This window comes from Marmota flaviventris, chromosome 4 (assembly GCF_047511675.1).
Source record: "Marmota flaviventris isolate mMarFla1 chromosome 4, mMarFla1.hap1, whole genome shotgun sequence".
Lineage (NCBI taxonomy): Eukaryota > Metazoa > Chordata > Mammalia > Rodentia > Sciuridae > Marmota > Marmota flaviventris.
The window spans coordinates 140,540,187-140,828,544 of record NC_092501.1 but is presented as its reverse complement, the minus strand read 5'-3'; the positions used below and the strand labels follow the sequence as shown (position 1 = coordinate 140,828,544).

General features: G+C 40.7%; 3 protein-coding genes across 4 annotated transcripts in view; 2 read left to right on the top strand and 1 right to left on the bottom strand.

The window, feature by feature from the left end:
- Nucleotides 1-56,778, top strand: part of LOC114087309 (cilia- and flagella-associated protein 337-like) — a 124,823-nt gene extending 68,045 nt beyond the window's left edge. Inside the window, exons 5-22 of the mRNA XM_071611759.1 lie at nucleotides 4,783-4,851; nucleotides 6,654-6,759; nucleotides 15,575-15,726; nucleotides 18,753-18,855; nucleotides 24,205-24,311; nucleotides 24,393-24,472; nucleotides 25,233-25,287; nucleotides 28,009-28,054; nucleotides 29,341-29,400; nucleotides 32,514-32,679; nucleotides 37,600-37,695; nucleotides 38,652-38,710; nucleotides 38,948-39,089; nucleotides 47,391-47,430; nucleotides 47,986-48,074; nucleotides 49,055-49,248; nucleotides 51,168-51,265; nucleotides 56,541-56,778. Of these exons, the coding sequence (XP_071467860.1) occupies nucleotides 4,783-4,851; nucleotides 6,654-6,759; nucleotides 15,575-15,726; nucleotides 18,753-18,855; nucleotides 24,205-24,311; nucleotides 24,393-24,472; nucleotides 25,233-25,287; nucleotides 28,009-28,054; nucleotides 29,341-29,400; nucleotides 32,514-32,679; nucleotides 37,600-37,695; nucleotides 38,652-38,710; nucleotides 38,948-39,089; nucleotides 47,391-47,430; nucleotides 47,986-48,074; nucleotides 49,055-49,248; nucleotides 51,168-51,265; nucleotides 56,541-56,778 (1,900 nt within the window). The remainder of the gene's footprint in view (nucleotides 1-4,782; nucleotides 4,852-6,653; nucleotides 6,760-15,574; nucleotides 15,727-18,752; nucleotides 18,856-24,204; nucleotides 24,312-24,392; nucleotides 24,473-25,232; nucleotides 25,288-28,008; nucleotides 28,055-29,340; nucleotides 29,401-32,513; nucleotides 32,680-37,599; nucleotides 37,696-38,651; nucleotides 38,711-38,947; nucleotides 39,090-47,390; nucleotides 47,431-47,985; nucleotides 48,075-49,054; nucleotides 49,249-51,167; nucleotides 51,266-56,540) is intronic.
- A 12,290-nt stretch (nucleotides 56,779-69,068) lies between these two features.
- Nucleotides 69,069-92,227, bottom strand: Hsph1 (heat shock protein family H (Hsp110) member 1). Of its 2 annotated transcripts, XM_027928805.2 has the most exons (18): nucleotides 91,716-92,227; nucleotides 89,365-89,422; nucleotides 87,458-87,598; nucleotides 86,727-86,849; nucleotides 85,160-85,259; nucleotides 83,780-83,913; nucleotides 83,159-83,403; nucleotides 82,381-82,609; nucleotides 80,467-80,573; nucleotides 80,105-80,238; nucleotides 78,018-78,226; nucleotides 76,464-76,595; nucleotides 73,594-73,731; nucleotides 72,767-72,892; nucleotides 71,516-71,623; nucleotides 71,297-71,416; nucleotides 70,908-71,069; nucleotides 69,069-69,954 (listed from the first exon to the last, which is right to left on the bottom strand). In XM_027928805.2, the coding sequence occupies exons 1-18, from the start codon at nucleotides 91,820-91,822 to the stop codon at nucleotides 69,748-69,750; spliced, it is 2,580 nt and encodes an 859-aa protein (XP_027784606.1). In that variant the 5' UTR covers nucleotides 91,823-92,227; the 3' UTR covers nucleotides 69,069-69,747. The 2 variants fall into 2 exon arrangements, with proteins under 2 accessions (XP_027784606.1, XP_027784607.1); XM_027928806.2 differs by lacking the exon at nucleotides 76,464-76,595.
- A 31,057-nt stretch (nucleotides 92,228-123,284) lies between these two features.
- On the top strand, nucleotides 123,285-240,714 carry B3glct (beta 3-glucosyltransferase). The gene is made up of 17 exons (XM_027928956.2): nucleotides 123,285-123,482; nucleotides 149,688-149,728; nucleotides 155,737-155,776; nucleotides 162,508-162,617; nucleotides 178,508-178,584; nucleotides 179,077-179,188; nucleotides 186,977-187,113; nucleotides 196,121-196,184; nucleotides 199,673-199,792; nucleotides 201,976-202,045; nucleotides 209,611-209,724; nucleotides 210,789-210,888; nucleotides 217,254-217,373; nucleotides 225,338-225,482; nucleotides 232,748-233,333; nucleotides 238,577-238,773; nucleotides 239,359-240,714. The coding sequence occupies exons 1-15, from the start codon at nucleotides 123,410-123,412 to the stop codon at nucleotides 232,913-232,915; spliced, it is 1,491 nt and encodes a 496-aa protein (XP_027784757.2). The 5' UTR covers nucleotides 123,285-123,409; the 3' UTR covers nucleotides 232,916-233,333; nucleotides 238,577-238,773; nucleotides 239,359-240,714.
- Nucleotides 240,715-288,358: the final 47,644 nt, after the last annotated feature.

Genomic DNA, 288,358 nt, shown 5'->3' with positions numbered 1-288,358 from the left:
TGGCTTCCTGAATGAACTTCTCTCACTTGGCTTCAAGATCCCAATCCTTTCTCTCTTGCTTGTTCCTCCACATCTGTCTGATTTAATGTTGGAGCCCCAAGAGTTTAGTTCTTGGTCATCTCCTCCACGTCTGCGTCATTCCCTTGGTGATCCCTTCCAATTCCACTGTATGCTGTCCACTCCCAAATTTTTATTTCTATCCCAGTTCTTTCTGGCATTTCCAACTGCCCTGGCTCACTAATGGACATCTTCACTAGGATAGATAATGGAGATCAAAATTAAGTCCAAACCTGAATCCAGATCTTTTCTGCACACCTGTTCCACCATCTTCCCGATCTCAGTTGATACTAAGTCCATCTTTCCAGTTGCTCAGGACAAAACCACGACTCCTCTCAAAACCCACCTCCAACCTACTGGCTCTGTGTTCATAGTACACCTCACATGGGGCCACTTCTCACCAGCCCCACTTCTACCACTCAGTAAGAATCACTGTCTTTTCTTCCCTGCATTACCGAGAGAGTCTCCTAGATGGTCTCCTGGATTCCATCTATTTTCTGCACATCAGCAAGAGAGACCTCATAAAATTAGGAGTCAGACCTCTGCAGATCCTGCTGTAGGCCCCTATCTCACTCAGTAAAAGCCAAAGTCTCCTGGTCCCCAGCCCTTTCTTTACCCCACACCTTATCACTGTGGCCTCATCCTCTTTCCCATCCCCTCCCCCTCTAGTCCCACCGACCTTCATGAATGCTCCCCTCTACCTGGAAGGTTCTCCACAAATGTCCACATATCTCACTCCTACACCTTTTCCAAGTCTTTTCTCAAGCATCCCTCCTTCTTGAAGCTTACCCTGCCTGATTTATTATATGCTGGAAAAGTCCACCCCTTGCTCCTGGCATACCCCATCTTCCTTGCCTTGTTCTGCCCTGATTTAAATCCGTACATCTAATCAGACTCTGTAATTCAGACAGCCTCTATACTTCACCCACTGTGTTTGGTTTTCATGGCCTGTCTTCCCCTAGAGGCAGGGATTCGTGAGTGCTGTGTTCACTGTTGTGCCACAAGGGCTTAGAATAGTGCGTGGCACCTACTAGGTGCTCTATAAATATTTATTGAATGAATGTATTTGTGAAGTTCAGAATTCAGACTCACACTGACCTCTCTCCCAAGAGTGCTCTGTAGTGTCCGTTCCAGGAGAACCAGAGGACAATACAGTAGGACGGTAGGAACAAGTGTGTTCGATGTTTTCCTCCTGTGCCTTTCTCCTGATAGCTCCCCACTCCCCTACCTCCGGCATGTCTCCTCGGTTCCCCATGACCACATGACTGCTGTGGTCAGGGTGTGTGTCCACTGTGGGCCCTAGCACCAACCCTCACCCCAAAGTGGCTTCCAGAGAATCATTACTTAGGAAACAAGGAGGGAATTTCCCCCATTCCTGAGACTCCCCTTGAATAGTTCTCATCTCCACTTTGGGCAAGAGCTCCTCACAACACCTTGGAGATCCACCATGACATACTTCTGGACTTCAAAACTTGACTCACAGTCAGCCACTTATTCCCAAGAAGACTTACCTTGGCCAAGGAGGAAAACCATCATACAAAGACCAACAATTGCCTAAAGAGCTCTGCAGTTAGGAAGTGCTTAACTTTGCCTTTCTTTATTTAAGAGAGAAATCTCTGGCTTCATTTTTGCTATTAATGAATATGCAAAGAGGATGCATCTTGGTCAAGGTCACAGAAACCCCAGCTGGACCTTGAGTGTCTTGCCTCCTGCAAATAAGAAACTGGCTCAATTTTGTGACTCCAAATCCATGAGCTCTTGCCATACTGAGAAATTGGTAGAGAAAAGCATCAGGTAAAGGTGGGCAAGCCTGGCCACAGAATCCAGGTTGAATCAGGAAGAGTGAAATCCTGAGCTTCAGGGCACACACACACACACCCAGCTGCCAACTCTGGGGGACGCTCTGAGCCCACAGCTGTGGAGGTGGCCTCTGGACCACCTCTGATGGCAAAAGCCATAGTGGATAGTCTGAATTAAACTTCCACCACGACCTCAGTGCCTGAAGACTTACCTGCCAGTTAGTGTGCTGGGATCTGAACCCGCCTGGAATCCGCTCCAGGTTTCCATGGAGATTACTTAAACTTTTCATCATCCTTCTTTCAGTCCTTGGAGAAGAGCTATGCACTCTGGTTTCCATGACAACCACTTAAAACGTGTATCTCTGTCTGGCTCTGTTGGAAAAGAACTGCTAGCGATCATGCAAATGAACCGGCTGCTCTCCCCTTTACTTGAAAAAAAAAATTAAAATAAAAATAAAGTGACACACCTGCTTAGAAGTTTCAGATCTCTGTTCACAACACGAAGGATGAATGTGTCAAACTGCTGTTTGAGGCAGGTTTGCTGCATCTCTTTGACCTTAAAAGTGCTCACCCAGATTCTTTAGCTCATTCTATCATCTCCTATAAATATCTACACTCACCAAATACCATCTCTCCCCTCCACCTGGTGGCTGAAGAGTTGCCAGTTCAAGGCCATCTACCTTCCTACTGCATGTTCAAGGAGGGGGCGGGGGAAGGACAGAGCCAGAGTGACAAGCCAGCCTCTCTACACCACTATGGAAAGACACATGCAGAGCAGGGTTGTCACCTCAATTCACTGTCCACGGATTGTCCAGAAGTGGCCCAGAATTCAGATTACAGCTTCAAATAATGAGGAAATTATATATCTCGTCATTGGGAAAATGATCCCATGTTCTCTAGTGGTACTCCTTCAATGGAGGGCAGCCACTCTCAACATCAGGGCTTTGGGCCCCTCAAAACGAGAGAGCTCAGGAGAAGTCAAAAGATGATGAGTGCCCCTCCCGCTTCCTGGATGTCTCTGAACTCCATTGCAGGACGTGCCCCTAAAACAAGGGGTCCCCAGAGGCAGCAGTGGTGTTGTAGTCAGCTTTTTTTGCTGCTGTGACTTAAAAATCTGACAAGAACAATTAGAGGAGGATCAGTTTATTTGGGGGCTCACGGTTTCAGAGGACTCAGTCCATAAACAGCCAGCTGCATTCCTCAGGGCTCAAGGTGAGGCAGAACAACAGGGCGGAAGAGTGTGGCAGAAGGAAGCAGCTCACATGATGAACAGGAAGCAGAGAGAGAGACTCCACTGGACAGATATGAAATATATTCCCCAGAGGCACTCACCCAGGGACCCAGCTCCTCCATCCACACCCTACCCGCCTTCAGCTACCACTCAGTTAATCCCTATCAGCAAACTAATGCACTGATTGGGACTCTCATAACCCAATCATTTCTCCTCAAAACCTTCTTGCATTGTCTCACACTTGAGCTTGGGGAAAACCTCACGCCCAAATCATAACAAGTGGGCTAAAGGAGCCACCAACAAGCAGACTATTTAAAACATGTTTGGAAACTGATACTGACATTCTAAATCCTGGAAATTTCCAAGTAAAATGAAGATTTCCCACTTCTCTTGAAAGGTTATAAGGTCTTTTTTGTTGTTAATTTGTGTGTATGTGTGTGTGTGTATGTGTGGTTTGTGTATGTGGTCCTGAGGCTCAAACCCAGAGCCCTGCATGTGCTACATTCACAGCCCCCCAAAATTATAAGGCCCATGTTAGAGTTCTACAGGACAAAGGTCAAGTGAATAGAGCACCACATGATCTTGCAGATAAAGCATGCACTTGCCTTAGTGGAACTTATTTGAATTGCAAATTCCTCTCTCTAATTCTGGGAAAATAGTTGGACTCATAACTTGGGGTAACAGGCAGAGATCTCAAACAAAACTATCCTTCAACTCATAAATGAGGTCATGAGCAACAAAAGAAAGTTCTTACTTGGAGGATAGGAAGTGGAAGCTGAAGACGATTCTTTGTCCTTCCTCCAAGGGCCCTTGGACATGGTTGAGGTTGGTGATCAGGGTAAGCCAGGCAGTAGGGATGGGAGAGGCTCTGGTGAATGTATCCAGGATTTCTTTCATTGATTTTCTGGTGAAACCCATGTCCGAAACCTATGAGAGGACCACTAATCGCTTCTAAATGATGTGACCATTATGATTCTATTGTTCAGTAGATTCATAAACCGATGAATATTTGGCTGAAAATATCTGTCAATTGTAGGACAAAATTTTCTGGTTGATTATGGAACTGATAAGTCAACTGGATGAGTCCCAATGTCCGAGTCAGTGCTGAATTTGATGCTTGCTCCATTCCCTCCATGACAAGTCTCTTAACTTCTCCATATACGTTTTCTCACCCCTAAGACGGAGGTAAATGTGTTTGAATCAGTGAGTCTGTGTTCAGATCAAATAAGATCCTTGTTGGTGCTGGGTTTCCTCCAAATAGGATGGCCTTCATGCTACCTCTGTTCCCAGGTGACTCTTCTTGTCTCTCTTTAGGAAAGGAGGGGGGAAATCTTACTTTTCTCACACACACCGCTTTTCTTCTTCAGACTATCTGTAGTTAACACCTGGAGGTGGAGGAAGAAGAAAATACTCGTTGTTGTTGAAAATGAATCAGGGACCTTTAGTGATCAGCAACCCTGTCGGGAAATTGACTGATCTTATTAAGAAACTGTGTTTTGCTTTTCTGTGAATATTTCCAGGGTACACAGTGGGAATAACAAATGTCAAGCAAAAGATGAAAGAGATAAGGAACGTTAGGAAAGATGTCAAGACAAGAAAAGGCCACGCATCCCTTGCTCTGCCCCTGAGGCGAGCAGAATATGATCAAACAGTTTTTCGTATCCATAAAGGAGTGAAGGCATTCTTCTTCTGCAGGAGAAAGAACTTATTGCTGACAGGTGGCCTGGATCAAATAATTCGAGTCTGGAATCCTCATCTGCCTGGGTAAGTTGTCTTTCTCCCATCAAGAGGGCCATCGGTGTAGGAAGATAATTGGAAGCAGGACTGGGGATTCCCTATTAGAATGACTTAAGAACCTCTGACCAAAATTAATACCCCTTACACACCGTCTGGGAAACTTCTTTCTGTAGCCTGTAAAGGGATTATTTGGGGGGGCTGGGGGAGTTCATTTCAAGTCGTTTAAAAATGTAAATACCTTACAAGGACAGAGAGACTGTGTGGAGCTACCGTTCACCTGCATCTCAGCGGGTCCCTTTAATCACATTGCTGCCTGCCCTACCATGAACCCATCACCCTCTTGGTCACAGAGAGCTATTAGGGATTTTGATGTGTAATGGATGTTTTTAGTGCACCTTACTCAGCCCCCAAGTGTACACTCAGTTCTCCACAGAGGTTGTTTAGCCCTGTCAGATTTAATGGCTCTACAGAATTAATGGTAGCACCCCTCAGGCACAGCGGAATTGACATGAAAGGCAAGTATAATTGACATAAGAAATGAGAGTTGTTCTGGGAAGCCTGGAATTTAGGTAGTGAACAGTGTGACCATTGAAGGTACCTTCCCCTCTCCCCCTCAGTGGTGATCATTACACCCTAGAATCAGATACATACCTTTCATGGTAGACCCTAGGGAGCACTTTCTTGATAACAACAAAAAAGACCATTTTATTAAACACCTACTCTGTACTGGGTACCATACAGCACATACAGCCTCTCTGATCCGCACATCAAGCCCATTTACAAATGAAGAAACTGGAGCCCAGAGAAATTAAATGACTTCTTGCAAGTAATGGCAGGGTAAAAGTTCAAAGGCAGGTTTGTCGTTCCCACTGAGAGGAGTTGAAGATGGAGACTGGGAGATGGGGAGCTGGTTCTCCTGTGCTGGGCAGTGGAGATTCAGGGATGAGCACAAGTCACGTGGGACATGCCAGGATTCCTGGCCTAGCCAATCTCCCAGGCATCTTCAGGGATCCACAGGTGACCCTGTGCCCTTCAGTCATGCAGAGACACCCAAGTTGGTGCCAAGCAGCGATTGAGCATGTGGGCTCAGCTGGTGCCTCACTTCCTGGCCAAGCAACGCTGACCAAGAGCTACAGCTGCCATTTCCTCCTCTACAGTGGTGATCACTAAAGGACCCACCTCCTAGAACAATAATGAAAATAAAAAAAAAAATGAGATGATCCACATAAAACCCTCAGCACAATGTCAGAGACATAACAAGAAAGAAAAATCATTGTCCATCTACTTCTGTTACCTTAGGTTCCCATTTGTCTGGTAATTGAGAACAGTTTGCTTCCTGACTTGGTTATGTTATGCTCTCCCTCCTGAACCCCAGTCCTTCCTCTCTTCTCCCCACCTCCTCACCCTCTCATGGGACCCAGCCCTGAGATCCTCCAAGGACACTGTGATCCCTCCTATTACAAAGCCCTTCCACCCAGGTTTTAATGCTGTTCTCTCCAGCCTACAGAAAGCCACCACCTACCACGGAATCCGTTCCATCCCCACCTTGGACAGTTCCTCGCGTGTTCCTTTTATAGTGTTATTGTTAACAGAGGGAGAAATGAGGCCCAGGGCTTCATCTCACCGCGAGTCCTGTCACTATCACTGGGTATTATTTGCTTCAGTCCTTTTATCTCACAAGATATGTACTTGTGCAATTTCAGAGGGAAACATAACCCTCTTCCAGGCTGAATAGAACTGCCAGATCTGGGCCAAGTTTAGTTTTGCATTTTTATTTAGAAATAGCAGACAGAACTGCTTTGTGTTCATCTGTTCTGTTTTCATTCTAGAAAACCAACAGGTCTGCTGAGAAGCCACACGGCTCCGGTGATCTATATCCACTTATCTTCGGAGGATAACAAAATATTCTCCATGTCCACGGACAACACAGTCAAGGTCTTTCCTTTCTGTGTTTTGTTGCATGTGTCCTCTAAGCCAGGTTCAGCAGAGAGGTGATTTTTTTTTTTCATGGTTACCTTGCCCTCTTTGACAGCATGAGGGGCCTCTGCCTGGGTAAATGCTCACATGGTGCTTATGTGTGTGAGTCTGCCCTGGCAAGGGAGGTTATGCCAGCAATTGAAGGCTCAGGGAGGCCTGGTGTTCAGTATTGGGGTGAGTAGACCTTCCAGAATTTAGGCCCCTGCTTGCACACTTCAAATATTCCGTGTCCCGAGTATTCCCTGAGTGTTTAGATGACAGACAAGGGGAGCTGGGAATGGAACAGGAACCTTAGGGATACAGCAGCCCTTTGCCACCAGTGGTTGTCTCTTATTTTTTAATACCCACAGGGCAAGCATACCCATTCCAAAAGTCACCTCTAGGCCTTAGAATGGTAACATTGCTGCTTCATTTTGCTTGCCTGCACATCTCTCTTTATACCAAAGATCCTGTTGACCTCTAAAGTTTGGTTATTGTACAGCCTTTGTAACGTACTCTTTTTTATTTTTATACAAAAGAAGTCTCACTGATTTTCTCTGCTCATCATTTCCCTTGCTCATTAAATGAATAGGACAAGTTTTCATGATCTTTCTACCTTCTCTACCGGGCTGCCTGGGGCCAGAGGGAGGGAATTTGGAGTGAATCTGTGGAATGTGGAAGGAAACCAATGTCACTGCTTTGTGTGGATATATAAGCCAGCTTGCTGACCACTCGTAGCATAAGTGATTGATGGGTACCATGGATTGAATTGTGGCTCCTTCAAAAATTCATTTATTTAAATCCCAATCCTCAGTGCCTAGAATGTGACTACATTTAGGTTCAGGGCCTTTAAAAAATTAATTGAGGTCATTACAGTGGGCCCTAATTCAAGATGACTGGTGTCCTTATAAAAAAGGGGGATTAGGGAAAACATAGACCAAGAGGTGACCATATCTTTACAGCAATAGACTTATAAGACAAACATCTTGCCATCTTGCAAGCCAAAGACAGAAGCATCACAAGAACTCAATCCTGCAGACACACCTTGATCTTGGACTTCCAATCCCTATAACTGTGAGAAAATACATTTTTGTTGGTTATGTCTCCCGGCAGAAATGTTATAGTGGCTGTAGTAAGCTAATACAATAGATTTGCCTTCTCTGTGATCACAAGAAACAGGCCTCATTCATTCAATCATTCATTTAACAAAGCTACTGAGTGACTACCATGTATCAAGCAGTCTTCCAGCAAAGAGACAGCCCAAGTGTCCTATTTCATGGAGGTTACAATCTGGGGTGGAAGAAAGGCATGCAGAAAATAATCAAAATAAAATGAAATACTGATATGTCAGGTGGTAACAAGTGCTATGGGGAAGGCAGGTAATAGGGAAACAAAGAGCAGGAAAATTCGGTTTCTGTTCCCTATGGGTTTATTAGGGATGAACACACCAATGAGACATTTAAGGAAAGGTCTGAAAGAAATGAAGGGACAAGCCACACATTTATTTGAAAAAAAAAAGGAGGTGGGAGCCACCTAGGACATGAGATTGAAGCAAAAATGGAGTAGCACGGGGAAGGGGGTTTGAAGGGCCACACAGTCCTGGGTAAGGGCTTTGGCTCATAAGGTAAACTATGAATAATTTCAATGTCAACACATTAGTAACCTAGATGAAATATACACATTTCTAGAAAGAGCTGAGCTATAGTAACTGGCTTAAAAAGAAAAAAATCAGAATATACCTATAACATGTAAAGAGTTAGAGTTATCAGTAATAAAAATTTACTCAAAGAACAGTTAGGCTCAGATGGAAACACTGGTGAATTCTGCCAAACACTTTGAAGAATTAGCATACCAATCCTTCACAAACTTCCAAGAAAGAGAAAGGAGAAGACTTCCCAACTCACTCGAGGAGTCCAGTCCATCATCTGATGCCAGACTCAGATAAGTACATTCCAAGAAAATTCTAAGCCAGTATCTTTGGTGAATATGAATGCAAAAGTCCTCATCAAAATGCCAGCAAACTGAATCCAGCAACATATCAAAATACTTCTATCATAGGACCAAGTAGGATTTATCCCAGGAAGGCTAGGGTTGTTCAATACATGAAAATCAATGTAATAAACCATATCAGCACATCAAAGGGCAAGATATGATATCTCAATGAATGCAGAATTCAAAATGCAAAATTTATGCTCCCAAATCTACAAAATACTTTGGAAAGAAATTACAAAGAAGACATAAATAAATGAAAAGGCATTCTGCTTTTAAAGATGGGAAGATTTAATCTAGTTAAGATGGCAATGCTTTGCAAATCAATGAACATATTCAATGTAATATTTTTTAATCAAAACCTCAGGTGCCTTTTTTTTCCCAGAAATTGGTTCAATACTAAGATTCATATGGAAATGCAAGAAACTCAGAATAGCCAAAACAAACTTGAAGAAGAAGAAAATTGAAGAACTCACATTTCCCAACTTTAAAACTTATTACAAAATGATAGTGAATAACACAGTGTGGAGATGTTATGAAGTAGATGTATAGCAATAGGGAGTTAAGAAATAATTGGGAATCAAGAAATAAACCCTCATCTTTATGGTCATTTGACTTACAACAAAAATGTGAAGACCATTCAATGGGAAAAGAATAATCTCTTCAGTAAATTTGCTGGGTCAGTTGGTTATCCACATTAAAAAAAAAAAAGAACAAGATAAAGTTGGATTCCTGCCTCTTACCATATGTAAAAATGAGCTTAAATGGATCATAGACCTGACTATAAGTGCAAAACCATAAAACTCCGAGTGAAACATATGAGTAAATCTTCATGATGTTGGATCGGGAATGATTTCTTGGATATGACACCAAAAGCACAAGAAACAAAAGAAAAAACATTAGACTTCATCAAAATTAGAAACATCAGTGCTTCAAAAGGCATACCATTCATAAAAAGAATAGACAACCTACATAAATGGGGAAAATATTGTGAGTCACATATCTGATGAGGAACTTGCATCTAGGATATAAAGAACTCTTAATGCTCAGCCATATAAAAAATAACCCAATTAAAAATGGGCAAAGGATTTGAATGAACATTTCTTCAAAAGTAGCCATAAGTAGATGACGAGATGCTCAACCTCATTAGCCATAGGATTCATTAGCCATGAGGATGGCTAAAATCAAAATATAGACAATAACAAATGTGGACAAGAATGAGAAGAAATTTCAAACCTTACACGTTGCTAGTAGAAATTTTGAATTATTTTGAAAAACATTTTGGCAGTTCCCACATGTTAATTATTGAGTGACCATGTAACCAGCAATTCTAGTCCCAGGGTTATACCCCTGAGAATTGAAAACATGTTCACACCAATATTTATATTTGAATCCTCATAGCAGCATTGTTTATAATAGCCAAGAAGAAGAAATAAAATGCATGTCCATCACCTAGTGAATGAGTAAACAAAATGTGGAACATCTATACATTGGCCAAGTTTAACAACAACAACAAAAAAATACTGATATGTGTTACAACGTGGGTGGACCTTGAAGATGTTGTGTTAAGCCAAAGCAAGCCTTCTATTATATTATTCCATTTATATGAAATGTCTAGAAGAGGTCAAGACATAGTGACAGAAAGAAGTTCAGTAGTTGGCAGAGGCTGGAATGAGGTATGAATAAGGGTGATTGGTAATGGGTAAGGTTTTAGAGGAGGGTGGCAAAAATGCTTAAAAATTAGATAGTGGTGATGCTCACACAACTCTGTGAATACACTGAAGACCACTGAACAGCACACCTTAACAACGTGTTGTTATATGTCAATTCTATCTCAATAAGGCTGTTTTTTAAAGAGTAGGGCAAGAGTCAAGATCAACACCAAGGCTTGGGGTCTGAGCCAAAAATTGAGACAGGGATTATGGTGGGCGAGAGAGACAGGAGACCGGGAGCTCAATTGTGGATGTGTTGGATAGAGTCGTCCTGAGTCTAGGGGAGATGTCAGGGCCAGAGATATAAATTTGGGAGTCATTAGCATTTAGATGGAATTTGAAGCCATGAATCGGAACTGAGATCACAAAGGGAATGAGAGTCAACAGAGGAGGAAAAAACTCTCTAAAGACCAAGTGCCGGGGCCCTGTGATGTGCTAGGATTTTCCACTGGGGGGGGGGTCCAATATGGCTCCTGTATAGGGAGCTTGGAATCCATCTCATGATGATGATGAGATATTCTAAATAAAACCAGCTGTCAAGATCATAGTCAGCGACATTCAGGGCCCAAACTCAATTCAGTCTTCTGAGCAAACTTGATTAAAATGGTAAGATTTATGAACTTTGGCTTTTGATTTATTTTGAAAAATCAAATTAATCCAAAGGCATCATCCAGAGTCACAAAGTGGGGAGGCTTCATATTTTTAATGAGATTTTTAAATTTTTTCCCCCAAACTTACGGCCCTCAGATAATCATAATTCTGTATGTGGGGACACGGCTTCTATCCTATTTTCTTTTCCTAGTGCTTCTCCATTTTCTTCCAATCTAAACTCATGATTACAAGATTAGCATCTTGCCTGTGATGATTCAGGCATATTGAATCACTTCCCAATGTGTATTTAAAATATATTGAAATCCTATCTTGGAAATATGGTGTGTAAGTTATTTCAGAATATATTATTCCTATCAAATAAAAACTAATCAAGTAAGAGCCAAACAGCTAGATTTCTAGCATGCCTGATCAGATAGTCCTCATTCTTTGAATTGATTTTTCAACCCAAATATTTTACTCCTTTAAATCATGGGGACACACAAGACATTTGAGGAGTCTCCTGATTTCTGGCACTCTCTAAACGAGAGTAAAGTGACAGATTCAGATTTTCTTTTTCACTTGTTGTTTTCTGTAGTTCTAACATTGAAAATCACAAAGAGGGCTGTTTTGAGTCAACTGGAATTAGGATGGAAAGTTATTTCTCAAAAAGAAGTTAGCATGGTGTACTACTTAGCATAAGCAGGATGGAATAAACCAGTGCCTTATTTTCTACAGGTTAAAACAACAGAAGTTTGTTTCCGCAGCAATCTGTGGTCAGTGGTCCTGGTGAGTGGGTGCTTTTTCTCCCACTCAAGGGACAAGCTCCCTCCAGCTGGTGGCCCCACCCTGACTTAGGTTCTCGGGACTCTTCATCCCCATGCCAGGGGTGTAAGAACAGAGAAGGCACACCTTCTTCTTCTAGATCCCAGCCAGAAATGACACACATCACCTCTCCCAGTCCATGACCACCCTTGGATGAATGGGAGACTGGGAAATGCCTTAATTTGGAAATCATCTTCCACCAATAACTCCACCTGTGGATAAAGAACTATGGATTTAGGGGATGGAGGGTAGAAAGCTTTGGAGACATGCAACTTTTGAGTTTAAAGTACAAACCTAGCACAAACCATGCTACTGTGGGTGAATTATTGGATCCTTTTGAACTCAGCAACTGAATTTTGAACATTGGCTTATTCTTCTCCAAAATGGGAGAAAGATCCACCTCATAGGGTAGTCATGCTCACGAAAGGCAATGCAGAAATCGTACTCGCCAAAGAGTAGCTTTACCAGGTAAGACTCTTTTGAGCCTGAGAGACACATCTAATGCAAATAGGTTAAGCTTTCAAGGGAGAATTGGATGGTTGTTGAACTCAGATTATTGGACAGACAGCCTCTTGGGCATCAGGGTGCAGAGATGATACTCTCTGCCTGTGCTTCTCTCTTCTGCTCTTGGTACACCTTGACCTCATTGGCTCCCACCGCAGAAATCTTTTCTCCCTCCAAATGGTAAGGAACAGAGATGCCCATAATCTAAAATTTACATTCAGACTCCAGTTTTACTACCAGGCCCATCCTGGAAAATCAGACAGAATGACACAAATTGGCCAGAGGTGAGTGCCATGTCTCTTGCCTGCAGTCAGAGAGGCCAATCTCTGGACAGGAAGATGCTGGACAGACACCAGGCAAGTCAGTGATAGCCAACTTGTGGTAGCTATTTTCCTCTGGGGATTTGATGCCAATTTGGTGAGTCAACCTCAACTTCAGTTTGAAGAGTTTATCTCTACTTTTCCCTTCTTGGACTTTAGCAGGCAACCTTGTGCATCCTCCCACCTGAGATAACTGTTCCTGAGCACCAGAATTATCTATGTGCTCCTGCCCCTCATCAAAATCTCTTCTTCCGTAAATTTATGTGTTAGTGTATTTTCTGTTGCTATAATAAAATACTTGATATTAGATAATTTGTAAAGCATAGAGGTTTTCCTAGCTCATGCTTGTCAGGTTAGGAAGCCCAAGAGCATGGCACTTGCATCTGATAAAGGCCTTCTTGCTGCACAACATGGTGGAGAGTATCATATGGTAAGACAGAGCAAGCATGCTAACGTGGGTCTCTCTCTCTCTCATTAGGAAGTCACTAATGCTTTATAAGAACCCCATGATCATGCCTAATCCTAATTACCTCCCAAGTCGTACCTCCAAGTACCATTAACATACTAATTTAGGGATTAAGTTTGGAACACACATTTTGGGAGAAACATTCAAACCCCAGCTACTGATGTCATGAGGTGAGAAGAAATCAACGGATAAGTGGGTTCCCATGGAGACGTTAAGTGACTGATAACAGCTGCACGTCTTACCTTTCCATCAAGGAAAATGAGCATCTTCAACCAACCAACCAATATTACAGAAAGGAGAGAGGATGCCCCTTGAACGAGCTGGCCCTCGGGGATACCTTTTCTGTGGGATTGTTTGATTTGGGTCACCATTGTGGCTCCCATGCTGACCCCCTAGGGGGCACAGCACCCCCCTTTTATGCCATGCCTAGAAGTACAGATGAAAAGACAGGCTGGAACTTAGGTAATCCGTTTGCTAACTGCTGGGAGAACCAGTGGGAAGAAAGCACAGACTGTAAATACAGCAGTGTAGACTAGTTGAGGAGGTAAAGGCTTAAACTGCATCATAGCTAACCGGCTTCCTGGAACTCCATGGAGAGAAGAAGCCCCGTCCAACCACATCCCACCCTCTCTCAACCTTGGGTTTCTCTGTGCTGCTCTGAAGGCTGGTGGGCCTGCGGGTGATTTCTGGTTTAGCTATTTATTAACTCTTTAAATTCGGGAGAGTTCTTTAACTTCACTAGGACCCAACAGATAATCTTTGCCTCCCAGAGTTGGTTTATGAGAGCATGGATTTACTAGAGCTGTGCTGTAGTTTGGACCCTAAGTGTCCAGCAATAGTTCATGTATTAAATTCTTGTTCCCAGAATGCCATAGGAGGAGGTGGAACCTTTAAGAGGGGTGCCTCGTGGGAGGTCTTTCATCATGGGAGGGGTGTGCCCGTGGAGGGGATTGTGGGACCCGCCCTCCTCCTTCCTCCCTTTTGTTCCACCACACACTCCTGTGATGATGTGCTGCCTCGCACAGTTCTAAAAACAGCAAGGCCAAGCTATGATGGACGAGAACCTTCCAAACTGTGAGCCAGGATACACATTTTCTCTTTATAAGTTGATTTTCTCAGGTGTCTGTTAGAAACCTAACATGGGTTGACTAACAAGGTACCCCAGATTGGGTAGCTTAAACACGAGAAATGTCTGGTCTCACAATGAAGGAGGCTGGAAGTCTGAGATCAAGGTGTCGATAGGGTTGGTTCCTCCTGGGGGCTGTGGAGAGTTCCAGGACTCTTGTCCGGCTTCTGGCAGCTTGCTGGTGATCTCTGGCGTTCTTTGGCTTAGAGATGCATCTCCCCAATCTCTGCCTTCATCTTTACTCGACTTTCTCCATCTCTACACTTCCCTCTTCTTACAAAGACACCAGTCATATTGGTTTTAGGGGCCCAGCAGGACCTCATCTCAACTGATTTTATTTGCAATGACCCCATTTCCCAATAAGACTCTAGTCAAATATAAATTTGGGAGGGACACAATTCAGCCTATAACAGAGTAAATAAGAAAATGCACGTAAAGCAGCCGACATAACATCAGATGTGTGTTAGCTGACGAATCACCATTGCCTTAATGACAATTATGATCTTCCCAGTTTTATGCCTGGCCCCTCTGCTCCTCCCCAGCCCCCACGGCTCTCACAGACCTTGCCAGGTCACAGTACACTAAGATAATACAAGAGCCACGGCATGATTTACACACCCACCTTAATAAATGACAGACGATAACGTTATCATTCTAATCATGTTACACCATTACTTTGTTTAAACCTTGACGGTAAACATTGTGTTTTTAAATTTTTTTTTAATTTCTTGCAACAGCTGTATAAGGGAAGTACTATCATTATTTTTCCCATTTTGCAGATGAAGAAACGGAGGGAAAAAAATGATAGGAACTTGCCCAAGGCCCCATGGCCATTTGGTAGGCTCTGAAACCCCGTGTCCTCAACCCTGAAGTTTGTTCCCTGTGTCTTCCAAATATCTGTCCAGTGACTGGTTTTGAGGATCTGTATTAAGAAATGGGGATGAAGATAGTTGTGTAACACAAATTGGACTCATGATTTCAGCTCCACTCTGACAGTTGGGTCCATGGGAAGAGATGTGACTGGTCATCCCTTGTAGGGGGAATAAATCACAGTCCCCCTCCTCGGGTCACTTCAGCATGGATCAGGAACACGGGCCTCACTCTGCCTCCTTGAGAAGCAACAAAAAAAATTCTCCTTTGGTGGGAGGGTCTGGGGCGGTGTTTTGAGTTGGTGGGACCAAACCAGACACCCCAGCAGACAGCAGCTGGGCACACAGCATAAAAGGCGACTCAAGCTCTATTGCTTGTCCCCTTTCCTCCTCAGATCTGGGATCTGGAGACCCACAGCTGCTTGTTTACAGCCTCCTCCAAAGCCAGCGGCATTCAGGGGGAGCTGGCAGCCTGCCTCTATCTCCCGGGTCCCCGAGCTCTGTGCGTGGCCGCCGACACCGTGGCACTCTTACACCTCAGAATGAGGTATGAAGCTGTTCTCTCAGCAGCAGGCACTCAGCTCTCCAGAGGGTTCTGCAGAGCCAGCTGTTGTCAGCCCCCTCTTAGCACTCTGTTGGGTCTCCACGGGGCCTCCCCACTGCAGGCCAGACCTGGGTCTGTAGCTCACAGTGAGTATTTGGTGAGCCCTCTTGAATATTTCCCTTTAATTACTCCAGCACCACCTTCTCATATTATCCAGAAGTCTGTGATCTACCTCTTAGGCCTGTCCCACCCACCTTTGTATTAAATTGTTCAAAAATTGAAATTATATAGGGGCTGCTCATCCAGACCAAAGGCAGCGTCAGCCAAGCAGAGAGAGTCCTGGGGGCGCTGGTCAGCTCACCAATACTGTGGACTGTGGCCTTAGCTGTGCCCCATATCCCAGGCCCGCAAAGTGGGACAGCCATGCAGGGCAGCACATGCCCACATGAGACGGATCTGTATGGAGAAGCCCCTGAGTGGGCTTCCCCTGGCCAAGGCCTTGGTGTCCAGGAGTGTTAATGCTCAGGACGCAAGTCTTTTTGATTCTTTTGCAAACAAGTGCACTTGGTTTCTTTGGCACAGCTTTGCCAGGACACATTGCCTTGGCAAGGAAGACAGGTGCCTACCTGCCTGCCCTTCCACACTCATGAAGTCCACTTAGCATTGAAACTGAGTCAGCTCCAGGTGTCTTTTTCTGCCCTTCCTGGGCTGAGACGTTCACTGGTGAGTTTGGAGTTCTGCCTCTAACTCCAACCCTGAAGATGAGCAAGCAGGAAACTAGAAATGGGAAGGCTTTTCCCCCACGGCACAGGGGAGCCAGGAACAGAGCAGGGACTAGACTTCCAGTCTTTGGGTACCTGGTCTTTTCCCTGCACCTGCCATGCCCACTGACACAATGAAGATCTCTGAGACATCAACGGGGAGAGGGGGCTTATGTTTAAACAACAACAACAGCAATCAGACAATCGGAGTCCTACTTCCTGGCTCCCTTCCCCAGGGCCTGCATAGAAGGCTGCCTTAGAGGGCCCTAAAAGGCCTTGCAGGCCCCGGATAAGTGGCTTCCCTCCTCTCGGGCTCTGCAGGGGAGGAACTCTACCCTGCAGCAGGCAGGGACAGCAGGGTGCAGCACCTGCACTGTGCTTTGAGAGCTGACAGGCCCTCTGCATCCCAAAAGTGCAGACATCATGACAGCCAGCTCCTGGAGCTAGTGTGGCCCACTCTTACTCCCCCGTTATTCCTCTCTGGCCGCACCAACAAAACATTCCTCATGGGCACTTTCTCCCTCAGTGTTCAGCAATCCTGAGTCCAAAGTCAGTCGTATGTGTAATGCAAGATGAGGATGCAGGAAAGCTTTTCGAGTAAATATTGTAGTTCGCATATTTCAAATCCCATCTCTCTCATCAGGGTAACTGAATTTCCTGAGCCCCAAATCATGATGTGTGGCCTCACAAATATTTTTTTTCTTTGAGTTGTGAACATAGAGTCTCAAAGACATTCCCTAGACTCAGCGATAGAATCACATGTTCAGAATTCACATTATGGAAAAGTGATCCCTTTGCACAATATCAGAACACCATGCAGAAGGCCAAAATGTGTGTCTCTGGTCTGTGGCCTTCCAAATCTGCTCACTGAGGTGGTGAAGCAGGCTTGCATGGACCAGGAGCGCCCAGGCAGGGCAACTGCCAAGTGATTGTTACCACTGGGCGCGGAAGCAATCTCAGGCTCTTCACTCAAGATGCCAAAACAACCAGCCCCAAACGTAAGCTTCAGTCAATCAAACTGCTGTTTGTTCTACATGATAGCACTGTGTAGAACAAACAGCCGGCTTGATTGATTTCTTTTGGAGCGAGTCACTGAAATTCCAATTCACGGCAAACACAGCCTCCATCTTCAGCGCCAGCACTTAGGAGCCAGACAATGTCCACCCCCACTACCCCCTAGCCCCGTTCCCTGCTGTCACTCAGGAGCTGTGTGACCTGGATTGAGTTACTTAGCTCTCATCAGTGAAGTGGGGAGCGTAGCTCTCTCTTCCCAAGGCTGGAAAGGGAAATGAGGTTATCTGCCAGGCCCAGAACTTTCTGTTTGCCCTGGGCTCCCTATGGACCTCCCTCTTCCACCTTCACTTCCCAAGCCCAGGGACCCTTCATGGAGAGGTTCTCAACATCCTTGTGCCAAATCCTAGTTTTCCTTGAAGAGGTTTTGGGGCATGATGTCTAGGGCTTCAGATCCATGGAAGGCTCAGCAGCAGTGCCTTGGGGCTACACAGCAGAGGGACAATAAAGAGAGATGGCAGAACAATGGCATGCAGCGCAGACATTCTGTATAAGTGCTCTCTGTGTGCCAAGCCCCTCCAGACTCTTCTATCCTCTTACCCCATTTATTTCTCACAAAATTTCCATGAGGGATTCCATTTTGCAAAAGAAGAAATTCGCCCAAAGGGGCCAGGGTACTTAAGCCTGGGGGCTCTCTGTTCTTTGTTCTGACCTCCTCAAGGTGGCTCCCAGGACAAGGCTCTGAGTGTTCAGATGTGCCCTTTGTACCTGGTACCCTTGGAGTTGTGCCACAGGGCTTCCCAGGATCTGCCTGGCCTCTTCCCCCTTGTGAGTAAGAAGTGCTGTTTTCTGGGCACAAGGGTTTACAAGTGGGATAACCCCTATGTGTTTTTTTGGGGAAAGGTCTGAGTTATTAGTGAAAAAGACCCATTCTGTAGTGCCACAAAATCACATTTCTCCTGCCTTCAACAGGAGACATGCCTCAGTTTTCCTGTTTAGCAGCTACTGTGGCTTACTGCTCCCAATTTTATATGTGCCATTTTGTGCTAATGACATTATGTTTTCTCATTGAATCCTCAAAACAACCCTTTAAAGTAGGTACCATTATCCCTATTTTACAGATAAGATTGGGATTCTAAGCAGTTAAGTGATTTTGACCTCAAAGTGACTTTGTAGCTATTCCTTAATGTGCCCTCCTGGGCACCTGTGTCATGAAGTGGCCTTAGGTTTTCACTGTCTCTCTTTTACATGAGCAAGATCTGCCCCAGAGCCCCACCTGGCACTTTCCCACCAAGAACCTGTTGTGTGTTGCGGGTACAACTCGGCCTTCAGGCATGTGGTCAGCTGCTCAGAAGCATCTGTAAGTACCACTCCTGCTCTTCTAGAAATAATGTATTTGTGGGTGTGGGCCCGGCCTCTGTGTCTTCCCCTTAGAACTGAACAGTATGTTCTGGGGATTTTCCATCTCTGTAATAAACAAGGAGAGGCTAACTCTATTCTGTGAATGATCTGGTACCCTCAAGACATTCTCCTAGGAGAGTCAGATGGAGGAGCCTGCAGTTTCACCAGTGGCTTGTAGCATGAGCTATTCAGAAGGACCATTCTGGTAATATGGTTTCATTGAGATTCTCTTCCATAGTGTAAGACAACGACTACCCAACCCCGTACTATCCCCCAATCCGTGTTGGTAGGGACAGACTTCTATGTCCACTTCCCCTCCTCCTAAAGGGTCCCTAAGGACCATACCATCTATATCCTTGATGAGTGGCACAGTATGAGCCCACTGGAGATGGGGACAATCAGTACTCATCGAATAAGGAAAAGACACACATCCTGTGATTCATCTTCTTATGTCCTTGTGCTAATGGGAGGGTACAGGCACACTCCAATTCCATGCATGATGTTTTAGTGTTCTGAATCTCCAAATATATCCATGTGTCATTGAATGACGGGATGTGTTCTTAGAAAAGGGGGGATGGCTATCTTATCACAGTGCAAACATATAGTTGCCCAAACCTAGATGATAGAGCTCCTATATGCCCAGGCCTTGTGTGGTTTACATTTATACATGTGTATGTGTGTGTGATCGCCTATTTTTTTTCCGCAAAGATGTGTCCCCTATTTGGTCACAATGAACAAACATCATAAGATTAAATCAATCACAGGAGAAAATTATGCTGTTGAGAGAGGTGGTGAACATGAGATAATGAGGCAGCCGCAGTGTCACCTGGCACGCTGTTGTACAACAAAAGTTTTCTCATAAAAGTATACACCAAAATAACAACCAAATGTGGCACAGAAATACAGAAGCCAGTAACATAGTCATTTATCATCATCAGAAGCATCACATTCTGCACATAATTGCATTTTCTATGCTTTTATATGTCTGGTGGCACAGGGGGCTATTATACCTGTGTCACCACAAACATGTGTCACGTGTTACCCTAGGACATTACAACAGCTATGATGTCACTGTGGGAGATAGGAATTTTTCGGCTCCATTACAATCTTATGGGACCTCTACTGGGCACGCAGTGGGGCAGGGGGTTGATGGAAACGTCGTTATGAAGCGCATGACTGTATTAGTTCAGTTGCTTTTTGAATCAATGACCTGGGTAGCTGTACAGGTGAGTGGCCAAGGCATGTGGCCTCGCCTTCTTTCCTGCTTCCTTCCAGAGCCAGGCCCACCAGTCTTCAGGGATTACGGCCTCAGGTGCATGCCCACGCCACCCCGCCAGTCCACTCCACACTCTGCAATTTCCTCCCCAGAGAGACTCTGTGGACCTCACCCAGGTTTTTGCCTGGTGATGAGAGATCACTATGATTTTAAGTATCAAAAAACTAAATTACCTGATCTGTGGGTCAGAAAGTGTTTACAATGACTCAGTCTCAATACATCTGAAAGAAGAGGAGTTCCTGCGTATTTGGGGTGCACACCCACCAGGGAGTATTCATCTTGCATATTTTTCAGAACTTCCTGAGACTCCCTGAAGCACCCCATTTTACCTCCTCAGTAGCCTGCTCATCATGTCCAAGCTTTTCTATGTCTACCCCAGAATTTTCCTGCTTTTCCTACACACACCGCAGCCTTCACCCCCTTCCTGACCACCCATGTTCAGTACCCCCCACGATGGTGCAGGATTGTTTCAGAGAAGAGAGCCTCCTCTTCGGCAAGACAGTGAGGGAGCATGAGATCAGGGATCAGAGCCCCTGTGTCTCCCCCTTCTTCTTCAAGGCAAATACCAGCTCCTCTGAGAAAAGTTCTCACTCTCCCCCGCCTCACCCTACAGCTTAGGCTTCTAATTCTATGGGAACGCAGGCTGCCTCTTTCAATAACTTTGCTTTTAATAAGCATCCCTCCCCCTGGCAGTAGGTGGTAAGTAGATGTTGAATTGAGATATAAATATGCTTACAGCTATTGTAGTAGACACATGCTGGTAATAAACTCTCCAACGCTGAGTGAATTAAATTACTGATCTCAGTATGTGCGCACCTTGCGGATATGTTGCTGAGTGAAATCCTTGTAATGTCATTATGCCACTGTCACAATCCATAGCATCTAAACGACGTTACACACTTGACATTTATGGAGTAGGGAATATAACCCAAGATCTTCACAGAGCCAGGATTTATGAACATGGTGATACCACATTTTGTCCACTCGTTCATATAAGCAGAAGCACTAAAGACCACCAAATTTTGGTGTCTCTGAAAATGTTTGAAAACAGCACAACGAAAATTCATAAATGTTTAATTCAATGCTATGTCATATTACATTCTAACTACGACTTAACTTATGTATATATAGTTATATATATGATATGGAAGCTTAGTTTATAAGAGTTACAGATAAATTGTCATCAACAGACCTTGAAACTATAACTATTTTAAAATTTAATATGAAAATTTTATTTAGCCATGCATGGTGGTGCTCATCTGTAATCCTAGCAGCCCAAGAGGCTGAGGCAGGAGGATCAAAGCCAGCCTCAGCAACTTAGCAAAACCCTAAGCAACTCACTGAGACCCTGTCTCAAATATATATATAAAGGGATGTGGATGTGGCTCAGTGTTTAAGCACCCCTGGGTTCAGTTCTAGTACCAAAAAATTTTTCATTTAATTTTAATTAAGTTTTTAAATAAAAGATTAAAATTTTATATAACTTGGGATATGGTTGCATTTTACTATGTGTGATTTGATGGTGTTTCCAAAAGGAAGAATAACTTGGGTTGATGAGATTCTCAAAGGACCTGCTATGTATGAAATTCTTCTTACAAAGAAAGAGCAAGTAGGCATACCTGAAAACATGACTTTTCTTTAGACTTTTCTTGATTCTATAAATAAAACTCTGAAGTCATTTGGAGGGATATTTCCATTTTTCACCCCAGTCTTTTCACTTTCAGATAGCTTCCTTTGAGGGACTTTGACAATTTGCTCTCAAAGATAGGTCTGTTTAATCACATAATGGGGGCCCAAGAGGTGGATGAAGAAGGAGGGTTCCCCTTGGGTGTGGGTCCTGGGCTCTCTGGTTCATTCTTCCAAGCCAGGCCTCACCACCAGCTGATAGGTACTTGGTTCAAATCTGGTCCCCAACCATATTACCGAGGAATGCAGGCTGTGGAACTCTGGTTTATATGCAAATAGTTGACAGCTGTAAAGTGAATCCCAGCTGCGCCAAGGGTCTATTGCAATGTTATAGGGAAGAGATGAATGTACCTGAGTGGCAGGCACCTCTAGGGACCTCAACCTTGCAGGGGGAAAGAAGCCAAGCGTGCGCCACTGGAAATCTGTTCTCAGGCATTTAAAATCCTGAGACAATGGGAGAACAACACCTTCTGGCTTCTGGCTTGGAGACCTAGAACTTTCTCTCAATGAAGGGCACTTCCTCTTCTACAAAGTGGCAGGATAGAAGGAATATTCCCTAGTCCTGAGAAAAGATGCACCCCCTTGGGATTTCTGTCCCCACAATCACATCGTCTCGTAGAGATTTTGCAAGTCAGAGGACTCTGGGTGTGTCTCCAGGAAGGCTATCCCAGGAGAAGCCTTCCTGAGGGGGCGTTCACATCAACCAGTCACAAAAGATGCCACTGGGGCTCTCTTGAGGAGGATGGGACTGAAGGAAAGTAATTGAAAGCCTAAAACTCATCGGACCAAGTAACACAGTAAGTCCCAGGGCTTAGAAGATGTAGCCACCCCCCAAATGTCACTTTCTTGTTCACCTTTGCCCTCACGGTGAATAAATTTTGCACCTTAAAATTCAATGCACGCCTATATTCTCTGAGCCTAGATGGTTAGAGTTGTAACCTTGCTTTTGAAATCTTCCAAACTTCTCACTGAGATATGGGCTGAACTGCATAACCTCAAGTTCATGTTCAAGTTCTAATCCCAGTCCCTCAGAATGTGGCTGTATTTGGAGGAAGGACCTTTATTTCATATTTACCTTTTTATTTTGAACTGGGACATAAAACATAAAACTTTTTATAGTAATATGGCAACATGTGATATTTTAAAGACCTATCTCTTTAAACATGTATCTTTTTTTTTTTTCTGGTGAAAACACTCAAACTCCTTTCTTCTAGCTTTTTGAAATATACATCAGATTATTCTTATCTGTAGTCACCCTACTGTGCAATAGCACTCCAGAACTTCTTGCTTCTAACTGTAACTCAGCACCCATTCTACTGTAACTCAGTACCCCATCCCTCCATTCCCTCTCTTTTCTCCAACCTTGGTACCCACCATTCTACTCTCAACTCCTAGATCTATATTTTTAGATTCCACATACTAATCATATGGTACTTGTGTTTCAGTGCCTGTCTTACTTCACTTAGTATAATGATCTCCAGTTCCATCCATGTTGTCACAAATGATTAAATTTCATTCCTTTTTATGGCTGAATAGTATTCCATTTTATAGATGTACAACATTTTCTTTATTTATCCATCAATAAATGAACACTTGAGCTGATTCCTTGTCTTGGCAATCATGAATAGTGCTGCAGTAAAATGGGAGTACAGAGGTCTCTTCAACATACTGATGTCCATTGATTTATGCATATACATATATACATACATATATACAAATGTGTGTATATAAAATATATATATATACACCTAGTCACCTAGTAGTGGCATTGTTAGATCATTTGGCAGTTCCGGTTTTAATTTTTTAAGGAACATACATATTGTTTGTCATAATGGGTATACTGATTTTCATTCCCACCAACAGTATGCAAAGGTTCCCTTTCAGAGATAGGATCTTTAATGAAGTGACAAAGTTAAAAGAAAGCCAACAGGGTGTATCAGTCTGACTAGTATCCTTTTAAGAGGAGACTGGAACCTAGAAAGAGACCAGATATGTGTATGCACAGAGGAAAGACTGCATAAGGACACAGCAAGGAGGTGCTTCTTTGAGCCAAGGAGAGAGGCCTCCAGAGAAACCAACCTTGCTGGTACCTGGACCTTGAACACTCAGCCTCCAGACTGAGACAGTAAATGTCTATTGTAGAAGCCGCCTAGTCTGAGGTGCTTTGTCATGGCAGCCACAGCAAAGGAATACACTGGGGTGAGCCAACTTGGGCTGGAAATACAGATACCTTCAGAGTCAATTTGTATCTTTTATATCTACGATGTTAAACTTCTGAATGCAAATTCCCTTCCATTTTGATAGCCATTATCTCTCAGTTATTTTTCCCCCCATTTTTAAATCCAGATAGTGAAAGTATGGGACTTTGAAACAGGAAGACAGTTGTCTGAATTTTGGGGGGCTCACGGCAATGCTGGGATTACTTGTCTGACCTTTGACTCCAGCAGAAGAAGGTAAGTGCCTTGTCCAGTGTTGTTGACCAATGGGCAGGTGACCCCTACCATGTCCTTCTAAGGGACCACTCTGTTTTCTAGGCTAGTGACCGGGGGCAGAGATGGCTGTCTGAAAATATGGAGCTACAATAATGGACACTGTCTACACACCCTGAAACACGGTAAGTGATGCTGGGGTATTCCAAGTGGTCCCCCTAAAATATGGATGCAAGATTAGTTGTAAATGTAAAAGAAATCAAATGAGATTGATCTAGAATTTGTATACCAACCCCACACCCTTTTTCTCAGGCATATTACAATACTCCATGACTCGGAACTCATGCTTCATAGGGATGCAACCCCATAAGTCAAAATCTAGATTAACAAATTATAGGCAAGTATCTTGTTGGATTTCCTCCTTCCCAAGGCTGCTCACTCCACCCATTCATTCACTCTGTCTGTTCTTGGCAAAATTTCCCTGCTTCTGGCTTTGAAATTTCCTGCAATGTCGATAAAACGCAAACATTCTTCAACTATCACTGGAGAATAAATGAAGTCCAAGTAAAAGAGACAAAAAGTGATCAAAGCCATGATACCTAAGCCGCGAGTCTGTGTTTTCTAGCCCTGCGGTGACTTCTGTGCATTCACTTACTTGTTCGTTCCTCCACTAGGAAGTGCCACGTTCTCCTAGGGACCTATCAGGAGAGGCTGGCCCCTTCCCATAGCTGAGCAATGGGCAGAATCAGAATCATAGGACAAGGAGGGCAGCAATAAACCAACAGTGCTTAAACGACTTCAAAGACATTTAACTGTGATCTGGAAGCTAGAAAGTCAATGCTAAAATCTCCCCCAGCATCAGTAAGAGTAGGTCAACATAAATCAGCTGATTCGAGAATTGATAAGAAAACTCTTCACTATAAAATAGTATTATTTTCTTTCTAGATGAAAAACAAAGTGAAGTCTGCGATTGTACCTACATGGAGGTGAACCAAAATAAGTGAGTTAAACTCAGCTGTAGTAGGAGAGGTGTTCTATTTAGTGGAGTATCATTTTCTGGCTTAAAATTTCGTCCTAGGGGAAGACATCAAAACAGTGCAGGGAATTTTCCAGAAGAAAACATGTCAAAACATTTCTGAGGACTCTGGTTGTCTGTCTGGTGCCAATTTAGGCAATAAGGCTTTTTCTGGAACATTGGAGCAATTCTCTGCACATTTTGACAACTGTTTAGAAATACAGGGAGAAAGCACGACACCTCCCTACCTAATGCTTTATGAAGGAATAAATCAGAGACTGGAGCAATTAAATTCAACCCCCACAAATCAAAGAATAAAAATTCCCTCCTGAACACTACAAGGTGAAGCAGTTTGCGGACAGTTTCCATTCATACCCTTGTCTCCAGGGATCCACTGTGCCCTGGGGATCAGATCATCCTCGGGAAGGCAGCTGTGCATGAAGGAGCATTTGTTGATCTCAGAAATGATGGGATGTCCTGTTTCTATTTCCTGATCTTTCAAGCACCAATTCAAAGACAGACCCTAATTTATCAAATCACATTCCTCTTGTTCTCAAAAGAAACAGAAGCGCTTATATTCTTCTTTTAATGATTCTTTTTTATTGGTTCTTTTTAGTTACACATGACAGTGGAATTCATTTTGATATAATTATACGAGCATGGAATATGTCTTGTTCTAATTAGGACCTCATTCTTGTGGCTGTACGTGATGGTGGAATTCACCGTGTGCATATTCATATATGTATATAGGAAAGTTATGTCAGATTTATTCCTCTATCTTTCCTATTCCCCTCCCTTCCCTTCATTTCCCTTAGTCTAATCTACTAAACTTATATTCTCCCCCATCCCACTCATTGTAGGTTAGCATCCACATATCAGCAAGAATATTCAACCTTTGGTTTTGGGGGATTGGCTTACTTCACTTAGCATGATAGTCTCCAGAGCCATCCATTTACTGGCAAATGTTATAAAGTCATTATTCTTAGTAGCTGAGTAATACTCCATTTGTGTATATATCACATTTTCTTTATACATTCGTGTATTGACGGGCACCTAGATTGGCTTCATAGCTTAGCTATTGTAAACTGAGCTGCTATGAACATTGATGTGGCTGTGTCACTGGAGTATGCTGACTTTAAATCCTTTGGATATATACTGAAGAATGGGATAGCTGGGCCAAATAAATGGTGGTTCCATGCCTAGTTTTATGAGGAATCTCCATATTTCTTTACAGAATGGCTGCACCAAGTTGCAGTCCCATCAACAATGTATGAGTGAACCCTTTTCCCCACATCCTCATCAATATTCACTGTTACTTGTATTCTTGATAATTGCCACTCCGACAGGAGTGAGATGAAATCTCAGTGTAGTTTTAATTTGAATTTGTCTAATTGCTAGAGAGGTTGAACATTTTTTCATATATTTGTGAACCGATTGTGTTTCTTCTTGTGTGAAGTGTTTGTTCAGTTCCTTTGTCCACTTACTGATTGTGTTATTTGGGGTTTTTGCTGTTGTGTTTTTTGAGTTCTTTGTATACCTTGGAGATTAATGTCCTATCTGAGGTGCAGGTGGCAAAGATTTTCTCCATTCTGTAGGCTCTCTCTTCACATTCTTGATTGTTTCCTTTGCTATGAAGAAGCTTTTTAGTTTGATGCTATCCCATTTATTGATTTTTTATTTTGCTTCTTGTGCTTTAGGAGTTTTGTTAAGGAAGTCGGTTTCTAAGCTGACATGTTGGAGAATTGGGCCTACATTTTCTTCTAGCAGGTGCACAGTTTCTGATCTAATGCCTAGGTCTTTGATGCACTTTGAGTTGATTTTTGTGCAAGGGTTAAATTTCATTCTCTTACGTATGGATTTCCAGTTTTCCCAGAAGCATTTGTTGAAGAGGCTATCTTTTCTCCAGTGAATGTTCATTGAGCCTTTTTCTAGTATGAGATAAACGTATTTATGTGTGTTTGTCTCTGTGTCCTCTATTCTGTTCCACTGGTCTTCAGGCCTCTTCTGGTGCCAATGCCATGCTGTTCTTGTTACTGTAGCTCTGTAGTACGATTCAAGGTCTGATATCGTGATGCTTCCTGCTTCACTTTTCTTGCTGAGGATTGCTTTGGCTATTCTGAGTCTCTTATTTTCCCAAATGAATTTTATGACTGCCGTTTCTATTTCTGTGAAGAATGTCACTGGAATTTTGGTGGGAATTGTGTTGAATCTGTACCGTGCTTTCGGTAGGATGGACATTTTGACAATATTAATTCTGCCTACCCAAGAACATGGGAGGTATTTCCATCTTCTCAGGTCTTCCTCAATTCCTTTTTTTAGTGTTCCATAGTTTTTATTATATAAGTCCTTCACCTCTCTATTTTAGATTGATTCCGAATTTCTTTGGGGCTATTGTAAATGGGATAGTTTTCCTAATTTCTCTTTCGGCTGACTCATCATTGATTTACGGGTGTTAATTTTATATCGTGCTACTTGGCTGAATTCATTTATGAGTTCTAGAAGTTTTCTGGTGGAGTCTTCTAAATATAGAGTCTTTTTGGATCTTCTAAATATAGAATCATGTCACCGGCAAACAGACCTAGTTTGAGCTAGAAGACCTTATATTCTTGCTGTCTTCATTTATCACATGGATTAAATTAAAGCACAACATTCATTTCACATCAAACATATAACAGATGGAAATGTGAAATTCTGTTATCATCCTAGGTGTATCATAGCTGTTGGATGGGACAGAAGAATAAACGTCTATTTTGTAAGTGAAACATACAAAATGATGATATTTCAAAGTCTTCCTTCAGATCTCTCTCTCTCTCTCTCTCTCTCTCTCTCTCTCTCTCTCTCTCTCTCTCTCTCTCCCTCTTTCTCTCCCTCCCTCTCTCCCTCCCTCTCTTCCTCCCTCCCTCTTTCTCTCCCTCTCCTTTTTCTTTTAAATATAGATTTTGCAGTGCCTTTGCTGTCTTTCACAAGTTGAGTGGTGGCATGGACAGAGGGTTTTCTCTCTTTATTCCTTTTGCTGTATTCTTGCATCTAAAAATATTTTTGCCTTCTTTGTTTCCCCGTTTTTCTCATGTTGCTCCTTCCATGGGCAAAAGCTTAGCTAGAAAACTCGGTTGGGGCTGCAGAGGGTATCTTGGGAGCACAGAGGGTGTCCTGGGAATCCAAAGTAGGCTCTGCCCTGAACACTGCAGTTCTGCACCTTGACCCTCACACCTCATCCAGCGTCCTCATACCTCATGTGGTCCCTCCTCCCAGTCTGCGGGGTCTCAGCTGCATGCCTGCTCTCCTGAATGAAGGTTAACCAGTCTGTCAATTGCTCAGCTTTATTTTCTTCCTCTTCCTCCTTTCCTGTCCTTATGTCCCATTTTTCACTAAATGGAAAGAGGAAATGAAATGCCATCCATAAGCTGCTCTCAGAGAGACCATTCTTTTTTTTTTTTTTCTTTTTTAATGGCTGAGAGGTGGGGGAGGGGCTTACAGACAGGGGGAGTTGAAAGGGCTGACTACAGCGAAGTTTCCGATCTACCTGTGGCATTATATTTGCCCTGCTTGCTACGCTGGGTAGTCATAGATTTCTGAATGTCTTTAAACACTCTGAATTCTTTATTCATTTGAAAGTGCACTATATTTCACAGTCTAAGCCTTGCCTACTCAGAATGATTTGAGAGATGACTACCTGTGAAGTCTTGGCATTGAATTTGTCCTTTGGTATTACAGGTTCCTGGGCTGATGGCTTTGGTTTTAGCGTGTGCAACAGCTCTGGGTTTTATTATGAAGGCGAAGCTAGGCAGCCCATCTGAGGCGAGCTTGTCAGTTGACATATGATTTGCTGAAATGCAATCACCCAGACGTCAGAAGTGGATTGCTTTTTATTCCCACTGGCACTGGGGAAATTTGCTTTGACATTTCAAAAATCTGCATCACCGGTGGGGTGAGGGGTAGGGTTATGAAATGTGCCAACACCTTCTCTCTGAAATTGTGAGTGCGTTGGCAGCTCATTTTATTGCTTGTACAATGTGTCCTCTTCGGCTTTGGATACAGGATGCACCATGTGACTTTCATCACTTCTGGAAGCCACAGCCACACTGGCAGGATGACCTGGTAAGCCTTGATCCATTGTCTGACTCTCAGTCCTCACAGTGGCACGTGACTTGGGTCTTCTTCATTCTGGGAGCTCTCTTGCTGCATCTCCTGGGACTTCCTTGGTTGGTCACAGCAACCCAGAAGCTTCTGTGATGGCAGGACTCATGGTTGGCATCCAGGTAGAGCCAGGAACACTGAGGTCCAGACAGCCACTTCCTCTCCAGGAAGGGTGAAGGCCCCATGTTTGTGCTTGGGTGTGAGACCAGAGGGGCAAAGTCCGTGCAGCTCTCCATGAGCCCAACTGGGAGTCCTGAAATGCAGGAAGAGCAGCTCAGGATGGGGTGGGCACCATTTTCCTCAAAGATGCACCCAATCACTTCCTGCCTGTGCTTGGTGGGCCAAACTCTCTGAATCCACTCTACTGTCCTTGGATAGCCAGAGAGCCTAGGAGGTGCCATTCCTGCTCCCCTGTGACTTGTTGTGCATCTTACTGGGATTCAAAATGCCTCCAATTTTCTACATCTTCTCAGGACCAAATGGCCTCCATCAAAATCGTCATTATGCTAAGCCAATAAGACAAGCGTCAAGAAAGCAAGGCCACCTCATCCACATATCTGCCAGTGCCCCACTACCTTAAGTCCCCTGTAAATATTCTAAAGTACAAGGCACTAGAATACAAACTCCAAGGAGAGAGACCTCATGTGTCTTCTCACTATGGTCTTCCCAGAACCTAACCCAGTGCCTGGCCTGTACTAGCTGCCCTGTAAATATGTGTTCACTCAACCAGCATCTGTTAAGTGCCTCCTGTGGGCCAGGTGTGTGCTGTTCACTGAAGACGCAGTAATGAGCAAACCCGGGCACAGTTACTGCCTTCCTGGAGCTTTGGGATTAGTGAAAATTAAGTTACGATAAAGAGCCTTGCCCAAAATGCCCCAGGGAAGCCTAACCACTGCAAGAGCAAAAGTCACCTGTGAGTAGTGAAGTACGGATTCATTCCCCCACCCTATGCTAGCATAGGGTTGCCCCTGGTGGACAGGCACAGAAGACACAAATGTGAATCAAAATATGATTTCTGGCCTCAACCATCTCACAGACTGGCAAGGAGATAAGCAACTCCTTGGAAATAAGAATGCGCAATGTAACTGAGGACGTAACAGTGTATAAATGTTGAGGGAACACAGATGTGGGAACCACTGACTTTACTCTCACATCAGATGGGGGTATGAAAGATTACTAGGATTTTTCCAGCAGGCAAGGTAGAGAAAGGCTATCTCAATGAGGGAGAAAGGGAATCATGAGCAAAGCCTGGAAGCACAGCAGTGTGTTGCTTAGAAGGACCGTGGAGAGTCTGCAGGGCGGGTGCATCTGGTACAGGAGGAAAATGGGGCTGAAGAACTAAATTAGAGCTTGAAAGTTATGCCAAAGTATTCTCTTGGCCTGCTTGGGCTGCCTCAACGAAACGCCAGACTGTGCGGCTGAAACAACAGAAATTTATTCCTCACAGTTCTGGAGGCTGAGGTCCACTATGAGGGTGCCAGCAGGGTTGGGATCCCTAAGAGGTCTCCTCCTGCCTCGCAGACAGCTGCCTTCTCTGTGTGCTCACATGGCAGAGAGGGTGAGCTGCCTGTCTCTTCCTGACACTAAACTCATCATGGGGACCCCGTCCTCATGACCTCCCAAAGGCCCTGTCTCCAAACACTATCACTTTGGGGATTAAGGCTTCAACTTATGAATTTGGGAGGAATACAGACGTTCAGTCCATACAGCTATATAAAATTTATTCCGCAGGCAAGGGGCCATAGAAAGAGGAGCCCAGACCTAAGTGGTTTCAAACGGGGAGGAGTGGGGTGGGAGCAGGTATCTGTCAGCAGAGGATCATGGGAAGGCAATGACCACTGGTCTTCTCTTTTCCAATATTTTGCAATGCCATCTTCTCATAAGGGGCAGAAAGGGAATTTTAGGTGATCACAGACATGTCCTCAAGGGACACTCTGTAGCAAGTACATTAGGGCAAGGGTAAAATAATATCTTCATAGGATCAAGAGGAGCCAATTCCCTTCATGTAGTAATTGCCCCATAAGGAAAGGGGTGAAATGCTTGTGGCCAGGGACTCTAGACTCTGTAGCACTGGCCTTCAAACATCTATTTTGGGTTCTTATCTTCCTTAAGGTTGCATATCCAAGGCTCCTCCTTTTGAAGTGAGCAGATGATTCAATTCCTAACAGAATATGTAAACCACAGTGGGGGGTACATGGGAGCCCCAGAGAGACTGAGTCACAGTTAATCCAACCCTAGAATGTTGTTCTAGTCAGCTCTTTCACTGCTGTGACTAAAGGACCCGATCAGCACAACTGTAGAGGAAGAAAAGTTTATTTAGGGGCTCATGGTTTCAGAGGTCTCAATCCACAGACAGCAGACTCCATTCTTCGGGGCTTAAGGTGAAGCTGAAAGTCATGGAGGAAGAGTGTGGTGGAGGAAAGCAGCTCACTTGATGATCAGGAAGCAAAGAGAGATCTCCACTTGCCAGATACAAATATATACCCCAAAGCCATGCTCCCAATGTCCCACCTCCTCCACTTACCACTCAGTTAATCCCACTGGGGGATTAATTCACTGACTGGGTTAAGTCTCTCAGTCATCATTTCTTCTCTGAACTTTCTTGCATTGTCTCACATGTGAGCTTTTGGAGACGCCTCATATGCAAGCCATGACAAACTTGCATATGACAAACGTAGACCTCTGGCTGATGGTAAACCAACCACCTAGGCCAGAGCTTGGGTTCTGTTTTCCCATTTCCTTCAACAATACAGCCCCAGTGAGGGCACCTTGTCAATAATCTGCCTTCCAGCAGTGTGGTGAGGGACGAAAGCTCCCAGAAGTAGCACTGTCCTGGGAAAGGTAAGGTCCAAGGAAAGGATAAAACTCACCTAAGGAGAGGCAGAACCTCCCTGGCTGATCTTGAGAAAGATTCCTGTCCAGAGAGATGGAGGTTCCAGCTGAGCCCTGGGTGTGGGCAGCCCCAGAAAGAAGAACCCCGTGTCCCATCTCAGGACAGATGAAGGAAAGTTAGCTGTGGATGATTTGGCACTTGATATCTTACTCCTGTCCCTCTCTCTCTCTCTCTTTCTCAGAACAATGGGCACAAGGAGGACATCCTCTGTGTGGCTCAATGCCCACCTTTTCTTCTGGCCACCTCCAGTTACGATGGAGAGATTATCATTTGGAATGTGGTCTCGGGCCATGTGTACTGCAAGCTGAACACTCCCAGCCCCTCAGATGGGCCAAACCATAGGGAAGGTAGGTGAAGGGCCAGGCTCTGCCGCCACACTGCATGGGCTCCTGCCCTGTTCGATCTGGCAGATTGACAGAGTCCCAATCCTGGACCACCTCCCACTTAGAAGGGATTGGCCTCATTTCCAGTTTGCCTGGTATGATGAGGATTCCCAAAGCTGAAGCTCAAGGGTTGGATTAGCTGAGCTCACATTCCTGGGCACCTGTCCATCGAAGCCCATCTCCCAGCCAGCCCCAACCTCCAGGGTCCTTTCTTCATCCACTGTCAACCTGGAAAATGCCAAGTCCCTTAGGCGTTGTTGGTACAGCTCATAATTTTCTTCCTCTGTTTTCTGTGACCACTCACCATGTGCTCCTTCCACCTGGCTGGCCAGCCTGCTCCCCCAGCCCAAGACTTCACCCCTGGATGCCTCTTCCAACAGCAAGTCTTCAGGCTTCTATGCTGTCCCCATCTTCTGTCCTTTCTGGTGACCCATGATCCACAACACCCCTACTTGGATCTGTCCTTACTGCTTGCATAGGGTGATACAAAAGTTCCCCGCCCTCCCACTCCACTCTTCCTAATTGTTCTGTCCTGGTTCCCTGTCTTCAAATTTCCTCTCTCTCTCTCTCTCTCTCTCTCTCTCTCTCTCTCTCTCTCTAGTGTGATCATGGTTTTTTCCATTCATTTATTTATTCATTCAAAAAATATTGATAAGCACCTGCCAAGGACTAGGCACCATGCTAGGTGTTGGGGCTTGGGGCTGGTAATCACATCTCTGTCCCTCCAAGTCCTGAACCATTTAAGAAACACACACGGGAAACAATCGCAGGGTTCAGATATCTTCCAGTTTCACTGCTGGATGTGCAGGACTGGAAAGTGGCTGGAGTCCACAGCCAAGTGAGCCTTCTTCCTACTACTCCATCCCACCTCCAGAGTCTAGGCCCACCCTCCCAAAGAAGCAGCCTGAAGACACTCATCTACCATGGAGCCCCAGTAGAAGAGATATAGGGAGTTGGAAATTTTTGCATGAAATAAGAAAGTTTCTACATTTCCTAAGGCCCAAAAAACCAAATCCTTAAAAACCATGAAGCCCAGATCACGATCCCTTTGCTTTGGGCATTTGTTAAAACAGTAGCCAGAAAAGAAAACAAAAGTCCTAATGAGTCCTTCAATCAGAAAATCCCTGAGCTGTTCTCATGGGTCTAATGCTGTGGTAGATAAAGGGTCGGTAGATTTGAGGCCTGTGCTACCCTCAAGGCCTACATTCAGAAAAAGATGTGTGTGACAACCAGGTAGAACAGTAGTACTGCCATTCAGGGAGTCTCAGTCCTGCTTGAGAGTCACCTGGAGGGCAAGGGTCAGAAATTGAAGCCACTGGAAACCAAGAGATCAAAAAGAGATTCATACCTGTAGATTTATCTTCAAGTACACATTCCCCGGCCAAAAAAAGTTATCCTGTGAAACTCTTTCTCAGCATGTCTAAGTTTTCAAGACCTTTATGGGGAGAGTGGTGTTATTTCTTTCCAAAGGTTTATTTCCATTGCCATTAAAATGAAAATAAAGTCATTGGCCAAGAATGCGATGTTGACTTTTCAGCCAGCAGTTGGGAGATAAATCCCCATTTGCAGCAGCATTTTTTGCTCAAAGTTATGTGACTGTTTGGTGGTTTCAAGAAATCTTCTTCTTCATCATTTTTTTTTTTGCCCCCAAATGCAAAGCCAGCCATTGCCACCAATAACTCATATTGTGAAAATTACAAAAATGAGATGAGATTAGATGGAGTCCCATACCTTCCCAGGAAAGAGCAGCCCTGGCTCGTCTTGAAAGTCAAACCAAAACAAAGTGGTCCTTCTCACAAGGGCCTGGTGAAGAGGTTGCCTTCTGATATGGAAAACCATCTGGAGGGTTCTTCTGAAGCCATCCTCAGGAAAGTGGAGGGAAGGGAGAAAGGCAAAGCTGAGAACATATTTTTTCTGCTTTTAGCTTCATTCTTTCTCATAATGGGAATTGTTAATTTTTCTATTACATCAAACAGAAAAAAAAATCGATTGTGAAAGAGAAAGATCAAGAGATACCAACCAGGCGAAAATGAAGGAAATCTGTGTGTTCACTTGGAGACAAAGGCTTTTTTTTTTCAATCTAGGAAAACAACGTAAAGCTATTTGTTAGCTACCTCTAAACGTCAGTAATGTTCCTACATGCTTTTAAAATTTTCTCGCATTTAGTGCTCACCTTGACCCTGTTGTACCCATTTTCATAAATGAGGAAACTGAGGCTAAGAGTTAAGTGACAATAGTTGTAACAGCTGCCATTGTTGAGTGACACTTCCAGGCACTGTAGGGTCATAGCCCTTCCCAGCCTTCACTGCAGGGGTATGGAGGACTATTCACATAGGAGCCTCCTTTGTTTCACTCTAAAACCCTGAGGAGTAGGTCACCGCCTTATCACAGATAAAGACAGCTGAGGTGTAGGGAATGGAATTCTCCCCCAGACCCTGGCTGGGTAGCTCTCTGAGGTCTCTCACCCACTCCCCTGTGCCCGGCAGTAGGATGAGTGTGGGCGGGAAGAGAGGCTGTCTGCTGCACCTGCCCTCTTCTACTTCTTTCCACCTGATTCCCCAAGTTCAAAACTCCTAAGAGCTCAGTAACTGAGCGTGACACCGTGCTTAGCCCAAATCACCAGCAATCTCTTCTTTCAAGCATCAGAGAAGGACTGGAACCCCAGAGCCTGGCAGGAGCCACACCACCAGGAATGTAGGAAATCCTCCCTCCTCCCTCTGAGAGGGCTCAGCTCCCTGAGGACCACCACAAAGTGCATTGTCAAGGGCACCGTCTTTGGAGGCAAAAATCTGGGTTTGAATCTTCTCCCTTATATTAGTAGCTATATAATTTGGGGCACATTGTGGTTCTTTCTAAATGGTGGACTCTCCTGTAAGATCAGAGTTATAACCCCTGCCTGGGATCCTGATCACAGAAGTTGAGAAAGTGCCTAGCTGGAATTGTAATCGACATCCCCTGGAGGGCAGGGCTGAGTCAGCTGTGTCCACCATGGTTCCCTGAGTGTACGTCTCAGGGCCAAGTTTGCAGTCAGGCTGAAACAAGTATTGTTGAATGATTAACAACCTGAGTCACCAAGGTGGGGCATGGAGGCACGGCTTCCTGTATTTAACTGCAATACCCACGGATCCTGCCATTTATATAATTACTGTCTTAGTCTGTTCAGGCCGCCACAACAGAGTACCATAAACTGAATGGCTTTTAAATAACCAAAATTTATTTCTGATAGTTCTAGAACTTGGAAATCTGAGATCAAGATGGTTGGGTTCTGGGTTCTGGGGAGGGCTGTCTTCCAAGGTACAAATTGCTGACTTCTTGTGTCCCCACATGAGGAAAGAGAATGAGGGAGCTCTCTGAGGTCTCTTTTATAAAGCACTAAACCATGTATGAGGGCTCCACCTTCATGAGCTCACTCCCTGCTAAAGGCCTCATCTCCTAATACCATTATGTTGAGGATCAGGATTTCAACCCATGAATATTGCAGGGACACAAACAGTGCATAACAATGGATATGGCCATCCATTTCCCCTCCAGTAGAGCAGTTTGTCTCTGGAGCCCCCTCAAAGAGGAGAGCTCTTTTCCCAGGCTCCTTAAGTTCAAGTAGCAATCTTCTTTGCAGTTCTTGGAGATTTGGATCTAAGTAGGATGGTAGGATTTCTATTCAGTTCTATATTATCTGAGTTCTATAAGAAGTAAAAGGAGTCAGGTATGGTGGCCCATGACTGTAATCCCAGCGACTTGGGAGTCTGAGAAAGGAGGATCACAAAAGTTCAAGGGCAGGCTCAGCAACTAGCAAGGCCCTCCAACTTAGTGAGACCCTGTCTCAAAGTAGAAAAGTGAAAATGGGCTGGGCATGTAACTCAGTGGTAAAGTACCCCTGGGTTAAGTCCCCAGTACCAAAAAAGAAGAAGAAGGAGGAGGAGGAGGAGGAGGAGGAGGAGGAGAAGTAGTAATAGTAGTAGTAGTAGTAATAGTAAAAGGATAGATGTGGGCTCTGTGTGGATGGTGCCTGAAACTTAGCAGGTGAGCAGAAGCCTGGGCAGGTGGGGCTGGGTTCAGTTCCTAAGGACTGAGTTGCGTTGTGGAGATGGAGGTCCGACACCTGCCTTCCTGGAGGGCCTTCTCCACCTTGGGCGTGGTCCAGAGTAAATGCAGACCTTCCAGACATTCCTCCTCTGACCCTCTCCCCTGCTGCATGTGCCCGTGGCTGTATGTTCATTTCTTAGGGCTCGTTCTTGTTGGTTTTCTTCTGATCTCTGCTTCCCCTTCTTTTCACCCCCCCCCCAGCACGATGCCTTAACCCTACGACATGCTTAGATAGAGATGAAAAATAAATGAAGGAATAAACATCGACTTGTGGTCCTGAGCCAATCTTCTAACTTGTCTAAATTTCCATCTCCTCTTCTGACGATGGGAATGATATTCCATCACAGTGTCTGTGAAAGTCCGTGGTTAATGTAGGTGCCATAAAGGTTCATCAGAATTATTCCAAGCCAGGGGCTCTGAAGAGGGGCATCTTTGGGGAGGTGTCTGCAGAGTCCCAGGCCAAGCCCCCCAACACCCATCTGCATGGGTTTCTCTGATGTCTCAGGTCTCCCACCACCACCACCGCGAGGCCAAGTTCCCAAAGTCCAAGGTTCCTGGGGCAATGTTGGGGATCCCTGGGCCACCAGAGCTTTTAGCCTGCCCATCTGACTTTGACCATCATCGAGGTTGGTCGGGTGCTTAGCCAGTAAGGCCACTTTGCTCCATTTGGTTTCCAAATGCTGCGCGGGCAGCCACCTAAGAGAGGGCTGAGAGTGTGAGAGTAACAGTGAACCCCAAGTGAGCCATGAGCTATGTACGGAGCCCAAAAATCAACTAAACGGGCTCTCCTTCACCCCCCAGGCCCAGACCCAAGTGTCTCTCGCCTCGCCTTCCTGAAGACTCGGGCAGCCAGGTTGGACTCAGTGGCTGCTTCCCTTATTTCCAATGGGCCAGGAGGTGAGGTCAGAGCCCCGTGGTGGGCAGTGCCCCAGTGTCCAAGACATGTCCATTCCAGGCTTAAGTTGGGTGAGGAAGGGTCCCTAAGCTTCACTACTCACCTCGTGCTGCCTCTGCTATTTCTCCATTAGCTTTTTTCCTCTTGTTAGGGCTCAAGCTGACACCCCAAGCTCTGGCCCCATTCCTGCTCTCCAGGGAGGCAGTCATGTGGGGAGTAGGAACTCCAGCTCCACTTCCTTTAAATCAAGCCCCCCCCACAGCAGGTTTATAGTTATCAAGTTCCCTTGGATGCCCCCCCCCCCACCGTTCCCTCTCTGCCCTCCTCTCTGAGAGGCATCCATCTCCTCTGCTTTACATGAGCAGGAACACAGAGCACTCTTCTTCCCTGGGAGGAGAAGGAGTCCACATTCTGTGACTTAGGGAACTCACAAGAGGATTGATATACTTGAGGTCCCCACTTCACAAAAGCTAGCACCTATATACCCACATGTAAACCACAGGCAAGACTGTAACTGATAGACCACGCAAAACCCCCATCCCATCCCTCTGACTAGGCAAGTTTCATAGTGTTACATAAATGTGTGCATGCATGCACACACTCACACACCCTGGTGGAAAGACATTAATCACACCATGTCGTAGTGGTATGACATACTTTTCTCTACAGCTGAAGCTATATCCCTCCTCTGTCAAGAATCCTGCCCTGATTAGTAAAGAAGGGAGAGGATTTTGAGTCATAGAAATCCACAAAGAGGAAGGACCTTGTTCCCCAGGATATGCTGAGAATCCCAATTGATCAAAAGCAACCAAATAAAAAAGATGTCCCACTCCCCCTGTTGTGAGGTTGCAGCGGCTGCAATGGCTTCTCAGCACAGGCTCAGAGACACCCCAGGGTGGGCTCAGGAACCAGGGTTAAAGAGCAAACCATCCCTCCTTATCGATTTCCTCCCTCCCAGGTTCTGTCACCTTCTGGAGGCTGTTCGGTGGAGCTGGCCTCATCGCAAACTTCACTCCTGTAAGTTGAGAAGCCAGTTGGATAACTGGCCCCCTCGGGCTTGGGTTTTTTTTTGTTTGTTTGTTTGTTTTTTTTAATGCTAGACCACCCAACAGAGTAGCTCTGCCATTCTCCAAGCTCTTAGCTTTGTTCGTGGCATTTCTAATTTGCTCAGGGATTAACACAGGCACAGCAACTAGTCCTTACCGTCAATCAAGTACAGCATTTCACGTGCCATTTTGTGTATGTGTGTCTCAGTCCAGAGAGAAAGCCCAGGTCAGCAGCATTGCAGTGACAACGGAAGATGCCCTCGCCTACCTGGCTGACCAGCAAGGCTTTGTGCACATCTGTGACATCAAGGAGTACGGCCTGCAGGGACCGGAACTGCAGCCGCCCAAGAGTAGGCTATGCATTTCTTCCTCTTAAACACTACGATGAACACAGATTTGGTTACCGTGCAATATTCTGGCCGGTAAAATTAAATTGTACCAGTGTGGGGAGGGAGTTCTCTTAACACTCTTTGAAAGTAGATATATAGAAAAAATATTTTTTTTTCAGAGTAGAAATTAGAAGTTTATTAAAGGACAGCAGAAAAGACTTCTCCCGGAGGAAGAAGGGGACCCAAGAGGTGGAATCCGTGGAAGGGATGTTGTCTCCCCTTTTTATAGTTCTTTCAGTGATGGAATGTAGGTGGGAAGGACCTAGGGGTGGGACACAGGTGGGCCAAAGAAGTAATCTGGTCAGGAAGGACTTCTGAGTCAGCACCTTTTTTGCTGGGGGCTGTTCATTAGCATTTCTTTGAGGTGGACTTTGGCCTAGGGCCTTTTCGGGACTTCATTAACATTCCATGAGTTGTCCTGCGTTTCCCGGAATCATTGCCAGCATGGCCTCCATTTTAGATTTCACACGGCATTAGACCCGATTTATCTAACTACACTGACTACCTAACTTTAAATCTGGCTTCATTCCCCCCTCTAATTTGGGAACTCCTTACTGCTGTAAGGAAGGGGGGTGAAGAAGATCTTTCTGGCTTCTTCAGGCTGAAAAGGGACGATGTGGGGCAAGCAGTTTGGAGTCCCCCTTTAAAAATCGGGTCTATGGAGTGGTCCATGATAGAAGTCTGATTGAGAAGTAATAGTCTGGAGGGCCATTTGAGTGATGGATGGTCTATAAGAGAAACAAGAATTCATTAGTACTGGAACCATATTGATACAGCAATAAATGCCATAGCACAGGAATATGCCAATGAGTATGATGGCAAAGACAAAGACTAACAATGTTTTCCACCAGGAAGTACCAAGAACTAGGAGCTAAGATATTGTTTCCATGACAGAGTTGCTGAGGACATGGCTTCTATCTGAGCATGTAAATCTTTAAGGATATTTGTCACATTGCGAGAAATGTCAGGGATGTAAACACAACATTTAACTTTTAGGGTTACAGACGGTTCTTTCCCTTAAGATATAGTTTAATAATTTAATGTCATCTGATCTTGCAAAATCCTTTTACTAGTATGACCTCTGTGTCTAATAGAGAAATCTTTAATTCTGTTACTGAGGGCTGGATAACCATACTTGCAAACACTAAGCCTACCTGTGTAAGTTAGAAATAAAGGCCTTAAACTAAAAACTACTCTGGCAGTTCCTTTTGATAGTTATCAGGCATTCCTGTCTGAGAATCTCTTTTGTAGCCTCCAGTTTACTTATTTTTGGAAGTTACATTTAACTATTATTATCATTTAAAATGCCCAGGAATAGCTGTGTTTTGGCTTTGACTGTCTTTGCTAAGTGTTTAAGATGAAGCAAGTCAAACTGACTTTTGTTTCTATCTATTGTTAACAGTCAGCTGAGTTTCCCTGGGAGTCCTCGGGAACTTCACAGCAGCTTCTCAGTTCAGCTAGTGCCATTTGCGCTGCTAGTGCCATTTGCGCTAGGATGGGTCCAGGCCTTGCTTGACCATGTGGCTTCCCTTGGAAGCATCAGGGATGTCTCCCTTTTCTGATGACCCTCCTCTTCACAGCAAATGCACTGATTGGCTTTCTGTCCTCCACTGGTCTCATTAATCTCCCTGATTGGGAGGTTATGTGGCCTAGAGTTGCAAAGCTCTTTGGAGAAGTCCCCTATTCCCTGATTCAGACTGACTCAGAGGGCAAGAGCCAAATATTGGTTTTCTTGGCCCTTTTAAATTAACTTCAATTTTAAAACTTAATCTTAAACATCCAGCAAATAAGTTTCAACAGCCTTATACTAAGAGTACTGGGCTTTAATGTCTATCTCTCTCTCCTGTAGGTGATAACTCCTTATCTTAAATTAACCCAGGTTGTGTTCTTAAAGCAGTACCTCTGCAAAACATTAACAGGCAATCTTAAATCATTTATAAGAAAACTACAAAATAAAATTATCAAGAGTAAAAACATATTTAGTTCATGTAATAGCTACCTTGAATTTTGGTAGAGTTATACATTATAATCCCTTGTTTGAGATCCTGGTAATCGTGACAAAAACCAACTTTTGGACACAACTTTAAATGTACTGAAATCTGGCCTACTTTCTTCCATAGTCACTTTCACATGTAGTGAGATGGGACAGAGCCTTATCTCAAGTAAGGCAGGGCTCTTCATAAATCTTGAGTACTGTAGTTCTGAAACTGATCTTTGCTTTTTAAACATCATTTTACAAAGCCTACATAAATTGTTGCTCAAGTTCACATGAATATTAGCTAACACAATATAATATCACACCTAAAACATGAATTAAAGAAAAGCTGAAAGCTTTTAACCTTTTGTAGAAAAGTAGTAATGTACTTTTGTGTTTTGCAATAAAACCTTCACACAGATTAGGCTCTCATTAACTTAAAAATACATTTAAATTGTATCTCAGTGTAAAAAGTAACATAGAACGTTACATATCTTATGGATAACAAGTCCAGTTATAGAACACAAATGATATAAATAAATCAACATGTTTTTCTTTTTAAATCTAAGATTACCATACAATTTTAGAACACCAGCTTGATATAATGCTCTTTCTAAAGCTTCTACCTTACAGACTTGTATACCTGGAAGATATGGACACATTAACACCACAATTACATTGATGTTTTTATATTAACCAAGTTTAGCTTTTAAAGAAATAACATAGCACAATTCTCTAAAACAATGGCACTTGTTTAACCAGCTGTTTAATTTCTTTAAGATTACTTGCTCAAAAACTTACACTTATAAGCAACTTACACAGACCTTTTTTATATCATTTACTTAAACCCTCTTAATCATATAGACTCTTATCCAGAAACACATTTTCCCTCTATTAAATCCATATCTAGAACCTTCTAGTTTCTCTTTTTTATCTGTTAACCTCCTTCTGTTCACATTTTGAAACAATACTTGTAAATTTTTGAATTTAAGCAGATTTAACACTTTATTAGGGCCTTTTTGAACATCTAGAAAAACTTATAAGCTTAATTTTAAAGACCTCTTTACTTTCATCTGTTTATCAAATTTAAATTGAACCATTTGAATCACGTGAATCAAAGATATTTGGATCCATTTTTTAAAAATTTTTCATGAGCGCTCATCATCTATCAATTGTCATATCACTGCACAATATATGGACATACACACAGACATACCGACATACAACACGTAACACAAGTGTAACACAACACAATAGTAAAGGCCTTGTAGCTTTCTCAGGTGAAATCTCATTGCAATGTTTAAAAAAACTCCAGTTGATCAAAAATAGAACTTATCAGAAAAACATTAACTTGTCTGTAGGATCAAAATCACGAGCTCAAAAAAAATACAGAATCTAAGAAAAAAGCAAAAGTCCTAGAAAAAATTGACCGGCCAGTAATTAGTAAATGCCATACAACTTACTCTTTGGTTTAATCTAGTTTGAGTTCCCATAAAAAGACACTTTACTCTTTTTTTTCTTGGGCCTCAGATCTGTCTCATACTGAGTGCTCTAGGCTTCTTCTATTTGCATATCAACTTAAGTCCTGGCTGAGGTCTGGAAGGAACTGGGAAAACTGGAATTCTGAGCAGAAACCTCATGCCTAAGGCATTTTAACCATAAGTCACAATTTTCGGGTTTGGATGTTGAAAATTATGATACAAGTTTAAGATACAATTTACAAAATTTCATACCTTTACATTTTCCTACACGAGAAAAACTTGCTCACACAAAACTGAAAATAGGATCTCTACCATCAGAAGAAATTTCTTTAGGATCATTAAGCTACTTCCTTTGTTCTGAAGTTCCTATAGTATTAAGTTACATTAAATCACCTGAAAAAAATCTTAAGAGAACCACACTACCATGTATATCCAAAATTAAGCTTTAAAAATTTAAGACTGTTGCTATGTTATTTCAATAAGCCAGACCAACATTTTTTTCCTGAATCTTACACACTGAGGGGAACAGATACCATATCATAATTTACTATCCTTGCCCAAGTTAATGCACTGGTATACCTAGTGAAATCTTCTCAGGCTACCCAGTTCAAAATAAAACTAAATGATTGGGAGTTACTTGCCAACTTGGAAGTAGAATTCTTTTAATTTTCTATCCTAAGTATTTAAGTTCTCCGGCATGAATTATCTGAAATCACAAACTAAACAATTACCTAACCCCAACTTTTAACTGCAAGATTATGCAATGCTTCAAACTCATTTAGATACCAGATGTTACAATAAAAAAAATCATCTTTTAGACACACATTTAGCCAAGATCATCCCCAAGAAACAATCTATAATAATCTTTAAAATAGAGAGACCAGATAAGAGAAAAATCTCTCCAGGTTTTTTACTTCCATTTAATTATGACTCCTATCAGTGGCACCATAGATTTCCCCATAAGTGGACCAGATGTTTTCACAGAGGGGCAACTATAGGTGTAAAATCAAGGGTCTCAGTGTGACTGACTTTACTGCATTCAGTGTCCCTTCTTTTTAAGTGGACAGAGATGGAGCAATCCTTACAGTGCAGGGAAGAATGAGGAAATTCCCCAAAGCGAAAATGGCTCTGGCAGCTGCTGGGAATCCTCAGTTTCCCTTTTACTTACAGGATTAGCTCCTTTGGATAGATCTAATCCCAGGCAATCTGGCATATCTCCTAACTTTCCAGTAGAGTCAGTTTTTATCTGCCTTAGGTCTTGAAGGGGGAAGGGGGTATGTACTTTGATCGGCCCAAATTTTTCTCTTGATTCTTTTTCCTCAGTGAGTCCAAGATTTTTTCTCTTCATGGCAGATATCATAGCTAAGTCTACTTTACACTGTTGGCATAATTTAGGATTTTCCCTTAGAGCAAAGAAAATCTGAACATACAGCACCTCACACCATTTCCTTTTTTGTAAATTTTATCAAACTGTAAAATTGTATTAAAATTGATATTTCCCTCTGGTGGCCAGGTTTCTTCATCAGAGAGTTTGTATTGAGGCCAGGCCAAGAAAATGAGGTGCTTTTTCTTGAGCGTCTGAGGTTCAAATTTATCCCAATTTTTCAATACGCAGGCTAGTGGTGCACCTGGCGTATTGGAGAGAGAGAAGCTCCTGTCTTGAGTGAGAAGAAAACAGGACTCAGGCGCCCACGCCGCGCCAGAGAAAACTGTTCTCATTAGGGACGTCTCCCTAAGTTTGAGCTTCCTAAACGGTCCAGAAAACCCGTCTCTCACCTTGCTTTGCCAAGGGGTTTCTGGTCCCCTTTAGCAAAGTGCTAGGGTCTCAGTTTGCCCTGTGCCAGAGACCCTGGGAGGATTCAGACTTAAGGGCATTATTGCTTATCCTCCCGGCCACTAAAAACCCATTGCAAAAGAGAAACATGCGCTCTTTGTTGCCTTTGCTCTATAGACTAAAGGAGCCACCTAAGTGTTAAGGGATATCTACTGGTTGTAAGGTAGCAGATTACCAGAGGAGTTGATTCTAAAAATGCCTCTCTAGCAGCTTAAGGAACACGACACATTTTAAACATTGGGGCAGTAAAACAGACTAGTTAAAGTTACCTATGCATCTTAGGGAACCTGGGCAGATTTTGCTAATTATCCCATGCCTTTCTCTCAGTCCTACAACCTGAATTGCTAACATTTCTGACCTGCGAAGGAAGGGGAGCATCCAGGAGGGAATGGATGTGAGGTTGGGAGTGTTGCATGGCCCATACGGAGGCAAATGTGATTGGGGCTTTCCCTCAGTGCCATTCATCTACCATCTACCGATCACCCTAGATACCCCCCGAGGGCTGTCGGGAGGGGGCTCAAGAGAAAGGAACCTTAGGAATCGTCTGAGTGTAGCCCAGACCGGAATTCCGCAGTTGTTCCAAACTCCTTCCTCCACCTCCACGCATCCGAGGCAGATCGGGATTCGGGACACTGTGTACTCACGCCAATTGCTCTCCAGGCCCAGACAGAAAAGTTGGAAGCGGCTTTGGCAGAACCCAACATGCCTGCTCTGTATTGAACAGGTGATTGAGAGCTGCCTAGGCCGGGAAACCTCTCACCCGAGTCTTGAAGAGTGGCGGCTGCACTAATTGCGTTTAAGTAGCCGTCGGGTGCCCACCTTACCCTCCAGAAAGAAATAGAAAGATGCACCTCAAACAGACATGGGGTGCGTGCACTTACCTCGGTGTAGAATCTCGGTCTGGGACCTCCAATATGTTACCGCTGTTGACCGGTGACGAGTCCTTGCTTCCCCAATGTTGAAGAATAACACCAAAGAAGCACGCCGAGGCAAGGTCAGAGTAGAAATTAGAAGTTTATTAAAGGACAGCAGAAAAGACTTCTCCCAGAGGTGGAATCCTAGAAAAAATACTTTAGTGAAAAGTTGGCAAGGGTGCAGGAAAAGAGGCGCATGTACAGTCTTGAATAGAGGGTAAATTGCTGTGTGCTAACTGAAGGGCGAGTTGATATTTAGGATGTGTCTAAAGAAATTTGGCTGAAAGAAATAATAAATGTGCACAGAGATTTAATTATAAGATTATGCATCAGCACAATGTTTATGAGAGAGAGAGAGAGAGAAGAGAGACAACCTATATGCACAATATAAAAGAAAATGATTGAATACCTGAGGGTATAGTACATTGGAATAGATAGTCATTAAATAATGATACTGTAAATGAAATGCATTCATGGGAAAATATTCATGATAAAGGTTAAATGGAAAAAAATCAGATCATGAAGGAATATTACATTACAATTATATCTTTGTTAAAGCAAAGAGGATTAAAAGACTAGAAAGACATACACCAAAGTTTTAACAGACATTATTTCTTTGTAGATGAAGTTAGGGGTATTTTTAATTTTCTTCTGTTTGGAAAGCCGTCTTTTGAAAATGTTATGCATCCATACTGCTTTAGTAACAAAAAATATGTTTAAAAATGTATAACCCTTTCACACAATTATAAAAGTACTCATGTTTATAAAAAAAGATTAAACAGTAGGAAGTAATGAAAAATGAAGGTTACCTTCCTAACCTCCATTAAAACTGTTGATAGGGGGCTGGGATTGTGGCTCAGTGGTAGAGCGCTTGCCTCACACGTGTGAGGCACTGGGTTCAATCCTCAGCACCACATAAAAAGTAAATAAATCAATAAAGGTATTGTCTACAAATAAAAAAAAACTGTTAATGAAATTGAATTTATTTCCAGATATACACACATGCATACCCGTATATAAGGGCACACACACATTTACAATACGTTAATTTTAGAACTTATTTTTAAAAGTCGTATCTCTTAAACAACTTTCCAAATAAATACATTTAGCTCTACCTCATTTTTAAGTAGTTTTATAATTCCATCAAATATTTCTCAAAAGCCTATTTAGAGATAAATGATCACATATTTATTTCTGTTCCCCACTAAGAGAAATGAGAATTTATAGATAAAAATAATCTGCCTTGTTATTGTTTTAATTCCAAATATTAGAGGTATGTGAGTCAACTTTCCATTACTGTAACAAATAGTTTGGCTAATAAAATTACAAAGACAAAAAGATTGTTTGGTTCACAGTTTTTGAGCTTTCCATTCTGGACCAATTGGCCCTGTTGCTTTGGGCCTATGGTGGCACATTATAGCAGGACCACATGGCAGACCATGTGTTTCACCTCCTGGCCAGGAAGAGGAAAGAAAAAAGAAAGAAATGAGAGTGGTCCCTTTGGGGGTATGCCCCCAAGGACTTAAAACCTCCTCTAAGCCCCATTTCTTCAAGGTTCTTTAAGCCCTTAACACATTTTGAGATTTAGGGGGACATTCCAAATCCCAGTGTAACTTTCACTAGCCTATTATAAAAATCATTTTTAGGGTTGAGAGTGTAGCTCAGTGGTAGAGTGCTTGTCTGGCATGTGTAAAGCCCTCGGCCAGATTTTCCCACTGCAATAAATGAAGAAATATGTTTTTAAAAATCACTTTTTACTACTTGCATATTCCTGTACACTTAACAAACCCTAAGCACTGAAGAAAATCACAGCATCTTGCATGGGTCCCATTTCACATGCCTTCGGACCTGGTATGGGGTCTGACACACAGTAGTTGCTCCGTCACTGATTTTGGAACCCACGCAGCAAGGCGGATGACTCACCAGACCCATGCCTCTCTGCCTGCCCCACATAAGTCGGGATCCAGCCCTGACCTGCAGAGACAATCCTGCAGCTTCATGGTAGGTATGATGCCAGTTCCCCATCGCACTCAGATTGTGCTCTTTCTTTGCATCTAGATGTGACCTTCTGGAGGGCTCATGTCAGCATGGTGACATGGTGAGTACCACCATCACTTTTAGAGTTCAAGAATTTGTAAAAGAGTGAAGATGATTTCCCCAGGGTTGATTAGATCAATCTTCTCAAAAGCCCTCTGAGGGAGTCAAAAGAGAAAAGCTATTCTGCTACTGATGAAAACAAGGACAGACGTGGCCACACACAACTAAAGGAAGAGACTGGAAATCATTTTTCTCATAAACAGATGATGGGTTTCCTTGACTTGGCCTGCTGTTGTGCAAATTTATAAGCTTAGTAGGTTTAAGATTTTTTTGGTTGGAGGAATTCTTGCTAAATGGATCCTTTCAACCTCTTGATCTTCCACTCGGACTGATCCTCCACAGGGTGGTTTCCAGGATGTCTCATTTGATATCTTGGGGCTTCAGTTGGGGAATTTGGAGAGAGTGTGGTAAGGAAGAAGGCAGGGAAAGAATGGTTCCCAGAAGAATCGAGAAGAAGCCGGCTTCCATGCTCCAACTTTAATGGAGTACACACATATTGATCCGACGGCCCTTCAATGCGGTAGCTTGAATCTCTTCTCCTCTCTTACCTCTTTAGTTTGGAGCTGATAGAGGAAGAAAATATTCTGCTATCATCCTCCCTCGACCACACTGTGCGCCTGTGGAGCATGGACGGGGCATACATAGGTAGGGAATGTCCACCTGGCTTCCATCTCAGCCCCAGTTTAGAACCAATGTAGCCGCCATGGAGTCATTAATTCTCTGAGGTAAGGTGTATGAGTCAGCTCAGGCTGCCATAACAAAATATCGTAGATGGGGAAGCTTAAGGAACAGAGGTTTATTTTCTCTTTGTTCTGGAGGCTGGAAGTCCAAGACGAGGGTCCCTGTGTGGTTGGATTCTGGTGATGGCTCTCTACCTGGCTTTCAGAAGGTCTCCTTCTTGTATGCACACATACTGGAGAGAGAGCGCTCTGGTGTCTTACTGTAAGGACACTAACCTTGTCCAATCAGGGATCCTCTCTTATGAACTTATTTAACCTTCATTATCCCCCTAATGGGTCATTGGCAGTTAGAGCTTCAACGTAAGAATTTTGAGGAAACAATTCACTCCATAGTATAATCTAAGCTTATTTTCCCCACAATTAGTAAAATCAAAGACATTTGAAATTAGAGAACTCGGTGAAATTGAAGGCAGTGAGTTTTGGTAAGGAACTGTCTCATAAGGATCATGTCTTGGCAGGGAAAATTCAAAACTGGGGGAAATTGTGTTGCCTGGCACATGTGGGCCACTGTAACTAGAATACCCTGACTTACTGCTCAGAGGGCCTGTGGACCTATTCTAGTAGTCCATCTTGTCCTGTAGCTTATGTTTCTTGAAGCAGGTCTGGAACTATTTTGAACTTATCCTGCAAGTCCTTAGTATCTTTGAGTAGCCTCTGCACCCAGGTAATACATTGTGTAGATGCCGTCCCAGGCTTCAGCCTCCAAGACCAATTGCCCTGAAATATTTTCTTTGAAACTAGAGAGGCATAAAATAGCTTGATGAAGGTGACCTCTTCAGGATTAAGAAGACCTATCCATTTTCGTAGTAAGCTTTGCTCTGATTGGAAGACAGGTTACCTGCCATCATATGCATATTATATTTCAATTTATCTCTATTGTTTCAGGGACCTTTGGGCAGAGTAGCCCCTGGGATATTTCTACTCCTGCTTCTTGGAGTCATCCACGAGTGCCCTGTGAAATTTTGACAGATCCCTGGAGTACACCTGCTCACTCCGTGCTGGAAGGAGATGCTCCTCCTGGGTGCACCGTGGGAAGGGAGGAGCAGGACCAAGTGATGGAGGAGAAGACTTGTACTGAGGTTGGTGCTGGCACATCGAGCTCAGCTGGATTTCCTTTGTAGCTTGCAGGTGGATCAGCATGAAACAAAAACTGCAGCCTGAGATAGCCGAGGCATGACCCAGGAATGCAGGAATAAGTGTGTTCCCCGCACCCCAAGCTCATGTTAATGACCAGGACCAGGAGGATGTGTCTTTTTATCTATGGGAAGGCAGGACCTGGTCTCCCAGCATTTCTCACATTTTGACCCACAAAAGGCAGCTGTCCCTGGCCTGGGAACACCAGGAGACTTCACACCATGCTCAACCCAGCTGTCACATCTGAGAATAGGACCCTATTCACAGGATCATGGTTCTGAGGTGCACTTAAAAACACAGGGTCCTAATGACCAAAAGGAAGAAATGATTAGCTTAGTGCCCAAGTCTATGAAAGTCAAAGTCAGAGCAATAGATTCGGAGAGGGCCCTGGTCGATGCAGTCTTGATTTACAGCTCCATGAAATATATGGATTTCCAAGAAATGCTCGCCCTTTAATAAATTGAAAAGAAGGTCATTTCATGAGCTATTGCTCACCAGCTATGTTACAACTCAAAGCAGGACACCTGCTCTGCCAGCAAAATCATGTGGCGTGGGTTTTTCCTTGGCAGCCTCACAGAATACTGATCACACAGTCTAACCGAGGCACTAGCTCTGACTTAGAGTTCCAAACACGTTCAAAATAGGGAAGAAAGGAAGCAGGCAAGCACCAATCAGGAAAAGCTCTGTCTCATCTGAGCCTCCTGCATCTCCTGGATCCTGTTCCCAAGGTTATCAACAGCATCCCGGTGGCTCTCACGTGCAACTATAGGCTCATTTGGAAATAACAGTCATTTTGGTGTGCTTCTGATATGGAGAAAACAAATGCCTTCATTAATTGCGATAGACCTGCAATTTGCGAAACAAAAGCTCAGTGGGAGGTGGAAAGAAAGGAAGGAGGAGCACAAATAGGGTACAATGTGCTGATGGGGAAAACAGGCTTGTTGGATCTTTTGCTGGGGGCAGACCTAGAGGAAAATCAGGCTGCAAGTTCAAATACAGGTGGGAGGACACTCAGGAAGGCACGGTGGGAGGAAGAGGAGAGGGGCAGGCAAAGCAAGAAGGAGGAGTGAAATGCATTTGTTCAACAGATGTAAAACACTGTAATTCACAGGACACTTGCTCTCCAAGGGTGGAAAAGGGCGAGCAAAAGCTTCAGGAGTGAACTTGATCTTGTGTAAAGAAACCAAAGGGTGATTCTTTGCTTATTCTTCTGCCCTACTTAAATGCAGTCACCTCAGGAAGCAGCCTAATTTTTTTTTCCCCAAGAACAATACAGAGAAAACAAGAACTCAGCCTTCACACACTGTATCTGGGCCATTCAATAGGAACCCGAATTGTAAAATTACAGAATAAAATGTTTCGGCTCCTGTTTATAAGTTGGGGATCCTGAGTTCCACTCTCGAGTTCACCTTAATTAACCATAAGACATCCTCCAGCAATCACTTCTGCTGAGCTCTAAAACGAAGGGGTGGGATTAGACGATCTCTTAAGTTTCATTCCAGCCCTGCAAAATTGTGTGTTTCTCTGAATGCCTGTCTCGCAAAAACAGAATGTGTTGATTGGACCCTGGATGTCAGTAGTGATTCTTCCAGGATGCCAGCAGATCAAACACCCCCACAGCTGAAAGCTAAAATAAGCTGACTGAATGCAGAAAAGCATTCACCTGGAAAATATCACATCAAGTTGGTAGTTGGAAAAATCAAGCAAAAGCTCGGGGGAAAATGCTCTTGTTATCTTACCGATTCAGTCAGCTTGAATTTTGTTCTAACACAGAAAACCCATGTAATCTACGGGTGGTCTTTACACCCTGCTACCAGTGCAGTCCTAGGGTTCCCATTCTCATATCCACTCCTTCTTCTTCCAGCCGGAAAGGACCTCTAACCTTCGTACTCCAGAAGGTTCCATCCTTGAAGTTGAGATGAAAGAAGACATACACCGGTGGTATGCACTTGACCATGGCAGGTTAGTCTGAAAGAAATGGCCCCTACTCCCTACCCCCATCAAAGATGCAGCCTTCCTGAAATAACACAATGTGGGCATCCTAGGCCAACCCTGTCATCTGCATATGTCACTTGTCTCCAAAGTTCCCTAGTCTGTGAGTGTAACTGAGATCACAGCTCAAGTCTCACCAGTTGAATGACCTACCTGCATGACTCAGGACACTCCAAGGAGCCCCCCTACCTCATTTTGTCTGGTCGTTGCACAAGGTCAAGGGCCTTACTCAGTTCTTTACTGGCTGATGTTGCCGCCCTCTGCACTGCTTGAGGCAAGACAGCCTTGCTGTCTTCCCCCAGGAGCCCTGTGCATTCTCTGACTTCTGGAGGGCCTGGGATAGGGGTCTGGGCCCTGGTACTCCCAAAGCTGTAAAACTTTGAGTGCTTCAAAGACTCAGTGTGTGCCCCAGGTCACCAGAGAAGCAGGGCCAACAAAGGCCTCTCCCTCCAGCTCTGTGGGGTGTTCTGTTCCCTAGGTCTCACACTGGCTGTCTTGGGGCTCAGTCCCAAGAGGCCCAAAGCATTACCTTCAGTGTCACCTGCTGCTCCTGTCATCACAGGATGTGGGTCTAGACCATGGGGTGCGGGAATGACTACAGCACTTCCACCTCTCCAGCTCCTGGCTGCAGAGGCTCCATGGTCACCAAGAGCCCAGGAACCTTCCCTGCATGGCTGCCCCACTATCTTAGCTCTTAGGTCCATTTTCAAGGTCACCTAATGGTACAAATAGCTCCAGGAGCTTCCTGCCTTCCACCTGCACACTAGGAAGTGCAAACAGGGATATATGGAGTGGGGGTCTTGGCAAAGGGTGCACCTTTCAGCTGAATAAGAATCTTCTATGGAACTTTCCTGTAAGCTTCCACTTACTTCTGTTCACATCATGTTGGCCAGCACTCCAATGGCCACACCTCATTGCAAAAGAAGCCGTGAATTCCATGACTCAGCAAGGAAGGGCACAAAAGGATTTGGGGTAGGCAACTAGCAAATTCTGCCTCAGCAGATCAACAAGGAAAAGGCTTTGGCTGTTGTCAGAATCAGAGGGGCTTCTCACATAGAAAGACCACAAATCATGCTATGCCATGCCAGAAAATACCTGAGAGCCATGAATCTAAAAGTTTGGTTGGAGAAAATAATTTGCCTATGAGACTGCCGCAGTCTGGCTGGGCACAAATCACCAAGCCACCACAAAGCACTTGTATGTTCAAACAGGAAACTTTATTGCCTGAACTCCAACAGCACTCCACGCACACTCCCCGGGAACTCTCCTGAATGCCACCCACGTGGCCCCTCTCCGGCACACACACACCAACCGGAACTCCCTCCACCGGAACTTTACCAACCAACGCAAACTCCCCAGGAAATCCCCAGGAGAACTCCAAAGTAGCTGGTGCCGGAGTTGGACAGCAGGGGTCTATATACAATTGAATCAATCCAGCATCATCTTAATGGCTCGCCTCTCAACCATTACTTCTGGCAAAATGCCAGGGGCTATTCCTACTGGCTGTGGCTCTCAACATGAGACAATGACATGGGCTTGGGTTATAGTCACAGATTTGTCTTTGAAAACAATGTGGCCTTGGGCAAGTCATTGAAACTTCCTGGTGGATGTGGAATCCAACAAGATGATGAACAGGATGGTGTACTGGGGATGGAGATTGAATAGAGGGGGCTCCTTCTCTGCCTGCCGACATCTGAGGACAGACATCATGAGCATCTTCCTCCGTGTGGCTAACAGTGTCAGCGACAGCAGAATGGGCACCTCTTTAACCACCTTCACAGGACCTGTTTTGATTTTTAAGTGCTTCTTTCCTCAGCAGGCTTGTACTGCTTCAGGGTGTGGGATGGGGTCAAGCTTCAAAACAAAGTAACTGATGAGGCAGGAGATAATCAAAATAAGATGCTGTGTGACTGTCTCTTGGGTCCAATAATGGCAGCATAAAATGGTATACAAAAAGTTGGCTTTAAACTCAGAACTGGTTTTAGTTCCCCATTGGTTGACAACTAAGTGGAATGCAAAGTGAGAATGTCAACCAATGGAGAAGAAATGGGTATGAGGGGGTCAGCTTAGAGGGTCCCAGGTAGGAGCCACAGAAACCAACTCAGTCAACACCAGTGGTGTTGTTGGATTAATTTAAAAATAGGTACCTTGCCAGGTGTGGTGGGACACACCTATAATCCCAGTGGCTTGGGAGGCTGAGGCAGGAGGATCTTGGATCTTGAGTTCAAAGCCAGCCTCAGTAACTTAGCTTAGGTCCTAAGCAACTTAGTGAGACCTTGTCTCTAAATAAAATATTAAAAAGGGCTGGGAATGTGGCTCAGTGGTTAAATGACCCTGGTTTCAAGCCCCATACCAAAAAAAAAAAAAAAAAAAGATATCTTGTAAGGCATGGAAACATTAAAAAATGACACATTCTTCAAGCATTTTATTTCAATTTTAAGATGTTCATTCAAATTTCAACATTAAGCTATACATTCATTCATCCATCCTCTGATGATGCCTTCCATAATAATTATGTATGATTTTCAATTTCTGATGTGTATGTATGTGTGTGTATGTGTGTGTTTGTGTGTGTGCACGCGCATGCTGAGGATTGAATCCAGAGGTACTTTATCACTGAGCTACATCCCTATTACTTTTGTATATTTTATTTTAAAATGTGGTTTCACTAAGTTTCTAAAGGCCTTGCTAAGTTGATGAGGCTGGCCTCAAAACTTGTGATCCTCCAACTTTGGTTTTCCAAGCCACTGGGATTACAGGCATGCACCACCACATCTGTTTAATTTCTGATTTTTTTTAAAGTAGAGTAAGAGCTTACGGATATTTGCAAAGCAATAAGAGTGCAGTATACATCCAGATTTTTATAATTTTTCCCAAGCTTTAACAGTTATTTCATCTCTCCTCAACTCAATATTACCCTCAAACAAAGTGTCCATTTTAGCCTTCATAAAGATTTTTAAATTATTTTTACTTTAATTTCATCAATTTTTCTTTGGCTTCCATACAGTCATACAGTTCTGATCAAAAACAAACAAACAAACAAGCATACAATAGGCATAAGCAGGTTTGAAAACAAATAGTGGATTCTGGTTGAGCAAGTACTTGACTCCTCAACTCTTAGGGCAGAAGCTCAAGTATACTCCAGTTGTTTGCCAAATATGAATGCTCAGAGGGCTGTGGGCGTTTGCAGGGTATTGACAGATAATCCATTAAACCATTTAGTCAGTTAGGAGAGCACCTTCTGCAGCAATTCCATTGAGCAATAGGGATTCCCTAGAAATCAAATAAATCTTTCCCTGGGATGCTTGGCTCTAGGCCCCAGGACATGGAGAGAAACCACTGGAAAGGGGAAGGCCATGATCCTGTTATCTACCTAGGATGTTCATATTACAAGATACCTCCCCTGCATTGTCTTAATGGGGCCCCACCTTCTTAAGTAACACATCCTTATTTGATGTTAAAAACAAAAATGTTGAGGATTTTCCACCTGGGAGGATCTTGGACATTAGATAAAGAATTCTACAATTACTTTGTTGAGTTCTCACATCTCTGGAGATGTTCCGTTTATTATCTCCATCTTACAGATAAGGAAACTGAGTCTTAGGGAGGACATATGATTTGCCCAAAGTCAGACCACAAGCAGGTGACAAGGCAAGCACAGGTCCCCCTGCTCTTTCTGCTACCCCACCCTGCTTTGGAGAACAGCTTTTGTATGAGCATTAAAACAAAGGGCATGTCTTACTCATGTCCCCCACACACGGAAGCTATGGGCAAGTGGCAGATTATTTTCCCTGCAAAACTCAAATCTGACTGATGATATTTGTGTTAACTCCGCGGAGTTAACACAGCAATGTTGTCTGGGGCCAGCTTAAACAGAAAGGTCTGGAGGTAGCTGGGAGTAGGTGTTTCCCAGGTTGTGTGTGGTGAAGTGAGACATGGACAGGCAGACTTGAAATCATCTCCAGAGAAATGGTGTCAGAAAGGTCCATGGGTGACCCAAGGGACTGTGCATGGAGAAAAGGGGCATAGAATACCTCCAGCCAGAGATTGTAGAACAGACCAGCAAAAAACAGAACAAGTAGACACCAGGGCCATGGAGACAGAGCATGCTACAGGAAAGCATGGTTAAGTACACCCCATCCCCCTGATGTATCTAGAGCATTCAGATTTTAGGTCTCAAGTTTTGATTAGATAATTGTCCATGAATACCACCAGGGTCAGTTTATTTAACATTCCATCTTCAATATTTCTTGAGGACCACTCTGTGCCAGGCACTGTACTGTGATACAAAACTGGGCAAACAATCATGAGGGCAGAGGAGGGCATGTGTCCTAAAGGAGCTCACACCCCACTGAGGGACCAAGGGGTATCCAGGACCCAGCACTTCAGTGCTTGGCTCCCTTCCCCTTGACAGGAGGGGCACAAAGCATTGTGGGAACTTGGCCAGGGAGGTTGGGAGGGAGGCTCCCCACAGGGAGGAAATTCATACACCTAAAAGATGAGTAGGACATGGAAGAGCTGCTGCCATATAGATTAACCCTGAGAATATTAAGCTAAGTACAGTGAACCAGCCATTAAAAAACAAATGCTGCACCATTCCACATATACAAAGTTTCTAAAATAGTCCATCCTAGAGATGAAAGTAGAATGGTCTTTGCTAGGGGAGAGGGGAATGAGAGGTGGTTGTTTAATGGATACAGAGTTTCAGTTTTGCAAGATGAAAAGAAGTTCATGATGGCTGCACCAAGGTATGAAGATGTTTTTAATGCTCCTGAATTATGCACTTAAAGTGATTGAGATGGCCAATTATACAATGCATATTTTACCACAATTAAAAATAAAGAGTTGGGGCAGCACATGAAAGAGCAAGGACCCTGGGCAAGGTGGGGATGGGGGAAAGTCCTGGGAACTTTGAGGAGTCCCTTGTAGATGAAACAAGTCAGGGGGGCAGGGGTTGGGGGGCAGGGGTTGGGGGGCAGGGGGAAGTGACAGCAGCAAGAACAGAACTATGAAGGGAGAGACTTGCAGGGGAGAAGCAGATGGCTTTCTAAGGTGTTTAGAAATAGCCAGGAGGAAGGGAAGACTCAGTGCAGCAGACCAAGTAGAAGGGATCAACATAGTCTGTGTTTTTGCTAACGGAAAACTGCTGTGATGCTCAATTTGAGGTTTCCATTGAAGCTGATGGTGGCAGGGAGACCCCGGGTTACCGGAGAATCTGCACACCAACTTGGCTCTTTTCCACCAGGCTGCTGCCAGCACAGAACAAGCCTTACCAGCAAGTGCCAGAGCCTGCATGGCCCAGCATTTACCAGACCCTCCGGTGCCACGAGATTGCCTGCCTGTCAGCTCCTGGGGAGAAGCCAGATTTGTCTATTATTGGCTCGGAAATGTCTGAGGTCAATTTTCTAATGCAGGAAAGAGAAGGAAGTGGAGCTGCCCAGAAGGAGCACGGGTCCGGGGCAGTTTCCTTTTCTGAGCTCTAAGGGTCTCAGCTGCTATTTTCTCTTCTTGGCAAAAATTCTTCTTTCCTGTGTAATCATAAGGTCTGAATGAGATTAAGCTTTGCCCGAGAGGAGCAAAGAAGAGTGAAACAAGGAATGATTTCAGCCAGCATGGGCTTCTTCCCAAAGCAATTAGACCTTGAATTTAAGAGAACAAATCGGATTTGAGGTTTTTCTTCCTTGGAGGCCCTTATTTCACAGAGTGGGAGAATGGCTGCAGTGAGTGGCTCCAGAAGCAGGTCCACCACAACCCAAAATATCTCGGACACCATCTGCTTACAGGTGGCCAAGGACAGGAAGAGAGTAAAATAAAAATAGAGTTTTGCGAGTTTGCTCTGTGCTGGGTAGGCCCTGTTGAAGAGTTTAGAGGTACTATCTCATCCATTCCTAAGAACAGCCCTCTGAATAGATACTGCTGTCCTCTATCTTACCAACAGGAAACTGAGGCTCTGAGAAGTGAAGTGACTTGCTGGGGGTTAGCACTTTTTAAATGACACTGGAGAATCCAGAGTTCACCAACGATGCTGACGCTCAGCCTGAGAATAAAACCGGAGAGCCAAAATCGTCTCCTTTCTAAAGAGCAACCTGGAGCAGCTGTTTAAGCTGGGAATGATCTCAGAGATCTCAACAGCAGTAGAGAAAGAATAAGAACGGAGTTTAGGATAATAGGCACTTCCTGAACTCATCTCTTTACCAAAGTTGTTTTAATCCTCACAGCAAGCCGAAGGAGGTGCATCCTATTGGACAGATGAGAAGACTGATCCTCAGGGAGATTAAGGATTTTGCCCAAAGTTACACAAACAAAAAATTCAACACATGAGTAAGGCCCTGGGTTCAATCCATGGCACCACCAAAAAAAAAAAAAAAAACCCTCAAAATTGAAACCGTAGTTTGACCTCAACTCTGGGCTAGAAATATCTACCTCTAACTCAAAATCATCACATTGGCAAGTGGAGGTTTTGAGGTCCAGAGACCCAGACTGCAAAGATAGGAAGTTTCTTGGTTCCTGTCCCAGTCTAGAACTTTCCAGTTCCTTCTCCTTATTCTCTGGTTGGACCCACCTTTGACCTGGGCACGGAGGCCCTGCCCTGGCCATGCTCTTCCCCAAAGGGCAAGGAGTCCACACAACCCAGAAGAAGTGTCCACCCAACTGCCCACCCTTCTAGACCGCAGTCCTGGTCCTGGAACCTGGAAATCTATGTCCAGATGGCCCAAAGTTCACCTCCAGGGTCTGTGCAGGCCCTCCCAGACCCATCCATTCAAGGAAGGACCACAGATCCCCAGGCCCAGAGACTAAGAAGCAAGGGTTTGCTGAGGAGCAGCAGACATTGGAGAGTCTGGCTGGGGTGGGGGTGTCCCTGCAGTGCACATGAAGTCCCCCGTGGCCCAGAAAGCAGTTAGGCATGGAGAAGAAGAACAATCTGGGGGCTGGGAGCCAGGCTGGCTCTCCCTGCATTTGTGATGGAGCTATGAGGACTCTGAGAATTGAACATCCCTCTGGCCTTCGGGGGCCTTCTGGTGTCTCTGGTGTAGGAGGAGAGAACATTCTGCATCTGATAAATATTTATTGAACAGTTTGTTAACTTGATATTTAACTTTTAAATACTGGGCCTCCATTCATACCAGTCCTCTTTGGGGGCCTTTAAAATCTTAAAAATGAACCCACCTCTACTTCCCTTTCACTGCTGAGATTCTGCTAATCTCTCACTCCACGGCCCCTATAAACATCCCCTTGTGAAGAACGCAGGATTCTCACTGGGCACACGTTAGGAGCCCCCACACCCACCCACAGTGTGACTGACTCTCAACAGACCTCTGTATTTCCAGCAGTCCATGGTGAGATACTGCCCTCGTTCCCAGCAAAATTGCTCATTTTTTCCCCAGGGATTTGTCAGACCCAACTGGCTTAGAATGCAGCTCCTGGCTTCTTAGCGGGGTATTCGTGGAGCAGCCTCCACATAGGGGGGACTCACTGCAACCTGTGAGGGAACATCAACAAAACAGCCTAAGCAAAATGAGAAATCTGTTGGCTTCCAAAACCATCCGGAAAACTCCCCCCAGGGACTCAAACCCCGTGGGGACCGTCTTTCTGTCTCTTGCCTTGTGTTACTCTTTCTCTCTGCAGACCAGTTCTCTCCACAGTGCAGAAAACATGGTCACAAATGTCTCCAGATGTCTTTGGCAGCTTTTGGTCCACGGAGAGACTGAGTTTGAGTTCTCCTGGGTTCCAAGTTCCAAATCCCTGGCCAGAGGACTTGCTGGCACATCTTGGGTCAGTACTTAACTTGACCCAGCCAACTGAGGGCTCCTTAAAAACGGCTGCCCTCAAAGAGCCATGGGGATGTGGGGACCCCAACTTTGTTGGGAGAAGAGGAGGATGGGCGCGTAGATAATCGTGTACGTTTCTCCTGAGGCTGGACAATTGATCTCCATCGCCACAAGACAGACCGTCTCTCCCTCTCCACTTCCAACCCTTTTTTCTTCCTTTCTTTGTTCCTTCCTGCTTTGTTTTGAATATGGTTTGAGCAGGTCCCTGTGTTTATGTTTTGAAATTTGACTTCAATCGTGAAATATTGAGAGGGTGGAAACGGAATCTGACTACGGGGATTGGAAATGGAGCTTTGGGAAGCTGCTTAGGAGTGGATAAGATCTTTAGAGTAGAGTCCCATAATGGGTTCCGGTAGCTTTATGAGAAGCGGGAACAAGGGGCTGGGGTTGTGGCTCAGTGGTAGAGCGCTCGCCTAGCACATGTGAGGCCCCGGGCTCGATCCTCGGTGCCACATAAAAATAAATAAAATAAATGTATTGTGTCCAACTACAACTAAAAAATAAATGCCAAAAAAAAAAAAAAAAAAAGACAATGAAGAAGAGGGAACAGGATCAGAAAGCACTCTTAGGTTTGTGTACAGGCATGTTCTCCTTCTTGCCATGTGATGTCCTGTGTCGCCTTAGGACTCTGCCAGCAGAAAGCTGTCACCAGATGTGGTTTCTCACCTTTGGACAAGCATCATGAGCTAAAATAAATCTTTTGTTCCTTCTCACTTACCCAGGCTGTGATATTGTGTCATTAGAAAACAGACTAATACCCTTCCTTCTCCCTCCTTCCTTCCCATGTGCCTTCCTGCTTTGGATTTGAATCCTGGCTTTTCTCCTTGCTGAATCCACACTCCAGAGGCCTAGGGAGGACCTGGCCCCAGGACTGCCACCAACTTGCTGATGAGCCTGAGCACATTCCTTTCCCCTGAGCCTTAATTCCCTCCGCAGTTGGTTCTATAGCACGTCTCCCTCTCTCACCAGTCTTCAAGCCTGCTCAACAGTCAACCTAACTTTTCCTTCCCTCTTTCTCCTAAACCTCTAACCAGTGGGTTTCTCTCTGTCCTATGAGGTGTGTGTCCATTTCCAATCCTTGATCGTGGACCATGGCTCTTAGAGTTCTATCCTCGGGTCATGGCTGCCCACCAGGACAATTTTCAGTTGAGAGACCCGTGTGGAGGCTGTTTTGCAGGGGCCACTGTTCCCTCCACTCACGGGTCTTTGGAGGAAATAAAACCATTATGGGAAGCCAGTGATGTTCAAACCAAAACCCACATCTGTAAATCATGCCAAGCGGAATTCTAGGTAGCTCCAGATCCAGGTCCAGCCTTGAGGGAAGAAATTGCAGCCAAATAGTGAAATGTCTGACTTTTCCTTCTTCCTGCCCTCTTCCCACTCTCTCCTGCTGCCATCCAGCTGCCAGCGTCCTGCTTTCTCACCTACCCTCATGTCCATCAAAACAGGGGCGGGAGCAAAGTCCAACTATTATCCTCAGTTCCCTGAGTCAAAGTGGAGGTTTGTGGGTAATGAGTTTGGGAAATGAAGGATTAAAGAAATTTCAATAAGTTTATTTACCTCAGTACTTCTCTGAGCTCTTTATATCTTCTGAACTCTTTGTATGTGGGAAACCACTAGGTAAAGAACAGTTTCCCAAATTTACTTGGCCAGAGAACCCCTTCTCCAAGGTACATCTTGTAGGATGAGTGTTCCAGGGACTATGCTTGGGAATACTATTTGAACTGCAGCCCATCTGCATTTGGAGCAGTATCCAAGTGCAGACGGGTTGCAGTTCACATAGTATTTCCTGCTCAGGCTGCGAGCCTATGATAACTCCAGCTCACTCCCTGGGAAGGCACCTACCACAAGTTACCCTAGAACTCACTGATCTAGTGAGGTGTGTGGCAGCACAGCCTGTGTGCACGGTGGTGAGGTGTCCCAATGTTCCAGAAGCCCAGTTGTCCTGAGTTATCCACAGACTGGTTTCTCAATGCTTCCCTTAATTGCATGCAATCGTCCTCTCTGCAATTCCTCTCTTTGGATCCAAGTACTTTCATGTGCATTTTCTTACATTTTACAACGGAGTGACCTGGTCAGTGGAGGGAAGGCAATACCTCCCCTCTGAGGACCAGAGAATAAAGGTAGTAAAGAATGTCAGATAAGTAGGTGCCCTCGGGGAGCAGGACCAGACCCCAGCAGCTGTGTGCACATGCAGGACACACATGTCATAAACACAGGAGAAACAGCACAACTGTAGACTCCAGCTGTGCTATTCTAGATTTTATTCTTGAGGCTCTTAAGCAGAGGGAAATATTTGCTCCTAAATATATGCCATCTAATTCTGGAAGGACAATACGACTCTAATCAGTAGATCACCTCTGTAGCTGTTTTAAAGGTTAGTTGACAAATACTCTCTACATAATTTATATTAACCTTCTGGTTGATGGGCCATATTTAGTGCTGCTTTTTGATATAAATGGATAGGCATTCTTTCTGGCCAGAACTTGTTTATTACTAAAGAACCATCTTCTAATTTCTTTGACAAAGCTATCCTTAAGGTAAAATGCTTATGTTTAGTAACTTAAAACTTGCAGTATTTAAAAAGTGTCAGGCTAATCAGGCCAAATGAAACATACAATCTTTGGTTGTACCCCAGAATTCAAAAAAAATTGTTGTAAAGTACATTTCATGGGACAATTGAACCTGTTAATAGTATTGGGTCAATGAGAGACTTCTTGGGTGTAATGATGGCCTGTGTTTTGGGAGGAGAAGGTCCCTGTTCTGGGAAGGCACATGATGGGGTGGAGACTGGTGACTGGTCACATGTTCACCACGCTATTTTTTTTTCAACTTCTATGAATAAAAAGGTGGTACTATTAAAATAAGAATGCTGTTGTGGCATTTGTTGTTGTTTAAAGGGTATAGGAATATTACTAAAAGTTCCGGAGTGTGCAAATTGTCAGAATCAAAATGGAGTTGCTTCTGTCAAGACATAACACATAACACATAACCCAAATCTAAGCAAATAAACCCAGGAGGTCATGAGGAGGGATCTCATGCATGCAAACCTGACACCAAGAACTATCACCAAAGACTCTACGGAACCACATCCTTGCACAAAGGCTACTGCAACCTTATACAGAAAATACTTCTGGGATGTTTGTCCAGTAACTCTCTTCAACCATGGACTGGCACCACCCCTGTTATTGATGCCTGGACTCCCTGGTTATAAATCCCTGCGGCTTCAGATTCATATTTCAAAACTAACTTATGCAAGCCTCTTCGTTTTGCCTCCCGAAGTTTCCTCTCCTTAGAATACACCATCATTTCCATGGCATGCATGATGCTCATTGCTCTGCTCTCAACTTATTCTCAGATAAATACTATTATTCTTTGGGGACTCTGTTTCTTAGGCTGACTCTAGTAAACCAAATGATTCACAAGTCCCATTGGTAGTTAGCACATCTTTGGGATTGGGAAAAATATTGCCATTTGCTCTGGACTATGAAGTCACGATCCTCCAGAGATGTTGTTGGCACAGTTTGTCTTTCAGAATGTTCCCAGACCCAGAAGTGGGCAGCAAAGATGTAGCCCGGGGTACCCAACAATGATAAATAGACCTCGGGTTTCCAGTAAACCCACAGCGGCTGGTTGGTTCACTGAGCAGGAAGAAAGGCATGCTCTGACTGCCTGGTGGTGTCAATTTAAAAAGTCACGTTTTCACAGAACACATAAAAGGGGGGAGGCGGTAAAAACAAAACAAACCAAACAAAACACAGCGTGCTTGTTTGCAGTGCTGTCAGGGAGGAGTGAAGATTAAACACGGATGTTGGGAAAGAAAACTAGTGACAGACAAGGAGCTGGAGCAGTGAGCAGCTCTCCAGGGACGGCCATCCTAAACCTGGGTTGGGTGTCCACTCTGGGCTACGATCACAAGCACTTAAGGCACATACGTCTTCAATCTTCAATAACTAACTTGAGGAGGCAGATGGGGAGTGGCTAATGCCGAGGCCACGTGGATTGGGAAAAGTGGAGCCAAATGTAAACCCATGTGTGTTTGATTTTAAAACCAGGCAAGCTTGATCTACTGCCCAGTACTCCCTCCTACTTAGTTGGGCCAATACTGGGCACATAGGGAGTTGCTTCTCCCTTCTCTGTACTTGTCTGTATTTTATGAAGTATAAAGGCAAAAGTGACTATCATGGGCACATTGGTAGGTGCACTAGTTTGGACGTGGTTTGTCCCCCCCAGCGTTCGTGTGTTGGAGACTTGGTCCCCAGAGTGGAGATTAAGAGGTGGTGGACCTCTAAGAGGCAGAGCCTATGGGACGTCACTGGAGGTACTGTTCTGAGAAGGGATCCCTGTAGTTCTTGTGGGACCCCGGTTAGGTTCTCAAGAGAGGGTTGTTACAAAGAACGAGATAGGTGCCGTGTTGGTTTCCCTCTGGCTTCTGGTCTCAACAGTCATCTCTGCCTCTCGCACATGCTCCTGCCATGACACCATCTACCATGATGTAATACAGCCAGTGGGGTCCTTGCCAGCTCTGGTGCCACGCTGCTTGGACTTTCTGTCTCCAAAACTGTGAGCTAATTAAAGATCTTTTATTTTTTAGAAATGCTTCTTTATTATTGTATTATAGTTATACATAAGAGTGGGGTCCATTTTTATATAATCATATTTGCATGGAATATAATCTGTTCCATTTCAGTCCCCAGCGCTGCCTCTTTCCCTCTCCTCCCCCCTACCTGTTCTGTTCTACTCTTCTCGTCTTCTGTTTATTACTTATTTATTTTTAACGGGAGCTTTGTAGACATGGAGTTGAAAGGCACTGTGATATATTCACATACGTACATGGCATAATTGGATTTCACTCTGAGGTTCCTCCCTTTCCCCATCCTTCCTCCTTCCCCCTCAATTCCCTTCCTCCACTACACTGTGATCTCTCTTCTATTTTCATGGGATACCCCCGCCCACTTTTCTTTCTTAATTTTGCTCTAGCTTCCAAATATGGGAAAAAGCATTCAACCTTTGACTTTCTGAGTCTGGGTTACTTCACTTAGCGTGATGTTCTCTAGCTATTCCATCCATTTATCTACAAATGTCATAATTTCAATCTTTATGGCTGAGTTAAACTCCATCATGTATTTATACCACATTATTTTAATCCATTCATCTGATGCCAGGCACCTGGGCTGGCTTCATAACTTGGCTATTGTGAATTGCACTGCTGTAAACATTGATGGGACTGCACAACTATAATATGCTGATTTTAGTTCTTTGGATAAATACCAAGGACTGGCATAGCTGGGTCACATGTTGGTTCCATTCCTAGTCCTTCATTCAAAGAATCTCCACTCTGCTTTTTGAAGTGGTTATTCTAAGTTGCAGTCCCACCAACAATGTAGGAAGATATACCTTTTCCCTGACATTCTCACCAGCATTTACTATTATTTGTATTCTTGATTATTGTCATTCTTACTATAGTGAAATGAAATCTCAAGTGCATTTCACTGATTGCTAGGGATATTGAACATTTGTTTCATGTATTTATTGGCCATTGTATTTCTTCTTTTGAGAAATGTATTTTTAGAGCTTTTACCAATTTATTGGGTTATTTATTTTTTTGGTATTAAACTTTTTGAGTTCTTTAAATATTCTAAATCCTATGAGGAGTAGCTGGCAATGATTTTCTTCCATTCTGTAGGGTCTCTCTTCATGCTTCTTTCTTTTGCTTTGCAGAAGCTTTAAAATTTGATGCCATCCCACTTAACTGATTCTTAAATCTCTTTTCTTTATAATGCACCCAGCATCAGGTATTTTGTTATAGAAACAGAATTTTTGTTCTTGTAGGAAATCTCTAGGATAGTATGTCTGTGCAGATACTGGGGAATATGTTAGTCAGTTTCATATTATTAAAATGAAATACCTAAGATTAACTAATAAAGAGAAAAGGGTTATTTTTGCTCAGTTTTAGAGGTTCCTGTCCAAGATTGGGTGAACCCATTGCTTTGGGTCTCTGGTGGGAATGCCAGATGGTAATGGTGGGAAGCATATGGCAGAGCAAACTGCTACCTTATGAGCCAGGAAGCAAAGGGAAAAAGGAAGAAGGGGCTGGCCCCCAATCTCCTTCAAGGGCATGTCACATGACTTATGGACCTACTGCCAAGACCCATCATCTAAAGGCTCCGCCATTTCCCAATGCACCCACCTAGGGACCAAACCTTTATTATATAGACCTTCGGGGAACAAGTATCCTAAACAGAGTGGGTGAGAGGTGATGTTGGTGCAGGGAAGATTTCCCCAAGCAGAGCAGCAGTCCAACAGCCTTCACTCCACTGGCTGCAGAGTGGCTCACTCAAGGCTTCAGTGAAGAATTACAGAAGCCAATAAACCAAAATACACAGATCTATGGAAAGGGGAAGCGGCCATTTGACCTAAATCCATAAAGCAGCCAGCCATTTGACATAAATCTCTCTAGTGAGGAGCCAGAAGATATATAATGAAATTGGGTAACTTAAAACATCTATAGCCAACATGAAAAGGCTAAGTATGGAAAAAGTGTAAATAAATGAGTACAGCATTCATTTATATATAGAATTGAGCTTCAGAAAAGAAAACCTCAAGTTCTTAGATCAAAATCACCACATGGGACACCCACCTATGGTCAATAGTTCTGTGGTTCTTGATCTTGCATGTCAGCCCCATCTAGGGAGCTTTCAAAATCCTGATTCCCAAGTCCCGTGCCAGATCAATTAAATTACAATCTCGGAAAGTGGATGTCGGAATTTTTAAATTGGCTCCTGAGAAATTCTCACATGCAGTCAGCCAGTACAAACAGCTCCTAGTCCAGTGCTATACTCGTTTTGATATTTTGTTTTATCTATTTTCTTTAAAGAAAAATACTGGTCTCAACCAGGTTTACAAAACAACAAAAACACTGTACTAAGAATCTATATTTAGTGAAGAAAAGCTTTGGTGTTTCATATAAGCATGAGTTTAGAAAACTGGATACAGCTGGGTGAAGAAATAGCAAATCTTTACGTGGTCCAATTTTATGGGTAACTTTAGAGAACAGACTTTGAACCTCCCATGAAGTTCTCAATGATGTATTTTAGTCAACTTTTATTATTCCCCCACCAGAAAGTACTAGACCAGGGGTTTTGGAGCCAGTCAGACCTAAGGTCTTAACTTTATTTTAACTTGTCCGATCATGTCCCACCTGTAAGACAAAAATAATACCCTCTGGAGATTATTGTAAGGGCACCATGAAACCATAGCATTTGAGGGGCAGAATAGTTTGGACTCTTGTAAGGAAATTAAGCAACCTAAGAACTGTTAAATAATAGTCTAAGAAAACAGAATCATCAAATGACTGGAGAAGCTAACGTATCATACAAACTTATGTACAAATCACATGCTAATAAGAGACCCAAACATTAATTTAAAAAAAATTTTATTTGTTCTCATCAGTTATACATGACAGCAGAATGCTCTTCGATTCATTGCCAAACCTTAATTTTGACAGGTTGACTTTTGGGAAGTTCCCAAGGTAAGCACAACTAGACAACTACAGCACATGTACCAGGGCCAAGAAAGACTTCTCATCCTGCCCACAAGAAGAGCTTAACCATGTCCGAATTATACAGTATTCTGAGACAGTGAACCCCTCTCTCCAAATATTAAAATTCAGTCTACCCAGAAAAGTATAATGTGGTCTCTGCTTTGATTTCATGAAAGTAAGCAATACTCATTCTCAGCAACCAAATACCATCGGCAAGACAGAAGTCTAGACATAAACTGACAAAGGCTTATAATGTAGAAAAAATATTTTGAATGTGGCTCACAAAAAGTAAATTATTGAGCTAAAGTTTAGTTTTAGGCCTTAACTAACTTCTGATAGGCAATTTTGTAAAGAGGCATTAGTCAAATAATTACACATGACACTTTCTGATGAACCAGGACAACGAAAATCAAGTAAGCACTGGGGATTTTACCCCCTAAAACTAGTTAATCATTACTTGGGCACAACCAAGTAGTCCATAGTCAGGATGGACAAGACTACAAGTTCAATTTTGTTCACTGTTGTTATTAAAATGACTGGCCATTTTTAGAACTATTTTTAGAAATTTTGAAAATACAAAATTGAATCCTTTACTAAACAGAGCATTTATATAAACTGGCATACATCTGGGGGATTCTAGGTGATAACTACACATATCACAATTGAGCCAGTGATATTGTTATCACCCACATGAGGATATATTTTTCCCCACATCCCAAAATGCAGTTCTGAGTTCTCCAAACTATAGCCAGTTGTCATTTTTTTGAAACACTAATTCATCTTCACGGAGAAGCAATGCTGCAGTTTCTGACATTTAACAAGGACTAATTTAGGCCAGATTCTTCCTTCATTATCATCAGATCCTATTTTGGAGTGTCATGTATAATAAATTTCGGACATCTTCTCATCTACTCATTTTTTTTTTTTTAAAACATGGTATCATTTTTTTAAAAAAATATATTTATTTTTATGTGGTGCTGGGGATCAAACCCAGTGCCTCCCACGTGCTAGGTAAGCGCTCTACCACTGAGCCACAACCCCTGCCAGTCATGCATCCAGTTTTATAAAAACCTTTTTTGTTACAATTCTGGATCCTACATGACTGCTGACGGTCTTGCACCCAAGGCTTGGTTCCAGCCTGTCCATGCTATTGGAAAGTGGTACAACTTTTAATATGGTGGGGCCTTATGGAAGTTAGGTCACTGGGGTGGCCTTTGAAGAATGTACATTGGGACCCAAGCTGCTCCCATGACTCTGCCTTGCCACAGGTTCAAAGGCAATAGGGCCACGTGACCATAGGATACTTTGAGCCAGAAAAATCCTTCCTTTTAAGCTGATTTTCTCAACTATTTTGCCACAGTGTCTAAATGGTTAACAGTAAGCTTCCCAGCTGTGGTGAGAATAATCTATTTTTACACTGGGTAAAGTATTCTGAGTATATATTAATGTGCATTAAAAAAATGAAGCAAGAACTTACATCAGACACATATATGACCAATTGCTTGGCCTAGAGGCATGGGTTTTTAAATTCTGAGTAGATGATTTGGGGTTATTTCAGTGTCATCCTATAATTCCTAAACCTCATTGCTTGTTTTGAAGGTTATTCTGTTTTACGTGAATTACATGATGAAGTAGTTATGAGAGACTGGCTATAGTTACAAGATGAGGGAGAGTTGACTTTAGTAAGTAGCACACACTGCACACCATGGCATGGTCATCTAACCTAGAAGTAGGTGTCTGCTTCCCACCCCATGCAACACTTCAACTTTGTCCTTAGAAAATGACCAGATAGACAAGATTCACTGCAGCGTTATTTAGAATAGCAAAGTTGAGAAACACCTAAATCCAACAATAGTGGGATTGGTTAAAATAATTTTAGGTTATGTGTTAATAATGGAATTCATCCAGCTGTGAAATTATAATGCTGAACTATACTTACTGAAAACTCCTCCGATATTTAGTCTTTTAAAAAACACCACCTTGCTGATCTTGTTGTGCATGCCTGTCATCTTTGTGGCTTGGGAAGCTAAGGTAGGAGGATCACAGGTTTGAAGCCAGCCTCAGCAACTTAGTGAGACACGGTCTCAAAAAAAAAAAAAAAAAAAGGGGGGGGGGGGCGTTTTGGGGATGAGGCTTAGTTGTTAAGCACCTCTGGGTTTGTTCCCTGGTACCAAAACAAAAACCACCATTATGACCATCATGTGTAATAAATATTCACACACAAAAAAAAGTCAGTTGTTTAAGAAATTTTAAATGTGATAAACAGATGCTACTTTTCTTGCAGGAGAAAGTGATTTTCATTTAAAGGAGAAATATTTATAGTAAGTAACTTAATTTCTGATACAATAATTCATACTTTTCTTCTCTTATCCCATTTTTAAGTCAGTGACAAAACTAATAGTTTAGAAATGACACCATAGGATGAACTTTATTTTAAAGCTCATAAAGTTTTCACAATCAGTTACAACAGGATCAACATTTCTTCCATTTCACGCCTTCACATGACAATGTACTGTGTAATGAGAGAACTTTAAGTTTTTGTTTTGCATGCTGCTAAACACATTTTACTAGCTTTGTTATTCACTGGATTTTTTAATAATGAAAGCAAAATCATTCTATTGGACAGAATTAATTTTTGAAAGCCCTTATAAAATCAGACTTAGTCTTGTTTATAAACATCCACACCCACACACATGCTGAAATGGAGAGCAAAATGCAAGAAAACTACCTTGGCAGAACAAATGCTTAGATTTTAATCCCAGCCCTCTTGAATAAGCAGTACAGTTTTGTTTCTCCAAAAGACAGAAGTCAGTTTCATCCTCAGTGATGCAAATGGTAATACTGCACAGAAGCTTAGTATGAATTCACAATTCCACAGGAATCTCAAAGTTACCAAGGCAATTTTCCCTTTTAGGATCATAAAGACTACAGACTTAAGCTTTTTTCTTTTCCATATAATACACAAAATCTCTAGACATCCTTAAAAAAGAAAATATAAATAGTCTCAGTATGTTATGTAGAATCACATACTATGACAAAAATATTTCATTAATTGAAGGAATATGCCGATTTAATGTCACCTAGTCCAAGTCCATATTGACAGAGCTTTTCTCATTAGGGTAACATTCACCATTCTGATGTGGAGGTTCAGCACCAAAATTATTTTTGCCTTCTAAATCTTCTTCCTTTTTATCAATATTTGGGCCATTTGGAGTTCTTTCCAGTTTGGGTGATTCGATTTTTGGTTTTGGTTGTGTTACAACAGGCTCACAAGCATTGTTCAATTCCTAAGAAAACAAATAATCAGATTTACTCGGATCCTATCAGTTTACTTTCAATTATTTCTCCAAATACCTGACCCAGCATTTTTCTATTAATTCCGATTATCCATATAAGAATTTCATTTTATTACACTTGCCCCAAACCATATAGCTCGCAGTCCAATCAAAAGAAAAGTGGGCATTCTTCTGAATCTCAGAAAGTCATCGTATATTCACCTGGGTCCTCTCCACAGCATGGGATTTCCTAGCCCTTCTTTACCCTAAAAAGTGTCTTCCAAGAGCTCACGTGTGGGACAACGCAGGAAGGTTCAGAGGAGAAATGAATGGGTTGTTAGAGTCTTAATCCAATCAGTGAATTGATCCCTGATGGGATTAACTGAAATGGTAGGGTGTGGCTAGAGGATGGTGGCTTTGGAGTATATTTTTATCTGGCAAGTGGAGTCTCTCTCTGCTTCTTGATCACCATGATGTGAGCTGCTTCCCTCTGCTACTCTCTCCTGACATGATGTTCAGCCTCACCTTGAGCCCTGAGGAATGGAGCCAGCTTTCTAGGGACTGAGCCCTCAAATAAACGCTTCCTCCTCACAGTTGTTCTGGTCAGATCCTTTAGTCACAGCAGCACAAATGCTGACTGAAACACCCTACTTCATTTCCCCCCTCAGCATGTAACATCATCTGACACGTCATGTACCTGGTACTACTGGTCTTCCTGCCCTAAGAACATGAGTGCCACAGAGGCGGGGATATTACTTTGTATACAGAATGTTTTAAGTCCTAGAAAAACTGTTGACACGTGACATGAACTCTACAAACACACAGTTGAACTCAATCAATAAATGGAACTCAACTGAAATCTATGAAGCCATCTAAATTTTGTGATAGCAATAATGAACTAAGAAAGTCTGTCTTACGAAATCCGTAAGAGAACCCAGTAGTACACATGAGACATTAACACTTACCTTGACTTTTGCTTTTATTTCATGAGCCCGTACAACTGGATCCTGGTCAAGACTCTTCTTGGCCTGAGCATTCATGATACTGTTCATCCACTCCATCACCTCATTAACTGACTTCTCAACCTTTTTCATTTCAGATTCATCAATATGGTTATATTTCTCATCCTAAACAGAAAAAAAATATACACTATAAAATTACATACTTAATAGTAAAAAAATAAAAAAATCGAATTTGGCCCAATTTTCCACAAAGTTCAAATCTACTACCTGGTCTCAAATACCAAAATTTCCTCACTTATGAATATTTAACCCTTGATCAAAACTGCTCAGCCTAAATGCTAGCTTATCAGAATCCAAGTTAACCCTCAGTATGTACAAAAAAGCTGGACTACCTTGTTTCTGAAGTCAGCAGCTATCTTGGCATAGTGCTGCAGCCTCTGTCCCAGTTCCTCAAACAATTTTGGTCGTTCTTCAGCTTCTTGAAATCGGACTTTAACTGGTGTGCCAATTTTCTAATATAAAATACAATAAATTAATAGTTGCTACAATTGTACTTTACACATCTGTTGTTTACAACACAAGTACCACCTTTTTAGGGGAGAACAGCCTACCATCAACTCTTCCAACTTGTCAACATATGCCTGCTTAGCCTGGTCCTCTCCTTCTTCATAGAGCCAGTCCTCAGTCTCCGTGAGGAGTCTCAAAAAATTCTGGTGTTCCTTATAAGGAAAACACAAGATTAGAGGCAGTCCCGCTTCAGGAGTCTTTACAACAAAACAAAAGGCATCTAAGAAACACTGAAGACCAGCCAGCTCCTCCTCCAGGAAGACACTCGAGTTAGCCTGGCCTCCCTTCACTGAAAAATACCAACACCCTGTTTAGCTCTAAATATTTGGCACGAGGAACTCACAGATATTGTGTAGCTTCTGTCTGGATACATAGGGACTTTTCAGTGTTTTTGGTAACCAGTCTCCTAACTTAACATACTGCATCTTAGAAGCCCACTTTTAGGCAATTTATATATTGAACTACAACTGTTATAAATGAGCAATTATGTGATTATTCTCCAAAACAATGATGTCTCAATTATTCATTTTCTATTCACTTCCCAAACTCTCAAATATTGAAAGGGAAGCTATACCAGTTATTAATCCAATCACTGAACACATTTAAAAAGATCATTACCAACCTATTCATACGAGGTATGTACTTCTAGCCTCTTGAGACGTAGCTTGTTGGGTCCCCCTAGTTCAGAATCTCAATGTAAAAACCCCAGGAAATGCCAGGGCAGGGCCAAGAAGTGAACTACACTAGAAAAGCCCACAGACCTTCAGACTAGTACTTCAGAATTAACCCCTCACACTATTTTAAAGTCTCCTCCTTCTCAGTCGTGCTTCTGGGATTTACTCAGAGCCACACTGACCAGGAAGGGGGCAAAGGGCTAAGAAGAGCAATGATGCTGATGACACAGTGAACGGCTGGGCAAGTCTTAGGGGAGAAGAGAAGGCTGCTGAGAGCACGGTGTCCTCTAAAACCCTGATAAAAAGGTCTGAGGCCTTTGAAACAAGGATTATCTTCTTTATCTTTTTAGCCTCTGTAACTGAGATGCCACAGAAGTGAAGTGAATATCTGACAGGTTCTCTTATGGATGGTAAAAGCAAGTTACTAAACTCGCTGGGGTAAACCAGAATAACATGAAACTGCACGTCACTAGAGAGCTTCACTTCTCTACAACTTTGTTTACATAATTTCTACTTTTGTATTAATTTATATTTTTGAAAAGCTCAAGTTACATGACCTAGAAGTATAAATGTCAGAATCTTTACATGAGACTATCTGAATAAAACAGCTCTAAAACTTACTTGCTCACATATAAATTTTTCATATGGTCCACACAGCTTGTCCCTGAACTCATACACATATTCCTCCACTGCATTTTTAGCATCATTTCTTTCTTTTTCCAATTTATCCTGCATTATCATCTTCCCCTGTCAGCAAACAGAAAAGGTTATTATGATCTTGCAATAACCAAGTTAATTTTTTAACTAGTTGTTATTTTTATGGTATTGGAGATGGAACCCAGGGCCTTCCTTGCACATGCTAGACAAGTGCTCCACCACTGAGCTACACCCTGGCCCCAACTCTAGTGTGAAGTTGTTTCCTTTTTAGCATATAATAAATACAATTTTGTCTTCCTGTATGGTTGTACCATGTTGGAATTAATACCACCAATGTATGATCACACCACTTTGCACTACATTTAAAAATGTAAATAGACTATAATTTACTGGTAAGAGTTCTAATCATGATGCTCCAACTCAGTAAAAGGGTATATTATTTACATATTATATATCATTTACACAGAATCCTAGAGTTTCAGACTACAAAAAAGCACCAAATGTTGTTGTTAGAATTATTTCATGTGGACTAGATTCCACCCTACTACATGCACTCTGTGCTGGGATAGTCTCATCCAATTTCTTCAAAAGAACAGAGACAATCTTACAGCAAGAAGAACAACCCAGGAGCTCAATTAAGTATGCAAATTCATTGATTTTTATTTCATCCCTAAAACCATATAAAACTTGAGATATGGGAAAGAATTGTAACCCTTTATCAATTAGCAATGAGTAGTAACAGGGCCAAAACAGATACATATACTCCAAAATAAAAAGGATTTAGTACTTACTTCTGTCTCAATATACATGTTAAGAAGGTCCTTCCCTAACTGCCAGACCAGGTTGGCTTCAATAGGTAGTTCTACATTCACCACCTTTATTTTGGGTTTTTTAGCTTCTGGAGGCTGGTCAACTTTCTTTTCATTTGCCTTGGGAAGAAGTAGAAAAAAGAAATGGAAAAATTCTTAAACAATTCTTGAAAAACAAAAATCCATCGTACTTACTGATAAAACAAAATCCCTAAAATCACCAAGATTATCTATTCCAAACTGCCCATTTTAAATCAGGGCTTCAAGTAAACTTAAATATGCCCTCCTTTATAGATTGGGAATTTTTTTTTCTTCTTAAATCTTTGCTGTTAATGTTTTTCTACACAGGTCTTTACTTTCCAATCCTTTTAAAGCAGGTTTGTGAATCTCAATAGTTAAAATTTTTAAATTACCAGTAACTTTATAGTCTAGAATCTGACAATAACAAACTTTTTACCTTTACTTTTTTGATGTTAAGATTTACTCAATTCCTAACATTGTATTTTGGTCACTATATCCCAGTATTAGCACTACACTGAATGCCTTTAAAAATTCATTATGTAGACACACACTTGTATTATTTCCACCATTTGCCTTTGAGTTATGTGATTCCTTAGCAATTCTGCAAAGTGACAAGAAATTCTTAAAAGTTTTAAAGTAATGAACAGGATGATGATGCAAATAATAATAATACAGGCTGAACATCCCTAATCTGAACTGATCCCTAATCTGAATAGGATGATGCTGCAAATAATACTGAACATCCCTAATCTGAAGTTTCAAAATCTGAAACTCTTTCAGTATCCACGTGATGCCTGCCACAAGTGGAAAATTCCATAGCTGATTTCATGTGACAAGTCACAGTCAAAACAGATGCACTTCAAATACTGAATACAATTAACTTTAGGCTATAGGTATTAAGTATATATGAAACACATATTTAGTGTTAGATTTGAGTGCCATCCCCCAAATATTTCATCATGTACACTAAATAGTGCGGATATTCTAAAACCCCAAATCCCATGCTTTTCAGATAACGGATACGGTAGGTTTTTCAAAATATGTAAATACAGGGCTAAAGAAGTATTTCCTGGGACCTTCAATTTTCCAAGCCTTTTCTATGTATTTCCATTTCTTCAGGTGCATAGCACATTTCCTGCCACAAATGACAAACAACATAATTGAGAAGATTCGACCATAAAACAAATTAGATGATAACCAAGGTGTACAACATGTATCCAAATGGCTAGAACTGGAAAATGGGAAAAGCACAGCCCACGAGATACAATAATCACTGTCATGAGATGATTCATGTTATAGAGGACATTAAAACCGTAGGCACTTGACTCAAGAAACTGGGACTAGGACAGTCAATAACTTGACTAAAATTATTGATGGGACTATAATCACGTCTGCCAGACTCATGTTCCGGCGTTCCTTAGAGATCACTTATCCACTAAATGCCATAAGCTGAATCACCAGTGGTGTTCTAGTCAGCCAGCCTGTGGGCCTAGGTCTTCTTCCTTCCAGTGGATATGCGACCCCTCACATAGTGAGCACGCTGAGGGCATGATCCACAAGAAGGAAAAGTGAATCAGATGATCCCCAAACCCGGCAAGACACACGAATGCAACAGATCCTCAGGGAACAAAATAGATGACAGGACACAAATGGCAGCTGAGTAAAGGTAAGGCAGAACAAAACAAACCAACTACCCACGAAACCAAGATAATCACGAAATGGTATCCCAACACAGAACGGAAGAGGAAACTCCAAGTGAGTGTGATAATGTTCTAAAGGGCTGAGACTGTAACCCCACCTACCACTAAGAACACAAGATTCTACCCAATGCCATCTGCTAGACAGGTACTGAGACTATTTATCAGCACAAGCTAGTTAATGCTCAACTCTAATCTAGGGGATTAGTTGAAATTAAGTAGGTATTTTTCCAAATAACCACCCATCACCACATGACTTGTTAACAGGGGAAAAAGGCAGCAGTCGTTAGAAATCAGTCAGAACCTACTGAGCATATTAAGAGCCCTGGAGATTAATCACAGCAAATTAAAAACTGGAAACTCTTAATTCACATAAAATTCATCTTAACCCCTATAAACAATTCTGTGATGTGCCTGAGTTAAAAAACAAAACAAAACAAAAAACAAAAAAACACCCTTATCTTCAGAAAGGAAGAAAATCCAAACTACCAACAATAGACTGGTAATTTACATGCCACCTGGAGAGAATGAACTTCTGCAAAGTAAAAGGGTGTTTATTTCTCGATATCCATCAGACCATGAGCTTGAAAGGTTTGATTAGAAGCTGTCATTTTCAAGGGACACTATACAACTACTTAATTTAGCTTCCAATACTTATGTGGAAGAAGGGAAGAATAATTTCTTTGAAAATGCAATCTGGTTATTTAATTACTCAAATTTGACAGATAACTTGAAAGGAGAAAAAAGATTTAACTCCTATAGCCCATGTATTTATCATCTGATTAACTCAAGTGAGACTGATCATCCACAGTGGGATGTATCTTTCTGCCTCTGGCCTTAGCAAATACCTCTCCGCCCTTTAGAAGACAACAAACACTTTGCATTAGTCTCTTGTACTTGGGGTAGCAGTTAATCAAGAGACACTTTTAGGTCTAAAGCAGAATATTCAATTTCCTTAGCTGAGCTTGAGTACCTCTATATCTGGTTTTAGATGAATAACACAGAAAATGAACAGAAAAAAATCTACACAGAATAAAATCATTTGGAGCTTGCTCTTAAAACTTCAGATTTAATATCATTAACGATTACATGTTGCAACATCGTCTAATGGAATGAACTAGAAGAGTCACTCACTTTGTCAGCATCTGGGATTTTGTTTTCTTCTGAGGTAAGTTCAGGTGAAGGGGGAGACTGTGAGGTTTGTTGACCATCAGTTTGTACCTGGGGCTGTGTTCCAGCTTCACTGTTGTCTTGCTGGATATTTTTCTGAAATGAAAGCCCAGGCACAAAGGATGTAGAAAGCAGGTGTACTTGTATGAATTTATAAAGTCACAGGGCACCAAAGACAGTACACTCAATTTCTGAACTCGTAACAGGTGGGCAGAAAAAGTACCGGATAAAAGCAAAACGAACACAAAATACCCGGAAACTTCTTAGAAAATTTTAACCTGTAAGAAATTCTGTGAATGACAGCAGTTAATACAGTTAAGTAACACAGCTAAGCATTTGACTGATTGTGACAATCAAGAACTCCCCTCCAAGAAACTTTCATCTAACTGTATACAGATATTAGTTCTCAGAAGCACAGGCAACAGGCTTTCCACTCAAGGCCTCTTTCCCAGAAACAAGATTTCCAAAACCTAGTTTCACCAGCAGCCGTCATGCATCGACATTACCTCCATTTCCATTTATTAAATAGCTTCATAAAATGGCCAACTGTCAGTCATTCCAGGGCTTATCATTCAGCTTACAGATATCTGAGACCCTCTCCATCCCACTTTCATCTTGTGACTCAGACATTTGTACCTCAAAGACTCTTTAGGATAAAGAATAAATGCTACATGCTACATGTTACCAATCCTGACTAAAACTCTGCTAAAAGGAAGAAAAATGAAGCCTATTAATTTTCCGATCTTTCTGTAGTAGCCCCCATCTCCAAACAATCAGTGCTTGTTATGATCTTTGGGAGAAGCTTAAAATTCTAAGTTAACATTTTCTGTCTAATCTTGAAATCACCCATATTTTTCTTTCAAAGCTTCAAAAATCTAAAGCAGACACTGAAGTACTGAGAAGCAAGGCACCACTGATATCCAAAAGGTACTAAGAGACTGAGACAGTGACACTAGCCATACAACTCATTATTGTAAAGAGTTTCTAGATGAGACTAAAACTAAGGGTTTAGATGTTGCTTCAATATTGTGGGAATGATTTAACAGTGACCGCTTGATACCAACACTGCCCTTTATCTTAACCAAAACACTACACTACCTGTTCATTAAAGTGATTTCTGATTAAAGCCCAGAAATAAACAAGTTCTGGAACACCGAAAACAAATTTGCCATACAATTAAAAACATTTTCTTTTTCAGCTTTACAATACTGCCGAATAGATTAAGTAGTAGTCTTTTTTTGATATCCATCAGTCAACATTTGACTTAATGTATAGTCTTAAAAAAAACTAAGGAAACTTTACTTCAATTAAATTATATACCAGTTATTTTAAATTCAGTTATAAAGAACTTAATCATAATACCTAAATTCTTGTATATTACCATAAACTGGCAAACTATTATTACAGAAAATTCTGAACAAAATTATTCATGAAGAGAAAAACATTTTGACCCTTCTCTGACAGCTTAGAATTAAGTCCATTCTATATTCAAATGCAAAGATTTATCAGCTAACTTACATCAGTGTCCAAGTTTTCTGGTGGTCTCTGATTTGGACACTCCATGTCTGTTTCAACAGAAGATACTTCATTCTCCTCAGTTGGTACTTTCTCCACCATAGATGCTGTAGAGATGGTAAAAATGCCATGGGTGTTGACTCGCACTTTGACTTTCACTCTAGATTTTTCTCCATCCTTCTGTGCAGAAACATTCTGAACTACAAAGCGGCCTAGAACAAAAAGAAATAAGACAATTTTAGAGTTCAACCTAAACCTCTATACAGTAGGCAAATGCTAAGAAATATAGCTTAGAAGTGCAATTTCAAAATCTTCTCCCTTGACCCAACTTATAAGGTACACTATGATCTCAAAATACACGTATTAATTGTACAGCATACATACAATTCTTAAGATTAGTCTTGAAATACCATAAAAATCTCACAGGGAAGGATCTTCTCTTGGCTATTCAAGCATATACTAGGCAGATATGGGTTTCAGATAACAGTAATCAAAAGCAATTTCTGTTTCCTTCTATCCAATTTCTGTAGATGGATAAGCACAAACAAGACTTGAAAATTTTTCAGGTTTAACATATGTGCTGATTTTTAATCCCATGATGTCTTTTAGCAAATACTACTTTTCTGATTAAAAAAACAAATATTTTAAATATGGAAAGCAAGCTAAAACTTGTATCAATGCCTAAAATTATTATATGTAATAGAATGATTCCACATCTTTATTTAGTTAATGCTTTACAGTGGATCCTGGTTGTGTGACCTGCAACAAGTTACCTAACCATCAATTATTTCTGAGGACCAAGTTAATTTTTAAATGAGCACTTTACTACAGAACCAAGTGTTTATCATCTCCAGCAATAGTATGGTTATTACAGATACCACTGAACTTTTGGGAAGTAGTTTGAAGCTATTATGTGCAAAGCATCAAATTAGTTGAGTATTAAATTTAAGGTGCTATCTACACAAAAACACAGAAAGTTACAGATTTAATTACTGGGTCAGTGAAAGATGCCAGACTAGACCTTGATCAACTGTCACATCACTAGTTCAGGAAGTAACATTTACTCTCAGACATCCAAGAAGACTCTCAGGAGAGTGGGATGTAACATGGCTCTTTCCATGTGTACAAGGTTTTCAGTTTGGGTAAACATGAAAAATTAGATATGCCAAATTTAAAGGTTAGATTTTATCTTCTGCACAATGGAGAATTAATGCACAGAATTCAACCTACCAAAAATCTTACAGTATAACTTCTCATGCTATTTTGCTACCAATAAATTTGTGACAAATGTTTAAAAATAAAACAAACTGTGGGTCAGAACATTTTAGTCTTTAGTCAAGAAACAAAACACAACTGGTCAGGTTGGCCCCTTCAAAGAGTTTCTTCAAAAAAAGGGATGAGGGCAAGGTTAAACCCCGAAGAGGACCTAGCAATACTGCAAATTTTATCTGTAGTCTAGGAAACAGACAGAATTTACTATGAGCAAAAGTGGATGGACAGTGTCCAACCTCCCAAAGAAAAATGCTTCTCTAGAAAAGGTTACAGTACAAAATTCTTAACAATCTGAGTGATATTTTGCATTGGAAGTGTCATCCTGAAATAAATTTCACCGAGAAGAAAGGTTAACAGTAGGAGCTGGGATTGTCGCCCAGGGGTAGAGCACTTGCCGAGCACGTGCAGGGCCCTGGCTTTGATCCTCAGCACCATATATAAATAAACATACAAATAAATAAATGTATTGTGTCCAACTACTACTGAAAAAATAAAAATAAAATAAAAAAAGAAAGGTTAACAGTAAAAGTAGCCAGTAATCCTTTTAAGTATGGCCTACGTCAGAAGTAGGAAAATACCTGACATGTTCCTCAATCATTACTTGAAAACGACAACAGAACATGCAAGTCATCATATCCGTATAGGCCAGTAAAATGAACCCGTTTCACCATCAACATGATTCTAAACTGAAAATGTTTTCACATGGAATTCTCTTTCACTGAATATTACTAAGAATAAGAAAAAATTTAAATGTCTACACTGAATGGTAAGCTACATCTTCAACTCAAAGAGCAAAATATATAGAATTAACTTCTTACCTATTTTTGCTTCTGGATATGGGACTCCTAGTGGATCAGAATAGAAAGCTTCTAGCTCAAAAGGCCCCCTTCTCAAGAAGGTGAGAACTTTGGAGAAAGGAGCAGCATGGTTTCGACTAAACACTTCATGAACACTAGAGAAGAAAGGAAAAAATACTCAGTATTTCAAATATGTGAACTTATTTTGCTATATAAACAGAGAAGAGACATTCTAAAATCTGTCAATTTTATCTTATTTTAAAGTACCAAAATTAGAGGTGTTTTAATAGATTTGGTTGTTGAAAATCACAGGTAAGCACTCTACCATAAAAGTTATTTGTTCATTTACCTTTTATATATTAAAGACAACATCTACTACATACCCTTCAGTATCTTCTGAGTCGTGGTTCCAGACCAAAGATATTGGAAAAGGAACTGCATCTGTGACGGAAAATTCTCTAACTTTAAATGCTGGGGAAAGGATCGCACACTTGAAGGAAAAACATGAAAAGAATTATCATGAGCTTATGATTAATTTCCACTCATCTTTTAAAATAAAACTCAATTCTAATGGGATGGACAGGTTTTAGGTGAAATTCAAAACTACTTACAGTATATGTCATCTTAAGCACAAATGATTTATTTACTACCCAAATACCATGTCAACCACTAGAAAGGCAAATCATACCTTAGGACAGTAAATGTTAATCAATACCAAGCTTTATAGGATTAGGAAAAACACTGGTTTTTTCCAAAAATGCCTTGCTTATAGCAATGTCACTTAAAAGCTGTTTCTCTTTTGAATGTGTAGATGCACAATGGAATGTGTAAATACACAGACAATTCTGTCCATATTACTTTTCAAATGTTTAAAAACTAAAAAGGGGACTAAGGAGTGGTAGCAATTACTTGAGACGCTAAAGTAGGAGGATTATTTCAAGTTTGAGACCAGTCAGGGTAACTTAGTGAAACCCTTTCTCAAAATATAAAATAAAAAAGGGCTAGAGATGTTGCTCAGTGGTAGAGCACCCCAGGGTTCAATCCCCAGTACTACAAAGAACCAAACAAAACTGAAAAGGGTAAAACTAAAAATGTCCATATTTTCTAGTAGTTTTATGAATGAAAAGAATAATTTCAAAATTGGGACCAATAAACATCCAAGTCAGGTGGAAGGTTCACATTTAGACAAAGTATATAAAAATCATAAATAGATGAACCAAATATCTAATTAGTATGATCTCTTTCCAAAGAGATGCCAAAATTAGGTCTTTTTTTGGGGCGGAGGGGGAGTGAACTTAACAGTACTCAACTACTGAGCCTCATTCCAGCCCTATTTTGTGTTTTATTTGGAGACGGGGGTCTCACTGATTTGCTTAGCGCCTTGCCATTGCTAAAGCTGGCTTTGGACTGTGATCCTCCTGTCTCATGTATCAGCCTGCCGAGCCGCTGGGATTACAGGAGTGTGTCACCACACTGGGCTCAGAATTAGCTTTAAGAAAACTAGGAACCTCCAACATTTGGGGGAATCAGTTAAGGAGGCTTATTCCAATACTAAATTTTTTAAAAAACCAAAAAGCCAATAAAACATACTATAACAATACAAAGGGTATCATTACTAAGTATCTACATATTTTTCCTAAGTATTAAAAGGCAGACACTCTGAAGATCTTTGTTTACAGAATCTCATTTTATGTTATAAAAAAGGGAAGAAAACCTTCTAACTACATCACAGTTAATCCAATGTGTTAACTTTAGTTAAAACTATTTGATTATTCATATTGCCTATCAATACTCTAAATATGTTTTATTGTACTAATAATGTCTAGGTTTGGTGCTTTTGCTTCACTAAACTAACTTTATACTTCTGGGCTGCCTTCTTATTCTATAAGCAGGTTAAAAATCAATTTGGGGTGTAAGAGGGTCCCTATTTTCTAAAACCATGTGAAAATCTATTCCTTGTGACATCCCACTTAATTCTCTCCCGTGTTTTACCATTAACTGTCACTGCCACACTGCTAATTAGTGCTTTACAGCTATGTTTTCTATGATCCCCTCAGAAACATATCTTTTCTAATTCTTGTTTGAGAAACACCAACTTAGTTGTTCTAAAGTTTATTGGCTCTTCCAGATTTGAATGTCCTTGTCTCCTTCACAGCCTATGGATTCACTGAAAAGTAACTTCCTTCTGCAATCTAATTAGATACAAGGCTCTGTTTATTAAATTACCCATCGTCATGAAAATCAAGTGGGAACTGTTTAGGAACGCACACCAAGAGCAAGAAGGGCTGAGAAAATACCTGTAGCGCACATCCTCTGGCTACTGCTTCATCAGCATTGAGCGTTGTGCTAATATCTTTTCCAAAGAATTTGGCAATTTTTTCTTTCACTGCTGGAATTCGTGTAGTGCCTCCAACTATCTCAACAGCACTCACATCTTCTACTTTGAGCTGGGTTTGTTCCATCAATGAATAAAGGGGTACTTCTATTTTTTGCAGGAGTTCAGCACAGAGTTCTTCAAATTGTGACCTTAGCGAATAAGAGAAACACTTTTTCATTCTTTCCTCCAAATACCCTAGATAAACCTAAATTAAATGCTACCATAGTTTGTAACCCCTTTTCCTTTGTAAATATATAAAATAGGTACAGGAAATGGGCTGGGAAAAAAATCAGAGATCTACAGTTATTATTAGAAGAAATTACTTTAATATTCTTACAATTGCCATGTTAGTTCCCAAATGTTTTATGTGATCTGATTTTCATTACCTTAAATATTTATTTCCATTCACATCAAAATATCTATGAAACTATTATTTAATTATTGGTCCAGGACTACCAAAAAGTGGAGAACAAAAACAAAAAAACTTTCTCATCAGATTACTTAGAAGATATTTTTGAAAACCCTCTTTGCAGAAGTGCCCCTAAATTCTAATGGTGATAAAACACTGACTTTTCAGTCATAAGCCATGTAGCACAGGATCCTGAAATGTAACCTAAGAATCCTAGTTACAAGTGACACCTGGGCTATAATTTCAGCAAGAAGTTACATTGATTTCATCTGCAGAACTCAAGACACACCTGTTCATCTTTCCTGAAACATCTTTGTCATTCATAAAGCATTCAATATTCAGTGGTAGGTCCGTGCTGTTAGAGCTCATTAGCTTTTTCAATTTTTCACATTCCTGATACAGACGAAGGAGTGCTCGAATTTTGGATTTTGCATCCAACTTGTACTTAGTTTTAAACTCTGCACAAAAATGTTCCACTAACTTTTCATCAAAGTTCTTTCCTCCTAGGAAAGGATCAAAAGCTGTTCCCAGTACCTAAATTAGTTAAAACAAATAATCTGGTCATTTCCCATTATTTGTAATTAGAATCCTAAATATTGCTATTTAAACAACTGAAGACTAACAGGTTCACAACTTCTCATTTAAATTACAATAACATGAAATTCATCAATTGAAAGTAATGTAACTACAAAATACTAACAAAACAAAACCCCACTAAATTTCTAAGGTACTCTTTACTTTTAATTACTACGTACATCATTTTTATGTAGATCAATCTTAGCAACAATTCATATTGACATCTTTTCCTAGAGCTCTTCATTACCAAGAATAGTCTAGGCTCATTAGCTTAAAAATCACAACAAATTCAACACTTCGTATATCTGGTCACACAGTTCCAATATATGCTTACCTTCAATTTTCCCTTGTTAAAAGCACAGGCAGACACTTGAAAAGCTGAGTGTCCCATATCAACAAAGACCACTATCCGAGGTTTCTCATCTGGGCTTGGGAGATCCTGCTTATAAATTCCATAATTCAAAGCAACTACAAAAAGTAAACTATGTTTCAATTCTTTGGTTTATACTTAGATATTTCATTGTTACAAATAATTACACATGCAGGAAAATTGACTATAAAACAATTACAGTGAAACCTTTTTATGTCTGACTTTACAATGACTTTCTGGAATCTATTATTCTCTTTCTGACTTTAGAACCATGAATGCTCTATCCTTTCTCCTTATATGGAAAACAGTAATGGACTTACTTACATGGATACAGTATCGGACTCATTACACAATACTTACTTTTAACCATAACCTTCAGTGAGATTACTTATCAAAAAAAATAAAAAATAAAAAAATCTTACATAATTACAGCAACTGCAGTGCTTCTTGTTTCCTGAAGACTGGAGCATTAAAGGGTCTGTTATTTTCTGAACTTTGAAATCACTATACTTCTAAACAGGTATACCTAATAGCCTTTTAAAAACCTATTAGAAGTACACTGAAAATAACTCAAGTGTAAAAACTACTCTCCCTTTTTAGTTGATCAATAATAGTAATAAACTGATACAGGAGGAAATAATAGTAGTAGGCAAAGCAGTCACTGTTATCTACTGCATCTAGCACAATGCCTAACAGAATGTGCTTAAATCAATACCTGACAAATAATCAACTCCAGTTCTGAAAATATGAGGAAAAAATGTTACCATAATCAATTACTTGTACTCAAGGTAGCTTTGATGCCTAAACGTTAGGATTTGGGGAAAAAAACTTGTTTCTTAACTATAAAAGCAATGTAAGGAAACAGTAAGTTAAATCCAACCTGCCTAATTAAAAAAATTATATAGGCCAGGCATGGTGTATGTACTCCATCGTTATATTCCAAACACCTGTATTCAGAGGCAGAAGGATCCCAAGTTCCAGCCAGCCTTGGCAATTTACAAGACACTACCTCAAAATAAAAAAATACAAGGGGCTGAGAGTGTTTATTCAGTGGTAAACTGCCCCTGGGCTCAATCTTTAGTACCAAAGAAATGACTTAAAAAATAATTTAAACACACGCTTATATTTTATATACATATGAAATAATTTTCTAATAAGACTCATAAATTTGAGAAAGCACCAAACTCTCATTAATGACAAGTACCTAAAAAGCTGAATTTTTGCTTTCAGATCTAACGTTTTTTAGAAAAGTGTTTACTTCTACATGAAAAAGTGTTTAGTAATAGCACCCAGAGTGTCATAACTTTTATGGGTTTTGTCACTTCTACAGACACACTTTCTTACCAGCTGTCATGTCATTCATGAGTCTTAAGCAGTTTAGGCCAACAATCTGTGCAGCATCTAATACAGATCGCCTCTCAGCATCTGTGAAGAAGGAGGGAACCTATAAACAAGAAAAAAAAACCTTTTAGCTCACCTAGAACACAAAAATATTTAAATTCTTCACAAACCACTTATAATAAATTCACAGGAGTCCAACTAAGTAGGTGCCTAGCCAGGTCCCAAAACAGAAATAGAACTTTACACTTAATTTCCAGCAAGTTCCTTAACTTATAGAAACAGTAACTACTTTTGAAAAGATTGCCTTAAAATTATAACAGATTCTGAGTTACTTTATAATTCAGTAGACTGGTTAAGATTACAAATGTGCTTTTTGGCAAAGCATGTTGATGCTCCTGAAAGATAAAAGCACAAAAAGAGCAAAGGCTGAAGTTTCTGATGGTACTGGCTTATACCTCTAGCTGTAAGGACATTGATGAGGAAGAAAAATCAATACATTCATAGGATCACTCTAAAGTGATATATATATCATTAATAAAGGAAAACACCTAACACAAAACTTAGAGACTTCCACATTTTTTTCCAAGTAATCATTGATATTTCAGAAAGAAATATCTCAATGACTATTGACTTAATTCTTTATTTTTACTAGAGATTAGTGATTATTACTCTAAGCAACAGAGACAGGACTCAGCGTTACAGGAAAAATTCTAGCTGTTCTGCCATACACTTTCACATCCTAGGATATGCTGCCATAAAGGCTTCTGACTGTTCTGGGCAAGTCACAAGGCTCGCTATAATGCAGAAACCATGCTGAAATTAAGACCATTATAGACAATCCTACTGGAGAACATAACCACAGCAGACCAGTGATCCTAGTCATTTGTGAAAGCAGAATTTACAAATGCCTTTCTGGTATCAAAATAAAAGACTTTATCCTCTTCAAGTATTCTCTGATAATTTGCCTCTCCACTGAAGCTAGCAGAATTGCCAGTGATAAAAATCTAGGTTTTACCATCACCACTAGGCTACAGTTTAAAACTCCTAAAGCTCTGGTTCTTTCACCTGTGGAAAGCTGAAAAGTACTAAAGCTGATACTGTTGCATTTAACTGCTACAGTATGTGACAGTCAATCTATATTTTCTAAATGCCCCACAGATTTCCACCTCCATTTAAAACCTGTGTAGCTTCCAACAGGGTGTGGTGGCACATACCTGTAATCCCAGAAGCTCAGGAGGCTGAAGCAGGAGGATCACAAGTTCAAAGCCAGCCTGAGCAAAAGCAAGGTGCTAAGCAACTCAGTGAGACCCTGTCTCTAAATACAAAATAGGGCTGGGGATATAGCTCAGTGGTGGGGTGTCTGGGAGTTCAATCTCTGGTACCAAAAAACAAACCCCCAAACAAGCTTTGTAGCCTCTAGCTAAAATACCACTCAGACCTATTTTAAAATAGTCCAGGAACATTATTATCAATAGAATTTTGATCCCTAGTAATAAACCAGTTTTCACACATTTGATACTTCAATACAGAAGGCAAATTAAAACAGAATTCCTTGCTGAATTCTACTTACTGAAATAACACAATCTGTGACTGGTTTTTTGAGGTTGTTTTCAGCAGTTTCCTTTAACTTAGTCAACAACATAGCTGTTATCTGTTCAACACTAAATAGATGTTCTTCATCCATGTACATTACCTATATTAAGGGAAAAAAAGGTTGTGAACGCTGTAATACTTAATGGTAAATGCTAATATTAACACAAAACATTCTTTCCTACAAAACCTGTTTTGTTGTTTCAAAAGGAGGAATAAAGGAAGGAGGAAGGGGTAAGAAAACCACCAAGACAGATTTCCCAAAGTTCTAGTCAAACCATTATAGATGGTAGTAAATTTCCATTGAAAAGATGAATCACTAGAATAAATATTGTCTGCTGATCATAAGACAAGAATGCATCTGGAAGTTAAAAAAAGATTCCTGGTTGTATTACACTATTGCTCTTCAAATCCAGCTGGATTGTCTTTGAACAGACATTTGTTTGATTCATGAACACCGTTTAGACTAAACACTATCAAATAAACCTAAAGTTTCCAACTGCCAAAAAGTTAGAACACAAATTATGTTATAGCAATATAATTATTGTCTGAATAATTCTCAATTTAGCACATACTTAACTATACTTTAAAAGGAATTATATGACAAACAAAACAATTAAGATATCTGAGGCACTCTTAAGAGCTAGTACTTTTCTCAATAGATTAAACAGTCTTCTTATTTAGAAACCAGTGGTTGCTCAGTTATATTACCTTTATTCCAACTCCACCATTTTTCATTGGAACCAAATCGTAACTTAAATTTTCCTTCTCCTTCTGAATGAAGGGGTCATTGAAAGTTCGACCATGAAATCTCTTAAAGTTAGACACGGTATTATTTGCATGAGTGATTTGCTGCAAAAGAAATTTGAGATTTTAAATTTCCCTAATTTGCTATCTACAGCAATTTAGCCATTTATACAACTCACACCAACCCTAGGTATGGACATAAACCCTCTCTAGAGCCCTACATTCCCATCATTGAATAGCTTATTTGTACTTTCTTCTCCTATAGAAAACATCTAAGGAAAACAGACGAGGGCAACCATGTCCGAACACACTTTAAAGCAGATTTTTAAAATCTACAAGATAAATTCCGAGACAATGCCAGTAACCCAGTAACTTTATTATTACTTTATTTTATTCTCCCCTAACTAAACTTGTTAATTTTTATATTCAATGAGTGAATGAAAAGGAGATTTGGAAGCACTATGGTCAAATCACATTTTTTTAAAGTTCACTTATTACACCAGGATACAAATGTTACTCCAGAATACATATGGATGGCTACTCTTCCTAGCAATAGTATGAGATAATAACTATATTAGAAGATGTAAGTTAGGATCATTCAAAATGTTTTAAAATGACAATATTTTCAACTGCATGTGCTTATTTTTTTTCATTTGGGAGCCACAGTTTTTAAGCATGAGACTAAATTCATAGTATCTTACAACTGATACATGTTTGTTAAATCAGAGCATACTTAAAATTTGCTCAGTTTCTTTTGGCAACTTATTTACTTATATCTCAGATACAGAGGTTAAACAGAAATATTTGGTCAGAAATAGAAGAGAACCAGAGGGAAACATGCCAAATTGTTATAAGATGGTAATTTTTTAAATCCACTGTTTCAGTTAAATATTTTGGTTAAACTCTGGATTAAAAATTCTACTTTAAAGTATTTTTCATGCAAAGGAAAAAAAAAAAAACTGGGACCCTTGTTTACACTAAGTAATTAAGATAAGAGACAAGAGCTATGACTTCTGTTAGCTTGAAGACACTTCGGATTTTTACTCCACTGAAGTTCCTTCCTTCTCCTTGTGAGTACCTCATTTTGAGTATGTACAACTATTTTTCTTCCCTATTCCCGTCATGTATCTCTTCCAACCTAATTAGCCACAATATAGTAGTAAAACATATTTCAGGGTTTAGGGTTTTGTTTCTTTTTAGCAATATTATTTTCTGTAATTAGATTTGTTTATGTTATTTCCTAAAGTCCCTGAAAAAGTATTTCATATATTAAAATCAATGTTGTTCAAAAAAAATCTTTCAAAAAAATTGTTCAAAACAATGTAAAACATAAATGAGAGCTTTATATATAACATCAAAAACTAATTAATAGGTGATTAAAAAAAAAGGAAAAGTCTTCTTGTATCTTATATACTTCCTATTTCAATTCAGAACAGTCCCATTTCAAGTACTGACTATGCAGCCACAAGCAGCAAACAGCTACCATATGAGCACAGGTTTGGACAAAAAGTTCTCCTAGCCCCACTGAATTATTAAGTAACCTCAAAAAGCTTTTAAATACAGAAGCTTAGAGGTTTTTTCTATAAAAAGAATATTTAATTCTTAAATGAATATTGAGAAAAATGTCACCAAAAAATTTCAAGTGTCTTATTGGCAGGCTGGGAGGTTAAAGCAGATCTTATTCAATAGATCAAGAGAGAAGGAACACAACAGGAAAATAATCACATAAGGTTTCAAAAAGAATACCTGAATTACATTTTTAAAACTCAAAAACAGGTAAACTTAAGAAGACACTTGATACTCTTGTACGTATCTTTCAAACTCCTCCCCTTAAAAAAAAAAATGGGCCAGAATTCTCTTAAGGAACATACCTGATTTTTGGCTGCAACTCCAATTGTTCTGTTTTTTGATCCAAATGATATGACTGATCTAGAAGAAATAAAAACCAAATGTTTCAAAACTGTTAAAAAAGCATAAGTGTGGACATTCTTAACTGACAAGGAAAATTCTAATAAAAATTGCCTCAAGGGTTATGTGTGGGTGTTTTGGAGGAAAGGTTCCCTTGAACTCAGTTCTGAGAATAAAACCTGGGTTGCAATCCTACTGCCCCAAGTCTGCTCACATCTTAGGAGATATTTCTCCCCACCTCAAGTACTAGTATCATCTGTGTGGTTCCCAATTACTAAGAACTAACATTAATTCAGGAAGTATTCTGCATACTTAAAGAATATTATTAAACTTCACCCTATACAAAAATAACATAAATGTCACTGTCTACCTGTTTTTGTGCTCATATACCATCTGCCTAAGATTCAAAAGCTTTTATGTAAACCCAAGTAATGTACCTAAGTTTATGACTTTAGAGTTTAAAGAGCACAATAGAGGTTCCTATCTGGAGACTCTACTTAAAAAGTTACAGCAGAATGGAATATAAATGTTTGAGAGAAGAGATTAAATGAGTTACATTAATTTAAATCTGCTTTGAAGAGATGAAAATGATTTGTAACCATGAGACAGCTTTCTCAGTAACAAGAAATGGAAATGCATAGTAACACAACAGAGACAAGATCAAGAAAAGTCTTTTGAGGAGGAGGCAGTGATTAAGGTTTTGGATTAGAAAAGAGATCTAATTGTGCATTACTAATCCAAATCTAATCTAATTTTGGATTACACTTACTCCTACCTAGGTAAATGAGAGGAGTAAAATGGGAACACACTGAGGAAGTTTTAACTTGCTAAAACAGAATCATCCTGGACCTAGATTATTCCACCAGGTGCTAAATAGCATCCTAAAAGCCAGGGAGACATTCAAACAGAAGACAGACCTTTACAGTAGAGTCCAAACTGGTATCCTTCTAAACTCACTTGCAGACTGGATCTACTCATTTTCCAAGGGAATAATCAAATTGAAATAAATAGTAATTAACAGTAGTCAATGCAGTTGAATCAACAATCTGGTTTAACAAACATTCCCTCCTAGAATAGCTTTTGAATAGCTTTTCTTTTATTGGATCAAAGAGAACAAAGATGTAAGCTGCATAGGGATGAAAGTCTGAAATACTGTTATCTTTCTTACTAACCTCCAATTAAGAGTCCTGCACTGGCAAAAAAACAGACCACTATGGTTTTGCAACTCAGATGCATGGGAATAAGTCATCAGCAATATTAGCTTTTTTCCTCATTTCTCATTCACTTTAATAAGCGTTCATCTGCCCGCAAATAACTGTATAAACTCATTTTACCTTTGGGCTTAATATTGCATTTTACAAATCTCTAGAAGACTTTAGTACATTTGAAAAAAAATAATTTCCTTGAAAAGCAAACAAATATTTTCATCAATGCAAAAATGCAGGTATGTTTGCATACATTTTCTTCAGAAAATAACCCCATGAAATAGTTGCTTTTTTAGTGTTTGCCCACCCCACGCTGCTGTGGAATATTAACATTTAAGTCAGAGAAAAACATCCTTCCTTCTCGTGGAGTTCCGGCTACAAAAGCAGGCAATTTTTATTGTCTCTTATTTCAACTCCGAAATTAAAAAATAAAAACTCGGGTCTAGAATTCTTATGAATGGCTCCGATAATGAACAAAAAAGGACGTTTACATCTCCCCAAAACGATTCTGGGTACTTGGACAAACAACGTTAGCAACCGTGACAGTGGGTAAGGAGAGGTGGATTTATCTTTCACAACAGTGTTTCTGCGGTCGCTAACAACAGACTGCCGGCTCCCGGGCCAAGCAGCGGCACACAGGCTCTGGAAGCTTCCAGTTCACTTCGAGATTCATAGTGCGGAAGAAACGGCTCGGCCGCCCGGGATCCGCGGTGTGCACAGATAGGCGCGGAGGGAGGAGGGCTGCCGGGGGCGGCTCAGCCAGCACCGAGAAGCCGGGTGGGGAACCGGGGGCGGCTGCGGAAGGAGCCGGGCGAAGGCTGCCAAGTAAGCGGAGCAAAGTCGCGGGCTTTGCTGCCGCCGCCAGACCCCCAGAAATTCTGCCCAAATTGGCGACCCCGGGAGAACTGAGTTCCTGAGTGTCTAGCCTCGGCGAATCCCCGAGGCACCCCTTCCTCTCCCTCGGCGGCGGCGGCGAGCCTACACCCCTTCCCAGCCCCCACGAGGGGCGCGCCACTCCCCACGCCGCCTCCATCTGCCCGCGAGCTCCGGGTCCCCGGCGCTCTCCAGCCCCAGAACCTGTCCCCAGCGCCCTGCAAACTCCCACTTACGGGGTGCACCGGTCGCTGAATTCGTTGGCGATGGTCTCGATGCCCCCGGCCCGGGCCACCGCGATGTAGCAGCTCTGGGAGCCCACGTCCAGCCCCACCACCGACATGGCCGGCTCGCGGTCCGCCTCCGCCTCGGGTCTGGGTCTGCGTCCTCTGGCTGTCTGCGCGCTGCTCCTTCTCGGCCGCTGCCGCCGCCGCCTCTAGCTCCAGCCGCGGGGCCGACTGCGCTTCTGTCACTCGGACAGACACACGGACACTCGGCCGGAAGGGCGCCTCCGGATACCCGGGGACCGCGGCGGCTGCAGGAGAGATGCCCCGGGAGAACGCGGCGCTAGGCCTCCGCAGGTCGCTGCACAGCTCGGGCTGACTGTCTTGCTCGGCCGCCGCCGCTCGCTAGCACACCGGCGCCGGCGCCCAACAACCGACCCAAAAGGGGAGGTCCCTGTTCCTCAGCCTTATGTATCACACTGATCAGAACTTTCCAGAATCTGCGGCATTTACTCACCGGCGCCTCCACCGGCCTCTCCACGTGCCACTTCCGCTTCCTTCTCGAGCCTTCTCGAAAGATTCTACCCAATGAGTGGCTGGTCCCCCCGGGAACGGCTGCCGTTGCCATGGTGGCAGGACAGCCGCGGCGATGCCATTGGCTGTAGTCAACCAGGTTGACCCTCCTCCGTCCCCGCCCACCCTAACCAAGGGCTCCTTGTCGTCTTAATAACAGGAACAGAAAAAAATGACTCGGAAACTCGCAGCATTCGTAACTGGCTACTGGGCGGTGATGCCCACCCTTAGACTATAAAGGGAAGCTAATCCGGCGGACGTGGACCCCACTTTGGCGTAGCCCCCAGACCTCGAGGCTCTGGGGAGGCCAACCTGCTGTCGGGAGAGCATGCCGGGAAGTGTAGTCCGTCCGGGAGATGAGGGCGCCTTGCATGCTGGGATGTGTAGTCCCGGCCGCAGTGCGTGCTGGGACCTGGCTTTGTCTTGGGGGCTCCGGGGAGAGGCCGAGTTCTGTCTAGCGCTTTTGCGCGCCTTCTCTGGCGGGGAACGTTGTTTTGTTTATGTGTCTGTTAGTTTTGTGTTCTGTGCTGTTCTGCCTTAGATTGCCCCGACAGCTGACCCATTCCGACTTTAGAAGAAGGAACGTCAGTTTAAACCGCTTATTATTAAGCACAGGGTTGTGTTTACTGTTTTGCATTTATTCATCACCCGGCAAGATATGTTTTTGTAGAATAAAATGTGAGAGGTTGTGTGTTTGGGGCGGGGGGGTGTTTTTGTTTTTTAAGAAATTGGTTTTTAGTTGTGGTATAACTTGGAAAGCTGTCCATGGTGTCACTTTATGCTTTTTAAATATTATTTTTAGTTGTTGATAGACCTTTATTTATATGTGGTGCTGAAAATCGAACCCAGTGCCTCACACATGCCAGGCAAGTGCGCTACCGCTGAGCTGTAGCCCCAGCCCTGTGCTTATTTTTGATAGACCTGATTGAAGCAGACATTTTTCCGCCCTGCCACTCCTAACCACGAATTGATACCTAAGTTCTACTTCTTTGATCTGAAACAGCTTTTTTTTTTTTTCCTCCTTTCCCGGGAAAGCAATGCCCACTTTTGCCTTTTGTTCAGTGAAGTGACAAGCAGACAAGGGAAAGGTGGAATGGTGCTGCTGGTATCTTCAGGTCTTTCTACCCTTTTGTGTCTTTTTAAGGTCGCCTCAGATCTAAGTGTTTTTCCTTCCCTCAGGCACATAATTCAAACGCGCGTCATTGAATAAGTGTGTAATTTTGTGATCTAAAGTTAGAAATTTCTTAACTGTTAATCCAGAGTGTGGCAATTCCTCATTAACACTGACAGGAGTGTAAGTCAGAGGCAAAGACAGAGTTCCATGTTTATGGGAGTGTAAACTAAACTGCTTTTTGATAGTTGGTCTACCACTTAAGACTTAAGTTACTGAACCTTAACACACCTTTAAAATGGTCATGATAATAGTAGCCATCTCAGGGTTGTTGTATTCTTAAATCTGAAAAAAAAAAATGGTAGCTGTGAAGAGTTTTGTTATGCATCCACAATACCTAGACGGACCCCCGCCCCAACCTCTTTGTGTATAAAAACATTGCAGTCCATGGAAAGGTAACAGTTTTGAACAGAAAGGACCTTTGAAATTATTATTTGGTCAGTTTCCCACATTTTATATGAGGAAGCTGCAGAGAGGAGAGCAGCCAGACTGATTTGGGTCAGGTTCAAATCCTGGCATGCACTGCTAAGATGCTTTATATAAAGTGCAGCTTATAAGAGTACCAGCCCTCCTGGAGTTGAAGTTCAAGGGCTTGAGTCCTAGCTGTCCTTATTAATTTGTGAGCTGTGTGATCTTGAGATAATTACTAACCCTGCCTGTGTTCTACCTCATAGGGTTTATGTAATGTTCAAAATATATGTGAAGTACTAAACATAAGCCATTGTTCTATAGTATTACTGTCTGTTTAATCCTGGGCAAATTTGTAAAATGGAAATAATAGCATACTTTTGCTGGGATTTTGGAAGTATTAAATATACACAAAACATCTAGTATGGCAATAAGCATTTGACAAATTATACTAAGAATAGTAATACTATTCAAGAAATGTTGGTACCGGGCACTTCAATCTCAACTCATACTGCTGTGGATGCTGAGTTGTATAGTCATGTTTTAGCCCTCTTGTGTTTAATCAGTTCACCTTAACTATTTACAGAACAGATAAATAATGAAAGGCCATAAGAACCGCCACATTTATTATATAATGAAAATGCTTCTTGTTTTAACTTTACCACATTTCATTGCTCTGCATATTTCATTGTATTTTTGTCACACAGAATTTCCCACACTATTTTTGTCATAGTGTCAGAAGTTTTAGATTGAAACTTACCAGATAAAAACAATCTCCACAAATCCTTGTTGTGTAATTATGAGGTAAACATAGAATGAAGGTGAGTTTATCTTGTCTGCTAGGAACCACCATTGCAGTCATTGAATTTTATTCCATATTTGTTTTAGAGAGAGCAAGAAGGTCCACAAAATTGGAAGCAGAGACAGCTCCCAAAGAACAATAAAACGAAAATGTGAAATTGAAAGTTGACAACCCAGAACAAAAACACTATTCAATGAAATAATGAATGTGCAGTAGGTATAAAAAGCTGCGACTAAGCTTCCTTGAAAGGAAGAGAGAAACGGGCATAGGAACAGGTATGTAGATGAACATGAAAGTGCACATGACCTTTGACTTTTGGTGTGAGTCAGTATTTTGGTGCCCCTATCTGTATTCAGCATAGTGGCAAGTGCTGGAGGGTTATAGAAGTAGCATAAAATTTTGTTCCAAATAAAGGCATGTTCTGAATGGCCTCTCTATAATGCCAATGCATTATGAATGTTCAAATAAGTAAAATCTTGTCAATTTGAGCATCTTTCAATATTTGTTTATTAAAGGGTTTTGGTTTTCTTCTTATTTAAACTTGCTTTTTGAAAGGTAATGAGTTCTGCTAAGATCTGTTTTGTCCTTATTTTAACTTATATTAGAATGAGCACCTAAAAATAGAAGTGCATAAGGATATTGTGCTGGGAGCAGAGACTTATAAAAAGATAGATATAAAATTGGGGGACTTTTATCCCATCTGCTAGCAGCGAGCATATAGGGAAAATACATAAAAATGTTTTTTTCTTCTAAAGAGGGGTTTTCTATTTTATTATAAATGTGGATAATAAAAACAATGCATAGGAAACCATTCATGCTTGCTGCTCCAGACTCCCTGTAAACCACTTTCCCACCATATTAAGGCAACCGGCCTTCCTCCTAAATCAAAGTGTGTGTGTGTTTGTATTTATTCCCCTTCCTAGGAAGCTCTTCTCCAGGCTATCAACGAGGCCAGCTTCTTCACGTCCTTTCAGGTTCAATTTGAATCCTACCATTACATAAGGGAAGTTTCTAAATGCTTACCCAGGAAGCAGATTGTCTTTCCCAAAGGTACACCCAATATTTTACTCTTACTAAAGGAGAAACTGGTGCCATCCCCAGTGCCAAGGACAGTCACATTGGCTTGGGCCAGTCAGCATATCCTATTTCCCTTGACCTCAGGAGTCACTGATTCAGGGATGAGCATATGATCTAGGCAGCCCAATCAGATTCTCAGGACTGTGGCTTAGAATGCTGGGACTTGAGGGTTCTCTCTGTGCCCTCTCCATTGCCTTTTCCTTCCCCCTTCCTCTATCTCGTTCTTCCTCCAGGCTCTATTTTATGAGATTACCTTACTACCATCCTAAAAAGGAAACTGACCTGCAAAGGTGGCTAGAACTAAGAACTAATTGTAGCTGGGGCCAAGGATTTTGTTCAGTCCTGAGACCTACCCTATCTCAGGATTTAAGTTGTATGAACCATATTTCCTCACTGCGTAAGCCAGCTTGAACTAGGGTTTCTGTTTCTGGCTGCCAAGAAAGAAACAGAAACCTCCTTAAAAAAAAAAAAAACAAATAACCTCCTTTGGAAAGTCTTCCTTAACCATATTATCTAAAGGTTTTGTCTTTTGTTACCTACTTATTTACTTCACAAATATACACCACAGTCTGCAGTGATCATGGTGGTGGGGAACAGTGTTTTACTTCCTTGTTTTTGATTATATGGCTCAGGGGCTCAGTGGCTGTTTTGTTTTGTTCATAGTGTTCTATAGATGCTCAAAAAACATTTGTTTAATGATTGAATGAAAAAACTATCATAAACTTATTAGGAAAAGGAACATTGATTCACTTTCCTCTAATATGAGTTTATCAACCCTGGCACTCTTGACATCTTGAGCTAGATAATTCTTGGTTGTACAGGCTGATCTGCACATTGTAGAATATTTAATTTCATCCCTAACCAGATCCACTAGATGCCAGTAGTAATATCCGCTTTTCCCCGGCCCCATTGCAACAAAAAAGTCTCCAGACATTGCCAAATGGCCCTATGGGACATAATTGTCTCTGGATCAGGGTTCCCACTCTCAATCTAGAAGCTTTGATTTATGCTTTAGTGGTACAAAAGGGCATAGTCTTAGGACATGTTTTTAGAGAAATCAAAACCCTTTTTGCACCACAGAGGCTAAGAGATGAGGAGATAACCCAGCTCTGAACAAATCAGACAACAGCCAGTATAGATCCCATACAAGAGGAAAGACAGATGTCTCTCATTGGACTATAGGACATGCCCACTGTTATGAAATGTACTTACTCCAAGGAGATAATGTTGACTGTAGTTGAGAAATATTTTGTGTGATTTTAAATTATTTCTTCCAGAAATGTACATGTAACTCATTTCTTTTCATTAGCATCCTTTATTATGACATAATAATTAGAAAGGCTGCACAGGTAAAGAAATTAAGAAATTCTTACCTTTCTGCTACCTTACCCATTCTATCATAGAGAAAGAAAGCACTCAGATAACCAGGATCATTGTTGCCCTACATAACACTCTTGATTTTCCACCCTGAGAACTAAATTCATGTCCAGAAATAGATTCTTCTTTTCTTTGTTTCTTCAGTGCCTGTGAGAAAAAGGGAAAGGGAGGAAGACTTAGTATCCTGTGTCTTTTCTATTCTGAACTCTAACAGGGTAAATTCAAAGTCCTTAAACATAGAGATGAGTCATTTGAGTACAGTCTTTGGGTTTGCCCTATCAAAAGGAAGCACTTACATTTTGATGGGAAAGTAACCACCAAAGTGTTAAAGTTTTGGTGTACTTTACTGTGGGTCAGATAGATTTTGGAGCTTGGCTGTCTGAGCTCTAGGATGTGAACATCATTACAGATGCCGTTGTTAGATGACATTAAGTCTTGGAACCTAAGTTGTTTTACTTCCCCAGAAGACTAATTAACAACTATCCACTCGGGAGCATGACAATGGTAGGATTTTTTTTTTTTTTAAAGAAAGGCAGGCTGCCACATGCAGCACCTCATTTGGATGTGTCAGAGTCTTGGAAGTCTGACTACCTTATGTTCTCTCACAACAGCACTTGGGAAGCTTGTTTGGAGGCTCTAGAAGAAAAGAAAGTGATTTATATACTCTTGACCAAAGAACAGTCTCTGTTGTGAAGGTGGTTCTCTTCAACCTAGCATGAAGCTTTAGGAATGACACTTGTGGAGCATGTGGAGCAGTGAGGGAGGAAGGGGACACCCCCACCCCCAACAGCCAGCCAGATCAGTCAAATCAACCCTGGCAATGAACGGGTTGATAGATGTTGCAGCCAGATTACCCTCTCATCCAGAGAAGCAAGTCAGACTGTTCTTACCTGACTTGTTCCAAGTAAAATGAAATTCCTCCTTCCATTCACTTCAAGAGAGCTGACTACCTGATTGTAGAAACATGTCTTGTCAAGGATGAATATAATCACAAAGTCTTGTATCTATTGAGTACAGCTAGGATAATGGGAAAAAGAGAGACAGATAACTAAAAGCCCCATAAATTTGAGTTGTTTTTATTCCTTGACCTAAAGGGGAAATAGCAAAAGGAGAATTTCTTGCTAATTCTGAATAATTAAGCACTCTAAAATAATTTCATGTGCCTTTCAACTCCTTTTGTCACCCAGAAACACAAGGTAAAGAAATAAAACATCAGAGAAGATGTATAACTCCAACTTTCTAGGAAAAAAACACAGTTAACTCTTGGAAAGCTGATGCACATTGAATATTTCTTCTTCAACCTGCCTGGGACTGCAAGTGTTTCAGATTTCAGATTTTTGAAGTATTTGTATGTACAAATTAGATATCTTGGCGATGAAAACCAAGTTTAAACATGGAATTCATTTATGTTTTATATACACCTTATATACATAGACTGGAAGTAATTTCATACAATTTTGTGATTTTGTGCATGAAACAAAGTTTCATAGTATGGAATTTTTCTACTGCATCATGTCACTGCTCAAAAACCTCTGCATTTTGGATTTTGGGATTAGGGATACTCAACCTGCATTGCTGACCAAAAACCCTAGCCATTAAAACTAACCATTTGAATTCTGAAATGTAAGTCACATTCTGTTTTTCCTGGAGTTTATAAGTTGTTGTTTTTCATTTTTAAAATGTGTATTGTCAGGCTGGGAATACAGCTCAGTTGGTAGAGTGCTTGCTTCTCATGTGCCTACCAAGGGGGCCCCTGGCTGTTCAGTCCCCGCAAAAGCATACTGTAATGTGTAATATGTTAGCCCACCTAATTTCCTGCTTGGCAATAATGTTCTCTTAGCAGTTCATCACTTACCAACTCTCTTTATAGTTTAATAATATACACTTCTTCATCTTGTCTCTAAAGAAAGAGGACTCCCCCCCTCCGCCAAGGCAAAAGGTCAGGAAAGCAGCGTCATCTTCTTTCCCTGCTTTTCTTTGCTTGTCTCCATCTTCCCCCATTTTTCTCTTCCAGTCCCAGGCAGACATCTGGATCCAGACTGCTGCCTCCCAGCTCCCCAAAGTCCTTGCCTCTGGGCTCCTCTGTACCTTCCCTGAGCATCTTTTGTGCTCTGCCTTGACTACGCCCAGTGCAGGCAGACTGCCAGCCGGCCACCCTACTCTGCCACACCTGCTCCCGACACTAGCACTGCTGCCTCTTATAATAGGTGCTCTCCATTTTTCCAGGCCCTGTGAAGAAGCACTCATGGGGATTTAAATGTCCACTCTCAGAATGGAGATATTTTAATTAAGTAAATTCCACCCAAATCTCTTTCTAGTTGGTCACCTTAGAGAATTCCTAGGGAAGAAATCTTTGGAGCTTGTGCTTTTATGGTGCCCCCTCCTACACCATGTTAAGCCTGGCTGGGCATGTGGATGATCTTTGATCTCCCTTCTGAATCCACCCCCTGTTCCTCTTCTAGAAGGACGGGGGCAGGGGTGAGGTGGGGTGGGGGGACACCATTCCATATACTCTGCTTTCCCTAGCTGCCTCAGGTTGCAGAGTCCCTGGACTTTAGGGCCTGTTTGTTGATTTCCCCAGAGGCTGAGAGCTCCCTGAACACTGCTTTCTCTTGTTCTTTACAGACACTTGATAACTGTTTATAGAAGGAAGGAAGGAAAAAAAGAAAGGCATTTCCTTATTCTTTCTTCCTTCCTCCCTTCTTCTTTTCTTCATTTGTTAGTCATTGGCTTTTGGTTGTCTCTCTGAAGGTCCCCGAATGCAATCCCTGCCCTACCTCTGCCAAGGCTCTTAAGTGATGTTCTTTCTTTTTGGCCTGCCAAGGGCTGAGGCCTAACCAGCAAAAGGCAACCCAAGCCTTCTGACATCACCAGCTGCAAGGCCGTAAACAAACCATGAAAAACTACTTCCTGTGGGTTCTGGCTTGGCTTTCCAAGCCAGCATTTTAGAAGAGGGAAGTACCAAGTAGGTGTATCATTTTGGGGGCAGACATGAAGGAAAAGGATTTTTCTGCTCCTCTGAAGTACTAAAAACATGACCCTTACTGCTGAGACTGATAGCATGTCCTTGGGGACCTCATTTCTCCTTGAACAGATTTAGAACTCTTCCCCAGGGACAGAGAACAGTTGTGTCTGCTCTTGTGGGTAAGGGGATGTGGGGTGCTTGGCAGGGATGGTAGGGAGGAGCCTGGAACATCGAGAATGCTCTGGCTGCTCCCAGAAGGGTTCCAAGGTCCTTACTGGCCTCTTTCATTTGTCTCCATGAAATCAGTCACAATAAATAAAACCAATATGGCCAAATTTTTATGCTTTTAAGTTCATCTTTATAGATTACATAATGAAAATGCCCCCATTAACCTTCAACTTGAAGCAATTTTTTTCCAATATCAGTCCATTTTGTGTTGCTGCAATCAAAATAACCCAGGCTGGGTGCTTCATCAAGAAAAGAGGTTAATGTAGCTCACAATTTTAGAGGTCCTAGATCATGGGTGCTGGTACCTACCAAGGGGCCCCTGGCTGCATCACATATGGCAGAGAAGTAGAAAGAGAAAGCACATGGGGTGGCCTTACTTGTAACCACTTGCTCTTGTAGAACTGATCCTGTTACACGAAACCCAACCCACTGTCACAAAGCAGCATTAATCCATGCAAGAAGGAGGAGCCCCCATAACCTAATTATCTTCTCCCAGGCCCCATTTTTTAAAGTTCTCAGCACCTCCACATTGGGGACCAAGCCTCCGGCACTTGAATCTTTGCGTGAGGGGCAAACACTGAAACCACATCCAAATCATGGCACAGTTGAACTCCACACTTTTCAAGCAGAGTGACCTGGGTGAGCTCTTCCAATGTGGTGGAACCTCACTTTGTGCCTGGGAGACCATGACAAATAGCCTTCGGGGTGCCACAGGGGAACCAGCTCTTAGAACTGCAGTAAGGCTAAGAGCCAGGCCTACCTGACTGCGTGTTTGATGTTACAGTGACAGTCATAAGGTAACACCCTGGACACTGTGTCTGGAGCAGACGGAGCTGAGTGGGAAGCCTGGCAGCTGCACTCTCTTGGGCAAATTACCTAACTTCTTTGAAACCTTACCTGTAAAATATGGATGAGAAATCCCACTTCCTGGTGGTGGTATAGGGACCAATAATGAAATAGTGTGACATAAGCAACATGATACTACAAAAAGGCAGCCCAAGAGGTGGCAGCTATGGTTACTAATCTCTTGGTTACCTCAGGATTATAGGAAGACTCCGAAGCCATTTACTTTATCTTTCATAGTGTGTTGTTCACATGCATGACTGCTTAGGTAATCAACAGTCCACAAATTTTAAAAATGGTTCTGTGTTAATATCTTTGCAGCTAATTCTAAATCAGAGAATCCAATTTAAAAGGGAAGTTAAGCTGAGTGTTGTGGGGCATATCTCTAATTCCAACAGCTCAGAGGCTGAAGCAGGAGGATCACAAGTTTGAGGCCAGCCTCAGCAGCTAAGTAAGGCCCTAAGCAACTTGGCAAGACTCTGTCTCAAAAATAAAAATAATAAAATAAAAAGGGATGGGGATGTGGCTCAGTGGTTAAGCACCCCTGGATTCAATCTCTAGTAAAAAGAAAAGAAAAAGGGGAAAATAGGAAGTTAAAATGTCTCCTTTCTTTTATGAAAGATTCATAGGAATATTCTAAATACCACAAATTTTAAATGTGTCACCATCTGGAAAGGTTACTTTATTTTATTTACTTTTGTCTCTATAATATTGTTCTTATGGTCCTCTCCTCTCCGAATGATGTGCTGTAACACACGGTGGGTTGCTATTGTGATCTTGGTATGTCTTTCAAAGGAGTATTATGGTATCACGCATTAAATAGATGAGTCACCTACCTTTGTTCATTTGGCACTGGAAGTTTCCCAAGTTTATTCATTTATCCATTCATGCAACAAATATTTATGGAATTCCTCCCATGAAAATCTATTATGTAAAAGTGTCACAGTGGTTTCAAAGATCATTATCAATGGCCACAAAAAAATGTTTGGCCTGCCTGCTGGGACGAGGAACATAAAAAGGTTTAATAAGGAAGACTGCAGAGAGGCATAGCTGAAGCCAAGGGGTTCGGGACCAGAGAGGGCTATGTTCAAATCTCACCTCCTCATTTTAATTGTGTGACTTTAGGAAGTAGCTAAACTCTCTGAGCTCTGTTGTTTTCGTCTTCAAAATGTGGGTTCTCCCATCTTTCATTCAACACACTTGTCTACTTTGGGATACATCTCCCTCTTATTTACTCAGCCATTTTTTTTTCTTCTTGTTGTTGTTAAATTCTCATTCCAGTGCTATAAGCTATAAGCCTCTGAACAGCAGCTCCTCAATTATTACTATGTTATCTTCCCGTGCACTTCCAATTTGTATATTCATTCAACAAACTTTTTGAGTTTCTGCTATGGGCCAAACCCTGTGCTAGGAGGCACTTAGCTTAAAGAAAAGAAAAAAAGAGAGAGAGAGAGAAATATTATGCCTCAAGTTTCTAAGTCTAGTTGGGTACAGTCTTAGTCTGTTTCTGTTGCTATAATAGAATACCTGAAACTGGGCAATATGTAAAGAAAAGAGTTTTTTTGGCTCATGATTTTGGAGGCTGGAAAGCTCAAGATCAGGCAACCACATCTGGTAAGGGCCATGTGCTGCTGTGGCTTATGGTGGAAACTGGAAGCTGAGGTGAGTAGAATGGACTCCATTTCTCTGCCAGAGCATGTGAATACAGAGGAGATAGATGATACATGTTAGGAGAATCACGTCAGTGTTTCTGGTGTGCAAGGGTTGAAATGAGAAATGAGCAACTCTTGTAAATGAGTAAGCACAACACAGAGTGGCACATGCCAAAGATGCCTTTCCAGGTTGTCTCTGAGTGCTAAAAGGTTGGTAAGAGTTCCAAGGGTCTTTTTTGCAGTAGCAATGACTCCTCAGGATATTAATCATGATAAAATAAACCAATATGGACAAATTTTTGTTTGTTTGTTTGGTACTGGGGACTGAACCCAGGGGTGCTTTACCACCAAAGCATATTCCCAGTCTTTTTTTTTAAATTCTGAGACAGTGTCTTGCTAAGTTGCTGAGGATAGCTTTGAACTTATGATCCTCCTGCCTCAGCCATCTGAGCTGCTGGGATTATAGATATGCACCACCACACCCAGCCAAACTTTTGTTTTTAAATATGTTCTTACAAATAACATAATGAAAATGCCTGTCAGTCTATAGTTTTTTAAATAGTCCAGTCTTCCTCCAATAGAGTAATCTGGAACAGCTCGATTCCCATGGCTAGGACATCTAAAAGGCTGTTGGAGTCTGAACTGGTTCCTGTAGCTGCCTAAAACAACCTTCTACTAATATCAAGATGGTGCTTTGGGTGTCAGCTGCTTCAGGAGGAAGAAGGACCTGCTGTCCCCCTGACTCGGGCCGAATGGCCACTTACAACAGGACACCTAGCTTGCTGCAGTTCCAGAGCCACCACAACTGGAAAAGCAGATTAAAAAAGAAATCCCTGTGGAAGCACTCTTGAGCCAAGTAAAACAGTCTATTTGAGAGTAGAGGAGTAGAAAGGTAAATAAATTGTAGAAATGAGCATGCTTATGCAGAGAGCAGGAATCCTGGAGATGTGAATTTATTCTCTTTGCCACCCAGGGGAGCCAGAGATTCATGAAAATCTTATATGAAGCTGCCAAAGTTAAGAACCTGGCCAGGGAAAAGCAGTATTTTAGTTTGGTCTTATGAAGTTGCAGGTGACAAAGACCCAAACAACCAACGAAACCAAATAAATCAAAAACAGGAAATTTATTGCTTCATATAACTTGGAGTTTGGGGGTGCATCTGGTTTGGGCTCAATCATATCCAGGGGCTCACAACTTGCTCTCTTTCTCTGTTTCTCTCTCGGATGAGCAGACCTGAGCTGTGCTCTGCGTTAGTTTCCTTTGCAAGGTGGCAAAGACAGACCTTTGGAGGTCCAGAGAGACACTGTTCTTAAGGCCTGGAAGAGAAAAGCGAGTAGGCGTGACCTGGAAACTCCCCCTGATGTCATTGTGTAGGGTCACCTGTCCATGCTGCCAGTGAGGCTCAGACCTCACAAGCCACCAGGACCTCAGGGTTCCCGCAGAATGGGTAGGCGTGGTACCCCAGAGACAAGCCTGGTAGACAAATAGAAAGCCAGCCACAGCGAGGGAGGAGGGACTCCCATTTACAGAGCAATTCTGCACAGTGCGGGGTATCAGGTGTGCTTTCTCAGGTAACCTCCCCAGGGCCCTCTGAGATAAGTACCCTCCATTATCATCCCCATTTTACAAAGAATAAGGCTCAGCTGTGCTAAGTAATTTCCCTGAAGACCACCAGGTAAGTAGTGGAGCCGGGATGTACTACGGAAGCTGTTGCTCAATCAAAAGGGGAAGGGAAAGTGAAGGGGAAGGGCAGACCCTGGGTGGGGATGAGGCAGTGTGAGGAAGCAGGACAGAGTGCTTTCAAGTAATGGGTCCCTTTCTTTGGGTGGAGCCTCAGCCACAGACTCCCTGACAGGTAAGTGCCAGAGAATGAGACAAATTTTTTTGTTTCGTCAGAGGCAGAAATTAATAACTGGAGCTGGGCAAATTAGGATGGGTTGGAATGATGCTCATGGAATCTGGGTGGGACATTCCCTGTCCAACTCACCCAAAGCAGACATTAAGCCACCCCTTGGCAGGGCCCAGAAGGGTCTGGAGGCTGCTGCCAGATGGTGTGTCCAATCCCAAGAGGCTCTCTGTTCACAGGGCCCTTAGCCTCCTTATCCCCTCTCCCAGACGAGCTGCATTGTGTCCCCCAGGGGCAGGGGCAGCCCACAGAGATGAATCTGGAAGCCAGGTGGGACAGGGAAAGGGGACTGACTGGAAGAAATGGGGATTAACCCTGCTTAGAGCATTTGATTATGAACCATGAACTTCGGGGGTCTTTGGAAAGCAAGAGTCTATAACAAAAAAAGTTGGCATTTCTGTTTCTCCTTGAATTGAGAGTATTCAAGAGGACACTAAGCAATGGGAAATGAGATAGAACATTGGGGGCGTGTGACCTGAAGACAGATGAAAGCCGAAGCCAGAGGAACGCTGGTCTCTTAAAAATTTAATCAGATTGCGACTTGACTGTAGTTGTCGTAGGATCATGGTTCAAGCCCTACAGGAATTGGTTTTATGCTATCTGTATTTCTCATCATCTGGTTTTGATTTTACTTAAAAGATTTTAAAATATTATATTCTATTTTAGTTGGGCTAAAAAAAAAAAAAGAAAAGAAAATGAACGCTGTAGGGTCGCGGGTATTTGGATCGGGCCAAGCACAGTCAGTCTTGTCTTGCCACCTCCTCCAGTTTCTATGGAGAACAAAGCCAGGCAAAAGAATCTGTTACTAGGAAACTTCTGCTGCAAACCACAACGTAGACATCTGGTGTGGGACTGGCAGGGATCTTCTGCTTAGGCTAACGGCATCCTGGACTTTTTACCACTGGACCTACACTCATTTCTGCTGTGGTAATTCATGCATTTGATAATCATGTGAGAGTCTATTGAGTATCCACTGAGTGCCAGGCACTGGGGATCTAGCAGTGAATAACACAGACAAAGTCCCTGCTCTCATGAAGTTCATATTCTAATTGAGGGAGCTCAACAACAATAACAAAAAGGGAAAAGAAAAAAGAAAGGGTAGCTTGTGTTAAGCACTATGAAGACACTGAAGTGAAAAGGGAGATGGGAGGACAAGGGCGTGTATATGTATGCACTCCTACTATGTGCACTCCTACTTTAAATAGGAAGGTAACAAATGAGAAAATTAAGGAAATAGGGTAATGACATGCAGATACCTGGAAAGGAATCTGAGCAGAGGGGAATACATATGCAAAGGTCCTGGGGTAGAAGCATGGTTGTCATGTTCCATGGAATAGAAAGGAGGTAAGGCTACCTTGAATGGAGAATCAAAGGTAAGAGTGATAGGAGGCGGGTCAGAAAGCTAGTTAGGATCATCCAAGTTCCTCTAAGCTCTGAAGGGCTGCAATAAAGACTTTTATTTGCTTCTGAGTGAAATGCAAAGTCATGAGACAGTTTTGAACAGAGGAGTGGCATGAGATTCTTGATTTTTCATGTTACATGATATCTAGAAAAGCACTGTCTATCTAGTACAAATAGAATGTGAGCCAGAAATGTGAGTCATATGTCACTTAAAAAGTCTCATAGTAGTCATGTTAAGAGAAAAAAAGATGTGTACTCTTTGATTTAGCATCATATATCTAAATCATTAACAGGTCCATGTTAATGCTTTGAAATCAGGCGTGATTTTAGTCTTACGCATCTTAACTTAGAATAGTCACAGTTCAAGCATTTCCTGGTTCTACGTGGTTGACCATATGGTACAGCCCAAGTCCACTACAGGAGGCAAGGGTGGAACTGGGGTCACTGGAAGAACATTCTTGGAAGAAGCATCTTGCACTGTCCAGATGAGAGACAATGGTGAGGAAAGCAAGGTCAAGTGCAAAAGCTCTCTCAGGATGAGCAATGGGAGAAAGAACTGCTTCTGCCAGGGCCTGAGGTAGAACACGCTGACTTGCTCACCCCTGCTCCCTGGAGGGAGATGGCAGGACTGTTGGGAACAGCTCCAGGCTTGACAGGTAACATTCACATGGAAGAATGTTGAGAGCCACAGCCGAAGGGGCCCCAGCAAACTTCCAGCTGCCAGCAATCCAGCTGCCGGCTGATGATTGGCTCACAGCGGCCCCAGCAACATCTAGCTGATTGGCTCCTCGGCCCCAGCAACATCTAGCTGATTGGCTCCTCTGCGTTGATGCTCATTGGACTGTTTCCCTGCCCTTTCAGACCACGGAGCTGCTCATTGGGGGACTTTTTGGCTCTGCCCACGTGACCCAGCCAATCGGCCTCAAGAGCAGGAGGATTGTGGGAGGTGGAAAGAAGCTTGTGGTGGGAGAGACAGGCTTGTGGAAAGCCGGTGGTGGCAGTTGAGGCTCTGAGGATTTTTCCTGAGGAGCTGTGTGGTTTGGTGTGTGGTTCTAAAAATAAAGTTAGTTTCTTTTGACAAGTGGCTTCTGATTGTGCCCAGCCAGACTGCGGCAGAAGAAAACAAGCCAAAGGGGACCACATTCTGGAGAGCAGTGCAATATTTTCCTCATGACACATATGCCCTCACCTCGCAGGCCCCACCACCTCATCACCCCTGGTTGTCACATAGGAGTTGGGCGACCTTATCAGCATTCTTCTTCAGGCTGTGCCTGGGGTGGGGAGCCGGGGAGGCCCTATCTTACCCCAGACACCAGAATTTTCTCATATCTATTCTTGCTTGTCAACCCCGATGCATCTGATGATCAGGTGGGGTTCAACATCTTTTCATTGCTTTCCTGAGGAAACACTGGGGGAGAGTCCTGGGGATCCCTTCTAGGGCTGCATAAGGCCTTTCACTTGTGTCTTCATTGATCACTTTCTCCATTAAAATTTTCTTTAAAAATATGCAATTTTATATAAAAACTCTAAAAATATATAATTTGTATGTGTATATATGTATGCTTATATGTGTGTACATATACACTTTCACATAAATATACATTCACACACACACACACACATATATATATATATATATATATTTTTTTTTTTTTTTTTTTTTTTTTTTCTCGATGGGTAACAAGCACATTGAAGAGAAGACTCTGAAAGGAGACCTCCTGGAATCCTTTCCTTGTGACAGCCCCTATGTCCAGCAGGCTCACCACCTCTTCACCCCCAGATCACCAGGGAGAATGGAACCTGGTCATCCTTATCAGCACTGTTCCTTGTGCTGTGCCCTGGGGTGGGGAACTGGGCCTATGTGTGCTCATCTATTACATCCTCCTCTGCTGTGGTTTACATGTGTCCTCTAAAAGTTCATGTGTTGGGAGCATAATCCCCAGATTCACTTGTTGATGGTGTTTGGAGGTACAGCCTTTGAGAGCTCACTAGGATTAGATGAGGTCATGAGCATGAGGCCTCCATGATGACATTAGTGAGTGGCTTTAACAGAAGAGTAGAGACCCATGCTAGCATTCTTGCTGGGTCTTATCACATGGTGCACTCTGCCATGTGATGATGCAGCAAGGTGCCAGTGAAGTGGCACCCCCTTTTCTCCACAGAAAAGCCCTCTTCACCAGATTTTAGGACTGTCAGAAAAAGAGTCTCTGCAAAAGAGTTCATTGTAGATAAACTTCCTATTTTCATGTCACCCTGTTTACTTGGCCACTGGCCGAGAAGATACCGGCACTCCAAGTGCTGGACACCCCCTTACTAGTTTTTCACAAACATATCCATGTAGTACTTTAAAGAAATGTGCAAACAAGGCCTCTGGCCTTGAGCTGGGCTTCACAGAGATGTCTACATTTTTAAGATAAGTTACAAATAGGCTCCATGGTAACAGCTGGCAGGGGGAGGAAAGAAAGGGGAGAAGATGCTCTCCCCTTCTCAGGTGCTGTCCTTGAAGGGGTAACACACCCAGAACAGTGAATCAAAAGCTGCTTTTATGTGAACTTCTGCAGACTGTGAACTTCTGAGCCCCTCCCCTTACATGCTTGGTATAAAACTCTGAAACTCCCTGAACTCTGGGTTGAGGGGATTAATTGATTACAGCCAAAGCTGTGCCCTCTGAACCTGGCTGCAGCCAAATAAATCTGTTTCCTGCTGTCTTCGGTGCCTTGCCTCGTTTGTCCCTACAACACCAGCACCACATCACATTCTTTCTCTTCCATCCTCCAGAATTGGGAGCCAAATAAGCCTCTATTTTGTAGTTGTTGTTGTTTGTTTTTTGTATCAGGGATTGAACCCAGGGGTCCTTAACCATTGAGCCAATTCTCCAACCCTTTTTATTTTAAATTGCTCACAGCCTCGATAAGTTGCTGAGTTTGGCCCTGAACCTCCCAAGCCACTGGGATTACTAAGCCTCTATTCTTTTTTTTTAGAGAGAGAATTTTTTAATATTTATTTTTTAGTTTTCGGTGGACACAACATCTTGATTTTATTTTTATATGGTGCTGAGGATTGAACCCAGCACCCCATGCATGCCAGGCGAGCGCATTACCGCTTGAGCCACATCCCTAGCCCAAAGCCTCTATTCTTTATAAATTACCCATTCTGTGGTATTCAGTTATAGCAACAGAAAACAAACTAAGATACCCTTTGTGTTGAACTCATATGTGGCTACGCAACTTACTTTGACTAATGAAATGTGAAAAAAAAAATGGTGTGTAGTTTTCTGTAGTTTTTCTTCCCTTCTGCCACAGAAACTGCTAATGTTCCAGGAAGACGCTCCTCTGTTGTCTGGGGTGGGTCCTAGAGTCAAGATGACATGAAAAGAGTTATGCCTAATCTTTGATAGTTAAGTAGCATAAAGGAAAAATAAATCTTTATTATGTAAGCCTCTGAGAGTTGTGAGCTCATTTGTCACTGAAGCATAACATAGCCTAACCTGACAGATACATACATAACACAACCGCAAACTCTCACTATTCTAAAAACTCTAGTACATCATAGAACTGAATATTACCTTTACCGGGAAAGGAAATTTTTCAGATCTTCTCATTTTAGGCCTCACTCCCTGCTGTGGATGGAATATTTAACCCATCTTGCTCCTTCTGCCCATTTCATTTAATTAATGCTTTCCCAGGAGAACTGCTGATCAGATTGGTTAGACTTGAGACCTTCCCTGAACTGTGCTTTGCTAATTGTCTTAAAGGTCAGAACTGATCGGGGTCATATGCTTCTTTACTTCCTGCATGCACAGAACCTTGCTTCTGAGGGTGTGTGCCCTTCCTGACTATTGGATTTTCTGGGCAGGTACATTCCTCTGGCTCCATGGAGCCGCATTCCTGGATTTGGAAGGAAGGAATAGGAAGCAAGAGTCTTCCTGGCCTCAGGGAGCCATGCTTATCTAGCTTACTGGAGCACAACAACGTGGACCGTGGGTGATTGGCTTGCCCAGTTTTTGTTCAAGTAGGACTTTGGCTATACTTGTGATACTACATGGGTGTCTGTCATGTAGGAATGAATCCCTAGATGGAAGGATGAATGAGTGGTCTCATCACCCTAAACCAACTCAAACCCTAACTCCTATAGGGAAATTCAAACTTTTCCTCTCAAAGTTCAATAATTTTTGTCTATAAAATAAAATTAACAATAGATTAAGTAAGAGGAGAGAAAAAAAAAAAAAACCCAAAATTTGTTAACCTGCTCATGTGCATGGGAACCATGTAAAACATGAAAACTCAAAGAAGGGCCAGATGGTTGAAGCTTAAATATCTTCTCAAAAGGGAGAGCAAAGTGGGGTGAGTTGAGGCTGCAGGCAATTCTGGAGGGTAGTAAATGATTTTCAGAGAAATGAATGAGCCTGGAGAATACCTCACGGCCTGAGACACAGTTCCCTGGGTCTGAGTGTGGTATTTGATTTTCATTCTCTCCCTTGTGCTGAGTTTAATTTTTCTTGATTAATGGCATTTCAGTAAGAAGAGTTGAAGGCAATTGTGTTCTTTGGCAGATGTGGCCCATAGGTAGGTAGGGGGGAAAGCTCTTCGCTGCTTTTTATGCTCCTTAGGTGCTCCAAAATGGCATATTTTGGGGGTATCATTTTCTGAGCCCTAATACTGCTTTAACAGTATTCAGTACATGTATTAATTTCCTTATCAATATGTTTCCCCAACAAAAACAGCATTCCAAGGAGCCGACATATGTATTCATCCATATTATTTTCACCAAGTAGCCTTTAGCAGAAACATAATGTTGTCTTCAGGGAGACGTGAACAGAGAACAACAAAAAGAGTAAGTGCTCAGTGGAGACCTTTTACAGACATATTTCAAATTCTTCTTTTTTTATTCAAATTAAAAAGGTTTATGTTTTGGGAATTCATTGGAGAGATGCTGAGCAATGAAGCTCTAGTGCATCACAGTCAACATAGCCCCCCACGGCCACCTTGCCATCAGGCAGTCACGTTGCAAGCCAGTATTTGGTCACCCTCGTGGAACTCCCCCATCTAATTATTAACACATTAATGCATTGCTGCCTGTGTAGCAGGGTGACTTAAAAAACTAAAGGGAATGCTGTGGAGGACCACAACATAATGGTATTTTTTTTTTAAAAGATCCTATTTTCTACAAGAATTTCACAGTCAGATGATTCTCATAAGAAAAAGCATTGAGCCTTGAATGCTCAAAGTGAATAGAATTTCAGAAATGGGAATTGAGACCATTTAAAGTGCATTTTCATTGTTTATTTCTCCCTTTCATTCAAAATCTGCACAAATAACAGGGCTTTTGGTTTGTTTGGGAAAGACTTTCAAATCTGCAAATTAATAACCCAGACCTAGCTGAGATGGTAATATCCAAATACTTCTTTTAAAAAACAAACCCAGAACTGAATTTTTAATAACCTGAGACTGTGAACTGGATTGTCATTGTTTTAAATTGCATGCTATTCAGAGTAGTGGGATGAAATCTCCACTACCCTGCCCCTGTCGCCTGGGACATGAATCATCCCTTTTTCCAGTGCTGTTTATGTTTTCTATCTGTTATAGTTTGGATGTGATGCGCTCCCCCCAAGCTCCTGTGCTAATGCAGAAATATTCATAGGTGAAAGATTAGATTACAAAAGCTGTAGACTAATCGGTACATCCCAGTTTGAATGAACTCAGTGATAACTGTAGGCAGGTGGGATGTGACTATAGGTGGGGGGAGGGGGGTGTCACTGGGGCCTGCCTTGGAAGGGCACATCTTCCCTGTGGGCCCCCTTTCTCTCTTTCCTTTCTCTGCTTCTTGACTGCCAGGTGAAGTCTTGACTACTCTTCCTGGTATAATCTGGACTCTGCCACATCTTTAATGGAATACTTAGATGAGTATCCATCCCTTAACAATACAATGGTTCCTTACTGACCATAGGCATTAAGCGAGCTTTCTGTTGCTGTATCAAATACTTGAGAAAAAAAAAATTTATAAAAAGAAAAGGGGCAGGGGTTGTGGCTCAGCAGTAGAGTGCTCACCTAGCATGTGCGAGGCCCTGGGTTCCATCCTCAGCACCACATACAAATAAATCAATAAAATAAAGGTATGGTGTCCAACTACAACTAAAATATATAAATATAATTAAAAACAAAAGATTAATTTTTGGCTCAGGGTTTTGGAGATTCTGGTCCATGATGGATTAGCCCCTTTACTTTGGGGCCTGTGTGGAGGCAGCACATCATGGTGGCAACATGTGGTGGAACAAGACTGCTCACCTCATGGCCAGAAAGCAAAAGACAAAAAAGACTGGGATCCCACAATTCCCTTCAAGGATACACCCCTAGACCTAAAGCTCTCCCACTAGGCCCCACCCCTTAAAGATACCACTTCCTAATAGAACCTCAGGCTTTGGTCTAAGCCTTTAATGGGATTTGGGGGAACATTCTAGATGTAACTATAGCACTTTAGGAGAAATTAAAGCTTTGTAAGCCTGACATTCAAGGCCTTCACAATCTTGCTTCAAAGGCCTTCACAATCTTGTTTCAGCTTCCTACCTGACTCTAGCAGTATGTAGTCTAAGGTTTACTTCAACTATTTAAACAAACTAAGAATTGTTATCTCATGGGGACAATAGAAAGGAGAATCTGTTGATTCCAATCATTCAAATGTCCTTTAAATTCTGCACTTGCAATGTTTGTCCTTGTTAATCTTATCTCTTCTATTCCCATTGCTCTCCTTCTGTTTATGTCTATTCCTTATTGGCCCCCAAGTCATTTCAATTAATCATGGCAGCTTCCCTGAACAAACACATAAAATGCATCTCAAGATTTGAGGTTTTCTTCCTCTTTTTTTATTTTATGTCCCCTCCAGAAGTAGACATCAATGCACAAAGCAGAGAAACACAAAACAGGATTTGCCTACTCTTGCTTGAAAGCCAAAAAAATACCACAATTTAATTTAAGCAAGATACTTCCAACATTCACTTGACTTAATGCTAGTAAAATGCTATTTCTGAAGATTGTGTTTTCGTTTGTGAAAGACTATTTTAGCACAGTTATTTTATTGTTATTGAAGTTGAGAAATTATGAAGAAAATAATTTTTTTAGGAAAAAAAAACATAAAGCATGTTTTGGCTCTGGCTTCTTCAATTAAAATAAATGGCTGTATCTCCAAGCCTAACATTTCCTTCAGATGAAAAGAACGTTCTCAAGGGTGGCCTCCTTTCCTGAGGGCCTATGTGGCTGCATGCTCTCTCCCTGGAGACTTAGTCCCTCCCAGGGCCAGAGCCCCCCTCCTGATCTTGCTACTATCTTCTCCAGACAGCTTTCCTGCCCCTCTTCCCTGATGCCGTCTTTGTGTGTAGCAATATTTTTTCCCAACATGCTTCATTGCCGTCACTCTGGTCTATTGGCCATCCTGTAAATCTCTTGCTTACTTTACTGACTTTATATCTCCTTAGCCCCCCCTCCCCTTTTCCATTTCTGCCAATTTGGATGCTTCCCTCATTTCATGACCTTTACTCAAATCCCATCTCTCCCCTGAAGTCATCCTTGATCATGGAAATCAGAGTTTTTCTTTTCTGCCATGAACACTCAAAACAATTCATCTGGCTTCTCTTGAGTAATTATTTCTGTGGCTCCTGGGTAAATCATGAGGAGCTATACAACCGTAAGGTGCCATTCTTGTCCTTTTATCCTTTCAAATATTCTGTGAGGTCCTGAAGTGTAGATGATAAATTCTCAACCCTGCTTTCTGTACCAGTATTTAGCATAGAATCTTTTCAGAGGGAAAATAGTTTTAGGTTGTGCTATAATTTGGATGTTGACTGTTCCCCACAGGCCTGTGTGTTAAAGCCTTGGTCCATGGGTTGGAGCTATTGGGAGGTAAGGCCTAGAGAGAGGTTTTAGGTCAGTGTGGGTATGTTCTTGAAGGGGATTATGGGATGCTGGACTCTCCCTTTTGTGTCCCCACGGAGAGGTTAAACAGGCCTTCAACCTGCATTCCTATCATGGTGTACTGTGCTGCCAGAGGCCTAAAGAAATGGAGTTAATTGGTGAAAGCCTGAAGCCTCTGAAACTTTCTTCTTTATAAGTTGATATCATAGGTATTTTGTTATAGTAACGGAAAGCTGATTAATGCAGATTGGAAGGGTGGTGTGGGGGCAGAAGCAAGGTGATTGGTAATACTGTGTTCACCAGTAGCCAGCTCTCCTCTATTCTGGGCTACACAGCATAGCAATCTTTTAACCTTTTGATGAAACATGAAGTGACCTGTGACACTTCTGCTGGTAACTTTTGATGTTGGTGCTTGGCTTTCCACTATATCCTTCCTGTGCAACAATGATTGTGAAGGACTTGAGTGAATTGGCCAGTAGCCTGCTCATTAACATTGGGGAACAGCTGGACTGGAGGGTGACCCAGGCCTGGGCAGATTTGGCAAGAAAGACTTTGTTATGTTAAACTATGGAAATTTGGGGATTGTTGCCACAGTATTACTTGTCCCTCAACTGATTCTTATTTTTTAAAATCTCTAATGACTGGGGATTTAATTAGGTGACTGAGACAGAATGGATTTCCTGGAAATCTGGCTCCCGGAATATAATAGATCTGAAATTGAACACAGAGTGACCCAGTGGGGCGGATAAGAGAAAGGATTCTGGGGTCAGATTGATCAGCGTTTTCATTTTGGCTTCCACAATTTAGAAGTTCTATGTTGTGAGCTGGCTCTTTTTAATGTTTTTTTGGCCTTAGCACCGCTTCACACCCTGAAAAATTAATGAGGATTTCACAGAGCTTTTGCTCAGGTGGGCTGTGCCTATGAATATATACTCAGTTGGAAATAAAAAAAATTTCAATATGCTTATTAACTCATTTAAAATTATTAATAATAAACCTATCACATTAACATGCTGTATTTTAATGAAAATTGCATTTTATAAGAGGAAACAATTAGTGAGGATGGCACCATTGTTTTATACCTTTGTAAATCCCTTCAATGTCTGGTTTAATAGAAGACAAATGGATTCTCACATCTGTGTCTTTGTTCTATCTGTTGGGATAATAAATAAATGAAGAAAATCCAGCCTCACACATATAAGCAGTTCATAAAGGGAGTTAAAAATATTTTAAAAGTCTTCTCATATAGTTGGGGACATTCTTTGATATTAACCCAAAATTTGGGACAATTGAGAGTTTAGTAAAGGTTTGTTGCAATGTGGAATTTAAAATCATATTGGTTTTTGTACTTACATTAAAATCCACTATCTATCTTAAACTTTGAATGAAAATTTTACCCATGCCTGCTTTTGCAACATCATCCCTAGGTCATCTGGACAAAATTCCACTGAAGTATGCAGATCTTCCAAATATGGATGCACTGCCTTACACAATATCTGGGGGAAAAACCATACTTGTTAACACCACCATTCATCCTGGAAGCTGTTAAGCTCACAGCAGCAGATACAATGTTTCAAAATTCTAATTTTATGTGAAAGTTTGAATTTTATCCTTGGCAATGTATTATATCAGTTGTTTCTTTGAAGTGACAGGCTCACTTTGCCTTAGACTTGAGAAAATGTTTGCCCAGATTCTAAGCCTGAATGACAATAGTTTGTTGGCTTTTCTATCAATCAAACATGGTGTTCCCTGAACTAAGCAACTGGTTTGGCTAGCAACTCAAGCAAACTCAGGTGTGTTCTTGACACAATATCTTACTATGATATGCATAATTGCCTTTATGCTTACCCCTCAATTCATCATGTAAATTATAAAAATGATGCATATTCAAGGATGTAATAAACAGTAAAATTTTCACTGCTTCATCCTGGACCCTCTTAAGTAAATCCCCTCTCCCTGATGCAGGTATGGTTTGGTGTCCTACCTTGATTAATGCTGTGACTCTAGATAGCATTTGTATCCATAATTGCTTTTGTACCATTTGTAGAAATTTCACAGACAGAAAAAAAGCATGAAACATTTTAGTATTGCTATAAAAACAGTTTTGACCTTGCAAACCTGGAGAGTCTCAGAGACCCTCTAATAGAATTGTGAAGCTACTTGACCTCGCTAAAATAAGGATGATACTAATAAAACTATTTTGGAGAGTTAAATGAAAGATTACCTAACAGGAAAGAATGCATGCGAAGCACTTAGAACAGTGGCCTGTACATAATAGGTGCCCAGATTGTGGCTATTAATCTATTGATATTGTGAGGGTACAGGAATCATTTGTTCTACTAGTCAAGATAATAATCTTTCATTTTTCTCCACCAACCCTTTCCTCTGGCAGATCTCCATTTTAATTAATTGCTTCACGGGTCCCCTTCTGTGATCTCTCTCTTAGCTCCAGCCAGTATTGACGCACAAGTACAATTGGTTTGGCCTCTGTTGCACTTTGATGGTGATCTTTTCCTCCAATTCCCTCTTGCAACAATTTCCACTGTAGGCAGTTCTGGTTGTTGGTATTTGACCTGCCTGAAACTCAGTTTACTCATGTGTAAAGTGGGAGGCTGGGGCTGTAGCTCAGTGGCAAAGCGCTTTCCTGGTATGTGTGAGGCACCGGGTTCGATCCTCAGCTCCACATAAAAATTAACGAATAAAATAAAGGCATTCTGCCTGTCTACAACTATAAAAATTAAAAAAAAAAACAACTATTCATCTTATTAATGTGTAAAGTGGGAATAAGAACAGTTCTTTTATGTTTGTATGTTGAGTAGGCTTGAATGTAGAATATAGCAGTGCTTAGTTAGAGCATGCATTTCTTGTATTTTTTTTTTAATCCAGTCTTTTTTCTTTTGTTCCCCCTCTCGAATCTATCAGAACATTACCATCAAATTAGCCATTAATTTATTAAATCACAACATACATGAACTGGGTGCTTATCCTGTGAATTCATCACGTGTTGAAATATTCTTTATTTCTCCATGAGGGTCACAGGTAGGTCACAAGATAGGCCTCAAGGGCTACAGTCTTGGAGTGGAGGATGGGTTGTTACCTGCTGAAACATTCTCCCTGTCTCTCCACGGCTCTCACTGCCCACATTGAAGATCAGTCTGCTGACTGTGCACCTGAGGTCCTCCTCTATGGGGATTAAGCTGCTTCCCCATGGACAGCAACCAGAACTCTTCCTGTCTCTGAACAATTCCACCTCCCAGCTTCCACATCAAACCCCACCTGTCCCTTTTGCAAGGAATGCCTTTCTCCATCTGCCAACAGCCTGTCTGCAACTGTCCCTTCTCTGTTGCTGCCTTCTCTAGCCCTCTGATGGATGTACTTTCTAACTTTGTTCCTAGGCTTCTTAGGGCACTGATCTGAAACATCTCTCAAAAGCTCATTGAGGTTTGGTACCCAATGCAGCAATGTTCAGAGGTGGAGCTTTTAGGAAAGGATTGAATCATGAGGGTTCTAACTTCATCAGGGGATTAATCCATTGATGAAGTTATTTTTACTTTGGGGAGGTGGTAGAAACTGTAGGTGGTGGGACCTAGTTGAAGGGAGTGTTTCCTTTGGGCTCATGCCTTTGGAGATTTTATCTTGTCTTTGATCCTTTGTGTTTGTTCTCTCTCTCTCTCTCTCTCTCCTTCTCAACCACTATGAGATGAGTGTCTTTGCCATGATGCTTGTCATAGACCCAGAAACAATAGAGACAGCAATCATCAATGAAGCCTTTGAAACTATGTGCCAAAATAACTCTTTCCTCCTTTAAGTCATTTTCCTCAGGTGTTTTATCACAGCAATGACAAGCTGATTAACACAGGGATATATATGTTTATGTACATGTTGGCCCTCCTAACTAGACATGATAGCTCCTAGGAAAGTGTAATTTCTTCCTAACCCTGTGTCATAGGAAGGTCTCACACACGCAGTTCCTTGGTGACATTTGTCCATGGATATACAAAAAGAGTTTTTATTTATTTTGTTAAGTGTATTAACAAGGATCCTACATCTGAAAGCAACTGTTGTAAAATAAATAATTACTTATTAGCAATAGCACCAAAAACACCCATAGGTTTTGTGTCAGCTGTTGAGAGGTCATGCCCCACACTTCTCTTCTTGACAAAGTCACATGCAGACAGTTCCTTCCTATTGCTTTGTTGATATACCTGCTCTGAGTGATTTCTTATCTTCAAGAAGATGCCTGACTCTAGAGGAGAGACCAAAATAGCCAAGTAGATCATCTACTTCTGACTATAAGCTTCTAGGCGATAGTTTCTTCTCATAGAGGGGCTGCACACTATTCACTGTCTTTCAAAGAATGGAAAACCAAATTTTGATGAATTCAGGTTTCTGGGCTTGTCCCGAAGGCCTGCTATGGTGGTGTAACCTGTGTTTTATTTCCTGGACTTGGTTCAGGGTTGATAGTCTGGAAGTTCCTCAGTTAAGCCTCAGTTAATCTTAGTTGAAAATCTGATTCGACAATGGGTTTTGCCTATAATTTCTTTCATTTTTTTTTTAAAGAAAGAGTGAGAGAGAGAAAGAGTGAGAGAGGGAGATAGAGAGAGAATTTTAATATTTATTTTTTTTTTAGTATTTGGCAGACACAACATCTTTGTCTGTATGTGGTGCTGAGGATCGAACCCGGGCCGCACGCATGCCAACCAAGCGCGCTACTGCTTGAGCCACATCCCCAGCCCCTGCCTATAATTTCTTAATAGCTTTGGAAGCAAAATGAACCAAGCTCCTTGAAGTCACTGAAGACACTCCTTTAAGTCATCAAATTATTTTTCTCAGCACCTGCAGGAGGTTATGAAACCTGGATTTGCTAGGAGTGATAGGAGTTTTGGCTTGGTCTCTTTTCTTCCTATCTCACTCTTCCTCTATGGAAGATAAAGATCCCCCTGTTTCCTTAAAGGTTAATGCATAAGGTAAAATGATCGGTTACTCTCCTGTTGTCCAGGGTGCAAATTCTGGGGGTGAGGGGATGGTTAGCCCAGGGTTGAAGTTCTGCATTGTGGGTCTGGTATCATAATGACTTGCCGGGTTTCTGTTCTTGAAACTAAAAGGCTCAGGGGTCACTCCAGATAAACTGGGCTAAGTGGGCAGCATGAAATAACCACGCAAGAGACACAAATAACTTTTTCTTTGGGGTCGCTGTGATGGCTCCTCTGACCTTAAGAGTCCGCAGAAAGAGAGAGAGCAAGAGCATGCGCTGACCCCTTTTATTGAGGAGAAGCTATTCAAATGAGGCAAGGGGTCAGGTTTCAGGGGGCTGAATATCTTCATGATGTCCACTGTCAGCAGGTTGACTGACAACTGGGTAGGCCACACCCAAGGGCACAGTAAGAGAAGGGGACACACACAAGGCACTTCCTTGGAAGATTCTATCCTAAACAGGGCAAGGGGTTATATTACAAAGGAACAGGCGAGTGTAGCCTCACCCATGGGGCTGTAGCAATATACACCCATGCACGAGACAACGACCTTGGAACCCAAGAAGGGTGGGAAAAGTTCTGCCACATTTCTGCAACTGAGCGCCTCAGCATCCAGCCAGGGAGTGTACTCAGTCATGTGTAAGGTTGGTCTCCCACAATGACCTTAAGCTCTAGGAAGACAGTTTTAGGCAATCTATTCCACTGTCAGACTCTAGGCCTAATTTTAGATTTGGGAAACAATCCCCAAGATCACTTGTAATTTATAAAACCACTCCCCACTGTGGGAGGAGAATGGTTCTCCTGGAATGTCTCTATTTCTAATTTGCTTTAAGTCTGAAACTAAGTGACAAGGTCCCGAGAGGGTGGGAGAGTTGGAACCAGGTTCTCGGTCTTTGTTACAATGGGAATAGGATGCACAGGGTGCTCCTTCCAAGTCACAGGTGGGAGCCAACCAAGAAGCCACTCTGCTGCCCCTCCCCCATCCCACTGTGCTGCTTTGGGCTGATTTGCCATATGCTTACTGGGCCTGTGCCTGGAACTGGATCCCTTCATTTTTTTTTTCAGCCCAGACACCCACTATCTCTCCTTGAAGACCTTGCACTAAAGTCACTTCTACTTTTCTGATCCATTCCAAAGCACCTGATAGACTCATTTTTCTTCTTTGTGTTCCAAAGTGTTCCCATCCACCTGTGCTATAGCATTTACTGCACAGCAGTAAAAAGTCAGTTATGAACATTTTCTCTCCCCAAATGGACTATGAGTTCTGAGGCTCAGTATCATGTTTTGCACTTCTCTCTACCTGCCCCACAGCCTGTCAATGGGCATGTCAACCAGGAGTTCACCATCAGTTGATTGACTGGAGTTCTGCCTTTTGGGCCCAAAGTAAATTTGTTATAAAGACAGAAACCATCCATATGGAACTTGATAATTAGATTATTTGGCTCTCAATGACATAATGAATATGTCTTTATGTTCTCCTTTTGCATTTATAAAATTACTTTAAAAGCTGCGAGGTTGATTTGATTATGTTACTTCAGGGTTCCCCCAAAGAGGCAGCAGCCTGTTTCCTCCACTGTCTGGGAAGTGGTGCATTCCCAGGAGCCAGCGAGGGGACACACCTGGGATTAAGGTGAATAAACCACAAGAAGACAGCTATAGTCTGCTCTTCTTCATATCCCAATCTTAAGAATTGATGAGATTTAGTTTTTCCTACCGAAAGTTGTCCCTTCACAGTTGGGTGTTACAGGCAAGCGTGCCTTATTGTGTAACTGTTAATGTTCTCATGAGCATGTCTGCTCCAGGAAACTCCCTTAACTTGTGATAGGGGAGAGAACTCCCAGCACGTCCATTTATCATATGCCTAGAGTAACTGGGAAGTGATCCTTTTTCAAACATGAGTTACAGAGCTTCCTAATGTGCCGTTTATCAATGTCTACTGTGGAAGGGGAGAACACAGGGTAAGTTTATTACTTAAAGAATGTGCTCTCTGTTGTCCTTAGAGCCCAATATCCCACACCTTGTTCTAGAACATAATGATGCTGAATCTTGATGAATATTGATGAAAACATTGATTAAGTTCCTAGAGTTACTTGCTACCAAACATGGAATAGGCGTTTAGATTGGCTTTACTTTTAGGCTTCTGTGTCTACCTAAACACATCTTGGTTAAATGTTTAATATCTAACGTAGGCAAGGGATATTTCCTCAGATGAAAGCTCAACCACTTTGAAGTTGGAAACAATCTAGAACTCTGAACTAGGCAAATTGGGTTTTAGAATTTCTCTGCCACTTCTCAAGAAGGAAAAAAAGGACCAAAGCTTCACTAAAAAACAAAATGGAGGGCTGAGATTTTGGCTCAGTGGTAGAAAACTTGCCTGGCACATGTGAGGCACTGGGTTCAATCTTCAGTACCAAATAAAATAAACAAAATTAACACATCGTGTCTATATATAACTAAATACATATATAATTTTTTTTTCTTTTTTAAGGAAAGAGTCCTACATTTCTTTCCCCTCCCATCAAAATGTTACTTACATGGGGCTACAAACCTTGGCTGAGTGGGAAAGAATGTCACTACTTGCATTCACATGAAATAGTTAACACAGGAAATACTTCCCGCTTTAAGGAGTCAATATAAACAAAAAACTCATTGCCTCCAGATTTCCTTTTCAAAAAGCTGGTAGCAGTGTGTGCCTGTGGTATGAGTATGTGGGAGGCTAAGGTGGAAGGATCACTTGAACCCAGAAGTTCAAGACCAGCCTGGGCAAATTAGTGAGACCCCCAACTCAGAAACAAACCAAACCCAAACAAAAACCCAACAGCTGTTGTGTGGACAGATGAGAATTTCAAGCTAAACTCCCTCATGCCACTCAAGCTTATGGGTTCACCTCAACAAATATTCATTTACCACCTACTTCTTTATCTCCCTCACATCCTACTTATACCCCTGGGTCCCAGGCCCTCATTAATGTTGAACAAGGGTGAATGTTGAGGTTTGTGGAGAAGAGACTCGGGTTAGTAGGTACTTAGTGGAGTGGCAGACACATAGAAGATGTCTGAAACATATGATCAAATATGAATGACCATATGGACAATACCTCCAGGAGGTCAAGGTCTAAACATAGGCCAGGGGAGTGCCCTTGGAGACACATGAGAGAAAGTTTGGGGGAGGCCCTAGGGTTAAAGGGGGATTCCTAGTTCTTCATTGTAACTGTTTTCCTTCTTCAGTTCACCATACAACGTAACTGGGTCAGCCCCCTGTTAGGACTATGACTCTTCTAGCAGGGAAGGGAGACACTTGATAGTCCTTTGGAGACAGAGGGACTCCCTCATTGAGGTTTTCTGACAGATGTCATTCCCCTGCTCTGTATTCCAGTTTATTTTCATCAGATGTTTCTTGAGAGCCACAGCCGAAGCAGCCTCAGCAAACTTCCAGCTGATTGGCTCCTCTGCGGTGACGCTTATTGGGTTGTTTTCCCGCCCTTTCAGATCATGGACCTGCTCATTGGGGGACTCTTTTAGCTCCGCCCATGCAGGCAAGCCAATCGGCCTCAAGGGCGGGAAGGCAGCCGATTGAGAGGCTCCCGGAAGAGCCCCGCAGTTGGGCTCTGAGGGAGTTCCTGTAGAGCTTGCGTGGTATGGCATAGTTCCTTCCTGCTTGACAAGTGGCTTGTGAATTGTGCCCAGCCAGACTGTGGCAGATGTTTTGAATAAAATCATACCCTTTCTCTTTCATGATGGTGAACGTTTAAAATCACAGTCACGGAAAATCACCTTTACACAAACATCTTTTAAAAGCAAACTCCAGGCCCCAGCCAGTGGTCAAATTCCAGTTTTAAAAAGGTTATTAAGTAAAATAGTCGATCTGATTAAAAACACTTTCATCGAAGCACAACATTGCTGCCAACAATATTAAGAGTTGAATCATTGATTTTTTTTTTTAAACAGCAGATAGTCCATTAGCAAGGAAGAAAAGAAAAAAAAAGAAAAGAAGAGTGATTCCTCCTTCACTTTTGGTGTAACAGGGTGAAAATAGTGACCTACTGTTGGGGACCCAAGCAAGAGGATGGCTAAGTGTGGGAGGGCGAGAAGGCAGAGGAAGGGGCCTGGTCTGGGGGCTGTTGGGGAGAAGGGACGGTAGCCAGAGGCAGCAGAGGTGAGACGCCTATGGGAGCAAAGGGGCCCCTTGTGCCCGCAGCCCGTCGGGCGCACGGTGGCCACAGCCGCAGGGGCGCTCACCGGGGTGCTGCCGCTCCCGGCCACCAGAGGGCGCGGCCGGAGCCGGCGCGGCGGAGCCGGAGAAGGGAGGAGGGGAGCCGGTGGAGAAGGGTCAGCGGCGGCGGCAGGGCGGCGGCAGCGGCGCAGCTCTGCTCCCAGTGCGTCTCGGTCCCCGCGACCAGGCAGGTCGCTTAGCCCCAGCGACCGGGATGCAGCCGCCAGCCTGCCGAGTCCGCCGCCTCGCGTCCCCCGCGCTGCTGGCGCTCCTCGCGTGCTCCGCTGGTAAGTAGCGGGCGGCCCGGGTGCGCGCGGGCGAGGCTTGGGGCTCCTCGGGCGCAGCTGCCCGAGCCCGGATGAGCCCCGCGAGGGAGGTGCTGGGTGGCCCAGCCTTGCCCCGCTGGTTTCCGCGTCCCGCTGCCCCGTCCTCGCCGCGCCGCCTCTCAGCAGCGCCATCTCCCGGCGCCCAGGCGGGACCCGGGGCGTGCCCGCCCGGTGCCTTTCTGTCCCGGGTCCCCGCCGCCCCTGCCGGGCCCCAGACTCGCGTCTCCCCGCCTCCTTCCGCCTGGAACAGGCGGGCTGGCGGGCGGCCGAGCCGCCGGGGCGCAGCGCCCACCCCCACAGGAAGCCGAGGGGAGCTGTGCAACTGCGAGAAACTTTGAAAGAGGTTGGCTGCGGCCCCTCCCCCCGAGTCCCGCCGCTGTTCGCCAGTCCCGAGCCCTGAGCGTCCGCGCTGTGCCCTCGCTGCGCCCTCGCTGCGCCCGCGTGGGATGCCAGGCGGCAGCTGCCCCGCGCGCACTCCGCGACCCGGCGTCCCTCCCTCTGCGCGGCCTCGGACTTGCCCTGGCTCGCTAGGACGTGTGGCCAACTTGGCACCCTCCCTACTCTGATTCTGGGAGGGAGGACGGGGCGCCGGGCCGGGCCTCGGTGTGAGCGGGAGTGGTGTGGGGACACCATGGGGAAGCTTTCTGAAGTCTGGGATCTTCGCTGGGCAAATTAGAAAACCCGTCTGAAAACAATGCTCTCCGACTCTCCTGCTGTGGTAGAGGTTTTCTCAGAGCGCAGGAAAGGATAGCAGATAATTCTGCAACATTTCTTAGCGGCTCCTCTGGGATTCCAAGATGTTGATTGTCACTGGGGTGTGGGCCCCCCATGCTGGGAGAGGTGACCTTGACTGGCATCAGCCAACTGATCCATAGGAGACAAGTCCTCCTGGTATGCCAGGGCAAGGACCCTAGGAGCATAAAGAAACCCTGGGCCCAGGAACCAGTGCAGGGAGCAACGCCCACAGGACAGGTGGGAACCTGGGTTCAAGAGGTAGACCTGCTCCTAAGTGGCAGAAAGGGAGACTGATCACTGCCCAGGTAGTGTTGATTGTGCAAGATGAAACTGCAACTCTAAGGTACTGGGCCGCGGGCTGAAGACATGTTTGAATTCGAGTAAATGGGGACCAAATGAGATGGGCAGAACCTGAAGCAAGTGGAGAGTCCTGATCCTTGGTTCCCAGGCGATCCTCATATGGCTTAGGGCAGCTCTAGATCGCCTCTACCGGCCTGCTCTGGCTCGGGAGTTTATGCTGACCTGCCATTGTTAAGAGGCATTCCCGCTAGGAAAACAGCTGGAAATGGACAGAGCAGTTGCTCGCCCCTTCCCCATTCCCTTTTTTGCTTGTGATTGTCATCTTTTGGGGGAGGAAATAGGTGATAAACAGAGTTAGGTCACCCCCCCCCCTAGAGTGTATGGTAAAGAATTTAAAGGGGGGGGGGTACTCTGGAGATTATGGAACTAAATTGACTCCCGGAGAACTTCAGACCTTCTGTGAAATAGATTGGCCTTCATTTGGAGTAAGTGGGCCCTCTGAGGGATCACTAGGTAAAGAGCTACATGAGCAGGTGCCCACATTAGTTTGAGATCAGAGAGAAGAAAAAGTGTCACTTTTAAATCCAAGCTGCTGTGGGACATAAATGGCGGTTTTATCTATTCTTGTGCTCTGGGATTCTGCCAAGTTCCTTCCTAATGCTAGAAAATAGGAGAGGCAAATGGAGGGGATCTGGAAAGGCCGGGTAGACCAGGTCCTGGACATTTTAAGGATGCTCAGGAGGTCTGCATTCTGCCTTGGAACAATTTAGGTGTTGCCCCAAGCCACAGAGGTTAGCTCTGTAATTTTCTGCAAATGCCTGATAGGAGAGTCTGATGGGCCCAGGAATATCAGGGATGCTCTACCTCCTGAAGTGTTTTTCTCTTTGCTGCAGTTGGGCACAAGGTGGGATTGAGCCCTGACTCAGAAACACAAGACTATACGCAGGAGAGCGGGATGGGGAAAAGTGCAAGAAACCACCAGTTTGGTGGTGGTGGTGGAGGGTTGCACCTTTACATTAAAACAAAAACAAACAAAAAACTCTAGAGAAAGAGGGTGATGGCAGGGGGGAAAACACTGAAATTCCCCCAGATAGCTCTCTGGGGCTAAAGTTAAAATATTAAAAAGAGTCCTAAGATACAAGGGAAAAGAAGCCATGAGATGATAGACACTGTTGTTTTATTTGGACTCAGGAAGCTATCCTAAAGCCTTCACTATTTCTGGCTCAAACTTTAGGCCTCCTCAAGGCCCAGACTCCCTGACTTCTGCCTCTGGAAATGATGCCAACAGTAGGGCAGAGGTGGGATCTGAGCCAGCTGCAGTGGCTCCCGCTTCTCCACTGCTCTGTCTCCTTTACTATCCAAGTTAAGGAAGGAGTTAAAACAATGCCAAAAGGATATTCAGATTTTATTTTCTGGGGAGGCGCTAGAAATGAATTGGAGAACAACAAAGGCAGTTTGGGAGTAATTATGGCCATATCATTTTTTCCTTCAAAACCTCTGTCTTGAGCTCATGGTTTCTGTGTTGCAATCACACTTGGTCCTGTGCATCTAAATTTATACTGTTTTGCTCCGATCAGTCTTGTTTTGTCCAACTTGAGTTTTTAGTCCTTTGTCTTTCCTTCTGTCTTTATTCAGAGATCAATTATTCAAGGAGAAGCTGTAAAATCTTTGTTTCCTGTTAGTTTTTATGTTTATTTCTGTGCATCTGTGTACTATATGTTGTGTCTGTATATAATATCTATCATGTACACTGTATCAAAATTGGTTTATAGATAAATGAGTACTCATAAATTTAGTAAATGGATCCAAATGTTTTTTAGTTCACATGACTTAAACATTTCAGAAAAAGTTCAATTTAAATTGGCTGAACAGGTAAGAATAAAGATGTCTTTAAGATTACTAACCCACATGTTTTTCTAGGTGGTCAAGCAATCAATAGTGTTGCTTTCTACAAGATGTTTATAGTCTAATATCCATTGCTTCTAGAATTTTTCTTTAGCAGAAACTGATGGCATGTACCTGTAAACTACACTTGTCTGATAGCTTGGTTTTCATGAGTAACCTAAAGTTAACAATTAAAAATGAGTAAACTAGATTAAACATAAATGGGATTAGTTTTCATAAATGTGTTTGTTAGAGGAGACATTTGATCAATTTTCAAAATTAAAATACTAAAACATCAATTGCTAAATATTAATTCAGGTACTCTTCTTAAATTCCATAAGATAATATATACTTTAGTATTATATTGTTTTTATAGATTGGTAAATGAAAAAAAGGGGGAATTTCATATTGCTTTGTTTCTGCATCTTCACTAAAGCAAGGTTACTAAAGGATAAGATTCTAATACATGTAATTCTATGTGCAAAGAGTACAAAAGGTTTCAGCTGTGTTTAATTAAAGTACTGCAAAAAGCATATAAAGTATTTCATGCTATTAAAATGGAGTAATTTGTCTAAATTTAGAAATTTCATAAGGATTGTTCCAAAATGTAAATTTAAGAGTCAGCAACTAAAAAGATATAAAAGGTATGGAAATACATTTTAGTGTAAAAATGTTTCTGGAGGAAAAAATATTTCATGAGGTGAAATAAACAAGTCATAAAATGTCCAAGTAAGTTATGCAAGGATTTTGGAGATGAATCTCAAAAAAATTGTGTGTGGTTAAGTTGGCTGTTATGAACATGATCAGTTAATATATTTAAGGGTTTTTCTTGAGGTCAAATATTAATGTACTAACAGAAACCAGAATTTAATTCTGTATGTGTTAAAGTAATAAGGGTTTCTTAAAACATTGGTCTGGTCTTATCTAGCAGGATAATTTTTTGTGTCTTTTAGGTTCTATTATTTAGGAGAGATAGTCTTAGAGGAATTAGGGGTTGTACAAATCAAATTGAATATACAACTAATTTTTAGATTATTACACTACATTGAACATTCTATTTTTTTAAAACTTAAACTTGGTTAATCTGAGGACATCAATGTAATTGTGATTCTGTTACTAGCTTCTTTATATATCAGATATATTTATGTCCTCCAAGTATACAAGTCTTTTTTACAGCATTTTACTAAGCTGGTGTTCTCTAAAATAAAGTCTATAATAATAGTTTCTTTTAGGCTTATTTAAAAAATAACAAATTTAGTTATTTATTTATATCTCTATTTTATATTCAGATAAAAATGACTATCATAATAATTATACATGTATATAATTTTCTGATACTCCTTACACTGGGATGGGAATTTAATGTATTTTTAGAAGATAATAAGGAGAGCCTGGTTTGTTTAATTGTTGACAGTATGAAACATAAGACATTTTGCCACTTTTCCCAAAAAGAAAGTTGGGAGCTCTCTAATTGCTTTTTTTTTTTAAAAAATTATTATTATTATTATTCATGTTCCTGATAAGATGATACATTGTGTTAATTGATATTCATATAATCTCAGGAAATAATATATAAAAACTTTATAAAATGACATCTAAGAAATAAAACACTTTCCTTGTCAAGAGGCCACCTCATCTGTGTTAAGACTCTGCCTCTTACCTTATAAGTACATGTTAGAACAACTCCAAAGAGGGCTAAATTTAACTTTATTTAAAGTTAAGTTCAAAAGATAGATTTTTTTGTTGTTAAGATTACTGTGATCTCAAAATAAATAAGGGATGTAATATATAACTAAGTAAAGGTTTGACATTATAAAAATTATGCTTCTTGGTTTATAGCTATTATACAAACTACATGTTTTTGTTCTTGTCAATTTCATTATGTATTTTCCTTGTAAACTTTATAACTGCTGTTAGTGGTTTACAGAAGTACATCTTTTAATATAACAATCTGAGTTATTTGAGACAAAAAGTTATCAGATAGGATATAAGGCTCACTTCCAGCACTAACACTAGCCCCTATTAAATAGAAATGTTAAGTAACTATAAAATCATAGACATTAATAGTACTCCTACTCTAGGACTGGTAAAATTGGCCTGCTAGGTGTTTAAAACCAAAATTTGGAGACTAAAGTTAATGAAATAAAGGTCAAGAAAAAAAAATAGCCAATATTTTGGCACTTACCCTTTAAGTCAACCAGAACCTAGAACAATGAGATCCTATTATTATTATTATTATTATTCCCAATAAAATGATACATTGTGTTAATTGATATTGGCCTTGCACTTCTGGTGAGTCACTCTGAACTCCTCATCAGGGAGACTGAGAGGACCCTAGAGAACAAGAAGCCAACCAATGCACATGCTGCAAAGAAGAGGGTCATTGGAGAGGGGAATGTCCCTAATGTTTCCAAGGGAAGCCAAATGTAGTCAGCAAGACCCTCATCTATTCTGGCAGATGGCACAAATGGTAGAAGAAACTAGAGGAGGTCAGAGGCTTCTCACTCATCCCCAAGAGTAACCCCCTGAGGAATCTCAGCTGATTTTTCACAGTAGATAGGAACAAGGTCAATTCTGACCAACTTGGTCTTAAACACCTAGTAGGAAAATTATAACCAAAGTATAGCCATACATGGGCTGGTGTTCATGGCTAAGGAGGTATAACTGGTGCAAAGGGGTTAGAGATCACCTGGAAGTTACAACTAAGCAAACTGTGTCAGGAAACCCACCCTTACTGGATCAAGTGTTGCCAATTATCTTGTTAATGCTTAGGTCTAGCCATACTAGATAGACAGGATTCTCCCCTTATGAGATTCTTTCTGGACCTCCTCCTCCTATCATAAGAGATATACAAGAAGCTCTTTTAAATATTGGAACACATTACTCTGAGGTAGCAGAGGCAGGCTCTAGATTCAGCCTTGACCACTATACACCATTGGGTTAGGGAAAAGCTACTTGTGAGCCTGACCACAGATGCCTGCTGTTTAAACCAGGAGATGCTATTTGGGTAAAAGAGTGGAATGTCCAACCCCTAAAGCCTCTTTGGAGGAGTCTGCTCACCATCATTTTGTGCCGCAGTCTGGCTGCAGCAAAATAACCGGGGGGTGACGAACAACTTGTGTACGTTGATACAGCAGGATTAGGAGCCATTTATTGTAGGACAGGAGGGGTATTTATACATTCCACACAGCTTATCTTAGTTAACATAAACTAGATACAGCAGTCAACCAACAAGGAATCTCCACACTTAATGGCTTGCTGGCGTTACTTCACAAACCACTCCCTCTGGCAGAATGCCAGACGCCATCTTGACTTGTTTACAGCCCCTAACATTTCCCCCTTTTGTTTAATTTAAATAACGACCATAGTGGTTTTTACACAAACACCACAAACAATCTGCTACAAGCAGAAGGGGAGAATACAAAATGCCATAATAACAAGCCAATTGATGGCTCCATGCAAGAAGCCCTTGGAAAAATTATACCAGCAATGACACCGTTAGCAAAGATACCAAGTTACAATTTGTTGTAGATTACAGTTTGTTGTCTCAGTCCAGGTAAAGCAGTGTCTCAATAGACTAACTCACAGTCCAGGTAAATCACAGTCCAGGTAAGTTCACAGTCCAGGTAAGTTCTGCAGGCAGCTAGCTTGATCCGAAATCTCCGGTTCTCAGCAACACTGGAAATTCTTCCACCTTCATCTTCACTGGCAGTGGGACGAAGGCAGGAACTCTGGATAGCTAAAGAAAATCCTGTAGTATTCCAGCAGGCACTAAGAAAACAACCTTCTGAACAATTTAGTACATTATATCAAGGTTTTTTACATTTGAAATAAGCCTTAATGGTGCTCATTACTCATTAGCTTCCTGGTGTGGGAGAACCATTGTAGCTTAGTTATTGGCATTGAAAATGACCAAACATCAGGGAGTGTCTTTTGTTGGCTGTAGCATCCCGGGCAGCCCCAGATGGCCCAGGGGAGAGTCCCGGTCTCAAACTGCTTCCGGCACAGGGAGCAAGAGCCTGTGAGACTGTGCCTCCGGGTCAGGTTTGGATTTGGGTTCTCGCAGTGGTGTCCCACTCCCCGGGAGGGGGTGGGGGGGAAGAGCCCGCTGCTGCTGCTTGGAAAGTCCTTGCTGCCCCATGACCAGCTTGTGCACGTGGCAGCTGCCACGCTGATTCACGCACCCTCCGGTAACGTAAAGTATTCAGTAATAGCCTTTTGCTGCAACTTTTTTCCTGATAATCCTTCCTTCTCTGAACTTTTTTCTTTCTGACTAGAGTTCCTGGGCTTCCGTCAACACATGCCCTAACTATTCTTGGTTCCACTGGGGTGCCTCTTTCCCTTATCAATTTACTTAACACCCCTTCCATATTTTCATCACAAAGACAATACAATACACTGAGACAAAACAAGACACAAACATACTGCATCAATCTTCTCCATTTTCTCAAAATGGTCATTTTTCCTCTCGCCCTATCTGCCTAGGGACGAGGAGATTTGCTCCTGTCCTATCTAGGGACGGGCAGCTTTTTTTTTCGTCACTTACCCCCGAGTGTCCCGGGGCTCCCCGTACGGGCCACCATCTGCCGCAGTCCGGCTGCAGCAAAATAACCCGGGGGTAACAAACAACTTGTGTACGTTGATACAGCAGGAGTGGGAGCCATTTATTGTAGGACAGGAGGGGTATTTATACATTCCACACAGCTTATCTTAGTTAACATAAACTAGATACAGCAGTCAACCAATAAGGAATCTCCACACTTAATGGCTCGCTGGCGTTACTTCACAAACCACTCCCTCTGGCAGAATGCCAGGCGCCATCTTGACTTGTTTACAGCCCCTAACAATTTTGTCCACCCCTACTGCAGTAAAAGTGGCCAATGTGGCCCCTTGGATTCACCACAGCAGAGTGCAACCAGCTTCTTATGATTGGGAGTACATTCCCAGTCCAGCTACACCATGTAAGTTGACCATCCAAAACAAGCAAGCTACACCCCGAGAGGCTCCCAAGGACTACAGCCCTGCTTTAGTCACTCTGGAAGCTGACTAATCTACGCATGGCAGAAGCTTGAGGAATCAACCGCTGGCTGGGATAAATGGACAAGTCTTATTTTCTATGTACAGTGAGGCTTTGGTGCTGCCCCCTGCCCCACCCCCACTTTATTCCTCTCCATTGTCACATTCTTAGCCTTAGTTTTCACTGTAGGATCAACAGCAACTGCTCCAGCCAGCTGGCACTGGGTTGAAAAGCTTCTATTAGCAGCCTCTCACCCGCTTTTGACAGGATGCTTTGTTACTCTTGGTTGTGTTTGATCTGGCTCCCGATTGTGGACTTGAGTCTCTTACCTTGTGACCCATGTCTTCATATGACTCAACAGGCCAAGTTGTAGCCACAATCCTACTTGATCATAACCATTTCTCCTACTAGGAAACTATCTCAGGAATCTGTAGGTTGGATAAAAAGGTCACCCACATCTCAGTCCAGACCTGTGAAAGGTTAGAATCCCAGGGAGTTATTTGGAGGATGGTTTTCAACTTTGGGAGGGGGGAATTCAAGAGTCTCCTAAGTATTGTGGTTTTTATGTTAGGGGGGTCTGCCTTCTCCTGCCTTGTCTGTTACCCCTGGTTATAAGATCTATTTCTAGTTTCATAGAGGCTCTGGTTAAAAGGAAAATGGTCATTTATGTCATGATGTTATGGAAATATAAACCATTAAACTCTTTGATCCTGAAAGGATCTTAGCATCAAAGTGGAAATTTGGTAGAGATTTTATCAGGGCGCAGAAAAAGATAACTTGGCACCATCAGTATGAATGTGAACCTTCCCCAACTCAGTTGCAACACTATTGCTACTCTGTAGTATAGAAAATAGAAGGCCTAACCTGAAATATGTACTACCTCACACGGGAAACAAAGAACTACTATGTAAAAGGAAACTGACAAGCACATATAAAGCTATACCTCTCTATGCTAAATTCTCAGCCTTTCGATGAGAATCCACTTAGCCTGTATTGGCACAAATAAACACTTCCTGCTGAATGCCCTGGTGTCCTGTGTCTCTGAGCGCGAATCCTGCTTCCACAATGTCCATTTCTTTTTCCAATCTCCTCACAAAGGCCTATAACCCCACCCTTTTCTCATAAAAGGATGTGGTAAAAGTCTTTTTTTTTTTTTTTTTAATCCTTTTTTTTTTTTTTTAAATCCTTATGATTGACTATGATGTGATTTGTTCAAGTTGAAAAGCTTGGCTGAGACAGTTATTTCCTTTCAGAGTGTTATAATGACACTGTCCTCTCAGGCTTGCTTGAGTTTCTAGGCTCTAAAAAGGCAGTAATTTCAAATTTTAGAATGTTGCAGTTGAGGAAGAAACCTAGCATTATTGCACACTGCTTTCGTTAGCCACTGGAACCTTGACAGTCTGTGTTTAATTGTATCGAAGTTCTCCAAATAGGGGCCTTATTTGCTGTTTCTGTACATCCCAGACATTTCTGTAGGTGCTCTGTAAGTGTGGGAAAATCGAATGACATTAGTTGGTAATTGTTCACACACATGATTAATTTGCCAACTCTGTAATTAAAGTTGTTAGGGCACCTTGGACAGAGAAGGCTGTAATTGATCATCTTTGGTGGAAGAAAGCATTGTTGGGTGGTAGCCCTAGGGAGAAGGGGAAGTTGAAGATTTACGAAATCGACTAGGTGACTGCTGGCTGTATCAGTTGGCTTATTGCCTGGAAGTTTGTAACTCACCAAATGAGTGGGTGGTAGCAGAAACTGGCATTCTATTTACAGCACTGCACTTAATAATGCTGTACTGGGGATATTATGCTTGTACATGATGCCTACAATGTATAGGCTGAAATGTACATTTGCATTTCTATGTGTAATCTTTTATTACCGTTAGGGGAATATTTGCACAGTCCAAACTTGATATTACACTGAAGGACATTCAGAATGAACTAAATGTCAACACATTTCTAGAGATGTCGATTAGCCTTGTGAAGTTGTCAGATAAGCACAATAAATAAGACATAAAACCCATTAAAAGGTCCCTGTGAGACATTTGGGCTTTGTGAACTGGCTTTCATGGGTTGGTAGAGACAGGAGGCTGTAGTCTCTGGGGTCGGAAGTAAAACATGACTATGTTTTATTGAGGTTTAGTTTGATGTTAAGGGAGGGATATTGAAACATATGAAAACAAAGAAACATATAAAGATATCATGAGTGGGGCCTGATGATTGCCTTAAAATTCTGCTAAAACAGTGTAATAAGAGTTCTGAGATGGGATCAATCCTGAAAGTTTATGAATACCTTAAATATTCCCTTACAAGATTGGTTCAGCTATGGATAGTTTCTTGACAGACTTAACATTTATTTAAAAATTTTTTGGCAGGGTGGTGCAGGGAGGTCAAGATAGCACACATCTGTAATCTCAATGTCTCGGGAGGCTGAGGCAGGAGGATTATGAGTTCAAAGGCAGCCTCAGCAATGGTGAGTGGCTGAGCAACTCAGGGAGACCCTGTCTTAAATGAAATACAAAATAGGGCTGGGATGTGGCTCAGTGGTTGAGTGCCCCTGAGTTCAATCCCCAATACCAAAAAAAAAAAAAAAAAAAGAAACATTTGTTTTAAATCCATATGCATATACAGACAAAATTCATAGTAACTTCTGTCCTAATGTCTGGCACCAGTTGGTGGAGTCAGATTTATTCAAGCCTTTTGGTCACTACTTATTTATTAGCTGAATGACTTTGAAAACTCATTTTTCTCATATAAAACTGAAGACATGTATTGGTTAGGAACCTGGAAACTTTTCTGTCTCTTATAGTTTTAAGAAAATGATTCCACAGTAGCAGAAACTGCTAATTGCCTACACAAGAGTCCTTTGAACCCTCTTTTCCTAACAAAACTCAATGGGATTATACTGAGGTTGAGGGGATGGTTAGAGGAATGGTGTCAGTGGTGGCAATTTTCAGTAGCTCTTGCAAATAGGGGTGTCTAGTGATGAATCCATAAAGATTATTGGATAGAACAATCCAGTAATCCTGCTCGAATGCAGGCCCTTTTTGCCATGTTTCATTCCCCCTTCTCCTTATTGCTTGTTCCATGGATCTGATGGCTGGAGCTGTGGAGGCCATGTTGTGGCTAGGAGGTGACCTTGAAGACAGAGGCAGGCAGTAGTAAGGATGATAGAATGGAAAGAGAAGAAGCCTGGGTGCCAGGAAGATGTGGAGCATCCTGTCAGTCCTGTCTATCACCTAATTGCAGTTTTGCCTTGTATAAGACTCTATGCAGCCAAACAGTCCTAATTGATACATCTGTGAAGAAGCTGATTCAAACCAATAAATAATAGGTATTAGCTTGTATCTTTCACATCCCTATCTCCTCTCGGTAGGAGCCAAGATTGTATTTCTTAGCGCCTGCCAAAATTAGGGATGATTTTTTGTTCTGAGCCAATTCTTGCTCAGATTCCTTTCATTGCAGCGAGTCAGAAGTTTTAAAACAGCAAGTCAGACCTAATTCCAGGCTGTGTGTGTGTGTGTGTGTGTGTGTGTGTGTGTTTTAAACCCTCCCTTTATCACTGAGGCAGTACACAGATATCACCAGTACCGATTTAATCTTACAGGTGCATTCCTTGTCATTCAGGACCCCCAAGTTAGCATAGCCTCCTTGGTCCTGAACTTGATCCATGGGGGTTTGCCTGCAGTTGACAGTCAACCTCCAGGGTACAAGGAGCATCTCCTGCAAGTGGGACAGGGGATAGAGAGAAGATGTTTGTACCCTTTTTAAAATTTCCTTGGAACTGAACATTTTGGGGCCCATAATAGAGCATGCCCTAATAATTAACCTCATTTGAAGCATCAAGGTCAAAGATTTTTGCTGCTGGTTAGATACATTGTAAGAAAATAAGCAATCATAATGTCTAGGCATAAAGATAGTACATATAAGGACTTTGCAACTGTTTTTCCTCTTGTAGCACTAGGTGCAATCTGCATTTGGCATTGTTCAGGTTCCTGCTTAAAAATAATGTACTGGAGTCCCCATAGGTTTACCCCACCTCTCCCACGATAAAGGAAAGTTGTGGTGAGTGTCAAACTCCTTGTGCCTAGTATTGATTGAGAGTCTCCCTTGCTGCCATGATTTCAAAGTATTGTTCACTAAGTGACTCCCGGAGAAACACCATTGTTATTGTACAGGCTCACTTGAATTGCTAGACAGTGTTGATTTCCAAACATTAAAAAGAATATTACAAGGAAAAACTACCCAAAGTTTGCTTCATTTATTAAAAAGTAATTGTTGAGGACCTACTAGGTGTCAAGCATTGGGATATTGCTGAAACAAGACGGATCTGCCTGTCTCCCCCCTTGTAGAGCTGGCAGTGTAGGAGGGAAGGTGACACCAAACAATAACTACATAGAAGCTCACTGTAGCTTCTGTGGAAGACACTTTGAGAACATGTTGCAGAAAGATCTATGGCTTTCAGCAAGTCTGGGGCAGGGGTTTTCTACTGAGAAAGATCTTGTACTCAGGGAACATTCATCAATGTCTGGAGACCTTTTGGATGTCATTGGATGGTGTGGCAGTGGTTGATGCTAGCATCCAGAGCCAGGGACGTAGCTGGGTGACCTACAATGCACAGGACAGCTGTGCCCCACCACCAAACAATTGATTATTGGGCCCCAAATCTCAACAGAACCAGGATTGAGAAACCTTGGAATAAGAGCTTAAAGAAGGCCTCCATGAGGAAGTGAGACTACCTCTCAGACATGAAGGAGAAGTGGAACCCATGAAGTGGAGGGGAAAAGAGCGAGCCAGCAGAGGGACCCAGCCAGGCTGTGAAGGAATCCTGTGGAGGAAGGACAGAGCCCCAGCGAGTGTGAGAAAGAGGCTGGCGACATCAGCAGGGGCCAGCTTGGACAGGGCTTGCAGACTGGGTAATGCATTCAGGGCTGTGTTGAAGGGCTGTCATGGGACAGTGCGTGACTTGACTTGATGGAGCTCACTCTGGTCGTCCTGTGGAATGGGGGTTGGAGGTTGTCAGTGTGGACCTGGGGAACCCTGAGGAGGCTGCCCTAGCAAACTAGTTGAGAGATGATTACGAATCTCTAAGCCGCTGTGATAGATTGGGCACAGTGGGCTGGGAGAGAGGGTGGGGGCAGGGATGAGTCATGGATTTCTGTCAGGAGCTGCCGGTGTGTTGTGTACCGACTTAGGAGCTAATGAGGAAGACCAGATTTAAGAAAAAAAAAGTTCTTATGGTTAAATATGCATAGCATAAGATTTATTCAGCCTCATAAATCTTAGGCATATAATTTTGTGGCATGAAATACCAGACTTTTTTTTTCAGATATATTTTTAATTTTGGGGGGAAGTGAAGCTGATCAGTTCTGGACAAGTTCAGGTTATGAACTGTTAGATATTTGGGTCAGGAGCTCAGAGGAGAGGTCCTGCTGGAGAGGTATTTGGGCTTGGGAGTCCCTGCACTATGTGGCAATTCGGAAGTTTTTTTCTTTTCTTTTTTTTTTTGAAGAGAGACTTGATTGACAGAATAAATTCACTTAAGCTTTTATTCCAAATGTATGTGTACAGAGATTTGGTAGAAGTTGGGGAAGAAAGCAGTCTTTATCTGTATGGTGGAAAGCTGAGAATTCAGACAAAAAAAAGAAAAAAGATTTTAGTCTCATCAAAGAAGATTTGCATGGATTTGAAGTCTAGCAATACCATTTCCTCCTAGGGATATAACTTATCTTTATTCCTAAAAGACTATGTTATGAAATGGAAAAGGTGATATATTTTAGTTTACATCATTACTTCCCATAAGCAGCTCAAGGCTTTTTATGCATCATGTTAAATTTATCTCCTCTAGGTCCTTGAGGGGTTTATGCAGGAGGGCTGTACTTTTTACAAAATAAAGGAAGTTAAGTGGACAAGGCCAGCTGTGAAAATAGCTTCATTATTTCCCTAGATTTCCTGTCTAGCTGTCCGTCCCTGTGCTAAGACTTTGCTGTTGGTAACAGGAGCAAAGGGCTCTTTGCCTTTTACTGTAGGCCAGGTACTGTTCGGAACCTGAACATACACTGCCCTCTTTTTGATTCTTATTTCATTTTCCCCTCTGCAGAGAGAAAAGCAGGCTCAGAGAGGTCAAGTCACTAACCTGAGGTCGCTGAACTACTAAACGGTGGAGCTGGATTTGAACCTAGTTGGTCTGAGTCTAGGGTTTGTGTTTTGACCCTGTGCTGTTCTATTTCTCATAGTCAGGGAAGGCTGGGGTCTAGGTCTCTTAGACTGTGACATCTTTCTATTGTGTTTTGAAGCTTTAAGGACACAGCTCCTGGAAAGAGCTTGAAGATTTCTTCAAGAACTCAGTTCCCTCCTGTTTCCCTCCCTGCCTGGCCATTCCTTTTTGTCTTCTTGTAGTTTTTCCCCCTGAGATGTTGTGGTCCCCTGCCCTGATTTGGCTCCCCATGTTGTTCCTGCATAGGTGCACCCTGTCTTGTGACTTTGTCCTCTGCTACTGCGGAGACATCAGCATTGGGACCTCTCCCTGCACTCCTCCATGCCGGGCTCCCCATCTGGAGGCTGGCTGCTGTGGGAGACTTCCACTTGAACGTCCACACCTGCTCACCCACCCTTAGGATTAGCCTGTGTGTGATGTCCCAGTCAAGGTGTCCTCTCCCTCCCGCCCTCAGCAGTATGCTCTGTCAAAGGCTCTAGCTTCTGTATCTTCAGTCTCAGTCCTCTGTGCCTGGACACTGCCCCACCTCGGTTCAGGCCTGGATCTGTCCTTGCCTGACTCCAGTAGCTTCTTAGCTGGCCTGTTGGAATCCTTTTTTTTCTCCCCACAGCCGCTCTCCACACTAGCTCCAGAACATGCCTGGGACACAGAGCTTAATATGGTATTTTCTCTCTTTGAATACTTCAAATGATTTTCCAGATTCCCTAACACTAACCCCTTTCATGATATGGCCCCTGCTACTCTCAGCCTCATCTCTAGCTCTAGTCAGTCTCCCTTAGATGTCTCCACCCTAGACTACCCCACCTTCGCCTGGTGTTCCTGTCTCTGAAGTCCTAGGCTGTGGGGGAGGAGTGGTGAGTTCAGGGAACTCTGACAGATCAGGTCTGACCTCTTGCCTCAGAAATCAAATGGAGAAAATATTCAGCATTTGTTTTTTGGGGATTGGCTAACTTCACTTAGCATTATCTTCTCCAGCGCCATCCATTTACCTGCAAATGTCATGATTTTATTCTCTTTTATTGCTGAGTAATATTCCATTGTGTATATATGCCACATTTTTTTAATCCATTCATTGACTGAAGGGATCTAGATTGGCTCCACAGTTTAGCTATTGTGAGTTGTGCTGCTATAAACATTGATGTGGCTGTGTCCCTGTAGTATGCTGTTTTAAAATCTTTCGGGTATAGTTGGAGGAGAGGGATAGCTGGGTCAAATGGTGGTACCATTCCCAGATTTCCAAGGAATCTCCATACGGCTTTCCATATTGACAGCACCAATTTGCAGTCCCACCAGCAGTGTATGAGTGTGCCTTTTCCCCCACATCCTTGCCAACACTTATTGTTGTTTGTCTTCATAATTGCTGCCATTCTGACTGAGGTGAGATGATATCTTAGAGTAGTTTTGATATCTCTGATATAAGGAGGCTGACTCATAGTGGTGTAGGGAGGGGGAGCATGGGAGGAATAGACGAACTCTAGATAGGGCAGAGGAGTGGGAGGGAAAGGGAGGGGGCAGGGGATTAGCAAGGATGGTGGAATGTGATGGATATCATTATCCAAAGTACAAGTATGAAGACACGAATTGGTGTCAACTGCCGCAGTCTGGCTGGGCACACAATCACGAGCCACCACACAGCTTGTAGATTCAAACAGCAACTCTTTATTCCCGAACTCACACCAGCCGTCTACAATCACGTTCTGGGGAAGTCCACGTTCTCTGCCCAAATCCACCTCCACTGGGCTTCTATCTCCAAAATATACTGTCTGAATCCCGTGAGAACTCAAGGGGAACTCAGGCAGCAGGATACGCCCTATTCCCAGCAGGAATAATCTTAAACCTTAAACCTGGAACCTAAACTGGGAACGCCCTAAACAGGATTATCTTAAAACCGGGAACACCCTAATCTGCCTTGGTCCTTGAGCAAGGTCACCTACATTCAATGTCGCTGCAACATGTCAGCAACATGGGGTACGCTGGCAAGGAAATTGTCATACCTACTTGGCTAATGGCTCCCAGCATCTCCCCCCTTCTGATTAATTAAACAACAAGCAATGTGGCTTAAGGACCGTGCCTGGTAGGTTGTCCAATTCAACATATGGTTCTTACCCGTCATCGGAAAACTGACCTTTAGGCGTCAGCCTCCTGTCTTAGGTTGGTACCACTGCAATTGAATCATACCCGTCACTGACTACCGGTCCAGCATACAGCCATACTTGTGGATAGGTCTATGCACCAGTGGGGGGGTGAGGTTCTTTGCCTCACCTCTGTTGGCCCCCAAGTTTGGCCTTGGTGCCAGTGGGGGAGTGAGGTTAATGTGGCTTATGGACCGTGCCTGGTAGGTTGTCCAATTCAACATATGGTTCTTACCCGTCATCGGAAAACTGACCTTTAGGCGTCAGCCTCCTGTCTTAGGTTGATACCACAGCAATTGGATCATACCCGTCACTGACTACCGGTCCAGCATAAGCCATTGGCCCCCAAATTTTAGACCATCACTAGCAGAAGGGAGGAGGATACAGAAATGCCACGACACCAAGCCAATTGACGGCTCCTTGGGAAAAATTGCATCACTGGTGACACCATCAGCAAAGATATGTCAGCACTACCACAATTAACATGGGGTGCGCTGGCAAGGAAATAAAAATTGCATCACTAGTGACACCATCAGCAAAGATATGCCAGCATTACCACAATTCGCTGCACCAAACGATAGTTACATAGTCCAGGCAAGTTCTGCAAGCAGTTCAAAGCGGAGGAATCTATCAATATGTCCATTTCCTCCCAAAATCCGTTTCCTCCCAAAGTAAGTTGACTCTTTGATTGAGCATTACTTGTTGAGTTCTTCACCGGCACTGGGATGGAGATAGGAATTCTGGCAATGATGCTAAAGAGACATTATCCTGAAAAGAATTATTAAATATAATGAAAAGGAAAGGTGAAAGTAAACAAACAGATCTGTTAACCTACTTTAAAAACAATCCTTAACAGCCTTTTACCTAATTTAAACTAGTAAACAAACAGATCTGTTAACCACCTTTAAAAACAATCCTTAACAGCTGTTTACCTAATTTAAATTAAACCATTTAAATCACGTGAATAAAAAAAAATAATAATAATTCGGATCCATTTTTTCATGAGCGCTCCTCATATAAGAAATATGGACATATGCACATACAGACATACAACACAAAACACAAGAGTGTACACAAACGTACAACACATAAGAAAATAGTAAAGGCCTTGTAGCTTTACCTGGGTGAAATCTCCATTGCAATGTTTAAAAACTCCACAGTCAAAAAATAAAACTGATCAGAAAAACATTAACCTAGGTTTGTATGAGCTCAAAAAATAAAAATAGAACCTTATGATGTGGAAAAATGCAATAATAAAATAGCTATTGAAAAAAGCATCCTGGTTAATCACTGTCGCAGATGTAAGAATGGCCAAGCTGGAGTTCTGGATATCAGCTGTTATGGATTTGAGTCAAATCATCTTCTTTTCAATCTGTAGAGACTGTTTTAGTTAATCTTTCTGGAATCCAAATGGGCTGCTGTTCTTCCTGTGGAAAAACACAAACAGACCCCCGACTCCAGACAATCACTGGGTCAGGACCTTTCCATTGTCCTGTTAGAATATCTTTCCAAAGTACTTTAGGCTTATGTACATTTTTTGGATACATATGCCTTTCCGCAGCACTAAGTCCTGATGAATCCAAATTTAAAAAGTTTAGAGTAAAAAGGGTTATTTTAAGTTTATCTATGGGGGATATATACCCCTTTCCAATTCCCTCTTTTTGCTTTAATAAGTATATGTCTGTATCTAATAGTTGTCTTAGCTTCTTGCATTTTCTATCTGAAATACCTTTACTTGACATTTTCAACCATTTTCTATCTTATTTCTATCTTCTAGTTTTTTTTTTTTTTTTAAGGTTTGTATATTTACCCTTAGTTGCCTTTTTTCCTCCTATTTTTTTTTCCTATTTTGTGGGTTTAAAATTATTGTCTCCCTACATCTTTTTTATCTTTCTACATCTTCTTTATCTTTTCTCTTTTTAACTTTCTATACTTCAGTCTTTAAAGTTTTTCACTTTAAATTTTTAATCTTCTTCATCTAAATATCTTTTATCCTATTATCTTCCCATTTTTTTTTTAAGTAATGCCTTTACGATTAACTAGGCTTCGAATGATGCAATAAAGCAATCTTTTTTCCGCCATGAAGGTATCTTGACCACCTTCAATTTAACCTTTTAAAGCCTTTTAATTATCATCTATACTGTACTTTTAAATGTACTTTTTCACCATCTACAACTTCACTCTTTTAAACGAGGCTTAGATTTTGTTTAAATCGCTTCAATGTTAGTTTACATGGCTGCCCTTCAACCAAAGGCTTTTTTTTTTTTTAACTCCATTGAGAAGCTTTGTCTCAATCTGCCATGTACAAATACCTTTTTTCTTCTTTTTTCCTTTCTCAAGCTTATAAAGTAAGTCTAGTTTCCTCAAAATCTCTTTAAATGACATTTTACAACTTTTTACTTTACCACACAGAGATTATCTCATCTAGAAACATTTCTTTCTCCTTTAACCTTTTATATTAAAATATATTTCCACATCTTGAATCTTTTTCTATCTCTTTTTTAACCGTTAACCCTTTTTATTCACATTTTGAAACAACTCTTATAAAATTTCTGATTTAGACAAATTACTCCACTTTAATAAGATGAAAGACTTTTATGTTTTTATGATACTATAATTGAAACCCAACTGAAAATTTTTCTACTCTTTGTATATAAATTACACATAATAGAATCTTAACTCTTAGTAACCTTGTTTTAGCAAAGACACAGACACAAAGCAATATTAAACATTTTTCCATTTACCAATTTATGAAAACACACATAATGTTTAAATATATTACCTTATGGAACTTAATAAGTAAAGAGTGGTTGCTCTTTCAACATTTTAGCTTTGTAAATTAATCAGAACGTTGTAGAAACCAAGATCTTAGACAAGTGTAGCAAACAGAACTAGCCATCTCTTTCTTGTTGAAGAAAAATCCTTCTACAGGATACCATGATGGTCCCATTGATATACATAAGAACTCCTCTTTAAAAGGCCATGTGCTACATTTTTGTATTGTATCAACATATGTCCTAACTGTTCTTGGTCTCACTGGGGTGCCTCTTTCCTCTAACAATTTCTCTTCCTCGGAGGTGAACAACTTCAAACTTTGAGCCAACCATTTTCCCCAGTTTGCCTGAGAAAGTTCTAGGGATAGGCAGCTTGAAACAAAAACAAGATAAATCAAAACAATAACACATTGTTTTTTGAGTTGGTCACCCATTCTTTCGCTCTTCCTCAGGGGCGAGAAATTTCACTTACCTCTAAGCTTTAGAAGTTCCCCGTACGAGCCGCCAAATGCCGCAGTCTGGCTGGGCACACAATCACGAGCCACCACACAGCTTGTAGATTCAAACAGCAACTCTTTATTCCCGAACTCACACCAGCCGTCTACAATCACGTTCTGGGGAAGTCCACGTTCTCTGCCCAAATCCACCTCCACTGGGCTTCTATCTCCAAAATATACTGTCTGAATCCCGTGAGAACTCAAGGGGAACTCAGGCAGCAGGATACGCCCTATTCCCAGCAGGAATAATCTTAAACCTTAAACCTGGAACCTAAACTGGGAACGCCCTAAACAGGATTATCTTAAAACCGGGAACACCCTAATCTGCCTTGGTCCTTGAGCAAGGTCACCTACATTCAATGTCGCTGCAACATGTCAGCAACATGGGGTACGCTGGCAAGGAAATTGTCATACCTACTTGGCTAATGGCTCCCAGCAGTCAACATACTATATACAACCAGAGATATGAAAAATTGTGCTGTATGTGTGTAATAAGAATTGTAATGCATTCTGCTGTCATTTAGTTTTTTAAAAAATCAATAAAAAATGAAAAAAAAATCAAATGGAAAAAGTAATGGTAAGGCAGGGAAGGAATTCAATCAGTATAGCTATATCAGAAAGCAGAGGGACCAGGCATCCTTAGTCCTGTTCAGACAAAGGCTTCAGGTTTACATGGGGGTAGGGACAAAAGTGGAGGGGAGGGGGAAAGAAGGAGAAGGGTGGGAGTATGCTCAGATACGCAGCCTTGGTCAAACTGGGATCTGGTTGGTTATTTTCCCAGGACTGGTTCTGAGGGCTCCAGGGAAGTCATTTTTGCTTGAGGGGATAATCTGGTTCCCATCATGAGGTGACGGCACCTGCTGAGGGGGACAGCCTTGGTTCCTGTCATGGGGTAATTGTTCCCTTCAGAGGGCTAGTCCCATCATGGGGTAATCTGTCTGCAAGGGTGGCTGTTCCTGGAATCTTGAAAACATCTTATTTCCTCTTATCTGGGTGCCTTCAGCCTTAAAGGGGGAGGATTATCAGCTTTAGACAGACACTCCTTAAATAATTAACATGTCTACCTGCAGAGTGGAGCAGGAATCTGACCCACAGTGTAAGACAGAATGGAGGCAGATACAAAGTGAAGGCAGAGACGCCAAGCTTTAAATTACCCATCGGACATCTGCAGGCCAAGTGCAGAGTCAGTGCTTTTAGCAGAAGCAACCTCTAAGCCCCGTCACAGCCTCACCCCAGCAACTCTCTCAGGTGTCCCTGCCTCACTCACTCCCCCACTCAGTGGTGGTCCCTGCCTCCCCTCAGCTTCGTTTCCGGTTACATTTTTCTCTTGCAGGTGTTCATGCCCCGGGCACACTGGACTGTTGACCCTGCTTTGTGTGTGGAGGTCTGTTTCCAGGTCTCCTTGGCTTTGCACTTGAAGTCCCTGTTGCACCTGCATTGGATCTGCTGCCCCAAGCTGGGCATTGAGCTCACACCAAGCCCTGCTTCCCTCCCTGGTAGCCTCCCTTCTGCTCCCTCCGCTCGGGCTCCCTTGTGACTGCCATTAGAATGAGCTTCTCTCTACTTGTTTTTTGACTGACTGGCTCCTCTCCTCCATTAGCGGGTAAGCTCCTGGGGAGCTGCACATACATCTCCAGTTTCCCCACTTCTAGCATAGCACATAATGTGTGACACCTAATACACACACAGCGACTCTAGTCTATTGAACTCAAATGATAATCTGAGTGAGTAACGATAAAGACAATAGCTGCTGACACCTACAGCACTTAGTATGTGCCAGGCCCTATTCTAAATATTACACTAGCTAAGCCATTGGGTCCTTAGACACCTTGTGGGCTGGTTCTGTCATTTAGCCCCAGAGTGGAGTGACAAGGCCCTGCACTCTGGGGAAGTGGCTGGAGCTGCTACCCTGCGTGTCTGCAACTGCAGGGCCAGTGGATGAAGGGAAGCGAGGCAGGCTCTCTCCCTTGTCACAGGGCCACACTTTTTTCCTTCTGTTCCCTTCAACCTCTGTGGATGACCTCCAAAGCATGTAATTGGAAACAAATAAACTGGCCTTGGGCCACCTGTGCATCCTGGAGCTTAAGGACCCTTCTAGAGGACCTGGAATTAAACCTGGAAAGCTCCCGGGATGGGGAGCCCCTGGAGGCTGGAGTGGCACTTGGTGAAGTATTTTGTAAGTAGGTCACAGAAAAGAAAGTGAAGCCAAGGGTTTCCTCCCACAGTGCGTTAGAAGAAAAAGTCTGTGTGACATCCTAGCCAGAGCCAGAGCCAGGCTGGGCACCTGCTGCAGATTTCCAGGATGTGTCCCTGTGAGCTTTGGGCTGGGTGGCAGTGCCACAGCAGTAGATTTAACCCACCCTCTGGCTTTTATGCAGGGCACACACTGACAGACTGACGGTCATTTCCCTGGTCATCTGTATGACCTCAGCTGTTGCCTGAGCTTTTACACATGAGGGCTTTATGCTTCATTTAATTTACAACCCCTCTGAGGTGGAGTTATTTGGTGACTTTGTGAGTTCTTTTTTTTTGTGCATTGGGCTGGTTTCTATGTAGATGCTCCTGGAAGAGAGTTCGGGAAGACAATTCAGGAGAATAAAATCGAGTTGGGAATTAGGAAGCAAAATTATCTTCCCTGTCTGGAGACAGGGGTCCCTTGCCCCCTCTCAGGAACCAGAAAAGAAAGTTGATTAGTGTTGCTTAAATGCATTGCAATTACCTCCTCGAGTTTTCGTACACTCTGGGGTTTAGGCTAGTCTATAAATCTTAGTCCCAGGTTAGTTGTAAAACCTTGATTTATCCTTCCGTATAGGTGTGCTAACACATTCATCAGCTTGAATTATTTAGAGTTATCATGAAAAGGATCTGATTTCTATTGCCTTCCTGATTTGCACTTTAAATATAGTTCCCTGTCTCCAGAATTCATGTTGAAAATAGAAAGAGAAAATTACTTTTAAGCAGTGGTTTGGCATATAACAGCATGATTTACCTTAGAGTGTTTCTCCAATTGCTTGTTAAGGCACTCAGACCAAGTTTGTAAGAATCTGAATCTGGAAATTACCATGAAACCAACACCAAACATGGAGCCCCAGGTGGCCACTGCTGTTTGCTCCTTTGATCTGGGTCCCTGAATTGGGGGACTCTTCCTCCCTCCCTCTGTCCCCCATTGGATAGCCCAGGCCCACGTGGGTTTTCAATTCTCAGTGTGAACTCCCCCCCTTTTTCTTTTAGCACTGGGGAGACTTTAATTTTTGAGAAAAATTAAGCCCATCATATACATAAGAAATATATGACATTTCCTGCAGGCTTGAAATTAACAATTCAGCTTTTGTGACAACTTATAGAATGAAAATTACCTATAAATACAGCCTACTTACAGTTCTCATGCATCCTAATCTTATACTGTGATTTATACAGCTTCTCTTTATATTTTATATATCCCACCATGCTCACTTGATTAATATACCCTAAATCTGTGCCGCTTTGGGATTTAGAAATTTAAAGAGAGAGAGAAAGCAAGCACAATGACCTATCTCATCTTGCTTTATGAAAATGAAAACATTTATGTAATGAACTAATTTAAGAAATTGAGGACTTACACACTTTAGTAGCTAGGACTAAACATAAGCAATACAAAATTGAATAAATCGTGTTAGAGTTGTGGAAAGGAAAGAGATAAGTTCTTCCTTGCAATTTTTTTTTCTCATTTTCCTCATTTATTTGCACCATTTCTACTTCATTTCCATGAAACCGGGATGTTGTTGGTAGGAATTCTGCAAATGATTCATTATTTTAAGATTAGATTTATTAGTGGCAGAGCCTATTCTGTACCTTCAGAATACATTTAGGTCCTTAATGATTTCTTTTGTTTGATGGAGATTTTGTAAATGTAACAATAAAACCAATTGGCACTTTAAAAATACATATTTAAAAAAATATTCTTCTAACGAGGATTATCTTGCCGTATGATGGGTTCTTAGGAAAGCACTGATGGATTTCTTATGTCATTGCTTTAAATATTATATAATTTGTATCTATCATGAGACAAGGGAGTTTATAATTTCACAGCAGAATGATAGGGAGAAATGACAGATTTTTTTTTTTAAAGATTTTTAAACTCTACATCTGTGTATTTTGGATGGAACTAGAATCTAGTTTAACATTAGCTCAGTTAAGCCTTGCCTGAATGAAGGAGTGGTGTCTTGATTTCAACAAACAGGATTGCTGGAACTTGCTTGATTTATTAGCAGTATCTTTCCTCTGGGTAATTCCCACTTTAAACATTTCGTTGTCAAATGATATTTGCTGCTTACTTATGAAAGGCGACGCGTGAGTAATTTTCAGTGCTTGAGAGGCACCTTTCCCACACCTGGCTCTACATTCCGAGGGCCAGGGGCTTTCTTGTGGACACGTGCTTCCTTGTCTGACCTTGCAAAGAAATCAGGTGAAAGTCAACGCTGGTTATTAGATGATGTCTCCAAAGCTGTTAAATTGAGAAAGCAATTTTACTTCCTTAAGGAGGAAATTCTAACCCCTAGATCTTTGTCCATGTTTGGAGTAGGAGTGGATTGGGGTGAGGAAGACATAGTTTTTGAATTATAGTCATGTATTAGTCTGGTCATACTAATTTAAATTTTTATAATTCTCAGAATGCTCTGTTTTCTGAAATTCTGTGGCACTAAGGTTACAACAACCTTAGTTGTAACCTCCCTGGAAGATGCTTCTCATTTATTTATTCATTTTTGGTGCCGGGGATCCATCCCAGGGCCTTGCACAAAGGAAGCACATGCTCTATCGCTGAGCTATATGCCCCCAGCTCCTGATGTTTCTTAAATAATTATATTTCGGTATCTTCTTAGGGGATTTAAGTGTGCAGAGTACACTAAATGCAAATGGAATAAAACAAAACAAAAATATTAATTATGCTGAAACAGAATTTAAATGGCATTTGGGGTTACATCTTGCCTCTGTTCTTAGATCTTGATGGATAAATATTTGGATTTTGCTTTTCCTCTGTGTGTGCACACACCTGTGAGCATGCATCAGTGAGAGCATGGATCAGACCCTGGTAAAAAATAAGCACAGGGTTAGGGGGTGGACCATGAAACTCCTTCCTTCTACTGAGTAGGTGCTACTGTTTTAGGAGTAGGCAGCCCTTGAGTGATATGAACCCAGGACTATAATGAAGACTTGTATTCTTTCATCCAAAATTATTGAGCTGCTTCTATGTTCTAGCTGTGCTCTTGGTGTGTGGGGCAAATAGTCCGTAAAACTATTTCTGGATAAGTAAACTGATGTATAAGTTGAAAAGACATTTGATAATTCTCTGATGAAAAGAGTGAGGGGATGAGGAGGGTGTGGAGTTGGGGATTTATTGTTTTAGACGAGGAGGTCTCAGAGAGGCCTCCTGTTCTATCTGCTCGTATCTAAATTCCACACGCAGAGGTTCATTTGGCTTGCATTTCAATTTTGCCCTGTCTTTTGAAATGTCATTCTGGAACTAGAAATGATTAAACCATGTTATTCATTTGCTCTTTAGTGTGAGTATGTTTTAGATTATTTCCTTTGCGCAAATGTTAATGGGGAATTTGAGGCAATGGATGTCTGGGGGCAAGGAGGTATTAGGTGGAAGGGAGACCCCACTCCCCTCTGAGTGGGGTCTCCCTGCCCTCAGGCTGCTCTACCTCTGACACTTCTTGGACTACATCACTGCTCCATGGTATCGCTGCTCTGATTCTTTAAGTGCATTCCTGCACCTTGGCATTGCCCATTCTCCCTGGGAATGCTGACTGGAGAAAGCTAAGGCTTTGCAATGCTTGCCGCTGGGCTCTTCAGGAAAAGTGCACTGTACAATGAAGGTATTATTTTTTTGTTCATTAACCTTCTTGACTGTTTGGATTATCATTTTGCTTTATATTTTTAATGCAGAGCCCAAGTGTGTCTCTAGGGAGATCTTTGTCTATTTATGGGCTCTGACTCAAAACATTAAATCATTCTGAATGGGGAGTGATTTTAATTCTCCTCACTCCTGCCCTGTGGCTTTAGTGGGTTCTCTACACTCTCCTTGCCCACTAACAGCGGCATCTGTGTTACACTTCTAACCCTGCAGCACTCCTACCCCCACCCCCCAAAAACAAAACAAAAACTCCAAAATTAGTTCTGTTGCCTGCCAGGCTCTGGTAGTGATGGCAAGGGTGGGAATTTGTACTTCCCCCTAGATTCTCAGGAATTTGCCTTTGCTTGTGAAGGCACCAGAATCAAGGTTTCTAAGAAATATTTTGTATACATATTGTGTGTGTGTGTGTGTGTGTGTTTGTGTGTGGTTTATGAACACAAATGGCATACACAGATTTTAATTTCTTTGATGTTGTATTTCTTTTCCTTGGTAGTGCAAACAGGTTGACTTCACATCAATGAATAATTCTAGGTCTGAGATGAAAAAAAGCCAACAATACTACTTTGCAGAGATGCAGCTGCTTAAAAATGAGCAAAATGTATCTTGTGAAAGTCTCTTTTTTCCCCTCATTATAAACAAAACTATTGAATGTGAGAGTAAACCTAGATTGCTATTTTAATTTTAAAATATTCCTTTTTTTTTTCTCTTTTTTTTTCAGCTTTTGCTTCGATGTCAGAAGATGTAAAGAAAGAGGTCAAGGTACTGATTCTAATGTTCTTGTCTGCCCCTCATCTCAGAGACTCTTTTATATTTAATGGGAACTGTAAAGATTTTGTCCTTAAGTAGTTGATGTATTTCTTTTGTTGTACAAATTAATGTGATGTTGACTCACATAGATTTGAAACCCTAACAGCAGCCTACAGGTAGACTTGCTTAAAAAAAAAATCATTTCATAGTCATAGTAGATCCATTAGGTTTTGAAATCATTTTAGGATCAAAGTTATTTGGCATGGGCAGTAGACGTTTTAGAAGTCTTGCTTGAGCACCAGTTTTCTCCAGTCTTACTCTATCCTAACATTATACTTAGTATTTTTCAGTCTGTGAAAGGATTTTGCTTTGTAAATCCATGCATATCATTTCTTCATGATAGTTTAGTGAACATTTTTCTGGTCTGAAAAAAAAAAGTTAGCACATTAGTTGTTATTGATTAGAACATTAGTACATTAGACTGTCAAGAGCCTGATTACTGTTACCTTGAAGGTGGGAGGGGATGCTGGGTTTTAGACCCCAAAGGCAACCAAGCTGCCATAATCTTTGCATGCTCAGAATCAAAAACCAGACTGGGGGACCAGCAGAGAGGGGGCAACAAATCTCAGAGCTGCTTTGCTTTGATCATTGGTTGTGTTCAAGAACCTCGTCTAAATGTTTACCGTTTGCACTTTGCAAGGGACCAATTTAGCACACGAGAAAGAGAAGAAGCAGTTCAAAACAATTTGTTTTTGTCATATTAATTATGGTTTTGTTGAGTCTGACTTACCCCACAATTTGTATAAATGTGTTTTATCGAGAGTACTATCTCGTCTAACTATACTGTGAGGTTCTGCCATAGGGGAACTGATAACAGTAATGTCTTATGATTTTAAAACTCTTTATGGCTAATAAAGCATCTTCACACATTTCATTTAATTTGATCTTCTCAATGATTCTGTTATTACAAAGTAAATATTTCCAGATATAACAGAGAAAATAAAGCCTTAGAGAAGTTAAATGATTTTTACGAAGGTCACGTGATTATTAAGAAATGAAGTTAAGTTTCTGAATCCTTGAATTTTTCACCCCTTACTATTTTATGTTATATAGTCCTGTGCATTCTAATATGTATTTGGCAATTCTGAGTTTATTTAATGACAAATTTACTATAATTTGCCATATAATCATTGCAGATTTTACAACGATTTATTTTTTCATAAAAAAGTGAGTTGTGACCATTATGTGAAGCTTTTCTTTCTTTTTTTTAATGTGCTGGTGTTACTTAAAAATAATTTATTACAAAACTCCCCTTTGTATAAGATTAGGATGCACGGAATACTTATGGATAAATAATAACAAAATTGCATAGTCCAAATCCATGCATATAATTTCTTCATGATTGTTTAGTGAACATTTTTCTGGTCTGAAAAAAAAGTTAACACATTAGTTGTTATTGATTAGTACATTATAGCTGAAATATTACACTTGAGAAAATTTAGTATAGTGTTACAAATTGTGGACTTCGAAAATTTAATCTTCCGTGTCTGAAGATTTGCACCACTATTTTCTTATCTCATATTAGACCTGTGTACTGTTAGTACTGCAACACTCTAAAGCCATGCAAGTGGCCTTTTTCTAATGTTCTGACGATGTGCTCATGCTGAGCATTCTAGGCAGTGGGTGAGAAGACAAATGTGCATCCATGTGCCACTGTGAATACATCTCTGCTCTGTTCACCTTTTAGTGGGTGAGGAACAGAAGTAGACCATGCAATGATTATATGGTGAAAGGGTATAAACCAATTTTTTGATTAAAAAACAGGAGTGTTATGGTTATACAGTGGAGACGATTATGTGGGGAAATATGGTAAAGTGCTATCTAATGATTATTAATAGGGAATTAAAGTTTTGTTTAATAAATTTAGAAATTATAGGGCAGTCTTTTAAATATAAGTTTAAGGTATTTTTTCAAATATTATAAATGTATATATTGCTTTAAGTATATATGTAAATATAAATAAAGATAAACAAGTCCTATATTTTAATGTCATCTTTTGTTCAAAGGTATTGATGCACTTGAAAGATGTCATTAATTGCACCTATGCATCGGCTTCCCAGCCATAATAGCTGTTATTCCCATGAGCAGAGACTATGATAACATGTCTATGCTATAATCAATACACCTGAAACTGGTAGATGGAGAAAAATTAGTTTGTACAATGTTGTCCAAAATCTGTAGTTGAACCTGGAGATAAAATTTAAGGCTCTGAATATTGACCACTTGAATTTTGTTGTCATTAATTTGTCACCCAAGCAGGACTGATGGAGATCTTTCCCGCCACTGTGGCCCAAGGCAGCTGCCTCCAGTTCACCTCACCTCATGCTTGCCTTAGTCAGAGGCCCCATGTTAGACTTTTTGTCCCATGCAGGCCATCCTAGTTGGGCTGGGTTTCTGCCCCCAAGCAATATGTACTCTCACTATTGGTATTGGGTTTGGCTCCCTATCAAAATCCCGAGAGCTGCCGGTGACCTCATGTACATTTGTGGCCCGACCTCTGGGCTCTCTCCTCTGTCAGGTTCCTAATGCCTGAACCACCTTGGAGTCTGACCTATGGACAGTTTCAGGGAAGCCTGCCCACTCCAGGCTGTAGGTGCTGCCTCAGTTGTGACTGTCCACCTGCCTTCAGACTGCGCTGTTGTAGCCTGTGGTGGCAGGTGTCTTTGCATCCTGTGTGGTGTGAGGTTAATTGTGTACACTCGAGGCAAAGTGCCATCATCTCTTCTTCACCACATTGTGGGACTTAGCCTCCCTGTTTCTCAGCTTCCTCATCTCTAAGATGGGGTAAGAGGATCTACTTCAAAGGGCTGTTGTGAAGGCGTGTGTGAGTGTGTGTGTGTGTGTGTGTGTGTGTGTGTAACTCAGAATAGTACAGGTCCTAATTGTTTACCTAATAACACGAAATGTCTTATGCAACCTTTCAAGGGGTTGCTTAAATAATCTCTTCTGCCTAGGCAAGTCAAAGCAACAAAGTAAAAGACCTGATTACTTTCACTAGTTAAATTTCTTTTTGTGGTAGCAGTTGAAGTCATATGAAATAGATGATGATGATTACAAGAATTGGAGCCAGATGAGAAACTGAGGCCTGACCCAGTAATTGGTGGAGGCAGAATTAGAGAATAGGACCAGCTTACAACTGGGTGCAATACTGAGAACACATCTGGAATAATTTACTTAAAATCTAGAGGGGGGTGGTGAGGATAGGGTTGGAAGATGGCATTTTATTTCCCTTTCATCATCAAAAATTACATACCAAATATTTTGAGCATGTTATACTTTGTTTTTGTGAAGAAGTTACAAATTAAGCATTGCATATTTCGATTGCATGTATTCAAATCTATTGTGGCTTAAAAACATCAAACCCATGTAAAAGAGTGACACGGGTGTCTGTTCCTGGCTAGGGTGGGAGCTGTTGGCAGAGTAAATGCATTAATAACCAATGTCTTTCCTATCTGAATGGTAGTTCAGTTGACTTATACAACCTTGACTGTGAGCACATTCTGATTAATATTGATAGTCAGTATAAGAAATGTGGCAGCAGAGATAATAAAACAAGCCATGTGTTTCTTTCTTCTTAGAAAGAACTAAGACTATTCACGAGGGGCGCTGAAGACAGAATTTTAAATGTTCTGTCAGTTTGTTCATTTACTCTCATTTTCTATCTCAAAGGGGAGATGACTCAAGACCATTCTGGTTCCATTTCAGTTCACCTAATGCAACCGTTCCTCGGGTGTTTTATTTTAACAGTTTACAGATTGAGTCATTTGAAATAGCTAATCATTTCCTAGCTATTGTGTCAGCCCATCTGAGCTACAGTGCTCAATAACAACTAGAGAGACATAATTTGGGTTCCTGTTCTTAGGTTTCACAAAGCTATCTGGTGGAAAGTTCAGCTGGTGCCCCAATTTGTTGAAGTTGGTCTGGAAGCACTGTGTTCTGCTATTTTTTTTTTTTTTTTGTCTTTCAATGTGTTGTTAAAGGTGACTTCTGTTGTAGATGTTAGTTTTAGCTTACTCTCAAAATAGGTTCATATCTAAAGGACGCCTCTGGGCAAGGCTGTGCGTGCATGGTGGTGTGAGGAAGGGGCATTACAGAGGGCTTAACTTTCATCCGGGTTTTGTGGCTAGTGACTTGGGCCCTGGAAAATTCCTTTATCTTCCTTATGATAAAGGATTGTCTTGTTGGTGAAAGGGCTGTGCTGGATTTAATCAGCTCCAGTGCTCTTTCTAGATGGTAACATTGGACCTTTCTGTGAGCTTTATCTGGCAGCCAAATTTGTGGCCTTGCAAGGAACAGGCAGCTTTGGTTCAAGGGCAAGCCTAAGGTTAATGGTGGGAAGCAGTGATGCCCTGAGCCAAGGTCAGTGCTCCCAGCCCCCAACAGCAGGTGGTTCTGATCAGGTGTGGCATTTAGGGGATTTCGTGCAGGGAGTCTATTATCACTTACTTAAGATCTAACCTGGCTTTGGCTCCCTACATTTAGAGATGTAGGTTAAACTCTCTGGGCTTTTTAAGTGGGTTCTTCCAAAAGCCTCTTTTATCAGGATTAAGTGACATTAGATCCTGAGATCTAACAAATAAGCACCTAACTGTGAATTCTTCCCTGGCTCAGTGGCATTTCTAGTCTTGAGACAAAGATAATTTTGTAAAATGCCATGTGAAGTTGTCATTCCCCTGCGTTTAGCTCTCCCTCCTCCCTGCCTATTGTCCCTGCCTCTTTGGCATTCTTAAAGGACACACTGCTTTGTGGCTGTATCTTGGCTTTTAAGCTGCTCCTGGTTTTGATGGCAGAGGCTCACAATCAATCCTTAGTGCAGTGTGTGAAGGAAATTGAGGGATATTTGCCACCATCCAGGTAATTACAGCATGTGGCTGTTGAGAGTGGAAAGGGCAATTAAGAAGAAAACGCCTTTTCAGTCTGTGGAGGAGATAACAGAAATGGCAGATTCAGCTGCTGATTCCTTGTAGTTTGTCAAAGAATCTCTTTGAGAGTTCCTCCTTGAATCGCATAGGGTCAGAACCAGGTATGTCTGTGGCAGCATCCAGATTTCTGTGTCTGGAGATTGCCAGCTCCGAAGTTCCTCTTTTATACTTGTGACTGTGTGTGGTACTATCTTGACAAAATACCTGAGACTGGTCATTTGTAAAGAACTAAGGTTTATTTCTCACAGTTCTGGAGGCTTTGAAGTCCAAGGTGGGGGCATCCAGTGAGGGCTTTTTTTGCTAGAGTCATCCCATGGTGGAAGGCAGCAGGGCAAGAGAGCATGTGTGAGAGCAAAGGACTGAACCAGGATTTATAACAACTCACTCTTAATGACAAGAACCCACACTAATGACATGAACCCATTTGTGAGGGCTGAGCCCTAATCACCTATTAAGGGTTCCATCTCCCAACACTGTTGCACTGAGGATGAAGTTTTCAACATGTGCTTTTGGAGGAGCATATTCAAGCCATAGCCACTACTATCAGCTGACCTCCTCTGCTGCCCTGTGTAGGCCCCTAGGGCTGCTTTGCAGGAAGCAGAGAAGGTGGTGGGAACCCTCCTGGTGACAGTAGGTCCAAATTCCCAAAGAGCACTTTTTCATGAGGAATACCCTGCCAGTAAGGGGACTGTCTCTAATCGGTTTGTGATGCTTTAGAGTTGACAAGGTTTCTAAAATTAACTTTCAAAGAACATCATCCTACACAGGAGGAAAGAGCTTCAGCTCAATTAAGCGATTTGCCCAGGATCATGTAAGAGAAGCGCAGTTCTGATTCAGCACTTCTGGGTGAGGCGGAAGTACTCCGATGCTGCTTTCCCACCTTATGTTGTGGTCTTCTTTCTTTAGGAAAGTGTTTCCAAGCTTCTATCTTCAAGTCTTCCCCCTAAGTGTTAATATGTACCATACATATTTATCCATAGATTGCTAGCTCTTGTTATTCGATGAGATTTATCATTTTCTCTTTTATTTTAAACATAGGATTTGAAGAAAAGTGGGATATCAAGAAAAAATGGCATAGGTAAGTGATCTTTTTTTATAACCTAAGAGTGTATGTAGGTAAATTTTTGTACATTATATTTCATAAAGTAGATTTTTTTTCTGTTTTTACTTATGGGATAAATTTTATTGTTCAAATACTCTTTCCTATTATGCAGAGGTGGGGAGAATGCTTTTCAGACTGGCATATTGGCATATGATAGGTGCTAGAGGTAACAATTAAAGTCTTAGATTTAATTCCCTCAGCCATCACTCACTGAGCTTTCATGAGGGTATAGCATCATGCCTGGTGGGTGCTGAGGGGGGTGCAGAGCAGGACAAGACATAGTCTCTGTTATTAGGGGCTGTGTTAGTTCATTTTCTGTTGCTATAACAAAATACCTGAGGATGAGTATTTATGGATAAAAAATCTTCATTTAGTTCATAGTTCTGGAGGCTGAAAGTCCCAGTACATGAGGTTCCATTTGTTCTGACTCTGGTGAGGGCCCCCCTTGGCTGCATCAGATCATGGCAGATGGTATCATGGCAGGGATGAGTGGGAGAAGCAAATGTCACATGGCAAGATAGAAAGCCAGAAAGTTTCAGAAGTTGGGCTCACTCTTTTATAGCAGCTCATTCTCAGAGGAATTAACTGGGCCCTCAGGAGAGCTACATTGATCTCTTCTGAGGGCAGCACCCCAATGACATAACCACCTCCCATTAGGCTCCACCTCTGAAAGATCTTACCACTTCACAGCCCTGCCTCTCTGGGGACCAAGCCTCCAGATCATGAGCCTTTGAGGGACACATTCAAAAGATATCCACACCATAGCAGAGACTCGTACTTAGTGGGAAAAGAGGACCAGCTGTGGCCTTTGCTCATGCTGTGTTCTTCTAGAGCCGGGCTCCGTCCTTGACTGGTGGATGGCTGTGTGCCCTTTAGGGTCAGTTCAGTCACATCCTCAGACTCATCTGAGGGACTCTGGCCCGAAAGTTGCTCCTCCCTCCTTTGTGACACACCGCCCTTCTCTCACAGCCCATCTAAGCCGTTGTTGGTACTTCCCATCCCAGCATGTTGCAATTATCCTTAGGGATGCGACCATAAGTTAGTCACCTGTTAATGTCATCTCGTGTGCGGACAGAGGGCAAGGCTGCACCTCTGGAAGTTGGAGTGGGCCTGACCTCCAGGAGTGTGAATTTTGTCCTTGACCTTCATCCCAGGGTAGGCCATGAAGATCTGGAAGACAAGCTTTGGATAACAAGGAGAGGGAACGCTCTCCTTTCTAGGCCTTTCCTTCCTGAGCCTGGATTCAGAGGATGCAGAAGAGCAGGAAGCTACCTCCCCACCCCTGCACATGGAAGGGGAGGTGCATCTGGGGCCTATGGGGGCAAGGTTCAGGGTCTGTGAGCTCTGAGAGTAGCTGCATTTAAGGGGCCAAGTCTGTTCATTGTTTTTCTTCTGTTACAACATTCCCTTTGGTTCAGCTGCTCCTTCCCACGAGGAGATTTCTCTCTGCTGCCCTCACTGGTGGTTTTGGATATTTGTAGGTTTATTTCATGGGAGCTGTTGGGTCTCCTCATAGTGCTTGTGTTTAGAGACCTGAGTCCGCAACATGAGCTTGAAACTACCCAGGGGAAGTTACCTTGGACAAGTAAATTGACAATCTTACAACTGCAAACTGCAAATCATGGTGATACCCAACTTGGTATCAGTTCATCTGAAAAAGACCCAGGGGGCTTCTTTCTCCCAAGTTTTCCTGTGCACCTATAGGAATAGGAGGCTACTAAAAAGCAATACTGTCATAGTCATGGTGTCATCAGAAAATCCAGAGTGCCTCAACTCTAGGCTCACAATACTCAGAGCAGGTTACAGCCTTCATACACCAGTTGGTCATTTTTCCTCTTTTGGCTCACTGCCTAATCAGTCGACTCACTAGTGTGCAATTGCTCTTGCTAAGGAAGACACACTTGGAGTGGTTCTTCCTGTGTATGGGTGTGTATGTCTGTATGCACGTTACCCCTCAGTTATAGATCATAAGGCTACTTGTTAGTCACCTTTTTCAGAAGAAACTGTATTGATTTCTCATCAGAAAAGCACCAGTATGATGAAATCCATTCTACGGGGTCATTTCTGAGTGCTTGGCCCCTCTCCAATGGGTGCTCAGCCACAGATGAAGTTGTTTCTCTTCCAAGCATCCTTTTCTAACTTTACCCTTGGCCCTGTTGCCTTTCCTGAATTTTCTCTGCAGCCCACTGTTAGCTGCAGTATCTCCTTGGTCCTTTCCGTATCCTTGACTAAATCTTTATCTTCCCCTTCTTCTACCCTGTCACATTGATAGCCATTATCAGGCACTTAACATGCAGCCCATTTATTGCACATTGTTGGAGGAGAAATGATGGCAGTCTGTCACGGATTGTGCCAGTGTTTGCTGAAGGCGAGTTGCAGTGAGTTCAGAGAAGTGCCACCAAGATGCAAAGGAAATAGTACAATCGTCTTATTCAGCTGTGTCCAGTGGGCAGTGGGAACCTGAGAGTCCGGCGGCTGAATGGCATCAACAGAGAAAATGGCTGCCCAGATGAACTCTGGGACCTGGACTTGGCCAGAATGTGATTCGGTTGAGGGAGGGACTAGTTTGTATGTCAGAAAATGGTTCTTGGTGCTGATGTAAAGAACTGCTGGGATTTAAGCATGTAAGCTGTTTTTTAGCACTAACTAAACTCTACCAGCCTGATTATTCCCTGGAGTGGGTTGGGGCTGAAGAGCATGTTAGTGATCTTCTGTTATTCATGAATGTCAGGTGCCCCCTTCCTCTTTAGCCTTGGCCCTGAAATAACTCTCCAACATGCATCCTATTTCTTAGCCAGTTCCAACTGTTAATATTTTCAGAGTCCTAAATTCAACTCTCTGTTCCAAGCCTTCCCCACTCTCTCTGCAGGGAAGGTCTCCCCCATCCCTTCTTTTTGTGCCTGTCCCCAGGACATAGTGGCCTCATTCCCTCCTATCTGCAGACCCTGCTGCCTGCGGCCACACTTAGCTCCTAAGACCCTAGCCAGTTTAAAGGCAGTTCATTTGCATTCTAAGCCTCATAGCACAGAATATAAGTCCTTCGTGATCTGGTGGGGCTGAGTCTGACTCTCTCTCTAACTTTATCACCCACAGTGTTTCTCATTCTTTTTTTCAGAGGGCCTGCCAGATTCTCTGGGTAGGTACTCAGGAATGCTACAGAAATAAGGCAGGCTGCCAGCTCTGTAATAACCCCTTGTCTTCCTTCCCTAATGATCTGCTACCCTCTGTGTGTGAGACAGCAGAACACTGCAGCGTTTTGAAGGGAACAGTGGAAATCCCTCTTTCCAGGATCGTTTCTTGACCCAGCCTCACCTGCTTCCCATGCATGCTCCCCTAGTACCCTGGGCTTAGCTCTGGCTTTCCACCTCCTGGTGTGGTTATCACAGCCTGACTTCTGAGCTTTAGGCTCAGACATTTCATTGCTGTGACTGGGCTCATTCATCTGTGCATTCCAGAGCCTTGCACTTAGTGGGCACTTGGAAGATGGTTGCTGAATAAATGCATGTAGCATGCAAGATTGGAGTACATAAAAAGGAAGGGGTGAGGGTGGTTTCTTAGTAGTTGTGTTAAAAAATGAATGGCAGAAATTCACAGGCATGACTCAGATATATGAAAAGGGGAAGAATTTGCTTTTGTTCTTATAAGATCTCTTCCCTGCATGGAAGAACTGTGGTCTTTGTGAGAACAATGAGAAATTTGCTGGGCTGGTAGAAGCATCAAGAGTCAGTTACCGTGGTACAGGTAGGGTCAACTTTTTGACAGACAGATCTTCTATTCTTTTGAAGATTTTATTATGAAACAAGTTGAACACATGAAAAGGCATAAATACGGAGATACTGAATATCCATGTATCTTCCACTTAGATTAAGAAACACAGCACTACTGCTGCAGCCAAAGCCTGTTAACTGTTATCTTCATGCAGTGTTTATCATTCTCATATAATCTTTTATACTTTTACATGATATGAATGCCTACATATAATATAGATCCACTTTTGTGTATTTCTTGTTCTATATTTGCAAACTGTGATTTATATTGTTATTCTTAAGCAATTTGGTTTTTTTCCCCAGGATTATCTTTTTGGTATTCAACCACAGTATATGGATTGATACATATCATGCTAGTTAATTTTTACATGTGGCTACTTTATGCTCAGAGTGCTAGTTACTTTTTACTGCTATGTAGTATTCTGATTTATATATCTTGTTAGTGGATATTTGGGTTGCTTTCTTTTTTTTTTCCTTTTATACAATGCCACTGTGAACACTCTTTTTATATGTCCTTGTATACACATGAGAGATTTTCAAGGATGATTAATAGGAGTGGAATTTCTGGGTCATGTGCATCACCTTATTAAATATTGAAAAAAATTATCCCCTGAAGCTCCATTCTTATAAAAATAAATTTTTATCACTTCTGTTTTGATATGCCACCTTATATTAATGTTTTAGATATAGTGGATCGAAGATAACATTTCAGTTGAAATGTAAAACACCCCTTTAAGCTTTATCCATGTATTTGGTGCACAGAGCCAAGAAGTCGATTCAAAGTAGATGGAATGGTTATGTTTACCTAAACTCCTAAAGGGAAGGAATTAGGTCATATTCAGTAGGTTGTTCAGCATTTCCTTTTAAATTTTTTATTGAGTTTTAACCAAGGAACATTTCAGATTATTTTTAGGAACTAGGTGGCTCACTGCAGAGCTGTCTGTTGTCTGAATATTTGAGTGAGTGAAGAAATGAATGGAACTATAGAACCAAACATAAGAACAAAAAGACACAGTGGAATACAATTAAAACCAAATTGGGCCTGGTGGTGACACACATCCCTGTAATCCCAGCTATGTAGGAGGCTGAGGCAGGAGGATCGTGAGTTCAAAGCCAGGCTCAGCAACTTAGTGAGGCTTTAAGCAACTCAGTGAGGCCCTCTCTCTAATAAAATATAAAAAAGGGCCAGAATTGTGGCTTGGTGGCTAAGCATCCCTGGGTTCAATCCATGGTCCAAAACAAAACAAACAAAACAAAACAACAAATTAGTGTCTTTGAGCAGAGGTGTTAAGGAGACAGGCTTGTGGTGGGAAGAAGGTCCCTTGTATTGGTCTGCTATACATGTGGCTGGAGGTCACAATATATGTGACATCTTCTTTCTTCCCACACCCTTGTTTGGTGGCAGGGTGATAACACCATGGCTGTTTCTATCTATTCCTGTATTATGAGTTCAGAACCTCAGCGGCCCAATGTGCTTCTTAAGTATATGGCTTGAGCATCTGCCTCTAATGGCAGGACCTCTGGGAATTGTCCCCGCTAGGTGGGCATGACATCCTAGGGTTTTGCTTGCTATTGTAAAAGACTGGACCCTCTTAAAGTGGGCCCTCGTGGGCTGGCAGATGCTGCTGGGGTATGGTCATGGGCTTTTGTGTGGCACTTTGGCCAGTGCCTGTGGTTGTTCATTTTTGCAGCCGTCTGCCTGGAGAGAACCTCTAATCTGGCTAAGTTCCTTGTGATGTATGGTAGGGATGATTGAGGCATTTATTTACAAATACTTGTGAACTCACGGGACATATGTATTCACTGTTAAGTGTCACTGTAAAAGGCTCCAGAACATTCTCAAAATGGCATAGTAGTGGTTCATTAGGGCTATGTTCTACTTTAGGTATGAACTATCTCCCACAGGCCCCTGTGTTAGACTTGGTCCCCAGACTATGGTGCCACTGGGAGGTGGTGGGACCTTTGAGAGGTGGAGAAGGAAGGTAGGTTATTGGAGGCATGTCCTTCAAGGCTCTTTGTTTCCTGGATGTCATGATTTACTGTGCCACCAGAGGTCCAGAGCAACAGGGGCCAGTGGCCACGGGCTGAAGTTTTCAAAACTATGAGCCCAAATAAATCCTTCCTCCTATAAGTTTGTTATCTTAGGTGTTTTGTCACCGAAACAGAAAGACAGCATAGGCTGCATAACAAAGTGTCCCAGAATGGGTGGCTTAATCAGATATTTATCATCTCCCAATTCTGGAGGCTGCAAGTCCAAGACCAAGGTGCTGACGGGGCTGGTTTCCTCTGCGGGCTCTGAGGAAGAGTCTGTCCCAGGCCTCTCTCCCTGGATTGTGGATGGTCATCTTCTCCACATGTTTTCATACCACTTTTCTCCACATGTCACCTCAGTGTCCAAATTTTCACTTTTTATAAGGACCCTGATCCTATTGGATTAGGGCCCACACTAACGACCTCATTTAACTTGATTGCCTCTGTAAAGATTCAATGCCATAAGGTCACATTCTGGGCTCTGAGGGTGAGAACTTCAACCTAAGTGTTTTGGGGACATACTTCAACCCATGACAATAGCAGCACAGCGCGGGAGTATGTGGTTGTGGGATTTTCAGTCACTAGGGAAGTGGTTATTCTAGTCACTTTCAAACTTTGGCACATTCTTTTTGACAGATGCAGGAGCACATTCTCCATTTGTTACCACAGCCTTGGTCTAGTACAGTGAGCTTATTTACTTGCTAACTTCTAGGAAGTTCATTTCAGAAACCAGTTTAAAAGGTTGGTCTCTGAAATTTTATATAAATAGATTTCCCCTGCTGAGAGTTCATTGCCTGGAAGGATTATTTTGTAGTTGATGCTGGGTTTTTTCCCCCTTACTTATTTTCAAGTTTATTTCAAACATTGTTTTAAAATACCTGAAAAAAAAATTTTTTTTTTTGGTTCTAGACTTAAAAGAAATTGTATTTGTCATCCAGAGCCAAAGTAATTCTTTTCATGCAAAGAAAGCAGAGCAATTGAAAAAGATCATCTTAAAAGAGGCTGCAAATCTTACACAGGTATGTGGAGATGGTTTGGAGTGTCTAATTATATATTTCTTCATATATTTTATGTTTTCCCAAACACCAAATCTGTAGAAAATCAATTTTATTTAGATGAGAGTAACTCATCTGACTCATTTGGCTTATTTAATATTGACTCTTTGTTGTTGAAAATGCTCTCCTTAATTCCTAATGCTCAAAGCATCATATACTAAATTATTGTGCATGTGTGTATAATATTTATATATGTATTTAACCTAGAATTATACAATCATGTAGGGCTTTGTATGGCTTTGCCATGAAGTCTAATAAAACAAAGTAGAAGAAATGACTTTTTAAAGGCAGGACTTAAAATAGAGATAATTATTATTCAGAATTTTGGTAACAAGTTCTAAAGGCAATTTTCATGTTGAAATAACATTTTCATTAATCTTAGTGTGGTGCTCTCTCTGTGAGCCTCTTAATCTGTTTTTTAATTGGATGTCATTAATTGAACTTTGATTTGATTTATAATGTAATATCCCAGAAGGATTATGGAGAGGAAAATCTATACATACAGGTACATTTTAATGACATTTAAAATAGACATGAGCTGAATCTAAAGTTGCTATGAATAATGGTGAGGTTTGACACAAAGGAAGATCTACTTTCTTGTACAGGAGTCCCCCTTTATTTGTGGGAATGTGTTCCAAGACCCCCAGTGGATGCCTGAAACTGCAAATAGTACCAAATTATATACTATATTTTCCCTTTACATACATATTTAGGATGAAGTTTAGTTTGTAAATTAGGCACAGTAAGAAATTAACAACAAAAACTAACAATAAAATAGAATAATTACAGCAATGCACTGTAATAATATTGTCAGCACCACTGTTGTTTTAAATTGTGCACCATTTTGAGTAGTATGATGAAATCTTGGACTATTTTGCTTAGTCCTCCTAGGACATGAACCATCCCTTTGTCCAGTGTGTCCTTGCTATATATGCTACCTGCTCACTAGTCACTTAATAGTTATTAAGTAAAGTAAAGGTTACTTGAACACAAACACTATAATTCCACAGCAGTCAGTCTGATAACTAAGTTGACTATTGTGACTAGTGGGTGGGTAGCATATAAAGCAAGGATATACTGGACAAAGGAATGATTCATGTCCTAGGAAGGACTCAGGAAGACAGCCCAAGATTTCATCATACTACTCAAAATGGTGCACAATTTAAAACTTCAGGAATTGTTTTTTTTTATGGAGTTTTTCATGTAACATTTTAAAATTGTGGTTGATCTCCAGTAATTTAGATCATAGATAAAGGGGGATTTGTGTATTGCTGTATATGTGCTTTCTTCTTTAACCAAGTGAAAAAAAAAAAAACTTCCTTCAGGACCTTTGCACCAGATTGCTATGGCCTTCAAGACAGTATATTTGTCTGTATTCAAATGCTGTTTCTTAGTTTTCTTAAGAAAGAACTTTTTTGACAAGAGACATGTATGTTTGACTGATTGCTTTCTTCTCTTGGTGGGGGCTGGAAAATAAAGGGTCAGAAATATCAATGGAGTTAAGCATCCTTAACAATATTTGAGACAAAGACATTGCTGAGAGTAAGGTTTACTGTATTTTGTCTTTAAATGATTGACATAAACTTCAAAAACCTCTCAGCATCCCTACAAGAGCAAGCTCTCTAGGTTGCCCCATTTGGAACATTATAATTTCTCAGGGAGAGAAAAGAATTACATGCTTTTGACAGATTATTGTTTTTGGTAATCAGAGATTAGATGAGCCTCATAGGTTTAAAATTCATCTTTGTCCAGAAACCTAACTTTTATTTATTTATTTTTTAAACTGGGTCTTCCTGATCTCATGAGAGGGGCAGACATACAGCAACCTTGACTAGCTAAGGTCCATCAGTTCTGGTGGAGGCACTAGGGGGTGGCCAAATGCAGGCTGCTGCAAAGAGAGGAGCACCAGTATCCTGAATAGTCCTTCCGTTGTTTCCAGACAAACTTGAACTGGATCTAGCTTCACTGGACCTTGGCCACTAACCTAAATCATGTGACCACAATTACACAATATTGGCAGGTCAGTGTACAGTTAGGCATCGCTTACTCATATATGAATTAAGGGTATCCTTTTTCCTGTGTGCCTGCCTGTTCTCAGAAATGCCTTCCATCTTGCAGAGAAAGACTCATGTGTGGATTATGTGTCATCCCCATGTATTTAACCCACAGGAGTAACTTTTGCCATTAATGTGGATAATAACATTCTTTGCCAACAAAATCTAGTTGGTTGAATTTACCCCCATACTTTCTCTGCTATTTGTCTACTCTTATTTTTCTTCTTTTGTGTAGATGAGTACACATCATTGACTCTCCTACCTTTCCCCTTCACTCATCTGGGAAGCTTAGTTTACAGGGCACCTTGGAGCAGAACAATGTTCCTGAGACTTGGTCTGCAGTGGGGATAAGGCATGAGAGTACTTTTTGGTGGGAAGTAATAGAAATTATATAAAAAATTATACAAAGAAAATTCTTTCTTTTTTTTCTCATTAGGACAAAAGAGACTTGGGAGGGTCATTCTAGGGGCTGGATGTGCCTACCCTTCTTTGGAGGCTCTGCAAAAAGTAGGGCCTAGAGGTGCAAGATTGCTGGGTGATTAAAACTGACCATAGACCCTGTGGGAGGGTGGTTAAGGTTCTCATTGAAACAGAACATGACAAATTTTTATTTAGGAATGAAAAATGTGTGTTGGCTGGAGCTTCTTGGTGTCTCCCAGTGTTTTATTTTGTTAGTTTTTTGGTACTGGGGATTAACCCAGGGCCTAGTGCATGCTAAACACATGCTCTACCAATGAGCTTCATTCCCAGCCCCTTCCAGGATGGCAGGCAGCTGAGAGGGAGTGGATCCAGCAGAGTGGAGGAAGGCTTCCATGTTTCTTCCCCTTTGCCTGGGTAATTATACCAAAGCTTGTTGACTGATGTTTCTGCCCCTGGATCCCAGCATTGTCTCCTGTCACTCAATTCTTTGAGCTTTGCTTCTCAGCAATTTCGAACTTCTTCTGGTCACCTTGTCCCGTGCCTCTGTGGCTCTGCAGGAGTTGAGCTTATCTTCCTCCATATCCCCAGGAGGCCTTTCTGTGTCCCTTCCTGACCCTCCCTTGCATAGCACTTTCTCTGTGGTCCCGCTTCTGTATCTTGTACAAATTCTTTCGTGTACTTTTCACTTTGTATTATTGCTTGTTACCATTTTATCTTTCCTACAAATTTTGAGAGCAGAGAAAAGAATGTGTCTTATTAAGTTTTTGATTTCTCAGAACCAAGCGCAGTGTGTGTACTTAGCCTGAGTTTTCGGTGAATGTTAATTGAATTGCATCCCGAAATTCATTATCTCTTCTTTCTCAGAGCTGCTTTCTTTTCTATTGTAATAGGAGTTCCTTTTCACTTCTCTTCCAGACAGCATAGATACCTTTGGTCATGCACAGGCATACACATGCACCCAGGTGTACACACACACACACACACACACACACACACGCATGCACACATATTGCATTAAGTCACAGGTTCTCTGAAGGCAGATGCTTCTTTGGATCTCTTCACAGCACTTTAGACAAAGGAAGTATCTAATATATGGTAGTCAAATTGCAAAAATTGTTTAAACACAGACAACATAAAAATGGTTTAAGGAAGGTAGAAGATTTACTTCCCCTCCCAAACAGCCCAGTCAGTGGTCAGGCTGGGGTAGGAGGCTCTACTCCAGGTTTCTTGCTGCAGGTTTCTTGGATATCTTGTCCTTGTCCACCCTGCAGTGTGTGGAGGACAAGGATGAGGACCTTGAAGTTATATATGTCCCCTTTCCTTATGTACCACTGTCCAGAACATAATCAGATAGGCATACCAAGGCTGAGAAACGCAAGGTCTGGTTTAGTGGCCTTGGGTCCAGCCAGAACTCAGGGGGTCTAACCATTAAAAGGAAGATGGTAGGATGGGTCCTGGGGAACAAACTGATGTCTCTGTTAAATTTAGGATTTTTTTTTACACCTCAGGGACTCGCCTAGTCTGTAGAAGAATTTATCTATGCATATCTCATCATTCAGTATTTACAGATTTACTATGGGCAAAGTACTGGGAAGATGAAGATCAGGAAGATAAAGTCCAGGAGAGGAGACAGGCCCGTCAGCAGGCAATCTTACAGCAACGTGGGAGTGCCGTGATGGAAGAGTGCATAAAAGAGGGGTCCCCATCATGGCTGGGAGGGGAAGTGGGCAGCTAAAGAGGAGATACAGGGCTTAAGGAGGGACTTGTGAAAGCCAAGTCCTGCATATCAGGCTCCAGTTAGGTTGAGGTCAGGGATGGGAGGGGAGGCCAGCAGGTAGGACAGCCAGGTGAGAGGTGTGGAATGTGAGGGCCTGCCATTCTGAGAGGGTATCAGCTGGGATTCAGCCATATGGGAAGCCAGCCTGGGAAGGGAGATGGAGACATGGTCACAAGGAACTGTAGGTACCTGGGGAGCCAGGCCTTACTCAGGGCTTCTTAGGGGGCACTATTGGCATTTTGAGGACCATCCCTTTGATGTGTGAGATGTTTGGTGTCTCTGGCTCCTGGTATCCTCCAATCACTGTTATAGCTAGAGTGACCCCTGGTTGAAGCTTCCTGCTAGAGAGGTCCGTTGGGAGTAGACCTGGTTGGATATGTGTCTTAAGCCCAGCCTCCATTAACTGTGGGACAATGGTGTTAGGAGAGCCAAGACCAGGGTAGGGGCTTCACTCTGAGGCCGTCAGATTATCCTGGGGCAGGGCTGCTCAGGGGCATGGCCCATGCTGCTGGGCCTTCACCACAGCCAGTGGGGAAGCACTGGATCTGGACAGGAGTGACATGGAGGTTCATGGGCCAGATGGTAGGATTTAGGCATGGGCTGAGGAGAAGGAAGGATCACTCCCAGCTAGGACTCAGGTGAGGTAGTGCTGCTAAGTGAGGCTGAGGATGGCTCTTTGCAGGTTCAGTGGGGGAAGCTGACTGTGTGTTTGCAGAGGTCATATCCTCAGTGGTATTGTCAGTGGCCAGAGGCTGGGTATTTGTTTGAAGCTCATGAAAAAGGCTTGGCCAGGAGCTGGTGGACTTGAGCCCTAGCAACACATAGGGCTGGTATCTGGAAAGTAAAAGGGCAGTGGACCCTAGGGAAGACAGGTGTTTGGGGGCCAGGTAGAGCAAGGGCAGCCCTCTAGGAAGGCTGAGGGGTGGACAGAGAGGTGCAGAGAGAAGGGTGAAGTGTGATGCTGGGAACCCCAGGTTCAGTCTTTCAAATTGTGTCCAGTCCTGAGATGTTCTCCAGAGAGGCCTCTTAGGGCATCTCAAGCTGCCCATCTTACAGGGCTTTCTCCTGGGACTCCTGCCTGTGCGCTTACCCCAGGAAGCATCACAAACGAGTGTGTTGTAGCTGGCTCATGTTACTGTCATTATTATCTCCATTCTAATCTTTAATTGTGGTTCAGAAGCACCTATCACAAAATCAGCCCCTTAAGTGTGCAGTTTGGTAGTGTCAAGTACATTCAGGTTGGCAACCCATCTTCAGAACTTTTCATCTTGCCACACTAAGGCTCTGAACCCATCAAACAACAACTGCCCATTTCTCTTTCCCACAGCCCTTGACAACCACCATTCTACTTTCTGTCTCTGTGAGTTGGGATACTCTGGGTCCTTCACATGATGGAGCCATACAGTATTTACCCATTAGTAATGGGTTTATTTCACTTAATAATGTCTTCAAGGCTCACTTGTGTTATAATGAATGTCTAAATATCCTTTTAAAAAAATGTTCAGTATTATTATTTTATTTTGACAGACTATGTTGTTGCTGGTAACCCCAGTGTACCATAATGGAAAATTTTATCTTCTGACACCTGGTTTCTGGGGTGCCCTTTGGTATTTTTCATGGACTCCCTTATGGTTAACTTGATACTGTGCATCTGCCCTGCCTTCAGACAGCAAACTGCCTTCATATTTCCCATGGCACCTAGTAGAATGTCAAATGTACAGTGTTAGAAACTGTATTTACATTGATGCATTTTTCTCAGCTTTCAAAACTTAGGAAAAACTTAATTCTTCAAAGTATTTTTCTTATACTTTATTTTATGCTTCTACTCAGTTTTGGTATGCGTGCACTATATTGTCTTTTATTTATATTTACACTTTGCAGCTTGGACAACCTGTTGAGTTAGGGGACTTAGATGGCCACTAGGTGGCGATATTGATATTACTTTTAAAGACGTGTAATTAAGTATTATCATTAAGCGACCCCCTCCAACATTTAATTTTTGTGATAGTAAACAGTCTATACTAAAGGGATAAGGAACCCTCCCTCTAATTACAAGATAGTCTGTTTTTATTTCAAAATTCTTTGCTTGCATGGAAGTCAGCTATGAGTACTGAAGGAGTTATCACAAACTTGAGCGCTGGGATTTAATTCATTCAAAACATGCTGAGTGTGCTGTCAAGGCCTAGGTAGTTTCATATTTGGATCAAGTCTTTAGGAAGTTAAAATGGCTAGCAAGATTTTAAAATTTGAAACTATACTTGATATTCCATCATTTTTTTTCTGTTTGTAGAGATTTTTATCATGTGATGAAAAGTCTAGTTTAGGGCTGGGACTGTAGCTCAGTGGTAGAGTGCTTGCCTTGTATGTGTGAGGCACTGGGTCTGATCCTAAGCACCACATAAAAAATAAACAAATAAAATAAAGGCATTCTGTCCGGATACAACTACAAATTTTTTTTTTTTTTTTTTAAATTCTAGTTTATTCCACGAATAGCATTTTAGAGATCTAAAAATTGTTGATAGTTAACATAGGACAAGCAGACAATTCTTGGGGGGCAATGATGATATGTCCTGCCCTGGAACTGCATGAAGATAGAGAAACAATATCAACTTGTGAGAAATAAATGCTGAAATGCATAGGTTGGTGGGGGGGGGGGGGCGTGCAATGTCATCTTAAAGAGACAGAATGGCCCCCTAATTGAGGTTTAACTGGGACCTTTTTCAAGAAATTGATATGCTCTTGAAAAAGAATTGACAGCCCAGTCTGCTGTGGAAGCTGGGATAAGGGAAATCTAAGAGGCAGATACTGTCTCTTCCGGGGAGGACCACAGGGTGTGGCAGTGTGTGCTGTACTAATGTGTGAGATGTATGGGGCCCTCCTGTCATGGGGTCCTGAATTAGGAAGCCTTCAGATTGTAAATTTTGGTTTCTCCATAGATTTGCCCACTGTGAGCATTCACAAATGTCGCTGGGTGAGGGGGGGAAAATCAGTAGTTAATTTTAACCATTTGCATATTTATTTGATAGCTCAAAATATCTATGCCTCCCACAATACCAGATGTCTGAACTGCTGTTTATTTATTCATTACTCCTGTCAGGTTGCACTTGACTAGAAAGTCTGCCAAAAAATTAAAGTGCAAAAATTTAATGGATTCTGTGATTATGCATCTGCTTCTAGATATTCTCTTTGCTTTGGCAAGTCATTACCTGTGCCTGTTTTCCTAAAATGCAGTCTTATTATAAACACAAACATTTTTCATCATTACAATGGGAACAAAAAAGACCAAACAACCAAAAACAAAAAAACCCCAAAACAGGAGCCTAAACTAACATTCTATCTGAAATTTAAACTGTATTTTTTGTTGTTACAAGAGGGGTGAAACTTTTCCTCATTTTCTGAGATAGTTTGGATCCTTATAGGTTGTCATTCCCATCTCCACTTTTGAAGCTTGTAATGCAGTATATAGTCACTTTGAAGTGTATATGTTACATGTTTTTATAATTTTTTCTAATCATTAAGTCAGCAGACTTTATTGACTATTATTCTACATGGAGAAGGCTGTTCTAGATAGCTGTGGTGCAAAGGCTTAAAAAGGAATTTAGAAAGGATATTTCAGTTGTGTGAATTACTTATAAGATGGTACATTTTTCATACCATAAGTGAGGTTTTCTTACATGGAAATTAGAAGTACAGAATAAGTGTACTAACGTATTTAATCAGTAATTGGTAATTGAGCATTGGTAGTTGTATTAGGCACTTTTGTCTATAGTAAAAGAACACCTGTAGATAATACACAGGGTCCTTGAGAATTCTGATACATATCTGAAGCCATTTAAGAAGCGTAACATTTTGTAAAAATATGAGTTGATATCATGCTAATTGTGCATGTGAAGCCAGAAAGGATAAAGAGAAGACTTTGGTGAAATCAAAGAAAAGGAAAAATTAGAATATAGTTCTGGAAGGTGAAGACCTGAGTTGCTGTGGAGGTCAACTTTTGTGATGCCAACGGAGACTGGAGTTTGTGCAGGCACCACTTGCCTGGTTTCACATGCATAATTCACATGATACTAACTCACGTCTTGACACAGTGCTGTACATCTTGGCTTCAAATAGATATCACAATTGTCAAGAGTCTCATGGATTGTCTTCTCAAGTCTTTTTACTATAAAATTTGTGCAGACACCATTTGCATGCACAAAGTGTTTGGAGCACTAGTGATCCTTTTAGGTTACCATGAAGGAAAAAGAAGGTTGAGAAGATGGGGTGTGTGGCTGATGAATAGGGGGTTCCCAAAGGCATGTCTTCAGATAGAGGAAGAGAGATTTTGAAGAAGTGCCACTTTTTTCCCTGAGTTCTTTTTTTTTTAAATTTTATGTTTTTTTTTTTAAATTTTTGTTTTAATTAGTTATACATGACAGTAGAATGCATTTTGATACATCCTACATAAATGGAGTATAACTTCTCATTCTTCTGGTTCTTGAGTTCTTTTTTTCCCCCCTCCCTCCATTACAGATGACAGGGTAATGTGAAATTTTAAAGATTGATCATTTTAAGAGATACACAGTCAAAAAGAAAATTGGAGGTGAAATCTGTCAGCTGAGTTTGTAGGACACTCTTTTAATAAGTCAGGCACTTGGATTTATTTTGTTTTAAATGTCTATTATGTGAACAGCATCTGTGTGCCAATTATGATTTGACTTCTATTTTTTGAGTGTAACAAAATCCTTCCTGAAGGGATGTTTATGTGTCAGCTCTTATTTTTTATTACATGAAATGGGAGAAAACAGCTCAGTCTTGGGGGACGACTCTTTGGAGTGTCTTGAATTTTCTTTAGGGTGGAAAGAAAGGCTGTCATCCGCGCCTCTTTAGTTTTTCCTTCTTATCCTACACTGAAATAACCTTTCCTAGAGCTTCAGAAGTATATGAATCACCTGCCTAAAATTATCAAAACCCATTATTGTTCTCCAAAGGAATTTCACAATAAGATTAAGTTGGGAATAATAAAGGGAAGAAAATGAAGGGCTTAATTGTGTTGTTTTGGGTAGGCACTAGTAAAACAGCGATCCAGGCACCCTTTGAAGAATCTGAAATGGGAACTTTAACCTTAGCACAAGTTGAAGGTCGTGTGTGGTCAGGGAATTGTGTGGGAACAGGGAGGTAAGGCCCTGCAGAATGAGGAGTTAGAGGCAGAGGACAGAGTGTAGAATTAAGGTAGGACTGGGGAAATGGGCAGAACCATGGATACATTATGTTTCTTTTTTTTTATTATTTTTATTTTAGTTGTAGATGGACACAATGCCTTTGTTTTATTTATTTATCTTTTTATGTGGTGCTGAAGATTGAACCCAGGACCTCAAATATGCTAGGCAAGCATGCTACCACGAGCTCCAGCCCTATATTTCTGTTTTTTTTAAGGCAATTTGCCAAAAACATAAAATAATTCCAAAAGTGGGAGATGATTAAAAGTTTATTTGTGGGGCGGGGGGCGGAGGGAAGGCAGGGAATGAGGAACAAATATTAGATGACCTGTTCAGCTTTAGGACAAATGGAGCTAACATAGCTGCTTAGAAACCTCTCCATCCTCCCCACCCCTAAGTATATAAAACTTTTGAAGTGAACAGACATTTCTAATTTTGTTGCCTTCTATTGCGAGGAGACTCTAATCCTTATTTAAAATCTGGCAGAATCTCAACCTTACAAATAAATTATACTTTTTTTGCTTGTTCGCAGGAAAGTTTTGGAAATCACCATGTTCTGGAGATGAGTTCATCAAGCCTTGGCTCATTAGATCTTAAAAAAAAAAAAAAAAAAAAAAAAAAAAAACCAAACCCTAATTTCCATAAAATAAGCCAGGAGAGCTGGCAAAACCTTTAATAGATTAGTGTGAAGAAGCCTGAGAAAGGTGGGCTGGTGCTTTCTATTTTTAGAAATTTGCTTTATTGGAGACAGTGTGAAGTACTTCATTATAAGGTTAGCTTTGAGAATCATGTATGTGATTTATGGCCTCATCTTTTTGAGGCTATCATTAAACTTTCCTTTTGAGATGAAAGCAATTGAATGTTTAATTACTTACTAAAAGTCCTTTGCAGGGAGGTACAAATTGTCAGGTGTTATGTAGTCATATTCATAGTTTTTTTTATTAAACTGGATACTTTATTATATTGCTGTTGAATAAGAATTTATTCATGTATTCACTTAATAAATATCTGTCAAACATTCACTTTGTGAAAGGGCATGGGCAGGATGCCCCAGGAGCAAACAGATTGTTTTTACACATTCTTTCACTAAAATAACACTGTTGCTTTTCACATATACAACTGGCATTCTTAGAAGCATCTTCTGTACGTGTCTTTACCTAGTATATTCTGTGCAGCACAGGAAATAGAACATTGCAACTCAAGGTAGGTTTGCCCAGCAATGATGACATCTTTGTGCTATTTGAAAGACCATGTTATGAACTCATGAGTCTATTTTGGCTGCCCAGTCTTTGAACCCCTTCCTTATCCTGGAGACCCCTCCTGTGACTCTGGAGGAAGCCAGAGCTTGACTACTAAGGGGGCAAAGGCCAGATGTTGTCTCCCTGAGTGCATAGGGGGGAGGCCCTGCGATGGGTCGGCATGGTCAGTTGGATGTTGTCAAGCAGGGTTTTGAATCTGGAGCTAGGGTCCCAAAGAAGAAGGTCACTTTAGAACTCTCTTCTGGTGGTGACATAGGGGCTAGTGGTGACAGTGGGGTCAAGTTAAGAGCCAGAGCATGCAAGTGTATAGAGGAGACAGGTGCTTCATGCAGGTGCAGATGGGACCTTGAGTGTGATGTCCAGCAGAGGTGGCCTCCCCAGGCTGTGGGTCACTGTAGACGGCCACACCCTGTGCCAGGTGCTGGACGTGGCACTTGCCTTCCCTCCAGGATTCCCATTCTCATCAGGGGAACATGTCATTCCAGCAGCAGCATTGCTGCCTAAATCCCTGCAGACTTGAGAACACAGGCGAGCACACCTCCACCCCTGCCTCGAAAGGCAAGCAAGGGTTTATGGCATTTGAACTAAGCCTTGAAAGAGTTAAGGGTCTGCAAGGGTCCTCCCGCAGGCAGCTGTGAGAACTCCCATGGATGGAGGCAGTGAACCAGGGGTCTCACCGAATGTGAGTGAGTGCATGAAAGGAAGGAGGATGAGCTCCTCTGGAGAGTTTGAGGAGCTGGGGAAGAATCTAGTTTATGGGGCTGGAGTTGGGAGTGGAGACGGAGTTGGAAAGTGGAGTCAGAATCAAAGCCGACTTTTATTGATTCTCATCAGCATCATTTTTATTTCATGCTCACCTTGTTGCCCTGTTGTCTGCTGTTTCCAAGCATGAGCTCATTTAACTGTGAGTGACTGTTATTCTTCCCGATTTGCAGCAAGGAAGCTGAGACATAGATTAAGTGATTTTCCCATGCTCACATCACTCCTGTGTGGTGGAGCCAGGCCAGCATCTGTTCTGATGGGCTCCAAAGCTCTTCTCTGCACTGCTGGCGGGGCTGGAATCACCCGCACAGCAGCTCAGCCTAGCAGATGTGTGGAAGTGATTTCTTTGTCGGTCAGTAAACTGTGACCTTTCATCCTATCCCTTTACCTGGCTTTATGTCTTTATGGCATTTGTCCCTGACATTTTCTGGTAGATTTATTTACTTACTATTTGTCTCCTTCGTTAGAACATGAGATCCAGGAGGACAGGGACTCTGTTTTTATCACAACTGTTCACTTTGTCCCTAGAACAATGTCGGCCACATAGTAGCTGCTCAGCAAATATTGTAAAACAGTAGGAGTCTTCACACCATTACCATGTGCGAAGTGTTTGGCTGGTACTAACTTATTTGATTTTGTTATCTCATTAGAAATTGAGATAGAGCCCCAGCTGGGTTAAGGAACTTCTTCAACATCACAAGCCTAGAAAAAAAATAAAAGCTAGGATTCAGATGCAAGTACTTAATCTTCAGAAATCAGGTCCTTAAATGCTAAGCTTTACTGCTTTTCTGAGAGAATGAATGATTAGTTAAGACAGATTTATATAAGCCATAAAATGTACTTAGTAATGTATTTCAAAGTAAATAGCTTGTCAAGTAAAATTTATAAATAAAGATGCCATATTTTTCTTTTTAGGAAAGGACAATTAATGAGTAAGACAGGGGTCTGGAAAAAGCAAAATAGTACATATATTTTTAAATGTAGACTCAGATTCCTGGAAAGTGTATTATTATAGCATCACTTATAATCTACTGGACCATAAATGAATACTGGATTTTAATGGCTAGTAAACCTGTCTCCAGTATGTTCCAAACAGCATTTTACACATCCCTTATCTTCATAAGATGTACTTACCTCTTATGGAAGAAACTGTAATAATAAACAGATGTTAATTTTCATCATAATTTATTTGTTAGTTTTAAAAGCTCAGTTCAGTGCCTCAGAACTATATGATAGTTGGAATTTGGAATTACAGTTTAACTGGAATTGGTCTTGAAATAGAATTCAGTCTTTTAGAACCTCTGCCTAATACTTAACAAATGTATTGGCTTTTGCTTTCTAATTTAGCATTCAGTCTGAACGAGACAGTCCATATTCTTCTAAGCATAGAGGTTAGATTAAGGAAGTCCAAATTGCAAATACTAGGAAATTGTCTCCTGACCAAAGGAGAGATCAACAGCTAAATCATTGAATTCTTTCCAGACATAGGCAAAAGTGTTTAAAAGTCAATTGTACCAAATAATTAAAGTTATCTATGATATTTTAAATATTCATGTTTTAATCCATTTTCAAACATTGACTTTTTCATTCCTGCAATCAACATTTCATTTGCTTTCCCTTTTCTGTCACCTGCTCACATTTTATCATTTAATTTCTAGCCCTTTCATGCTTGCAACGGTTAGGACATTTTCTCATTATGGGTGGAATTTTGCATCACCTTTTAGATTTGAAATAGTAGCAAGGTCTGGTGCTTAGGCATCATTTAAATTGATATCAGATGATTCCTGCATACAGGAGTGCCTTTACCATCTTCCAAACAGCTCCCGATAATGTGCATAGAACATTTTCTTACTCTTCCCTTGATTTTTTTTTTTTCATTTGAAATCTCTTCATCCCTATCCAATGACTTATTGAAAACCCTTGCTTTGAAGCTTAAAGTGTTGCAAGATGGTGGCATAGCACTTTTAGAGGAGGTCTCAATCATATAGAACATCTGTGAATTTAACTCCAAGTGGTAAGAAGATCCGATCATCTGATAGAAGATTTAATTGTGACCTTTTTGATTTTTTATCTCAGAAGCACTAATACATCTCCATATGTGTGTGTGTGTGTGTGTGTGTGTGTGTGTGTGTGTGTATGATAAGAATAAAAGTTCTTGGGCCTTTTGAGGATTAGTAGATTAAAATTTATTTATACTTAAGATGACTATGGCTTACTCTATGGTAAATCAAAATTAGGATTCTGAGTGTGAAGGTAGAACCTACTTTATGTTTTGGAGTGCTCACAAACCTTTGGAGCCTGTTCTCGACAAGTGTGCAAGTTTTTGAAGTGTTTCTATTTGGAGATACAAGGAGAAGAACCTCAGTGGCCCTTGTTGTGGTCACAAATAGAAGCCTCTATGAAATCCATTGTACACTTTAGTGAATAAAAGCTAACAAAGCCAGGGATGATTTTGATCCACTAATAATCCACAGGGTTTATTTCATTCTAGGATTTGACTCCTTTGTTCTGATGAAACCATTGTGGCATTTTTATTGTGGTGGGGGAAGTTATTCATAAACTTATCTCCTGGTATCCGTCAGGAAAGCAGAGGGAAGCCAGTTAATATCTGAGTTAATAATTGTTAATATTATACATGTCCTGTAAGTAGGATGTGCATACTTGTTTGGAAGTCACATTTTGAGTTGCATTTATTTTCCCTCAATTTTTAAAGAAAGTTAACTATATTTTAACTCCTAAAGGACTCTTAAAATGTATATCTCATCATTCTATCATCTTGATACAAATATTTTCATTTTCTCGTTCCCTTAGTTCCTGTTCATATATGAATTTGTTTTAATGTCGAAATCGTGTCTATTTTTTCCCATTTAACATAAAGATATTTTCACTGTTAAAAAGTTTTCATCATAATTTTGGTTCTTACTTTGTAACTCATTAGCACTTATCTTTATGTAAAACTTTAAAAAGTACTTGCTAAATTTCTTTTCTTGTCTAGTTCACATTAGCATCCACTCATCATTATTTCAGTTTTATGCAAATAGTAATATCATTAGTTTCTTTACATATGAATGTTTGCTCTTATATAATCCTTCATGAATATGTGTGTGTGTGTGTGTATGTGTGTGTGTATATATACATACATATATATAGCAAGTTTTAAAAGACAATGAAAATTACTGCATAATTCAGAAGTGACAGTAGGAAAGGCCTGAATTATTTATCCTGTACTCTCTTGGGTAAATGCTAATTTATCCTTTAAGTTTGCTTTTTTCTAATGTGCCACATTGTTTGCCTGATTTAATTTGATTACTGTTTTTACATTTCATATTTGTACTTGAAAGTTGAAATAAATACTATATAAATGAAAGCAACGAGGTTTATTTGATATTCTGTTCCAGTGATTTATGATAAAAACTATCTTTAAGTAATAAATATATATAAACTTGAAGATTGATGTGGAAACCACATTGGTGCACTAACTAAATATTTAAGATTTATTCTTAAATTGTGTCTGTGTTGATGGTAACTGGAACATAATCTTATAACTAGTATAAACACAGGATATAATAAGTTTGTTGGAAGAGGAGGTGTAGTCATAGCAGATATGAAGACTTTTGGCTTTGGTAATGACTTGAAACATAGTGAATAGTGCTTTCCTTCAAAGCTAACACCCATATCCTTAAAACATTACTCTCTGTACATATATATGCATATTTATTTCTGTAAACCACAACCACAGTTGTGCCTTATTTCTGTATCTTAGTTCCTTCTATATTTATAAATTTGAAGATTCCAACATTATGTTATCCCTTTTTTTGCTTGAGTAATTAAGAAGTATAGGTCTAGTATTCAGGCCCAACTTTTCATTTCCGTGGTGCTTTAAAGTACTTTTAAATGTTATTATTTTTAAATCACTTTAAACAAATAGTTGTGTTTTTTTAGCATGAGATAGATTAGATATTGTGTCCTCTTGTTTAGCCACAGGGTTTTATTTAACCCATTTTACATATCTTGTGTATAAACAAAAAACTGAGTTATCCTGACTGCTTCCCCTGGGCTCTTGCCTTCTAGTTACCTTTGCAAATCTGCCAATTTCCAGTTAGTACTGAGTGTCCCTGAAGGCCCTCCTTGTGTTTCTTGAGCACTGTCGGGTGTCTGGGTGGTTGTTTAGATTCATCCAAGATACTTCACTTGCAGTAGCTTCTGAAGAAAACGAGAAAGAAGAGACCATTGTGAAGAGTAACCTGTTTGGTCTCTAGATGTACCTGTCTGTATCTTTTATATTTTTGGGAAGGGGAACTGGTCAGTTGCATTCTTTTCTTTGAACACTGTGGTCAAGAATCTGATCAGTTGTATTTATTTTCTTCGTTCCTTGTGTTTTTAGGAGCTGCCTACAGTCCTCCTTCTTCATGAGCTGGCTCAGCAGGAAGGAGCATGGACCATACTCCCCCTGTTACCACAGTACGTGCATTTAACGCCAACGTGTCAATTACTGACATTTCAACCTGACGACTTTTGTGCTCCCTGGTTTTCTTATTAAGAAGGTGTTTTTCCTCAGTCAACAAGTGAAGTGAATTTGAGTTTTACTTTTTATGATTACCATATTACACAGTTTTCTTGATTGTTTCTTATTCATACATAGCTTTTAATTGTAAATGTGCTGTATTCTTAAAAGATTGAATGCTTCAAGTTGATATTTGAAAATTATTTTTCTTGTGAACTGGTGTTGTTATGGAGATAATTAACTTTAAGAACTCTGGCTGCTCTGTAGGCGATTGGTGTATGGCTTTACTATAAGTCGAAACTCTAGACGTTGAAGAAGAGTTGAGAGGAAAAACCCTCTATTGTCGACCGTTCTATTTGAACTTCATCCATTCCTTACCTACCAGTTTTAAGTCTTACTATAAACTCATTTTACACAGATGATGACTGTAACTTATTTCTTTTTGTTAGCTTTTCTGGAACATATAGCCGCAATTCATCATGGATTTTCTTCTGTGAAGAGGAGACAAGGATAGAGATTCCCAAACTCTTAGAAACACTCAGACGATACGATCCATCTAAGGTGAGTAAACTTCAGTGCTAGTATGTATACTTTCCAGCCAGTGCTTCAGAGAAAATGTTTAATTTTGATTAAGAGGCGTTAGAATAAAGACAATTAATAATTGTAATAAATTCTAATAAAGACAATTAATTTAAAGTGAAAAGGAATGAAGGAATAGGTGAATATCTGGAAGCTATGTTAAAAAAATTCTCTGGGAGGCTTATGGCTTATGGAGAGATGGAATGTAGAGTGAGCCATTATACATCCCCAATGAAAAAAATCTATTTATATGTGCTAGCAATTTCAGAGTCAAAAAACTACACAGAAGAGTTCATAAACAGTTTACCCTAGAAATAAATTTAAATTGGTTATTTTTATTTTTACTAATCAGGAAGTATATGTATTATTTTATATAGAAGGATTTTTGAGTACCAGCAGTGTGTTAGGCACCCTGGACAGCAGGAGCTAGGATAACACAGACAAGGATCCTGACCACATGGATGGTATAGAATAGGTGCCTTTAGTGAATCAATTACAGTTAAAAGAGATCTAAAATAAGGAGAAGCTTGAGAGGCCCTGAGAAGCATATAACAAGGTGTTGAGCCTAATCTGGGAGGGTCAGGACAGCAAAGGATGCTCACTCTCATCTGAGTCCTGCAGGATGAGCAGGAATCAGCAGAAGAGGATGTTCAGGCAGAAGGAACTTATTTGAGAAGGACTGAAGTGAGAAGGAATGGTTCTTGCATTAGAGGGATTCAGTGAAGTTCACAGCCACTTTCATATTTTCAGGTCTTATTTTGTATAGATTTGATCCAGCAATGGGATCTTGTTTCCCTCTGAATCCCTAGCTTTGAGCAGAGGGTTGAACATTTAGGAGGGGTCAATCACCCTTTGTGAATGGCTGAAAATCCTAAAATATCAGCTTTACTTCCAGATTGTGTTCAAAGGCTCAGAGGGCTTAAAAGGCTGCCCTGGACATAGGTCAAGAGTCAATCAAGGGACTGGAGATATAGCTCAGTTGGTAGAGCGCTTGCCTTGCATGCACTAGGCCCTGGGTTCAATCCCCAGCACCACATTCAGTTCTCTTAGAGAAGCCCAGGTTGCAACCTGGTTGCTTTATGGGATCCTTTAGACTTGGGATAAGCAGAATTGGACCCTTTCTGGTACCGCTAGTTATCTACGCCACCCGGAAGCCCACTCTAGAGAAGAATGTGGTTTAATGACTTTCTGGGGAATGAAAGGCCGGTTCTGGCTTCCTGCTTGGTTTGTTGATATAGATGTAAAGAAGGGCAGCGGTGGTGATCAGATTAAGTTCTCAAATATGGGGTAGTCTGTTACTGTAATATAAACCATTGATTTTGATGATCTTTAAAAGCTGGAAGGATCTACATGGTTTCTCTTTTTTGCTTTTGATTTTGGGAAGGTATAGATATAATTGGATGAGAAGGTTGTTAGGTGAAAAAACAAAGTCTTCAAAGAAGAGAAAAGTTATGAACCCGACTCCTCCAGTCTTTTGAAATGATGCTAACCAGCATCTGTGTACTTGGTTGCCATGTTTTATATAAATCCTTCATTAAGCTTTTATGCTTTTTTTTTTTTTTAACTTGAGAAAAACTCCCAAATCTTTTTTAGGATGTAGGAGTTTCAGTCTCCTCCTGGTGTTTGGTTCACCTGGAGATTATTTTTCCATTATCCATGGCTCTAATTCTGTACAGGAGATGGTGACTCACTGTGCTTTTTAATGAAAATTGGGATGATAAATGTAAAAGTTCAAAACAAGTTCATGAAAAGCAAGTACAGAACAGAGGTGAAATGAGATGTTTTTTCCCTCTTTTCTGAACTCTGCCTCCGGGAGAAAAATGTCTAGGATGCTTTATTTCTTTTGAAACTAACATTGAGGAATAAAGATTACATAATTTGAAGTGAGCTCAAACCCATATGATTTTTTTAACCCCTTTATTCTTTTTTCCTAAGATTTAAAAATCTTAGGAAAAAAAGCACAAAGCAAGCCTGACTTTGATATTGACACAAATAAGCCACATTGAAACAATAACTATATAATGTGTTAGAAATCAGGTCTTTTGTTTGCTTCTAATATTTTCCTTTAATATCATTCAGCCATTCTTACAAATGCAAATTTATGTTGTTTATACAGTATTTTAAATATAAAAATAAATCTTTATTAAATGATCTCTGTTAAATGGCCTTCCTAGGTGGTTTCTATAATTTTCCATATCTTGTTTGTTGTCTTTTTTCCCCAAAGCATGCTTTTCATGGGTGTGTGTTTGATGAAGTGTATTGACTTCTTGTATTTATTTTTAATAGAGGTGAAATGTCCTACAGTGTGTATCACTATCCTCTCTGTGAAGCCATTAAAATCATGAAAAAAATAGGGGGTTTGCCTCTTTCCATAGATTCTATATTAGTTACTTCCTTAAAGTTGTGTATAGCCTGCACAAAAATATTGAAAAACATTCTTACATAGTTTATAATAGATACACACTGCAATTAGGAGATAAAATATGACAACATGTTTTACATAAAATTATGTTTGGAATGAGAGATTTTAGTATTAAAAGATTGGTAAGAAGGTTGCCAAAATATACCAAGGTGTTTATTTTCTTTATAGGCTATAGAGGCATGGTATGATAAATGGGTGATTTTCTTTTTTTAAAAAAAGTTTATTCTAATTAGTTATACATGAAAGTAGAATGCACTTTGATACATCATAGATGGAGTATAATTTCTCATTCTTCTGGTTGTACATGTTGTAGAATCCCACCAGTCATATAGTTATATATGTACATAGGATAATAATGTCTGATTCATTCTACTATCTTTTCTATTCCCATAACCCCTCCCCCCCTTCACTCACTTCTACCTAATCTAAAGTAACTTTATTCTTCTCTAGCACCCCACCCCCTTATTGTGAATTAACATCCATATATCAGAGAAAATATTTGGCCTTTGATTTTTTGGGATTGGCTTATTTTGCTTAGCATCATATTCTCCAGCTCTATCTATTTACCAGCAAACACCATAATCTCATTCTTTGTTAAGGCTGAGTAATATTCCATCATGTGTGTACGTATGTTTATATATATGTTATATATATGTGTGTATATATATATATATGTGTGTGTTTGTGTGTATATATCTCACATTTTTTAACTCCATTCATCTGTTGAAGGGCACCTAGTTCCATAGTATAGCTATTGTGAATTGAGCTGCTATAAACATTAATGTAGCTGCGTCGCTCTAATATGCTAATTTTAAGTCCTTTGGGTATAAACTGAGACTTGGGATAGCTGGGTCAAATGGTGGTTCTATTCCAAGTTTTCTGAGGAATCTCCATACTGGTTTCCATAATGGTCACGCCAATTGGCAGTCTCATCAGCAATGTATGAATGTACCTTTTTCCCTACATCCTTGCCTGCTGGGAGCCATTAGCCAAGTAGGTATGACAATTTCCTTGCCAGCGTACCCCATGTTGCTGACATGTTGCAGCGACATTGAATGTAGGTGACCTTGCTCAAGGACCAAGGCAGATTAGGGTGTTCCCGGTTTTAAGATAATCCTGTTTAGGGCGTTCCCAGTTTAGGTTCCAGGTTTAAGGTTTAAGATTATTCCTGCTGGGAATAGGGCGTATCCTGCTGCCTGAGTTCCCCTTGAGTTCTCACGGGATTCAGACAGTATATTTTGGAGATAGAAGCCCAGTGGGTGTGGATTTGGGCAGAGAACGTGGATTTGGGCAGAGAACGTGGATTTGGGCAGAGAACGTGGATTTCCCCAGAACGTGATTGTAGACGGCTGGTGTGAGTTCGGGAATAAAGAGTTGCTGTTTGAATCTACAAGCTGTGTGGTGGCTCGTGATTGTGTGCCCAGCCAGACTGCGGCATTTGTGCCCAGCCAGACTGCAGCACTTGCCAATATTTATTGTTGCTTGTATTCTTGATAATTGCCATTCTGACTGGAGTGAGATGAAATTTTAGTGTAGTTTTGATTCTCATTGCTAAGGATTTTGAACATTTTTCATGAATTTGTTGATTGATTGGATTTCTTCTGTGAAGTATCTGTTCAGTTCCTTAGCCTATTTATCGATTGGGTTATTTGTTGTTATTTTGTTGTTAAGTTTTCTGTAGCTCTTTATATAACCTGGAGATTAGTGCTCTATTGGAGGTGCATGTGGTAAAGATTTTCTTCCAATCTTAGACTCACTCTTCATGTTATTGTTTCCTTTGCTGAGAAGAAGCTTTTTAGTTTGAATCCATCCCATTTGTTGATTCTTGATTTTACTTCTTGCACTATAGGAGTCTTGTTAAGGAAGTCAGTTCCTAAACTGACATGGTGAAGATCTGGGCCTATGTTTTCTTCTATTAGGCGCAGGGTCTCTGCTCTAGTGCCTAAGTCTTTGATCCACTTTGAGTTGATTTTTGTGCAGGGTGAGAGATAGGGGTTTAATTTCATTTTGTTATATGTAACTTTCCAATTTTCCCAGCATTGGCAAGAGTTTGATAGTTTTGATAAAGAGCTAAGTTATTGACTTTTAAAAAAGCTATTGAAATCCATCTGAAGCTGAGGTTATTTGTCTTGATCATTACTGGGCATTCTTCTCACCTCGTAATGACTTAAACGAGGGCTCTGGGAGTTATTTGGGATACAACCACAAGTATAGTAAGACTCTTAAAAGTTATTGAAGGGCACATAAGCACTGTATCCCTCCCACTTTTATATTTTTATAAGGAATAGAATAAGGTGGCATTAGTTGAATCAGAAAGAAAACACATCAAAATTTTTAGAACTTAGGGTAACTTGATTTATTATGTTTTGGTTTCTTCAGTCTGTCCCCAGGGCTTTCTCCATTCATTTAACAAAAAAGCAACTAAGTGCCCATTACATGGTAGAGATACTAGAGGGATAGCAGTGAACAAAATAGATGACATCCATGCCCCCAAGGAGGTGATGCTGTGTTTCAGAGAAGGTAGTGATCAAAATGCAAACAAATATATAATACATCAGACGGCAACAAGTGTTATGGAGAAAAAGCAGAATGGGGGTACAAGAGATTGAGAATGGCTTCCTAGACCATGTAGGGTGTTCAGAGAGTACCTCCCTGATCAGGGCTCACTGGAGCAGAGTGAGAAGGAAGTGAGGGAGTGAACCTGGTGTTCCCCACTCCTGTATCAGACCTGCCACTTCATACCTCTGCTTATGTAAAGAAACTTCAGACTCAATACATTCAAAACTGAGCTTTTCATGCCCTCCAGTGCCCCTTCCATGCTCAGTCCTCCTGTTCTCAGAAATGGCATCACTGTCTATCAAGTTGCTCATAAAAACAAACAAACAAAAAACCCTAGGACTTGTGATAGTTTCCTCTTTTTATCTTCAACTCCACGTGTGTCTGTCCAGCTAGATCTACTTTCAGAATATCTCTGTCATCCATCTTCTCTCTAGTACTAGTACTGTGGTCCAAGCCACCACCATCTCTTGCCTTGACCACTAATAGAGCCTCCAAATTGTTCTCCTCATTTCTGTTCTTCCCATCCTAATAATCTAGCTCCTCTATGATTCAGATCTTACCACTCACCTGCTCAGAAACTTCCAGTGGTTTCCCATTTCACCAAAGATATTTTCACTGGGTATCGTTTCCTAGATGGGCAGTCATTCTTTAGTCTTTAGTCACTGTAAGGATGTTGTACCATCGTCTTAACCTCCCATTATTTCACTTGAGAAGTCAACTGTTTATCTTTTTTTTTTATTCTGTTGAAAGAGATGTTGTACACATTTGCCTCCTTCCTTGAACACTCTTCACTAGCTGCTTTTTAAATTTCTCTATCTTTGGATTTCGATAGTTTTACCATTATGTGCTTGTGTGTGGTTTGCTTTTGTTCATCCTGATTTGAATTTATAGAGATTCTTAAATCTATGGCTTGATGACTTTGGTTAGTTTTAGAAAGTTCTAAGCCTGTATTCAACTAGTGCTTCATTTTCCTCCCCTCTCTTTTCATATCCTTGGTTTCCAATTTCATGAATTTTTCTGTCTTTTCAATGTACCTCATATGGCCTTAAGTGCTTTTCTGTATTTTCCTCCTTTTGGTGCCTCAGTCTGGATATTTCTTTACTGACTTACCTTCCAGATCACAAATCTTCTCTTCCTTTATGTTTAATATCTTTTTGAATTAATCATCCAGTGTTAGTATTTCCATTTGATTCTTGTTTATAGATTCTAGTTCTTTGGTGCAGTTCTCCATCCTTTCATCTATTTTCTTAAACATATTAATAATGTTGAAAGTTTTGCTTGATAGCTGCAAAATTGAATTTACCTGTGCATCTGTATTTTTCACTTAATCTCTTTGTTTTTGATTTGGCCTTATTTCTTGTCCTGCCTTTTAGTTTTTGACTGAATGCTACATATTTTATGTGAAAAATTAAGGAGGCTGTGGATGATAGAAACTTTCTTTCTGTGGATGATAGAAACTTTCTTTGGGAGAATATAATATTCTTCTGTGTCACAGGCCAGGTTTGGGTAAGTCTGTTTACAGATCACCCTTACTCTTAGCACCCTTTCATCCTGGTAGGGTCTTCCCAGAACCATAGACTGCCAAAGGCTTTGCTCAGCTTTTTAGCCTTTCCACTTCTGCTTCCTGTTTGGTTCTTATTTTTTTACTTTTTTTTTTTTTTTTGTGCAGCTGAGGTAGTTGAGTGAAAATTGCATGCCAAAGCTTACCTCTTCAGTCCAGTAAGATTGCAGAAGTTTCTAGCTGCAACTTCTGCTACATGCTAGCCACAGCTCAGAAGCCAGTAAGTTTCCTGTGGGAAAGAAGAGGCCAATCTTGGGTTCCCACAGATGGGTTTTTCAATTGTGAAATTTTAGCCCTTCACATCCTGTCTGCCTTTGTTGTTTTCCAAGGACTTCAATCATTTGTGTTACATATTTCTCCAGCATTCATACCTGTTTTTAATGGTGACATAGATCTAATCCAGGCTATTCTGTTGTGGCCAAAAGTGGAAGTCTTTTATTACCCTTAGAATAAATCTCATGTTCCTTTCCTCTGATTCAGAAAACCAATCTGGTCTGTCTTCTGCCTGTCTCTTTCATACCATGTTCCCCAAGTCCAGCATCTGCTAGCCAACCTAGATGTTTTTTGTCATCAAGTTTTTTCTTACCTCAGGGACTTTTGCATTAACTTCCTCAGATTTCTGCAGAGTGGGCTCCTTGGTATTATTTCATTTCCATTTATTTGTTCCATAAGGTATTTCCCTTTTGATCCAGGACAGCCCCCAGTCAATTGCTGTATTTATTTGTTTAATTCCTATTTCCCTGTTATAGTGTAAGCTATATTGCTGCCTGCTGGAGATTCTCAATAAATATTAATTGAATGAATGAATGAATGCTTAAAATAGACCCTGATTCTCAAAAGAATCTTTCAGATCTTTCTTTGAAAACTTTAGTGAAGCATAGGAGCCACTATTCTCTTTGCTTTCATAATATTTTTACGTGCAATATTCTATAAAATACCACTTTTATATACTTATGGTATAATGATGACTCACATTTTGTTCATTCCGATGATCTGATCTTTAACTCCATATATATATAGATAGATAGATAGACAGATAGATAGATAGATTGATTCATTGTCATAGTGGTTTAATTATATTTTTGTTCCAATTCTGCCAAAGTACATAATCTGTGTTAACTCTATCTCCCATGATATTTAATTAATTAAAACTAATGGTACGACTTTGCTTTGGGTTTTACATGAATGGCCTTTCTATACAATGACATTTTATATTTCTATTTAACAGGAATGGTTTTTAGGAAAAGCATTACATGACGAAGAATCTTCAGTAATTCACCATTATGCCTTTTCTGAAAATCCTACGGTTTTTAAATATCCAGACTTTGCTGCCGGCTGGGCCCTTAGTATTCCACTTGTAAACAAGTAAGAATTGATCATTCGACTTTTTTTTTTTTTTTTTTTTTGGTGTATGTACCAACTTTTACTTTGCTGAGTTCTGTTCTTTCTGGATCTCAGGATCTCAAATGAGTTTTTCAGCCAGAGGCAGTGGGTGGTAAAATGAAAAAAAAAGGGACATGGAGCGAGAGCCCTGAGGGCTGTTGCTTCAAGTCTGTCACTTATGAGTCCCCTCAGACAAATCATTCCACTTCTCTGTACTTCCTCTTACTCACCTGCAAAGTAAAGCAGGCAATAAATTGTGAGACCAAGGAGAGCACGAAAGGGCCCTGAGAACTGTGTACAAGGAAGCAACATGACTCTTTTGAAGGGACTTGGTTTGCTTCTCAGTATTACATTGATTGCAAGTAAGAAAGCGAATCAGTAGCATGCTGAGGTGGGGGGGGTGGATGGCTTGTTATGTGCGTGGTTATGCATGTTAAACATGGGCCGGGCAGGAGGGACGGCCAGCAGAAGGTGCTGTCGGTGGTCATACCCAGGTGTGTGTGTGCACAGCTGCAGCGGTACTTGATTACATATGGAAAGTGAAGACGATTAAGTTGCAATTCAGGAGAAGTGTGATTGTCAAAAGGCTCTTGTCAATCTGAATACTTCATACTCCTTAAAGAATGAAAAGTTGACAAAACACTTGTAACCTTTATATCTTCAGAGATGAAAGGGTTTTCGCTTCTCATTCAATGTCCTGCTTCTAGGGCTTGGGGTTTGAAAAGAGACCGTGTTGTCCCTAGCTGGCCAAAACTTGTTCACTATTCTCTTCACTTTCGAAAGTTCTGTAGAGTATAATATCCTTCTTCCCCGTGTAGAATCCACACCACCACCACTAGAGCAAGACTTCCTCTGTTGGGTGAGGGGTCTAGTTCAGGAGTACAGTTCTTGCCTAGCATGCATGAGGTCCTGATTACATCCCCAGCACCACAAAAAAACAAACAAAAAACCAGTAGCAGCGAGACCTATTTTTTTTCTATTTCAATTTATTTTTAACTGATATACAAATACATAAAGTTGTATGTATTAATGGGATACCATGTGCTATATGATATACATTATACAGTGTGTAAAATTTAAATCATTTTACACAAGTTATACATGTCTCTGACTTCAAACATTTATCACTTGTTTATGGTGAAAACATTCACACTCCTTTCTTGTAGCTTTTGATTGACAGCACATAATTACCCGATTATAGTGAAATCACACCAGAACTTCTTTCTCCCATCTAACTGTAACTCAGCACCCCTTGATCTACCTTTTTCTCTCCCTTCCTCTCCCTTCTCTTCCCAGTCTCTAGTAACCACTATTCTATTCTCATATTCTATAAGATCAAATTTTTAGGTTCCAAATATGAGCGAAATCATACAGTACATGTCTTTCTGTGCCTGGCTTATTTTATTTAACATAATGATCTCCAGTTTCATCTATGTTGTGGCAATTGACAGGATTTCATTCTTTTTTTTATGACTGACTGGTATTCCATTATACATATATACCACAATTTTTTTTTGTCCGTTTATCACTTGATGGACACTTAGGTTGTTTTCATTTCTTGGCTATTGTGAAAATAGTGAGCTGTTTCAGCCTTTCCCCATTCAGCATTATGCTAGCTATTAGTTTATTATACATGACCTTTATGATGTTCATCTGTATAGATGATCATCTAGTTTTCGACCTTCATTCTGTTAATGTGTTGTATCATGGTTATTGATTCATGTATGTCAAACCTTCCTTGAGTTCCTGAGAGGAATCCCACTTGATCATGGTGAATAATTGTTTCAATATGCTGTTGAATTTGTATTGCCAATATTTTGTGGACGATTTTTACATTAATACCCATCAAGGATATTGGCTTATAGCTTTCTATTTTGTTGTGTCCTTGTCTGGTTTTGGTATCAGGGTGATGCTGACATTGTATAATGAGTTTGGGGAAATTCCTCTCTCTTTAGTTTCTTAGAACAACTTAAGAAAAATTGGTATTAGTTCTTTTTATATTGGGTAGAACTCAGCAGTGAAGCCATCTCATCCTAGGCTTTTGTTTGATGGGAGACTTTATTCCAGTTCTATCTTGTTGCTCATTATTGGTCTGTATAGTGTTTCTTTTTCTTCGTGGTTCAGTCTTGGTATGGTGTGTGTGTCCAGGAATCTATTTCTTCCTCGCTATCCCCCCTGGATTTTCTAACCTTCCTTGCTCCTAGGGAACAGCTATGTGATGTATCAGGAAGTTGTGTCACATACAATTCATTTTGGGAACTGAGTTATGTGGGAAGGAGGCAAAGCACAGAGGAGGATGTGGCTTGAGGGATCTTAGCAGGGGACGAGGCTGGCAGCTAAAGCAGTGAGCTGCTGATGTAGCAGCTCCCTGGTGAAGCTCCTTGGCTGCTTATTTCTGTGCAAATCTGGGTTTCGTTCTTGGAGTCTCGCCCTAGAGTTTCTTTACTCAGACATTCCAGCAATTCTTTGAGCCTGAATAAATGCAGCCTGTGCTTCAACTATCCAGAGTGGATTATTTTGTCTCCAACAAAGACCCCTGACTCTGTACCCTGTCCTTAGGCTGCTGGGCAAGAATGCCCTTCTCCCAGCTGGGGCCAAGCATGCCTAAGAGAGTCTGCCTGGTTTCCCTGCTCTTGTCTTGGGAGTGTCAGGAAGGAAGGGAAAAGAAGAAAAGAAAAGACAGTATCATTCCCTCTCGCCCTCCACTATTTCACCTGGCTCTGCTCCCTGTGGGGGAGAGGGGAAAGTGTCTTCCTTCACCTGTTCAAGGTCATATTTATTCTTACATTAAATCACTTTTGGTTTGTTGCAAATTATAGGCCAGGAGCTGCCAGCACCCTTGTGTTTGGAGCCCAGTTTAGTGACCTTCTTTTTGGTCTGAACTCTTAAAAAAAAAACCGAGCTCTAAGCTTCACGTCATAATCCAAAGCACTGTGCCTTGTTGCTCGATTCCTCCCAGCCCCCAGTCAAGGAGGCTTCCCTCATCCTTCCTTGCTCTCTTGACTTTGCTCCCTAGTGTGGAAGGCTCAGGACTGATTTCTCCATGGGAAGAAGCCGGTGTGGCTGTGATTTCTTTGACTTGGGGGTTATAAGCTCTTCATAAGCTTGTTTGTCTCCTGTTCCCCATAGTTCAACCATGTTCCTTTAGAAAGGCACAAGCACAGCTCCCTCTGCCCCGTGAAGCGCTGTGGCACACCACTGCTTCTCCCTCCAGGGCTATGGAGCTCCTGGTGGACCTAGGAGCCCAAGTACAGTGTACATGGGGACGTAGCTATTTCTCTGAGGCCAGTAGATCTTCTTTCCCCATCCCTGCCCTCTGACCTGCTTGGCCTCTCATCCTGAGGGCAAATCCTGGTTGTCTAGAGAGTTCTGCCCATCAGTTCCCCCATTTTCCTCTGGCAGACTTTCATAGAGGCCTCTTGGTGCTGAATTCAGTTTTGAGTTAGGTGTAGAACTGTTTTTTGCTTCCCTTTTGAGTATTTTTTTTTAAACCAGGTGGATGGAATTAATCTCTTTGAACACCTCTTTGATTCCTAGTATCCTCTTCTAGGACTGCTCAGCCAACTCTTATTGCCTGACTGGCTGGCGTGAGAATACGACTTTTTCTACAGATCCTCGTGGGTCTCCCTCTGCCCATACTCCTCATCAGGCTTGGAGACACCAAAGCCCTGGCTGGTTCCATTGGCTCTGGCGGATGCCAGCTTCCTAACTACTTTACGTTTCCCATGCAAGTAGCTGCCCAGGCTTTGCCAACTAGGCTGTAGGTTGTACACTAACCCAGGTGCGAGTCCTGTTTGTGGGAGGACTTTTTGTTATGGATTTCCTGGCATTCTGCAAGGAAGTCCCACAGGAGAACACAGTCATGACTCCCTTCTCTCATGTTCTCGAGGTTGTTGAACACATCGGTTGACAAGGGACAGAGCCATGTACACAGCTTCCATAGGAGGCTCAGGTCTCTTTGTGGTCATGCTTACCAATATTTTCCACTGAGATATGAGAGAGAACTGAGGGCTTCATCATCGCAGCAGGGTGGGTAGGTGTCTTAGTCGTTTTGGGCTGCCTGAACAAAATACCATGAACTGGTGGCTTATAAATTACAGGTTTATTTCTCAGAGTCCTGGAGGCCAGGAAGTCTAAGATCAAGGCACCTGAAGATTCGGTATCTAATGAGGCCCCCTTTCTGGTTCACTGATAACACATCACGGTTATCCTCACATGGTAGAAGGGTCACACAAGCTTCCTCAGGCTTCTATTATTAGAATTCTATTCCCATTCATGAGATCTCTCTCCCTATGAGCTAATCACCTCCCCATGCCCCCAAATCCAGTCTCCTAATAACATCATCTTGAGGGTTAGATTTCAGCATATGGATTTTAGGGGAATGTAGACATCCAGACCCTAGGAATAGGGAACTATGGCTAAGGAATTTAGGGCCAAGAGACTAATCTTTCGCACAAAGTTCAGAAATTTCCATCACTTTCCCCATAACTTAACATCATAGAGGAATGAGGTACCAGATAACCTGAATCGGTCTCATCTGCTCTTCACATCACTGAACAGTGATCAATAAACTATAGCATGCTTTTAGTGGATTAATTCCCATGATCTTCTCCCTGTTTTGCCTCCCTTTCCCCTGCCAGCAAAAACAAACCAAAACTTTAGATTCTACTATAGTAAAATATTCAAATTCCAGTTATTTTAGACCATATTTATTCTTTTCCCCTGATGCAGACAAGTAATCAAACCAAATGATATAACACCTCTGGCATAGCAACTCTCTCGTGACCAAGGTATATTGTTAAGTGATTTTCTAACAGGAGATTCTTATTCTATAAGAAATTGGTATTGCACTTAGAACTAAAAGGGAACAGAAGATCTCCATTAGTCCCATCAACTGCAAAATTTTCCTAGTTGTTTTTTCTCAGTTCTGAACTAAAGCACTGACCTATTTCCTCCTGTTATTAGGAACTATGTGAGTTGGCACACTTTGGGGTGCAAATATCAATAAACAACTCAAACTGGATTAAGGAAATGTTTTTTTATTGCTGTGACTGGAGGTGAGGTCTCTGGTTGGTTGACACAAGAGTTCAGCGGCATGATTGAGGACCCAAGTTCTCTCTGTCTCTTGCCTATAGGTCACAGTGTCTGTTTATCCTAAATCTGTTTCCTTTTGTGGTTTCAAGACAGTAAGGACTTCATGTTTCCTTTTTCTTTCCACCAGCAGAGGACCTCTCCCCCAGGGGAAGCTAATCCCTTATCCTGAGTCTGGTTGGGCTCTTTTAAGGCACACACCAACCTTGGACTGACGATTAATAATTACCAGGGATTGCAGTGCTTTGATTGGTCCAGAATTTTCAGGTTCTGATCTTGAAGCTTATTTAATTGTTTGGCTTAATAATTAATCAAAATCAAAATTTGTTTAGGAAGAAGGAAGGGGGAACTGCAATGCATAAGAAGGAGCAATGCCCATTACAGGGACACTGATTCCTTTGTCTGATGTTATGCCCACTTCATAGATAAGGCAACAATTTAGAGATACTAAGTGCTTCTTTTGCCTAAGTCACCGTGACAACTGGTTACTTAAACACATTTCATGACACACACTTCCTTAGACTTTTTCCTAGGAGAAATAATATCTGTTTTAATGATCCTACAACAATGAGTTTTGAATTAACACGGCTCAACGTTTCTAACAGTCCATCCATGGGATCCTCTGACATGCCCTGGTGCTCTATCTACATGATCTCTTGAAAAAAAAAATTGTATCTTTGGAGAAACTCTAATAATTAAATTTCCAATAAGATGATTTCTTCAAATGTATGTTATTATAGAAAATTGTTACTGGTTTTCTCCATTGTTTTTCTACCTTCTACCTTAGATTTCCTGCAATATCTTGCTCTGCTGACTGGTTCCCAAGTGATACTAGAAAAGTCAACTTAGAAGTTTGCCTGTTATTGAGTTGAAGGGGCCCATGATCTTTTACACATCCTCAGTCTAGCTGGCTGTATCATTAGAACTGTGCTATCAGGTGTGTGGTTTAACAGCTTCTAAAAATTAGGAAAACTGAGTTTCAAATATCATAGATATAAAGAACTGAATATTTAATGAGAAGATATTGTATCCAAGTAGAATTTCTGACCTTCATTGTTTGTTTGTTTAGCATTGTTTGGTACTAAAATTGACATTTGAAAAACCTTGTGCTATGATGCTTACTGCATGAGAAAATGAAAGATAGTTCCCAATATTAGGGGTTGCCTTTTAAAATAGATGAGCATTCTATATATTCTTAGGACTTGTATATATTTGCAAATAACTGACTTAGGCCCCAGGCAGCACTAGAAGCTGATTTCATGATGTTGGGGTAATCATAGCTTGGTTTGTGTGGACTCCCTGGGCTGCAAGAGATAGCCACTTAAACCCTATAGGTTATGTTTTTATTTGTTCTCTAATCCATCATTGTATGTTTCAAAGAAATTCTATCAGTGGTTTTTATTTTTTATCCTCTGAGCTGTCCCTCAAACAAACAAACAAAAAGAATTCAAGAATTGAATGAGAAAGAAACTTGAAAAATAAAGCATATATTTAAAGCAACAATTCAAAGGTGGATTGTCTATTGAGAAAGGGGAGTATGAAATAACCATCTAACAATGGCTGTCGCATGCCACTTGGATTCTGATCCCTTCTGTGTCCCTTGTCTCTGGCAATAAGCCTGGGTAGGACATTTTTTGTCTTTGGAGTTGAAATGAGCTGAATATTTACTGTATGTGGTCTGATTAGCTTTTGAAGGCCTGTGGTGTGACTCTAAATCCCAAAGTTACCTTGATATAGTTTATTTGGGAAATCAGTCTCCAACTGAGCAGAATTCAAATTGAAATAAGATCCTGCTTGCCAGAGCAGGTTTTTTTCCCCTCTTACTATATATCAGGAATGCATTGGAGGATGTAGTTTCTCTATGAATTCTCACCCACTCTTACTGACAGATTTGTGGGCAGATATTGAACAGGATTTTGACAGATACCACCTGGGTCTTCTTTTGTTGCTACCTGCTCTTAATACATTCATATCAACCATGAGATAAATGCTTTATAACTAAACTTAAATAATAAGCTTTCTCTTCCTCCTTTATCTTCTAATCAGAAATGAATTTTTAAAAATAAAAAAAATTAAGAGTTCAATTGGTACATAATTGTACATATTCATGGAGTATTGTGTAATATTTTGATACATGTATATAATGTATAATAATCATATCAGGGTAATATGGCATATCAATCACCTCAAACATGTATTTTTTTGTGTGTTCAAATATTGAAAATCCTCTCTTCTAATTATTTTTAAATTCAATTATTACTTGCTGTAGTTACCTGGCTGGGTTATAGAACACTAGAACTTAATTCTCTTATTGAATGTATCTTTATACTTGTTAACCATCCCTTCTCTATCCCTTCCTGCTCCCTACCCTTTATAGTGCCTGGTAACCACTATTTTACTAAAAAGCGTTTTGGGGCATTTTTTTTGCACCAGGTTTGAGGCTCAAACCCAGGGTCTTATGCATGCTAGGCAAGCATTTTGTCACTGAGCTACTGCCCCAACCCTCTAAGAAGTAAATATTTGTAAAGAAAAAAAATCTTTCATGACCCAAATGGAATAAGATGTAATTATAAGCACAGTAAAAAAATATTTTGAAACTTAGTACTATTGTTCCTTTTAAATCACTATTATTTCTTTGTAGTTAAAATATGTATCAGGAGGTTTATAATTACACTGGGGGAATATTCAGCTATAAAAACAAATATGAAACCATATGGTATTTAGGTGACCTTGGTAAATATGTAATTCTGTCTTGGCCAGTTTGCAATCAAAATATATATCCCCTCATTCCTTCAGGGAGCCTGTTAGTGATCATTCTATCCATGTAGGGTGGATAGCGCCGTTGAGAGCAGCACAGAGAGGGATGTGTCCATGACAGATGTGAATGCATGTAATAATGCTGTGTTTGTTTGAAGCAAAGGAACTTTCCATTCTGGTGGGCAGGTCTGGTAAAGTTTCCCAGGGAAGCTGTCCTTGTGTTTGGTCTTGAAGTAGAAAATGTTGTCAAGTGAAGATTGGGTATAGACACAGTAGGCAGATATCAGTGGGAAAGAATAGTGGGAAGGCAAGTTCTCTTTAGAGTAGGTGGGCACTAAAGCCCTGGGTTGGGGGCAAGGTAGGATTTTCAAGACGGGCCAGGAATGTAGGAATGTAGCTTCTTTTATTTTTGCTACTGGGGATTGAACCCAGGGGCGCTTAACCATTGAGCCACATCCCCAGCCCATTTTATTTTTTATTTTGAGACAGGGTCTCACTAAGGTGCTCAGGGCCTTGCTAAATTGCTAAGGCTGGCTTTGAACTCACAATCCTGCCTCAGCTGCCCGAGTCACTGGGATTACAGGCATGTGCCTCCACACCCAGCAAGGACTTTATTTTATATGAAAGGAACTGTGGGGGATTTCTTTTGAGTAGAAAACTGTCTTAAAAAATGTTGTTGTTCTTCCTTGAAACCACATGCTTTTTCTCTCTAAGACCCCACTACCTAATAATTCATTAGGATTATTAAAATTTTAAAATTTTGTAGGAACTTTGGTTTCTTTGTCACGCACACATCTTTCTTTTATTCTCTGGAGTCAGTATTTAATGCAAGGCTTATCACAGCCGAACCTCGTGGCTTTTTTTTTTCCTAAGGAATTTTAATTATTATATTTTATATTATTGGCAGATGTTGAAATAATAAATAATAAATGCGACATCTGCAGCAAGTGTTGCATTCTTGTTCCTGTCGACAAACCAATGCATTTTTCTCAATCCTTTCCCTCAAGGAAATTAGACTCTTGCTTTTATCTTAAAATTTATATTTTTCTGTTTTCAAATATTAGAAAGTCTCAGGAATGTCTTATTCTCATTGGAAACTTCTTTTGGTTAAAAAAATAATCAGCGTGTCTCTATTTTCTAGGCTCAACAAGAGGTTAAAGAGTGAACCCCTAAAATCTGACTTCACAATAGATTTACAACATGAGGTATGTCGTGGTTGATTTGATTAAAAGTTTCAGTAGTCAAGAATTTGTGTACTTTGATATAAAAGCTATTTTGTATTCCCGAAGAGTGCATTTTTCTCTACTCACAACCATTTTCTCTCCACTGAAGTAATTTGACAGCACTCCAGTAAACTAGGTTCTTCTATTTTTAAGCTGATTTAATTATTTAGGTAGAGAATGAGAAGTGAAAAAAATTGTATCTTATGATTCATGATTCTTTGTTTTTAAAGTAGGTGGAAAGGTCCAGAGGTGAATTTTTTAAAGTATGCAAAAATGTCATTCAAAGCACTGGTAGTCTTACTTGTTTTTTTTTTTTTTTTTTTTCTTTTTTTTGGTACTGGGTATTGAACCCAGAGGTGCTTAACTACTGAGCCACATCCCCAGCCCTTTTTTTGGTATTACATTAGAGCCAGGGTCTCACTGAGTTGCTAAGTGCCTCACTAAGTTGCTGAGACTGGCTTTGAACTTGCAATCCTCCGGCCTCAGCTTCTGGAGCTACTGGGATTACAGGCGTGTGCTACCATGGGCTTACTTGGTGTTTTGGTTGTACACTTGCTGTTATAAACTGAATGTTTGTGTCTGTGCCCGAAATTCATATGTTGAAACCTAGTCCTTAATGCTGTATTCTATGGGGAGGTTATTAGGTCATGAAGGTGGAGCCCTAGAAATGAAATTAGGGCCCTTATAAAAGAGACCCCAGAGAGCCTACTCACTCCTTCTACCATGTAAAGGCAAGAAAGGGGCCATCCATGAACCAGGAAACAGGCTTTTATTGGACACTGATCTTGAACTTCCCAGCCTCCAAATCTGTGAGACATAAATTTCTGTTGCTTATTAGCCACTCAGTCTATGGAACCAGCCCTAATGGACTAAGACGTGTGCCTTTGTTGTGTGTCTGTTTAGCTGTCTGGAACAGATTTGAGCCAAATAGCCCTAAGCAGGCAGCTATAGTGTGCCATGCTGGGCAACAGCACCTATTGTTCCCTTGGCCTTTAGTGGATATCTGTGATGAGTTGTCGTGGAAGCACCTTAGACACCTATAAGAATGCCCCTTTTGACATTTCACCCATGGGCCTGAAACAGACCTGAACCATGGAGGTAAATCTGGATGTTTTTCAGGCCAGCAGTACTGGCAGCCTTCCAGAGGTGAAAAGGCACCACCCCATGAGCTGGGGCTGGGGCTCAGTGGTAGAGCACTCGCCCCGCATGTGTGAGCCCTGATCCTCAGCACCATAAAAATAAATAAAATAAAGATATCGTGTCCATCACAGCTTATGTATATGAAATGGCTTAGTTGAGAGAAATATACTTTTTTAAAAAGTCATTTTTCTCTTCTACAGAAAGGAAAGAATGACTTAAAAACCAGGTCTGTCTCGATATGTTTAATGAGAAGTAAGTTCTGGAACAGATATCCAAGCTTGAACAGATATCTAAACATTGAAGGGTAGTTTTAAATACCTGTGAGAAAATGACATCACTTGCCCTGAGGCTACCTGTTCACTTCTCCCAGTTGTAGTACTCTTTGGAAATAGATAAGATAATATTTTGTCCCCAAATTAGAGAATATAGACCATTTTTCCACTTCCAAAATTTAAGCATGAACTAGGCCATAAGGTATGCCTAAAAAGATTTCCTATGACTGTCTTATAGACTAAAATAATACTAAGTTAGACATCAATAACAAAAGCATGGTAATAACACACACAGGTGTATTTGGTCATAATGAAAAAAAAAATTAAGTGGGTCATTCTTAAAAAATAAAACCCAGAGTAAGCACTCTTGAATTCTCTCTCTCCCTTACTTTTGTTCATGCTTTATGACATTTTGCATAGTTTTGCATCCTTTTGGACTTTATATAAACAGAAATGCACCAGGAATATTGTTTTAATTTGAGACTGATTCATGTTGATTCTGCAGCTCTAATGAGGTTACTTCACACACTATGGCTCTCTTCTATGGCCTTACCACAATTAATTTGTTCTTCCTCCTGTTAGTGGGCTTCTGAGTGGCTCCTGGCTTTTTGCTCTTAGGATCATTGTTCCTATGACTATTTTTGACATGTGCCATAAGGATCATCTGCAGGTTTCTCTAAGGCAGAGGCTTATAAACTTTTTTTTTTTTTTTTACTGTGACCCACTTTAAAAAAATACATTTTTCATTGTGACCCATATTTGTGTGTGTTGTTACTGATGTCTAAGTTTAGTGTCATTGTCGTCTATATCACAGTCATTTGAAAAATTTTTAGGTTTACTTTATGGCCTAGTTCATGTTCGGTTTTTATAAGTAGAGAAAAAGATGCATATTTTCTAATTTGGTGTATAATTCTCTTATCAGTCTGATCAAAGAAGGTATTAATTGTTCCTTTAAGATATTTTACTTCCTCTTCCTTTGTTGCTTCATTTCATTTGTTTTGTCTGCTTGATTTATCATTTACTAGGGGAGCAGTGTGGTGCTCTTCCATAATAATGGTGACTTTGACAGCGTGTCCTTGTGGAACTGCAGGTTCTTGCTCTTTGTCCTCTGAGGATATGTTATTTGGTGCATGCTATTTTAGAAATGTTTTATCTTCTTAGTGAATTTATCATCTTTAGTGATGCTCTTTGTCATAATGCATATTTGTCGACATGAATACTTCTACACTAGCTTTCTTTTGCTTCATAATCATTTTTCAATTTTTTTCTTTCAACTTTGTTTTGTACTTTTCTTTAGGATAAGGACATGCTTTTAAAGAGGACATGCTTTTTTCCTCTCTTCTTGGTTTGATTATCTTTATGCCACATAGCAAATTTATACTTACATTGATTTTCATTACTAATATATTTGAATTGATTTCTATCACTTTATCTCTCCTCCATTTCTCTCTATTTTTCTTTTTAAAAACTTCTTATTTTTTTACCTTTCTTCTTATTGGTCCATATTTTTTCTGCTTTATTATTTAGGAAATTTAATCCCTGTCTTCTGTACTTTATAGGTTAAAATGTTTTAACATGCTTTCCTAACCCAATAATGGCTATTTAGTAGCCAGAGAACCAAAGGGCCTGAGAGTAATTTAACTCAAATTGTGGCACTGTTTATATGTTATTATTATCCAGTATCTCTGTGTCTTCTCCCTTTTTATCCTGAGCCTTAGCTGTGGTCATTTCTTCATGTAGTTAACCTTTGTGTTACCATCATTGTGTGTTTGCCACCTTTGGTACCATCCCATCTTGCTTTGCAGACCTCCTAACTGGGGGCACCTTTATTCTTCCTGAAACACATATTTAGAATCTCTTGTAGTGAGGTGGTAATCCTGTTAATCCTTTTTTTTTTCTTTTAGTATTAATTTTTAACTTCATTGACACTTTGATCCATTTCAATCTAACGCTCTTCTGAGAAGGCATGTTACACTGACCCTTGAGATATTTTGTACCTTCTTACACTTGTGGTGTTGGCTGAGTTCCTTCCTCACCGCTGGTCTCCTGTCTTTGCAGATTGCCCTCTACATCTGGGACAAAGGCGGAGGACCTCCCCTAACCCCTGTGCCTGAGTTTTGTACAGACCGTGTGGATTCCCACTGTGCTACCCAATTCCGTTCTTTTCTACCGCTTTGTGTAAGTAATAGAAGAAAGACTTCCTTACAGATCAAAGGAAAATACATGCTGTACATAACGTTGTCCTAGTATACTTTAAATACTAATGTGTGTGTGTGTGTGTGTGTGTGTGTGTGTGTGTGTGTATCAACCTTGCCCAGGGCCAGGCCTGGACCTTATTTGTCAAGAAATAACAACCCTGTAGGTAAGTGCTGTTATATCCCGTCTTCCACGTGAGAGAAGGCTGCGCAGCTAGAGGGAGGGCATGCGGATTGTGTGGGCGTCTTCTCACTCCAGAGCAATTTTCTTTGGCCATACAGCATCTGTTGATTGGCATTTTTATTCCATGCTCTGGAAAGGCAGTTTCAAACATTTTCTTGGGCATGTAGGCCTTGCCCACAAGCCCATCCCCTTTACTCTCTCAGCAGGTAACCCTGCTCTTGACCTCACCTGAGACTATTCAGAACTTCTCATGTCAGATCTGTGTCCCAGTCCCCAGAAGGAGCCTGAGGACCCCAAAACTCACTAGATTGTTAGCATTTTTTTCTCATGAGGGAAAATATACTCAAAACACTCAAATGGTGTATGTTGCTCTTAGCTCAGTCACCCAGAAGGGGGTGTGTGCCATCTTAAAAGGTACACAGACACAGCACAGTGCGACCATGGAGGGAATCCGCACTGTTTACAGTCCCTGAGGAGGAAACTGTTTACTGGATGGTACCAGAACTACCCAGGGAGGGGCTAGGGGAAAGGTTAGGCTGGGCTACAATCTCACTGTTCCAGAAACATTCTAAGATTGAAATTGGTAGGAAAATAGGTTTTATTCAACACCACCTTTAAGGGAAGATAGAAGAAGCTTACTGTTTTCAAAGTTCCATCTTCAGCTGGGTGTAGTGGCCCACGCCTATAATCCCAGCAACTTGGGAGACTGAGCCAGGAGGATTGTAAATTTGAGGCCAGCCTCTGCAATTCAGTGAGACCCTGTCTCAAAATAAAAAAAGGGCTGGGGATGTAGCTCAGTAGTCCATGGTAAATTTAACCCATGTACCTGGGTTAAATCCCTGGTACAAAAAGAAGAAAAAAAAAAGTTCCATCTTCAAAATCTCTGAAAGTACACAAGCTTCCAAAGGAGAGGAGACAGTGAAATGTGACAAAGGGCAAGAAAAGTAGCTGTGGGGATTCACTTGCCCGGTGCTGCTGCAGAGGCCTGGTTGGGGCAGGGTGATCTCATTCTCAACTCCCTTGGCACTTGAGAGAGAGTGTGTGTGTGTGTGGGGGGGGGGGCGGGGGGGTTTGCCATCATTTAGTTTCCATTCTTGGCTTGAGGAAATTGTTCTTAATTCGGGGAGAGGGGAGTTCAAATTCAAATTCATCCTGTTTAAAAGCCAGTCTTTCTAAACATAATGCCTGCTTGCTCTTTAATGCTACTGGTGCTCTGAGTGACATGACAGGGCTGGGGTTAGGTGTCACTATAAATCAGCCCCAAATGATTGAGGAAGTGTGTCTGAATGTTATTACAGGCCTAAGACAGGAACAAAGGGGTCAGAACACCTGCCCCCAGGAAGCAGAAGGTGTGCTGTGTGCTGTTGACAGATCCCCCTGTGTGCCCCTTTCTTCTGCATGATCCTCCCTACCCACGTTTGAAGTGATCCATCTTTGGCAGAGGGCAGAACATCCTTGGCTCAGACCTGGGAAGCCAGTAAAAAGGCCGTAAAAATAACTTTCAACATCAAACTAAGGCCAGGCCCAGAAAACAGAGTCATCACTGGTTTTGTACTAAATCATCCGTCTTCTTTCTCCTTTTGTCAAAATCTTCACCAGCTGGGGAAAGAAAAGGAAACACAAGTAACATTTATTAATCACCTGCTATGTGCTTAATTATTACAGTATCAATGACAGCCATAAGGGCTTATTATTTCTCTTTTCTAAATGAACAGACAGTTCAGAGAGCTTAAACATGGCACACAGTCTATAAATGGTCCATCTGTGACCCAGGTCCAGAGATTATGCTGTCAGCTGGATGACAGTTTTGGAATTTTTTTTTTTTTTTTTTTTTGTGTGTGTGTGTGTCCCTGAAACTTTACCTTCAATATAGGCTTGACATTCCTGATATTGGTTACCTTGAGCTCTAGCACTTGTGAGATCTAATGTGAGCAAAGATAACACTGACTCATATGTATTCTTTTTCTTTTTCTTTTTTTTAGGGACAACCTGTGAAGAAGGAGGATATTTTTGTTGCAGTAAAAACATGCAAGCAATTTCATGGTGAAAGAAGTATGTTTTGGGTTATTCATTTTTATTGAACTTTTAAATCCAAACTGCCTTTGAAATAAAGTGCAAACCCGGTATAAACTCAAGAAAGGCGCAGGATGCTGAAATGATAGCAGTTACCTAATCAGCATTCTTCATCCTACCTCTACAATCACTGAGCTCAATTAGGAAGGAAAACTCTGTATTGAAACACGAGTGGCCAGTGCCCTTCTAAATACCGTTTAGAGCAACGTTTTAATTAGAATGGAAAAGCTCAGCTGTGGCAATCTTGGAGACAATGTGTGAACTTTGTATGTCCATTTTGTCCTATTGTGTCCATTCTCTGAACTGCATGAAGAATATCAGAGAGAGGGGATCTCAAATAACAGAACCAACAAGAATATCTTCTTTAAGGCTCTGCCTTTTTAAAAATACTTATTCCAAATGCACATGTTGGCACTTTTTAATAAAGGTATATATCCGCTCATGAGTAGATTTATTGGAGAAAAAGGAAACAGCTACTTTTGGAACAGGGGCCCTTAAGGAAATCCTGGCATGCAAATGAAGATTGTTTTGATTCTCTCTTGGTGTCATTACAGAATTGCGCTAGTTATGGTGCTAATGTTTTTTTTTTTTTTTTTTAAACCCGTCCTAAATATAAATAGACATAATTTCTCTCTTTTTACACCTCACTTCAAGCAGCACTTTTCTGATATTGAAAATTAGGCAGTCTTTTGCATTTTCTAATTTTAACACATATTTTAATTTTTTTTTTTCCCATGAAAAGGCTGTCGATTTCACCCAGGGTGTGATATTTATGTAGGAGAGGCTTCTAAACCAGCTGTCATGTTCATGGGATGCAGCAGTGGGGGAAATTCACTTACATATTTTCTGTGATAACATTATGCATACAAATTATATTTTAAAGGGTAAGATGTTTTCCAAACAAAGGAATATAATAACTTGGGATTATAGTATTGCTTAAGACATCAAGATAAATTAAAATCTTACAATCAGCAAATCTCTTAAAATATCTTAAAAACCTTCATATTTGCCAAAAACAGTCATGTCAAATTTCAGATCCTATTAAATCTGACTAAATATATGCATTCATTATGCAAGAAGTTCTAAAATAGTCATTCTTAAATATTAGTTCTTAATTCTAAAATATTCTTAAAATATTAACAGTGACTATAGCAATTAAAATAAGATTTTTGTTTATTATACTTCTAATCTAAATTTATTTTCTTTTAAAATGCTTTTTTCATAGTCCAGAAGGGCTCTTTGTGGGTTGTCTTGTGAATAAGTATCTTTACAAAAAGGTGATTGGGAAGTGAACTAGACTTTTTTGTTTTCTTTTGTAGTAAGCAGAAATAGTTGAATTGATGTCATTGATCTTGAGGCTGCTCTGGAATAGTGATTATTTTTGTAATAGAGATGTTAAGAATGCTGGTGTTGAGGGGTGGGGGCAGGGGTGGTATTCTCCTTCAAAACACATTTTTTTCAGGTTACAGTGAAGCAGTGAAATTAGGGACCCTCTCTGTTGTATTTTTCCTATTCTACAGAAATGGGGGAAAAGTTTGTTAATTTTTATTTAGTAATTTTGAGTAATTTCGTTTTCTGATTCCTTTGTTTATATAAAATTGAGATGATCTTTTCAGATATCTGGCATGCAAATGAAGGTTGTTTTGATTCTCTCTTGGTGTCATTACAGAATTGTGCTAGTTATGGTGCTAATGTTTTTTTTAAAACCTGTCCTAAATATAAATAGACATAATTTCTCTCTTTTTAACACCTCACTTCAAGCAGCACTTTTCTGATATTGAAAATTAGGCAGTCTTTTGCATTTTCTAATTTTAACATATATTTTAATTTTTTTCTCATGAAAAGACTGTCGATTAGGGACCCTCTCTGTTGTATTTTTATATTTGAATTTTTTAATATTATTTTATATATTTTATATTAAAATCCTCCTGAATTTTATATTTGAATTTTGAGTCCAAGACCTTTAAAAATCACAACATCTTAAAAACCTTTTAGAAATATTGGAAACAAACCTCCCAGATACATTTAGCTTTTTTTGTTTGTTTGTTTATTTGTACCAGGAATTGAACCCAGGGGCACTTAACCTCTGAGCTACATACCCAGCCTTTTTTTTTTTTCTTTTCTTTTTAATTTTGAGTCAGGGTCTTACTAAGTTGCTTAGGGCCTCAGTAAGTTGCTGAGGCTGGCTTTGAACTTGTGATCCTCCTGCTTCAACCTCCCCCAATTGCCAGGATTATAGGTATGCACCACCATGTCCCACTTAGGAGGCTTTTGTAGTTGGGTTTCTCTCACCAGACATCTGTCAACTTAGGTGCATGTATTTGAAAAGGTAGCTTAAGGTGCAGCATAAGGATCTTTGGTCTCCATTTTGCTCTATGGAAATAAAGCCTGCCTCACCAGTGGGTTAGCGTCTAAGTAACCACTCATTGGCCCGAAGAATGAACCATCCAGTCATCCTATCAGTGACAAGGCCAATGCTGAGGTAATGGCTTCAAACTGCTGAACCTGGTTTATGTCTTCGGTTGTGTTTTTTCTTATATATTTGATCTTCTAATTTCATGTGGACAATTCCTCAAGATGTGATAATTGTTGGGAATTATCATTGGATATTGTAGGGAAAGCTGAACATGGAATGATCTACAACTGGTCAAATCCTCAAAGCCCATTGCGTAGGGGGGACAGGACTCGGATTTCCTGGCTCCTGAATCCCTGTGTTCTTTCTACCAGAGCACAACTATGCTGTAATCTCCTTGGATGTAGGACAAGCTGACCTTGATAAGTTGTCTTTAATATTCATGTTGATGCCCTTCGGGGTTCAAGGTCAGTTTGGAGTTGGCAGGAAGCTAGGAAAGTTCAGACCTTTCATTTTCAGGGGCAAGGAATTGAAACCTGAGAGGTCTGCAGTACACCTAGGGCTGGGAATTTAGGCTGCCCTCTTCCAAACCCGTTACTGCTAATGTCAAGCCCAATACATGGTCTAGGATATTTTTAGCTTTTTCCTATTCTCTGTGCACTCTGGTAGAAATACTTGAAAGAACATCGGGCCAAATGGCACCAGAGGGGGAATAAAATAGAAAAGAAACTCTATTTATCTTTGAAAAATTGAGAGTGGGCCATACTGTGAGTGATGAGCACTCCCTTCTCTTTCATTAGTATTGGTTACCTCCCTGGATGAAGATGGGGAATGGACAAGCAAGGAAAAATACATGTTGGATTCTTTTTTTTTTTTTTTAGTACTCTCATGGACAAATTGATAATAAAAGGAAGTTCAAAGTTTTTTAAAAATGTTTTACACTTTGTTTTTGTTTTTTGCCTAACCATGAAACATCTATGTTATGGCAATTGTCCGGATTCTGATATAAATGAAATAGAATAATCTTAGAACACAGAAAAAAATGCATTTAATATTTTGGCTCCAGAAAGTAATATATGTTGACACTGTTGAAACCGCACTCTCTCAGAGAGGCAAACATTTAGCAGGATTTTAAAGAACTTTCAAAGTGTTACATATGCTGATGAATTGGGTATAGCGTGCAACATTATATGTAAGCAAGAAAAGATTTCTGGAGTTTTAATATGCAGCTGGATTACTTCCTGTGGGGTCTGTGTTTTTCACTGCATGGTAACATGAGCTGTCTGAGAACCTCAAGCACATTCCTGACACCTTCTGCTCTGGGGTGCATGAGTCTCACCTACCTCATGGTGAACACCAATTTTGCTCATCAACTGATGGATTGTGAGCCTCTCCCCTCCTGCAGTTTTGCCCTAATTAAAGAGGTTAAATTGCTATTTGCTCGGCCTTTAGTTCCCTATCACAGCTTCCTGAACTCTTAAAAATATATATACTTTATTCCTTTCAGATGTAAAGAAAATACAAAACCCATTTGCTATCTTTACTGCTGTGATCTTGTCTAAAAGAGGCCTGTTGGAACTAATTTATTAAGAGGAATGTTGGGTAGCTGGCGTTTTCTTTGATGAAAGAAGCTGCAGGTACCAGGCACAATATGCTTATGTGAAAGGTGAGGCTTGCACTGAAATGCAGCCAGATGGAAGGCCCCGCTGGGGTCAGAAGAGGGGATGAGATGAGCTTTTGAAGAGCGGCAGGAGAGTCAGGCGAAGGCTGGCTGTGTTCTTGCTCCAATGTTGAATAGCTGATGTTCCAAATTGCCTAAAAATGTTGTTTTCAACCAGCCAGGAGGGCGGCTTCCCAGTCTTAAGTACGCCTCAGTGTTAAAATGAGGAATTAGAGCACACTCCTGTGTGCCCCTCTCTCTCCTGAGAAGCACAGCCAGGGTTTCATTTGCGGTCACTGAATCGTACACAGGGACACAAGGTTCATTTACCAATCAAAAGTAGCAGATTCCTCTAAATCAAAATAGCCATTCACAGTTGATTAATTGAACATTTATAAAACATTCAAGGATCAAATTCATTTTCATTCATAATATGATACAGTTTTGCAAGTGCATTCTCCAGGGGTAGAAACATGTGTTTCTGTACTTCATAGCGAGACACATCTTCTGCTTGGAAGATTTATGCCATCTGTGCAGCTAGGATTTGTTTTTAATAGCAAAATTTTTACTTTGCCCCTATTCTAAGTTTTCCTGTGGCAAACTTTCTTGAAAGAGGCATTCTTTACTACTTTGTTATGTGGTAGAAAGTATGATTCTCTTTCTTGCAAGCAAGATATGTAGCTATCTTGAAGGGTTTTTTGTTTTTGTTTTTGTCTTTTAAAAATTTTTTTTAATTTAATATTTTTAGGAGTGCAGTGCCTTGGTACAATCTATAACATTTTGTAATAGTAGGATAAATTCATTTTAGAATTCAAACAGTTCTAATAAAATAGGCCAGTATTCTAAAAGTTTATTTAGAATCAAAGTTGGAAATAAAGCTGTAATTTGTTATTATAGAAGACTTAACTTAGTTTCAAATTCTTTATGGCTAGAAGGTATGATAAAAACACAGGAATTATATTGATGAGGGCAGAGACAGAACAAATTGTTTAATGATTTGGCATTATAGAATCTTACAACATTAGAATGTTTGGCCTGTTTTTAAATGATTGATAATGATGGTACCATCCTTGTATCATAGGATGTATTGTCATTATGCATAAAATCTTCCTTTTTTAACTAGTTTCTAAAAAACAGTCTTAGGCCTTTTATAGAGACACCTATAACTACAAAATTCAGACCTCCTTCAACTGTTTATTGAGCAACTACTATGTCCTAGGCACTGTATCAGGCATTGGGGAATAAGTCACAGACACACAGTAGCTCTTACCATTATGAAATTTCTATTTCAAACTAAAACCAAAAGTACACAGGAACACAAGTTTTCATTGTCAGGTAGTAATAGTAGAGCAGAAGTAGTTAGGTAGAGCAGAGAGCTAAGTCACACTTGATTTTTATTTCAATTTCATTTAAATCAACTAATTGAGAATAAATACCTGTGCTGTTTAATAAAGCTCTTAGAGTAAAAAAGATTGGAGGCTAAAGTCTGAGGAAATTGAAAGCAGAATTTGCATTGCCTGCTGGACATGCTGGGGTCTGAGGAAAGTTCTTGACCTTACCTCACAGCTTCTTCCAGGTTATGCAATAGGCATTTTACCCAAGAGAATGAAATTTTAGTGAAGACGAACTGCAGGGTGCCTTTCTCGGGTAAGCCCTCTTACTTATTATGTGCAAAGTAAACTGCGGCTTGGCTTGCCTGGGTTAAGATTTTTGTTGTGTTAAAATTTGGGAAGTAGAAGTGTGAGGTGTTTGAAATTTTTTATTTTTTTGTCCTCCAGCATCTTTCTCTATTATTTATGACATCTCTGACCATTTTGGCAGCGAAAAATCTTTATAACTATGTGCCTTTCTATAGTTGCAAAACAGTTACACTTTAATGTTTAAAAATATTTAGTGGATAATTTGGTGATTATTTTATAAATATTCAGAATTTATAATCATTTTTCTTTCATAAAAGTTGGTGGATAGTGGATTTTGAAAGAACACACTTTTATATTTTGTATATAAATGTTGTCTGAGCTGGGCTCTACATTTGCTGATTTCCATAACTAAACATTTAAATTTTACATTGCACTGAGAATTTTTGCATATAATGGGCTTTAATTTGGGTTGGGAAAAAGGAAAAGAGGTAAGATCTGATAAAATCTCAAAAAAGGAAGTGAAGCCGGTGTGTGCAAGCCACACCTGTAATCCCAGTGGTTTAGGAAGCTGAGACAGGAGGATCCCAACTTCAAAGGCAACCTCAGCAAAAAGCGAGGAGCTAAGCAACTCAGTGAGACCCTGTCTCTAAATAAAATACAAAAATAAAAAAGTGGGGGGCTAGGGATGTGGGATTTGGCTCAGTGGTCGAGTGCTCCTGAGTTCAATCCCTGTACCAAAAAAAAAAAAAAAAGCAAGTGAAGATTTGCTTCATTAGTTAAAGATCTTAAATTAACATGGTTAAAACAACAACAGAGCTGGATTTGTTGGCACATGCATGTAATCCCAGCAGCTCAGAAGCTGAGGCAGGAGGATTGCAAGTTTGAGGCCAGCCTCAGCAACTTAGTGAGACCCTATCTCAAAATAAAAAGAAAAAAAAGAAAAGGACCGGCGATGTGGCTCAGTGGTTAACTGTGCCTGGGTTCAATCCCCAGTACCAACAAAAACAAAAACAACAGCAGAAAACCCCTTCTCAAGGTTCAGAGATGCTCAGATAGTAATTAAAAAAAAAATTTTTTTTGGAAGAAAATAATTACTTAGATAGTCAGCCAGGTGAATGAATGTGAACTAGGGATCATTTTACACATAAGATATGCAGACCACTACTGTTGAGCATCTAAACCTAAAATACAAAAATCCAGGAAATTTTTCTATTGTTTGTGTTTATTGTGGTATAGAAAAATAATTTATTTGTTATCGACAAGAATTTTAAAGTCTTCAGTGACTCTCAATTTTATTTCTCTCACGTTTTTCAAAAGTGTGACACTAATATAAGTCATCACATACAGCTTCTCAGAGGCAAGGCCATGCTTTCTCTGGGGTTGAGGGATCCTGGTGGTGTCTTGTGTGGGAACATGCATGGCTTGACAGGGTCCTCCTGTGCTCCACTGTTAAGAGGGTTGAATTTGCATCTCAACCAGAACCACAATGACTATTCCAGTCCTTAAAAGCATTTCTGTTTCCTACCTGCCCACAACACATTTAAAAAATCCATTTGTAGGTAGAATAACCTATTGGGAAAAGAGAGACATTAGTTAAAATTCTCTGAAACACAAGAGTAGTATTAGACTAGAAAATTGGTCATTGTAGGGAAGTAAGTGCATTTATCACAGGAAATGAGAACTGCTTGGTTCTAGAGGACATTGAAAATGCTCTAAGAAGAGGGTTTTGGTTGTGTGCAGTTAGCAGTGAACAGTGCTGGGACTTCTCAGGGCCCTGGGACAGGGAGAGGCGGAGGTCACCTTTGTCCTTCGCAGGGGATCCTGCCGCCATTTTGAGTTTTTAAGCTTCCCGTTATACTGTGCCAGTGACTGTCACCTCTGTTTTTCTCAGTACCCATCATAAAGCTGACTTGGGAGGGACAGGCGAGCCTCATCGAGTACTACAGTGACTATGCGGAAAGTTCCATCCCTACTGTGGATTTGGGAATTCCCAACACAGAGAGAGGTGAGAGCTTTGTTCTTACTCTTCCCCTTAAATCAAATCCTCATTCTGAAATACAGCAAATAAGGATAAAGATAAAATATTTTTAAGTACTGAAATTTTTACTTCTTGTCAGTTTGTTTTTTCTTTTCTTTCTTTCTTTTTTTTTTTTTTTTTTTCTTATTCTAACAGCCAACATCTATACCCACAGATGCAGTCTGGTTCCTCAAATTAAAGACTCTGTAGTACAAACAAGGACATTGCAGTCTATTTTGGGTCTGTTTCATTGCTGTGATCCAGAGCTGAGCACTAGGTCTTTCATTCTGCCACAGTGCAGCCCGGACATATGGGACGTGCAAAGTTAACTTGTCATCTTCCCACAGACAGCCTCCATCTTTTTAAGCCGACGGTCCAGTTCACATCTCGTGTGCCTCTCTGAGTAGCTCCTGTCCCTATTCTGCACTGTTAGCTGTAGAGTAAGCTCTATGTTATTTTTTAGTATCTTGATTAGCAAAGCGTTGGAAATATACCTGCTTTTCTCTTCAGATGGCAGGTTTTCTAGTTAAAAAATTCTTATTTTTTTAAAAAAGGAAAGTAGACATTTGGCCACCTCATTATAAGATGCTTTTTGTCCATCTGACTGTTAATCTAGTGTTCCCCCCCGCTCCATATTATTTTAGTCCCCCACCTCCTTTTATGAATAAAACAAAAAAAAAAATGCAGCCTGTAATTGCTGTGAGATTGAAAACTTTCTTATTTGTCTGGACTGAAGATACTAATTTTCTACTGCAAATTATCTGTGTGACCTCATGTAATTCCCCTAAGCTCTCCCACTTTCCATTTTCATTTTCTCATGTGTGAAATGACTGGCTAGACTTCATGGCCTCTGAAGTTTTTCCTTGTTCTCTATGTCTGTGAAAATTTTTTGAGAATGCTACTTTCTAGGAAAATGTCCAATTTTTAAGATCCATGTTAACATCCAAGCTTGTAATTACTTATGAGAGTTTCAAACTAAAAACTTTAAAAAAATGAATTTACCTAGGTTAGAGAAAATAATGCATTTTAAGTTTTCTTCTTACCTTTCCTAGGTCATTGTGGAAAAACATTTGCCATTTTAGAAAGATTTCTGAATCACAATCGTGACAAAATACCATGGCTCCTCATTGTGGATGATGATACATTAATTAGGTAAGGAGTTGTTCTCATCCCAAGTGCTTTAAATTCTACATATATCCATATTTGAAAGCTGTGGTGCCTTTGGAGTGTTCCAAGCCACTACTTAATGAGAGGGCAGCAGGAACCTACAGACTCTTGGTTGAAGAGATGGGGCTGAGAGACTCAGGAGACAAAGTTGTTAGAGTTTTTAGGACAGAGCACCAGAGAGGAGAGAGCACTAAAGATGGTCTAAGGAAGCTTTCAGAGTATTAGAAAGGAGGGAGTTGTGGTGGATGCCCAAAGGGGCTGGGCTTGGGGCCTGTTGCCACCAGCCACACTGGAAAGTCCACGATTGGCCGAATATTGGGTAGAGTACACAGGAGAGTCTAGCTTCAATAGCAAGGACTAGTTAACCCTAGACCAAACACCACTCTAGTCCCACTTAGCAAATCTGAAAAAGAAAGAAGAGATGTAGGTATAAATCAGTCTGAAATAATCTTCTAGTCTTTCACCTTCTACAGATGAAAATTACATGGTCTGGTGTGCACAACCCCACTGGATTGGATTAACAGCAAATTAGGCATTGTGGAGGACAGTGGTGAAATTCAAAACAGTACAGAAGAAAATGGTGAACTTAGAAGCATTGCAGTAATAAGTATCCAAAATGAATGAAACACAAAAGTAAAATATAATTTTAGAAAATGAACAGAGCATCAGTGAGACAGTTTCAAATGCATTTGGAGTCCCCCAAGAAGAGGGAAACAACATACATTTAAGGAAATATTTCCCAAATTTGATGAAAATCATAAACCCACAAATCCAAGAAGCTCAGTGAACCCAAGCCCAAAAGCAGAGCAGTAGTGCCTCCAAGACTGCAAGAGGGATGTCCTCTTCAATAACATCTCAGATAGCAGTTATTGTACCCATAGCCATGTCACTTAGGTCCCCAGTCTTTAGCCACTCCACTGGAAATGTTGCCTTATGATCAATTTGAACCTTGTTACTGTTCCTTTCAAAACTCTGATATCATCCTTGGTAATAATGAACTCTCTAAATTATCCTAAGTCCTGAGACTAAATAATCTGCAGGATTCAGGGCCAACCCCTCTTCTCCATGAAAAACAACAGCATGGAGGTAGTATTTCTGTTTTCACAGAAACACGGAGCTTTGACTTGTGGAAGATCAACACGTATTTGGGGACATGAAAAAATGCCCTGAATGCAAAATTTTTAAAAAAGGACAAAACAGGAAAGAGAGGAAACTAGTATTTAATACATTCAAGAAAGAAATAGAAGGCAAATTCATATCAGCAATTATAGCTAAATTATAAAACAGTCCAAAGCAAACAAATTACAATGAAATTTTAATAAGAATTATTAGAATCCTAAGTGTTTGTCTTTTTGCGAGTTGTTTATTTCACTTAGTGTAATATCCTCAAAGCTCATCTGTGTTGGAGCACATTGTTCAGTTTTTTTCCTTTTTAAGGCTGAATGATATTTCATTGAATGGATGTACCATGTTCTGCTTCTCTATCCATCTGCTGATGGACACTCAGGTTACTTACACAGTTGAGCTTTTGTGAATAATGCTGCTATGAATTTGAGTGTGTAGGTGGCTCTTCAAGACCCTGGTCTCAATTCTTTGGGGTGTATAATGAGAAGTGGCATTCCTGGATCATAGGACAATTTAGTGTTGACTTCGGGGAAGCATGCTAATATGTTACACATTTAGAAATTAGTTAACCTAGATAGAAAAAAAAATCAACAAGGATGGGGCAAAAACGAAAACAAACTGGACCCAACTGTACTTCATGTGAAAATATAATCACGCTAAGAAAGAAAAAAAAAAAAACTAATGCAAGTAATTTTTGAAGATAGTATTTAAATATATACCTTCAGTCAAGAGTGAGAAGAAGGGAGGAACTACAAACAAATCCTGATTTTTTAGTATAGGTCTGATTTTGGAAGTGGTGTGGGCAAAGCAATTCTGAAATTATTTTAGGTACATTATAGACTTGAATAGATGTTGATATTTTGGGGAGCCAGTTTTCTGAGTATGGAAGAGAATATGAATAAAGAACAGAGGAGGTCAAGGGAAAGCTTTATGGGAGAGCCTGAAATTGAAAGAATTTATAATTTTTGTAAGAACTCACGATTTCTGAATTTTGTGTGTGTGTGTGTGTGTTCACATATATGTTTCCTGGCTTTTTCTTCTGCAACAGGCTAGAAGCAAAGATACTCCAGAGTATTGAGACACTATTGCCTAGAGTTAGTAGTACAGCTTTCCTCACTCAAAGGAATCAGGGCTTCTCGGAGAGATGGCGAATGCCAGGGCCAAGGCAAGGCAGGCACAAAATTCATTCCAGGACATCTTTTTATATTAGAAAGCCAGGAGGTGTTAGGAGAAAGAAGTTGGGGGCTGGGTGGCAAAAAGGATGAGGAAGAAAAGAACATGTCATGAGGGCACAGAAGGCAGCTTGAATGGGTTCCCTTGGCCAAATCTGGGACATGTACAGCATCAGTGTAATTGAAGACAGTAATGAATTATGAGCTATTAGAATTAAAAATCATGAGTCCATCCTTATAATAAATACATACACATGTACATAAATGGAGAGAAGGTGGGCTCTTGCTCGCAGGATGACAGTGAATTCTGGTCGATAAAGGTGCAGGGAGGGGTGGTGTTGGAAAAGTCATCACTTAGTAACCATCATAGTGAAGTTTGATTCAGGCAAGAATTGCTAATGCAAAACTAGAGCCCGTTTTGATGAGGACTGGGATATTTGTCTATGTTAAAGTTTCTACACAGAGATGCCTAGTAATGGCAGGGGAAATATAGATACTGTCCCGTGGGGCAACCAGACAGTGCCTTACTTGGATATCAAGTAAGTCTTACCAAGGATTGGCAGACGGACACATCTGTGCCACACACACACAGAGTCACTCATGTTATACCATGACTGGGCTGCGAAACATCCGACAAGCCCAACATGCAAATGGTTCTGTTTGAGGAAAGGTGAGGGGCTTGTAGCATTGAAAACTACCAATGTTTCAAAAGACAAAGCATAGCTATGGAGCTGGTTCTAGATTAAAGAAGATTAAAGTGAAATGATTAATACATACAATAAGGGATCCTGGACTTCATTCTGATGCTATACATGACATTACTGAGTTAATTGTAAAATTAGACTAGTGATTGGCTTAGTAGAAGCACTGTGTCAGTGGTTCAGTTTTGAGTCATTATAACTAAGGCTTCTGTCTATATTTCTGTACAAGTCCATATAGACACCCGCCTTCTTTTCAGCTAAAATGCATAGGAGTGGACCATCTGGGACATATAGCAGGTGGAAGTTTAACTCTTTCAATAACTCATTGTACCAATGTTAATTTTCCTGAAGTTGCTTGCTTTTACCATTCTTAGGAAATATGCATGGATGTATATTGGAGGAAAGGAGCATGATATATACAACTTGCTCTCTAATATTTCAGAAGAGGGAAATATGCATGTACATATAATCAACATGTATGTGTTGTGGGAGGGTATCACCTGCAGAATCCATAGAATGATAAAACCGATAAGGTAAATGTTAAGCACTGGTTAAGTCTGGGTAAGGGATATAGGAGTTCTTTGTCCCAGTCTTGTAACTTTTCTGTAATCTTGAAATTATTCCCAAGGAAAAAGTTCAAAAATAAATACCATAATAGGTCAGGGTGGAACATCCTCTTTATTTTAAAGATCAATATTTAACAGTTAAAATGTGTCTACGCTACTAAGAAGCATCAGTGTAACTCTGATCACACTTGCTGTCGAGCGTCTCCATGCTGTTTTTCTTCATTTCTGTGCCTCAAAATTGCCTGAAATGGGAACAGATTGTTAAATGAAGTTCTTTTCCTGGATCAGTAGCCAAATCTCCATAGATAGATCTATCTGCTTTATCCACATTTCCACTTTTTAGCGAATATGAAGTATGTGATAATTATCAGACTCCATTTGTGATCCTTCGGCTTTAAAGTAATATTGTGAATATGGAAATAGTGTTATAAAGAAAAGAAACCCAGAGATGTTAAATTCCCATTATTTTAACCTTACAATTGAAGAAATTGAAGGTTTCGGTTTAAATCGACAGTTTCACAATATGCAGGAAAAAGAGAAATATCACAAAGCTCTTTTTCTTTTTTTCAGGTCCAGAAGTAGACATAAATTTGCCCTAGAAAGCTCTGGGTTTTTGCAGAACCTTTTTACAAACAAAAGGCTACAATTTCCTTACAGATCTTTATGAGTATATTCTCCATCACTGAATAGTATCAGCATACTTATTTGCCTTTCTCTGTGGAGCTATTTATCAGATGACTTGAAGACTGATTTCAAATTAGGTGTTTAGCATGTTTAACATGTATATTGAATATAGCATAGTGTCCAGAGATGGTGTTCTCTGGTCACTCAGAAACTGCCAACATTTTCAGAAGCCTTGACCTTCAGACAGAATGTAAACCTAGTCTGCAGACTTATAGACCCTTTGAGCACCAGCACTTGCAGGAGATTTTTTTTTTTATATATACATTCAATATTTTCTTCACTTTCACCTTCAACTTTATCAGCTGGGGCATTTCTGAAGGATGCATAAGTATGGATGGAAAAGGGACCTCTTTTATAACTCTCCACTAGTTACTGGAGGGGGTCCAAGGAGATAGATACCAGCAAAGGGAGACCTCAACTCCAGATGATGGGGTCCTTGACAAATGACTCAGAAAGGAATTTTAAGATGTGTCAGATAGAGGCATAAACAGAGATTTACTGGGAAAGCAGGGAGTACATATTCAAAGAGAGTGGAGGCAGTCTGAAGAGTGAAAAGCAGCCTTTTGGGGTCTCTGGCTTTTCTCTTTAAAGGAAATTTTGTGCGATCCTTGGTTGTATCTTCTTCATTATTTGATCAATAGTTAGTGTGGGGAAAGTACCCAATATATAGGTTTCCTCTCTCCCCTTGCTCAATCTAGTCTAAAAATACATGGATGAGTGGGCTCATTAATAGTACACAGGGCAGTGTTCATAAGTGGGTGAATTTTTAGTAACTTTAAGGTCAGGAGTAAAGATTTATAAATTTCCCAGAAATTTGGGAGTGACAGGCCTGGAGAACAATTGGCTAGGGGAGTATTAAAATTACAGTATCCTTGTCTTCCTTTTGTCTCCTTTCTATCTTTTTATTCTACCTCATTATCACTACCCCATCCCCTTACAGAGAAGAGAAATTAGTCTTTAGAAAACTGGTGTGCTCAAGTTAATACTGCTTGTGGGAAAAGCTTTCACTGTTAGAGATTTAGAGGAACGCCTCATATCAACCCACCTCTTGGAGATTCATGATGCTCATGAATCACAGTCTGAGACACATGCCAAAGTTTGGCTCATTAGAAATTTTTGCAAAGTTATTGACCATGGAAACTTTTTTTTTAAGGATCAGTGATTAATATCTTAAAGAATGCTATGACCTGGTGATGTGGGACCTCAAAATCTCCAGAGGCAACAGTAGGAAGACTTTATAAGGCATCTCTAAGTGATGGAAGTCCTTAGAAGGGAAAACTTGCCTTTCTTCTCACCAACCTTTGCCACTGCATTAAAAATGATTTCTAGTTTTTATTTTTCTGGGAAATTTTTTTATTTCATCCTCACAGTAGCTATAGTTGCAGGTATTGTTCTGTCCAGCTCATGGATATTCTCACTGCCCTTTGTGAGCTGTTTAGACACATAACAAAGACTGATGGGGGCAAAGGGCATTTAAAGGGATGCACAGAGACCAAAAGTTCATGCCCTGGGGTGGTATTACTGAGTATTGGTGGGTGTGTGTCATACTCTGAGGATTTCCAGGAAAGCCTCACTGTCCCAATTCTTTCCTTACCTTCCAGCTACATGCTGGGCATAGCTGTCCCCGAACACATTTATACCTCACAGTTCTTTTTGGAACATTTAAGGATTTAAAAAACAGAAACAACCAAGTCCACCTGAAAAGGTGTAAGGATTAGTTCATACTCACCTGCAGGTAGGATGGGTGGAAGTGAGGTTTATAGCACACTGGCCACCTCACGCCACTGACCCGCCACCTACTCCCCGACATGAGGCAGCCGGGTCCTGGCAGAGGCTGCTTCAAACTGGGTAGTGAGCATCTGGTTTCTCAGTTTCTCTTTTACTTCCAGTAATGTACAGTGTTCATACTTTTATTTTTTTTTTTTTGGGGGGGGGGTCTTTAGTAATCCATTTATTCCATAAATCACTTGAATTTCATCCCAGCATTTTCCTTATATAGAGCTATGTAACAAAAAGAGGGAGATGTAAGAACTATGAAATATTTATTTTGAGACTACACATGAATTAAATAATTATTACTTATGTTCTCTTTGGCATCTCAGCATCTCCAGGCTCCGGCACTTGCTTAGCTGCTACGACTCCAGTAAACCCATAGTCCTGGGAGAGCGCTACGGATACGGCCTGGGCACTGATGGCTACAGCTATGTCACAGGAGGAGGAGGGTAAGTGTAAGCATGGCTTTTTACAAATACAGTCAACTCTCAGTGTCCGTGGGGGATTTGGGTCCAGGACCCCAGAACGGATATTCAAGTCCCTTATATAAGTTGAAGTATTTGCATATAATCTATGTACATCCTACTGTATACTTTAACCTCTGGATTGCTTGTAATACCTATTACTATGTAAATGCCATGGACGTAGTTCTTATATTGTGTTATTTAGAAAATAATGACAGGTAAAAATGTCTATGTCACCCTAAGAGGTTGGAGGGGTTCTCAGTTGGGAGACCTCAATTCAGCTCTGGTGGGTTCCTTATGCAGAAGAATTTCAGCACTTCAGTCAGAGACACAGAGATTTATTTAGAAAAGAAATGTATATTTAAGGGAGAATGCAGACTATCCAGAGCGAGAGATGCACTTTTGGGGCCCTGTCTCTTCTTAGAAGAAAACTTGGTAAGAGGTGATGTGTATGGGGATCATGTCAGTCTGGGGCTCAGAGACAGTTTATGATGGTCTGGCCATTTTCAGGATCTTAGGCTGCTGTGGTCTCCATTATCTGATCAGTTATAGGTTTCTTAATATATCATATCTCTTGGCTTAATTGGTTTATTGGTGGGTTAGTTAACAGTGCCCAAGGTAATTATCATGAGTGAGTGAATTTTCAGTGACTTCAAGATTTATAGATTTCCAAAAAATTTGGGAGTCACAGGCCTGGGAGAGAGGTAGGCTCAAGGAGTGACAGGCCTGGAAAGATATGAGGAATCTTAAATTAAAATTATATTTCCTTGTTCTTCCTTTATTTGTCCTGTCTACCTGTCTCATTTCCTTTATCCTACCTCATATTACATGTTCAGTACAGGTGCATTTAAAAAAAATATTTTGATTTATGATCAGTTGGATCCATGAATGTGGAGCCTGCAGGTAGAGAGGACTGAACTTCCCTTTCTACAAGGCAGAGGAGGGTCTGTGGAACTGGGATCTATACTGACATACGAGTCTCTTTAAATAGTAGTTGTTCCTCTAATAGGAAAGTGAATATTATATTTGTGAAACCTGAACATGAAAAGAACCCACAGTAAAGAAAATTTACCCCTTGAAGAGACAATATGAAAATATTTTTCAAAGTACTTGCTAGAAATGTCCCTATAATAACTAGTGCTTCTAGGCAGCCAGTTACTTTGGATTGTCTATTTTAAAAAAATTGCTTATAGATTTTAATTTTGAAAAATAAGCCATTATACTCTAAAATTATCCAATGCTTAATAAATCACATTTAGAAAAAAGAGTAGTATAGAAACTTAGGCAATTAAATAACATTTGTATAGGATTTATAGGTTTTAAATAACAGTAAAAAATCAATCTTTTTAAATGAAGCACCTGCCTCATCTCTTATGGGGAAAGACCTTAATTTGATTTATATGGGTAAATCAATTGAGCAGTTAGTTGTTTCTATTACTGCTATAGTCTTTGCTACTAGGGTATTTAGGGAGAATGTTAACTCGTCTTCCACTCTAGTCATTTAAATTCATTCAATTGATTTTTTTTTTAATGTTCACTATATACTGGGCAGCATTATATTCAGTGATTATATACCTCTGAAAGACTAGGACCTTTTATTTCTATTTTTTAATCCCTTAGATTAGAACATGTCTCTCTTACCATTTTTTTCTCTCACTTTAACAAAATACCTGAGACTGGGTAACTTATATTTATTTAGTTTAAGTTTTGGAAGTCCAAAACCATAGTGCTCGCACCTGCTCAGCACTGGCGAGGCCCTTCTGGATATGTCACAGCATGGCAGATAGCGCCATGGCAGGAGTATGTGCAAGAGGGAGAGATCACATATTTAGTCAGGAAACAGGAGATTAAAGGGTCAGGCTTGATCTTTTTATAATAATCCTCTCTTGTGGTAACTAACTACAGGGTCTCTTAAGAATAAAATTAGCCTCTTCTGGGGGCAGTGGCCCTAGTGACCGAATCACCTTCCACCAGGCCCCACCCCTTAAATATTTCACTCTGTCTCAACACTGAGACTCAGGGAACCAAGCTTTCAACATATGAATCTTTAGAGGATGCATTAAAGTCTTATCCATATCACAGCAGGTTTCTTCTGCAGGTTCTCAAGTGTCTTACTGCAGGTGTTCTGGTTAGATCTAGCCCATTCAGTGGTGAATGCAGAATGGTTATGGAGTGAGGTCTGCTGTGGTGATAACTGAGCCTGAGCAGGAGCACTGATCTTTAAGTAGTGTCCTGCACCTATCAGAAGGCACTAGCAACGGGAAATGGGGGCCCAGGGAAGTCAAGGAGGGTTGACCTTTTTGTTAAAAAAGGGTTTAAGCTGTTTTCAGCCACACAGTGATGTGTGTAGCTTTCTGGGTAAGGTATTAGGTCCAATTAAGGATGAGGCCATGACATCCATTGAGCAAGAACTTGTCACTTTTGGAAGGGTCCTGCTGTCTGTACATGGGTTTATATATTTTGTAGCTCAGTAATATTCATATACTCTTAACAAAGAATTGCCTTTTTGTGTGATTTCTGAGAGCACGTGGTTTCGTTGTCCTTCTTGCTTATTGGATTTAACTGTTATTTGTGGGACCAGCACTTGAGACCTTCTGAAACCTCACTTTATGTTACCTAACCAGTGTGGTCTTTTATGATGCCTGGGGGGTGGTGCTTATTCACTCCACTAGCCGAGTATGTGCCAAGCACTGGCCACACATAGATGAGAGCCCCACCGCACATCCCATGCAGGAGGCAGATACTTTGCATAATTGCCACTACTCCCTTTCTCTTGTCTGTGACAGGCTCTGATAGGCCACCAAGGTAGCCCTTTTAACCTTTTCTGTGTTCAGCCTCTACCTACCTGGCTGGTGGATATTTCCCGCCACCTCTTGTTTTCCTACCTTGTAACCTCTTCCCCTCATAAGGCATCTTCCTCATTCACTTTGGAACATCGCGGGCATTCTCTACTCTTGCTACCTGCATTTCCTCAGCTCCTTACTCACCCTTCTGCCTAATTCACCTTGTCAAGGTCTCATGGAACCACACAGTGGTCAAATCAAATGAATCGTTTCCAGTCTTCATCTGTATTTTCCCCTGAGCAGCCTTTGACAGATCTCACAGTTTACTTAAACACTTCTTTCTCTTGCTTTCCAGAGCACCATCCGGACCTTTTCCATTACTGTCTTTCTGGTCAGACCTTCTCAGTTCTTTTTGTCTGTCCATTTAAAGTCTGTCTTTCTCAGCCATCTTTTCTAATTTCCCTTCTCTTCTCTCTCTACATTCTTCCAGAGTGATTTTATCCGCCCCCATGTACCCAGATCCCTGTCTCCAGCCCAGGATTCTCTCCCACTCCTGATGCATACATCCGCCTACCAAAGGACACCTCCACTTGGTGATTCACAGGCACATCACCTCCCATGCTGAACTCATCTTTATGACATTAGCTCCTAACCTGGCCCCTTTCCATTGGCCCTCTCTCAGGGAAGGCATTGAGAAGTGCGATTTCCTACCCTAGAGACTGCAAGGCTGCTCTCTCCCCTTCTCTTTATCTTTCCCACTCTCTGGCCGTGGACTGAATTCCTGAGTCGTGTCAGTTTATCTCCTGAATCTCTCTCCCTTCAGTACTTCTCTCCACCTCCTCCACCATCATGGCTTCTACCCTCTCTGCTCGGGCTTCCTGCTCTCCCTCTTTCTTGTGTTCATCCATCCCACGTGGTTATGCACACTGTAGTTAGAGAGCCCATTCTAAAAAGCAGATCTCATCCTATCTCCCCTGCTCCCAAGCCATCAGCTGCTTCTCCTCACCTTATCTTCCCCCAAAGACACGAACCATTTTTTAATATCTGGCATCTAAGACAAGGAGATGACCAATCACATTTCACCAAGAGTCAAGCTGGTCTTGGATGAGGCCTCAGTTTTGACCACCTAGAGATCACCTAAGCCGCAGACTCCTGGGTGCTGCTGAGCCCTCTGCAGCCGGGCTAAAGGTTCCAGCAGGGCCTGTCTTCCACCTGCAGGCCCCGGTCACCCCTGAAAGCTACTTGGCCCCTGCTCATCTGGTGGAGATTCTGCTCTAGAAATTTGTTCATCAATTTCCTCGTTTCCAGCTCTCTTCAAAAATTCCATAAATGAGTCTGATTTTTACTTTATTTAAAATAGTTTCGATGTATGAACGCAGCGTGAAAATCTCTTGCATCCTTTTATATCCTGAGTGGACCTAGAACTTTCACCCTCACCTGTAGGACAAAACCTGACCAAGGCTCCCAAGGCCCCATCTGGTCTTGGCAGATGTATTGCCATCCTGGCTCTCAGCCTGAAGAATTCATGTGGAACTTATTGCTCTTTCTCAGGAACACTGTCTTCCCCTGCCCCCCTACCAAATATGGCATCTGTGGGTCTCTATAGTTCCAGCTTTCTGTCTGCCTAATTCCTTCTCATTCTTTTGGACTCAATCTAGCTGTTATTTATCTACTCCTAGAAGCCTGTAACCCAGCTTAGCCCCTGAAATCTGGGCTTGATGCCTTTCTAATGTACTTTCATAGCATATTATATAAACCGTTATCATTTAATTGTCTATTTACATTCCTATTTTCTACTTAAATTAAGAATTATTTGCAGGTAGCACCTGTGTCTTATTTCTCATTATATCTCCACTTCAGAGCAGAGGGGCTCGTTTTTGACAAGGTACGGTGAATAAATGGATAAACAAACCACGAAAACTGGGCATTTGGTTTTTACCTAAGCAACATGACGCATGGTGTATTTGGGTTTTTAAAGTACTTTTATACAGAAACATTCTTCATGAGATTGCTTCTTCTGCCAACCTTTGACAAAAGTTGCCTATACAATGTGATATAGTTCCTCCAGCACTACAGTAGGATTTACTGATGTTCTAGATGGAGAACCAATGTACTTTTTTTTTGCAATAGTAAGTCAGGATCAGTGGTTAGGAAAATCTGTTCATAGACAGTAACAGCATTTTTAAATAATGAAATATAGAGCAGAATAGAATAAAATGGTATCGGAGAGCATCCTATGTTGTAGGTTGTTGTCTTGTGAAATGTTTGTTTCACTTCTATTCTCTCTCTCTCTCATACACACACAACACACACACACACACACACACACAAATGGTTGCAGTGTGAATTTCTGGTTTTCTAATTATGTTACCATCAAGTATGTTCTTGACAATCACACCCTCGAGCGCTACCCCCTCTACCTCCCTTCCCCATCCCAGGCCCCGCATGGCAGGGCAGGTCAGAGGCGTGGACTTCAGTGAAGTGTGTGTGTGTTCTGTGTTTGGAAGGTACGACCTTTATAGTGTTTGAATGCAAGTGTCTCCTTTTTCCTTTCTTTGTTTGCTCTGTGGGAGTTTGGCTATTTGGAGAAAATGAGTCAAGTGGCTCTTTTCTTTTTTGAACATGTTTGTTTATATATATATATATATATATATATATAGAGAGAGAGAGAGAGAGAGAGAGAGAGAGAGAGTTTGGGCAGGAAGCTGTGCCTGGGGAGGTCATAACCTCTTGGAAAAATGACTTCACCCTTGGAAGAGGCCATAGGCAGTGTTACCCAGAGACATCCGTGACCTGCCCATCTGCTGGAGGCTGGAAGGCAGGTGTGGTCTTGATGCGTGTCATCTTCTGTGTGTGCTCTCCTATATCTACGGGCATGATGTTTTTGGGTGCGCCCTCGCCTCCCATTTCATTTTTTCTCATTTTTAAAATTCATGGATTATGTAGTAGAGGCAATGGAACCATTTACCTTGCAGCTTTTCTTGCCTTCCCCACCCCCTCCAGGGCTGGGGATTGAACCCAGGGCCTCCTGGTGTCAGGCAAGCACTCTATCACTGAGCCACATCCCCAGCCCTTAATCTTGTAGCTTTTTAACATCTTCTTAGTATTTAAAAGGTGGTAGATAGAGCAGACTGGTGTTCTTTTCTACCATCCTATGATTGGTAATTTCTCCTTTGGGGAGTCAAGTTGGCTTGGAAAGAACTCAGGAGCTTACTAATAATTCAATATTATTAAAGGCCCATGTGCACATAGCTGATGTGAATAATTAATGTGAAGCTGTTCCAAGTGAGTAGGCAAAAGCACAAACTAATAAGAAATTTCACGCTGACAGTTTATCTTCCTGTGAAGCTGGTTTTTCAGAGAGCAGACCAGAATCAAAGGCTGTCTTTTTCTTTCTCATCCTACCAGGAGCTGGCAAAATTAAAAAAGAAAGCATTGTTCACTGTGTTCTGTCAGCGCATCCCCCACACAGGCCATTTCCCTGGGGTGGGTAGGTTGAGGCCAACCTGGGGGACTTGGCACAGGTGTTTGACTCAGCCCCAAAGATATGTGACCTGGGAGGTGTTCACTGGTGGACAGTAGACTTTCCAAGAGAAAGGGCATTTCTGGTGGGTTTTCAAAGTTGCAGTTTACCTTTCTGTGTGATTGAATATTTCTTCTTTCTAAACACTTGTATTTCCCTGTACCATCTAAAATAAAGAACTTCTGTTATCTTGAGTAAGTCCCATGCCATTGTGACATCTGGTATCTTGCAAGGGCAAGGGACAAGTGTTCTGTGTGGTTGCTTCCTCAGTACTTGGTCTCAGGTATGAAACTGCATTGTACTGGTCTCAGATCGCTGTGGAAACTTCATTTTTGAATCGGATTGTATTCCAATCTGTCCCTTTTTTCCCTTCCTACCAGACTGACTCAGAACTCTTCCTCCGGGAAGATCTGTGCAAAGGCAGCTTTGTTCTCTCTTGTTTGCTACATCAAACTTTTATTGAGTGCCTACTACATGTGTGCAAGGCCGTATGTTTGGCTTTGGAATGTGTGCATGAATTTTAGGTAGTTTTGCCTTGGAGAAAGTCTTCAGTGATTGGGAATAAACTTGTGAACCATATTAATCCCTTTAGACCTGTCAGCTTTGGGGCTATTCCGAATCTGAAAAGATTACTATTATAGGATCAGAATGGAAACCAGAAACCAATCAATATTTTAAAAGAAGAGAATTTATTGTGGGAACTTGGTACCAAACTGTTAGAATGGGCCAGAGGGCTAAAAGAGAGCTGGTGGTTTTCCCTAGAGATTAGTAGCTGTAGAAAACTGCTATTGCCCCTAAGGCTGGAGGAGCAGAGAAAACTATTTGCTGGGCCCATTTCTGCAGCGTTGCTATAACTGTTGCCACTGTTGAATCACCACCTTGCATAAGAGCCAGGCCCAAGGACTGGCACCCTGCATATCTCCAGAGCACGCAGCTGCCCCTGCTGCCTGCCTCTGCTGCTGAGACCAGAACCAGGAGCAGATGGTCTCTGCTAGTATTGGGCCCATTGTTGTCTGTCAAAAGCAGGACTTAGACGGCAAGGGAGGCTGGAAAGGGATATTTCAAAATATTTTAGCAAGAGCACAGAAAGACTGGAATGAGGCTTGAGTTCCACCAGGATGCCTGTTTTTTTTTTTTTTTTCCCTCTATTTCTCCCCCCATCACCTTAAAGAAGCTTCTGTAAAATAGAATCGCTGGTACAATGATGTTTTTTTTTTTTTTTTTCAATCACATTTTATCTCCTTGTTAGTCATGACATGTGAGTAAGATTCAGTGTTTCTGAGTCCATCTCTCTGATGGGAACATTGGCAGAGTTTGTTATTCGTCTCACTGAGGATTTTGAAATTCCGGGACTATTCTAATATTCCAAATGTCATACTAAAACAAGAACATTACCTAGTGTGAGTTTGCAGAAATACACCTAAAGTCACCTAGTAGGTAGATAAACATCTCTTAGAAGTGATTTTGCTTTTCACAGAAGACACAGAAACATTTTCCCAAAGTCACTACTAAATGGAAGTCAGTTGATCCCCGTGTCATGCCTTCCCCAGCAGTGTGGCTCTGAAGCAGAGTTCTCTGTTGAGATTGATGGGCTCCGTGGAGTTGCTCTAACCCACTTCTCTGTCTGCTCTGGCTCCCACTAGCATGGTCTTCAGCCGGGAAGCCATCAGGAGACTTCTTGCCAGCAAATGCCGATGCCACAGCATTGACTCTCCTGACGACATGGTCCTGGGCATGTGCTTTAGTGGGCTGGGCATCCCTATGATACACAGCCCCCTCTTCCATCAGGTGAGATCATGGGTTTTATTCTTACAGGGGGAAGGGGGAATTTCCCTCCCATTTAAGGGCTCTGCTCCTTTCTCTTCTTATATTTTGGAAATGATCTTAAGAACTATATTGACAGGCCCCAGGGGACATTCTTAACGAATCTTGTGTCCTCCATGAATGCTATGAAGATGGAAAGCAAATACATCTAGGAACCCAAATGGTGCGGGGCTAGTGTCTTTGTGTGTAGGACCTGGCAAAAGCTTCTCTCTCTCTCTCTTTCTTTGTTTTCAGTTAAAACAAATTGATGACATTTAAAAAATTTTGGATATTATCTAAAAATATATAGGACTGACCTAATTTTGTCCTAGTGGTCACCAACTGTGTATAGTTCAACACTATCCTCAGGTTTTATACTATCCACCTCGCTTTGATTTAACCAGGACTTCTCCCTTTTGATTGTCATTAAACCAACTGGCTAACATCTATTAATTTCCAATATGCTACCTGAATATATTTTGAGGGCTACAGAAAAGAAAAGATGATATTTATCAGGCATGATTAGTGGTTATAGCGTCACCATATGCATTTTGGGGTTGGAGAAAGGAATCGTTCTGCATTGTTTTTAGTACTATTTCATGAATCTAGTCAGTGAATGTCCTTCTATTCTAAGACTAATAGCAGGTGTACATAAACTAAAAATAACCATAGATCTATACCCATCTAATGTTACTCCTTCAAGAAATTCAAAGCCTTTTGAAATCTGAATGTCTTTTAAGTGCCCTTCCTTACATCGAAAATATATTCTTCATGCTTTATTTAATAACTAGGAGGAAATGCTATCATAGTAATTTAGAAAATGGAGCATGAGAAAAACAACACTATAGAAAACAACTTGAACAAAGCAAAGAAAGTGTTGCATTATCAAGAAAGGCAGACTCCATTTCTGTGTCCTTGAGACAGTAAGGGAGGATAAAAGTAGACCTTTACTAAAAAGAAATTCATGGTAAACCTCCTTGCTGGTACCAGTATGAAGGCACTTATCCATCCTCGAGAAGTCTGACCCATTTTAAGCCAATGAATTGTGTTCTGATGACTCAGAAAAGCAAGATATTCTCTGTCTCTTCCTCTTTTGCTTTATCTCATTATGTTTCACTCATAGAAAAGGAAGGTTAATTAAATCTGCTGGTGTATAAGGAAAGTAATTTGTCAAGGTTATATAGTGTGACAGGTCTTAGATTGTTAGGGTCACTTTTTCTCTTAGGAAAGAACACATTAGTATATAAACTAATAAGGAGAAAAGAGAGAAGGAAAACAATCTAATCCTTAAGCAAAAGTCCTTTGAAGGTAATTAAAAAAAAGTTTGTTTTTTTCCTTCACTTTAAAACCCTTCTCTAAATCACATAATCAATTTTAAACCTTTCCAAAATCATAAAATATGTTTAAAACCTACCCTCCCCCAAAGAGAGTGCTGTATCTTCCAATCCTTAAGCCTCTTTTAGAGTCTGACATGATTTGGACAGTACTTTCAGTTTGTAATGTTTGAACACAGATCCAAACAGCTCTTTTATTCATATTGACAGTGACATAAGAGGCAAAGTAATAAAGTCTAAGAGTGCTGATGAGTCAGAGGGAGAGAGATTATTTGGAAACAGCCTGGCACTGTTGCCTGGGCCATATTCCTTCTGTTTCCAGTCAGGGGATATAACCGTGAAATCGTAGATTTAGAAGGGGACTCCAAGGGATGTCTCGTACATCCATTCAGTAAAAGCGAAGTATCTAGAGTGCATGGTTTTGTTCTTCCAAAATTATATGCCACTAATGGATCTGGTGGTGTCAATGGTATTGAATTCCCTGCACAAAGTACAAGCAAGCTGGACAAAATTGTCAAAATAACGATTTCAAGCCTCTGGAAATCAAATAAAGGCTAACAATAAATTGAGAAACATTGATTTCTGAAAAATTGCTACACTTCAAGGTAAGAACAGTAGATCTGAGGCTTTCTTGCCTGAAACCACTACCATCCTCAAGTCCTCCCCAGCCCCTTAACTTAGTGAGAACAGCAGATTTACCAGAATGGACCTGGATGGAATAAACAACACTTTGCTGCCAGAGGGGAGGGACTTGATTGGGGAAGGGGAGATGAACACCCACGGATATATCAGCTAAAAATGTTAATGTTGGTAGGAAACAAACAAAAACAATCTGCATCTTTACTGGTCTGAAGTTGCAGTCTGAGTTAAGGTGAGGGTGTATTAGCCAGAAATGTGGCATCTTATGCCCTAGAAATAAGAGTAGCTACATGGTTAGGTAAACTCTTCACACTTATCCCTAGCCCGTTTGAAAACTATGCAAATGTGTAAGAGTTGAGTCCAGCGGAAAGCAAAGTCAAGGCATGTTTGAAAACTGGCTGAAGCTGTAGATTGCTTTCCAGCCCACACACAGATGGAAGCCCTGCAGACTGGAGATGTTTAAGCACAACTTCTGTGTATATGTTAGTCCAACTAAGTTATTCAGGGGCAGAGATGACTTGATTCAGGCCAGGTCAAAACTAAAAGTAAGAACTCTAACTAATCAGCATTTGTACATGATAGGGAGAAAGAGCCCATAGTATAAGTCCACGCAAGTTACTTTAAAAGGAAAGCAATAAAAATGAATCAGATTTGTGGGTTGATATAATACACTATCTAAAATTACCAGTTTTGATCAAATAATCCTGAGACATACAAAGAAACATCATCGGGGAAAATGCAATGAATAGAAACTAACTCTTGAGTAGGGCCAGATGTTGGATTTGATAAGTGAATACTTCAGAGCACTAATAAAAATATAGTCACAGAATTAAAGGAAACTCTGCTCAAAGAACTAAAGACAAATATGATGACAATGATAATAAATAGGGATTCTTTTTAAAATACCTTTATTTTGTTTATTTGTTTATTTTTGTGTGGTGCTGAGGATCAAACCCAGTGCCTCATGCATGCGAGCCAAGCATTCTACCACTGAGCCACAAGCCCAGCCTAAATAGGGATTCTTAATAGAAAAAAAATAGAAATCATCATAAAGAACCCAACGAAGTCTATAAGTACAAAATCCAATAACTGAAATTAGAAATCATATAGCTGAATTTAACAGTACATTTGAGATGGCAGAAGAAAAATCTCAGTGAATTCGATGAACGATCAATAGAAATTACCTAATCTAAAGGAAACTGAGGACAAAAAACTGTAGAAAAATGAACAGACCTCCTAGACATATTGAGCCACAGAGTGCACCAACATTCACTTGAGGGCAGTCCTGGAGAGAGAGGGTAGGGAAAATGGGACCACAAAAATTTCTTTTTAAGAAATAACTGTTGAAACTTTCTAAACGTAGTAAGAAAGAACTTGTGGAGCCAACAAATTCCAAAAAAGGGTAATAATGAAAAGAATTACATGTCAAACTTTGAAAAGACCAAAACAAATAGAAAATCTTGAGAGCAACAAACTGATCATCATGAAGAGCGGAACAAATATGATGATTAGATGGGTTCTCATAAATAATGAGGCAAAAAGAAAAAAAACAACAACTGTCAATCAGTCATTCTCTATTCAGTGAAATTATGCTTCCAAATGAAAGTGAAATAAAGACATTCTCAGATGAACAAAAAAAGATTTCTTTTGCTAGTACACATTCCCTACAAGAATGAGATGGAAAAGTCCTTAATTAGAATTATTTGTATTAATCTGATAAGTTAGATGCATGTTGTCCCTGGAGCAACCTCTAAGAACCACCATTTGACTCAGTTATCCCACTCCTTGGTACAATGTAAAATTGTGTGAAGTTAAACATACACCTGTGGAATAGGATAAAGATTCTAGAAATAAGCCCTCCCATTGATGTAAACTGATTTTTATCCAGGGCATTTCAGTGGTGGAAAGAAACAAATGGTGCTGGAACAATTATATATCAATATACCATGAGAAAACTTTGAATCTTGCCTTACACCATGCACAAAAAATTAATTCAAAATGGGTGAGAGTTTACAATGTGGGAAGTAAAGCTTAAACTTTTAGAAAGTTAGGGATAATTTTCTGTGACCTGAATTTAGGCAAGGATTTCTTATTAAAATTAAAAGCATGACCCAAAAAGGAAAAATTAATAAGTCAAACTTCATATAACCTTTATTCCTTAAGAGATATTGGAAAAACCAAACCAAACCACAGTGTAGGATAAAATATTTACAAATTATATATCTGATAGGGGACACGGGTCTAGAATATAATGTTCATTTACAACTCAATGAGAAATGAAATCTTTTAGTTTGGAGTGGGCAAAAAAAAATTGAATGGACATTTCACTAAAGAAGATGAGTGAATGACTAATGAGCAAAAAAAAAAAAAAAAAGATTCTTAGTATTATTCACAATAATCTAAAATTAGAAGCAACCAGAATGTTTATCAACTAATGACTAGGTGAATAGAATATGGTATCTTTGTTTTGGTCAGTTTTTTCAATGCTGAGATGAAAGGACCTGACCAGAACAATTTTGGAGGAGGAAAGGTTTATTTGAGGGCTCATGGTTTCAGAGGTTAGCCCATAGAAAGCTGCCTCCATTTCTCAGGGTTCCAGGAGAGACTGAACATCATGGCGGGAGAGTGTGGTGGAGGGAAGCAGCTCACATCATGGTGATCAGCAAGCATAAAGAGAAACTCATTTCCAGATACAAAATATGTACCCCAAAACCATGTGCCCTAGTCACACCTCCTCCAGCCACACCCTACCACTTCAGTTACCACTTAGTTAATCCCTATCGGGGATTAATCCACTGATTGGATTAAGATTCTTACAATGGGATCATTTCTCCTCTGAACCTTGCATTGTCTACAATTGGGGGGCACTTCACATCCAAACCATAACAATGTTTATGCATGGTAGCATTAGTCAGCAGCACAAAGGCATGAACTACTGATACATGCAACAGTGCTGAGCCAGGAACAAAATATTCACATTGTGTGATTCCATTCTTAAGAGAAAGGCGACACTGTAGAGATGAGACAAATCAGGGGTTTCTTGGGGCTGCCAGTAGGAGTGGGGATTAATTGCAATTATACACAAGGAGATTGGTGGTGGTGGTGAAATTGTAATGTTCTAAAACTGGTTTTATGCTTGCCCCCAAATCATTTTTTTCTTTATTTGTTTTTGGAAATTTTTAAAGTGTTTCAAACACTGTTTCTCTGGGTGAACTGTAGAGTGTATAAACCATTCTTTTGGGGTGTATTGTATATCTAAGGAGATACAATTTTAATCTCCATTTGTGGAACTGCTCATTGAGCTCTAAAGAAGGATAAGAAGGTTTTAATGTTTCTCAATTTATGTCCTTGACAGTTGAAGCAGTCTCTCTTGCCTATCACATTCGTTGTCCTTCCCCACCCCTGTACCTGCCTGTTTGGGATTTCCTTTTGGCATTTTGGACAGAGATGGGATAAGAGGTTCTATAGACTTCTCTGTGTTATGCATGCTTCTGGGGATGGATTTTTTTTTAGTTTTGCCTTATTCTTTTCTGTGACCTCATGCATTGAAAACGACAGCACATTCTAATGCTTAATGAGCCAACTGTTCACAGGTATGCATAGGCTTGCTGAGATGCTATTAATCACTCCTGGAATCCGTGTTAACAGAGGGATTTTTTCCCTCCTGTTCGATGCATTAATATCTCTGGCAATTCATTTTCACTTGTGAAAAATAAGCCAGGATTTCTTTTCTTTGCTTTTACTTCTTTCTTCTGAGAACATTGTGGGAATTACCCCAGAACTGAATTGAGAGCCTGTTTCTCTCTGGTTTTCTTTCCTGCTGGTAAACTCTCACAGGGCCTCACAAATAAGCATCATCTAATATATGAATTCCTTCAACTAATATTTGAAATTTTCCCAGTGCATTAGACTATATTCCAGTATGGATTTTTATTGGTCTATCTTCCCTCTTAAAATTCCCTTCTTAGACTTTTAACTCCATGAGTCCTTAGAATCCTTAAAGGGCAATACAGTAGCAATTGTGAGAGTTCTTCCCCCGCATTATTTTAACTTTTCCTCACATTTGAGCTGTGTCTTTGTGTCACTCTGAGGAGCATCCCAATGAGGCTAGGCTCATTGAGGCTAGGTTTGGGTGTGTGGCTGGAGCAGTGGGCCAAGGACAGGCAGCAGGTGTCCTGGTGCAACCTTAATGGAAGCTGGCCACCTCTTTCTTGTCCCCATTCCAACATTTGCTAATTTGATTACTTCTGAGAGCTCCAGTTTCCTCATTTCAATAATATTCTGTCCTTCTTGGAAGGTTTCAAGGATTAAATGAGATAATATTTAATAAAACTAACACCATTTAAGAGAGTTTATTTAAATATCCACATCAAAAATGTAGGCAGATTATACTAAAATACTAGCCTAGAAAAGACTTGTTTTTAAAATGTATTATATTTAATTTTAATAGTCAAGATGATTTTCTGTTGATAAACCAATGAATTACTCTATAAAACAGATGGGCCATATAAATTCATAAGCAAATTAAGAAAATGGAGAGAAGATGATTGCTCTGTTTAGAGCAAACGAAATTGTCTAGCTCTGATTTTCCTTCTAACATTACAGTTTGTAACTTCAGTCTCTAAAACATTCTAGGTTATATCTGATCCTGCTTATGGTTTCTAAGTTCTAGAGAATTCTGAAATGATGATAACACAGAAAAACTTTACAGTCCTCTTGCAAAGTGCTTTGGTTAACTCACATTTTTTAAAATTCATATTTCTGGAACCAGAATTATATAACTTCTCTCTGATGAACCCCATGTTGTCTTTCTTTGAAAGATATCACTCCATTATGGTAGAGAATTAGATAGGCCGAGGGACCTTGAGAACTCCTCACCCCAGTGAACTGCATAACCCATGTGTGAAGGGGTTTCCCGAGAGGGACCTGGGAATTAATTTTGCTGCTTTTATTCAGAGATCATAATACTAAGTTAAATGACTTACCTAGGAAAACTTTTCACGTTTACTGCCATGCTTAAAGACTCTTCCAGAGACAAAACTATGGGATCTCCAAGCAAAAATCAAAGCATCTGGGATATTAAAGTAATTGGAGACTCAAAAGCAAGGAATCTGGAGTTAGAAGAAGATGGTAGAAAATAAGGTTCCCTCTTGCTTTTTGATTCCCATAACCAGTAACAAATATTGAAATGAAGCATTTGCTTTTTAAATTCAAATGTTATTCGGAAACAGTTATTTTTGATCACCAAAAGAGCATAATTCTTTGTTCTTCATGCAGGCTCGGCCAACAGATTACTCAAAGGACTTACTTTCTCATCAAGTTCCTATATCATTTCACAAATATTGGAACATCGATCCAGTGAAGGTGTATTTCACGTGGTTGGCACCCAGTGAGGAGGAAAAAGCCACACAAAAGACACAAAATGTTTTTAGAGAAGAGTTGTGAAGCCTGGCGGCCAGGGAGCATGGATTGGGGTAGGGAGCAGAAATGGAGACTTGACATTGATGAGAGCTGCAGCCGAGTCGGGATGGCACCTGGCATTTTGCCAGGGGGAATGGTTGAGAGGTGGTGCCAGCGAGCCATTAGGATGGTGATGGTTGAATTCTCGCGGAGTTCCCATTGAGTTCCGGTTGAGCTCTCGCGGAGTTCCTAGAGAGTTCGTGTGGGTTTGCGGAGTTCCCGTTGAGTCCTGGTAGAGCTCTTGCGGAGTTCCTGGAGAGTTCACGGGGGTGGCGTTCGTGGGGTTCAGAAATAAAGTTCGTTCCTGCTTGAATCTACAAGTGGCTCGTGACATCCCGGTTATTTGTGCCCAGCCAGACTGCGGCATTTGGTGGCCCATGCGGGGAGCGCCTGAAGCTTGGGGGTAAGTGAAACTGCTCGCCCCTGAGGGCAGGGCAAGAGAATGGGTGACCATTTCAAAAAACAATGTGTTCTTGTTTTGATTTGTTTTGTTTTTGTTTCAAGCTGCCTGTCCCTAGAACTTTCTCAGGCAAACTGGGGAAAGTGGTTGGCTCAAGGTTTGAAGTTGTTCGGCCCTGAGGAAGAGATAGAGATAGACCACGGATACACATGTCAAGAAAATAGAAAAACTGATACAAATTTTTGTTCCATTTTTGTTTCATTCTGTTTCGGTTTTGTTTTGTGTTATCTTGTTGGGTTGCGTTATCTTTGTAGCAGAAATATGGGATCAGAAATTAGCAAAAAACAAACCGAAAGAGTGTTAAGTAAATTGCTAGAGGAAGGAGGCACCCCAGTAAAACCGAGAACAGTTCGGGCATACGTTGATACCATACAAAAATGTAGCCCATGGCTTTTTAAGGAGGAGTTGTTGAATATATCACAATGGGACCATCATGGTGAAGACTTAAGGAAGAGGGAAAAGAAAAACCCAGGGACTTTGCCAGTTGGCACATTGTCATTGTGGATGATGATACGATTTTGTATGCCTAGTCCAAAGCTTTCAGTTCAGATTATGGTAGAAGACATATTAGATCAGGAAAAAGAGGAGGCCTCTTGAGATAGTCAGAAAGGGGAAGAAAGTTTAGAGGAGAAAAAGCTGTCAGGGAGAAGTTACAACAGGAGGCTGCTACTAACACCATTCTATCACCAGAGGGCATAATTCAACCAACAGCTCCACCTATGGAGACAACATATGCTGAGTGGCCCTCAACCCCCATAGTTGATAGATGGGATCCTGAGACAGGACCCAAAGATTAGCATGCCCTGTATTTGAAGAGGCAGGAGGGCAGCGAATTCACCATGTTTTAGATTTCAAAACAGTGAAGCAGCTGAAAGAGGCTGTAACAACCTATGGTCCTCAAGCACCCTTTACTGTAAGCATGGTCGAATCCATTACCAACTTGAACATAATGCCAGCAGATTGGGCTAGTATGTGCAAAGCTGTGCTAAAGGAGGACATTATCTTTTATGGAAGGTTGCTAATCAGGAATTTTGCATGGAGACGGCTAGGCGAAATGCAACAGCCAGTTATACTCAGAGAAATCTAGATATGTTGTTAGGAGAGGGACCTTATGAGGGTCAGCTGCAACAAATTAGATATGATCCTGACATATACTCACAAATTGCTTCAGCTGCGGTTAGGGCATGGAAAACTTTACAGGGGCATGGAGATTTACAAGGTCAATTATCTAAGGTAATACAAGGAGCTAATGAACCTTACACTGAATTTGTAGATAGGCTTATACAAACAGCTACCAGAATTTTTGGGGATGTAGAACAAGCAATGCCATTAATAAAACAACTAGCCTACGAACAGGCAAATAGATGGTGCAGGGATGCCATTAGACCATGGAAACATGGAGATTTAAACACATATATTAAATTATGCAGAGACATTAATGAACAAGGGCAAGTCTTGGCAGCTGTAGTACAACAGGCTTTAGGTGCCAGACCAAAAACATGCTACAATTGTGAACAAACAGGACATTTTAAAAGGAGTTGCCCCATAGGAGGAGGGTTTAACAAAACTAGGTATCAAAGGGGTAGAATACCAGGTATTTGCCCACGATGCCATAGAGGGAGACATTGGGCTAATGAATGCCGATCTCAAACCACTATAGAGGGTACTCTGTTATAAAAAAACGGACAAGGACCAGGTGTTTACCCACGATATTGTGAAGAAAAACATTGGGCTCCATTGCCAAAAAAAGGACAGGGGGTCCCCATGCTCCGGGGCCCATGACCACAAATACACGGGGCACTGGAGGAACCCAGCAACACCATCAGGGTAGTGCCCAGGACACATTATCCATTAGATCTCTCATCAGACAAACCAGAGGGAGTGCAGGGTTGGACATCTGCACCTCCACCAGAACAGTACTAACTCCAGAGATGGGAGTTCAAATCATTCCCACAGGGGTAAAAGGACCTCTTCCCCAAGGAACAGTAGGCTTATTATTAGGACGCAGTTCTTCTACTCTAAAAGGACTTATGATAAGTCCTGGGGTAATTGATCCTGATTATGAAGGTGAAATAAAAATTATAGCCAGTTCTCCAAGGGGTATATCAGCAATTTCACCAGGAGATAGAATAGCACAGTTATTAATAATACCCAGCCAACATGATAAATTTTCCAGTCATACTAAAGAAAGAGGTTCCAGGGGATTAGGCTCCACAGGTGTAGATTGGGCTATGCTTTCTTTAAATTTAGATTCTTGCCCCATGCTAAAACTAAATATTCAAGGACATGAATTTAATGGGCTACTGGATACAGGTGCAGACCTTAGCATCATATCTCGTCAAGAATGGCCAAAACATTGGCCATTACAACAAGCCACTCAAACGCTTTGAGGCCTAGGAGTGGCAACTAATCCCCATAGAAGTGTGATGGTATTAGATTGGAAGGATCCTGAAGGATATGAAGGAACTATACAGCCATGTGTATTGGATCATCTTCCTATAAATTTATGGGGACGAGATGTCCTAGATCAATTAGGACTAACATTAACAAATAACATCAATTCAAATGCACCCACTATTATGGCTAGACAAAGTTTTAGGAAAGGAAAAGGATTAGGAGAAAAAGGATAAAGTATAGTGGCACCAATACAAATAGGTCAAGAAATAGATAGACATGGATTGGGTTTTCAGGAGGGGTCACTGAGACAATAAAAATTACTTGGAAATCAGAAAGATCAGTATGGGTTCCTCAGTGGCCCCTGACTAAAGAAAAGATACAAGCAGCCCATGACCTGGTCAAACAACAATTAGCAGAAGGACATATACAACCCTCTGTATCTCCCTATAATACTCCCATTTTTGTCATCAAAAAGAAATCTGGTAAATGGAGATTATTGCAAGATTTAAGAGCTATTAATAACGAGATGGTTATTATGGGACCTGCTTAATCGGGGATTCCTCAATTGTCTGCTTTGCCAAAAACCTGGTATATTTTAGTTATAGATATTAAAGATTGTTTTTTTTTTTAATTCTAATTCATCCTGAGGATAGTCCACGTTTTGCATTTACTATCCCTGCGCTGAATCATGAAGGTCCCGATCAGAGATATGAATGGAAAGTACTCCCTCAAGGGATGGCTAACAGCCCGACTATGTGTCAAATTTATGTTAACAAAGCAATCCAGCCACTTAGAAATCAAAATACTGAACTACAAATATTTCACTATATGGACGATGTATTATTAGCACACAAAGATAAAAACACATTGCTATTATGTTATGCCACACTTACAAATTTATTAAAAAATTATAATCTAGAGATAGCAATAGATAAAGTACAATTAAATTTTCCAATTAATTATTTAGGAGTTCTATTATCCTTGACCATGGTCCGTCCACCAAAAATTCAAATACGAGTAGATCAACTCAAATCACTTAACGACTTTCAAAAGTTACTAGGAGACATAAATTGGATAAGGCCTTATCTAGGCATACCAACAGGAGAGTTGGGACCTTTATTTGATATCCTAAAAGGTTCATCAGATCCAAATTCAACCCGAATGTTAACGCCTGAAGCAAGAAAGGCATTAAAAATTATTGAAACATATATGGAAAATATGCATTTGGATAGAATTGATATAAGTTTGCCTTTATTATTTATTGTACTACCAACAAAAAAATATTCCTACAGGAGTATTTTGGCAAGAAGGTCCATTATTGTGGATACATTTATCTTACTCTCCTAACACTATTCTTACTAGGTATCCTGAGGCTGTAGGACAATTAATACTCAAAGGAATAAAAGCAGCAAAGGGAGTGTTTGGAATTTCTCCCGATAAAATTATTACTCCATATACAATAGATCAAATTGATGAGTTATATAATGAGTTAAATACTTGGGCAATAATCATGTGCAAATCTAATGTTTCATTTGATAACCACTTACCATCTAATCCTTTGTTGTCTTTTTGGTCTTCTCATCCTGTAGTTTTTCCAAAAATGACAAAAAACCAAAACAACAAAAACAAAAAAACACCTATCATGAATGCTCCAAATGTATTCACTGATGGGTCAAATAATGGTACAGCAGCAGTAGTTACCCCTGATCAAACTTTTACATTTTTAGTACCCAAATAATCAGCTCAAAAGGTAGAGCTTAATGCCCAGTATTACAAACTTTTGTGATGGTTAAAGATTCTGTATTTAATTTATTTTCCGATAGTCAGTATATAGTTAATGCTATAGTATCCCTTGAAGATGCTGGTAGGGTTTCCCCTTCCTCTACTGTTTTCTCTTTGCTTTCCACTATACAAAGTCTAATCTGGGACAGAAAAGATCCATTCTTTATAGGACATATCAGGGCACATACAGGATTGCCTGGAGCCCTTAGTTTGGGCAATGATTTAGCAGATAAAACTACACGTGACATACATATTTTTTCTACGCTAGAAGAAGCTACAAATTTTCATAAATCCTTCCATGTCAATGCAATACTTTAAAAAGGCGTTTTAAAATAACTAAGGAACAAGCTAGACAAATAATAAAACAATGTCAAAATTGTGTGACCTTTTTACCACAAGTTAATCTTGGAGTCAATCCTAGAGGACTGACACCTAACCATATTTGGCAGATGGACGTCACACACTTGCCAGAATTTGGAAAGTTAAAGTATTTGCATGTTACAGTTGATACTTCTTCCGGATTTTTGATGGGCTCCCTTCATGCCGGAGAAAAAACTAGAGATATTATAGCTCATTGCTTACAAAACTTTGCCACTGTGGGCGTTCCAAAACAGTTAAAAACAGATAATGGCCCTGGCTATACTTCTACCTCTTTTAAGCAATTTTGCTCATCATTTGGCATTACTCATATAACAGGAATCCCATACAATCCACAGGGACAAGGCTTAGTTAAAAGAGCTCATGAAACTATTAAAATGTACTTATTAAAGCAAAAAGAGGGAATTAGGAAGGGGTATATATCCCCCAAAGATAAACTTAAAATAACCCTTTTTACTCTAAACTTTTAAAATTTGGATTCATCAGGGCTTAGTGCTGCGGAAAGGCACATGTGTCCAAAAAATGTACATAAGCCCAAGGTACTTTGGAAGGATATTCTAACAGGACAATGGAAAGGTCCTGACCCAGTGATTTTCTGGAGTCGGGGATCTGTTTGTGTGTTTCCACAGGACGAACAGCAGCCAATTTGGATTCCAGAGAGACTAACTAAAGCGATTTCTACAGACCAAAAAAGAAGATGATTTGGCTCAAATCCATAACAGCTGATATCCAGAACTCCAGTTTGGCTATCCTTACATATGCGACAGTGGTTCTCCCACACCTAGAGGCTAATGAATAATGAACACCATTAAGGCCTATTTCAAATGTAAGAAACCTTGGGGCTTGCTTGTGGGAATACCTTCAGACCCATATGCAAGTTACAGGAAGAAGGATGGGATATCAAAAGAAGAGTCAAACCCAGGTGGTAACCAGGATGCTTTTTTCAATATCTATTTTATTATTGCCCTTTCCCACATCATGAAGTTCTATTTTGTTTTTTGAGCTCATACAGACCTAGGTTAATGTTTTTCTGATCAGTTCTATTTTTTGACTGGAGTTTTTGAGCATTGCAATGGGGATTTCACCTGTGAAAAGCTACAAGGCCTTTACTATTATGTTATGTGTTGTATGTATTGTGTTATGTGTGCACACTTGTGTTATGTGTTGTATGTCTGTATGTGCGTATGTCCATATATCATTTATGAGGAGTGCTCATGAAAAAATGGATCCAAATATTTTTTTTAATTCACGTGATTTAAATGGTTTAATTTAAATTAGGTAAATAGCTGTTGAGGATTGTTTTAAAAGGTGGTTAACAGATCTGTTTGTTTACTTTCACCTTTCCTTTTCATTATATCTAATTCTATTCAGGATACTAAATTGTTTAGAAAATTGTTTTGTTTTTTTTTAGTGCCTGCTGGAATGTTACATAATTTTTTTTTAGCCATCACTGCCAGAATTTCTATCTTCATCCCAGTGCTGGTGAAGACAAAGATAAAACCAAACTACAGCTTCTGCGATAGCTATCACTATAAACTGATGCATCAATGAATAATGTAACTCAACAAGTGATACTCAATCAAGGAGTCGATTTACTTTGGGAGGAAATGGATATATTAATGGATTCCTCTGCTTTGAACTACTTGCAAAACTTGCCTGGACTATGTATCACTTGTATGCATTGTGAATTATCTGTTTGTGCAGTGAATTGTGGTAGTGCCGGGGTATCTTTGCTGATGGTGTCATCAATGGTACAATTTTTCCAAAAGGAGCCGTCAATGGCTTGATATCGTGGTGTTTTGTATCCTCCCCTTTCTGCTTGTAGCAGGTTATTTATGGTGTTTGTGTAAAAACCACTATCCACAAGTATGGCTAAATGCTGGGCCGGTAGTCAATGAGGGGTAAGATCCAATTGCAATGGTACCAATCTAAGACAGGAGGCTGACGCCTTGAGGTCAGCTCATCCAATGATGGGTAAGGACCATATATAGTATTGGACAACCTAAGACAGGCACGGTCCCTAAGCCACATGCTTGTTGTTTAATTAAACAGAAGGCGGGAGATGTTGAGAGCCCCAGCCGAGTCGGGATGGCGCCTGGCGTTTTGCCAGGGGGAGTGGTTGAGAGGTGGCGCCAGCGAACCATTAGGATGGTGATGGTTGCGTTCTCACGGAGTTCCTGTTGAGTTCCGGTTGAGCTCTCGCGGAGTTCCTGGAGAGTTTGCAGGGGTGGTGTTTGCGGGGTTCGGAAATAAAGTTCGTTCCTGCTTGAATCTACAAGTGGCTCGTGACCTCCCGGTTTCTCATCAAGATCCTATATCATTTCACAAACATTGGAACATCGATCCAGTGAAGGTGTGTTTCACGTGGTTGGCACCCAATGAGGAGGAAAAAGCCACACAAAAGACACAAAATGGTTTTAGAGAAGAGTTGTGAAGCCTGGCGGCCAGGGAGCATGGATTGGGGTAGGGAGCAGAAATGGAAACTTGACATTGTCCCACTGTACTGAGCTCATACTGCTACTGTGTGCCACCTGGCATTGGATACTTCCTGACTTTAGGTGCAAATCATGTATATGGCATATATTTTTTTTGATGGGGGAAGAGAAGGAATGATGGGTGAAAACAATGTTGTTGTTCTTGTTTTCCTGAGAAAATCACGTTTTTTTGACTAATGCAATTATTGTAATACGGTGATTACTGCACATTTTTTAGGCTGTGATATAGCAGCTTTATTATTGTCACAGGAAAATAAATGGTACCAGAAGTCCCTTTCTTGTTCTTTCTCTTCATTAAATGAGTTTCATTTGGGCAAGGCACTGAAGAGAAGTGATTATCGTTCTGTATAAAGAAGAGTGAATGTCGTTTGACATGGATATTGCCAATGATATGAACTTTTAAACCTTTTTATTGAAGGTGAAAATTTTTTCCTGGGAACTCAGTAGGAATAATGTTGTATTAAGGATCATTCAAGAAAGCATCATAAAAGTCTAGCTCTGCAATTCCTTCTAGTCTATATGATCATGTTGTTTTATCTATTCTTTTACTGTTTGTACTTCATAAAGAGAGAATGTGAGGTCCGCTAGAGCTTCCTATTTCTTTAGAAGTTCATCTGTGCTCTCCTTTGACCCCAAAGCCCTATCTTTATGGCTACCTGTAACAAAAGTATTGGGTGCTGACAGAAAAGTGTTAAAGTATTTAAAAACAAAATGCTGATGTGTCATTCAAGTTAACAAACCCCATGTGAGTCTCAGGAAGTGATATTTGAATCTGATGTTTTTACTCTTGTTTTTCTTTTCATGTTACTTAATGATTCTCTTCTGGCTCGGAATAAACATCCCTAGCCCCAACCAGTGCCCAATGAGACCCTCCTGGAAGGACATTATGGTGATTTGACAATTTAGCTGGGATCTTAAAGAATGAAATTTAAACATAGCATTTTAAAACGGCTCTAATTTTCAGATCATATCTTCAATAAATAGTGATTTAGCATTCAGTGTGGATGTATAAAAGGTATTCTATTTTTCATTATAGAATTCAGTTTTGTAAAGATATTTGCATAAGATATGATTTTAATATGTCAAACTTATTTTGGTATAATAGCACACCTTCTTTTTCTTTATTTTTTTAATAACTGCTAATCATTAACTTTGCTTATAATGTTTTTTATATAGCTCAGCACAGGGTTTTAAAGTCATACCACCAAAAGAAGCTTTGTGTCTTTTACGCTAATTAATTTCAATAGGAAATCAATTTTATTTTAATTAAAGTAATGTAAATAGTTGGAATTGATATCTGATTTCAAGATATTGGGGAACTTCTTTATGTTTTTATTTGTGCATTATGCATATGCATCATATTCATACTTGAGTGGAATATAATTTGCTGTATTGCAATCCCCACTCCTTCCACTTTCCCTCCACTCCCATCTGCCCCTTCTCCCCTTCCTCTGCTCTACTGATCTTCTTTCTATTTATTTATTCTTTTTTAAATTGGTGCTTTAGAGATATACATGAAGGTGGAATTCACGGTGGTATATTCGTATCTGTACACGGCATAATTTGTTTGATTTCATTCAGCGGTTCTTCCTTTTTCTTGTCCCACCTCCCTCCCTCTCCTCAATTTCCTCCCTCTACTCTGCTAATCTCTCTTCTAATTTCATGGGATTCCCCTTTCTTTTTTTTTAATTCCTTATTTTTCTCTACCTTCCAAATCTGAGAGAAAACATTTGATCTATGACTTTCTGAGTCAGGTTTATTTCACTGAGCATGTTATCCAGTTCCAACCACTTACCAGCAAATGCCATAATTTCATTCTTGTTTTTATATAGCTGAAAGACCTCCATTGTATTTCTATATCACATTTTTCTTGATCCGTTCATCTGTCGACAGGTATCTGACTGGCTCCACAAGTTGGCTATTGTGAATTGCACTGCCATAAACACTGACGTCCCTGGATCACTATAATATTGCTGAGTTTTAGATCTTTTAGATAAAATACCAAGGAATGGAACAGCTGGGTCTGTGCTTCCATTACTTGCCTTTGAGGAATCATCATACTGCTTTCCAAAGTGGTTTTGCAGTCCCATCAAAAATGTCTATCTTTTTCACCAAATCCTTACCGACATTTATTATTATTTGTATTTTTCTTTTGACAGATGTCTGTTTACTTCTTTTGCCCACCTTATTGACTGGATTATTTCTTTTTCTGGTGTTAAGTTTTTTGAGTTATATATTCAACATATTAATCCACTGTTGGGAGAGTAGCTGGCTGGCAAAGATTTTCTCCCATTCTGTTGACTCTCTTTACACTCTTATTTCCTTCCTGTGCAAAAACTTTTTAATTTGATGCCATCCCACTTATTGATACTTGGTTTTATGTTTTGAGCTTTAGGGGTCTTTTTGAGGAAGTTGGTTTCTGTACCAGTATGTTGGAGTGTTGATGTTTTCTTCTAGCAGTTACAAAATGTTTGATCTAATTCCTAGGTCTTGAGTTCACTTTGAGTTGACTTTTGTACAGGGGGAGAGATAGGGATCTAATTTCATTCTTCCATTTATGGATATCCATTTTTTTCCCCACACCATTTCTTAAAAAGGCTATCTTTTCTGCAACGTGTGTTTTTGACAACATTTCCCTGATGACTATATATGTGAGTTTCTCTCTGTGTCTTCTAGTCCATTGCTCTTCATGTCTGTTTGATGCCATTACCATGCTATTTTTTTTAGTATTTATTTTTTACTTATAAGTGGACCCAATATCTTTATTTTAATGTGGTGCTGAGAATCGAACCCAGTGCCCCACACATGCTAGGCAAGCATTCTACCACTGAGCCACAACCCCAGCCCCCATGCTATTTTTGTTACTATAGCAAGGTGGTATAATTTGAGATCAGGTGTTGTCAGATGATCAGGTGATGCCTCCTGCATTACTCTTCTTGCTCAGTATTACTTTGGGTAATCCAGGTCTGTAATTATTCCATATGAATTTTAGTACTATTTTTTTTTTAATTTCTATGAAGAATGTCATTGGCATTTTGATGGGGATTACATTGAATCTCTATGTCACTTTTGGTAATGCAGACAATATTAATTCTGCCTATCTAAGAACATAGGGGGTCTTTCCATCTTCTAGTCTTTCTTTCCATCTTCAATTTCTTTCTTCAGTCTTCTGTAGTTTTCATTGTAGAAGTTAGATTTATTCTTAAATTTTTTTTTTTTTTAGGTTATTGGAATAGTTTTCCTTTTTTTTTTTTTTCTCGGCACATTCACTATTGGAGTACAGGGAAGCTATTGCTTTTTAATTTTTGTATATCTTCTTTTTTAAAGATATTTTAAATTAACTTTTTAATTTGTTTTAATTAGTTATACATGACAGTAGAATGCATTTATGCACTTTGATATATCATACATAGATGGGATATAATTTCTCATATTTCTGAGTGTACCTGTTGCAGAATTATATTGGTAATGGAGTCACATATATACGTGCAGTAATAATGTCTGTTTCATTCTACTATTTTTCCTATCCCTATAGCCCCTCCCCTCTCCTCCCTTAAGTTCCCTCTACCTAATCTAAGGTAATACTATTCTTCTCAAGTGCTCCCTACCTTATTGTGAATTAGCATCCTCATATTAGAGAAAACATTTAGCCTTTGATTTTGGGGGATTGGCTTATTTCACTTAGCATGATATTCTCCAACTCCCATCTATTTACTGGCAAATGCCATAATTTATCTCTTCTTTAAATCTTAGTAATATTCCATTAAGTATATATATAGCACATTTTCTTTATCCATTCATCTATTGAAGGATATCTACGTTGGTTCCATAGTTAAGCTATCGTAAATTGAGATGCTATAAATACTGATGTGGCTGCATTACTATGGTATGCTGATTTTATGTCCTTTGGGTATATGCCGAGGAGTGGGATACCTGGGTCAAATGGTGGTTCCATTCCAAGTTTTCTGAGGAATCTCCATACTGCTTTCCATAGTGGTTGCACCAATTGGCAGTCCTACCAGCAATGTATGAGTGTGCCTTTTTCTGTACATTTATTGTTGCCTGTATTCTTGGTGATTGCCATTCTGACAGGAGTGAAATGAAATCTTAAAGTAGTTTTGATTTGCATTTCTCTAATTGCTAGAGATGTTGAACACTTTTTCATATATTTATTGATTGGTCATATTCTTTTTCTCTGAAGTATCTGTTTAATTCCTTAGCCCATTTATTGATTGGGTTATTTGGGTTTTGTTTTGTTTTGTTTTTGGTGATAAGTTTTTTGAGTTCTTTATATATCATAGAGATTAACGCTTTATCGGAGGTGCATGTGGTAAAGATTTTCTCCCAGTCTGTAGGCTCTCTCCTCATATTATTGATTGTTTCCTTTGCTGAGAAGAAGCTTTTTAATTTGAATCCATCCCATTTATTGATTCTTGATTTTACTTCTTGCTCTGTAAAAGTCTTGTTAAGGAAGTCAGATCCTAGGCTGACATGGTGAAGATTTGGGTCTATTTTTTCTTCTATTAGGCACAGGGTCTCTGTTCTAATGCCTAAGTATTTGATCCACTTTGAGTAGATTTTTGTGCAGGGTGAGAGAGAAAGGTTTAATTTCATTTTGCTGCAAAGGGATTTCCAGTTTTACCAGCACCATTTGTTGAATAGGCTATCTTTTCTCCAGTGAATGTTTTTAGCACCTTTGTCTAGTATGACATAACTGTATTTATGTGAGTTTGTCTCTGTGTCCTCTATTCTGTACCATTGGTCTACAAGTCTATTTGGTGCCAATACCATGGTGTTTTTGTTACTATAGCTCTGTTGTATAGTTTAAGGTCTGGTATTGTGATGCTTCTTGCTTCACTTTTCTTGCTAAGGATTGCTTTAGCTATTCTGGGTCTCTTATTTTTCCAAATGAATTTTATGATTGCTTTTTCTATTTCTATGAAGAATGTCATTGGGATTTTGATAGGAATTGCATTAAATCTGTATAATGCTTTTGGTAGTATGGCTATTTTGAAATATTAATTCTGCCTATCCAAGTTCATGGGAGATCTTTCCACTTCTGAGGTTTTCTTCATTTTTTTTTTTTTTGTTTAGTGTTCTGTAGTTTTAATTGTAGAAGTGTTTCACCTCTTTTGTTAGAATGATTCTCAGTTTTTTTTTTTTTTAGACTATTGTGAATGGGGTAGTTTTTCTAACTTATATTTCAGTGGATTCATCACTGATGTATAGGAATGTGTTTGATTTATGGGTGTTGATTTTATATCCTGCTACTTTGCTGAATTCATTTATTAGTTCTAGAAGTTTTCTAGTGGAATTTTTTTTGGATCTCCTAGATATAGACTCATGTCATCAGTGAATAATAATTTTTTTTTTTCCTATGCTGATCTTAAAACTTGCTTCTTTGTTCAGTTTTTCTACCAGCTCTAGAGGTCTTCTGGTAGAGTTTCTTGGAACTTCTAGATATAGGATCATGTCATTGCAAACAGAGATAATTTGATATCTTCTTTTTCCTGTTTATATCCCTTTAATTTCCTTCTCTTGCCCAATTGCTGTGGCTAGTTTCAAGAACTCTGTTGAATAGGAGTGGACATCCTTCTCTTGTTCCTGATTTTGGAGGGATGCTTTCAGTTTTTCTTCATTCAGTTTGGTGTTGGCTTGGGTTTGTTATATATAGCTTTTATAATGTTGAAGTATGTTTTATCCCTAGGTTCTTCAGCTGTTTTAACCTGAATGTGCTGAATATTCTCAAAGATTTTTTGTTATCTATTGAGATGAAAACGATTCTTGTCCTCAATTCTATTTATGTGGTAAATTACATTTAATGATTTTCATATGTTTAACCTTGCATCTCTGGGATGAAACACTGTGGAGCATGGTGTACAATATTCTTAATGTGTATTTGAATGGGATTGCTAATGTTTTATTAAGTATTCATCAGGAATATGTTCTCTGTAGTTTTTTTTTTTTTTTTCTTGATGTGTCTTTGTCTGGTTTGGGTATCAGGGTAATATTGACTTCATAAATGAATTTGTCCTCTCCTTTTCTATTTCATGGAATATTTTGAGGAAGTTTGGCATTTAGTTCCGCTTTAAAGGCCTGGTAGAACTCAGATGAAAATTCAACTCATCCAGGGCTTTTCTTTGGTGGAAGACTTTTAATTGCTATTTCAATCTCATTGCTTGGTATTAACCTGTTTAGGTTTCTATATCCTCTGGGTTAGATTTGGGTAGTCATATGTGGCAAGAAATTTTCAATATTGTCTAGATTTTTTAGTATAATGGGATATAGTTTCTCAAAGTAGCTCCTAATGATCTTTTGAATTTCAGAAGTGTCTGTGGCGATAGCTCCTTTTTCATCTCTAATTTTGTTGATTTGGGGATCTTTCTCTCTTTTGGTTAGTTTAGCTAAGGGCTTATCTTATTTATCTTTTTGAAGATCCAACTCTTTGTTACTTTGATTCTTTGTATATTTTACTTTCAGTTTCATTAATTTCTGCTCTGATCTAATTGTTTCCTGTCTTATACTGCTTTTGGAATTTGCTTCTTATTTTTCTTGGGCCGAGGTATAGCATTAGATTATTTATTTGAGATCTTTTTTTCTTTATTTATTTTTTGTAGACAATACTACAAACTTTCCTCTTAGAATTGCCTTCATACTATCCCTGAGATTTTGATATGTTATACTTTTGTTCTAATTTCTTTATAAGAATTTTTAAATTTCTCTCCTGATTTCTTCCATGACACATTTCTCTTTCAAAAGTATATTATTCAGTCTTCCCATGCTAATATGTTTTTTTTGTTGTGTTTCTTTTATATAGATGTTGATTCTAGCTTATCCCATTATGTTCTGATAGGATGCAAGAATTATTTCTATTGTTTTGTATTTGCTAAGACTTGCATTGTGTCCTAGAATATATCCTATTTTAGAGAAAGTTTCATGTGAAGCTGAGAAGAAAGTGAATTTGGTTGTTGATAGATGAAATATTCTATAGATGTCTGTTTGGTCCATTTGATTAATGGTATTTTTAGTTTTGAAGAGCCTTTGTTCAGTTTATATCTGAATGGCCTATTTGTCATTGAGAAAGTTATGTGCATTATTGTATTGGGGTCTACTTGAGTCTTTTTATTGCATAGGACTTGTTTTATGTACATAGGTGTGTTGAAATTTTGGGCATAAATATATGCAATCATTGTATCATGTTGTTAGATGATTCCCTTAACCAGTATGAAGTGACCTTTTTGTCTCTCCCAATGAATATTTTTCAAATATGAGAGTAGTTATCCCTGCTTGCTTTCAGTCTTTACTCACATAGTATCCATCCTTTCACCTTCAGGCTTTGAATGTCTTTGTCTGGTTCTCTTGTAAACAACATATGGTTGGGTCTTATTTTTAATCACTCTGCCAATCTATGTCTTTTGTATGGAGAGTTGAAGCCATTTCCATTCATCGCTATTATAGAGATGATTTTTATTTCCTGCCATTTTGATTTATTTCTAATATTTCATTCAGATGTGAGTCTCCTTTAATTGATTTTTATTCCAGTGAGATTCTTCCATTTGCTGCCTTTGGTGTTTATTTTTCACTTCTTCTGCATATAACGTATCATTAAATATGTTTTATGGTGCTGGCTTGCCGATTATAAATTCTTTTAGTTTCTGCTTATCATGGAAGGTTTTTTATTTTATCTTCAATTCTGAAGGATAGCTTTGCTGGTTATAGCAATCTTTATTGGCACACATTATCTTTCAGAGCTTGATATATTTCATTCCAAGGCCCCCTGGCTTTTTGAGTTTGGGTTGAGAAATCAGAGGAAATTCTAAAAGCTTACCTTTAAATGTGACCTGCCATTTTTGTCTTGTAGCTTTTAAAATTCTATTCTTAAAATGAATTCCACCATTATGTAAAATTATAATGTACCAGTAAAAATATGGCAAAAGTGAAATAATATTCTATTCTTGTTCTCTGCATTAGATATTTTAATTATAAGGTATCTTCCTCAGTATCTTTTTTGGTCTTATATCTTGGAGGCTCTAAATGCCTCTTGTATTTGGGTTTCCATCTTTGCTTTCAGTTTGGTGTTGGCTTGGGTTTGTTATATATAGTATATATACTATATATATAGTGTATATATATATATATATATATATATATATATATATATATATATATATTTGAAATTTTTTTCTGATATAATTTTACTGAAAGGCTGTGCATTCCTTTAGTTTGTATTTCAATGCCTACTTCTATGCCAGTGATTCTTACATTTGGTCTCTTAAGGTTATCCCAGATTCCTTATATATTCTGATCATTGTCTCTTATATTTTTTTGTTATTGTTGTTGACTTTGTTTTCAAGATTATGTATTTTGTCTTCATGACTGAAATTCTGGCTTTGTGGTCTAATCTGTTAGTGATATTTTCAACTGAATTTTTAATTTGATTTGTTGAGTCATTCATTTTCAGGAGTTCTGTTTTGTTGTTTTTCAGAATCCCTGTATCTTTTAATGAAATGTTCTTTCACTTCCTGTATTTTTTTCTCTTAGTTCATCAGCTTCCTAAATTCTTTTTCTGGCATTTCTTCTACAGTGGTATTAGTGGGTATTCTGGCATTTCTTCTATGGTGGTATCAGTTGTGTTGTGAGCTGTTTGGGGGGGGGGGGCTTGCTTCCTTGCTTTTTCATATTGTCAGTATTTCTTCCAATATGCTGGGATGATTATCTCTTCTACTTTTATATGTGAGTTTTTAGTGAGCTGATTTCTCTTTATTATGTGTCCTAGGTTGGGTAAATGTCTTGGTGACAATATTTTCACCCAGTTTGCTCTTATGTTCAGTCTGGAACAACACACTAAGAGGAGACATGAATCCCCAATAATTACAGCCACTTCAGAACAGAGCCTTCTACTAATAAATCTTTAAAATAAAAACTTACTAAAATGTTCTTCAGCAATCTACTAATCTGAGAGGTAAATGGCAGCAATTTTCTTGAATTGGTTGAGAAACTGAATAATAAGAAAAATAAAATTGCTCTTGAGCTCTGTTTGGCTCTCTGATCAGCTATTCTCTCACTGCCTCAATCTGGGCTGGGGAACAGTTCAGACTTACATCTGTTTCACCTCCACCAGTTTATTTATTTTTCTTGCTGGGGTTTTTGAAATAGAGTCCCCCTTTTTTCTGGGGTTTAAGTTGTTGTGCCATTTATTTACTCTCAACTCTGATCCATAGTGGTCAAATTTGTTTGGAGAGTCTATACAGAGTTTCAGTCCCTTTTTGGCTGGCCAACTCTGGTAAGCCCCTCTCTCTGGAAGTCTCAGACCATGTACAGGGGCGAAGAGAGTGAATGTGTCAACCTATTCTCTAGCCCTTTCTAGGCTTGAAAGATGTGACGTAGGGATCACCAGATTTGCTCTGAATTTAATTGGTCTCAGTTCCCCAACCCCCACCATGAAAGGTTTTTTTTAGGCTCAGTTTGCCAGTGTGAATTGCTGTCTTGACTGAGTCTTGGGGAGATGCTGTGATAGTGATGCTTCCTTTGAACCGCCTTAGTCCTTTCCCCCAAAGGATAAACTCATAGATTAAATGAATGTTAAAAAAAAAAATAGCTCACTAGGAGTAAAGAAGTTGGGGTATGAAAGCAGAAGGAAGGTTGGAGTATTAAAAAGGTGAGAAGAGAGAAAGTGGAAGAGAGGTGATACATGAAGGCTTTAAAGAGGGAGGAATTAAAGAAGAAGAAAAAGGGAGAGAACAAGATATTTTGCTATTAGAGGTTGAGGCAAGGAAAGTAAGAATAATAAAACAAGTAGAGCAAACAACACCAACCCTGCCCCTAACCTGAATTAAAAAAAATCTATTAAAAAATCAAACAAATCACTGCCTCTTAGAAAAAGAAAACTAAATAGTAAAAGGTTAATAAAAGGAAAAGACATGATAAAATAGGGGGGAAATTATGTATATATGTATGTACTCATATATACAAATATAACCACAACAATTCAAATAATAATAGAAAAAGAATAAAAGAAAAATTCTTAATTAAAAATGCTGGAATTTTTTTTTTTCACTGAGATGTCTCTACCTCTTAGAGAGAGCAAGAGCTGGGTGATATTAAATCCAACCTCCTTTTATGATTTTGACCATTTCACTCACTGGAATTCACTGGAAGTGTAGCTGGTTAAAATAGCTCTCAGCTTCTCTGCTCACCAGCATGGGGGGTGGGGATAAAACTAGAAGTAACTTCTATTGAGATTTTGTCCAGATGTCTTAGATCTGTGCTCTTCCTATTTGGATGTGGTACAGAGAAATATTTGTGTAGTTCTTTTTGCTGGGGTAGTGTTCTAAATGGAACTTTGGACCATCATTTGGAGCAATACTCTGGAGATATTATATCCTTGTACCCCCCTCCCCCAGGGTAGAGTAGATGAGTATCTCAGCAGAACCTCAGGATTCTAGCAGCCCCCCAGATTTCTACTCATAGGGCAGGGTACCTGCCACTCTGGGTGGATGTTGCATGGTACCCCACCATTAAACATGAACTTCCAAGCCTCCATCCCTAAATATAATCTGATTCTTTTCAGCTGGTCATTTACTCCAGTGTTCAAAGAGATAGCTGGTTGTCTTCCCCTATAACACACTGACTTGTTCAATGTCCTCAATCCTTTTCAGTTGGTCTTTCATATCACAGAGCCCAGAGGGAGCTAGCAGGTTGCACTCTCCCCCATATCTCTGTCTTGAATCTCCTGTATCTACTACTGTTCTCTATAACTGCTTTTGCCAGGTGCACTTTTAAGTCACTTTGTAATCATTGGCCAAGGCAGAGTGGAAGTATTTGCCAAGAACCCTTGGGTTCCCATAGGAACAAAATTCATTATAAACCCCTCAAGCTGGACCTCCATCTCAGTTCTTCACTTATCAGTTGAGAATCATGGAGCACAAACAACTCTGCTGCGAGTCTTTGTTTCAGCTAATTACAGGCTGCCTTCTTCAGGTTTTTATGTGCCAAATTTGTTCACCACGTTTCTCTTTCCCTTTGTGTTGCGCTTCCCTTGTCAGTGACAGAGCAGCCCTGCTGCTGCTGGGCTCTGGTGTATTTCCTTAGACCCTTTGTTCACAACACCAGACTCTCTGGGCTTCTCCTAATCTCTGCCAGACAAATATTGACTCACATTGATTTTCTCCAGATGCCTACCTTGTTACGAAGCAGTATTCCTGTTGTTTCAATTCCAAACAGCAGAGTGTGGGAAGTGCCTTCTACTTCACCATTTCAGACCCTTCCCGTGTGTATTTTAACAATTTCTTTTTCAAGTAGCTTAAGTCTAACTCATTTTTCAGAATGATGCAAGAGCATTTACTATTTTTTCAAAATAGCAAGTACCAGATCTAGTGTGTTGCCATCCGGTGCGTACCTGGTGTCTCAGTCCTACAACAAAATCCACTGGACTCACTGTTGTGGGAATGGGTTTTGTGACTCAACCAAGGAGTGGATCAGGGACAGTCAGTTGGACGAGAGGCACCATGAGGATTTCAGATGGCATCAGCATGGTTGTCTTTACAGCTGGAATGGTGGTCACTGCCACCTTTGTGTTCTCTGCAGTGACACCCCTGGAGGACCCTGTCTTTCTATACCAGTGAACAGTCTTCAGTTCTTTCTGCTCCTGTCGACTACTTGTTACCAGCCTGAGAACTCCGTTTAACTTAACGGGAAGGAACCCGGCCTGTCTGCACTTGGAGGTCCGTCTCAAGCTTTCTTCTGTTATGATCAGTGCCTTCTGCTGATCCTGGAGAACCTCCTCTCGTATTTTTAGGTGTTTTGTTCATTATGTTTACTTTTTTGGAACTATGTAAGCCTGACCACAAATAAAACATTGTTGCCTAAATTTCTGATCTTTCAAACGTTCTATGTGTTGGTCCACACCTAGAGCGAAAGTTAGGAGGAGTGTGAGGAAAAGGGGTCAATGAAATCAGGGTGGAAAGTTGGCAATTCAGTAAATACAATTTTAAGAGAGAAAAATTAATAAAAGCTATGCTTTTTAGAAAAAGAACAGAGGGTGAAAGTTCAGGTTATTAAGCTATTTTCCTTTACTATATAACAAATCAGAAATGCTATTTGAGAGCTGATCCCCATTTAGTTCATATCTAAAGAATCAGTTTTGAGTCCGAACTTTCCAGGACAGCTACTGTCTGTCCTCTTCACCTTTCCTTTGGCTTTTAAACAAAGATTTCTTTCCAAATGGCTATTTTTATCTTATGGAAGTTAACCTCAAGGATTTAGGTGTGGAAGGTCATTTTTACTTTTAAGCCATTGCTGATGATATAGCTAAAGCAAGGATTTTTTTTATATCTTTCTTAAATCAGAAATTCATTGATACCGGGCTGGGGATGTGGCTCAAGCGGTAATACAATCGCCTGGAATGCGCGGGGCGCTGGGTTTGATCCTCAGCACCACATACAAATAAAGATGTTGTGTCCACCGAAAACTAAAAAATAAATATTAAAAAATTCTCTCTCTCTCTCAAAAAAAAAAAAGAAAGAAAGAAAGAAAACCCTTATACATTGCTTGGGAACCCAAAACAATAGTATGTACATGGATATTTTAATACTGCTCTCTACCTTTCCTGATTTATTGAAGACCTTTAAGTGTTTCCACATGATAGTTGACCATATATATATATATATATATATATATATATATATATATATATCCTAAAAAATTTACATGTAGATGTTTGTAAAAATGTTTTTGATGTCTTCCATTCATAATTAGAGTTGTAATTTCTATGGAATAAGATGAAGCAGTCAAGAAGTCATTCAAACACTGTTTAGTGAACACACTACTCCCCACTCTATTCCTGCCATCTTTGAGTGGCTATGATATGTCACTATTACTCTTGCAAAATATGTTTTCCTTATACCTACAGAGTGAAGAGTTTAGCTCATGGTTTCACTTTAAAGGCACTGATATTCTAAGAGTTTGTTCACCTCTTTTCCTACATTAATGGGAGTTTTTTGGGGAGGGGCACATCATGGACAAACCATAATATTCTATCTACCCTTTGACCACCAGAGTTTATGTCCATTTCACAATACAACATGCATTTTGTTCACCTCCAAGAGACCTGTAGTCTTGGTTTTAGTCAGCTTTTGTGTTTCTGTTGAACAAAAGACATGAAAAGAACACTGTGGAGGAGGAAAGGTGTATTTTAACACACAGTGCCAGAGGTTTAGTCCATGGCTGGCTGACTCCATGACACTAGTCCTCAGGGGAGGCAGAAAGATACCTTCAAGGTATCTTTCCTATTGTGTCTGTGCATCTTAGCATCTCTTCAGGGCCTGTGTGCTCTTCAACAAGCTTACCTTTCTTGTCCCCAGCTTTACACATAGTTTTCTGGCCAAACCTGAAATTTTTAAAAAATCCTTTAGCTGTTTTCTGCTCCTGATTCTCAGAGTAAACCTGGCTGAAAGCTTCCAGCAATATCCACTGATTGAATGCTGTGCTGCTTTTGAAAATTTTTCTGCCAGATTAATTAATCCATCACTTTTAAATTGAGCCTCATACAATGAATGTCTCAGGCATGGGCTTAACGTAGCCAAGTTCTTTAGTAGAATATAACACCAGTGGCCTCATCATTTTTCTCTAAAAGCTCATGAGCACAGTCTGCATTCTTATTAGTAATCTGGTTTTCTGAACTCCCACCAGAATTTCCCATTAAGCTCCACTTACAACATTATAAAGCTTTTTGCAGCCTGTAACTTTAAACTTTTAAAAATTTCCCCCACAAACCAGTTCCAAAGGCTTCTGAAACACATGGCCAGGTTAGTCAGAGCAAAGATCCCAATTCTAAATACCAATTTCTGTTTTAGTCAGAGTTTGTGTTGTGACCAAAAGTACCTGACAAGACCAACTTAAAGGGGAAAGAGTTTAGGGGATCATAGTTTCAGAGGTCTCAGTCCATAGATGGCAGCTCCCTTGCTCGGGCCCAAGGTGAGTGAACCCTGGGGGACAGGCCCAGTGGAGGAAAGCCGTTCAGCTCATGATAGGGCTCAGGAAGCAGAGAGAGAGAGAGAGGATAAGGAGCCACAGGAAACATGCACTCTTTCAGGGCATGACCATAGCGATTTGCTTCCTCCAGCCCCACTCCCCTGCCTATAGTTACCACCTCATTCATTTGAACTAGGATGAACTGATTAGGTTACAGCTCTCACAATTCAGTCAGTTCACCTCTGAATATTCCTGCATTAAAGGAGCTTTGGGAGGGACATCTCAGATCCAAACCATAACAAAGAGAGGAGAAGGGACATTAATGAACAAGATGGTTTCTGATAACAATGATGCTACAAAGACACTAAGAACAGAGTAGTGTGATGGTAAGAACAGGGTAGAACTACTTTGGGAGGAATGGGCAGAGAGGTCCTATCTGAAACAAAGGAAGCAGGAATACAGAGATCTATGGCAGGAAAAGGGAACAGCCAACATCAAGGCTCCACTATGGGAAAAAGCTTAGATGTCTGAGCAAAGAAAGCAAGCCTGTGTGATTATTTCTTTGATAGGAGAATTCACCATCAAATGAAAGAAGGGGGTAAGCACTGATATAGGAAGATTTTTTTTAGATTTGTTGACATAAACACATGGTGTTTATATCTGGTCATTTCTAATGTGAGATAATGTTATCTATAGTGTCTTTTTATATATGCTTGCTTTTATGGAGAACAGCAGCATGAATTTTAGTAACAGCAATGACCAACACTTACATCGTGCTCTCTAGATTTGGCACGAAGTGTCTCCTATGTTAACTTAATTAATCTTCATAGTAACCCTTTTAAGTGTCTATGTTTGTTTTCTCCAAACTATGTTGGAGTAATTGAGACATTCAGAGATTCTGTCATCAACTGAAGATTACATATCCAGTAAGTGGCAGCACTAGGTGAACTCAGACATTTTTGACCTCAGGGTCTATGCTTTTAATCCCTTTTCTCTTTCACCTCTATCAAGAACATGTAGCCCCCTCCAGATGGAATGTATATCCAGCTCTAAACACCTGCACAAGTAAAGATGATGGAGAATCCAAGGATTAACCATGCATAACAGAAGAGAGATTACAAGACAAAAATACGGCCATCTATCAAATAAATTATAAAAGTGGTATGTGCTGGGAGATTGAAAAAGGAAGAAACTGGCTAACTGGGGTTGGATTTTAAACATTTGTACTGCTCCTTTTGAAAATAACATATCTAGTAAAGGTAAATATATTCATACCCACTGACTTGTAGTTTTTCTCAGATACTCACCCTAGTGAGTTCTTCCATTCATGATTCAGGAAGCACGCACAAGAACTTTCACGGCCACAAATGTTGTTTGTCAGAGCTGAAAGCTGAAACCAACCTATGTCTCCATTCCTTTAGGAATGGGTAAATAAGTTGTGGCATATCTTTTATAGTATCTTTATATTGTACATATGTATATCTTTACAGTGTAGTAACTAACATGAATGACCTGCAGCTAAATGCAATATCTGAATGTGAAACAAATTAAAAAGTCAGAATTTGATTGAAATCAAATTCTATGCATGTATTATTGTATCAAAATGAACCCAATTCCTATGCATAACTGTAATTCTCTAATAAGAATAAATATTTTAAAATAAGACTTTTTGTAGTATTTCAATTACATAATTTAAAATATCCAAGATGAAAAAATAAGTATATATATACATATGTACACATATATCTTACATACACATATCTTTAATAAAACCCCATAAAGTTAGAGACGAAAATCACAGAATTAAAGATATTGGTTACGTCCACGACAAAGAAAGGGGTATAGAGTAAGCTCTGAGAGTGACACCAGGGGGACTCAAAGGTAATGGTCATATTAAAACGGGAGTGGAGGGCCATGCCCTCCGGGGTTGCAGCAGACCCCAGCAGTTCACCATGAGATTCTTCTTCCTTCAGGATTCTTGTCAGGTAAATTTGAAGAATGAAATCCACAGACCAGGATGAGTGAGTGTAAGGGTAGGATTTATTGACTAGAAACAGGAATAGAACTCTTACACTGAAGAGGGAACCCCAGAGCAGGCTTTTTCCTTCTGGGTGTGCTAGTCTAGGGGTTAAGCTAGCACTTGGGTCACTGCTATTGGACCAAACTTATGCTCATTAGGGTTTGAAAAAGTGCTAATGCTATCCGTCCAAAATTATGCCAATTAGAGTTTGGAAAGGAAATCGCGCTATTGATTACTCCTGAATCCCATTTAGGTTTGCCTTACTTCCATTTTTCCCCCTTACCAGGAGAGGGAGAAGTCATTGAATTGCCGTGCTCAGTGGGAAGGCTGGCAGGGCAATGCGCTTCTGCAACGGGCATCCCTACTGTGTGCAGGCCCAGCTACTGCAGGGTGACAGGGTAGACTTGTCCCTGCTCATCTCCGTGCTTCAGGACCACCACCATGCAGGCTCCACGCCCCGGTGGGCTATGCTTGCCACCTGCGCTCCAACCCACCAGGGTTGCCACTTGGCTGCTCCACAGCTCTGCGGCTGCTGCTTTGCAGGAATCAGTAGGCTGGCTACCAAGCTTGGCAGCCCTGGAGGAGTGTCAATTTCTATTTCTTAAACAGGTTGGTGTGTGTGTTTTATAAGTACTCTTTACACTATATCTATGTGTATGTTTGTGTGTTTATAAGTGCTCTTTATACTATATATATGTATATGTGCATATATATGCATGTGTGTACATTTTGAATATCACTTGAAGTTTGTTCAACACTTAATTTTAATGTAATTAGTATTAATAGTGACTGATCTAATTTTCTTAAAAAGTCTCATTTTGCACCTAGTGTGCATGAATGTATTTCCTGTGGCTGCTGTAACATTTATCACAAACTGGTTGAAATTATCATTGTTTTGTGTTTGTTAAAATTGTGAGAGTCCAATAGCCTTATTGCATGCTCTTCCACTTCTTCCCCTTTCGGTCCAAGCTGGCATGGTTTCTGCTGATATAACAATCTCAAAAACTTTGTGAGTCTCCTATGTACATTAAAGGCATCCATGTCATTATATAAGGGGTTGCTTCACAGATGGTTCTGATCATATCATCTCTATTCCTGAGTTCTACCCAGTTTATTGGGGAATTCATGAGCCATGCACTCCAAAAGAACCCTCTGTGTGAAGGAATATCTAACTTTTTGATCCTTTTCAAGGTGCTATCTTGATTGTCTAGATGTATCCTTAGAGTTTTTCTCAGAGCATGCTTTCCTAATAGTGAATCTCCTCATTTTAACATTTTTTACAATCGGGATCACCTGAGACTTTGCCAAATTGTCAAGGCCAGGTTCCTTTTTTGCTGAACAATTATTCACTTAATTTATCTCTTTCCTCTCAAATTTTACTATGGATTGAGTATCTCAGATTCCCAAATGCTTAGGAGCAGAAATGTTTCAGAATTTAGAGTTTTTCAGATTTGGGGATATTTGAATGGACTTTACCAGTTGGCACTCAAAGAGTTTCAGATTTCAGAACATTTCAAATTTCTGAATTTCGGTTTAGAGAAGTTCGACCTGTGCAGCTGTAAGAAGAAACCACATTGTAACTTCAGTACTTTGCTTTTGCACCAAGTATGCAAGAGTTAGTACATGGCTTACAAGCTCTTCTTTCCAAAAACTGTAGGACATAATTAAGCATCTAGCTTAATTATGCTCTCACTAGCATCCCCTTTCTTCCAGTTTCGAAAACCATTTTCTTTACTTCAAAGCTCTCACCCACAGTGCTGTTAAGGTTTAAATTTTGCCAACACTTGGTTTCTGATGTGGCATTTTCTCCATGCTCCTCCCTTCTCTTGCATCTTCCCCTGAACCATTAAGGTCCTTTCACAACAGTCTGTTTAAAGGAACGTAGGCTTTTTGTCACCAGGGACTGCAAACATTTTCTAAGATTTTATTCATTACCTAGTTCCAAAGCCACTTCCACATTTTGAGGCCTCCATTACAGTAGTACCTCATTCCCCAGCATCAAAATAGGTATTTTGGGTTGTTATAACAAATTACCCACAACGTTGGTTGCCTAAAACAATGGAAATTGATTTGCTTAGAGTTCTGGAGGCCAGAAATCTGAAGTCAGCATCGTTGCACCAAAAATCAAGGAGTTGGCGGGCAGTGCTCCCTCCAGATATGCGGCTTACCTCTAGCGGCTTCTGGTGGCTGCAGCATTCAGCCATTCATGGCCACATTGCTCTGTGGTCACATGACTCACTTTCCTCTGTGTGCAAATCTGCCTCTCATAAGATATGTGATTATGATAACGATAATCCCCTTCTATCTCTAGATCCTTTACCTAAACACATCCACAGATTCCCACGCTCCCTTTTTTGCCATATAGTTCATAGGTTACAAGGACTAACGTGGATTTGCGGGGTGGAGGAATGGGAGAGGCATTCAACCTCCTGCAGGATGCGCTCCTTGTTGTAGCTCATGAGGGAATTAGGGGAGGTTAGGGAAGACATGCTCATTTATTCATTCATTGGACAAATGTTCTTTGAGTGACTTAATTGTGCCCAGCAACGTACTAGACACTGTGCATTGCACTGGGGACTCAGTGGTTCCACCCAAATCATCCCACACCAAGAAAAACCACGTTTTCTTTCTTTTTTAATTTTAAATATAAGCCTAGTTCTTTGGGCAGAGAAGAAGTTAAAGACCTGCCTTGTGGCATTCTGGGCTTTTTTGCACACCTCTGCAGGACATTTACACACATCTCTAAGTGTAGAATTCCTTCCACACTCTTACCTTCCTGCTCTATTCCTTCTCTGGGTTTCTCTTAATCCCTTACCCAGACTGGAAGCTGTTCTGCTTCTCTGTATTGAGGTGGAAGAGCACTGGATTAGAAGGAGCCAGTGCTAACTTTCCTATGCAGTTTCGGGAAGTTTCACTTTGTGTCTTTGGGCATCTATTTTGTAATCAAATGAAGCGATTTGAACTTTAAAACATTATTATTTTACCATCTAAATATAGGACCTGCATCACATCGCTAAATATTCCCCATAGGTGCAATTTCTGCATCTGTACTGCTTTATAAAAAGACCTTAATTTCAAGACTTCAAGATTCTCTAATTAAAATGAATTATCTGCTCTATCACCTTGGAAAATCTTGTCATACTGAGTTTAATCAATTTGAATATAACTGACTTTGATTCATGGATGCACAAACATAGAAAAATTCTGTAATAAGAAAATTTTAAGACAACATGTTTTTATGGATGCAAAAGTTAACTTTGGCTTTCTCAGTAACAATTTCTTCAGCATCTATTATCTTCCAGTTTTTGGAGATGTAAGAGTGAGCAAAAGCAGAAAGTTTATGTCTTTGTTGAATTTATAATGTAGAGCATGGGTAGGAATTAAGAATGACTACTACTAATGAAATGTATAAACTTTGATAAGTGTATATTAGGAACTGTGATTTTAAAAATTTTTTAAAAAGCAATTATCTAGGGGGGGTCAGGGGAGAGTGTTCCAAGATACATCATGTACAAATGCCCTGTGGCTGGAATGTTCAAGGATCACACTTTACATACCCCTTTCTTCATTTAATGTATCATTGACATCTCACATTGTATGTTTATAATAGAATTTATCTAAAGAAGTCTGTATTATTATTTTAATTCTTTGCTCTTTTCACACTTTGAATCAATTTGTATAAGAGATTTGATTGAAGCAAGAAAAGGATGATTTAGCGCAGACATTATGGCAATGATTTTGACTTAGTTACATTGATCATATTAGGTGCGTGAACTATAGAACTTTTTTTTTTTTTTTTTTTGGTACCAGAGATTGAACTTAACCACCAGGGAAATTAACCACTGAACCACATCCCCAACTCCTTTAATTTTTAAATTTTGAGTCAATGACTCACTAAGTTGCATAAGTCCCTGGTATGTTTCTGAGGCTGGCTTTCAACTTGCAACACTCCTGCCTCAGCCTCCTGAACTTTTTTCCTTTGAATATGTTACTTTGAAATAAGTAAAAACAAAATAATAAAAACCACCTGAAATCCAACTCCTAAACATGAACCCATCTCCTAACTTCCTTCTCTCTTGCCCTCTCTCTTGCTTTATGTATTTACATGTGTGCTCATAAACACACACACACACACAAATGCAGTTGCTTTGTACATACCGATAGCAAAATTTGGGGTATCTGTTCAGGATTATTTATTTAGACTAAATCCCTACTTGTGAAATAGTAAATAGAATAATATAAACATTTTAATGCATTTATTATCAATCACCGAAGAGCAATCTAGCAATATACCAAGTTCTACTTCCACCAATTCCGTAGAAATTTTCATATTTCATGATAATCTTCTTTATGAGAGCCTTCTGTCTTCTTCTATGTTTCATTCTTCATTTTGATTTAAATCTAACTGTTAATTATTATACCGGAGAGTTCCCAAATGAAAGGACTTCAGCTCACTCATTTTTATGCCCTTGACTGAGAGCGTGTTCTCAAAAAAATACTGAAGACTATCACTCTGTAGGTCAGCCAGAATGGTCCATACAGGGCTGACTACCTGCTCCTTTTACACTGAGGATGCTCTCTCTGTCCTTTATTTAACATTTTAGCTAATGTAAGGGGTTTTCCCCCACATATTTCCGCAATATATGATCTAAAGTATTCCTCTTTTTGAGATTCTAAGGGTATTACGTATTGAAGTTAAGAGGGCAGTTTATATCCTTCCAAAAATAAATGGAGCAGATTTTTTTTTTTTTAAATTGCTGTCTGGAACAAAAGCCCCATCATAACAATGCATTGTGGGCAGGATTTGTTTCTACCAGGGAAAGTGCCTCTCCATCTCTCTTCTCTCATTACCTACCCCAGGCAGATCAGCTGCTCCCAGTCCACCATCAACCGTGGGACTCCTTTCAGCTCTTATCACCTGTGGTGAGGTGAGACACGCAAATAGGGCAGAAGAGATGGTTTGCCACCCATTGACCACCTGTAAAGCTGCTGCCCTCTGTGACGGCTTTCATCTCCTTTATAGACAGGCTTTGTCCCTTCCTCTGTTCTGTGTCTCCACAGGGGCCTGGCTGGCACCCTGCACATGCATCAGGCTTGTCAATTAATTTTATATATGGCTTTTTCCCTCTGGTCTTTACCCACTCTGGATATCTGGATTGTCAGGAGGGAATTTTCTGTTTTGATCTAGAAAGAATTTTGTCTTTCTTCTCTTGCCAACTTCATCCTGCCTTGGGTTAGATGAGATTTGTGTCTAATCATTGTAACCGTTGTTCCTTCTGATATCCCAGCTCATTGAACAGTGCCAACCCTACCGTCCAGGCTCAGGAAGCCTTGGAAGAGGGGATGAATAAGGGACTGGACTCTTTAGTGCTTCCCATGTCAGCTCAGCAAAAAAAGGGAAAGAAAAAGAGGCACCCAGTTCTCCCCCAGAAGAAGGCAGGGTAGCTGGCTGCAGCAGCCATGTGGAAGGGGGACGGAGACACCTCCTGCTGGCTGCAGGTCTGACTTCAGAGGGGACACGTCCTTCACCATGTAAAGCAGATCAGGAAAGGACGTCTTGGGAGCTGGGTCATTCCTAATCTTCAACCATGTTTCCAAGGGGCTTTAAGACCCAAATGTATTCAGCCATAGAACAGGTATTTTCAGGCTGCAATTCGCCTGCAGCTTGCAGACAGATTGCTAGGGTTCAGTGCCTGGGTGCTTCTTAGAACCTGATCCTATCGGAGCGAACACCGAGCGCGGGGCCGCCGAGTTCCGGCTCCCGGAACCGTCCCGGAACCGCCCTGGCCCACGGCTGCTGAGCCTGCGGAGGCTGCTTCTTGGACCCTGCTCCTATCAGAGCATACAACAAGCACTAAGCAGCCGAATTCCGGCTCCCGGAACTGAGCCCGCGGGGACTGCTTCTTGGAGCTTACACTTATAGGAACTTACACCGAGCACGGAGCGGCCGAGTTCCGGCTCCCGGAACTTCCCTGGCCCGGGGCTAGGAGCCCGCGGAAACTGCTTCTCGGTCCGGGTCCTGCTGAGGGCCGGTCAGGACTCACCCGGTGCTTTGGTTGCCCGGCAAGGGGAACGAAATGCTGCCATTCGCATAGGATACCAACATGGCAGAGATCTGATGTCATCAGAAAGCGGCGGAGGAGGGAACTTCATCAATACCAGTGGTGACATAAGCAGTTGGTCTCCTGGTAGGGGGGGTGAGGCACAGTCACCCGAGTCTCCTCAATTTGTCGTCGAGCCAGAGGGGAGGAGCCGGGCCGCCGCCAGCGCCCGGAGCAGGACCAGCGGCTCGCCAGCGTGGTGACCGCATGACCCCAATTGGAGAGGGGGCGGAGCGGAGCCGCCACCCGCACCTGCAAGGTGGGCAGACCTGCGACCCAGTGGTACATGGGTGTGGTAGGAGGGGCAGGGCAGAGCCGCCGTTCGCGCTTGCAAGGTAAACAGACCTGTGACAGCCTGGCGGGTCAGGCCCAGTGGCCTGCCAGTGTGGTACACACGTCACCCCAACTGGAGTAGGGGCAGAACAGATCCTTCTCCCACGCCCGGATCAGGCCCTGCCGGTGTGGTGGTCACGTGACCCCAATTGGAGTGGGGGCGGAGCGGAACCGCCACCCGTGCCGGCAGGGTGAGCAGACCAGTGATCAACCTGCAGATCAGGCCCAGGGGTCCGCAGGCTTGGTAGGAGGGGCAGGGCAGATCCGCCGCCCGCGCCTCCAAGGTAGGCAGACCTACAACAGACCGGCGGATCAGGCCCAGGAGCCTGCCGGCGTGGTACAAACACCACCCTAATTGGAGTAGTGGCAGAGCAGAGTCGCCGCCCGTGCCAGGAACAGGCCCAGCGTCCTGCAGGCGGGGTAGTCACGACACCCCAATTGGAGTAGGGGCAGAGCAGAGCCTCCACCCGTGCCCGAAAGGTGGGCAGATCTGCGACCGACCAGCGGGACAGGCCCAGTGGCCTGCCGGTACGACAGACACGTCACCCCATTTGGAGTAGGGGCAGAGTAGAGCCGCCGCCCGCGCCTGCAGGGTAGGCAAACCTGCAACCGACCGGCAGATCAGGCCCGGTGGCCTGCCGGCGTGGTACACTCGTCACCCCAATTGGAGTAGGGGCAGAACAGAGCCGCCGCCAGCTCCCAGAACAGGCCCAGTGACCTGCCGGCGTGGTAGCCACGACACCCCAATTGGAATAAGGAGAGAGCAGAGCCGCCGCCCGCACCTGCAGGAAAGATACGCAAGCAGTATGAAAAGACAAGGAAAGAAAGGACCACAAGCAATGCAGGTCAACGCAACTTTAGAAGAGGTAACAGCTGCAGCAGATGGAATGTCAGATAAAGAATTCAGGATATACATGCTTCAGATGATCTGGAGTATCAAGGAAGACATTAAACAGCAAAATCAGACAATGAAAGATCACTTCGACAACGAATTACGCAAACAAATCCAGGAAGCAAAGGATCAACTATACAGGGAGATAGAGGTTATAAAAAACAAACAAACAGAAATCCTAGAAATGCAGGAAGCAATAAACCAACTTAAAAACTCAATGGAGAATACTACCAGCAGAGTAGAACACTTAGAAGATAGAACATCAGACAATGAAGACAAAGTATTTCAACTGGAAAAGAACATAGACAGCTCAGCAAGACTGTTAAGAAACCATGAGCAGAACATCCAAGAAATATGAGATAACATTAAGAGACCAAACTTAAGAGTCATTGGGATACAGGAAGGTACAGAGCTCCAAATCAAAGGAATGAGAAGTCTATTCAATGAAATAATACAAGAAAACTTCCCAGACTTGAAGAATGAGACAGAATCCCAAATCCTAGAAGCCTACAGGACGCCGAATGTGCAAAATCATAAGAGATCCACACCTAGACACATTATAATGAAGATGCCCAACATACAGAATAAGGAGAGAATTTTAAAAGCTACAAGAGAAAGGAAGCAGATTACATTTAGGGGTAAGCCAATCAGGATAACAGCTGATCTTTCAACACAGACTCTGAAAGCTAGAAGATCCTGGAATAACATATTTCAAACACTGAAAGAAAATGGGTTCCAACCAAGAATTGTGTATCCAGCGAAATTAAGCTTCAGGATGGAGGATGAAATTAAAACCTTCCACGATAAACAAAAGTTTAAAGAATTTGCAGCTAGAAAACCATCTCTTCAAAACATCCTCGCCAAAGCATTACAGGAAGAGGAAATGGAAAATAACAATGAAAACCAACAGTGGGAGGTAGGACAGTAAAGGGGGGGGAATAATCAAAGAGGAAAACAAACCATGTTTAGTAACAGAAATAAACAAATATGGCTGGAAGAACAACCCATATCTCAATAATAACCCTAAATGTTAATGGCTTAAACTCACCAATTAAGAGACACAGGCTAGTAGAATGGATCACAAAACAAGACCCAACAATATGCTGCCTACAGGAGACGCATTTGATAGGAAAAGACATACATAGGCTGAAGGTGAAAGGTTGGGAAAAATCATATCACTCATATGGACTTCGGAAACAAGCAGGAGTGTCCATACTCATATCAAATAAAATAGATTTCAAGCCAAAGTTAATCAAAGGAGATAAAGAGGGACACTACATACTGCTTAAGGGAACCATACAACAACAAGACATAACAATCATAAATATTTATGCCCCAAACAATGGTGCAGCTATGTTCGTCAAACAAACTCTTCTCAAGTTCAAGAGTCTAATAGACCACCATACCATAATCATGGGAGACTTCAACACACCTCTCTCGCCACTGGACAGATCTTCCAAACAAAAGTTGAATAAGGAAACTATAGAACTCAATAACACTATTAATAACCTAGACCTAATTGACATATATAGAGTATACCACCCAACATCAAGCAGTTACACTTTTTTCTCAGCAGCACATGGATCCTTCTCAAAAATAGATCATATATTATGTCACAGGGCAACTCTTAGACAATATAAAGGAGTAGAGATAATACCATGCATCTTATCTGATCATAATGGAATGAAACTGAAAATCAACGATAAAAGAAGGAAGGAAAAAGCATACATCACTTGGAGAATGAACAATAGGTTACTGAATGATCAATGGGTTATAGAAGACATCAAGAAGGAAATTAAAAAATTCTTAGAGATAAATGAAAACACAGACACAACATATGGGAATCTATGGGACACATTGAAAGCAGTTCTAAGAGGAAAATTCATTGCTTGGAGTTCATTCCTTAAAAAAAGAAAAAACCAACAAATAAATGATCTCATACTTCATCTCAAAATCCTTGAAAAAGAAGAGCAAAACAACAGCAAAAGAAGTAGAAGGCAAGAAATAATTAAAATCAGAGCTGAAATTAATGAAATTGAAACAAAAGAAACAATTGAAAAAATTGACAAAACTAAAAGTTGGTTCTTTGAAAAAATAAACAAAATCGACAGACCCTTAGCGATGCTAGCGAAGAGAAGAAGAGAGAGAACTCAAATTACTAGCATATGGGATGAAAAAGGCAATATCACAACAGACACTTCAGAAATACAGAAGATAATCAAAAACTATTTTGAATCCTTATACTCCAACAAATTAGAAGATAGTGAATGCTGAGAGCCACGGCTGAGTCTGTATGGCCCCTGGCATTTTGCCAACAGTATTGATTGACAGGTGAGGCATTACTATCCGCCTCTGCCGCAACTTTTGAGTTCTCGCACTATTTTGGAGTTCTCGTGGGGATTTCCGGGGATTCCCCGAGAGTTCCCATTGGTTGGGGAAGTGCAGGAGGAGGGATTTCCGGGAGAGATATTTCCGGCTGGGGGTTCCTGGACAAGCCTCGTGGCGTTCAGGACGATTCCCCGGGAGCTGTGTGAAGTTTTTTCCTACAGTTTAAAAATAAAGTTTGTTCCTGTTTCAGTGGCTAGTGATTTGTGCCCAGCCAGACTGCGGCAAGTGAAGGCATAGATAAATTTCTTAAGTCATATGATCTGCCCAGATTGAGTCAGGAGGATATAGAAAACCTAAACAGACCAATATCAATTGAGGAAATAGAAGAAACCATCAAAAGACTACCAACTAAGAAAAACCCAGGTCCGGATGGGTATACAGCAGAATTTTACAAAACCTTTAAAGAAGAACTAATACCAATACTTTTCAAGCTACTTCAGGAAATAGAAAAGGAGGGAGAACTTCCAAATTCATTCTATGAGGCCAACATCACCCTGATACCTAAACCAGACAAAGACACTTCAAAGAAAGAAAACTACAGACCAATATCTCTAATGAACCTAGATGCAAAAATCCTCAATAAAATTCTGGCGAATCGGATACAAAAACATATCAAAAAAATTGTACACCATGATCAATTAGGATTCATCCCTGGGATGCAAGGCTGGTTCAATATACGGAAATCAATAAATGTTATTCACCACATCAATAGACTTAAAAATAAGAACCATATGATCATCTCGATAGATGCGGAAAAAGCATTCGACAAAGTACAGCATCCCTTTATGTTCAAAACTCTAGAAAAACTAGGGATAACAGGAACATACCTCAATATTGTAAAAGCAATCTATGCTAAGCCTCAGGCTAGCATCATTCTGAATGGAGAAAAACTGAAGGCATTCCCTCTAAAATCTGGAACAAGACAGGGATGCCCTCTCTCTCCACTTCTGTTCAACATAGTTCTCGAAACACTGGCCAGAGCAATTAGACAGACGAAAGAAATTAAAGGCATAAAAATAGGAAAAGAAGAACTTAAATTATCACTATTTGCAGATGATATGATTCTATACCTAGCAGACCCAAAAGGCTCTACAAAGAAACTATTAGAGCTAATAAATGAATTCAGCAAAGTGGCAGGATATAAAATCAACACGCATAAATCAAAGGCATTCCTGTATATCAGCGACAAATCCTCTGAACTGGAAATGAGGACAACCACTCCATTCACAATATCTTCAAAAAAAATAAAATACTTGGGAATCAACCTAACAAAAGAGGTGAAAGACTTATACAATGAAAACTACAGAACCCTAAAGAGAGAAATAGAAGAAGATCTTAGAAGATGGAAAAATATACCCTGTTCATGGATAGGCAGAACTAACATCATCAAAATGGTGATATTACCAAAAGTTCTCTATAGGTTTAATGCAATGCCAATCAAAATCCCAATGGCATTTCTTGTAGAAATAGAGAAAGCAATCATGAAATTCATATGGAAAAATAAAAGACCCAGAATAGCAAAAACAATGCTAAGCAGGAAGTGTGAATCAGGCGGTATAGCGATACCAGACTTCAAACTATACTACAGAGCAATAGTAACAAAAACAGCATGGTACTGGTACCAAAACAGGCGGGTGGACCAATGGTACAGAATAGAGGACACAGAAACCAATCCACAAAACTACAACTATCTTATATTTGATAAAGGGGCTAAAAGCATGCAATGGAGGAAGGATAGCATCTTCAACAAATGGTGCTAAGAGCCAAGTATATGATGCATGGCATTTTTGGTTGAAAGGTGACGCCAGCTAGCCATTGAGATGATATGATTATGTTAAGATTTGCATTCATATGGATATTGGACTCCTGCTGTTCACCTAGGCTGGCTACGGGACTCCTGGAGAGTTCCCATTGGTTGGGGAAGTACAGTAGGAGGGAGTTCCGGGGGAGGAGCTCGCTCGGCGTCCGAGAGGAGGCCGCGTGTGTGGAAAAAATCTTCCCGGGCGGTACCGGACATTGGCGGCAGTTTCAAAAAATAAACTTTGTTCCTGCTTGAGTGGCTCGTGATTTTGTGCCCAGCCAGACTGCGGCAACTGGTGGCCCGCACGGGGAACGCCTGAAGTTTGGAGGTGAGTAAAATTGCTCGCCCCTGAGGGAAGGCAACAAAATGGGTGACCATTTCAAAAAACAATGTGTTCTCGTTTTGATTTATCTTGTTTTTGTTTCAAGCTGCCTATCCCTAGAATTTTCTCAGGCAAACTGGGAAAATTGGTTGGCTCAAGGTTTGAAGTTGTTCGGCCCTGAGAAAGAGAAAATTGATACAACTATTCTTTGTTCGGTTTTTGTTTCATTCTGTTTCGGTTTTGTTTTATGCTATCTTATTGGGTTGCGTTACCTTTATAGTAGATTAGAAACTAGTAAAAAACAAACCGAAAGACTGTTAAGTAAATTGTTAGAGGTCCAGACTATGGTAGAAAACATGTTAGGTCAAGCGAAAGAGAAGGTCTCTCAAGCTAGTCAGACAGAGGAAGATTTGAAGAAAGAAAGCTTAGAGGAAAAACAACCATCAGGCGGGGAATTACAACAGGAGGCTGCTACTAACCCCGTTCTATCACCAGAGGGCGTAATTCAACCAACAGCTCCATCTACAGCTGAGCGGCCCTCAACTCCCGTAGTTGATGGACGGAATCCTGAGGCAGGACCCCAAAGATTAGCATGCCCTGTACTTGAGCAGGCAGGAGGGCAACGAATTCACCGTGCTTTAGATTTCAAAACAGTGAAGCAATTAAAGGAGGCTGTAACAACCTACGGGCCGCAAGCACCCTTCACTGTGAGCATGGTCGAATCCATTACCAACTTAGACATGACGCCAGCAGATTGGGCTAACATGTGTCGATCTGTGCTAAATGGAGGACAATATTTGTTATGGAAGGTTGCCAATGAGGAATTTTGCATGGAGACAGCTAGGCGAAATGCAACAGCCGGTTACCCTCAAAGAAATCTAGAGATGTTATTAGGAAAAGGACCTTATGAGGGTCAACGGCAACAAATTGAATATGATCCTGGCGTATACGCACAAATTGCTGCAGACGCAGTTAGGGCATGGAAAACTTTACAGGGGCATGGAGATTTACAAGGACAATTATCTAAGGTAATACAAGGAGCTAATGAACCTTACGCTGAATTTGTAGATAGGCTTATTCAGACAGCATCTAGAGTATTTGGAGATACAGAACAGGGAATGCCATTTATAAAACAACTGGCTTATGACCAAGCAAATCGTTGCTGCAGAGAGGTCATCAGACCATGGAAACATGAAGATTTAAACACATATATTAAATTATGTAGAGACATTAATGAACAAGGGCAAGTCTTAGCAGCAGTACAACAGGCTTTAGATGCCAGGCCAAAAACATGCTATAATTGTGATCAAACAGGACATTTTAAAAGGAGTTGCCCCATAGGAGGAGGGTTTAACAAGGCTAGGTATCAAAGGAATAGAATACCGGGTATTTGCCCACGATGCCGTAGAGGGAAACATTGGGCTAATGAATGCCGTTCTCAAACCACCATAGAAGGTATTCCGTTATCAAAAAACAGACAAGGACCAAGTGTTTACCCACGATATCGTGGAGAAAGACATCAGGCTCCATTGCCAAAAAACGGACTGGAGGGCCCAATGCTCCGGGGCCCAAAACCACAAATATACGGGGCAGTGGAGGAACCCAGCAACACCATCAAGGTAGTGCCCAGGACGCATTATCCATTAAATCCCTCATCAGACAAACTAGAGGGAGCGCAGGGTTGGACATCTGCGCCTCTGCCAGAGCAGTACTAACTCCAGAGATGGGAGTTCAAATCATTCCCACAGGAGTAAAAGGACCTCTTCCCCAAGGAACAGTAGGCTTATTATTGGGACGCAGTTCTTCAACACTAAAAGGACTTATGATAAATCCTGGGGTAATTGATCCCGATTATGAAGGTGAAATAAAAATTATAGCTAGTTCTCCAAGAGGTATATCAGTAATTTCACCAGGAGATAGAATAGCACAGTTATTAATAATACCCAGCCTACATGATAAATTTTCCAGTCGTACTGTAGAAAGAGGTTCCAGGGGATTAGGCTCCACAGGTGTAGATTGGGCTATGCTGTCTTTAAATCTAGATTCTCGCCCAATGCTAAAACTAAATATTCAAGGACATGACTTTAATGGGCTACTTGATACAGGTGCAGACCTTAGCATAATATCTCGTCAAGAATGGCCAAAACACTGGCCATTACAACAAGCCACTCAAACGCTTCGAGGCCTAGGAGTGGCAACTAATCCCCATAGAAGTGCAATGGTATTAGATTGGAAGGATCCTGAAGGATGTGAAGGAACTATACAGCCCTATGTATTGGATCATCTTCCTATAAATTTATGGGGACGAGATGTCCTAGATCAATTAGGTTTGACATTAACAAATAACATCAATCCTAATGCGCCCACTACTAGAGCTAGACAAGGCTTTAGGAAAGAAGAAAGATTAAGAGAACAAGAACAAGGTATGACAGCACCAATTCAAATAGATCAAAAAACAAATAGACATGGATTGGGTTTTCAGAAAGGGCCACTGAGACAATCAAAATTACTTGGAAATCAAAAAGACCAGTGTGGGTTCCTCAGTGGCCCCTGACTAAAGAAAAGATACAAATAGCCCATGACCTGGTCAAACAACAATTAGCGGAGGGACATATACAACCTTCCGTATCTCCCCATAATACTCCCATTTTTGTCATTAAAAAGAAATCTGGTAAATGGAGATTGTTACAAGATTTAAGAGCCATTAATAATGAGATGGTTATTATGGGACCTGCTCAATCAGGGATTCCCCAATTGTCTGCTTTACCAAAAACCTGGTATGTTTTAGCTATAGATATTAAAGATTGTTTTTTTTCAATTCCAATTCATCCCGAGGATAGTCCACATTTTGCATTTACTATCCCTGCACTAAATCATGAAGGTCCTGATCAGAGATATGAATGGAAAGTACTCCCTCAAGGGATGGCTAATAGTCCAACTATGTGTCAAATTTATGTTAACAAAGCAATCCAGCCACTTAGAAATCAAAATCCTGAACTACAAATATTTCACTATATGGATGATGTGTTATTGGCACATAAAGATAAAAACACATTGCTAGAATGTTATGCCACACTTACAAATTTATTAAAAAATTATAATCTAGAGATAGCAATAGATAAAGTACAATTAAATCTTCCAATTAATTATTTAGGGGTTTTATTATCCTCAACCATGGTCCGTCCACCCAAAATTCAAATACGAGTAGATCAACTCAAATCACTTAACAACTTTCAAAAGTTATTAGGAGACATAAATTGGATAAGGCCTTATCTAGGCATACCAACAGGAGAGTTGGGACCTTTATTTGATATTCTAAAAGGTCCATCAGATCCAAATTCACCCCGCATGTTGACGCCTGAAGCAAGAAAGGCATTAAAAATCATTGAAACATATATGGAAAATATGCATTTGGATAGAATTGATATAAGTTTGCCTTTATTATTTATTGTACTGCCAACAAAAAATATTCCTACAGGAGTATTCTGGCAAGAAGGTCCATTATTGTGGATACATTTATCTTATTCTCCTAACACTATTCTTACTAGGTATCCTGAGGCTGTAGGACAATTAATACTCAAAGGAATAAAAGCAGCCAAGGGAGTGTTTGGGATTTCTCCCAATAAAATTATTACTCCATATACTATAGATCAAATTGATGAGTTAGCTAATGAGTTAAATACTTGGGCAATAATCATGTGTAAATCTAATGTTTCATTTGATAATCACTTACCGTCTAATCCTTTGTTGTCTTTTTGGTCTAAACATCCTGTAGTTTTTCCAAAGATGACAAAAAAAACCCCTATCATGAATGCTCCAAATATATTCACTGATGGGTCAAATAATGGTACAGCAGCAGTAGTTACCCCTGATCAAACTTTTACATTTTTAGTACCCAAACAATCAGCTCAAAAGGTAGAGCTTAATGCAGTATTACAAGCTTTTATGATGTTTAAAAATTCTGTATTTAATTTATTTTCTGATAGTCAGTATGTAGTTAATGCTATAGTATCCCTTGAAGATGCTGGTAGGATTTCCCCTTCTTCTACTGTTTTCTCTTTGTTTTCTACTATACAAAGTCTAATCTGGGACAGAAAAGATCCATTCTTTATAGGACATATCAGGGCACATACAGGATTGCCTGGAGCCCTTAGTTTGGGCAATGAGTTAGCAGATAAAACTACACATGACATACATATTTTCTCCACAATAGAAGAAGCTATAAATTTTCATAAAAGGTTCCATGTCAATGCTAATACTTTACAAAAGCGTTTTAAAATAACTAAAGAACAAGCCCGACATATAATAAAACAATGTCAAAATTGTGTGACATTTTTACCACAAGTTAATCTTGGAGTCAATCCTAGAGGACTGATACCTAACCATATTTGGCAGATGGACGTCACACACTTGCCAGAATTTGGAAAATTAAAATATTTACATGTTACAGTTGATACTTCTTCCGGATTTCTGATGGGCTCCCTTCATGCTGGAGAAAAAACTAAAGATGTTATAGCTCATTGCTTACAAAATTTTGCCACTGTGGGCGTTCCAAAACAGTTAAAAACCGATAATGGTCCTGGTTATACGTCCACCTCTTTTAAACAATTTTGCTCATCATTTGGCATTACTCACATAACAGGAATTCCATACAATCCACAAGGACAAGGCATAGTTGAAAGAGCTCATCAAACTATTAAAATGTACTTATTGAAACAAAAGGAGGGAATTGGAAAGGGGTATATATCCCCCAAAGATAAACTTAAAATAACCCTTTTTACTCTAAACTTTTTAAATTTGGATTCATCAGGGCTTAGTGCTGCGGAAAGACATTTGTATCCAAAAAATGTACATAAGCCTAAGGTACTTTGGAAAGATATTCTAACAGGACAATGGAAAGGTCCTGACCCAGTGATTGATTGTTTGGAGTCGGGGCTCTGTTTGTGTTTTTCCACAGGAAGAACAGCAGCCGATTTGGATTCCAGAAAGACTAACTAAAACAGCTCCTACAGATCAAAAGGAAGATGATTCCACTCAAATCCATAACAGCTGATATCCAGATCTCCAGCTTGGCTATTCTTACATCTGTGACAGTGATTAACCAGGATGTTTTTTTCAATATCTATTTTATTATTGCTTTTTCCCACATCATAAAGTTCTATTTTATTTTTGAGCTCATACAGACCTAGGTTAATGTTTTTTCTGATCAGTTTTATATTTTGACTGTGGAGTTTTTGAACATTGCAATGGAGATTTCACCTAGGTAAAGCTACAAGGCCTTTACTATTGTCTTATGTGTTATATGTTATGTGTGCACACTTCTGTTTTGTGTTGTATGTCTGTATGTGCGTATGTCCATATTTCACATATGAGGGGCGCTCATGCACATGGATCCAAAAAAAAAAAAATTTATTATTCACGTGATTTTAATAGTTTAATTTAATTTGGGTAAACAGCTGTTGAGGATTGTTCTAATATATGAACAAATAGAAGGTTAACAAATCTGTTTGTTTACTTTCACCTTTCCTTTTCATTATATTTAATAATTCTGTTCAGGATAATGTAAATTGTTCTAAATATTGTTTTCTTAGTACCTGTTGAAATGTTACATATTTTTTTTTTAGCATCATTGTCAAAATTCCTATTTTCATCCCAGTGCCGGTGAAGACAAAGATAAAACCAAACTACAACTTCTTTGAGAGTTATCACAACAAACCGTGTAAGCTGATACATCAATGATTTATAACTCAACAAGTAATGCTCAATCAATGAGTCGATTTATTTTGGAAGGATATGGACATATTGATAGATTCCTCTGCTTTGAACTGCTTACAGAACTTGCCTGGACTATGTATCACTTGTATGCTTTATTTTGGGAGGATATGGACATATTGATAGATTCCTCTACTTTGAACTGTTTACAGAACTTGCCTGGACTATGTATCACTTGTATGCTTTATTTTGGGAGGATATGGACATATTGATAGATTCCTCTACTTTGAACTGTTTACAGAACTTGCCTGGACTATGTATCACTTGTATGCTTTGTGATCTATTTGTTGATGCAGAGAATTATGGTAGTGCTAGCGTATCTTTGCTGATGTGTCACCAGTGATGTAATTTTTCCTAGGAGCCGTTAATTGACTTGGTGTCATGACATTTCTGTATCCTCCTCCCTTCTACTAGTGATGGTCTAATTTTGGGGGCCAACAGAGGTGAGGTAAAGAACCTCATCCCCCCACCAGCACCAAGGCCAATTTTGGGGGCCAACAGAGGTGAGGCAAAGAACCTCACCCCCCCACTGGTACATAGGCCTATCCACAAGTATGGCTATATGCTGGACCGGTAGTCAGTGACGGGTATGATCCAATTGCAGTGGTATCAACCTAAGACAGGAGGCTGACGCCTAAAAGTCAGTTTTCCGATGACGGGTAAGAACCATATGTTGAATTGGACAAACCTAACAGGCACGGTCCCTAGCCAGATTGCTTGTTACTTAAACAGAAGGGGGGAGATGCTAAGAGCCAAGTATATGATGCATGGCATTTTTGGTTGAAAGGTGACGCCAGCTAGCCATTGAGATGATATGATTATGTTAAGATTTGCATTCATATGGATATTGGACTCCTGCTGTTCACCTAGGCTGGCTACGGGACTCCTGGAGAGTTCCCATTGGTTGGGGAAGTACAGTAGGAGGGAGTTCCGGGGGAGGAGCTCGCTCGGCGTCCGAGAGGAGGCCGCGTGTGTGGAAAAAATCTTCCCGGGCGGTACCGGACATTGGCGGCAGTTTCAAAAAATAAACTTTGTTCCTGCTTGAGTGGCTCGTGATTTTGTGCCCAGCCAGACTGCGGCAAATGGTGCTGGGAAAACTGGAAATCCATATGCAACAAAATGAAACTGAATCCCTTTCTCTCGCCATGCACAAAAGTGAATTCAAAATGGATCAAGGAGCTTGATATCAAATCAGAGACGCGCCGTCTGATAGAAGAAAAAGTTGGCTACGATCTACAGTCGGTGGGGTCGGGCTCCAAATTCCTCAATAGGACACCCATAGCACAAAAGTTAATAACTAGAATCAACAAATGGGACTTACTCAAACTAAAAAGTTTTTTCTCAGCAAAAGAAACAATAAGAGAGGTAAATAGGGAGCCTACACCCTGGGAACAAATCTTTACTCCTCACACTTCAGATAGAGCCCTAATATCCAGAGTATACAAAGAACTCAAAAAATTAGACAATAAGAGAACAAACAACCCAATCAACAAATGGGCCAAGGACCTGAACAGACACTTCTCAGAGGAGGACATACAGTCAATCAACAAGTACATGAAAAAATGCTCACCATCTCTAGCTGTCAGAGAAATGCAAATCAAAACCACCCTAAGATACCATCTCACTCCAGTAAGATTGGCAGCCATTAGGAAGTCAAACAACAACAAGTGCTGGCAAGGATGTGGGGAAAAGGGTACACTTGTACATTGCTGGTGGGACTGCAGATTGGTGCAGCCAATTTGGAAAACAGTATGGAGATTTCTTGGAAAGCTGGGAATGGAGCCACCATTTGACCCAGCTATTCCCCTTCTTGGTCTATTCCCTAAAGACCTAAAAAGAGCATGCTACAGGGACACTGCTACATCGATGTTCATAGCAGCACAGTTCACAATAGCAAGACTGTGGAACCAACCTAGATGCCCTTCAATAGACGAATGGATAAAAAAAATGTGGCATTTATACACAATGGAGTATTACTCTGCATTAAAAAATGACAAAATCATAGAATTTACAGGGAAATGGATGGCATTAGAGCAGATTATGCTAAGTGAAGCTAGCCAATCCCTAAAAAACAAATGCCAAATGTCTTCTTTGATATAAGGAGAGTAACTAAGAACAGTGTAGGGACGAAGAGCAGGAGAAGATTAACATTTAACAGGGATGAGAGGTGGGAGGGAAAGGGAGAGAGAAGGGAAATTGCATGGTAATGGAAGGAGACCCGCAGGGTTATACAGTGGAGGAGGTAGAGAGAGAGGAGGGGAGGGGAGGGGAGAGGTGGGGAGGGGGGAGGGGGGAGGATGGGAAAGGCAGCGGAGCACAACAGACACTAGTATGGCAATTTGTAAATCAATGGATGTGTAACTGATGTGATTCTGCAATCTGTGTATGGGGTGAAGGTGGGAGTTCATAACCCACTTGAATCAAAGTGTGGAATATGATATGTCAAGAAATTTGTAATGTTTTGAACAACCCACAATAAAAAATTAAAAAAAAAAAAAAGACCCAAATGTCCACAGTGGTCAAGAACCCAATCTCAAGGTTCAATGTCCTGATTTATAGCTCTCTAGATATATTTTGGAGATTTTGAGAGATCTCTGTGATAATGTTTGAATTTTTCCCCCCTTGTGGTTAGATAACGCGATGAAAATAAACCTTAGCATCTGGACAACCAGTGACAAGTACAATTTATTGTGCCTATGATTGTGTTGGTACCAATCACCCACCAATGCCAGAATGAAAACTATCATGTTCTTTTACCAACTACAAAGTTAAAACTTTCCTTTATCAGAGATAATCAATTAATTAAAGTCATTTCACAAAACATTATTTGATAGATTAATGGTTTGAGTTGATGCGGAAACAATACAGTAGTTTAGGGTGAGTAATATTAAACTGTGTCACTAATTTGTCCAAAAAATTGGGGATGGATTGGTCCATAGATGCATTTGTGTATGGCAAAGTCCAAGTGAAGTCATGATACATTGCAAAAAGTAGGGTTTGTATTAAAGACAAAATAGAAGCAATAACAATAAAATTAGATGTATTGTTTACACAGAGTGAATAAGCCATTTCCCTTATTACTGTTTTCCTTAAAGAATCTGAATGTTTTCATTATTTGTAAGCTTGCAAGTAAACTTTAGATAGTTTCTAGGTCTTTAATTCCCCTAATAATTTGATTAGAGATATTAATTGAAAGTGGATTTCAATAATATCAGAAAGCTAACCTGTCTTCAAAAGATCTAATTGCTGTAACAGTGTTGTCATATGGTCCTATTAGTGTTGTTTGGGTTACCTGAGACATTTAATTACCAGGAACCAGCAAACAAGGTGTTTGTAGAGAGACAGATGGGACGGTGTGCGCAGGATCCCAGAGGTCCTCGTCCGGTTGCCAGAAGTGCTAGATATTTTCTGGTTGCCTTTCAGATCCACTTCCTGCACTTCTTTGCATCCTTGGGCTAGGTAGGCGATTGGGCCAAAAACAGATGGGTGGGAAAAGGACAATGAAGGATGGACCTTAGGTGTGTGTATCGAGGAGAATCCAGGAGTCATAAACTGAGACTGCAGGGAACTTTCTCAGAACAGGCAGGCATCTGGGGAATGAGAATGCCCAACTTTCCCCCAAGTGGCAGGGAACTGTAATTTAAAATCAAGGGGAACCTTAATTGAAGCAGAAAAAGCAGGGTCTGGTATGTTAAAACCTCCCCCAGCCAAAGTTAATTATAACCCCTACTGCTTCCAGGCCATGTCATTATCTCTTGGAAGCAAGCCACCATGACCCTCTATTGTCACCAGAACTGCCCAATCACACTGCCGACCAGACCATGAAGACCCTCGCAAAGAAAGTTTGCTGAGGGCTAGTCAAAGGGTAATAAACTGACTGAGGAGGCAGGAATATTGAAGCAAAAACAGGGAGACTCAGGCTGGGGATGTGGCTCAAGCGGTAGCGCGCTCGCCTGGCATGCGTACGGCCCGGGTTCGAACCTCAGCACCACATACAAACAAAGATGTGTCTGCCAAAAACTAAAAAATAAATATTAAAAAATTCTCTCTCTCTCTTTGGAAAAAAAAAAAAGAACAGGGACACTCAATCTCCTTAAAAACTCCAACTCTGCGAGTGCCACAGGGCCCTCTGTTCCAGGTGGTTCGAAAGGTTCCTAGGCTGTATGTCACCCTTGCTTATCACTCTAATTGCTGTTATTACTAATTCTTACTAGATAATTATCTAATGGTAATCAGGACCAAAGTGGCTGCCTCAGTTCTGGAATGGGCCCATGTCCTGTAACCCTTGAAGGGTCACTGGATCTCTGGCTTCCTCTTGGGTTTGGCCACTACAGGGAGGTAGTGGGGAGTGAGGCATCTCACCTCTGGCTCCCTCTCTGCTGGTCCGATGAGGGTTGAGGTGCCACCTGTCAAGGGCCTCTGTACCTGGCAGGGAGCCTTTCCCATACAGCTTCTCTGTATCTGGTCCTGGAGCAGCTGCTATCCTGCCCCTTCAGGTGAGGGGTGTTAAGTAGCTCCGCACAGTTGCTCATATAAAAGTGCTGCATGATTCCTGGACATGTCCCTAGGCTCTGCATGCTCCTTTGCAAAATACCCAGCCCTTTTCTAACACTGCTCAGTTCTCTGATTTGACTGTTGCATGCTTATCAAATGTCTTCCCTGGCAGAAAGACCAGCGAGTTAGCTGGGCCCAGGGGCTCCCCTCTCCTCAGCAGGAGAGGCTGTATTTCCACAAGATGCTCTCAATTCTGTCTCCAGCATGCAGCTCCCCTGAGCAGCTGCCACTCAAACCCAGTCTGTTCCCAGCTTGCAATGCAGCTTGCATGTATGCAACAGAGAGCCAGGGCCGACTGGGGGAGAGGGGGTGGGGTGAACTGGTGGGTAACCTTCCTTCCTCTCTTGGAGCACAGCCTCAGGGCCCTCATGCATCCGGCTGTACTCTGCCCAAGCACATGTTCCCATGGGATGCCAGGAGGATAGGGAAGGAGTTAGGATCTGCTGTCCCTGTGCCTGTGATTTCCAGCCAGCACTGTGGGACAGTTCTTGGTGTCTGCCTGAACCCTTTTACTCAAAGTGTTGAAGTTATTAATAACATTTTGTAGATCTATGTGAACAAGAATCTTAGGTAATAGCATTATTAGAATCAGACTATGAAACATTCACAACAAAACAAATATGAGGTTCTGTTTTCTGCTATTAAACCTAACCCCGGCAACTTAGTTTTAAAACAAGAACTAGAGCAAAACAAGCAAATAAAAAAAAAAAAAAAACCCATCACATTTAATCAATGTTGTAGTTCATTTTATTGGCTTGAGGATGCTGTTTGTATTTTCTTTGCAAATTAGTTTTGCTTTTATGGATGTATAAGAAATGTACAATAAGAAATGTACATAAGAAATGTACAATCATTCTTATATTTGTACATGCTTAATAAAAATAATAATGAAAGTAATTTAAGCTAATGGTCAGAATCCATGAGCAACATTACTTGGGAAAGTGCCTCATATTATTCAAATTTGATAGACATGGATTGTCATTATAATATGAGAGTGCTGGGAATCACAGTCTATGGATTTTAATCCTGTTTCTACAACTCACTATGAGACAATGGACAAGTTAATTATAATTCTACAACTCACTATGAGACAATGGACAAGTTAATTGATCTCTCTGCACCACAGGTTTCTGTAAAATGTGTACAATAATAGTTCCTGTCTTTTAGGGCTGTTGTGAGGAAGAAATGAGTTCAATGATATAATGAATCAAAATATATAGCATGCTGTATACACATCGACTTGAAAGCGATGTATGGTCTTAAGAAATTACTCATGCCATCTTGCTCCTAATCTTCCAAATTCTAATAAATTTCCCTAGTCACACAAAAATGTATTGAGAGTACCACATATCTATTTGTAATCCATGTGGGTGCTATTATCTAATAACTTTCATTACTGAAAAATGAATAAACATCAATAAAGGATATAGACCATTCTGAAATTTCCCTGCACAAGGGATTTAGTAAGGTTGCCAATAAAAAATCCTGAAAAAAAAAAGGGCATGAGATGTGTGCCTGGGGAGGATTTTCTGATTGTAACAGGTATTAATTATTTGCTTATGAGCTTGCACATGCTCTTTTGGTATAGAAAAGGTGTCCTGGCTTGCTTCAATTGATGACTTTCCCAAGAACCCAAAGATTGATTAAAATTTTTGATTTTGTTTTCATATTAGTCACCATAATCATGAAACTACCTAAAGATACTTCACATTTAAAAAAAACATATTCATATTTTGGGGAAGGTTTATATCTCTAAATAATATGCTCAAGGTTTTAAATTGCAAGTGGGAGAATATGAAAATAAACGTGGAAACTTTTCACTGAGCCAGAGATTTCCAGGTGCCGTGATTACTAGCTTTCCCAATATATCATATTTTGGTGGCTTCACACACTCAGATTAATTATCTGACACCTCTGAGGTCATGAGTCTGAAATAGGTCTTACTGAGCTGAAAATCAAGTGGTCTGCAAGGCTGCATTCCTTTGGGAAGTCCTGGGGAGAGTCCATTTCCTTACCTTTTCCATCTTCTACAGTTCACCTATATTCCTGGGCTCCTGGCTCCTTCCTCCTGGATTAACCTTTGCTTTGCTGAACATTCCTGTTGAAATCACAATCCACGTTCTTGCTCTGGAGGAATTGCTTGCTATTGGATTCATCTCTCAGACAAGAATCCCCCTGGAAAACAGCAACGAGCTCAATTTTACCACAGCTTCTAAAACTGTTTGTTGGAACTTTATATGACTATAGTTTTGATTTCCTTCATGAAGTTATTTTCCCTTATGTGTATTTCCTAAAGAGTCACTGTGGAAATTGACTTAGCAGAAGCTGAGTATCTTAAGTGTGAGTCCAAAGATCCTATTATTTGAAAGCACCAGCTTAATGGAGGAGGTTGGCTTACAACTCCTTCTGGTCAGGTCAAGACCTCAAATCACTGCACATTTCTTTGATGAATTGCCCTGCCTTCCATGATGAAGTGTGAGAACACCAAGGAGTGATCATATGCACACAGACACGTTGATGAGCTGTTATAGAAATGTTAGTGGTCTCTGGTGTGTAGATTCTCAATCTTCTGTGCAATAACAGGGTTTATAGATATTATTAAAAAGTTATAGGATAATACCAGTTGCATTCAAGGTGCACATAAATCCATGTGGTATTGATTTGGCAGAGAAAGTACTGGCCAGACACATAACATAATCAAATGTGTAACCCAAAGCAGCATTTAAGAGAAGTACACCCAAGTAACTTTGACTTCCAGCCACTGAAAACACCAACCTCATCCTAGGGACTTGTAAATGCATTACTTTTCATAGCAAAAGGGACTTGTCATTAAGAATCCTGAGATGGGGAGAGAATCTTGAATTATTTTGGTTGCATGGCATCTTTGTGATTACAATGGACCTTATAAGAGGGAGGCTTGAAGATGCTAACACTGCTGGCTTTGAGGCTAGAAGAAGGAGCCAAGGAGCCAAGGAATATGGGTGGCCTGAAGATGCTGGAAAAGGTAAGGAAGTAGATTCTCCCCTAGGACCTCTGGAAGGAATGCAGCCCTGTGGGCCACTTGATTTTCAACCTAGAAACACCTATTTCAGACTTGTGACCTCCAGAGATGTCAGAGAATTAATTCGTGTTAAGACATCAAATGCAGCTGTGTTAAGCCAGTTCTGTTTTTATGTTATGTGATGATCAAAACACACATCCTCACTGCAAGACTAATGAATGTGTTTCCCTGGAAGGGGAACTCGGGGGTGCTGAAGAGGAAGCTTTCAAATGATCCTGTGTTATATCAATTGCACTTTGAGGGAATAAAGAACCAAATGCATTTTTGAAGAAACAGAAAGCTTATATGGGCAATGTGTTATCAAACATCAGAGCAAACAGGCCTACAGAGAAGTAGAAAGTTTTAATCCACAAAAATGAACAGTTAGAGGGGAAAAACACAAGTCAGAAAAACACCGTGCATGTTAGTCAATTTTCTGTCACTATAACAAAATACCTGAGATACAAAGAGAAAAGGTTTATTTTGGCTCAAGTTTTGAAGGTTCTCGTCTGTGAACAGTTGACCCCTAATGTTCTGTGCTTGTGGCATGGAAGCACATTGTGATGGGAGTTCATGGTAGAGCAAAACTTCTCACCTCATGACCAAAAAGTAAAGAGAAAGAAGCAGCTAACAGTTCCATAGTCTCCTTTTTGGGCATGCTCCCTAGGTACCTCCCAACAGAATTCACCTACCTAGGATTTCCATCCCCTCACAATAGCACCCCAATAGCTGGGGACTAACCCTTTAACACATAGACCTTTGGGGACATTGATACCTAAACCACAGCACTGTGCATTTCAGTCAGAACCATTCCTTGGAAGTACGACTTCTACAGGAAATGAAGGGGGTGGAATCTTGCAGTGTCTGTGCAGAAAGAAGGTGGTTAGTCATAATCGAATGATAATGAAACCACTCCTGAAAGAGGAAATTCCACATCAAGCAGGGAAATTCTAGAACAGGTCTGAGGCTTGGTACACCTAAGTACTGATGAATGAGGACATTTTTTTTTAAATGTTGGTGTTTTTCCTGCTATCTGGCAGATGGTTTTCACTTCTACCCAATGCCAACTCTGAGTCAGGCAATTTTTCTTAGGGATAGGGTAGAGAAGTTCTACTTCAAAGTTACCCTGAAGTTATAGCCTTTTGTGGTCCCAGATTTATTGGGGGTGTGTTTTTTTTTTTTTCTTTTTTTGTATTAGATTCCCCAACCTGAGCATGCCCTGGTATTTATCTCCTATTCCCTTCCGAAAGGAGGAGGATGCCTGAAAACCAATATCAAGTTAATCCAATTGGGACAAGATCCCTCAGTGTGAAAACAACCTGCACCATTCCATTGACTTCTTCAGTTCCCATCTCCAGTTAGTTTTCATCTTGTACATTCTTTACTTATTTCCATTCACCTTTGTATTTAAGGAGATGTAAAAAAATATTTTATCCATTCCATCCTAGTTATTTTCAGCAGTGTGGTTGACACCATTCTACTATCCTCCTGGGAACAGAAATTCCTCATTTTTCTTAAATATTGCAAAGGCTTTAAAAAAATAAATGCAGATAGGTTAACATTATTATTCTAAAATGCAAAAAGCAAACTTATGGCTTTTGTTTGCTTTGAATTGATATAATGATTTGTTTAAAGGTTTGACGTGGCAATGCCATTTACCAAACCAAAGGGAGCAGGTTTGCCATCATGGGCTGGTTGAAGTTACCAGGCTAGAGGTTTAGACTAGGAACTGGTTACTCGGATTCAAGATGAAGACACAAGAATTACGTTAGCTACAGAGGAAGACTCTGACAACCAAGTCATTGATGCCTACGGTGTAGATGGTTACCCCCAAATGGCCATGTCTCTTGGCTTGGCTAAAGTATGTCGTTGGGATCATTGATGAAATCTGAATATGAACTGTGGGTCAGCTAATACAATTATGTCAAATTTTCTGAATCTTGACTCTTGTGATTATTTATATTATTTTTCTTAGAAAATACACACTGGGCAAAATAGCCTACCAATCTTTTTAAAACATAGCTAAAAATAAATCACATACATCTATCAGCAGCAGCATTGTTCATGCAATCCCTAAAGGAATTTTGAAAATTTGTTTCTCTTCTTACCTTTTAAAGCTGACATTTAAAATATTCCATCATCACTTTTACTGAGGGGAATTATACAAAACTTGTCAATACTAAAAAAAAAGTTGATTATGTGACCTTTCAATGTCTTGCTGAGAGCATTCCCTAACATGTACATTTCAGGATAATCTAACTTTCAGGGAGTGTAACTTTGTTAGACTTGGCTTTGTGCTTGATTAGGGCACAGTCCTTTTACGCTTCTGTAAATGCAAAGGTTAGCTTGTAGGAAAATGCTGAGTCATGTTGATTTTTCTTCTCTGTTAGAGCAGATAACTTTAAAGGTTACGATTTTATTGCCCTGTGGTTTATTAGTTTTGCTTCCAATTTAGCAATCTTACTTCAGCATCACCCCCGCCCTTGACTTCATAAACTCTCCTTTCTCACATCCTCTTTTAAATGGTTTTGTCTCCTGCTGGTTCCTTATGGATTAACTGAAATGTTGGCTCATCTATTTGTATGATATTTGACATCTATTTGTATGGTAATTATATTTTTAACATTTTGTGAGTTATGCTTTGACAATTCAAATAGTCATAAAACTTGTAATTATAGTATCTTGAAAAAAGCATTTAAATAAAACTGTTAAATCACTCTCTTGGTCCATCCACACAAATCTAAATACCATGGTGATTTAATAGCCACCATCATTCATTTAAAAAAACACAGGAACTAGCTCTTCCTGAAAAATCAAAAGTTTTAAATTTTTGCTTTTTCTCCTTGAACTCATGCCCAAGATTCTTTCAAGAATCATATATTAATAAATCCTATCATACCTTTTGGTAAAACAGTGTGAAAAAGACAATGAGAATTTGAAAATTATCTTCTGGCTCTGAGGTTTTTAAATATTAAAAAAATTCTGGTTTGATTTACCATTAAAATTATTAAGAATGTATAAGTTGATCCAAACTAGAGTTGTATTAGATTATTTGAAAATTATTAAATATAAAAAGCTTTTTTGGGGGAAATGCAACTCAGTAAGATTGACATATTAAAATTATATTTTAATATATTCGTGGATGAATGTCATTTATGGCTCTTTTAATTTTTTATTGATAAAAGCACATCAGTAAGTGGATGGGGATGAAAACAATATTGCTATAGCATTGTCATTTAATCCTTGGAAATCCTCCTGAGTTATGAGCAAAGACTACATAATGTCATTTTTTTTCATCTGAAATAATCTGTAGTAATTTATTAGCTAGTTACTCTGTCACCCTTCAATTTTGTTGGTAGCAAAGAATTGCAAACTATCCGACTTACATCAGGATTTTTACTTAACCATTCTCTTTCTCATCACTGAACCCAAGATTTGAAAAAGGTCCTTTGGCACCCAGAGTTTTGTCCCTCTCGAGTGATGGGTGACAAAACCAGGCCCGGATGTAAAATAAACGATAAGAACTAGTGCCTGGGAAAGGGGGAGTTCTCTTCCTCATTTAGTCAGCCCTTCTTCAGAAAACCTAATTAACACCTTTTGTATTATAAATAAATACTTCTAGGAATCTAAGGACTTCCCTTTGAAGTATAACCGTCCCTGTTGAGGCTTTGTGAGAGGAGTCAGTTTTTCCCCTTATCACCCTCGGCTTCTGTAAACCCCATCCCCCCAACACACACACACACACACACACACACACACACACAGCCTTCTAGAGTGTAGACTCAGAAATTTTAAGGCATCAGATAGCCTATAAAGGTTGTGAGAAACTGGAGATGGGGGCTCAGAATTTGGAGTCTGATCTCCTCTGGGCTTGAGTTCTCCCACTCTGAGTGCCCTTTGATGCCTCTTGACCAGTCTGATTCCTGCAACATCAGAACATTATAGTTATCCTCTCGTATCTGTGGGGTTTGGTTCCAGGACCTCTTCCCCCACAGATACACAACTCATGGAGGCTCAAGTCCCTTACACAGCATGCTGTAGTATTTGCATATAATTTATGCGTGTGCTCCCCTACTGCTCCTCTACATCCTCTCTAGGTGATTTACCGTACCTAATACATCATAAATCCTGTGTAAATAAATAGTTGTTATACTGTTTTGTTTACAGAATAAAAATGGCAAGAAAAAAAATCTGTATATGTTCAGTACAGATGCAGTTTTAGAAAATATTTTTGATCCAAGGTTGGTTGAATCTGTAATTGCAGATCCCACAGATACAGAGGGCTGACTCTATTCTATGCTGAGATTAGGGGTTGGAGGGATGCAGACCTTTCTCTTGTTGAGTGAGAAAGGAGATGAGGAAGGAAATCCTGTACCTGTAGCACAAAGTTCAGAATGTGTGTGCAAGTGCAGGTTTGCAAGTGGATGCGATTAAACAGCCATAGCTACTTACTAGATTTGAAGACTGCGGCTCAAGGGAATTTGGTTCATGATCTTGTGATATGTAAAGTAGAATTCCTTTTGCCACTGATGCCACCTGTCAGTGGATTTAAGTAACTTCCCAGTACTGATGCACTGGATCCGCTATATCTGCTGTGTATTTAACCCAAATATGCCTCCTAATAATAATAGTCCCAAAGAAATTTACAAAATAAAGAAAATACAACTTATAAATTTATATCTGCTTTTGGAAAAAAAAAAACCTAGAAACTTTTATTTTTTTTTTTTTTACTTAAAGCACTTTATAAAAATGAAAACTACTCCTTTTATCAGATGGTGATATTTTATTCTGAGGTAGCAATAGAGAAACTTGCCTTGACTCACTTGCCTGGAATTAAGATTCAGAGATAACTTTATTTCACCAAATGATACGAAAAAGGCATTCAACCACAGACAGTTAGCTGAACGCATCGAAGTCTGAATGGTCTAATCAGAAATGTATCATCCTTTGCTGGATACTTGGTTCAGACAACACAAAAGGAAAAAATTGTTTTTCTCCCTTCCTTTCCCTTCTTCCTCTCTCAAAATGCTTCCAAGAAGTTTAAACCTAAATTCCAGTAAGCGGTCAGCTTGTAATTCTCTCTCCAAAACTAGAAAGGTTTTCCCTTTCTCTTGTCACAATCCATTCCCAAATCATTTTATCCCATAACCTCACTTGGAAGCCAGACCTGATTTCATTAACTGGAAAAAAGAAAATACATATAAAACCCCCCTGAACCCATAAGAAGGCATGCTATGTGAACTCGTCAGCTATCTCGCCTCTTAATGTCTTGCTAATGAGGTCCTGCATGTATATTCCAGGATTCCAGATTGTGAGATTTATCTGCCTAGTTATTTTAAGAAAGTTAATTAATCCAAGAAGATGAAGAGGCTTCCCTACCACGGAAGCATTCCTGGACAGTTTAAGACTAAAATAGGTATGGGGTGGGAACAGACCACTGTGGCAAGAGGGATGCTCTGTGGCATCTATGAGGGGCTAGTGAGCAATATACTCTCATTCACTTCTTTCTTTTTCTGTGACTCCTCGATGGTTGCATAAGACCAGCTGGGAGAGAAATGAGGCTGAGGAGCCTCCTGCTGTGATAGTAACTGGCTGAACCTCCTGTTTGTTTAGCAGTGAGGATGGAGGGTCTCACAGTAGTAGCCCATGGCTCAGGGGCAGAAGTGAAGTCAAGATATCCCCTCTGGGATCCCATTGCAGAATGCCCCCTCCTACCTACCTCTGACTCAGGGAGCAGGGAATTAGGGAGGAGGTGGTATAACTTTTCAAGCATGTAGAATTGAGCTGGAAGGGAGAAGAGGACAGATTGTTCTCATAACTCTTGTCTTTCCTTACCTCGAGATGGGACTTAGGAAGGGAAATTATCCATTCACCCATCTGAACAAATGACCTGGGTAGAGACAGAGGATAAAAACAAACAAACAAACAAATAAAAACAAAACTGTTACCCAAAAGCTTTTTTTTTTCTCTTTCTCAAATAATTTTTTCATTAATACCTGTTGGTCCCTCCAGCACTCTGAATCAGACAAGGCAGGAAGGTAGAAGAGGAGGTGATATGAGAGGAGGTGATATGAGAGGAGGATGGCAGAGGCCAGGAATATGACTTCGTCTTGAAGAAAACCCTCCTCTATTTAGTCACCAATGTCTTTTTTTTTTTTTAAATGTTTAACTTAGAGATTCAAATTCTCAACTTTGGATAATTAAAAGGGTTTCCTATATGGCTTTCCTTACAGATTCCCCGGCCTCATTCCTGGACAATTTAAGAGTAAAATAGGTAAGGGGTGGGGACAGACCACTGTGGCAAGAGGGATGCTCTATGGCATAGCAAGGACTTGAGTCTATAGATTAGGTCCCTTTGGTACTTTCCCTGACATGACTTGGGTGGCAGGAGGGGGACCTGCTCTTCCCTCCTGGAAAGTTGGGTCCATGGCCTGACACTGCCTAATGGTGTTTAGTTTGTTTGGGGCGATGTTGTCCCACTTAATAATAAAAAGACTTTTTCTTCTCTTCTGAAATAGTTCCCAGCTACTCTAGGAATGACAATCTCCTAAATTTATAAGAAATATTTTTGTTTTCTATTAAAAAAAAATAAGAAGCATTTCTATGGACTGGAATTTTTTGTCCACTCAAAAAATTGAAGCCCCTGTAATATTATTAGCGGGTGGGTGATTTGGGAGGAAGTTTGGTCATGTAGGCAGGGCACTTACTGATGTATATGACTA

Bases quoted from the DNA above. Each gene is read 5' to 3' on its own strand.
- B3glct (XM_027928956.2), top strand. From the start codon at position 123,410: ATGCAGCCGCCAGCCTGCCGAGTCCGCCGCCTCGCGTCCCCCGCGCTG. The intron at 196,185-199,672 runs GTATGTCGTGGT...CTGTCTTTGCAG, and splicing joins CAATAGATTTACAACATGAG to ATTGCCCTCTACATCTGGGA. The intron at 199,793-201,975 runs GTAAGTAATAGA...TCTTTTTTTTAG, and splicing joins GTTCTTTTCTACCGCTTTGT to GGACAACCTGTGAAGAAGGA.
- Hsph1 (XM_027928805.2), bottom strand. From the start codon at position 91,822: ATGTCGGTGGTGGGGCTGGACGTGGGCTCCCAGAGCTGCTACATCGCG. The intron at 83,404-83,779 runs GTAAGCATATAT...TAACTAATTTAG, and splicing joins TTAACAAGGGAAAATTGAAG to GTACTGGGAACAGCTTTTGA. The intron at 80,574-82,380 runs GTATTTTCTCAG...TTTTCCTTCAAG, and splicing joins CCAGAGGATGTGCGCTACAG to TGTGCGATCCTTTCCCCAGC.